The following is a 288358-nucleotide window of genomic DNA, read 5'->3' as shown; positions in this document are numbered from 1 at the left end:
AGGCAGGGTACCAATTCCACAACCATTCATGGCAGCCCTGGCACTGTGTGCCACTAAAATACAAAGAACATTTAGATCAGCCCTGGATGGGAGAAAGAGAGGAGCAAGAAGCCTATCAAGTAAAGATTTCTGAAGAAGGTACTACCTAAGTTCTGAGTCTTGTACCATTTAACCACACTATATGGCTCACTGTAGATGTTCAATAAATGCTTGATTAATCACTCAATGAGCAAAATCACATGAAAACACTTGCTAACCTCCTTTTCATCAAAAATGTAGCAAACACATGCCCACACCTGGCACCAGAAACTATTAAGTGCTATCTAAATATCAACATTTTATCTGGCCTGTATATTTATCAGCTAGTGGAAAACATAAATTATTCCAATAAGCAGATGGGAGGTGTGGAGGCAAAATATCACACCTAGGTCTTCAAAACAAATGACTTTTTTTTTTTTTTTTTTTTTTGAGACAGAGTCTCGCTCTGTCGCCCAGGCTGGAGTGCAGTGGCCGGATCTCAGCTCACTGCAAGCTCCGCCTCCCGGGTTCACGCCATTCTCCTGCCTCAGCCTCCTGAGTAGCTGGGACTACAGGCGCCCGCCACCTCGCCCGGCTATTTTTTTGTATTTTTTTAGTAGAGACGGGGTTTCACTGTGTTAGCCAGGATGGTCTCGATCTCCTGACCTCGTGATCCACCCGTCTCAGCCTCCCAAAGTGCTGAGATTACAGGCTTGAGCCACCGCGCCCGGCCAACTAATGACTTTCAAATCAAAAACTGCATTACCTGATGAAGACTTAACTTCATGATTATTTCAATAGGGACTGAAAAAATTACAGGAAATCTTGGAAACCAGCTATCTGGCCAAAGACACTAATATTAGAGATGAAGAAACTGAGGCCCAGAGAAATAATCAATCAAAGACACACAGCCAGTTAGTGGTAGAGTTATAATTAAAACTCAGACCTCTGGCCCCACACTAGTTTTTGTTCTTTTACACCCCTGCCTTTGTATCTATAAAATAAAATCTTAAATATCCACAACTAAAAAATAAATAACACCTCTTAGTCACAATTGTGTTGTCTGCATTCCAATTGGAGAAAAAACTAGTAAGCCATCATCTTATTTTGTCTAGAAGTAACTTTCCAACTTTGCTCTTAGTTTCATGCCTACCCTTCTGGGTGCAGAATTATAAAGAAAAAGCTAAGATTCATAAATAATCCTGATAAAGCCATCAAAATTTATCAACTACCAAAGAAGCATTACAATGTCTTTCCAGGATGCAGCACTTTTCTAAAGAAAAAGAGCCTAATTTTTGAAATGTGTTTACTAATAAGCAGAACACACAGGTGATAACCTTCATCTCTCAATTAATCAGAGTACCTTATCATCTGACCATTCTCATTAATGAATTTTTTGTTTTTGAGACAGAGTCTTGCTCTGTCACCCAGGCTGGAGTGCGGTGGCGCAATCTCCGCTCACTGCAACCTCCACCTCCCAGGTTCAAGCGATTTGCCTGCCTCAGCCTCTTGGGTAGCTGGGATTACAGGTGCCCACCACTGCACCCAGCTAATCTTTGTATTTTTAGTAGAGACGGGGTCTCGTCATCTTGGCCAGGCTGGTCTCAAACTCCTGACCTCATGATCCACCCACCTCGGCCTCACAAACTGCTGGGATTACAGGCGTGAGCCACCGCTCGGCCTCATTAAAAAAGTTTTAACCAATTGCTAGCCCTACCTGCTGATGAGAACCAATTAACTAAAATTCTTTGCTTACAGAAAGTAACCTCACCATTTACCTAGATTATTATGTTATTCATCTTTTAAGATTAATGATCTTTGGATCTATGCACAACACAATATAGTCTAGTGGTTAAAACCTTTTTTTTTTTTTTTTTGAGACAGTCTCACTCTGTCACCCAGGCTGGAGTGCAATGGCATGATCTCAGCTCACTGCAACCTCTGCCTCCTGGGCTCAAGCAATCCTCCCACGTCAGCCTCCAGAGTAGCTGGGACTACAGATGACAGCTACCATGCCCGGCTAATTTTTGTATTTTTTTGTAGAGACAGGGTTTCGCTATGTTGCCCAGGCTGGTCTCAAACTTCTGAGCTCAAATGATCCACCCACCTCAGTGTCCCAAAGTGCTGGGATTACAGGCATGAGCTACCGTGCCTGGCCAAAGGCTAACTTTTTAACACCTACAGCAACCCACAGCAGTGGAATACTTTTATCATTATTCCCATTTTACAGACGAGAAAACTGAGACTTAGAAAGGTTAAAGAAGTTGGCCGGGCGCGGTGGCTCAAGCCTGTAATCCCAGCACTTTGGGAGGCCGAGACTGGCGGATCACGAGGTCAGGAGATCGAGACCATCCTGGCTAACATGGTGAAACCCCGTCTCTACTAAAAAATACAAAAAACTAGCCGGGCGCGGTGGCGGGCGCCTGTAGTCCCAGCTACTCGGAAGGCTGAGGCAGGAGAATGGCGTGAACCCGGGAGGCGGAGCTTGCAGTGAGCAGAGATCCGGCCACTGCACTCCAGCCTGGGTGGCAGAGCGAGACTCCGTCTCAAAAAAAAAAAAAAAAAAAAAAAGAAAGGTTAAAGAAGTTAACATAGACGGAAACATGCAATGAGAATTTGACACAGTGTGATTCCGGCACCAGGAACTCTCCCAGACAATGGACAATAGCTTTCTTAGCCATCTGTCATGTGACAGTGCTTCCTTCATCTGTGAACACATGAGATTTTTAACTGTAACCAGCAGCACGTGGCATAAATTAAGGCACTGGTTTCCCAAAAGTTAATTTAGGCTATAAGAATAAAATAGAACACAGCCTAAAATGTTCTTCAACTTTTATACCTTGCACTATAAGAATTTCTGCACACTTGCAGGCCAGGCGCAGTGGCTCACGCCTGTAATCCCAGCACTTTGGGAGGCCAAGGCGGACGAATTATGAGGTCAGGAGATCAAGACCATCCTGGCTAACACGGTGAAACCCCGTCTCTAATAAAAATACAAAAAATTAGTTGGGCATTGTGGCAGGCACCTGTACTCCCAGCTACTCGGGAGGCTGAGGCAGGAGAATGGCATGAACCCAGGAGGTGGAGCTTGCAGTGAGCCGAGATCGTGCCACTGCACTCCAGCCTGGACGACGGTGCGAGACCAAAAAAAAAAAAAAACAAACAAAAAAAGAATTTCTGCACACTTGCTAGTTTGTACTGTCTCTACTAAAGAATAGGGACTGACTACCTCTCAGTGCCCCAAATAAGACAGGAAAAATTGTAACCTGATATAATCAAGGCCAACCAAGCTTCATGATAAAAGAGACAGGCAGGTACCTCAAAGGAGAGAACCATGTCATCCTCATGCTTGACTATGTATAAAACATTTCTTTTCTGCCTAAGACTGAGGAGGCAGATAGTAATGTTTCAAACTACCACCTGGACCTTTAAACCAATTTACCAATTATGAAGAGAAATCTTGCCAGAGAGCCAAAAAACAGTAGAGGTAATATTTAACTATTCATGTTATCTTGGTTAGAAAATAAAGGGACTCTCCTGAAAAACTCTTCTGACCTATGTTTGTTATTTCCTGACACATAAAAAGGATCTAATGTTATGCGAGGCAGGAGGCGGCACACTGACAGGGAGAAGGGCATCTCCTTTTACTTTGTATTTTTTATGCTTCCCACCTCCCCGCATCCACATTTCATTAACCCTGTTGGTTTGTTTTGTTGTTTTGGGGGTTTTGTTTGTTTTTAATCTCTCTCAATAGAAGCTTTTTAAGAGAAAAACCTACATATTTATCAATTTTGTATACCCACTACCACACATGGAATAAGTACTCATAAAATATTTGCTGAATCCAGGCCAGGCGCAGTGGCTCACGCCTGTAATCCCAGCACTTCGAGAGGCCGAAGCGGGCAGATCTCGAGGTCAGGAGATCAAGACCATCCTGGCTAACATGGTGAAACCCTGTCTCTGCTAAAAATACAAAAAATTAGCTGGGCGTGATGGTGGGCGCGTATAGTCCCAGCTACTCAGGAAGCTGAGGCAGGAGAATGGTGTGAACCTGGGAGGCGGAGCTTGCAGTGAGCCGAGCTCACGCCACTGGACTCCAGCCTGGGCAACGAGTGAGACTCCGTCTCAAAAAAAAAAAAAAAATTTGCTGAATCTTAACTGAAGCATATCCTGCTATTCCTGACAATATGGAAAAACCTGGACATTATGTTAAGTGAAATAAGTCAGGCAAATACCTCATGATCTCACTTACATGTGGAATCTAAAAACGCTGAACTCGTCCTCTCCACCAGGCCTGCAGAGTTTCTGGTCAGAACTCTTGACACTAACCTAGTAACCAAACTCTCCTCAATTATTATTATATTCTCCAATTCCAGTTTCCATGCTAGGGCAGCCAACTTCCCTTCTTCCTTCCTTCCAACCCTCTCTCTCCCTCCCCACTCCCTTTTTTTTTTTTTTTTTTTTTTTTGAGATGGACTTCCGCTCTTGTTGCCCAGGCTGCAGTGCAGTAGTGGGACCTCGGCTAACTACAACCTTGCAATCTTGACCTCCCGAGCTCAAGTCATCCTCCCACCTCAGCCTCCTGAGTAGCTAGTTCTACAGGTGGCCACCATCATGCCCAGCAAATTTTCACATTTTCTGTAGAGACACGGTCTTGTGCTTGCTATGACGCCCAGGCTGGTCTCAAACTCATGAGTCTAAGCAATCCTCCTACCTTGGCCTCCAGAAATGCTGGGATTGCATGCGTGAGCCACTGTGCCCAGCCTTGCGTCTGCATTTTTTTTTTCCTTTTTTGAGACAGGGTCTCACTTTGTCGCCCAGGCTAGAGTGCATTGGCGTGATCTCAGCTCAATGGAACCTCTGCCTCCTGGGTTCAAGCGATTCTCGTGCCAAAGCCACCAAAAGTAGCTGGGACTACAGGCATACGCCACCACATTCAGCTAATTTTTGCGTTTTTTTATTTTTTATTTTGAGACAGAGTTTCACTTTTGTCAACCAGGCTGGAGTGCAATCATGCCATTTCTGCTACCTGCAACTTCCACCTCCCGGGTTAAAGCGATTCCCCTGACTCAGCCTCCTGAGTAGCTGGAATTACAGGTGCCTGCCACCACGTCCAGCTGATTTTTTGTATTCTTAGTAGAGACGGGGTTTCACTATGTTGGCCAGGCTGGTCTCGAACTCCTGACCTCATGATCCACCCGCCTCAGCCTCCCAAAGTGCTGGGATTCCAGGCGTGAGCCATTGCACCAGGCCAATTTTTGCATTTTTAGTAGAGACAAGGGTTTCACCATGTTGGCCAGACTTGTCTCAAACTCCTGACTTCATGTGCTCCTCCTGCCTCGGCCTCCCGAAGTGGTGGGATTATAGGCATGAGCCATCGTGCCAGGCCTTGCCTCTGCATTTTATGTTCACGTTTTCAACTTCTACTAGTCTGCCTTTTTCACCACGCTACCTCTTGCTTCCTGGCTTTCAGTTAATGATACCACTTACTATGTTCAACAAATATGTGTTAGCCCCTACAGTGTCAGAATCTATTCTAGATAGTAATATAAAGGAGGCGGATAAGATCTCTCACCACAGAGCTAACATTCCAGAGGCAAGAAACAGACAATAAACAAGCACTTTAAAAAATAAGGCCAGGCACAGTGGCTAACGCCTGTAATCCCAGCACTTTGGGAGGCCAAGGCAGGCGGATCTCAAGATGAGGGGTTCAAGACCAGCCTGACTAACATGGTGAAACCCCATCTCTACTAAAAATACAAAAATTAGCCGGGCATGGTGGTGTATACCGGTAATCCCAGCTACTCAGGAGGCTGAAGCAGGAGAATCGCTTGAACCCAGGAGGCGGAGGGTGCAGTGAGCTGAGATTGTGCCACTGCACTCCAGCCTAAGCGACAGAGTGAGACTCCGTCTCAAAATAATAACATAACATAACAGAACAGAACAGAACAGAACGCTGAATTCATAGAAGCACAAAGAATGAATGGTGGTTACCAGGAATGAGAGTAGAGATGAGGATTAAGAAGACATTGATCAAACGGATACAAATTTTCACAAGGCCCAGTGGATCAGTCCTGTAATCCCAGCACTCTGGGAGACCAAGGCAGGCAGATCACCTGAGGTCGGGAGTTCGAGACCAGCCTGGCCAACATGGTGAAACTCCATCTCTACTAAAAATACAAAAATTAGCAGGGCATGGTGGCACTCATCTGTAATTCCAGCTACTTAGGAGGTTGACGCAGGAGAACCACTTGAACTCCGGAGGCAGAGGCTACAGTGAGCTGAAATCACACCACTGCCTTCCAGCCTGGGAGACAGAGCAAGACTCCATATCAAAAATAATAACTAGGTGGGCACGGTGGCACACGCCTGAGGTCCCAGCTACTTAGGAGGTTGAGGCATGAGAATCACTTGAACCCGGGAGGGGAAGGCTGCAGTGAGCCGAGATCGCACCACTGCCATCCAGCCTAGGCAACAGAGCAAGACCCTGCTTTCCTCTTCCCCTCCAAAAAAAGGATACAAATTTTCATTAGACAGGAGGAATAAGTTCAAGAGATCTATTGCACAGCATGGTGGCTATAGTTAATAACAATGTATACTGGATACTTGAAAATGCTAAGAGAATAGATTTTAAGTATGTTCACCACACCAAATAAATGTGAAGAAAAGTATATATTAATTAGCATGATTTAGCCATTCCATAATGTACACATGTATCAAAATGTTATTTACCATAAACATAATTATTTGTCCATTTAAAAATAAGTAGATTTTTCTAAAAATATAAAGATTCTAAACTGTATTCCCATCTTAAAAATGAGAAAATTGCCGGGCGCGGTGGCTCAAGCCTGTAATCCCAGTGCTTTGGGAGGCCGAGACGGGCAGATTACGAGGTCAGGAGATCAAGACCATCCTGGCTAACACGGTGAAACCCCGTCTCTACTAAAAAAAATACAAAAAAATTAGCTGGGCGAGGTGGCGGGCGCCTGTAGTCCCAGCTACTCGGGAAGCTGAGGCAGGAGAATGGCGGGAACCCGGGAGGCGGAGCTTGCAGTGAGCCGAGATCGCGCCACTGCACTTCGGCCTGGGCGACAGAGCGAGACTCCATCTCCAAAAAAAAAAAAAAAAAAAAGAGAGAAAATTGAGGACTCCAGAAAATAAACGTCCTACGCAAGACAATTATTACATAATAGAATAGGGAAGAAAATCAAATCTTCCTAAAATAAACTTCAAAATACGAAGTATTTCAACATGCAGAAATGAGGCTGACAGAAAAATGGCCTTTTAAGAGATTTAGAGAGTGGGTTCCGAAACAACCTAAGTTCAAATTCTGGCACTATCATTTACTAGCTGTTTGGCCTTGGAAAATTAGTTTAAAACATTACACACTGAGTGAGGCTTGGTGGCTCACAACAATAAGCCCAGCGTTTTGGGAAGCCAAGGTGGGGGGGATTGCTTGAGCCCAGGAGTTCAAGACCAATCTCAGCAACACAGTGAGACCCTATCTCTACAAAAAAAAAAAAATTAGGCCGGGCACGGTGGCTCAAGCCTGTAATCCCAGCACTTTGGGAGGCCGAGACGGGCGGATCACGAGGTCAGGAGATCGAGACCATCCTGGCTAACACAGTGAAACTCCGTCTCTACTCAAAAATACAAAAAACTAGCCGGGCGAAGTGGCGGGCGCCTGTGGTCCCAGCTACTCGGGAGGCTGAGGCGGGAGAATGGCGTGAACCCGGGAGGCGGAGCTTGCAGTGAGCTGAGATCCGGCCACTGCACTCCAGCCTGGGCGACAGAGCTAGACTCAGTCTCAAAAATATATATATATATTATTTTAATTAGCTGCACCTCGTGGCACACACCTGTGGTTCCAGGTACTCCCAGCTAGTTGGGAAGCTGAGGTGAGAGGTTGAGGCTGCAGTGAGCCATGATCATGCCACAGCACTCCAGCCTGGGGCAACAAAAAGACCCTGACAGAAAAGAAAAAAAAAAAAAAGGCCAGGCACGGCGGCTGACACCCATAATCCCAGCACTTTTGGGAGGCCAAGGCGGGCGGATCGCCTGAGGTCAGGAGTTTGAGACCAGTCTGGCCAACATAGTGAAACCCTGTCTCTACTAAAAATATTTTTTAAAAAAATTAGCCAGATGTGGTGGCAGGAACCTGTAGTCCCAGCTACTCGAGAAGTTGAGGCAGGAGAATCACTTGAACCTGGGAGGCAGAGGTTACAGTGAGCCAAGATCACGTCACTGCACTCCATCCTGGGCAACAAGAGCTAGACTTCAACTCAAAAAAATAATAATAATTATACATACACACACACACACACATATATTACACAGGACACTGTGCCTTATGAACACAGCCACTTACTAAACATTATGATGCCAACAATAAATGCAAACGGGACAGACACAGAGGATAAAGATTGGCTGAAGTTATCAGTAAAGATTTCACACAGATTCCACATCTTATTCTGTGTTTGTTTTTCTTTTCTTTGTGAAGTATATCAATTATACAGTACATTATATAAAATTCTAAATAACAGTTTAAAGAATTTTAAAGCATGGTGGCAGGCACCTGTAATCCCAGCTACTCGGGAGGCTGAAGCATAAGAATCGCTTGAGGCGGAGGTTTCAGTGAGCCGAGATCGCACCACCGCACTCCAGCCTGGGCGACAAAGCAAGATTCCATCTCAAAAAAAAAAAAAGAGAGAGAGAATTTTAACGCAAACACTCCATGTAATTACTACTAAGGTCAAGAAATAGACTACTACAAAAGCTTCTCCATAATGTGTCCCTCCCTAATTACAAACTTGGGAAATTTAATCCAAGCCTCAGTTCCTCACCAGTAAAAGGGAGATAATACCAACATAACAATAACTACCCCACAGGTTACTGTAAAATGTTTATTGGCATATAGTAAATGCTCAGTGAGTGTTTTCTTTTGTTCTTTTATTGGGACAGAGTCTCACAGGCTGGAGTGCAGTGTCGTGATCACAGCTCACTGAAACCTCAACCTCCTGGGCTCAAACTATCCTCTGCCTCAGTCCCCCAAGTAGCTGGGACTACAGGTGTGCACTACCACAGCTAGCTTATTTTTTGTAGACACGGGGTTTCACTATGTTGCACAGGCTTGTCTGAAACTCCAGAACTCAAGTGATCGCCCGCCCCAGCCTCCCAAAGGGCCAGGATTACAGGCAGGAGTCACCATGCCCGGCCAAGTGTTTTCTTACACACACATCTATTCACCAGAACAAAGACCTGGGGAAAGACAGGATACAAGTATGTAATCTAATTTGGTGATAACATAAAAACCATAGAGAAGTACAATGAAGAAATAGAGCTGGAAAGCTAAGTTGTAGCCATGTAAGAAACAAAAGAAAAATTTAAAGAAATAACAAAAGGGAAAATGGAGAAAATTCACTAGGCAGTTTTGGAAGACAATTCTCCATGGGGTCTCTTGATTTTCTGCCTGTCTTGAGAAGAGAAGCACTGAAAGCCTTTGTTCCAATCTTTTCAGGATAGTTATATAGTGAAGAATCCTGGAAGAGAGGCATGTCCCAGAGCAAAAAGCGTATTTATGACCCATTATAAAAGATCTGAGTTTCTCTAAACTTGGGATTCCATTACTTGTGCAGGCATCACCTGGACCTCTTCCCAATGCCCTACACAAACTGAAGCTCAGAAATCTGATGCAAATGCTGTCTGGCTACTGATACAGTGCATCATTCTTCACCTCTGACCAAGCCATTTCGATGGCTTCTACCATAAGCCATTAAAGTATGCCAAGTTAACTTGCCAGCCTATAAATACGGTAAAACTTCAAACTCTTCACAGTTCTTGACAAACATTGGCACATAATCAATGTTTATTACAACTGAAAGATTCCACCTTCCATGTTGTTGGAAGGAATTTTTTTTTTTTTTTTTTTTTTTTAAGACAGAGTTTTGCTCCTGTTGCCCAGGTTGGAGTGCAATGGCACGATCTCAGCTCACCACAACCTCTGCCTCCTGGGTTCAAGCAATTCTCCTGCCTCAGTCGCCCAAGTAGCTGGGATTACAGGTGCCCGCCACCATGCCCGGCTAATTTTGTACTTTTAGTAGAGATGGGGGTTTCTCCATGTTGGTCACACTGGTCTCGAACTCCTGACCTCAGATGATCCACCTTGCCTCGGCCTCCCAAAGTGCTGAGATTACAGGCATGAGTTACTGTGCCTGGCCAGGAATTTTTTAAAAAGCAATATTCAACTATATACTATCATCAAAAGCACTTTAAATATAATGAAGAGTTTTGGGTAAATAGGTAGAAAAAGATATATTATGCAAATAGTAAGCTCAAGACGGCTGGAGTGGCTATATTAACACCAGATAAAGCAGACTTCAAGAAAAAGATTATTAACAGAGACAGAGAGACATTTCATAATAATAAAAAGGTCAATTTGTCAAAACGACATAATAATTACAAGTTGTGCATGTCTTACAACAGAGCTTCAAAATGAGTGAGCAAAACTTGACAGAACTAAGGGAGAAATAGATTAATTCCACAGTCATAGTTGGATATTTTAACTTTCTTCTCAGCAGTTGACAGAATGAGACAAAAAATAAATAAAGACATAGATTATTTGAAAAGTGCTATTAAAACATCTTAATCTAATTGATAGTTACAGAATACTACATCCAACAACTGCAAAACATACTTTCAAGTATGAAAGATACATTAACCAAGATGGACCACATGCTGGCCCATAAAATAAGTTTCAATAAATTTTAAAAGATTAAAATCATCAAGACTATGACCTCAAAATGACACTAGCTTAGAAATCATTAATAAGATATCTAGAATAATCCCAAATATTGAAAATTAAACAACAAGGCCGGGCACGGTGGCTCATGCCTATAATCCAAGCACGTTGGGAGGCTGAGGCAGGCGGATCCTTGAGGTCAGGAGTTTGAGACTAGCCTGGCTAACATGGCAAAACCCCGTCTCTACTAAAAAAATACAAAAATTAGCTGGGCGTGCTGGTGCGCGCCTGTAATCCCAGCTACTATGGAGACTGAGACAGGAGAATCACCTAAACCTAGGAGGTGGAGGTTGCAGTGAGCGGAGATTGCGCCACTGCACTCCAGCCTGGATGACAGAGGGAGACTCCGTCTCAAAAAAAAAAGAGAAAATTAAACAACACACTTTTAAGTAATCCATGGGTAAAAGATATCACAAATTAAAAACAATGTCAAAATAAATTATAAACATATAACACATCGAAGTCTGAGTGATGCAGCAGTGCTTAGAGAAAAATATATAGCTTTAAATGCTTTTATTAGAAAACAAAGTGCCTAAAATCTATAACCTAAAGTTTCACTTTTAAGAAAGAAAGCAAAACAGAAGAAAATTTTAAAGAACAGAAACCAATGAGATACTAAAGACAAATATTGACAATTATCGAAGTTGGTTATTTGAAAAGATAACCAATAAATCACTAAACTGGTCGAAATAAAAAGAACATACTGGCCTGACGCAGTGGCTCACGCCTGTAATCCTAGCACTTTGGGAGGCCGAGACAGGTGAACTGCTTGAGGCCAGAAGTTCAAAACCAGTCTGGCCAACATAGTGAAACCCTGTCTCTACTAAAAATACAAAAAATTAGTCAGGCGTAGTGGAGAGCACCTGTAATCCCAGCTACTTGGGAGGCTGAGGCAGGAGAATCGGTTGAACCCAGGAGGCGGAGGTTACAGTGAGCTAAGATTGCACCACCACACTCCAGCCTGGGCAACAAGAATGAAACTCCCTCACCAAAAAAAAGATATATTAACAATACCAGTATTAAAGAAGAGCTATCACTACAGATCCTATAGATATTAGAAGGATAGCAAGGAAATCTTATAAACTCCTGCCAATCAATTAAGTAAAATGAACAAATTTTCCTAAACTGACACAAGATGAAACAGACCAAAACTGACACAAGATGAAACAGAAAATTTGAATAGTCCTATATCTAGTATAGAAACTAAATTTGATTGTTTTCAAAACCATCCCAAAAAGAAAATTCCAAGTCCAAATGGTATCACTGGTACATTCTAAAATTCCAGGAATAAGAACACCATTACACAAACTATTTCAGTAAATAGAGGGAACACTTCCCAACCTTTTTTATGAAACTATCATAACCCTAATACCAAAACCTGACAAAGACATTACAATAAAACTACAAAGCAATATGCCTAATGAAGAAATAGGCCAAAACGCCTATCAAAATAATAGTAAATACAAAAGGGATACATAATACACTATGACCAAGTTGGCTTATCCCAGTAACCAAAATTATTTTAACTTTTGAAAACTATCATTAATTTAACCATTCTACCACTAAAGACATTCAGTTTATTTCTGAATTTTGGCTACTGCAAATAAGGCTACTATGAACATTCTGTTCATACATCCTGGTACAAAAACACAAGGACTTCGGCTGGCCATGGTGGCTCACGCCTGTAATCCCAGCACTTTGGGAGGCCGAGGCGGGCAGATCACCTGAGGTCAAGAGTTCAAGACCAGCCTGACCAACACAGAGAAACCCCGTCTCTACTAAATGTACAAAATTAGCCAGATATAGTGGTGCACGCCTGTAATCCCAGCTACTCAGGAGGCTGAGGCAGGAGAAGCACTTGAACCAGGGAAGCGGAGGATGCAGTAAGCTGAGATTGCACTATTGCACTCCAGCCTGGGCAACAAGGGTGAAACGCCGCCTCAAAAATAAAAATACAAGGATTTCATTCATCAGGAATATAAAGACAGGAGTTTAACTCCTAGGGTTAAAATACGTGAATCTTGAATTTACTAAATACTCTCACTAACATCTTTCCGAAAATGATCGTATCAATTTACACTGCTGTCAAAAGTGAGAATGTAATTTCTCTACATTCTCACCAATACTTGATATTATCAGACTTTTTAATGTTTGTCAATCTGATGGAAGTGAAATGGTTTCTTCTCATGGCTCTACTTTGCACTTTCCTTTTTACCAATGATATTACAATTCAATACGTTTCCAAGTGTTAGTTGCTGTGAGTCATGATATTGCTTAGGTGAACTACAATCATTTTTTTTTTTTTTTTTTTTTTTGAGATAGAGTCTCACTCTGTCGCCTAGGCTGGAGTGCAGTGGTGCGATCTCAACTCACTGCAACCTCTGCCTTCAGAGTTCAAGCGATTCTTGTGCCTCAGCCTCCCAAGCAGCTGGGACTACAGGCACATGCCAGCACTCCCAGCAAATTTTTGTATTTTTAGTAGAGACGGGGTTTCGCCACATTGGCCACACTGGTCTCCAACTCCTGACCTCAAGTGATCCATCTGCCTCAGCCTCCCAAAGTGCTAGGATTATAGGCATGGATCACCGTTCTTAATAGCATTCTTAATAGAAAAGATCAGAAAATATCAGAGTGTGCTGCATAAAGATTAAGTATTATTTCATGAAACTTTTATTTTCATTGTGTGTGTATGTGTGTGTTTGTACTGTGCCACAATGTAAAATGTTTTTGTAACTGCTAGCAAAAGCTAGAAAACAAGTTAAAAGCCATTGCTATTGTGTTTACAGCAAAATTCCATTGAAATTCTTGGACAACTAAATGGTATATCATTTTGGCCCATAGCACAAAGGAATGTATTTCATAAAGAAGGTAAGACATTCTCAAATAACCCATAAATACATACACCCACTATAGACCCACGAAATTAAAACTAAAATAAAATAAACTGGGGGGGAAAGAAGGCAAGATTTACAACATCCTTCACTACTAACTGACAAAAAGAAGAGCAGCCATCCCCAACCTTTTTGGTACCAGGGACCAGGTTCGTGGAAAAAAATTTTTCCACAGATGGGGTGGGGAATCAGAAGGGTTCAGGATAAAACTGTTCCACCTCAGATCATCAAGCATTAGATAAAGCATGCGACCTACATCCCCTGTATGCGCAGTTCACAGTAGAGTTTGCACTCATGACAATCTAACGCTCCCACTGATCTGACAGGAGATGGATGGAGCACCGGTGGTAAAGCTAGCTCACCTGCCTCTCACGTCCTGCTGTGTAGCCCCGTTTCTACCAGGCCACAGACCAGTATGGGTCCACAGCCCAGGGGTTGGGGACCCTTGATTTAGAACACAGGTGTCCAATCTTTTGGCTTCCCTGGGCCACACTGGAAGAGGAATTGTTGTAGGCCCTACATAAAAAATCCTAATGATAGCTAATAAGGTGAAAAACAAAACAAACCTCATAATGTTTTTAAAGAGTTTATGAAATTTGTGTTGAGCCACATTCAAAGCCATTCTGGGCTGCATGCAGCCCATGTGCCACAGGTTGGACAAGCTTGATTTAGAAGAGGAGGAAAAAAGTCTGAGAGAAGCAATAAGGGGTATGTTACATAAAGAAAAGATTCTATAAAACCAACTGAATTACAAGACACTTTCAGCACTAAAAGCCAGGAAGCTGACTGTTCTCTTAACCACCAAAATAACAGAAAATTTCCTATAGACACAATTCTAATTCCTACCTCAAGAATCATCTCATTCTGTGACTTACGCAAGAACATCATTTTAGCTCTCTGCTTCCTAGTTTTTCCCTACAACCCTAGCAAGAATCACCTAAATTCTAAAGATTTATATTTTTATTCAGTAAACAAAGATTTACCAAGCCCCTACTGTATCATTTCTGTGTTAAAATATATCTCCCTAGTAATTTTAATTCACAGTTATATCCTTTAAAGGAAGGGTGTCTAATCTTTTAGCTTCCCTGGGCCACACTGGAAGAACTGTCTGGGGTCACCCGTAAAATTAACTATAACTGATGAGCTCAAAAAACAAAAAACAAAAAATGCAAAAAACACCTCACAATGTTTTAAGAAAGCTTATAAATTTGTGTTGGGCCACGGGTTGGATAAACTTGCTTTAAAGCTTGATTATCCTTGGCTAACCTGTCTTAATTCCCTTTTCGTGAAAATATTTTGCTTCTTGGACTGCTAAACCACATGCCATGACTAACCTTCTGCTGCCTTCTTTGTTCCACCAATAATACCCTTACTCTGAGACTTGCAAATAACTATTCTCTTCGTAAGGATTCTCTCCTCAGCCAGGTGCGGTGGCTCACTTTGGAAGGCCAAGGCAGGCAGATTGCCTGAGGTCAGGAGTTCCGAGACTAGCCTGGCCTCAGGCGGGTGGTGAAACCCCATCTCTACTAAAAATACAAAAATTAACCGGGCGGCCAGGCGCAGTGCCTCACGCCTATAATCCCAGCACTTTGGGAGGCCGAGACAGGCGAATCACCTGTGGTCAGGAGTTCAAGACCAGCCTGACGAACATGGAAAAAACACTGTCTCTACTAAAAACACAAAATTAGCCAGGTGTGGTGGTGCGTGCCTGTAATCCCAGCTACTCAGGAGGCTGAGGCAGGAGAATCACTTGGACTCGGGAGGCGGAGGTTGCAGAGAGCCAAGATTGCACCACTGCACTCCAGCCTGGGGCAACAAGAGTGAAACTCTGTCTCAAGAAAAAAATAATAATAATTAGCTGGGCATGGTGGTGCATGCCTGTAATCCCAGCTACTCAGGAGGCTGGGGCAGGAAAATCACTTGAACCTGGGAGGCAGAGGTTGCAATGAGCTGAGATCGCGCCACCGCACTCCAGCCTGGGCAACAGAGCAAGACTCATCTAAAAAAAAAAAAAAAAAAAGAATTCTCTCCTCACAAGCTGCTAGACCAATCACACCACAGCAACTGTCTGATGCAATGACTGTGTGAATCTGCCACTTAACAGGAGTGTGATCCAAGTCATTTAAATTCCTTAACTTCGGCCACACACAGTGGCTCACGCCTGTAATCCCAACACCTTGGGAGGCCAAGGCGAGCTGATTACTTGAGGCCAGGAGTTTCAGACCAGCCTAGGCAACGTGGCAAAACCTCATCTCTACACAAAATACAAAAATTAGCCAGGCATAGTGGCATGTGCCTATAGTCTCAGCTACTGTAGGCCCCACCTGAGCCTGGGGAGGTTGAGGCTGTAGTGAACTGTGACTGCACAACTGCACTCCAGCCTGAACAACAGAGAGAAAACCTGTCTCGAAAAATAAAAAATAAATAAATTCCTTAACTTTTCTGAGATTCAATATCATAACAAAAACAGGTAAAACAAAAAGCATCAAGGAATGGCAAGAATTACATAATTTTTTAAAAATAAAAATAACTGACTGGGCGTGGTGGCTCATGCCTGTAATCCCAGCACTTTGGGAGGCCAAGGTGGACAGATGGTTTCAGGTCAAGAGTTTGAGACCAGCCTAGCCAACATGGTGAAACCCTGTCTCTACCAAATATACAAAAACTTAGGTATGCAGTCCCAGCTATTCGGGAGGCTGAGGCACGTGAATTGCTTGAACCCAGGCGGTGGAGGATGCAGTGAGCCTAGATCATGCCACTGTACTCTGGTCGGGGCACACTCAAAAAATAATAATTTTTTTTTTCCTGAGACGGAGTCTCGCTCTGTCACCCAGGCTGGAGTGCAGTGGCGTGATCTCAGCTCACTGTAAGCTCCGCCTCCCAGGTTCAAGCAATTCTCCTGCCTTGGCCTCCTGAGTAGCTAGGATTACAAGCAAGTGCTACCATGCCTAGCTAATTTTTGTATTTTTAGTATAGACGGGTTTCACCATGTTGGCCAAGCTGGTCTCGAACTCCTGACCTCAGGTGATCCACCCACCTCGACCTCCCAAAGTGCTGGGATTATAGGCACTAGCCACCACACCGGACCAATAATAATTTTTAAAATTTTTTTTTTTAAAAAGTGTTCTTACTGGCAGAAATGAAAGAAAAAATAATTATATAAACTCCCTTCTCCCATTGCCTCCCTTCTTTATAACTTTTTTAATTTTCATTTTTATTTTAATTTCCTCTCAAAGCAATAAAATTATTTTATAGAGGAAGGCATGTAAACTAAGGTAACAAGAAATAGGGGAAAGAAAAAAGGTGAGGAAAAGGCAATATAAGTAAGAGTAAGCTGATCAAGCGGGGTTACTGCTCTGCCTATGTCCTCTCCTTGTATGTCCAGAATCTGAAGAGGTAAATGTGAAGATACTTATTTTCCCAGGCAGGCAAAATTCTTAAGAGCCGCCACTAACCCACACCCTTGTATCATCCCCTCCCCTTGAGTGTGGGAGAGACCTGTAGATATAACGGGATATCATTACTGTGGTTATGTTATATGACAAAATATATGTTTGCATATGTAATTAAGGCCCTTAATCAGTTAAGTTTACCACAAAGGGCCTGACCTAATCTGGTGAGCTTTTAAAAGAGACCTTAAAGGGGAGTCAGAGGTCAGACACAGAGGAAATAGTGAGGCTGATTCCTGTTAGCCTGGATAAAAGCTAACAGCCATGTTGTGAACTATGGGGCCACAAGGCAAGGAACTGAGAGCAGTCCTTGGCCAACAGCTAACAAGAAGATGGGGACTTCAGTCATACTATCACAAGGAAATTAATTGTGCCAACAAGTAGTGACCTTGAAAGACAACTCTGGCCGGGCACAGTGGCTCACACCTGTAATCCCAGCATTTTGGGAGGCTTAGGTGGGCAGATCACGAGTTGAAGAGATGTAGAACATCCCGGCCAACATGGTGAAACCCCTCTACTAAAAATACAAAAATTAGGTGGGCATAGTGGCACGCACCTATAGTCCCAGCTACTTGGGAGGCTGAGGCAGGAGAATCGCTTGAACCTGGGAGGCGGAGGTTGCAGTGAGCCGAGATTGCGCCACTGCACTCCAGCCTAGGGACAGAATGAGACTCCATCTCAAATGGATCCAAAACAAAAACAAAAAAACTAATACACCCCTCCTCAATAAGGATATAAAAATACAGGACAAAACAACAAAAGGGGAAACAAGAATCTATCTTTCCCAGAGTACATTATTTCCTCTCACAGCACTGAGATTATGAACATTATATATAAAGTCAGAATCAAGGAAAAAAATATTAAAACTGTAAAAAGTTCTGTAAATTTTAAGTTATAGCAATTAAATGTGTTTTTCACAGACATCTTGTTACACGACCACCATAAAATACTATCCCCATTTTATTTTTTCTAAAGAGATGGGGTCTTGTATGTTGCCCAGGCAGGCCTCAAACTCCTGGGTTTATGGGTTCCTCCTGCCTCACTACGGAGTAGTTGGAACTACATACAGGAGTGCACCACCAGGCCCGGCTCCCCATTTTTAGACATAAAGAAAGTAAGGTTCAAAGGGGTAACATCCTTAACATCACAAACCCAGGGGATGTTCAAAGTAACTTCGGTCCAGGACCCACTCCTTCCCTACACGAGAGTGCCCTTAAGGCTTTGAAAGAATCAAATCTAGCCATTTTATTAGTCTCTTCAAAGGAGGCAATCCTAATAACACAACAAACTTCCATATTTTGCATCTATTTAAATATTCCTTAACTTTATCAGAACATCGAAACTGAAATGGATACAGAAAAATTTCCACTCAAAAGTAGTTCGTTTGTGAAAATGACCACTGGTAGGTCACTTGAATTAATTTAGTTTACTCCAAGTACGTTTTAAATATGTAAAGGAAAAAAATGTGGCAAAACACCTGTAGATCTTCTACAACTTTATTTAGGCAACAATTTGTCTTATAAGTATTCTTAATCATCAAAAGCAAGGAAATAACATTTCTGCTTCTTTCCATTCCATATTTCCCTGCTTGGTTAAAATGTTTTAGTCTGAATTCTTCATACATTATGAATATAACAACAAGGTACATTATATCACCCTACAATAAACAAGTTATTTTTATTTTCACTGTTCTGTATATTTCCGTAAGTGCTCCACCATCAGAACGTGCAATTTTCTTAAAGCACAAGGAAAACTAAAATGTAGAGTCACATTCAAATTCCACATAAGTTACAAATCACACAACTTTGTGCCAATTCAGATATTTCCCGTGTATTTTTGCAAAGATGCAAAATAGTCTTTCTAGTCACAACCACGAGAAAAAAACTCTATCCATCTTAACACCAACTTTAACAGCAAATAATTTTTTTTTTTAATGATAAATTGCATTGCTTTTTGTAAGTGTACGAAACCATCCCATGACTTATACGCCCGAAGCACGATTCCCTGCAATGTGAAGAGAATCGATAACATTTCAAATATGGGTAGATGGGGGTGATGTGACAATCCTAAAACCTGAAAATTTCTTAGTACCCATACCACACAAGCAGCACCCAGTTCGGACCCTGCAAACGAGGCTCAGGTCCAACTCTAAGCACTCTAGTTTCCCACCCCGCCCCCACCTCGAGAAAGGAGGGAAAACAACTTTTATTGGCCTCGTCTCTCAGGGGACTGGCAAACTAGCGGGGTAGTGCTTGGGCCTGGACACGTTTCACAAGGAGGCCCCGTCGGGGGCTGAGAGGGCAGATAGCTGGAAAGCCCAGCATGGACACCCCATCTCCCCCAGCCGCCACCCCCCTGCCCCACCCCGCCAACAAGAAGCCTGGGCCAGCCGACCCGCCGAGCGACCCCCAGGCCCCTCCGCTGAGACGAACTCGTTGTCATGTGACGCCGCCGCCGCTAAAACACCGCAGAAACGCAGGTCGGCGGGCGGCGGAAGGCATTCGCGCCAGCCCGCCTCGGCCCGGCCCCGCTGGGCGCGGGCGAGTCCCGAGAGCCCGGGCGAGGGGGGGGGGGGCGGAGGGCGGGCTTGGCGGCGGGCCCGAGCGCGCCACAAAGGCTTCCGCGCCTGTCGCCGTAGTGCCCGGGCGGGCGGGGGCAAAATTTTCGGTGCCCGCGGAAGAGGTAGCAAGCGACGAAGACGCCGGGGTGCCCGCCGCGCCCACAGACGCCTCTCCGGGCACTCGGACGGCCCACGACCGCCGCACCCCGCACAGGCCCGCGCGGCCTCCCTCCCCCGCACGGGGCCCGCGCCCAGCCCGCCCGCTCCCCGCTCGCGCTCTCTCGCTCTCGCCCGGCCTCCATCTTGGATCGGCGCTTCCAGCCCCCGCGCCGCTGCCGCCGCATTCCCCCTCTTTCCCGCCCCCCGCCGCCGTCGCCGCCGCCCGCACTCACCTCAGCTGCCCATCCGGGCGCCGCCGGCCGTCGACCTAGTTTTCCCCCAAAAGTCTCCGGTGTGTTATTCCCGATGTGGGGGGGTTGTTACGGGGTGGTCGCCGGGGGTTCGGGAGCGGGGGCCGCGCCTTCAACGGAGCTGCAATCCTAACCCGCCATCTGGTGGCATTTTCCACACGCCAATGGCGCCGCTGCAGACTTGGGTCCGGACCGCCCTCTGCTGGCCGCAGTGCTCACTGCCTTGCTGACGGGACGGGCCTGCCCGGAAAGGGGAGGGAGCTGAGGCGCGAGCTAGGGGCCGCGGCAGGGGCGCGCGCAAACGCTTTCCTGTGGGGATTGCGCGCACGCGCACCAGCGGGGCGGGAAACGTGGCCGCTGCGTGGCGGCCCCGCCCCCACACGGAGCGGTCGCGCAGTTCAGCCAATCGCGAGCGGTGTAGGCTTCTGGATAAGGGCGCTGTGGACTGTTCTTGGGCCGCCCGAGGCGGGCGGAAGAACGGCCACGGTGGCGCCTGCGCGTCCGGCTCTTCGAGTTGCCGCCCGCCATTTTTGGAGCTTCTTGGAGACCTAGGCAGGAACCCACCCCGGGTTCCTTCACCGAGGCTCCTCCCTAGGTCTCAGGGCCGGCGCTTTCCTCTGTCCCCGCCCGGCTCCTGCTGCCCTCACCCACAGCTCTCGAGACGCCGAGCGGAAACCCGAGGGTGAGGCAGCTCAGATCTCTGCTCCCACTTGGATTTAACAAGGGCCTCAGAGCTTAGCATTATATTTGCGATTTACAGTTGACAAGCGCTTTCACCAGGCGAGGGTGAAAAGGTTTCAAAGGAACTGTTGGGGACTTCCCTCGCCATTAATCTAGACGAAACACTGCCCGCCCCAGGCCGATTGGCGTCATCCTGCCTCTGTAAAGCACATCCTCTCCGTGGTGCCGGCTTTGCATAAGGCGGCAGCATTGGCTAGTTTGTGAGAAGAGACTATAACTAGACTGAGAAAATAGACTCAGCTGTGAAATTGGATTTCTCCTTCCGCAACCTAGGACTACTTTCAGTAGCTCTGAGATAAACATGAGAATCTTAGCCTTCTAGATGCCAAAAGAGAAATAATCACTAAGGTGAAATAATTAACTATTTATGTTGAACGTCACCTCTTCCCTGATCTCCACCTGCCCCTCTATGGTTATGGATCCCTACCTTTCACCTGCTTACAACTTTTTACCACAAAAGTGAATCCTTACTCTACTGGATCATTAGCCCCATATCTGACTAACTGCTCTATCGCTATAGCCAACTCTATCTCAGTATAGAATCACTCAACTACTTCATAGTCTTCAGGGCCTATCTCCAATAGGTTACCCCTATTTGCGGTTTCTCTCTCAAGGGTTTGCAAGATGTGTGGCTTTTCACTGCAGGAAGTCATAACTGTCCAGATTGGATATGAGTTCGTGACTGGACTCCTCCTTATAATTTTCTTGGGTTTTTTTCTAATCTCTGGCTGATTTCCTATCCTATTTTCCACAAAGACTGTTTCAAGCTTTCCATGTTATTAAAGATGCCAGTCCCAGCCCATACTAACATAAATTCATCTACTTTCCTGGGCTCAAAGCTATGGGACTCCAATTCCGATTTGACATTCCCTCCATAATAAAATATCTGTGACCACCTCCTGTTCGTGATCTCAAAATGTCTAACCAAATTAACCCAGAACCCTTTTCCTTCTCTCCAAAGCCACCCCCTCTGCCTGAAACTATGCCATCCCTTCCCACCTCCTCCTTCAACCACTACTTTCCTAGCGCCTTATATCGTAAGTATCTTCGTATCCACTGTCTTCTTCCTTTGTTTCTCAGAAGTTTCTATTGTCTTGGCTGGGTGCGGTGGCTCACGCCTGTAATCCCAGCACTTTGTGAGGCCGAGGCGGGCAGATAACATGAGGTCAGGAGTTTGAGACCACCCTGGCCAACGTGGTGAAACCCTGTCTCTACTAAAAATACAAAAATTAGCCAGGCGTGGTGGTGTGCTCCTGTAATGCCAGCTACTCTGGAGGCTGAGGCAGGAGAATCTCTCGAACCCGGGAGGTGGAGGTTGCAGTGAGCCGAGATCACACCACTGCACTCCAGCCTGGGTGACAAGAGTGAGACTCCGTATCAAAAAAAAAAAAAAAAAATTTTTTTTTTTTTAAATTCAGTGATGTTACTCCCTTCGGTTGCTATACTATCAACCTTCCTTTCATTGACACATTTCTCAAAAGAAACAGTTACGGTTTTCACCAATCCCCATCCCCTACTTGAAACGCTTTTTCCCTTTCTTTTAAGACACTTCCCTGGATCTACACCTACCTAGTTTGCTGGTCTTCTGATTTCTTTGCTAGCACCTCCTCTTTCCTCAATCTGTTCTCTACTACATGCCTTCGCTTAGGTCTCCCAAAATTAGTCTGTTCTTGATTTTTCCTAAACTGAGGTTCCTCGTGTTCAGCTACTTGCCAGAAAGCTGCAGCTCAAAACACTTAAAATAATTCATCTTTCTTATTTGAATTTCCTAATTTATCCTAACATTGTAATTTCAGCATAGTATAGTGATTAAGAACACGAACTGTGAAACCAGACTGCTCTGGAAAGCTTTGTAACCTTAGGCAAATCTCTTTCTGTCTCAGTTTCCTCAGCTGCAAAATGGAAATAACAACAATACCAATCTCATAGGGTTGTTATGAGTATTAAACTATTTAATATTTATATATTATAGAAATGCCATCAGCATTATTACATTTATTGTTTTTAATCTTACTAAGAACTTTGAGCATTTTTTTAAGTCCGAGGGCATGGGTAATCAACTTTCTAAGTTTATACAAATCTAAAATTGTATTTTGCCCTCACACTTAATAATTGAGCTGGTGTTTATAAATAATTACATAGCGCCCTAGGCTCTAAATTGTAGGGCCAGATTTGATTCTTTTCTTTCAAAAAAGCCTAAGTCCCATCATACCTCATTCATATGGCTTGCTTTTTCTTCTACTGCTGCCATCCTTATTCAGACCCCTCTCCCCTCCCATTGCCTTACACCAAAACTATTGTAATAGCCTTCTGAACACCTCTCCCTTCATTCACCTCCCTTGTGTTCATTTGTGTTTGTTTGTTTGTTTGTTTTTTGTTTGTTTTTGTTTTTGTTTTGAGACGGAGTCTTGCTCTGTCGCCCAGGCTGGAGTGCAGTGGTGCAGTCATAGCTCACTGCAGCCTCTAATTCTTGAACTCAAGTGATTCTCACACCTCAGCCTCTCTAGGTCTAGAGGTAGATGCCATTGACCCACCTTCCCTCTACTGCCCACTCCTGCTTCACTTCCCTTTTAAAAATGCAACATTGTATACCTACACAAAAGCGTTCTGGGATTCCTATGGCTTAAAAGATATCATCTAAAATAGTTAATGACATCCAAGGCATGCCTTGATTTTTTTTTTTTTTTTCTCTATTTCGTTACAAATTATTCGCACTAGTTGACCTGTCTAATTAATCATAAATGTAAGTGAAAGGCAGATTTATTCATCCTTTACCTATCTGGTAAGATAAAGTAATAAAGGTCCCACAACATGTTGACTTTGTTACAGAATTACATATAAAAGCAGAGGCTGCTTTTTATGAAATTCTTTTTTTTTTTTTTTTCCAGACAGAGTTTTGATCTTGTTGCCCAGGCTGGAGTGCAATGGAGCAATCTCGGCTCACCACAGCCTCCGCCTCCCAGGTTCAAGCAATTCTTCTGCCTCAGCCTCCTGAGTAGCTGGGATTATAGGCATACGCCACCACACCTGGCTAATTTTGTATTTTGAGTAGAGACGGGGTTTCTCCATGTTGGTCAGGCTGGTTGTGAACTCCCAGTCTCGGGTGATCGGCCCGCCTCAGCTTCCCAAAGTGCTGGGATTACAGGCCTGAGCCACTGCGCCTGGCCAACAGAGTTCTTAGGATTCCAATTCTCTTGGCAAGGATTTTCAAACACCACAACTTTTATTAACAGCTTCAAGTCATACATATGAGCAAAATATTATCGAGGCACAGAAAAATGATTCCCCAAAATACAGCACTTCAGCATGCTGAATGCTTTGAAAATTGAAAGCCCTCAAAATCAAGGTCTGTTTCTGACCTTTCCCTGTCTCCCTGATCCTCTTTCCCGAAGCACCAAGGGTACAGTTTCTTTGGAATTTCCTTATCTGACCAAGAAAGCTTTTTTACAAAAGAAATGCAGTGTTGGCAGGGCATGGTGGCTCACGCCTATAATCCTAGCATTTGGGGAGGTCAAGGCGGGTGGATCACCTGGGGTCAGGAGTTTGAGACATGCCTGGCCAACATGGTGAAACCCTGTCTTTACTAAAAAAACAAAAATCAGTCAAGCGTGGGCATGGTGTTGCATGCCTGTAGTCCCAGCTACCGCAGAGGCTGAGGCAAGAGAATCGCTTGAACCTAGGAGGCGGAAGTTGCAGTGAGCCAAAATTGCACCACTGCACTGCAGCCTGGGTGACAGAACAAGACTCTGTCTCAAAAAAATAAATAAATAATAAATAAAAAGAAGAAATGCAATGTTGTAAAACTCCCTCCCTAGTAATCTCATCAAATAACCAGGAAATATCAACCACTAGAGAAGAGATTGAGAGTCACCATGACCAGACAGACTTTTCATCTGTTCTTCTGAGGGCAGCTCCAAGGGATTACCTGGAGGACTTTATCTGTATAAGAAGACAATCTGTTCCTGTGCAGCTCTACACCTCACCTTCCCATTAATGTCTGCCTTCCACCTCCAACGTCCATTTGTTCTCCCTAATGACTTGCTGTCACTCAAAAGAATTGTCTACATTCTCCATCTCTCCCTTCCCTTATGAAAGAGGGTATATAAGTTTCTTTACCACACTAAATAATGGGTAATTACTCTGGATTATTCACACACACACACACGTTAATTTAAAATTTCTGGTTTTTTTGAAACAGGATCTCACTCTGCCACCCAGACTAGAGTGCAGTGGCACTATCACAGCTCACTGAAGCCTAAAAGTCCTGGGCTCAAGCGATCCGCCTCAGTTTCCCAAGTAGCTGGGACTACAGGCACACACCACCATGCCCACTAATTTAAAAAAAAAAAAAAAAAAAATCTTTGTAGAGACAAGGTCTCACTATGTTGTCCAGGCTGGTCTCAAACTACTGGACTCAAGCAATTCTCCCTACTTGGCCTCCCAAGATGCTGAGATTACAGGTGTGAGCCACTGCGCCCAGCCTAATGTGACTGTCGTCAGTTGATTTTTCAGCAAACCTTCAGCAGAGGGAAAACTTCCCTTTGTTATTACATATAAAAGTTTTCCCTTCACCCCTCAGTATGAAAAAGAATATACTTCAGACACATGCCCATCAGAACTTTATTTCAACTCAATCTCTTAGCCAACTTGGTCCAAAAGTAGGTATTTAATGTTATAAATAGAAAAAAAAATGCACTCTATAGCCTATGAAATGGGAAGACATTGCACAGGGGTTGCAATAGTTTATTTTAAAAGATTTTTATATAGTGTTGTTTTACCAGGAACTTTAGATTGCTTTTCTTGTTTTCATTGCAAATATGCCAAATTGTGTTTCTGAAAATGCATTAGTTATAATTAACATTTATTAACAAATGACATGAAAAACTTTGCCTTATTACCCAAAGAATTAGTTTCTGATTGTGTAGATTGCAGTTTCTTTAAAATCTGAGCCAGACTTATGTATTTTTTCTCTCTGGATAATTTTAGCACACAAAAGATTTCAGTTATTCTATGGCCTTCCAGTTAGAGTAAGACACATTAAATCAACTTTTTTTGCATGAGGATAATGGTGATATTTCTTGCACAGAAAGGATTTTTAAAGTAAAATTTGGGCTGGGTGCAGTGGCTCAGGCCTGTAATCCCAGCACTTTGGGAGGCCGAGGTGGGCAGATCACCTGAAGTCAGGAGTTCGAGACCTGGCCAACATGGTGAAACTCCATCTCTACTAAAACCCAAAAATTAGCCGGGCACGGTGGCGCACACCTGTAATCCCAGCTACTCGAGAGACTGAGGCAGGTGGCAGGAGAATCAGTTAAATCCATGAGGCAGAGGTTGCAGTGAGCCGAGATCATGCCACTGCACTCCAGCCTGGCAGACAGAGTGAGACTCCATCTCAAAAAAAAAAAAGTAAAATTTGATTTGTCATTCTTCCTTTTCCTTCCCTTTTTGCAGAGTTCCAAGTGCAATTGCTTGATATCTAGAGCAAAGAGAAGTCTTCTGATCAAGGTTCCTCACCCTTCATTTTTACCACCTCCACAAACCCTGCGTTTCAGGGATCGTGGCCACTGTCTCATCTTAATCTCCCCCAAATCAAGTATTCCTTTGCATTTTTCAATTGGTCACAAGGCATTTGTTCTTTCTTACATTGGTAGACCTTTGCAAATATCAGAAATAATTTTCCCTTTTTTTCTGTTCTTGCAATTAAGATGTGCTGCCAATTGGTGTCAGTAATATGCCATGGTGTCCTCCCTACGGGATTTAAGCCATTATTTTTCCTTTTTTTTTTTTTTTTTTTGGACACAGAGTCTCGCTCTATTGCCCATGCTGGAGTGCAATGGTGCGATCTCAGCAAACTGCAACCTCCGCCTCCTGGGTTCAAGCAGTTCTCCTGCCTCAGCCTCCCAAATAGCTGGGATTACAGGTGCCCGCCACCACGCCTGGCTGATTTTTGTATTTTTAGTAGAGACAGGGTTTCACCATGTTGGCCAGGCTGGTCTCAAACTTCTGACCTCAGGTGATCCGCCCACTTCGGCCTCCCAAAGTGCTTGAATTACAGGCATGAGCCACCGCGCCCAGCCTAAAAACACTATTCTTTCTAAAACTGAGCAAGCAGCCAGGCACAGTGACTCACACCTGCAATCACAGCACTGTAGGAGGTGGAGACAGGCAGATCTCTTGAGGCCAGAAGTTCAAGACCAATCTGGGCAACATATGGAGACCCCATCTGTATAAAAAATAAAAAATTATCTGGGCAGGATAGGGCACACCTGTAGTCCCAGCTAATTGTGAGACTGAGGTGGGAAGATCACTTAAGTGAGTCATGATGATGCCACTGCACTCTAGTCTGGGTGACACAGCAAGACCCTATCTCAGATAGACAGACAAATGTATAACTAAATAAATTCTGCCCCATTGTTGGTAATAAGATGGTAAGAGGGATCCAGAATACCTTCCCTTTCAGAATCAATTACCTGGTTACAGGCAAAACTCTATTCCCAAAAAGCAGAGGATCGGAATTGCTCAGATTTTTTTAAGAAATAAATCTCAGCCAGGCACATTGGCTCACGCCTGTAATCCCAGCACTTTGGGAGGCGGAGGCAGGTGGATCACAAGGTCAGGAGATCAAGACCATCCTGGCTAACACAGTGAAAACCCCTCTCTACTAAAAATACAGAAAATTAGCCGGGCGTGGTGGCAGGCACCTGTAGTCCCAGCTACTGAGGAGGCTGAGGCAGGAGAATGGCGAGAACCCAGGAGGCGAAGCTTGCAGTGAGCCGAGATCGCGCCACTGCATTCCAGCCTGAGCGACAGAGCAAGGCTCCGTCTCAAAGAAAAAAAGAAAAAAAAAATCTCACAGGCAGAGGGCTGGAACTAGCGTGGGTAGGAGCTAAGAGTTCTGATTATTTAGAGACTCAAGTGCCAGTAGAACAACCATTTTCTTAGTCCAAGTTTCTTGGTGTCCTTGGGATTCCACTTCATGGCTTATTTCAAAAGACCTGTAGGAGGCCTGGACTACTTTGAGGAATCATCCCTCTTTTTTTGTTTGTTTTTTTTTTAAGTCAGAGTCTTGCTGGGTTGCCCAGACTGGAGTTCAGCAGGCTGATCTTGGCTCACTGCAACCTCCGCCTCCCGGGTTCAAGCGATTATCCTGTCTCAGCCTTCCGAGTAGCTGGGATTACAGGCATACACCACCACACGTAGCTAATTGTTGTATTTTTAGTAAAACAGGGTTTCACCATTTTGGCCAGACTGGTCTCAAACTCTTGACCTCAGGTGATCCGCCGGCCTCGGCCTCTCAAAGTGTTGGGATTACAGGCGTAAGCCATTGCACCAGGCCTGGGAATCATTCTTGATAGAATAGCCATCTAAAACATTGTTTCCATATAGGCAGGAAAACCAGCCTCTAATTTTATTTTCAGTTAAAGAAATGCACAGTGGCAACAAATAAAAGGATACAAAAAAAGTTGTAACATATCAAACAAGACAAAAGAACTTATGTTGAAAAGCAACCAAGCTTCATCCTAACTCCACCTCCAGGGCCACTGCCCAAGGATAACATCTCTTACATGTTTTTATTTGTTTGTTTGGAATTACTTCAATATTTCTAAAAACACTCATATCAAATTTAGACAAAATCTAATGACTCCCTGCTATAAAGGATAAAAATTATGTTAATACCCACTGGTCCAATATTTAACAGTTACATTAAATTTGCATCTGTTGTTGGTTTTCTTTGTAACTTTTTTTTTCTTTTTTCCTTTTGGAGACAGAATCTCCCTCTTGTCCAGGCTAGAGTGCAGTGGCCTGATATTGGCTCACTGCAACTTCTGCCTCCCAGGTTCAAGCAATTCTCCTGCCTCAGCCTCCTGAGTAGCTGGGATTACAGATGTGCGCCACCATGCCCAGCTAATTTTTGTATTTTTTTTTTCTTTTTTTTTTTGAGACGGAGTCTTGCTCAGTCACCCAGGCTGGAGTGCGGTGGTGCGATCTCGGCTCACTGCAAGCTCCGCCTCCCGGGTTCCCGCCATTCTCCTGCCTCAGCCTCCCGAGTAGCTGGGACTACAGGCGCCCGCCACCACGCCTGGCTAGTTTTTTTGTATTTTTAGTAGAGATGGGGTTTCACCGTGTTAGCCAGGATTGTCTCGATCTCCTGACCTCATGATCCGGCCGTCTCGGCCTCCCAAAGCGCTGGGATTACAGGGTGAGCCACCGCGCCCGGCCAATTTTTGTATTTTTAGTGAAGACAGGGTTTCACCATGTTGGTCAGGCTTCTCTCAAACTGACCTCAGGTGGTCTGCCCACCTTAACCTCCCAAAGTGCTGGGATTACGGGTGTGAGCCACCATGCTTCTTTGTAACTTTGAATAATACAAGATAAAACACTAGATAACATTTTAACTTTAGATAGTATTACAACTCTCCACTATTAACACCACCATTCTTCCTTCACACCTTCTCACCTCCCTTAAACCCAAGAAGTCTTTTGTGTTTTGTCCATAGGTTGACACAGTTAATAGACAACTTCCAGACTAAGGAGTGTGCTAGGATTACATTTTCTCTTTTACAGAAGCACCAAACCACTGTGAAAACCACTAGAAAACCACTCAAAGGAAAATGTAGAGAGCATCAGGATCAAATGGATTATCTTCCCTTATTATCAATTGCCCAAATATCTTTGCTTCATATTTAGATCACAAACGGGCTGGGCACAGTGGCTCACACCTGTAATCCTAGCACTTTGGGAGGCCAAGATAGCAGATCACTTGAGCCTGGGAGTTCAAGACCAGCCTGGAAAACATGGTGAAATCCTGGCTCTACAAAAAAATACAAAAAATTAGCTGGGCGTGGTGGCACACACCTGTAGTCCCAGCTGCTCAGGAGGCTGAGGTGGGAGGATCTCTTGAGCCTGGGAATTGAAGGCTGCAGTAAGCCATGATAGCATCACTGTACTCCAGCCTGGGTGACAGAGAGACACCATCTCAAAAATAAAACAACAACAACAACAAAAAGCAAACTTCCCCATCTCTACTAAAAATACAAAAATCACCTGGGCGTGGTGGCAGGTGCCTGTAATCCCAGCTACTCAGGAGGCTGAGGCAGGACAATCACTTGAATCCAGGAGGTGGAGGTTACAGTAAGCCAAGATCGCACAGTTGCACTCCAGCCTAGGTGACAAGAGCAAGACTGCATCTCAAAAAAAAAAAAAAAAAAAGCAAACTTGCATGGCTTTGTTTTTCCTGGAGTTTTAAATTGCCCCTTTTGCCTCCTGAATATTTTACCTAATTTATCATATCAAGTTTTTCCATTTACAGAGATACTTTCTCTTTTGCCCCCTGGTACATACCCCTGAAGAACGTTTGGCCTTCTGCCTCCATTTAATCTAATTGTTCTTTAATCCTGCTGTACCACTGAGGACTTCCCTTTACTGCACTCCAAAGTTAGAGCCACTCTTTTCTAGTGTCTATGTCTGCGATATGGTTTGGCTGTGTCCCCACTCAAATCTCATCTTGAATTGTAGCTCTCACAATTCCCATGTGTTGTGGGAGGGACCTTGTGGGAGGTAATTGAATCAAGAGGGGTGAATCTTTCCCATGCTATTCTTGAGACAGCGAATAACTCTCATGAGATCTGATGGTTTTGTAAAGGGGAGTTTCCCTGCACAAACTCTATTCTCTTGTCTGCCACCATATAAGATGTGCCTTTCACTTCTACCATGATTGTGAGGCCTCCCCTGCCACATGGAACTATGAGTCCATTAAACCTCTTTCTTTTGTAAATTGCCCAGTCTCTGGTTTGTCTTTTATCAGCAGTGTGAAAATGGATTAATACAGTAAATTGATACCAGAAGAGTGGGGTGCTGCTGAAAAGATACCCGAAAATGTGGAAGCAACTTTGGAACTGGGAAACAGGCAGAGGTTGGAACAGTTTGGAGGGCTCAGAAGAAGACAGGAAAATGTGGGAAAGTTTGGAACTCCCTAGAGACTTGTTGAATGGCTTTGGCCAAAATGCTGATAATGATATGGATAATGAAATTCAGGCTGAGGTGGTCTCAGATGGAGATGAGGAATTTGTGGGAACTACAGCAAAGGTGACTCTTGTTATGTTTAAGCAGAAAGACTGGTAGCATTTTGTCCCTGCCCTAGAGATTTGTGGAACTTTGACTTGAGAGAGATGATCTCAGGTATCTGGCAGAAGAAATTTCTAAGCAGCAAAGCATTCAAGAGGTGACTTGGGTGCTGTTAAAGGCATTCAGTTTTCAAAGGGAAGCAGAGCATAAAACTTCAGAAAACTTGCAGCCTGGCAATGAGATAGAAAAGAAAATCCCGGCCGGGCACGGTGGCTCAAGCCTGTAATCCCAGCACTTTGGGAGGCCGAGGCGGGTGGATCACGAGGTCAGGAGATCGAGACCATCCTGGCTAACATGGTGAAACCCCGTCTCTACTAAAAATACAAAAAAAAAAAAAACTAGCCGGGCATGGTGGCGGGCGCCTGTAGTCCCAGCTACTCGGAGGCTGAGGCGGGAGAATGGCGTGAACCCGGGAGGTGGAGCTTGCAGTGAGCCGAGATCGCACCACTGCACTCCAGCCTGGGCGACAGAGCGAGACTCCGTCTCAAAAAAAAAAAAAAAAGAAAAGAAAATCCCATTTTCTAAAGAGAAATTCAAGCAGGCTGCAGAAATTTGCATAAGTAACAAAGAGCCGAATGTTAATCACCAAGACAATGGGGAAAATGTCTCCAAAGGCCGGACACAGTGGCTCACACCTGTAATCCCAGCACTTTGGGAGGCTGAGGCAAGTGAATCACTTGAGGTCAGGAGTTAGAGACCAGCCTGGCCAACATGGTGAAACTCTGTCTCCACTAAAAATACAAAAAAAAAATAGCTGGGCGTGGTGGCACATGCCTGTAGTTCCAGCTACTTGGGAGGCTGAGGAGGGAGAACCGCTTGAACACAGGAGGCAGAGGTTGCAGTGAGCCAAGATTGCACCATTGCACTCCAGGGCAACAGAGAGAGACTTCATCTCAAAAAAGAAAAAAAAGGCACATCAGAGACCTTTGCAGCAGCCACTCCCATCACAGGCCTAGAGGCCTAGGAGGAAAAAATGGTTTCATGGACCAATCCAGGGTCCCTCTGCTCTGTGCAGTCTAGGGACTTGGTACGCTGCATCCCAGCCACTCCAGCCACAACTAAAAGGGGCCAAGGTACAGCTCAGGCTATGGCTTCAGAGGGTTCAAGCCCCAAGCATTGGCAGCTTCCAGATGCTGTTGAGCCTGTGGGTGCACAGAAGTCAAGAATTGAATAATCTCTGCCTAGATTTCAGAGGATGTATAGAAACGCCTGGATATCCAGGTAGCAGTTTGTTGCAGGTGTGGGGCACTCAGAGAGAACCTCTGCTAGGGCAGTGCAGAAGGGAAATGTTGGGTGGGAACCCACACACAGAGTCCCCACTGGCGCACTGCCTAGAGGAGCTGTGAGAAGAAGATGGCCACCATCCTCCAGACCCCAGAATGCACCATGTGCCTGGAAAAGCCACAGACACTCAACACCATCCTGTGAAAGCAGCCAGGAGGAAGGCTGTACCCTGCAAAGCCACAGGGGCAGAGACCAAGACCATGGGAACCCACTTCTTGCATCAACGTGACCTGGCTGTGAGACATGGAGTCAGAGGAGATCATTTGGAGCTTTAAGATTTGACTGCCTTGCTGGACTTCAGACTTGCATGGGGCCTTAGCCCCTTTGTTTTGGCCAATTTCTTCCATTTGGAATGGCTCTATTTACCCCCATTTTATCTAGGAAGTAACTAACTTGCATTTGATTTTACTGCCTCATAGGCGGAAGGGATTTGCCCTGTTTCAGATGAGACTTTGCACTGTGGACTTTTGAGTTAATGCTGAAATGAGCTAAGACTTCAGGGGACTGTTGGGAAGGCATGATCGGCTTTGAAATGTGAGGACATGTGATTTGGGAGAGGCTGGGGCAGAATGATATGGTTTGGCTGTGTCCCCACCCAATTCTCATTTTGAATTGTAGCTCCCACAATTCCCACGTGCTGTGGGAGGCACCCAGTGGGAGGTAATTGAATCTTGGGGGTGGGTCTTTCCCATGCTATTTTCATGACAGTGAATAAGTCTCAAGAGATCTGATGGCTGGCCGGGTGCATTGGCTCACGCCTGTAATTCCAGCACTTTGGGAGGCCGAGGCGGGCAGATCACAAGGTCAAGAGATCAAGACCATCCTGGTTAACATGGTGAAGCCCTGTCTCTACTAAAAATACAAAAAATTAGCCAGGTGTGGTGGTGGGCACCTGTAGTCCCAGCTACTCAGGAGGCTGAGGCAGGAGAATGGTGTGAACTCAGGAGACAGAGCTTGCAGTAAGCCAAGATCACGCCACTGTACTCCATCCAGCCTGGACGACAGAGCGAGACTCTGTCTCAAAAAAAAAAAAAAAAAAGAGATCCAATGGTTTTATAAGGGGAGTTTCCCTGCATAAGCTCTCTTCTCTTGTCTGCTGCCATGTAAGACATACCTTTCACCTTCTGCCTTGATTGTGAGGCTCCCCAGCCATGTGGAAATGTGAGTCCATTAAACCTCTTTCTTTTGTAAATTGTCCAGTCTCAGGTACGTCTTTATCAGCAGTGTGAAAATGGACTAATACAGTCTTCTTAGTTTATCTTCTTATTCGCTGGAGAACATCCCCAGCTACTTATTAAAGAATGGGAGATAAACTTCCAGTTTTTGGATATTTGAAAATATCTTCCTTCTGCTGGTCAGTGTGATTTAGTTTGAATTTACCCTCCCTCAAAATCTCAAGGTGTTATGTAGTATAACACATTCTAGTTTTCAGTGATAGTGATAAATTAGATAGAAGTGTGGTCGTCATAGATAATTAATTAATTAATTTTTTTTAGATGGAGTTTTACTCTGTCACCCAGGCTGGAGTGCAGTGGCACAATCTCTACTCACTGTAGCCTCCACCTCCCAGGTTCAAGCAATTCTGCCTCAGTCTCCTGAGTAGCTGGGATTACGGGCATGCACCACCACACCTGGCCAATTTTGTAGTTTTTAGTAGAGACGGGGTTTCACCATATTGGCCAGGCTGGTCTTGAACTCCTTACCTCAAGTGATCAGCCTGCCTCAGCCTCCCAAAATGCTAGGATTACAGGCATGAGCCACTGTGCCTGGCCAATAATTAACTTTTTAATCCCCTCATTACCACCAGAAACTTACCCTTCATGTTTAATTAATTTAGTTAGCTATAAATCATCTCTGTGTTAAAATATATTATGAAAACATATTCAGATCACTTTTGCAATCTTTCATTACATATATGTCATAATCAAGTTATTTCTTCTCCCCCAAGCCCCACCCTCCCCAATCAAGTTATTTCTGAAAAAAACTTTTTTTTTTCTTTTTGGGACGGAATCTCACTCTATTGCCCAACTGGAGTGCAGTGGTGCGATCTCGGTTAACTGCAAGTTCCGCCTCCTGGGTTCACGCCATTCTCCTGCCTCAGCCTCCCAAGTAGCTGGGACTACAGGCGCCCACCACCATGCCTGGCTAATTTTTTTGTATTTTTAGTAGAGACGGGGTTTCACCCTGTTAGCCAGGATGGTCTTGATCTCCTGACCTCGTGATCCGCCTGCCTTGGCCTCCCAAAGTGCTGGGATTACAGGTGTGAGCCACCACACCTGACCAAAAAGAACTTTTTCATATAAATATTATACACATGTTACCAATTCAAACAGTAAAAAGTTACTTGCCTATTTCTCACACACTAGAATGTTAGTTTTCTTCCCAGAGGTAGACACTATTATTCATTTCCAGAAGCTTTTAGGCTTTCTCTTTAATCTTAGTGATATAACATTTTAAAAATAAAAATTTAATAACAACTTTTCAGGATCAGAATTGCAATTTTTTTCTGAATTAACATAAGCAATCAATAAACTAAAGATGAATATAAATATACTTTGTCAGTGACACCTAGGCAGACATGTTGAGTATATCTTACTATATATATAGATGTTTGATACAGTTCTGTTGAGATTAGATTGACATATAACAAAAATGCACATATTTAAACTTTATAATTTGATGAACTATGACATATATGTATGCCCATGGAACCATTACCACAATCAACATAATGAATATAGGCCAGGCATGGTAGCTCATGTCTGTCTGTAATCCCAGCACTTTGGGAGGCTGAGGCGGGAAAATTGCATGAACTCAGGAATTCAAGACCAGCCTGGGCAATATAGTGAGACCTGGATTCTAGAAAATACAAACAAAAAATAGCTGGGTTCAGTGGCACATGCTTTTAGCCCCCACTACTTGGGAGGCTGAGGTGAGAGGATCTCTTGAGCCAGGGGGATCAAGACTGCAGTGAGCTGTGATCACACCACTGCACTCCAACCTGGGTGACAGAGAGACCCTGCCTCAAAAAAAAAAAAAAAAAGGAGAATAATGAATATATCCATCAACTCCAAAAGTTACCTCATCATCCTTTGTAAACTATCTTCCCCAAACCTCTATTTATCTTATCCCCAGGTAACCACTGATCTGCTTTCTGTCACTACAGATTAATTGCATCTTCTAAAATTTTATGTAAAGGTAATAATACATCATGTAATTTTTGTCTTATTTCTTTATTCAACAAAATTATTTTGAGATTCATCCATGTGGTGTGAATTAATTGTTCATTCCTTTCAGTACTGCTATAGTAGTCCATTGCATGATTATACTACAATTTGTTTCATTTACTTTCCAATGGACATCCATACATAGTTTTTTCTTTTTTTTTTTTAAGACATTTATTCGGCGTCACGATCAGACTATCACATTTAGCAATCAACAGCAACTTTATGTAAACTTTCCTGATGTTTTTATTTTATTTTATTTTTGAGACAAGGTTTCACTCTGTCACCCAGGCTGGAGTGCAGTGGCACGATCTCGGCTCTCTGCAGCCTCAATCTTCCAGACTCAAAAGATCCACCTGCCATTCCAAGTAGCTGGGACTACAGGCATGTGCTACCACACCTGGCTAATTTTTTTTTTTTTTTTTTTTTTTTTGGTAGAGACAAGAGTTTCACCATGTTGGCCAGGCTGGTCTTGAACTCCTGACCTCAAGTGATCTGCCTGTCTCAGCCTCCCAAAGTACTGGGGTTACAGGTGTTAGCCACTGTGCCCTGCCTCAAGCTCTCCTTTTAATTGACTTCTTCTAGCTACTGAGTTCACTGTTGGCTAAGTCTTTAGTATCTTCAGAATTGCTACATTTGCACAAAGCCACTTTGCTCAAGGTTAGGTTCCTTCCCAGGTGGCCCACATACAATTGCTGATCAAAGTGAAGGTATAAGAGGCCCGGCATGGTGGCTCATGCCTGTAATCCTAGCACTTCAGGAGGCCAAGGTGGGTGGATGGCTTGAGCTCAGGAGTTTGAGACCAGCCTGGGCAATATGGCAAAACCCTATCTCTAAAAAAATAGAAAAATTGGCCAGGTATGGTGGCATGAGCCTGTAGTCCCAGCTACATGGGAGGCTGAGGTGGGAGGATGATTTGAGCCCAGGAGGCGGAGGTTGCAGACAGCCAAGATTGCGCCACTGCATTCCGGCCTGGACAACAGAGCCAAATGCTGTCACAAAAAAAAAAAAAAACCCTCAAAGTAAAGGAATAAGAGCTTGACCATCTTAGCCCAACTTGGGACAACTCTAATGGTCAACTGTAACATCCCAGATTCCCTATGTAATCTGCATAATCTCTCTCTGCCCAGTCCTACTTCCTTCCCCCTCTATTCCACAAGTGCTAATCCCAAGGGCACTCCTTAATAAATAACCTGCCTGTTAAATTCTGTATCATAGTTTGCTTTCCAGGGACCCAACCTATGACAGTTGGTGGCAGGAGTGAGGTATGAGAAAGCAGACACTAAGATGGGGCTTTGGAGCGTGATCACTAGCTGCCCACCTGACAATGAGGACCGCATCACAAGATTACAGTCCAGGCCGGGCGCGGTGGCTCAAGCCTGTAATCCCAGCACTTTGGGAGGCCGAGACGGGTGGATCACGAGGTCAGGAGATCGAGACTATCCTGGCTAACACGGTGAAACCCCGTCTCTACTAAAAAATTAGAAAAACTAGCCGGGCGAGGTGGCGGGTGCGTGTAGTCCCAGCTACTCAGGAGGCTGAGGCAGGAGAATGGCCTAAACCCCAGAGGCGGAGCTTGCAGTGAGCTGAGATCCCGCCACTGCACTCCAGCCTGGGTGACAGAGCAAGACTCCGTCTCAAAAAAAAAAAAAGATTACAGTCCAATTGTTAAAACTTCCATGTATGGTCAATTGAGTTGGTACGCCAGTAAAAGAGTATGTATTTACAGATATGATGTATTAGGCATTTGAGAAATATGGGGGAAATAGCAACTATAAGGGTGATGGAATTGGGTGGTACTATGGACTGAAATATATCCCCCAAAATATATATGTTGAAACCCTAGTCCCCAATGTGATTATATTTGGAGATAGGACTTTTAAGAGATAATTAAGGTTAAATTAGGTCATATGGGTGGGGTTCTACTCTGATAGTACTAGTGGTCTTTTAAGAAGAGGAAGACAGATCTCTCTCTTTCTCTGTCTCTGCACGCATGCACTGGTGGAGTTCTACTCTGATAGGACTAGTGGTCTTTTAAGAAAAGGAAGATAGATCTCTCTCTCTCTTTCTCTATCTCTGCACGCGTGCGCCAAGGAAAGACCACGTGAGGACAAAGCAAGAAAGCAACTATCTTCAAGACAGGAAGAGAGCCCTCACTAGGAACCAAGTCAGCTGGCACTTTGAAGTTGGACTTCCTAGCCCCCAAAACTGTGATAAATAAATTACTGTTGTTTAAACCTCCCGATGTATGGTATTTTGTTATAATGGCCCAAGCTGACTAAAACAGACTAAGACTTTTGTTTAACCAGATTGATGCACTAGAAAAAAGACAATGGAAAGTTGAAAATGATTAATCACCAATTGCTTCGTTGAGAATGATTAATCTCCAAGTGAAAATTAGAGTCTGCTTAGTAGCTCACAAAGTGGCTCTCATCTCCAGCAGTGGGGGTACAGAATAAGCTAAAAAATAAACTTAGAGTAGCTAAGCTCCAAAGAAGATTAACTTTCCAGTCAATGCAGGTATATCAAGTTAAGGTCAGGGCCCTAGTTGGGAAAGAATGGGGCTTGACACATTAGATGAGGACATTCCTAGAAGTGGCCCACCCTGTCTGCACCATTGCTCAGAGATGGTGCAGAGACCTCTCTCCATCAAGACAACAAGCGTTGTCTAGGTGCAGGGGCTTATATCTGTAATCTCAGCACTTTGGAGGCTAAGGTGGGAGGATCACCTGAGACCCTGAGTTTGAGAACAGCCTGGGAAACATGGAGACCTTGTCTCTACAAAAAAAAAAAAAAAAAAAATTAGCCAGGCATGGTTGCCCACATCTGTGGTCCTAGCTATACAGCAGGCTGAGGCAGGAGGATTGCTTGAGTCCAGGAAGTCAAGGATGCAGTGAGCCGTGCTTGCACCACTGCACTCTAGCCTGGGCAACAGAGTGAGACCCTGTCTCCAAAATAAATAAATAAATAAATAAATAAATAGGCCAGACGTGGTGGCTTATCCCTGTAATCCCAGAACTTTGGGAGGCCGAGACGGGCGAATCTGAGGTCAGGAGTTCAAGACCAGCCTGACCAACATGTAAAACCCTGTCTCTACTAAAAAAAAAAAAAATACAAAAATTAGCTGGGTGTAGTGGCGGGTGCCTGTAATCCCAGCAACTTGGGAGGCTGAGGCAGCAGAATCGCTTGAACCTGGGAGGCGGAGGTTGCAGTGAGACAAGATCATGCCACTGCACTCCAGCCTGGGCAACAAAGCAAGACTCCATCTCAAAAAAAAAAAAAGCCCGGGTTCAGTGGCTAATGCATGTAATCCCAACACTTTAGGAGGCCAAGGCGGCCAGATCACTTGAGGCCAGGAGTTCGAGACCAGCCTGGCCAACATGCTGAAACACCATCTCTACTAAAAATATAAAAATTAGCTGGGTATGGTGGAGCATACCTGTAGTCTCAGCTACTTGGGAGGCTGAGACAGGAGAAACTCTTGAACTCAGGAGGCGGAGGTTGCAGTGAGCCAAGATGGTGCCATTGCACTCCAGCCCGGGTGACAGAGTGAGACTCCATCTAAAAAATAATAATAGGTCAGGTACAGTGGCTCACACCTGTAATCCCAGCACTTTGGGAGGCCGAGGCAGGTGGATCATGAGGTCAGGAAATTGAGACCATCCTGGCTAACACGGTGAAACCCTGCCTCTACTAAAAATACAAAAAATTAGCTGGGCATGGTTGCACATGCCTGTAGTCCCAGCTACTCAGGAGGCTGAGGCAGGAGAATCGCTTGAACCCAGGAGGCAGTTAGCTGAGATCCCTCCACTGCACTCCAGCCTGTGTGACAGAGCAAGACTCCATTTCAAAAAATAATAAATAAATAAATAAATAAATGTCTAATTGGACAGTTATTATAAGATCAGAGAGACAGTCAGGGGGAGGTGGCCCTCATAGGATTATTATGGAGATAATTAGTATGGTGTCCTTAGGGAAAAAAAATAGATGGGCAACCAATAAGGGTATTTAGTTTGTTTTTTAAAAATTTATGATCAGGAGGCTGAATCAATAACCCCAATTGAAATATAATTCCTTGACAAGTTTCCAAACATGAACTCACGTTTTAGACATGAAATCCGTTAACTCAAGGAGAGATTAGGTCCCCAGGAAAAAATAACCTGTAACACCATGGTGAAAGTACACAGGAATGATTTTCTCTGTCCTTCCCCAATGGTTGTTCCAGAACTTTTGGACCTATGGCTTTACTCAAATAATCATGCACTGGGAAAATGGTAATACCTAAACATTTCAAGGACTTCTGATTCCAGGTTCTCAATTAATGTGGATACATAGAGACCCAAAGAATCATTTATGGTCCCCCCTATTAGGGTAGGTACATGTGGGAGCCAGGTAATAAATGAAGTCCTACCCAAGATGCCATAGTCTGAATGTTTATGTTCACCCAAAATTCATATGTTGAAACCTAATTCCCAATGTGATCATATTAAGAGTGGCGCCCTTGGGAAATGATAAATCTTGAGGGCAGAACTGTCATGAATGGGATAAGTACTCTTATAAAAGAAGCCTGAGGGCCGGGCATGGTGGCTCAAGCCTGTAATCCTGGCACTTTGGGAGGCCGAGGTGGGCAGATCACATGAGGTCAGGACTTCCAGACCAGCCTGGCCAACAAAGCAAAACCCCATCTCTACTAAAAACACAAAAATTAGCCAGATGTGGTGGCACATGCCTGTAATCCCAGCTACTCAGGAGGCTGAGGCAGGAGAATCACTTGAACCTGGGAGTTGGAGGCAGGAGAATCACTTGAACCTGGGAGTTGGAGGTTGCAGTGAGCCGAGACTGTGCCACTGCACTCCAGCCTGGACAACAAGAGCGAAACTCTGTCTCAAAAAAAAAAAGAAAAAAAAAAGAAAAAAGAAGCCTGAGGAAGCTGCCTTACCCCTTCTTCCATATGAGGGAGAAGGTGCTATCTATGAAGAACAGGACCTTACCAGACACTGAATCTGCTGGCAACTTGTCTTAAACTTTCCAGCCTCCAGAACTGTAAGAATTAAATGTTCATCACTTATAAGCTACCCAGTTTTGGGTATTTTGTTATAGCAGTGTGAATTCACTAAGAAACAAAGTCCAGATCACAGTGGGTCTACTCTTCTACAGACCCATAAATTGGTAATTTCCCCATTTCCCAAATACATAATCAGAATAGATATACTTCATAGTTGGCACAACTCCCTCATTGGGTCCTTGGCCTATTAAATAACAACTATAATGATATAAAACAAAAATAGTACTGTAGACTGGGCGCCATGGCTCACACTTATAATCCCAGCATTTTGGGAGGCCGAGGCAGGCAGATCACTTGAGGCCAGGAGTTCGAGACCAGCCTGGCCAACATGGCAAAATGCCGTCTCTACTAAAAATACAAAAATTAGCCAGGCTTGGTGGCGGGTGCCTGTATTCCCAGCTACTTGGGAGGCTGAGGCAGGAGAATCGCTTGAACCTGGGAGGCGGAGGTTGCAGTGAGCCAAGATTGCGCCACTGCACTCCAGCCTGGGTGACAGAGCAAGACTCTGTCTCAAAAAAACAAAAAACCAAAAAACAGTACTCTTGGAGGAATGGTGGAAATTAGTGCCACTCTGCTATGGTTTGAATGTGTCCCCCAGAAAGTATATGTTGAAAACTTAATCCTCAATGCAATGGTGTTGGGAGGTGAAGCCTAATGAGAAGTGATTAGGCCATTAGGGCAGAGTGAGTGAATTCATGCTGTTATCTTGGTAGTAGGTTTGTTATGAAAGGAGGAGTTTGGACCCTTTTTACTCTCTCTCTTGCACTTCCACCTTTCACCATGGAATGAGGAGCAAGAAGGCCTTGCCATATGCCAGCCTCTTGATCTTGGACTTTCCAGCTTCTAGAACTCTAAGAAATAAATTTTCATTCATTATAAAATCACCCATTCTGGCTAGGCTCAGTGACTCACACCTATAATCGTAATCCCAGTTCTTAGGGAGGCTAATAAGGCAGAAAAATAGTCTCCCAAGTCTGAGCTCTTCAACGTTGGAGGTACAGGTCCCCAAAAGGAGTGCAATTTTACTGGAGAATATAGTAAGACTCCCACTGAGTTCCAAGCTATGGCTATCAACCTAGGCCCTTTGTGTTATTTGTGTCCAGGGATAGCAGGCAAAAAGAAGAGTCACCATTCTGGCATCAGGGAAAGGTTAGATAGCAGAAGCATGGAATGTTTGGCATTTAGGTAATCTAACTGTGTACCTCCTGGTGTATGATTTTTCCCATTTTTGACCATAAATAGACAAGTATAGCAACCTCAGCTTGAGAAAGGAATAGAAACTAGGGGAAACCCTTCAAAGATGAGGGTTTGGGTCATGCCACTAGGTAAGCCACTGAGGTAATAGCTGAGGTAAGAGGAATCTAAACTGGATAGAGGACAAGGGAGACAATAAGTATCAGTCGCAGCCCAGAGACTAATGGCAATAATAAGGGCTATAGTTTGTTGCATTAATCTTACTTTTCTAAATGTCCCACAGAGAAAGAGAGGTCCATCCTAATGCTGGTATTGCTGCTCCTAGAACATATGTGAAGATGTAGATCTGAACAGAACAAGACTATGGTGGACACTGTGATATGCTGCTCAGATCCTCCTTCAATTAAGGATTACCCCAACTTCTGGGAATGCTATTAGCTCCTTCAGGGATTGCCTCAGCTGCAGAGAGACAGGTCCCTTCCCAAGATGACTCATATCCAGTGATCAATGCCAGGGTAAAAAGGCCTGACTGACAGGGTGCAGATGGGGTATACGGGCTCACGCCTGTAATCCCAGCACTTTTGGAGGCCAAGGCGGGCAGATTACATGAGGCCAGGAGTTTGAGACCAGCCTGGCCAACATGACAAACCCTGTCTCTACTAAAAACACAAAAATTAGCTGGGTGTGGTGGCACACATCTGTAATCCCTGCTACTCAGGAGGCTGAGGCACAAGAATTGCTTGAACTGGGGAGGCAGAGGTTGTAGTGAGCCAAGATCACACCACTGCACCCCAACCTGTGTGACAGAGCAAGACTGTCTCAAAAAAAAAAAAAAAAAAAAAAAAGAAAAAGAAAAGAAAAGAAAAGAAAAAAAAAAAGGCCTGACCATCCCCAGTTTGGGATAACTCTAAGGGATCATTTCAGTTCGAGAACTTCCTGTGAGGTCAGCTGAGGCTACCATTGGGTTTAAAATCCAACATAACTTCTCTGTCTGTTCAATTCTGCTTCCTTCCCCTCTTCTCCACAGATGTTGATACGAAGAGCACTTCATCTCAGAAAGTGTCTTCCCCAGAACCCAACCCGAGATATCTGTTTTATATCCTTATAATAGATTACTATGTATCTATTAAAAAGATAACAATACTTCCATATTACCTATTGGCTTAGAAAGAAACCCAAAGTACGTTAAGTTCAACAAAATCAGGTCAATATAAACTAGGAAAAAGTTTGGATACATAGTGTAGTGTTAACAGTGAGTATCTGCTGGGTGAGGTGGCTCACTCCTGTAATCCCAGCACTTTGGGAAGCCAACATGGATAGATTGCTTGAGCCCAGGAGTTCGAGACCAGCCTGGGCAACATAGCAAAACCCCGTCTCTACAAAAAACATGAAAAATCAGCTGGGCATGCTAGGGTGCTCTGTAATCTGTGATCTCATCTACATACCTGGAAGGTTGAGGTGGGAAGATTACGTGAGCCCAGGAGGTCTAGGTTTCAGTGAGCCATGATCGTGTTACTTCACTCCAGCCTAGGTGATGAATGGAAACCCTGTTTCAAAAAAACAAAACAAAACAGCAGTGAGTATCTGTGGATAAAGTTTTTTTATTTTCCTTTCTTTTTTTTTAGACGGAGTCTTGCTCTATCACTCAGGCTGAAGTGCAGTGCTGCCATCTCGGCTCACTGCAAACTTCACCTCTTAGGTTCAAGTGATTCTTCTGCCTCAGCCTCCCAAATAGCTGGGATTACAGGTGCCCGCCACCATGCCTGGCTAATTTTTGTAATTTTAGTTGAGTCAGAGTTTCACCATGTTGGCCAGGCTGGCCTCAAACTCCTGACCTCAAATGATCCACCCACCTCAGCCTCCCAAAGTGCTTGGATTACAGGTGTGAACCACCACACCCGGCCTTTTTATTTTCCTTTCTACAAATTTCCTGTTTTGCTTTTCAGACAGGGTCTCACTCTGTCACCCAGGTTGGAGTGCAATGGTACCATCTCGGTTCACTGAAGCCTCTGCCTCCCAGGCTCAAGCAATCCTCCCACTGCAGCCTCCCAAGTAGCTGGGACCACAGATATGCACCACCACGCCAAGCTAATTCTTCGATTTTTGGTTGAGATGGGGTTTTGCCATGCTGCCCAGGCTGATCTCGAATTCCTGGGCTCAAGTAATTCACCCACCTCAGCCTCCCAAAGTGCTGGGATTGAAGGTATGAGTCACCTCAACAGACCTAAATTTCCTGTGTTTTCTGAACTTACATATTTAGCTTTTTTTCTTTTTTTTTTTTTTCTTTCAACAGAGTCTCGCTCTGTTGCCTAGGCTGGGGTGCAGTGGTGCTGTCTCAGCTCACTGCAACCTCTGCCTCTCGGGTTCAAGCGATTCTTCTGCCTCACCCTCCCGAACAGCTGGGACTACAGGTATGTGCCACCATGCCCGGCTAATATTTTGTATTTTTAGTAGAGATGGGGTTTCACCGTGTTCGCCAGGATAGTCTCGATCTCTTGAACTCGTGATCTGCCCGCCTCGACCTCCAAAAGTGAGCCACTGTGCCCAGCCACACGAGTTATTTTTATATTCAAAAAGTGCAGCAAAGTGATTTTCATTTTGGAAAATAAACCTTATAGTGAATAGATAATCTCTTAAACAACTGGGATAGTAAATTGGTATAAATATTCTGGAAAATAATTTTATCATATATGAAGATTCTTAATTCCCAGTAATCCTACTTTAAGGAAATTATCCTGATAAAATAACTAAAATAGAATTAAATATATTTTTTTAAGACAGAGTCTTGCTCTGTTGCCCAGGATGAAGTGTAGTGGCACAATCTCTGCTCACTGCAACCTCCACCTCCTAGGTTCTAGCAATCCTCCTGCCTCAGTCTCCTGAGTAGATGGGACTACAGGTGCACACCACCACACCCAACCAATTTTTTGTATTTTTAGCAGAGATGGGGTCTCACCAGGTTGGCCAGCCTGGTCTCTAACTCCTGACCTCAGGTGATCCACCCGCCTCAGTCTCCCGAAGTGCTAGGCTTATAGGTGTGAGATACCATGCCCAGCCTGGAATGAAATAAATTAATAGAATTGAAATTATACAAAAATACATATTACAACTTTATTTCTTTTCTTTGTGTTTGTTTGTTTGTTATTGATGGAGTCGCACTCTGTCGCCCAGGCTGGAGTGCAGTGGCACGATCTCGGCTCACTGCAACCTTCGTCTCCCAGGTTGAAGTGATTCTCCTGCCTCAGTCTCCTGAGTAGCCAGGATTACAGGCGTGCACCACCATGCCCAGCTCTCTTTTTTTTTTTTTCGAGATGGAGTCTTGCTGTGTCGCCAGGCTGGAGTGCAGTGGCATGATCTCAGCTCACTGGAACCTCTGCCTTCCAGGTTCAAGCAATTTCCCTGCCTCAGCCTCCCGAGTAGCTGGGACTACAGGCACGCGCCACCACTCCCAGCTAATTTTTTGTATTTTAGCAGAGACGGGGTTTCACCATGTTAGTCAGGATGGTCTCCATCTCCTGACCTCGTTATCCACTCACCTCAGCCTCCCAAAGTGCTAGGATTACAGGCATAAGCCACTGCACCTGACCGATTTTTTGTATTTTTAGTAGAGACAGGATTTCACCATGTTGACCAGGCTGGTCTCTAACTCCTCAGATGATCTGCCTTGGCCTCCCAAAGTGCTGGGATTACTGGTGTGAGTCATTGCACCTGGCGTACAGCTTTATTTCTAGTAGCCAAAAAGAAAAAAAGTAAAGAAACAACATAATGATGCACACACATACACATATGTGTGTGTAAATATTTATAGCTATTCGAAATACGATTTTAGGTTGGGCACAGTGGCTCACGCCTGTAATCCCAGCACTTTGGGAGGCCCAGGCGGGTGGATCACCTGACGTCAGGAGTTTTGAGACCAGCCTGACCAATCTGGTGAAACCCCATCTCTACAAAAAATACAAAAGTTAACCAGGCGTGGTGGCATATACCTGCAGTCCCGGCTACTCGGGAGGCTGAGACAGGAGAATTGCTTGAACCTGGCAGGTGGAGGATGCAGTGAGCCGAGATTGTGCCACTACACTCCAACTTGGGCGACAGAGTGAGACTCTGTCCAAAAAAAAAAAAAAAAAAATCATATATATATATACACGCACACACATATATATACACATACGTATACATATATGTGTGCGTGTATATATAAAAATGTTTTTTTGCTTGTTTGTTTTTGTTTTTGTTTTTGAGACAGAGTCTAGCTCTGTCTCCAGGCTGAAGTGCAATGGCATGATCTCAGCTCACTGCAACCTCTGCCTCCCGGGTTCAAGCAATTCTCCTGCCTCAGCCTCATGAGTAGCTGGGACTACAGGTGTCTGCCACCGCTGCCTGGCTAATTTTTGTATTTTTAGTAGAGATGGGGTTTCAGCAACGTAACTAGGCTGGTCTTGAACTCCTGACCTCGTGATTCACCTGCCTCAGCCTCCCCAAAGTGCTGGGATAACAGACGTGAGCCACCGCGCCCGGCCTATATATGGTTTTAAAAGAATGTTCATTGGCATGAAAAAATGCCAAAGGAAAACACTCGTAGAACATATATCAAAATGTTTAACAGTATATATTTCTGAATATTAGAATTGCAAGTCATTAAAAATATTAATCTTTTCTAATTAAAAAAGGAATATACATGTACATGGTTAAAAAAGAAAAACTACATTGCAAAAGGATATACGCAGGGGAAACTAAGCCTTCCTCACATTCCAGACCCCTATATACTTCACCAGATGAACCATTTCTACAAATTTCTTATGTCTGATTTCAGAAATATATTGTGCCCATATTAGTACAAAGGTATATAAGCTCTCTTTTATAACCCTCTCCCTTCTTTTTTATACACAGGTGAGAACCTACTATTGACATTGTGTTACTCCTTCCTTTTTTTTTTGAGAGGGAGTCTCGCTCTGTCGCCCAGGCAGGAGTGAAGTGGCACCATCTTGGCTCACTGCAAGCTCTGCCTCCCGGGTTCATGCCATTCTCCTGCCTCAGTCTCCCAAGTAGCTGAGACTACAGACGCCCACCACCACGCCCGGCTGATTTTTTGTATTTTTAGTAGAGACGGGGTTTCACCGTGTTAGCCAGGATGGTCTCGATCTCCCGACCTTGTGATCTGCCCGCCTAGGCCTCCCAAAGTGCTGGGATTACAGTGAGCCTGCTTCTTGACAAAACATTTTTTTTTTTTTTTTTTTTTTTGAGGCCAAGGTCTGGCTCTGTCGCCCAGGCTGGAGTGCAGTGGCCCGGATCTCAGCTCACTGCAAGCTCCAGCCTCCTGGGTTCACGCCATTCTCCATACCTCATCTCCCGAGTAGCACAGGACCACAGGCACCGCCACCTCGCCCGGCTAATTTTTGTATTTTTTTTTAGTAGGGCGGGGTTTTCACCATGTTAGCCAGCATGGTCTTGATCTCCTGACCTCGTGATCCGCCCATCTCGGCCTCCCAAAGTGCTGGGATTACAGGCTTGAGCCACCGCGCCCGGCCAACATTATTTTTTTATGTAAAATTTTGATAATTGCATTTCAGGTATTTTGCTTCCTTTTTTTTTCCTTTTCTTTTTTTTTGAGACGGAGTCTCACTCTGTCAGGCTGGAGTGCAGTGGCGCGATCTCAGCTCACTGCAAGCTCTGCCTCCAGGATTCAAGCAATTCTCCTGCCTCAGCTTCCCGAGTAGCTGAGATTACAGGCGCTCGCCACCACGCCCAGCTAATTGTGTGTGTGTGTGTGTGTGTGTGTGTGTGTGTTTAGTAGAGACGAGGTTTAACCATGGTAGCCAAGATGGTCTCAATTTCCTGACCCTGTGTTCCACCCTCCTTGGCCTCCCAGAGTGCAGGGAATACAGGCGTGAGCCAGAGCGCGGCCTGAAATATTGTTATACATCCACCTTTTCATGCACATGGATGTACACATGGAGAATAAATGGAATCTCTGGGTCAAAGGGTTTTTTAATTTGTATCAATTTAAAATTTGTATCAATATTTTCAATTGCTTTTCAAAGAGACAGTATTTATTTATTTATTTATTTATTTATTTATTTATTTATTTTTGAGATGGAGTCTCACTCTCTTGCTCAGGCTGGAGTGCAGTGGCTCGATCTTGGCTCACTGCAACCTCCGCCTCCTGGGTTCAAGTGATTCTCCTGCCTCAGCCTCCCGAGTAGCTGGGATTACAGGTGCCCGCCACCACACCCAGCTAATTTTTGTATTTTTAGTAGAGGCCGGGTTTCACCATGTTGGCCAGGCTAGTCTCAAACTCCTGACCTTGTGATCCGCCCGCCTCAGCCTCCCAAAGTGCTAGGATTACAGGCATGAGCCACAGCACCCGGCTGAGATTGTACCAATGTATACCCTCAATCTACAAAAAAAAAAAAAAAGCAGGATACAAAACTATAAATGTATATAATTTTATTTTTTCCAAAACATTAGATTATATGGGCCAAGCACACCTGTAATCCCAGCACTTTGGGAGCCTGCGGCAGGTGGATCACTTGAGGTTGGGAGTTGGAGACCAGCCTGGCCAACATGGTGAAACCCCATCTCTACTAAAAATACAAAAAAAAAGTACCTGGGCATGGTGTGCACCCATAATCCCAGCTACTCAGGAGGCTGAGGCATGAGAATCATTTGAACCCAGGAGGTGGAAGTTGCAGTGAGCTGAGATCATACCACTGCACTCCAGCCTAGGCAACAGAGTGAGACTCTGTTTAAGAAAAAAATAAATAAATTATATGATATGGATAACAAAAACACCAGAAGAAACTATACAAAAATGTTAACAGTAGGTTTCTTAAGGTGTTAGAATTATAGACGATTTTTATTCTTTTCTTTATATTTTTGTGAGTGTTCCAACTTTTCTATCATAAACGTATATTATGATAATCAGAAAAAAAAAAAAAAAAGCTGGGTACTATGACTTCATGCCTGTAATGCTAGAACTGTGGGAGGCCGAGATAGCAGGATGATTTGAGCCCAGAAGTTCAAGACCAGCCTAAGCAACATGATAAGGCTCTATTTCTACAATTTTTTTTTTTTTTTTTTTTTTAAATTAGCCAGGTGTGGTGGCATGTACCTGTAGGATGTTTCTCAGGAGTAAGAGGGTGCAGTGAGCTGTGGTCACGCCACTGCACTCCAGTCTGGATGACAGAGCAAGACCCTGTCTCTTAATAACGTTAGGCAGAGCAGGATGGCTCATGCCTGTAATCCCAGCACTTTGGAAGGCTGAGGTGAGTGGGTCATCTGAGGTCAGGAGTTCAAGATCAGCTTGGCCAACATGGAGAAACCCCATCTTTATTAAAAATACAAAAAATTAGCTGGGCTTGGTGGCGGGCACCTCTAATCCCAGCTACTTGGGAGGCTGAGGCAGAAGAATCACTTGAACCCGGGAGGCAGAGGTTGCAGTGAGCTGAGATCACACTATTGTACTCCAGCTTAGGCCACAGAGCAAGACTCCCTCTCAAAAATCATCATCATCATCATCATCATAGAGGAAAAAAATGTTTCTAAAGCTAAACAATAGTATGTTATATATTTTCACATATTTATTTCTAGAAACTGAATACAATTGCAAATATCATTTTTATATTTTTCCTCTGAGGCTATAAAATAATTTCATTTAATTAATTACAACATACCACATATAGATGACATAAAAACACTAATATTGATATTTAAATAATGAAAGAGGTATAAAGATAACTGCATCAGCTGATTACTGGTGGCTCACACCTGTAATCCCAACACTTTGGGAGGCCAAGGCGGGTGGATCACGAGGTCAGGAGTTCGAGACCAGCCTGACCAACATGGTGAAACCCGTCTCTACTAAAAATACAAAAAAAAAGAAAAAAATTAGCCGGGCATGGTGGTGGGCGCCTGTAACCCCAGCCACTCAGGAGGCTGAGTCAGGAGAATCGCTTGAACCCAGGAGACGGAGGTTGCAGTGAGCTGAGATCGTACCACTGCACTCCAGCCTGGGCGACAGAGCGAGACTCTGTCTCAAATAATAACAATAATAATAATAAAAAATAATTGCATCTAGGTTGGGCGCAATGGCTCATGCCTGTAATCTCAGCACTTTGGGAGTCTGAGGTGGGCAGATCACTTGAGCCTAGGAGTTTGAGATCAGCCAGGGCACCATGGCAAGACTCCATCTCCACAAAAAATAAGCTGGGTGTGGTGGTATGCACCTGTAGTCCCAGCTACCTGGGAGGTTGAGGTGGGAGGATCACCTGAGTCCAGGAAGTTGAGGCTGCAGTGAGCTGTGATTGAGCCACTGAACTACAGTCTGGGTGACAAAGTGAGACCCTGTCTCAATAATAGTAATTGTAATAATAATTGCCTCTAATTTTCACGTGTGAGAAGATTCTTTTAACTTAGGGCTAAAGCAATCGATGGTCCTTTTAAATGAGTGGTTCCTAAGCATATATGCCATAATCAGACATCTAGAACTGGAAATGGACCATCAGATCAAAGTCCATGAGGACTCCCACTAGCATCAGTCTCCAAGAATCTGTATGTGGCTCCCAGAGACTGAGACCAAGATACATTGTGAGTCCTAAAAGGAATTTCCCTTCTGGTAGAAGTCAGGGAGAACCTGAGAATGGAGGAGTGCCCGTAAGTCATGCTTTCATTCATTTAACAAATATATTTAAGTGCCTATTATATGTAAAGTACCATGTTAGGCGCTAGGAAGACAAAGATTCACAAGAGATAGTCCTTGCCCTCTTAGAAATTTATATTCTAGGCCGGGCGCCGTGGCTCAAGCATGTAATCCCAGTGCTTTGGGAGGCCGAGACGGGTGGATCATGAGGTCAGGAGATCAAGACCATCCTGGCTAACACGGTGAAACCCCCTCTCTACTAAAAAATACAAAAAACTAGCCGGGCGAGGTGGTGGGCCCCTGTAGTCCCAGCTACTCAGGAGGCTGAGGCAGGAGAATGGCGTAAACCCGGGAGGCGGAGCTTGCAGTGAGCTGAGATCCGGCCACTGCACTCCAGCCTGGGCGACAGAGCGAGACTCTGTCTCAAAAAAAAAAAAAAGAAAAAGAAATTTATATTCTAGCAGAAGATAAACACACTAAACAGCTAATTATATAACTTTTTATAGATAAATGACTAATTATATAAATACTAGGTATATAGTAACTATTCTGTTATATTAATAATTGTTATAAGTGCTATGAAAAGTACAGGATTCTATGAAGCTACATAATTGGGGCACCTGACTAATGTTAGAATTATCAGAAAGGCAACTTCAAAGACAAAATGCTTTAGCTGACATCTGAAGAAGATGGGTTGCTGAAGTGAGGAACCCCTTGTACAAAGGCCCTTATCAATAAGGACCTGAAGCATTCAAGGAATTAAAGAAGGCCAGTATGGAGAAAAGGCAGAAAGCCATGGGAGAATGCACAAAGCACTGCATCCACTCTGGCCCTTCTCCAGCCACTCCCTTGCAATGGGGTGAGGAATTCACAGAAGTCAAGAGGACGTGCCCATCTGAAACCTTCATCATCCTTCTTTCTAGAACACACTCTGGGTTCTCTGAAATTCCCAGCCCAAATGTCTCTGAACCTGCTTCCAGGGCCTGTGCAACCCTCTTTCCTGGTCTTTTCTTTTAAGTGTGGACCTGGTCACTGATATGCACACTGCTGGGCCCAAAAATTGTCTAAAGGGCAGCTATTTATCAGGGATGTGGAACATGCAGACTTGGGTGAACACACATGTGCAAGTGAGGTCCCTGTGATGCTGAATGGAACCTGGCGTGGTGAGAAACATAAGAGCCAGGGCTTGGGGCTCACCTCTCCCTGAGCCAGAAACTTCACGTCTGAGAATTATAAATGTAAATCTGGTCTTATAGGGAGTCATGAAGATATATTTGTCAAAATAGGAGGATATTACATATTTTTAAAATTTCTTCATCAGCTTGTTTTATAACTTAAATATCTAAAAATTTAGTATGTCGGCCTCTATTTGTGTTCTTGTTTCAGCCTGGTAGATGTTAGGGATGAGCCTGACCATGTTTCTAAGTCTCATTTTGATCTTTATTCTAAGAACAATAGGAGACAATTAAAGGGTTGTAAACAGAAGAGTGATTTGATCAGATTTACAAAGATCACTAGTTGCTGTGTGGACAATGGATTAGAGATGGACCAGAGGAGATGTACAAAGGTCTCCTGAGTAGTGCAGGCTAGAATGGAAAGCAACTTAGACAAGTACAGTAGTGGCAGAGACATCAAAAATCTCTTTAAGTGATGATTTGGCAGTGACAAAATCCAAGAGACAAGATAATTGATAATCACATCCAGAGTTAAGATAATTGATTGAATATAAATGACTCTGGAATTTCTGACTGGTGCAACTTGATGGAGAGTTGTACCATTCACTGAGATGAACAAGAAGAGGACTAGACCTTTCTTTCCTTTTCTTTTCTTTTTTTGGTTGGGGGTGGATAGAGTCATGTTCTAGCTAGAACCATGGCAATTACTTCTTTAAATAATATTCGATCATGTGTTTTACAATTACAAGTAATGATTTTCGCTAATCAAATGGAGCTCTTCTTTTTTCTCTCAATCAAATAACTAATAGAGGGGGAGGCAACTTATTTAAGGAGGCACCAGAGCCAGTGCCCACAGGAAGAATGGTCGACAGGTGCACTGGGGTCAGCACAAATGACTGCAGCTATGGGTCATGAGCAATGGCAGGACAACTCAGCAGTCAAGAACCCAGCTCCAGTGGAACAGTAAGTCTATGCTGGGGTGGGAATGGGGTAGGTGGGCACCTCTGCTTTGCCCCTTGACAGGAACTGCACAGGTGAGAGAGTTACCAGATTCACTGATATGTGTTGATAGGTTCATTGTCTGTGGGAAGCCTCCTGTACTGTGGAGAATGACATGGACAAGGCCAGAGGAGGAAGATGGATGGTTGCTTCTCTGGCCTCGGTGTTAAGGATGCTTAGAAAGGAGACAGCTCCATCTTCATTGGATTTCCAGTCTACACCAGATGCCAAACCAACATGAAGTAGAAACAGGGGGAAATTTTGTCACAATTATCTGCCATAACGATTTCTCTTCTTACCACCCTGTCTTTTTACACTTTGACTATGTGTTGCATTAAATATTTGAATTTTGCAGTGAAAAAAGGTTGCTAAGCAGGATTTACATGATAAATTTAAAGGTAGAAACTATAAAAGATTTCCATTCACATTTTTAAAAGCAATTAAGTAGAGAGATATAAGGAAGACAGAGTGAACTGAATGTTTGTGTTACTCAACTGTCAATAGGCAATTAGAATAAAACTGATGTGTGAAAAACATGACCGCATCATCAGATGGAGGACAAGGCTGCAAGGGCCAGCAGCCAATGTAATTGGTGAAACAGTTGTTGCAAGTACAACTTTACAATATTACTTTAACATAACACACATTGTCTTTTTAAACAAAATTCATAGTTCTTCCATAAGAAATGAATCCTGTGGCTGTGGGGCATGCTGTGTCTCACGCCTGTAATCCCAGTACTTTGGGAGGCCGAGGTGGTGAATCACAAGGTCAGGTGTTCAAGACCAGCCTGGTAAACATAGTGAAACCCCCATCTCTACTAAAAATATAAAAAATTACCCGGGTGTGGTGGTGGGCACCTGTAATCCCAGCTACTCGGGAGGCTGAGGCAGGAGAATCTCTTGAACCTGGGAGGCAAAGGTTACAGTGAGCCGAGATCATGCCACTGTACTCCAGCCCTGGCTACAGTGCGAGACTGTGTCCAAAAAAAAAAAAAAAAAAAAAAAAAGAAATGAATTGCCTGGCTGGGTGCGATGGCTCAGGCCTGTTATACCAGCACTTGGGGAGGCCAAGGTAGGCAGATCACTTTAGGTCAGGAGTTCGAGACCAGCCTGACCAACATGGTGAAACCCTGTCTCTACAAAAAATACAAAAATTAGCCAGGCGTGGTGGCAGGTGTCTGTTATCCCAGCTACTGGGGAGGTTGAGGTAGGAGAACTGCTTGAACCTGGAAGGCGGAGGTTGCAGTGAGCTGGGATTGTGCCACTGTACGCCAGTCTGGGCATGAGACTTTGTCTCAAAAAAAAAAAAAAAAAAAAAGAATCTCCTATGACATTGCTTATCAATCAGTACTTAGGGTTGGTTAGTTTGTGCCAGCTAATTACGCGCCTCTTCCAGCAGTGAGAGAGACTGTTGCCCCTCTGCACCTACAAGCAGGAACAAAGGAAGGAAGGGGGCTGGACCAAGTGATGGCACGTCAACGCAAACACTGTTTGGGGGAATGTACATTATCTAGCACGGTGTTTTTGCAAATCTGGGATGTGGAATGATCTCAGGTGTTACAAAAACAAGCCATGGAATTACACTGAATCAGAGAGAGAAAAATATTCCTCTTTAAAATAACTTTCAATTCTCCTAATTATAGAGAGAAAATTGTCGTTTGCTGGTAGGTTATTGTTGATACTTGTTGACTTCCTTTTTAACCAAAAATAAGTTTTGACTGAGAGGTTAAAGGGACCTTATTTAGCTAGAATTTTTTAATTTTTTAAATCTATTTTTTATTTTTTGAGATGGAGTCTCCCTCCATGTCACCCAGGCTGGAGGGCAGTGGTGTGATCTCGGCTCACTGCAGCCTCCGCCTCCCAGGTTCAAGCGATTCTCCTGTCTCAGCCTTTCTCGAGTAGCTGAGATTACAGGCACGTGCCACCACATCTGGCTAATTTTGTATTTTTGGTAGAGACAGGGTTTCACCCTATTGGCCAGACTGGTCTCAAACTCCTGACCTCAGGTGATCCGCCCACCTTGGCCTCCCAAAATGTTGGGATTACAGGGGTGAGCCACTATGCCCAGACAAGACTGTAACTTTGAGAGAGGATAATCTCTTTAAATGAGAAAATCTCTGAAGGGGTTGATGATTGAGGACTATCTCTGCCAATACCACTCCCAGCAGTTGGGGCAATAATCCTTCATTGAAGAGGATTTGAGTGGCATATCACTATGTCTATGACAGTCACAAAGAAGAAACTCACCTGAGCTGGACAGCCCAGCTGTCTAGATGCAAGGAGATAGCCTTTGGCATTGTATTTATGAAAAATGAAAATTCAGTTGGAAATCATAACTTCAAAAATTTTAAGTTCTATTCTATTTTCTAATGCATCACTAAATAGTCTCACAAAAATATCACCAATATTTGGAGGACATTTCTCAGAAATAACAGTTTCAAACTTTGGGGTAGTTTCAAACTGAGAAGTGAGAGAAGGGTCACTCAAAAGTAGCCAGCTGACTGAGTGCTTGAAATTTTATAGTTTCTTCAAATTTGTACTTTGTAATTAAAAAAAAAAAAATTGGTTGTTTCTGACCAGGCATAGTGGCTCATGCCTGTAATGCTAGTGCTTTGAGTGGTCCAGGTGGCAGGATTGATTTGAGGCCAGGAGTTCAAGACCAGCCTGGGCAACACAGTGAGACCCTGTCTCTACAAAAAAATTGGAAAATTAGCCAGGCATGTTGGTGCAACCCTCTAGTCCCAACTACTCTGGAGGCTGAAGTGGAAGGATCTCTTGAGTCCCTGAGTTCAAGGCTGCAGTGAGCTATGATGACACCACTACACTCCAACCTGGGAGAGCAAGACCCTGTCTCAAAAATAATAAATAAATAAATAACTGATTGTTTCCCTTCTACCTTTGATTCTGGCACAATGCTTGTCCACTTCTTGAAATTCACTGATGTCTGGGTGTGGTGGCTCATACCTGTAATCCCAGCACTGTAGGAGGCTGAGGCAGGTGGATTGCTTGAGCTTAGGAGTTTGAGCGATCAGCCTGGGCAACATGGCAAAAACCCATCTCTACTAAAAATACAAAAAAATTAGCCAGGTGTGATGGTGCATGCCTGTAGTACCAGCTACTCAGGAGACTAAGACACGAGAATCGTTGAACTCAGGAGGCAGAGGTTGCAGTGAACTGAGATCACACCACTGCACTCCAGCCTGGGTAACAGAGCAAGACTCTGTTTCAAAAAAAAAGGAAAGAAAAAGAAATTCATTGACGGTTAATTCTTTGATCTTTTTGACAACAGCAAAGGAGCAGTGAGGCATATGTTTCATATTTCTTCATGGGATCTTCTCTGGCCCCTAGCCTGCTGGCTTCTTGAAATGAAAGAAATATAGTGCCAACAAGGGCCCTGAGTGAAAGCATCCCAACCTGCACTCACCACGTGCAGCTGCAGCCTCTGGAAAGGGCTGATTTCAGCTTGCATGTGGCCAGGAGGCAGAGCTGAGAGGTCAGCACAGAAGCTGGCCCTCATCCTGTCCTAATTCTGCTTTGAATGGAACATGTAATCACTCTGGCATCCCAAGGAGAAGTAGCAGAGGGCACAGGACTTAGTACCTCCAAAGCTGATAGGAGTCTTGAAGGACATCCCAGATGGATGTGAAAATGCTCCATTAACTGCGATGCACTGGACAATCACCAGGCAAGATTTCTGTTTGTGTTTCTACAGTGTGGCTGACCTTATAAAATAAATACTGTTTCCTTGGCAAAAGAATTTAAGTTCTCTCCAAGAGCTAGGGCACCCTGATGCCCTGGAACATGCCTTCGGCTTGACTCACAAGTCAACACGAGGTTTGGATTCTAATCCTCGATCTTCTGTCACCTTAATCTCACTTAATCTCTCCTTCAAAGCAAGAGAATTGGATTCCATGAATACTGAGTTCAGGCCAGTTAGGTTAAACTGATGGGTTCTAAAGGGAATCGGACACATTGAGGTGCAGGACAAACTAGAATGCAGAGAAAAGAACACTAATTAGAGTCCCTGTCACCAGGACTCTGCCTCTCTATATTACTCTTTTTTCTTCTCAGTTGGCTGTTCCCAAAAAGGGCTCAAGCAGCTGCAGGCAGGCATTCTCCTAATTTCACGGTGAGCAAAAGGAAAGATTATTTTCCCTCATGGTTCCAGAAGAAGTTGCAGAATTAAATCTCATTGTCTAAGATTAGCTTGGTTGGGACACATGCAGTAGTGGATTTTTTGGCACTCCACTCAGATCCCTTTTATCAGCTGGTGCATCCCTTCCATTCCTTACCCTCTCCCCCACTCTCTGCAGTTATTTTGAGGCTGTGGCCAGCAGTTTAAACCCGTGATCTTATGAGAGGGGTTTTTGGTTGTCAAAAGCCTCCCAGCCTAGGGATGCTGGGAAAGTTACACTGTCTCAATATATAGACTAATAACTGATAGATACGGAGTTTCTTAACAGGCTAACCTCCTTGAATCAAGGCAGAAACAACTCTGTAGTGCAATTTGTGTTCCAGAGGCAAGCTTCCCCCTCCACATACAAAACCAGATCAAGACTAGATTTTACCTGACACCAGGTCGTTACTTGGCTCCTTCCCCTTCTCTATCTTGCTCCCTTAGAGGTTTCTTTAACAGCATTCCCTGTCTTTCTTACATCTGAATCCTTGCCTCAGGCTCTGCTTCTAGGGAACCTCATCCAAGACACATTTCTGAACCAGTCATTGAAGGAGTGGCTAAGTGTTGTTTAGGGACAAGCCAGGTCATAGGCCCACCTACACCTCATAAACCTGAATTCCTGAATGTTTCATAGAGGACTTTGATTTGTTTACTACCATAATCCCAATATTCAGAATAATCCATTTACTTGTATTACTAAAATAAATCAAGGAAAGAATGTACTGAGTGTGTGTGTGTTTGAATCCTTGAAATGGAAGAAACATAGTGCCAAAAAGGGCCCTGAGTGAGTGCAGCCCAGCCTGAATTTACCACGTGCAGTCAAAACAGCTGCTCTCAGCTTGCATGTGGCCAGAAGGCAGAGCTGATAGGTCAGCACAGAAGCTGTCTCAATTTTTTTTCCTTTCTCTCCTTCTCCTTCTCCTCCTTCTCCTTCTCCTTCTCCTTCTCCATTTTTTGAGATGGAGTCTCACTCTGTCACCCAGGCTGAAGTGCAGTGGCATGATCTCGGCTCACTGCAACCTCCACCTCCCGGTTTCAAGTGATTCTCCTGCTTTAGTCTCCCTAGTTAGTAGCTGGAATTACAGGTGCCCGCCACCATGCTGAACTAATTTTTGTGTTTTTAGTGGAGACAGGGTTTCACCATGTTGGCCAGCTTGGCCTTGAACTCCTGACCTCAAGTGATCTGCCTGCCTGGGCTTCCCAATGTGCTGGGATTACAGGCATGATAAACTTGTGTGTGTGTGTGTGTGTGTGTGACACAGTTTTGCTCTGTTGCCCAGGCTGGAGTGCAGTGGCGCGGTCTTGGCTCACTGCAACCTCTGCCTCCCAGGTTCAAGCAATTCTCCTGCCTCAGCCTCCTGAATAACTGGGACTACAGATGTGTGCCACCACACCCAGCTAATTTTTGTAGTTTTTTAGATACAAAAAAAGAGACGGGTTTCACCATGTTAGCCAGGCTGGTCTTGAACGCCTGACCTCAAGTGATCCACCTGCCTCAGCCTCCCAAAGTGCTGGGAATTACAGGAGTGAGCCACTGCACCCTGTCCAATTTTGTTTTGAATGGAACATGAGATCATTCTGATACTCAAAGGAGAAGCAGCAGAGAGCACAGGACTTGGTGCCCTCCAAAGCTGATGGGAGTCTTGAAGGATATTCCAAATGTGGAAAAAAAAATTTTTTTTCCCAAGAAAATTTGTTTGTGTGAATGTGGGTGTGTGTGTATGACTGTTACTAGAAGAACGGGGATTGAATGTAGGAATGTGAAATGATAACTATGGACTACAACGATAAACAAACAAGTGGAACTGAACGTAAAAACCAAAGCTTTCACTCCACCAAAGACCAAATTTTTGTCAACGACCATATATGCCAAGCATTTGTGATTCTAAGCACTGCTTTCACTTTAGGATTTAAAAAATATTCTAGGAAGGGTGTTTGTTGCTTATTTGTTATCTGGTGAGTAATGGAATTACTTCCAGTAGATAATGAAAATCTGCTTTTTATTTAATATAAGAATTGCAGAAAGCAGTAACTAAAATCCTGTAAACAATTTCTTGCTGAGTCATTCACCCTTGCTCAAGACAAGCTTTCACTTTGCTTTGAATTTTAATGTGATGTTTCTTCATCTTCCTCCACCTTCTCTACCATAGTCAGCTAGTCAGTAATTTATCTTTGGCCGGAGTGATACTGCCCTCCCAGAATGGTCAGGCAGACTGCTGAGACATTTCTAGGGATCTCCACACCTTTTCACTTCCAAGGATCCATTCATGATCTTTCTCCCAAGGGTCCATGGGTGTAAGACCATGTTGCAACACAAACTATGCATCTGGAAAATAATTCATTTGTATCCTCAAAATTTATTAATTGTAGTAACCATGCTCGTATAATTCCAGCACAAACTAAAGTAGTTTTTTAGTTACTTTTAAAAGCACTGTCATGAGTTAAAGTGGGATTTCTATCAAGCTTTCTCAAATAACAAAAATGTTGGAAGTCATTGAATAATTTTATTCCAGGGAGATACATGTTTGCAAAGATAATTCTGGTTTGGGTATGAGAAAAGCCAAGTCAGGGAGATCTGCCAGAAGACTGTTTTGGTCGTCCAAAGAGGGACAGATTTGTTAATAAAGAGAAGCATGAGAAATGCCCTTTGGAGTAAAATTGACTACCTCAGAGTGTCTGGCTTCACTGTGCTAAATAAGGTAGGACCTGCTGTGTGGAGACCAAAACTAACAAGTCTCTCAGAACCACTGTACTCAGTATCTCCCCTGAACAGTCTGTGTAGCTGTCACCAGGTGGCAGGTGGTAGGAATCTGGGTCATGGTGTGTAACCTTCCTGGTTAGGCCATGAAGAAGTGAGAGAAGTGCAGTCCTTATGATTTGGTCCATAAATACAAAACTTATCCTTAATATCAATTAACCAACTACTAACAGGGCCAAATTATAACATTCATGAGCTTTGGGCGGTTTTGAATCTGTGGGCCCCTTCCTCCATAATAAATATTAAAAATTATATTTTACAACTGCATTGGTATAAAGATGAATACAATCCATGCTGGGTTCTTTTTTATTATTGTGGTAAAATATACATAACATAACATTTCCCATTTTAACCTTTTTTTTTTTTTTTTTTTGAGACAGAGTCTCGCTCTGTCGCCCAGGCTGGAGTGCAGTGACCGGATCTCAGCTCACTGCAAGCTCCGCCTCCCGGGTTCACGCCATTCTCCTGCCTCAGCTTCCCGAGTAGCTGGGACTACAGGCGCCCGCCACTACGCCCGGCTAGTTTTTTTGTATTTTTTAGTAGAGACGGGGTTTCACCGTGTTAGGCAGGATGGACTTGATCTCCTGACCTTGTGATCCGCCCGTCTCGGCCTCCCAAAGTGCTGGGAGGCTTGAGCCACCGCGCCCTGCCCATTTTAACCATTTTTTAACTGTAGAGTTCAGTGGCTTTAAGTACACTGGATTCTTTTTATGTAATTATTATTGTCTATTTATTTTTATTTATTCTGATTTTAAAAGAAATTAAAATTAAAACAGTTCTGCAGGCCCTTAAAAGTATCTCGGTCCCTAGATACTGTGCTAACTGTAGCTAATGGATGAGTTGGCCATGACTATTAGACGGCAAAAAAAAAAGGGCAAGAAAGAGCAACTTTGAAATGTAACCAAACTCATTTTACAGTTCACACACACAAAATGACATTCAAACTTACTTTTCCTTTCTGCAAGGAGACATTAATTCTAGGAAGCAGTGTGTTTACTGGATGGAACACAGGACTATGGCACACTGAGATCAAGCATTATTTTTGTCCCATACTAGCTATGGATCATACTCAGCACAATGTGCAGTTCAGACAGGCCCACCCGAGGAGCCCAAGGGAGTCAGTGCCAGCAGACTCAGAAATAGCACCAGCTCCAGGGTAAGAGGTTGAGGCAGAGACTCCAGATGAAGGCCAGGACAGCTCCCAAGGGGTCCAATAGGAACAATCCAAAATTTAGTGGGGGACATATGTACCAATCATAGCCACAAACTAGAGGATGGAAACAAATAAGCAAAGGAGAGAACTGAGGTAAGAAGACCAAATGCCAGTCAGGCCCACTTGAGCCTCTTTTATTTTATTTTAAAATTTTTGAGGAGACAGAGACTTGCTATATTGCCCAGGCTGGGCTTGATGATCCTGGCCTCAAGTGATCCTCCCACCTTGGTCTCCCAAAGTCTTGAGATTACAGGCATGAGCCACCATGCCTGGCCTGAGTCTCCTTTTTTTTTTTTTTTTTTTTGAGTCAAAGTCTCACTCTTGTCGCCCAGGCTAGAGTGCGATGGCGTGATCTCTGCTCACTGCAACCTCGGCCTCCTGGGTTCAAGCGATTCTCATGCCTCAGCCTCCTGAGTAGCTGGGATTACAGGCACCTGCCAGCACGCCCAGTTAATTTTTGTACTTTCAGTGGAGATAGAGTTTCACCATATTGGCCAGGCTGGTCTCAAATTCCTGACCTCAGGTGATCTGCCTGCCTCGGCCTCCCCAAGGGCTGGGATTACAGGCGTGAGCCACCGTGCCCGACTGAGTCTCCTTGTTCTTATTGCAAATGCTACTGTTGCCTGGAACTGTGTGCCCTCGGGCATTTCTTCTCTCCAAGCCTCAGTTTCCCCATCTATGCAATTAGAAATTGGACTAATGACCCCTCAGATCCTATAAACCTCTTTGCCTGTTTCCAGCTTCTTAGTAGCACCACCCTTTTTCCTGTTCTAGCACTAGATGATTGAAATTCAGAGATTAATGCTCAAGTTTTAGAGTAGAGGTTGCAAATTGATAGCTGCAAGGCCAAATCCAGCCACAGGAGAACTTTGTTTGGCTTGCTCAACATCTTAAAACTTCGTCACACCTGTGATCCCAGCGCTTTGGGAGGCCAAGGCGGGTGGATCACAAGGTCAGAAGATTGAGACCATCCTGGCTAATGCGGTAAAACCCCATCTCTACTAAAAGTACAAAAAAAAAAAAAAAAAAAAATTAGCCGGGCGTGGTGGCACGCACCTGTAGTCCCAGCTAGTCGGGAGCTGAGGCAGGAAAATTGCTTGAACCTGGGAGGCAGAGGGTGCAGTGAGCCGAGATTGCATCACTGCACTCCAGCCTGGGCAACAGAGTGAGACTCTGTCTCAAACAAACAAACAAACAAGCAAAAACTTTGAATTAATTCCCAACATCCAAAAAATCAGGAAATTACTCATAAAAATCTGAATTTCTGCCTTCTCTTGAAACGTTGTCAGCTCTCCCTTCCTTGGCTTTGTGTTCCCACATGACCTTTGCTGGAACTGAGTAGAATCTATTCCTTCTAGATGAGGCACAAATTCCCCAGGGTGCCACAATCTCCCCCAGCCTACTTCACTATTGCCTTGTCCCTGTAGGCAGTTGGATGTGCTCCCTCTGCAGTCAAAGGTCAAAGTTTTTCTTACCTTACTCACCTCTCCAGGGCCCAAGTACTGCCCATCATGAGGCTGCTTGAAGCTGAACTTCAGGCCTCCCAAGCCATCCCCTTGTGGCTAAGTCTGAACAAAGCCTTTGAGCACTAAGTCATCCACAGCACATCTCCCCAGGGTGACCATGATCCACTGAGTAGTTTTCCCTGTTACTCATCTGCCTCCTGATAGATGTACTACATCTGAAGATGTGGAATTCCTCTGCCAAGATGTGCCTCCGTCCTTTTGGGACATTGACTAGATGGTCCAGAGGTGCCTGTCTCCAAGGATCCAGTCATCTAGAGGCTGAAAGGCTGAAGAGGGGAAGCATCAGCTGGAAGTTCTTGCCAAGAATGAGGAACCAAGAGAGCATGGGAATCAGAAACCTGGAAATTTTGGAAACACTCCTAAGGGTTATTAGAATCAACCTTCTGGCTGGGCGCGGTGGCTCATGCCTGTAATCCCAGCACTTTGGGAGGCTGAGGTGGGCAGATCACGAGGTCAAGAAATCGAGACCATCCTGGCCAACATGGTAAAACCCCGTCTCTAAGTCTCTATCTCTGTGGAGATAGCACAGACTGTGTGCCCACCTGCCACAGGAAGCCCCCTATAAAATCTACCTCCTGTGTCTCTTCATAAATGGGCTCTGTGGCTGGGAGCAGTGGCTCACATCTGTATTCTCAGCACTTTGGGAGGCCAAGCCGAGTGGATCATGAGGTCAGGAGTTCAAGACCAGCCTGGCCAAGATGGTGAAACCCCATTTCTACTTAAAAAATAAATAAATAAAAAAGCCAGGCATGTTGACAGCTGCCTGTAATCCCAGTTGCTTGGGAGGCTGAGGCAGAGAATTGCTTGAACCTGGGAGGCGGAGGTTGCAGTGAGCCAAGATCGCGCCACTGCACTCTAGCCTGGGCAATGGAGCAAGACTCTGTCTCCAAAAAAAAAAAAAAAGAGAAAGAAAAAAGAAAAAAGAAATGGGCTCTGTGTTTCCTGTATAAGACATCTCAAATACAACTGGTATAGAATAGAATGAGCTCTTAAAACAGCTCTACATGGTTTTGCTTACAGTAGGTTGAAACAATTCCACCAAAATGATATATAAATGGAATGAGGAATTAAAGAGCAGTGACATTTTCTGGATTATTTTCCTGAGTCAGTTCTAATATTGCCTACTCTGCAATATCTTTTCCTCTTCGCCTCCCCTATCACTAAACATTGTTATTCCTACCAATGAAATATCCCTGGGACCTCTGCACTTCACTCCCAGGGCCTCTGCTTTGGTTCAAGCAGGTTGGCCCGCCCACAGTTCCCCAGTGTCTCTGACCATCTCCTCACAGCTGTCAGGGCAAAGGTTCTAAACACAAATCAGCGCATCTTACTTTCCAGCTTAAAATCTCTCAGGGGTTCTCACTGCTTCCAAAGTAAAAGCTACGTTTCCTCACTTGATGCCAGAGTCCTGCTGACACCTGGCCCTGCTCCCTCTCCAGCCTCATCTTGTGCTCATACTCCCATCACATACAATTACCCATAGAGCCTCAAAAGGTCCCTTATGTTTTCTGCCTCTCAGCTTTGGCTCTTGCTATTTCTCTGTGCCTGGAATCCACTTTTCCCCCTTGTGAAACTCCCCTCAGCAAACTCCTACTCATCCTTCAAGACCCTATCCAAGTGATTCCAGATCAATGAAGCCTCCTCTGTCTACCCTGCAAGGGAATAGCACGGGGCAGAATGACTACATGCCAGTTCCTTGTAGGCTGAGTACCAAAAAGAGATGGGGCTCTGGCCATGGGTAGGGATCAAAGGAATAGATCAGAAGTTGCAAACTCAGAACTTCTCCAGTCCTTATTCTGTCTCCAGAAGTGTTTTCTTTGTCAGGCATGAGTTTCAATTTTTTAATTTTGAGCAGCTGTTCTTCAGATCTCAATTTATGTTAATGGTTGGTCCCGGAGGGCCTCTGGGTAAATGGGTGAAGGGGTTGTGGGAGGGGAACTGTTAAGAAGGGATATATAGGGCCATACGTGGTGGCTCATGCCTGTAATCCCAGCACTTTGGGAGGCTGAGGCGGGCGGATTATGAGATCAGGAGTTCGAGACCAGCCTGACTAACATGGTGAAACCCCGTCTCTACTGAAAATACAAAAAAATTAGCCTGGCGTGGTGGCGTGTGCCTATAATCCCAGCTACTTGGGAGGCTGAGGCAGGAGAATTGCTTGAACACAGGAGGCGGAGGCTGCAGTGAGCTGAGATCATGACACTGCACTCCAGCCTGGGCGACAGAGCAAGACTCCGTCTCAAAAAAAAAAAAAAAGAAGGGCTATGTAAGTATTTGGTATTTTTGGTTTTTGGACAGTAACATCTCTCCGATACACAAGGAAGAGTGTGGTGCTCTACTACTTGGTATGTGTATGGCTCCAACCATAAGACTTCTTATAAGTTCGGTTAGAGGCACCCATGAGAGTAGCTGTGCTCAAAGCTAATGGTACAAACAGAGCCTCCTCAACAAGATCTGCCCCTTGCTGCCTGGGTATGTAGCTGGAAGGGCTAGGGCTGAGTACTCACAAACTGGCAATCAGTGGTACAAGGCTGGCCACCATCAAGCCCTGTTCTACCTCTCTGTCATCTTCGTGTCACAAGCTGAAATTGGAGTGCCATGTTTACTTAATTGAGAAAGAAAGAAGGCAATTTGATTTTCATCCTGCTGGTAGAGTCCTGTATCTTTTTCTGTATCCAAATAAGTCAGAACCAAGGTAGAAGCTTGCAAAAAGCTTCCCAGGGAGCTCAAATACTCCCATGCTACTTCCCCCTCCCCTCATTGCTTGGCCCCTTCTGTTCTTTGTATGTGCTTCTGTCATAGCACGTGGCACACTAGTATACCAAATGTTTTCCATTCCAAAACACTATAGATTGTAAGACATCTTTTAATCTATTAATTTACTAATAGAGAATTTAATAATAGATATTTGTGTCAGGGGAATTCAAAAGATTAAATGAACTCATCTATTCATGCATCTGACTTTGGAAGCTTTAAAATGTTTTTTAAAAAGCATCTTTAAATTGAGGAACTAAGTCAATGATTTTTTACACCGTTTCTCTTCAACAGAATGTGAACTTGGTAAAGTCAGGGACAGCACATTTTTGTCCCTCTTCTCCCCAACTCCCCACCTCCAGGCCATGCCTGTTGGTATCCTGAATGAATGTTTCATTTGGAAATTTTTCTAGAAGCTCCCTTGGTTACTATGGTAACCCAAAATTTGTTTCAAAGCCCTGTGTACCAAGGGAAGCCCTGCTGAGGATGGCTGCCTGCTGACCTGGACTCTGAACCAGGCTGCATATGCTGACCTCCCTTACTGGGCAAACAGAAAAATGATGGAAAAAAACACTTCCGATAAAAACTGCAGAGATGGCAGCTTTGCTAATATAAAAAATTTTTAAAAAATAATTCTGTTGACATTTTTCGAACTTTTTACCAATACAAAAAAAAAAAAAAAAAATCTGACCTCTCAAAGTGTTTTCTCAGTGAGCCCCTAGACAATTTGAACAAAGGACCCTTAGTGGAGAGTTAGAAAATCTGTTCTCGGCCGGGCGCGGTGGCTCAAGCCTGTAATCCCAGCACTTTGGGAGGCCGAGATGGGCGGATCACGAGGTCAGGAGATCGAGACCATGCTGGCTAATACGGTGAAACCCCGTCTCTACTAAAAAATACAAAAAATTAGCCGGGCGAGGTGGCGGGCGCCTGTGGTCCCAGCTACTCGGGAGGCTGAGGCGGGAGAATGGCGTGAACCCAGGAGGCGGAGCTTGCAGTGAGCTGAGATCCGGCCACTTCACTCCAGCCTGGGCAACAGAGCGAGACTCCGTCTCAAAAAAAAAAAAAAAAAAAAAAAAAAGAAAATCTGTTCTCATGGTTCAGTAATTTGTTGAACTTCTGTTGAATCCATTTATTCTCTGAAAATATAAAGATTCCAGCTAAGAAAGACTGCATATAAATACAATAATAGTGCCATTTCCCCGGTGCCTATTCATGCTCCAGGTACTTCACATAGACTGACTTGACAAACACTGGTATATCATTTACTGTGTACTAAGCCCCTTTCTATATTCCTTACACATATTAATTAATTTGATTCTTATAACAAGCCTATGAAGCAGCTTATGTTGTTATTCACATTTTAGAGATCAGAAAACTGAGGCATAGAATTGAGGCATAGAGGTTAAGTAACTTGTTCAAGGTCACATAGCTAGTAAGCTCTAGAGACCAAATTAAATCCCAGGGTGCCTGGCTCCAGAATCTGTGCTCCTCACCAAATTGCTATACTGCCTCTTTCAATCTTTTCAATAATCCAATAAAATAGTGACATCTATTTTATTGAATTGTACCAATTGAACAGATTTGATACTCAAGCTCAGTCAGGTAACATGTCTCCATAGCTTCTCTGCATCTGACCACATTCTGCCCTGGGAAAATTCTGGAAACACTCCCAAGGGTTATTAGAATCAACCTTCTGGCTGGGCATGGTGGCTCACGCCTGTAATCCCAGGACTTTGGGAGGCTGAGGCGGGCAGATCACGAGGTCAAGAAATTGAGACCATCCTGGCCAACGTGGTAAAACCCCATCTCTATTAAAAATACAAAAATTAGCTGGGCACGGTGGCGCATGCCTGTAGGCCCAGCTACTCAGGAGGCTGAGTCAGGAGAATCACTTGAACCTGGGAGGTGGAGGTTGCAGTGAGCTGAGATTGCACCACTGGACTTCAGCCTAGCAACAGGGCAAGACTCCGTCTCAAAAAAAAAAAAAAAAAGAAAAGAAAAAAATCAACCTTCCATCTCCTACTTCCCCAAACACATACATTCATAGGAAATGCATAATGTTTCTCTCAAAGTTATTTTTAGGAGTCTAGGTGCCCCAAATGCACAGAGACAAATTATTTTGAAGTGATGCTCTAAGGCATGCACTGGCAGGAATTGAATATGCAAACATAATGAGTTCAATTAATTAGAAGAGAGTGTTTCTTTTAAGACCACAAAATAACTGCTGTTTGAAGTGTGAGCTCATAATCAGAAATCCTGTAACTTAAATGCCTAAAGTGTTTGAACTGTATTAGCCTAAGAAAATGCTCTTGGGATATGGAAGAGCATTGTCTTCCACGGACCTGTCAGCTGGGAGAAGATATAATACCCTAAGGCTGGTTCCACTCCCTCAGGTGAAATTTTGAGTCACTTGAACATACAATAGTAGGGTAATCAGCCATTCTGATTGGCCTGGGACTATCCAGGTTTTAGCACAGAAAGTCCCTCATACCAATGGAACCCCTTAGTCCTGGAAAAATTGGGATGGTTAGTCACCCTCAATTAAGAACCAGTTATGGTCCGGCAAGGTGGCTCATGCCTGTAATCCCAGCACTTTGGGAGGCTGAAGTGGGTGGATCACCTGAAGTCAGGAGTTCGAGACCAGGCTGGCCAACCTGGTGAGACCCTGTCTCTACTAAAAATACAAAAAATCAGTCTGGCATGGTGGTGCACACCTGTAATCCCAGCTACTCGGGAGGCTGAGGCAGGAGAATCACTTGAACCCAGGAGGCAGAGGTTGCAGTAAGCCGAGATCGTGTCACTGCACTCCAGCCTGGGCAACAGAGTGAGACTCAGTCTCAAAACAAACAAGCAAACAAAGAAAGAAACAAAACAGTTATAAGTGACAATTTCTGGTAGAAATTCCCTTTTGGCTGGAGAAGAGGAACTGAGGGTAGTGAGAGGTAAAGTTCATGCCAGGCAGAGAGAGCAGCTTGAGCAAAGTCCCAGAGGTGTGAAATGTTAGAGGGGTTTTGAGAAGTTGCAAGCCTCCCTCATGGCTCTGGTTTAGAGTTGAGGAGGAATGCAGAGCAGAAAGTGAGGGGAAAGGGAGGTGACTGGCCAGATATTAAACTAATGGAATTTGAAATTCCTGGATAGAGCTTTATGAGCCTGGTTCAATATTAAGGAGCTGTCACCAGGACCAAGAGCACTTTTCTGGTGATGATGGTCTTTTTGAGTCTTGGTTAAATTAAAAACAAAAGAAAACACAACAAAATGGGCTTGGGGCCGGGAGCAGTGGCTCATGCTTATAATCCTAGCACTTTGGGAGGCCAAAGCAGGCATGTCACTTGAGCTCAGGAGTTCGAGACCAGCCTAAGCAACATAGGAAACCCTGTCTCTACAAAAAACACAAAAATTAGCTAGGTCTGGTGGTGCATTCCTGTAGTACCAGTTACTCGGGAGGTTGAGGCAAGAGAATCGCTTTAACCTGGGAGGCGGAGGTTGCAGTGAGCTGAAGTCACACTGCTGCACTCCATCCTGGGTGACAGAGTGAGACCCTGTCTCAAAAAAAGAAAACAACAAAAAGTAAAACAACAAAAAAAGGCCTTGGCTTATAGAACCTTAAATCAGTGGTCATCAAACATTTTGACTCACATGTTCCCTAAAATAATTTGAAAATTATGTATCTCCTTGTATATTTTTAAGTTGACATTTAACATTTTTATCATAAGTTTAATCCTTGCAAACTATATAGTTTCTGGCACTTTAAAAATATAGACATTTAAAAATAAGTCAGGCCGGGCGCGGTTGCTCAAGCCTGTAATCCCAGCACTTTGGGAGGCCGAGACGGGTGGATCACGAGGTCAGGAGATCGAGACCATCCTGGCTAACATGGTGAAACCCTGTCTCTACTAAAAAATACAAAAAACTAGCTGGGCGAGGTGGCAGGCATCTGTGGTCCCAGCTACTCGGGAGGCTGAGGTAGGAGAATGGCATAAACCCAGGAGGCGTAGCTGCAGTGAGCTGAGATCCGGTCACTGCACTCCAGCCTGGGCGACAGAGCGAGACTCCGTCTCAAAAAAAAAAAAAAAGTCATTATATAACTTTAAAATAAATCCAGTGGAATCTAAATAACAAAGCAATTCAATGTTTGATATCCTCCCCATCAACATTATTATTATTATTACTATTTATTTATTTATTTTTTCGAGACAGAGTCTCGCTCTGTGGCCCAGGCTGGAGTGCAATGGTGCAATCTTGGGTCACTGCAACCTCTGCCTCCTGGGTTCCAGTGATTCTCCTGCCCCAGCCTACCAAGTAGCTGGGATTACCAGGCACCCACCATCATGCTGGCTATTTTTTGCATTTTTAGTAGAGATGGGGTGTTGCAGGAAGTCAGGGACCCCAAACAGAGGGACTGGCTGGAGCCATGGCAGAGAAACATGAATTGTGATGATTTCATGGACATTTATCACTTCCCTAATAATACTCTTATAATTTCTTACGCCTGTCTTACTTTAATCTCTTAATCCTGCTTTCTTTGTAAGCTGAGGATGTATGTCACCTCAGGACCCTGTGATGATTGTGTTAACTGTACAAATTGATTGTAAAACATGTGTATTTGAACAATATGAAATCAGTTCACCTTGAAAAAGAACAGAATAACAGCGATTTTCAGGGAAACAAGGGAAGACAACCATAAGGTCTGACTGCCTACAGGGTTGGGCAGAATAGAGCCATATTTTTCTGCTTGCAGAGAGCCTCTAAATGGACATGCAAGTAGGAGAGATATCACTAAACTCTTTTCCTAGCAAGGAATATAATTTTAAGACCCTAGGAAAAGAATTGCATTCCTGGGGGGAGGTCTATAAACGGCCACTCTGGGAGTGTCTGTTGTCCTTGTCCTGTTTCCTCAGAAGCATGTGATCTGTGTTCTCTTTTTGCCCTTTGAAGCATGCGATCTTTGTGACCTCCTCCCTGTTCATACACTCCCTCCCCTTTTGAAGTCCTTAATAAAAACCTGCTGGTTTTGTGGCTCAGGTGGGCATCACAGACCTACTGTTATGTGATGTCTCCCCCAGTGGCCCAGCTGTAAAATTCCTCTCTTTGTACTCCCTCTCTTTATTTCTCAGACTGGCCGATGCTTAGGGAAGATAGAAAGAACCTATATTGAAATATTGGGGGTGCATTCCCCCGATAATGGTGTTTCACCATGTTGGCCAGGTTGGTCTCAAACTCCTGACCTCAGGTGATCCACCCATCTTGGCCTCCCAAAGTGCTGGGTTTACAGGCATGAGCCACCATGCCTGGCCAACACTCTTTTTTTTTTTTTGAGATTGAGTCTTACTCTGTCACCCAGGCTGAAGTGCAGTGGCAAAATCTTGGCTCACTGTAACTTCCACCTCCTGGGTTCAAGTGATTCTCCCACCTCGGCCTCCCAAGTAGCTGGGATTACAGGCATATGCCACCATGCCTGGCTAATTTTTATATTTTTAGTAGAGATGGGATTTCACCATGTTAGCCAGGCTGGTCTTGAACTCCTGACCTCAGGTGATCAGTCCACCTGGGCCTCCCAAAGTGCTGGGATTACAGGTGTGAGCCATCACGCCCAGCCCCAAACCAACATCCATTTAAAAAATACATGAGTAGTCCATCTCAGTGGTTCATGCCTGTAATCCCAGCACTTTGGGAGACTGAGGCAGGCAGATCACAAGATCAAGAGATGGAGACCATCCTGGCCAACATAGTGAAATCTTGTCTCTACTAAATATACAAAAATTAGCTGGGTGTGATGGTGTGTGCCTGTAGTCCCAGCTACTCAGGAGGCTGAGGCAGGAGAATCACTTGAACTCGGGAGGCGGAGGTTGCAGTGAGCCGAGATGGCGCCACTGCACTCCAGCCTGGTGACAGAGTGAGGCTCTGTCTCAAAAACAAAACAAAACATGAACAACCTCTTTTTCAGCAGAAAATTTTACATTGGTCTTTTTTTCTCCTTGAACTTATATTTCCATTCCATTTTCTCCACAGATTTTTTTTTTTTCTGAGACAGAATTTCATGCCTGTTGCCCAGGCTGAATTGCAATGGCACAGCTACTTGGCCTCAGCCTCCCAAGTAGCTGGGATTACAGGTGCCCACCACCATGCCTGGCTAATTTTTGTATAGTAGAGATGGGGTTTCACCACATTGGCCAGGCTGGTCTTGAACTCCTGACTTCGTGATCCGCCCACCTTGGCCTCCCAAAGTGCTAGGATTACAGGCATGAGCCACTGCACCCAGCCCACAGAATTTTTTTATACTTGAAAGTCTTTTGTTGATCATACCATCATACTTCTTGGCAACAAAAATTATGCATGTAAATTAAAATGGAATTAATTAGAAATAAGTTTATTAATGAGATGGAAGCCTATTTTAAAAAATTGTTTCATGAATGCATGGGTGAAAATTTTTTATTGCTGAAATGAGATTGCATTTAGAATCATTCATATTTCTTTTTTGTTTATGTTTGTATATATATATGCATTATATATGACTGAGAAATCTTTATATAAATAAGATGATGGGAATAGAAGAATGGAAGATATTTTGTTATAACCAAATGTCACTCAAGCTTCAAACTCCTCCTAAGTTATATGCCAAAAGAAGATATATAATAAAAAATTATTTTTGTTGAACTATCAGCTGACAACTTGATTAGATCCTCCTTTGATTTTGTTGAAATTAAAGATTAGGAAACACCAGGCTTACAAATAATCTTGTTATCCAATGATTCACTTTCTCAACACTAAGATCAAAATATCGAACCTCCCCCAACACACATGGATGCATGCATGCACACGCATGCACACACACACACTACACCACCACAGACACACACCACCTACACACCCTTTCACTCTTTCTTGGTGCACTAGAGTGAGATTCAGGATGGGTGGGAGCTGTGTGCTTTCTTTAGTACAGAGGGGGAAGGATAACTGTAAAAATGGTATATAGGAAATGAGAACCTGAGAGAAAAATCAGTACCAAACATTTAGAAAAAAAGAAACAAGAAAGTTGAGGATCTGAAATTTGATTTTCTTTTCTTCTATTCTTTCTTTCTCTCTTTTTTTTTTGAGATGGAGTCTCGCTCTGTTGCCAGGGTGGAGTGCAGTGGCGCGATCTCGGCTCACTGCAGCCTCTGCCTCCCGGGTTCAAGCAATTCTCCTGCCTCAGCCTCCCCAGTAGCTGGGACTACAGGCGTACACTACCATGCCGGGCTGATTTTTGTATTTTTAGTAGAGATGGGGTTTCACGATGTTGGCCTAGAACTTCTGACCTCGAATGATTTGTCTGCCTTGTCCTCCCAAAATCCTGGGATTACAGGCGTGAGTGACTGCATCTGGCCTGAAGTTTGGTTTTCTTAGAACTATCTTGCACTTGAATCCTTTGGAAAGTCTTCACATACTTCTAAGGCTACACACATTCCTCAGGTGGAGGACCATTGTATTAGAAGATATTATTGCTGTCCTGTGTGGGAGCAAGAATGGGAATGTCTACCTCTCATGTCCAGAATAAACTTTCTAAACAAGAATTTCCTAAGAAAAGGAAATCCCCTCCTTGTATCTTGCCATATTGGCCTTGCCTTAACCTTGAAATGCTTGTCTTGGGGGTATTCCTTCTGCATCTTGAGTTTTTCTGTCAGTACATGATCCTTTTTCAGCTTCATTTCTTAGCCTTGAGTCCTTCCTTGGTGGTGTCCTCATAGATGAAAAATACTAGGGGATGTCTTTTCTGTCTCTATCCTGATTCACAGGGATTGACCCCAGGAAAAGATTCTAAGACAGTCATTATCTTTGGTGGAGGAGGGACAGATTCTTGTTTTGGACCTACAGAAAAGGATATGAGAATGGATCCGTAAGTCTGATCCAGTAAGTCTTCAAGCTGGGTGCATGACACAAATTTCCCCAATTCTGACTATCCACACGCCTCTAAACGCTCCCTCCACACCAACTCTCCCAGAAACCTGGAAATGTTTTAAATAGCAGAGAATCTATTTGGCAGAAGTGTGGAAAAATGTATTGAAAGAGTCAAGACTAAAAGCAGTGAGATCATTTAGGATAACTTTGGGACCACCTAAAAGACCTTTATGGTCTGTGCAAGAGATTATGATGGCCTAAATTCAGGCAGGAGCAGTGGGGATGGAAGGAATGTGTTAACTTGGGAGATGTTAAAGAAGTGGAAAGAACTTACTCAACTTAATGACTGATTGGATGAAGGTGATGACAGAGGGTATGGTTTAGGATGAGCTCCATTTTTCTGATATGGGCAACTAGATAAATTGTAGTACAGGTATGGTTTGGATCTGTGTCTCCATCCAAACCTCATGTTGAATTGTAATCCCTAATATTGAAGGTGGGAGGTGATTGGATCATGGGGACAGTTTCTCATGGTTTAACATCATCCCCCTTGGTGCTGTCATGGCAATAGTGAGTTGTCATGAGATCTGGTTGTTTAAAAGTGTCTTGCTCCTGCTCCAGCCATGTAAGAGAAGCCTGCATCCCCTTCGCCTTCTGCCATGATTGTTAAGTTTCCTGAGGCCTTCCCAGAAGCCAAGGAGGTGGCCAGCATCATGTCTCCTGTACAGCCTGCAGAACTGTGAGCCAATTAAACCTCTTTTCTTTATAAATTACCCAGTCTTAGGTATTCCTTTATAGTACTGTGAGAATGGACTAATACAAGTACCATTCACCCATTAGCACAAAGAAAAAATGAATTTGAGGAGAAGATGGCAAGTTCAATTTTTGCATGATTAATTTGAGGGAGCTGCTGGATAGACAGGAATACTTATAAAGTAGGTGGTTCAATACATGGGTCTGGAGCCCAGGAAAGGGCTCTGAGTTAAAGATACAAATTTAGGAATCAGGAGTGTATAGGTGTAAATTCAAGCCATGAGAGAGGATTAAATTACCCAGAGAGAGGGTATAGAAAGGTATGAGAAAAGTGCTAAGTGCAGAATGCTTAGAAAAACAAACACAAGTCTGGGTAAAGAAGAGACACCAGCCAAAGGGGTGTTTAAAACAGAAGAGAGGGAGGAGAGCTTCCAGGAACACATACATTGTCCTAGAGTCATATGTCTCAAAATATGAGTGGATTTTTCTTTCTTTTTCTTTCTCTCTCTCTCTTTTTTTTTTTTTTTTCTCTTTTTCTGAGACGGAGTCTCACTCTGTTCCCCAGGCTGGAGTGCAGTGGCATGATCTTGGCTCACTGCAACCTCTGCCTCCTGGGTTCAAGTGATTCTCCTGCCTCAGCCTCCCAAGTAGCTGGGATTAGAGGTGCCCGCCACCACAGCCAGCTAATTTTTGTATTTTTAGTAGAGATGGGGTTTCACCATGTTGGCCAGGTTGGTCTGGAACTCCTGACCTTAGGTGCTCCACCCACCTTAGCCTCCCAAAGTGTTGGGATACAGGCGTGAGCCACCACGCCTGGCCTTTTTTTTTGAGATGGAGTTTCTCTCTGTCACCTAGGCTGGAGTGCAACGGTGCAATCTCAGCTCACTGCAACCTCTGCCTCCTGGGTTGAAGTGATTCTCCTGCCTCAGCCTCCTGAGTAGCTGGGATTACAGGTGTGTGCCACCATGCCTGGCTAAGTTTTGTATTTTTAGTAGAGACGGGGATTCACCATGTTGGTCAGGCTGATTTCGAACTCCTGACCTCATGATCTGCCCACCTCAGACTCCCAAAGTGCTGGGATTACAAGCATGAGTCACCATGCCCAGCCAAGTGGATCTTTCCTAGACAAATGCAAATAAAATTAAAACTTTATTCAATCCTATTGCCCCATTAGTGATTCCCCCTTTTCTTTCATCTACATGCTAAACTTGTTGAAAGAGTTGTTTTCCATTTCTGTCTCCAATTCCTTATCTCCAACTCTTCTCTTAGAATCCAGCCATGTAGTTTCTGCCTTTTCCATTCTACTGATCTTGACCTCTCAAGGATCTTCAGAATATATTATCAATGGCTTTTTCTCATCCCAGACTTTTGGAGATGATGCAAAGAAGCACCAGTAGGGATGTAAGGAAATGAGAAAAAAAAGAGAAGGGAGATAATAAATGGTGTATTTTCAAGTCAGTTACCACTGTGGGTAACTGGAACTTAATTCTGCTGTGGAACTCTCAGAGTCAGTGTACAGCACAGGCTCAGAGTTATTCTAAGGGGTGAGGAATCTGGTGTATATACATACCAATTCTAGTCAGTCCTTGATTAAGGGTTGCTACACTGGGGTGAGGATGAGGAAGCATTAATTCCCCTATACTTCTGCCTTGACAGTGCTGAGGCAGAATAGGATCCAACGACTAAAGGTCCTAAGACATTAGGAGTCAGGAGTCCTGCCCTATGCAATAAGACCTGAGAAGATATGGACAGGACACTAAATGGGTCTGCCACATCCCTTCTTGGTCTCCCCAACATATTTTACTCTGCCATACACTCTTTTTTGAAGTATTCTCTTTCTTTGATTCCTGTCCTGATACCCTAACCTGGTTCCTATTCCCATCTTTGCCCTCTCTTCACCTTGAATAGTTACTTTTTTCTTTCTTCTACCTCTTGAACAGGAGCAAACTGGAAGATAGAACTTCAGTTGTCAGTCCTCTGTTCTTTGTTTCTTTATAGACTCACTTGATTATTTTTCTAACTTCACTACCTCAACTCTTGCTTTTATGCAGATTACTCCCAGTGTGTTGTATATAATTACATTCAATGACTTAGCTGTTGAGATCAAGATTTATTTGAAGGTCTTCGGAAAAAAAAAAAAAAGACTTTGGCTATCTTTTATAACTCAACAGACTGAAAAATCTATAAATGTCTGCTGGGAGTCATTCAAGAATTACACTTCCAGCTGACAGTGTGAGAAGCAGGCTCAATAAATGACTCAGCTTGCAATCAATAGAGCATTATGCTTCAAGGAAATGGGAAAGTCTCATACCAATTTAGAATTTGTCACTAAATTTAGTCTGACTCTTTGTCCAGAAAGAAGTGCAGCTCTCTACTGTCAAAAGCTGAGCTCTTGGGAATTTTTTTGCCTATTTCCTGGGCAGAGCCATAATTAACAATGTTTGCTCTCAAGAAAAGCAGCATGACGCATGTCCTTAAATCAAGCCTGTGTGAGTGAGTGTGTGTGTGTGTGTGTGTGTGTGTGTGTGAGAGAGAGAGAGAGAGAGAGAAAGAGAGAGAGGGAGGGAGGGAGGGAGAGAGAGAGAGACAAGGAGATGATCATGTGGTGATCAGGGAAAGGTAGAGTGAAGGAATTGGAGCCTAAGGGAAGAATAAAGGGAGGGCTTCTGGCTCCATCCATCTCACTGGCTTCTAGGAAGTAGCGTGGAAATGAGGGAATTTTAGATTTTTAGACTGTGCTCAATCTTTTTTCATGATCATTTACAAATTTCTTTGGGCCTCTGTCTGATACATAAGAGGGGAACACTGAAAATTTTACTGGAAGCTCTGGGCACATAGGAGGGGCTTGGTAAGAAACCCAAGAATTCTGATTCCTGATTTTTTACTGTGGCCAATTTTAAGCATTTTGGGGGCTTTGTTTGTTTTCTTTCTAGATCTTGGAGATCTGTTTGTCCTCAAGGTTCTGAAATTTCACGAAGCTATGCTCCGGTGTGGGCAGACTTTAGAGTGCTATACCGGCACTCCATAGGCCCTTTCAATCTGCAAACTCTAGGATATTGTCCTGAATTATTTTGAGGATTGTTTCCTTCCCTCTTTTTTCTCTTCGCTTTTTCTAGACTCTGTATTTGGATGTTGGACTTCCTGACAGGTCTTCTAATTTTCTTACCTTTTCTGTCCTTTATTTCATCATTTTGTCCTTTTGTTCTATGTTATAGGAGACTCTCTTTCAACCCATTTACTGTGTATTTGTTTTTTAAATTTTTACTGTCTAACTTTAAATTTTCAAGGCTTTCTTCATGTTCTCTGGGTATTCCTTTTCATAAACACACCATTTTCCTCTTTCATTGATATAATATTCATCTCTCTGAAGATTTTTGGTGATTTATTTTCTGTTTTCTTTCTTTCTTTTTTTTTTTTTAGAGACAGGGTCTTGCTCTGTCACCCAGGCTAGAGTACAGTAGCATGATCATAGCTCACTGTAACCCTGAACTACTGGGCTCAAGTAATCTCCTCAGCCTCTTAAGTACCTGGGATTACAGGTGTGCACTACCACACCTGGCTAATTAAAAAAAAAAAAATAAATAAATAAGCTTTTTCTAGAGATGGAGTCTTGCTATGTTGCCTATGCTGGTCTCAAACTTTTGGCCTCATTCAACACTCCTGCCTTCGCCTTCCAAAGTGGTGGGATCACAGACATGAGCCACTGTGCCTGGACTAATTCATTCTTTCTATTTGTCATCTTAATTTAGGTGTCCTGAGACAAAACCTTGGATGGTCCACCCTACTTAGGGCCCTCTTCTAGGAAACACAGGTAGTGAGGGAAAGGTGTGAGTCACTGGAGGTGCCCCTGAAGAAGGGAATTCTGTGAACCTAGAAAATTTAATCTTTCCCCCAGACCAAAGAGAGTGGGGATTCCTGCAGTTCAGTCCATACTGCCTCCTGGGGCTGTGTATCTGCTGAGGTTCGCCGGAGATTCTGTAGGGGAGGGTCAGGACTGACAAAGATTATTTGCTTGATCAAACTTTAGCCAAGCTCCTAACACTTCTCTTAGGCCCATTTGTACACTCCTTTGTAAAATCCAGTTTTAGCAAAGAACCTGCTAAGTTGGTTTACCAAGACCCTCCCACACTTGATATGTGATCACCCTCAAGATCTGACCAGGTTCCACATCCTCCACCATCCCCTAGGTGACGTCTGATCATCCTGGCGTATCTTCAGCAAGAATCCTGTTAGGTTGGTTTAGCCAGAATATCCTCCTTGTCCCTGATGTTTACTCTTTTTATTTATTTATTTATTTATTTAGATTTCCTTCCTTCCTTCCTCTCTCTCTCTCTCTTTCTTGATGGAGTCTTGCTCTGTCGCCCAGGCTGAAGTGCAGTGGCATGATCTTGGCTCACTGCAACCTCCACCTCCCAGGTTCAGATGATTCTGCTGCCTACGTCTCCCAAGCAGCTGGATTACAGGTACACACCACCACACTCAGCTAATTTTTATATTTTTAGTAGAGACAGGGTTTCTCCATGTCTCTGAGCAACTTGTAGGTCCAGAGGGGTTAATTGGTTCGCTCAAGGTCACACAGCTACTGAGCAGCAGAGCTAACAATAGAACTCAAACCTTCCATCCCTCCTCAGGAGCCTGTGCCTAACACCACCTGCTGTGTGGGCAGGCTGCCAGTCTACATGTCCGCATCTCCTTAAAGATCATTAACGTGGTTCATAAACCACCTTACCGCTGAAGAAGATTTCACTCTAATTTTATCACATTTGTTATTATTACATATAACATTAAATACCCACAGTGAGCAGTCACATCTTTTATTTTATTTATTTATTTATTTATTTTTGAGACAGAGTCTTGCTCTGTCGCCCAGGCTGGAGTGCAGCCGCGCAATCTTGGCTCACTGCAAGCTCCGCCTCCTGGGTTCACACCATTCTCCTGCCTCAGCCTCCCGAGTAGCTGGGACTAGAGGCTCCTGCCACCATGCCTGGCTAATTTTTTGTATTTTTTGTAGAGACGGGGTTTCACCATGTTAGCCAGGATGGTCTCTTATCTCCTGACTTCGTGATCCGGCCATCTAGGCCTCCCAAAGTGCTAGGATTATAGGCATGAGCCACCGTGCCCAGCCCCGAGCAGTCACATCTTGAGTTTTAAAATGAAAGACTCTTTCTGGATTAATGGAGAGAGAAGTTACTCTGCATTTAGGAAATTTGGTGGCAGGCTGATTGTTCTTTGCCATTAGGCCCCCAATACTTCCACTGGGCCTAGCTCTGGTGATTCCTCACGGCAGATTCCCTCCCCACTGCCATGCCTTTTGTTTGTATTTTCACAGTTAAATCTGAGCAGAGGACTCCTAGGTAGTAGATTTTAGTGTATCAGGTGCAACTACTGGATATTATTTAAACATTTTCTTTTCTAGAGCACAGATCAGGAGTCAGAAAGGATCTTGATGCAGAAGTACTGACCACAGGAAAGAGTTGCCAAGATTAAGTTGTTTCTGTTTTGCATTATTTTTTTATTTTTTATTTTAATTTTTTTTAGTATTCTGTCCAATAAATGCTTGTTGAGCAGTAAGTCAAATCAGATTTGGTAGATATCAGAGGTGGTGAATATTTGCTGTTCTGGGCCACTCAACACAAATTTCCTCTTTTCTTAGAACTGGTATCTAATATTTATTCCCACGGTCCACGTACCTCAGGGAAATCTGAAGCTATCCCTCTTCTGCTTTAGAAATGGGATATTGATATGGGATATGAAGCTATCTTAAGCTAATAAACACTACCCTTATAACCACAATGGTTGGACAGGGAAGAGAAAGTCCAACCAGACTCAGCTTTGGACTTCGGTTCATCACTGGGAGTGGAGAAGTGCTCGTCTTCCTTTCATATGAACAAAGAAGCCTGTGGATCCAGGAGCCTTTGATAGTCATCTTAGAATGACAGTGAGAGAAGCCTGCCAAGAATGAAACCAACAATGAAGAAGTACAATTGAGAAACAGAGAGAAACTGGGTCTTGATCTCATCATTTTAGGAGCTAAATAAAGCCTGGCCTGGAGCTCTGGACTGTTCAATTACATGAACACTTATATTCCCCTATTGCTCAAAACAGCCTGTTTTACTTAATTTAAAATAATATATCAAGGTCAGTCTCATGCCTGTAATCCCTTTGGGAGGCTGAGGTGGGCAGATCACTTGAAGTCAGGAGTTCAAGACCACCCTGACCAACATGGCAAAACATACAAAATACAAAAAATACAAAAAATTACCCAGATGTGGTGGCAGATGCTGTAATCCCAGCTACTCAGGAGGCTGAGTCAGGAAAATTGCTTGAACCTGGGAGGCGGAGGTTGCAGTGAGCCAAGATAATGCCACTGCACTCCAGCCTGTGTGCCAGAACATGACTCTGTCTAAAAAAAAAAAAAAAAAAAAAATTTACGTATTCTTCTCTTTTCCATTTCTTTGTATATGACCTTCTCTACAGTCAGACACAAGTATCTACCAACCACTGGGGATGGCAGTGGAGATTAGTACTCCTAAAAAAATAGAATTAATTTAGGAAAAAGAAGAGTCAAAGTTTAGCTTTTTACTTGGGTGCAGAAAGGGTAAAAAGGGGAGATAGTGGAGTAAGTAGCCAGACTCTTGTATCACAATTTTAACCTTCAGGCAGAAATTCCATGAAGGCTATTAAATTGACTGTGAAGAAAGCTGAAAGTAGAGGGTCTTGGATTCCACTCCCTGTTTGGAAATACAACAGGAGAAAGCCTCACAGGGTGGCTCTGCACCAATACAGGATGGCTAAAGCAGAGTGAAAGAGCAACACGGCACAGACAAACAGAGTGAGGCCTGAGTTGACAGTCCTGATTCTATTCAGGCTTTAGCATGGTATGGAAGGGACTCACAGGTTGCACTGTTAGGTACTTAGAAAGTAGCTGATGGTGCTAGCTAGTCTGGCAGAAGGTTATCCTGGTGGCAACAAAGTGACCTTGTAGCCAAACCTACAGGCAAATTACCTGGGTTGGCAATTCTCTGGGAGTCACAGCCAGACATCAGGGGGATCAACAGTGCCAGTGTCAACCAAGCAGGGACAGAGATAATCTGCCCTGTTGCATTGACTTGAGTTTCCCTCATATGATTTAAAATGTTTTAAATGTACTCATGTTTTTCTCTGAGAGTACCGTGTACTATGGGTGGTGACACACTTGACATTTGTATTTGCATTTTTCAGCCAAAAAAAATATTTTTTTTTAAAGACAAGGTCTTGGTCTGTGGTCCAGTCTGGAATGCACTGGCATGATCCTAGCTCATTGCATCCTTGAACTCCTGTGCTCAAGTGATCCTCCTACCTCAACCTCCTAAGTAGCTAGGACTACAGGTGTGTGCCATCACACCTGACTGTTTTTAACTGTTTTAGTTTTTGTAGTGATCAGGTCTTGCTATGTTGCCCAGGCCAATCTTGAATTTCTGGTCTCAAGTGATCCTCCTGCCTCAGCCTCCCAAAGTGCTGGGATTACAGGTGTGAGTCACCGCACCTGGCACAAGTTAACGTTTTTTTATTGTGGTGAAATATGCATAAGATAAAATTTACCATTTTCACCATTTAAAAATTTGTAAACTTCATTTTATTATTTAATTTGTAAGACTAATAAAAATACCATGAAAAGCAATTAAAATCATAAAGATAGTATTGTGGGTTTTTTTTTTTTTTTTTTTTTTAAGATGCTGTCTCGCTCTGTTGCCCAGGCTGGAGTGCAATGGCGTGGTCTTGGCTTATTGCAACCTCTGCCTGCCGGTTCAAGTGATTCTCCTGCATCAGCCTCCCAACTAGCTGGGACTATAGGTGTGTGCCACCACACCTGGCTAATTTTTATATTTCTAGTAGAGACGGGGTTTCATTATGTTGGTGAAGGAGATTCAAACTCCTGACCTTGTGATCCACTGCCTCGACCTCCCAAAGTGCTGGGACTATAGGTGTGAGCACCCGGCCTGTATTGTTTTTTTCTATGTAGACTTCGGAATTCTTTGATTATTGTATTATAAACCATTAATCCGAGTAATTAAGAAAACATCACTAGAGAATTTTCTTTCACTAAATGTTTAAAGGAATTTCTTTTCTTTTAATTTAGATGCTAGTTAAAAGAGATGGAGAAAGAGTAGGTCCTTTTTTTTTTTTTTTTTCCTTTGAGACAGTTTCGCTCTTGTCACCCAAGCTGGAGTGCAATGGCGCGATCTCGGCTCACTGCAACCTCTGCCTCCTGGGTTCAAGCAATTACCCTGCCTCAGCCTTCTGAGTAGCTGAGATTACAGGCTCCCACCACCATGGCTGGCTAATTTTGGTATTTTTAGTAGAGACAGGGTTTCACCACGTTGGCCAGGCCAGCCTTAAACTCCTGACCTCAGGTGATTCACCCTCCTCGGCCTCCCAAAGTGCTGGGATTACAGGCATGAGCCACTGCACCTGGTGAGCAGGTCCTTCTTAGATTTCTGATTGAAACTGCAGTGTAGACCCTTTCATTTTCTTTTCATAATCTTCAAATTTCTCATACTAAGCGACAGAGAATTGATTCTTCCAGTCTACAGAAATATCCTTTCTTATGTAGGGAGACAGAATGGTCCATCTGATTATTTTCCATAGTGGTATAATTTCCACTAGGATTCTGCTTTATCACATCAGAAGAGCTATACTAGAAGATTTTTCCCACAGTTTCTTCTGGCATTTCTTTTTCTATTTAACAGCTTCTGAATTCCACACTTTGAATTCTCTTTCATGTCTTCATAAAAATAGGTAAAAGATACAAAACCCTTTCCTCTTCTCCCAGAAGTTTCATACCATAAAAGATACATCATAAAAGATACATCAAAAAAGATACAAAACCCTTTTCCTCTTCTCCCAGCAGTATAGTCATACCAGAAACCAAAACACACCTTTACAGCCATGAATTTATCCAGGAACTCCTCCCAGCTTTCAGGCCTTGGGTGCATTTTCGCCAACTGGTAGAAATAATAAGACACAGCCACATCTTTGGCATTCCATGCCATGTAGATTATCCTGCAGTCATTCTTCTGAAATAAAGAATGGAGAAGTTGAATGTGTAGGTATGTTTTCACCAATCAAGGAGATTGCATGTTTTTATTTCATTTATTTTTATTTTTTATATATTTTTTGAGATGGAGTCTCACTCTGTCACCCAGCCTGGAGTGCAGTGGCGCGATCTCAGCTCACTGCAAGCTCTGCCTCCCAGGTTCACACCATTCTCTTGCCTCAGCCTCCCGAGTAGCTGGGACTACAGGCGCCCGCCACCATGCCAAGCTAATTTTTTTATATATATATATTTTAGTACAGACGGGGTTTCACCATGTTAGCCAGGATGGTCTCGATCTCCTGACCTCGTGATCCACCCGCCTCGGCCTCTCAAAGTGCTGGGATTACAGGCGTGAGCCACCATGCCCGACCAGCGATTGCATGTTTTTCAACTGCTCAATACCACTTGTGAGTCTGGGAATTATAAATTCCACGAAAGGCACTTGGTTTGTATATTGCAACCCATTTAAATTTCTCTGCATCCCCATTGTTACAGACCAAATCCAGTGTTTCACAGATCCGGTTTTGGGATAGATGGATGTCGGAAGGTCGTTTGGTTGTGCCTCAAGCAACCCCACCTGGGACCACTCCTTAGCAATGCTCCAGAGGAGGAGAATACGCTGAACATTCACTCATTCCCTCCTGAAGCTATTCTGCTTCTTGTCAATTTGAGGAGATTTTTCTGAAGTGCAATTTTTTATCTTCCTTTGTTTCAAGCTTTTTCAACTCCACCCCTGCCTTATCTCATTCAGATTGATTGATTGATTGATTGATTGATTGATTGAGATGGAGTCTCACTCTGTCGTCCAGGCTGGAGTGCAATGGCATGATCTTGGCTCATTGCAACCTCCGCCTCCCAGGCTCAAGCGATTTTTCCCGCGTCCGGCCTCATTCAAGTATTTTTTATTTAAAAAGATTACAGGGTGGGCTCAGTGGCTCATGCCTGTAATCTCAGGACTTCGGGAGGCCAAGGCAGGTGGATCACTTGAGGCCAGGAGTTTGAGACCAGCCTGGCCAACATGGTGAAACTCCCATCTCCACTAAAAATACAAAAAAGTAGCTGGGCATGGTGGCATAGGCCTGTACTCCCAGCTACTCAAAGAACCTCTTGAACCTGGAGGTTGCAGTGAGCTGAGATCAAGTCACTGCACTCTAGTCTGGGTTACAGAGTGACTCTGTCTCAAAAAAAGAGAAAAAGACAAGACAATTTAGCTTAAATACTTCAGTTGGCTTTATTTGTGATTCTAGAATCAAGACTTTATTCCTTAAAATAGAGTAAGTATTCCCCCATTTTTGTTATTTTTAAGTGAACAGTTCTATGGCATTAAACACATTCACATTGTTGTTCAACCATCACCACCACCCATCTACAGAACTCTTCTGTCTTTCCCAACGGAAACTTTGTACCATTAAACACTAAGTCCCCATTCTCCACCCCAGCCTCAGTACCACCATTCTACTTTCTGTCTGTATGAATTTGACTACTCTAGGTACCTCATATAAGTGGAATCATAAAGTATTTGTCCTTTTGGCCTATTTCACTTAGTATAATATTATTAAGGTTCATGCATGTAATAGCATGTGTCAGAATGTCCTTCCTTTTCAAGGCTGAATTATATTTCATTGTCTGTGTATACCGTACTTTTTAAATTCATTCATCCATTGACAAACACTTGAGTTACTTCCACATTTTAGCTATTGTGATTAATGCTGCTATGAACACGGTGTACAAATACCTGTTCAAGTCTCTGGTTTCAATTCTTTTGTTTGTGTATCATAAGTAAAATGACTGGATCAGGCTGGGCACAGTGGCTCATGCCTGTAATCCCAGCACTTTGGGAGGCCAAGGTGGGCAGATCATCTGAGGTCAGGAGTTCGATACCAGGCTGGCCAACATGCTGAAACTCCGTCTCTACAAAAATTAGCTGGCATGGTGGCACATGCCTGTGGTCTTAACTACTCTGGAGGCTGAGGTGGGAAGATCACTTGAACCTGGGAGGCAGAGGTTGTAGTGAACTAAGATCATGCCATTGTACTCCAGCCTGGATGACAGAGCGAGACTCTGTCTCAAATTGAAAAAAAAGAAAAAAGAAAAAAGAAAAAAAGAAAAGGAAGTAAAATTACTGGATGATATGGTAAATCTGTTTTTAATTTTTTGAAGAATCATTACACCAGTTTCCCAGTGGCTATGATGCACGATTTTTTACTCCTTAGTTTAGTTAAAATCCAGAGTATTGTCTCAGGACCAGGAAAAATTAGGCATGCAGACACATTGAAGGGTAAGGAGGGCAGATTTATTGCATGAAAAGAAAACTCAGCAAAGAAAGAAGGGGTCCTGCCAACAGGATCTCACCTCACAGATTGAATACCAGGCCACCACACATGTGCTGAAGAGGCCAGGCTCCTCCCCTTATATAAAGTGTGAATTCCCGGTGGCTCCACCCCACTCTCTCAGGGCACAGGCATTGCAGGCATGCCCAGGGAAGACTCTGGGCAGGTTCCCTCATCTGCACAAAGGCATCTGATATTTGGGATAGTGAGAGATTCTCTGGGAACCCTTGCTTATTTGCCTCCTGTATCTATCAGCTATAGCATTTTACAGTTCCCACCAGCAATGCCAACAACGCCAATTTCTCCACATATCCTTGCCAAGAATTGTTAATTTTTGGTGTTTTGATAATATTTTTCCTCATGAATATGAAGGGGTATCTCATTGTGGTTTTTAATTTGCATTTCCCTAATAATTAGTGATGTTGAGCATCTTTTCATGTGCTTATGTGCTTATTGGCCATTTGTATATATATCTTCCCTTTTTTTTTTTTTTTTTTTTTTTTTTTGAGACAGAGCCTCCCTCTGTCACCCAGGCTGGAGTGCAGTGGCATGATCTTGGCTCACTGCAACCTCTGCTTCCCGGGTTCAAGGGATTCTCCTGCCTATAGTCCCTCCCTAGTAGCTGGGACTACAGGTGCGTACCACCACGCCTGGCTAATTTTTTGTATTTTTAGTAGACATGGGGTTTCACTGTGTTAGTCAGGATGGTCTCCATCTCCCAACCTTGTGATCTGCCCGCTTTGGCCTGCCAAAGTGCTGCGATTACAGGCGTGAGCCACCTTGCCTGGCCAATTTTTTTTTTTTTTTTTTTGAGACGGAGTCTTGCTCTGTCACCCAGGCTGGAGTGCAGTAGTAGCATGATCTTGGCTCACTGCAACCTCTGCCTCCTGGGTTCAAGTGACTCTCCTGCCTCAGCCTCCCAAGTAGCTGGGATTACAGGCACCTGTCACCATGGCTGGCTAATTTTTGTATTTTTAGTAGAGACAGTGTTTCACCATGTTGGCCAGGCTGGTCTCAAACTCCTGACCTCAAGTGATCCGCCCGCTTCAGCCTCCCAAAGTGCTGGGATTACAGGCGTGAGCCACCACACTCAGCGCATTTATATATCTTCTTTAGGGAAATGTCTATGCAAATCCTTTGCCTGCCCGTCCCCTCCGGCTTTTTTTTTTTGAGACAGGGTCTTACTCTGTTGCCCAGGCTGGAGTGTACTGGCTCTATCTTGTCTCACTGCAACCTCCTATTTCTGGATTCAAGTGATCCTCCCACCTCAGCATCTCAAGTAGCTGGGAACTACAGGGACATCCAGCTAATTTTTTTTATTTTGTGGGGTAGAGATGCCCAGCTAATTTTGTATCTATAGTAGAGACAGGGTTTCACCATGTTGGTCAGGCTTGTCTCGAACTCCTGATCTCAGGTGATCCGCCTGCTTAGGCCTCCCAAAGTGCTGGTATTACAGGCGTGGGCCACTGCACCTAGCCTATCCTATGTTTTCTTCTAAGAGTTTTATAGTTTATGCTCTTATATTCGGGTCTTTGATCCATTTTGAAACTCCACACAGTCAATAATCCACACACAACTTTTGACTCCCCCCAAACTTAACTATTAATAGCCTACTGTTGACTGAAAGTCTTACTGATAACAGAAACAGTTGATTATCACACATTTTATATGTTATATGTATTTGGTATGTATTCTTACAATAAAGTCAGTTAGAGAAAAGATAATGTTAGTAAGAAAGGTAATCCACCTGCCTTGGCCTCCCCAAGTGCTGATATTACAGGCATGAGCCACTGTGCCTGGCCGCAGTTATGATTTAATACTGCATCTTCATGTTTGTTTATATTTCTCTTGACTGCTAATGGTGACATATACAGTCTGTGTTTGCTTAAGTTTTGATAAGTTTTTTTTTTTTTTGAGATGAAGTTCTGCTGTTTCACCCAGGCTGGAGTGCAGTGGTGCGATCTTGGCTTACTGCAAACTCTGTCTTCCCGTTTCAAGTGATTCTCCTGCCACAGCCTCCCGAGTAGTTGGGATTACAGCCACCTGCCACCATGCCTGGCAAATTTTTATATTTTTAGTAGAGACGGGGTTTCACCATGTTGACCAGGCTGGTCTCAAACTCCTGACCTTGTGATCTGCCCGCCCTTGTCTCCCAAAGTGCTGGGATTACAGGTGTGAGCCATGGCACCCGGCCCAGTTTTGATAAATTTTGACTTTTTTTTTTTGAGAGAGTCTCACTCTGTCACACAAGTTGGAGTGCAGTGGCGCAATCTGGGCTCACTGCAACCTCCACCTCCTGGGTTCAAGTGATTCTCCTGCCTCAACCTCCTGAGTAGCTGGGATTACAGATGTGCACCACCAAGCCCGGCTAATTTTTATATTTTTAGTAGAGATAGGGTTTCCCCATGTTGGCCAGGTTGGTCTCGAAGTGATCCACCCACCTCAGCCTCCCAAAGTGCTGGGGTTACAGGTGTGAGCCACCACAACTGGCCTGATAAATTTTAATGTTTTATAATAGATCTGTGTATATTTTATGATAGTAAATGATAGAATGGACTAGTATCTACATATATTTTATGCATTCATGAGGTACCTAACTTTTTCTTATTTTTTTTCTATATTTCTAGGCTATATGGTTTGCAAATTTTTTCAAATGGTCACAAATCTTCAAAAACTTTTCCAATATATTTACTGAAAAAAAAAGGCCCACATATAAGTGGATCTGTCTAGTTCAAACCGATGTTGTTCAAGAGTCAACTGTATTGAGTTTTGTATCTGATTATGAGAGTGAAGTCGATGATGTTGATAAGAGGAAATAAGTATCTCCAGAATGGTAACGAGGAACTCTGGTAACTTATTCAGGGCTTTGAGGATTCTAGTTCTTTTCTGGGATCAGAAAACGGGACTTTTTACTTAAATAAAAATTGTGAGTATATGAAAACTCAGACTAAAATACATTTTAAGAATCTTTTCTGGTATCTCTTTGTATAGGAACAGCAAGACATTTCACTTTATTTTTTGTTTTGTTTTTTATTTTTTGTTTTTTTTTTTCTGAGACAGAGTCTTGCTGCAATGCCCAGGCTGGAATGCAATGGTGTGATCTCAGCTCACTGCAACCTCTGCTTCCTGGGTTCAAGCGACTCTCCTGCCTCAGCCTCCCGAATAGCTGGGATTACAGGCACATGTCACCACGCCCAGCTAATTTTTGTGTTTTTACTACAGACGGGGTTTCACCATATTGGCCAGGCTGGTCTCGAACTCCTGACCTCAAGTGATCTGCCCACCTTGGCCTCCCAAAGTGCCGGGGTTACAGGCGTGAACCACTGTGCCGGCTGACATTTCACTTTATTTTTTAAGTTAAAGAAACATTTCAGCTGCCTTGCTGTCATTTTCAAAAGAAACACTAGTTTGGTGTCCACAAAAAATACTGGAAAGCAATATACATCTTAACCGAAGTTGTTTTGAGAGGTACCTATAGTGGATATTTTCTTTTTTCACTTGCCCATCACTATATGGTTTCTTCTGGTAAAACGAATCTTGATTTTCTTTTGGAGGATGAGCTCTCCCCTATTCTCTGTCTCTAGATTTTTCTTTTTTTTTTTGAAATGGAGTTTTGCTCTTGTTGCCCAGGCTGGAGTGCAATGGCACGATCTGGGCTCACCGCAACCTCCGCCTCCTGGGTTCAAGTGATTCTCATGCCTCCACCTCCTGAGTAGCTGGGATTACAGGCATGTGGCACCACGCCTGGCTGATTTCTTTCTTTCTTTCTTTCTCTCTTTTTGAGACAGAGTCTTGCTCTGTCGTCCAGGCTGGAGTGCAGTGGCGCCATCTCGGCTCACTGCAAGCTCCACCTTCTGGGATCATGCCATTCTCCTGCCTCAGTTTCCCAAGTAGCTGGGACTACAGGCGTCTGCCACCATGCCTGGCTAATTTTTTTTTGTATTTTTTAGTAGAGACAGGGTTTCACCGTGTTAGCCAGGATGGTCTCGATCTCCTGACCTCATGATCCGCCAGCTGCAGCCTCCGAAAGTGCTAGGATTACAGGCGTGAGCCACCGTGCCCGGCCCTAACGAGACGCGGTTTCTTCATGTTGGTCAGGCTGGTCTTGAACTCCCGACCTCAGGTGATCTGCCTGCCTTGGCCTCCCAAAGTGCTGGGATTACAGTCATGAGCTACTAAGCCCGGCCCTGTCTCTAGATTAAGGTATATGAATTTGCCAATGAGACATAAACTTAAGATTTTATTGGAACTACTGGGAAATAAGTGCTCTGCTTATTTTGGAATGGTTAGCTATAAAGATGATATAAGTTGAACATTGGGGAAAGGTGGGGAGGTGGCAAGAAATCACTATGTGAGAACAAACTCTTTGAAGTCAACAAAGAGGAAAGGAGAGATCATGTCCTGATGTCAATGTTTGCATTCGTGAATCTAGTCATATCTGAAGTTACCTATCTATGGATTTTTCAGTTATTAAGCCAAATATACTCCTTTTCTTAAATCAGTCTAAGTTTTTGACACTTGTAAGGAAAAGCCCTATGTATCATAGCACAAAATAATTTCATTTATTAAACATCACAAAAAGTCTAAAAATCCTCTTTCATATCTTTCTATACCTTGGTGTCACTCAGAATGTCAGCTGTGCTAAATCCCTAGTCTCACTCTCTCAAAACTCCCAGAAACCATCTATCCTAAAGTCAGCTCATTCTAGGTCTTTTTTTCTTACGCCCTTACTCAAACTTTGCTGGTTGTCTTCCTTATCCCCACCCCATTCCACCTTCTCGAAAACAAAAAATCTAACTGAGCCTTGCAGATCAGCCTAGCTTTCTGAAGCTCCTTTTGCTTCTTTACCTCTACTCCTTATTGAGATCAGCACAATTAATGCCTGTTTGAACAACAGATGATCCTTTCTCTTTGGAAGGGTGAAAGTATGGAAATATTTACATGTTAAATGTTCTGTTCTGGTCTCATTTGTATTCAGTACAAATAGTGTGTTTGCTTGGACATTAATTTTATTTACAAATAGCTACAGCTGGGGGTCCCTTTGGGTAAGTCTTGCTAAGATACTGCATTGGTGGGTTTTTTGTTTGTTCATTTTGTTTTTGTTTTGTTTTTTAAGGGGATGGGGAAGGAATCAAAGTAGTCAAATCAGTTTGGTTGTTTTTACAAGCCTGAGAAATGGTCAAATTCTGGATTCAGACCAAGCACACCATAGTGTGCTAGAGGCAATTTAATGACTTCCCGCCCTCTTGCCTTTTTCCCCCTCTTTGGGAACATTCTTGTATTTTCTACAGAAACAGCCAGAGGCTCCCAATTGACAATTGCCTCACTCAGCAGTTTCTTGTTAGCACATTTATCAGCCACTGTTCCCAGGACTCTCTTAAGTGTCCTAAGAATATTGACTCATTCAAAAGCAGCCCAGTTGTAGTTGGGAGAGCACCAGCACTTGCTCTATAAAGATCTAGATTGTCTCTCTACCTCAAGAGGAATCCAAAGTCCTATTATGCTGGACTCTCAAATGATCCCCAGCCCTTTGGTGCTCAAACTGTTTATGAGCAGTCTGAATTTCATTCTTGGGTCTACCTAAACCGGCACCCTCGGGCTATGGGGCCCAGTGGGGAGACCACCTAACATGCTGGCTGCCTGGAGCCCAGGGAACTGTCACGATGGCTCTGGAAGACTTCTCACCTTTTAAAAGCCCCATATTTCTTTTACATATCTTTTCGTCTTCATGAATTTTGCCAACCACAACGGACTAAAATCTATTATAGTGTCCTGGAAAGGTGGGGAAAAGATGAGATAGTTGAATAGAGTTTAATGAAGGGACTATTTAAAAAGGTGTGGATGGGGTTAAAGGAAACCTCTGGGCGTCATTACCCACCCCAGGCCTGAGGCGGCAAGGGTAGTTAGTGGTAACCAGAACCTGGAGGAAACTGCAGGAGAGGGCCACAGGATGGGAGTAATGGCTTTCAGATGAAGAACATAGCCACTGCTAACAGGGTGGCCCGCTGGGGATGCAGGGGAGGTCCTGAATCACATTCTGCCTTCAGATCTGCTGGTGCCTCCCACTTGCCAAAACCAACTGAAAGCCAGATTATAGTTGACGTAGCCCATAAAGGTCAGTCCTGAGTCACAGAGTGGAGTGGACAGTGGGTCTGAAGGGACAGAGGAAAAAGCAACAGGCAACTCCTGTTTTTTCCCCACAGTCAGCACCTTGGTTCAGCCCTCACCCTTTCTTGCCTGTTCCCTGGACCCATCAAATCCACTGCTTTTGATGACCAGTCTGTTTCCAAGAGGCTATATTCATTCCACTTGGGACTGCGGCATATGGACCTGGGTAGAAGAACCAGGTGTGCAGTGTCAAGACCCTTCCTTCAGAGACCTCATCAGTAAAATGTCGGGTGGACTCGGGATGCCCGAAGACTTTTCCGGACCAGGATTTTCCGATGCTGGACACATGTTTAAACATCAAGGAATCGACTTGCGACTTTTAAGCACAAACAATGGGTGGAAATGGACAGAAACTGCCTCCCTGCCCACTTGCAGCGGACTACATAGCCCTGGCAGGCAATTTCTTCAAACAGGCGCCCTCCAAGGGCGTAAGCTAGAGGGGCCCGGGCAGGCGCTTTCCCGTACTTTGACCCTCCCACCTCGCGGGTAGAGGAAGTCTTTCAGTTCGGTCACAACCCTCGGCGTCCCCGGCAGTCTCCGACTCCGGCGCGAGTCAGGTTGTGGGGCGGGGAGGGGGTGGTGGCGGCGGAGAGCGCAGGCGCAGAGTCTGCGCCGGCGGCGCCCCTCTCTCTCCGCACCCCTCCGGGCAGTGCCCGCCTTGATTTTCTCAGGCGAGTGCACGCCCGCCTCAGTCGCCTCTGGGGGCACCTTCCTCGCCGCGACACGCAGGTAACCGGGCCCCGGGAGCCGGTCGGCGGCGGCGGACTGGGACCCTGACCCTGCCTGCCCGGCCGCCCCACAGGGGAATGAGAGCTGACCCCGAACTCCACACACCCGCGTTTAGCCGCCACACCTAAGGGGCAGAACAGTCTTTTTGGGTAAGGGCCGGGTTGGAGGCGACGCGCCCCGCCCGCTTTGCAGACCTCAGGGTGCTCTGCACGACGCCTGAAAGGCCGCGGGGCCCGCATTTCTCCGCGCTCACCTCCTGGAGAACCGGGACACGGGGACGGCAGGGCCAGCATCGGCTACGGCCCGGTTTCCCGTTTCTTTCCGCTGTCGCGTGTCTGGGCCCTCCTGCAGCGTCCATGATGAAAGCCAGGGGCTGTTGCTTTCCTCTCGCCCAGTAGCCCACCCAAGCAAGGGGTGAGTCCCTGTGGCGTCATGGAATCAATTTCAAATACAAGTTTTAAAAAAGGCTGGATGATTTTAGAAATATGGTCAAGAATGTGTATTTTCCATTACTGTCTTGTCTCATGCCCATGACTCTTGAACGCCAGTCTATGGGCGCTGAGATTTTCGTGGTACGTCGACAGTTTGTAGAAATATTTTCCCAAGGGAAGACGAGGGCAAGGGTTAGTGGAGGAAGGGCCTGGTCACGGCCGAGAGTGGCGGAGGAGGCTCAGGGCAAGTCAGCTCAGCCTCCAGCAGCCACGGGGAGGAAAAGGCGAATCTTTCCTGACGGTGCTCTGGGCGCTGTAGAATTTCTACGCCACGTGCACCCATTTGGCCTCATTTGAGAGGAGGAGAGGGAAAAAGGGTCGCGTGGACCGGCAGGAAGTCGTGTTGCGGCGTATGAGGGCTCAGCGCGGATTTCCATCTCGGGCCAGGTTTTCTCCCGGCTCCCCGAGGAGCGAGGCGGAAAGCTCGCGGCCGAGTGACGATCAAGGGCGCGGAGATAGTAACGCCCAGGGTCCAGAGGGCTGGGGGCAGCTCCCGAGGAGCGATCTTCCTCCGCGAGAAAGGACTTGGATCAGGCTTGCCTGTGTCCGTGGTGCTGAAGTGCCTCGCGCGCCCTGGTCGACTGACTTCCTGGGCGGCGGCCTGCGTTGCCCTTCTACTCTGCACCTTTGCCAAAAATAGCCCATCTCCACGGCAGGTGGCCAGAGTGGAGCAGGCCCAACACTGAAACCCTTTTCAGACAAGTTGAGGCTGGTTTCCTGAACATAACATGAAAGCAAATTGTGGCTTGCCTTGGAGGTACAGATAAGCATATGCATAACAGATTTTATTACCTATGAGAAAGTACATACCATGAGCATAAACAGGAATTCTCACATATACTTAGGAAAGATACAGGGATGTGTATTTACACACAAACCTAACACACATGCAAATACACTCATCCCTTTTGAAAACCATCATACACTACGAGCCACACATTTTTTAGAGCTTTTGTAATCCATCTTTATTTTTTGACACTTCTAGTAAATGTGAACTCTGCAGCACCATTTATTTTCATAATCATCTGTTCCAAAGGCACAGAGCCTGTGGATTGAAGTGTTTGGTATTTGGCTGAGCGATTAAGTATTTACACTTATTTAAATTCCAGAACAAAGTCTAGGAAAATGTAAAATTGATATTGATAGCAAAAAAATTCCTTAAAGCTTAAGGAAAATGAATTAATGTAAATTTTAATAAGAACAACATATAAATCTTATAGAAATTTATAATCTGAAGAACTTATGACTAAAATGTATCATAATGCAGACAATTTTAAATATATTGGTGGTATGTGGTTTGTGAAGTTCTTAAAGTTTACATTTGTATTTTTCAAAAACATTGGTATTGTTTTTTCTGAAAAAAATATATGCTCATTGTAAGAAATTTAGGTAATAGAGAAATGCATAAACATAGAAAACCATTGTAAACAGATTTTCATTTAGATGAACATACATACATTTTAAATGGACCAATCCTCTATTGGTTGCATTTTTGCTATATAATTTATAATTAATGTCTTTCAAACCAATACATATAAAACTAGGTCATCATTAACAGTTGCATAATATTGATCTGTGTGGACAGAATGTAAGTAATTTAAACAATCCCATAATAATGAACATTTACATCCAATTTTTTGGACTTTAAAACAATTATTGTGGAAAGAATATGTAACATGAGATCTGTCCTCTGAACAAAAAAATTTTTTCTTTTTTTTTGAGACATTGTGTTACTTGTTGCCCAGGCTGGAGTACAGTGGTGTGATCTCCGCTTATTGCAACCTCTGCCTCCCGGGTTCAAGGGATTCTCCTGCCTCAGCCTCTGGCGTAGCTGGCCACCACACCCAGCTAGTTTTTGTATTTTTAGTAGAGACAGGGTTTTACCATGTTGGCCAGGCTGGCCTTGAACTCCTGTCCTCAGGTGATCTGCCTGCCTCGGCCTCCCAAAGTGCCAGGATTACAGGTGTGTGCCACTGCACCTGGGCCTATCTTTTTAATAAAATTTTAAGTGTATAATACATCATTGTTGATATATATTGTTGATAGATGCGATGCTGTATAGCAGATCTTTAGAGCTTATGCGTCTTGCTTAACTGAGTCTTTATGCCTGTTGATTAGTAACTCCTGATTTTCCCCTGGCCTCCAGTCCCTGGAAACCACCATTCTATTCCTTGATTCTATGACTTGTGACTACTTCATTTTAATTTTAATTTTAATTTTTAATTTTTGTGGGTACATAGGTATATATATTTATGGGGTACATGAGATACTTTGATATAGAGATGCAACATGTTTAATAATCACATAATGGTAAATGGGGTATCCATCCCCTCGAGCATGTATCCTTTGTTTTTATAAACAATCCAATTATAATGATTTAAAAATGTACAATTAAATTATTATTGACTATAGTCATCCTGTTGTGCTATCAAATACTAGGTCTTATTCATTCTTTCTACTTTTTGTATCCATTAACGATCCCCAGTTTTCCCCACACCCCCAACCCTCTCCCACTACCCTTGCCAGCTCTGGTAACCACCATCCTTCTACTCTTTTTTCTGTTTTTTTTTTTTTTTTTTTTTGAAATTGAGTCTTGCTCTTGTTACCCAGGCTGGAAGCTGGAGTGCAGTGGCATGATCTCGGCTCACTGCAACCTCTGCCTTCTGGGTTCAAGCGATTCTCCTGCCTTAGCCTCCCAAGTAGTTGGGCTTACGGGCACCTGCCACCATACCTGGCTAATTTTTGTATTTTTAGTAGAGATGGGGTTTTACCATGTTGGCCAGACTGGTCTTGAACTCCTGACCTCAGGTGATCCGGCTGCCTCAGCCTCCCAAAGTGCTGGGATTACAGGTGTGAGCCACTGCGCCCAGCCTACTCTCTATCTCCATGAATTCAATTGTTTTGATTTTTAGATCCCACAGATAAGTGAAAACACGTGAAATTTGTCTTTCTGTGCCTGGCTTATTTCACTTAACATGATGACCTTCGGTTCCATCTATGTTGTTGCACATAACAGGATCTCATTCTTTTTTATGCCTAAATAATACTCCATTGTATATAAGTATTTGTTGATGAACACTCAGGTTGCTTCCAAATCTTGGCTATTGTGAACAGTACTGCAACAAACATGGGAATGCAGATAACTCTTCGATATACTGATTTCCTTTCTTTTGGTTATATATCCAGCAGTGGGATTGCTGGATTGTATGGTTGCTCTATTTTTAGTTTTTTGAGGCACCTCCAAACTGTTCTTCATAGTAGTTGTACTAATTAATATTCTCACCAACAATGTGTGAAAGTTCCCTTTCTCCACATCCTTGCCAGCATTTATTATTGCCTGGATTTTGGATAAAAGCCATTTTTACTGGAGTGAGATGATATCTCATTGTAGTTTTGATTTGCATTTCTCTGATGATCAATGATGTTGAGCACCTTTTCATGTTTGCTATTTGTATGTCTTCTTTTGAGAAATGTCTATTCAGATCTTTTGCCACTTAAAAATTGGATTATTAGATTTGTTCTGATAGTTATTTACCATTCCTTATATATTCCGGTTATTAATCCCTTGTCAGATGGGTAGTTTGCAAATATTTTCTCCCATTCTGTGGGTTGTCTTTTCACTTTGTTGACTGTTTCCTTTGCTGTGCAGAAGCTTTTAAACTTGATGTGACCCCATTTATTCATTTTTGCTTTGGTTGGCTGTGCTGGTGGGGCATTACTCAAGAAATTTTTGCCCAGAACAATGTCCTGGAGAGTTTTCCCAAGTTTTCTTGTAGTAGTTTTGTAGTTTGAAGACTTATATTTAAGACATTATTCCGTTTTTATTTGATTTTTCTTTTTCTTTTTTTTTTTTTTTTCCTTTGAGGTGGAGTCTCCCTCTGTCGCCCAGGCTGGAGTGCAGTGAGTGCCATGGCTCAATCTCTGCTCACTGCAACCGCCGCCTTCCAGGTTCAAGTGATTCTCCTTCCTCAGCCTCCTGAGTAGCTGGGATTACAGGCATGTGCCACCACGCCCAGCTAATTTTTTTTTTGTATTTTTAGTAGAGACGGGGTTTCAGCATGTTAGTCAGGCTGGTCTCGAACTCCTGGCCTTGTGATCCACCCACCTCAGCCTCCAAAAGTGCTGGGATTACAGGCTGATTTGGTTTTTCTATGTGGTGAGTGATAGGGGTCTAATTTCATTATTCTGCATATGGTTATTGTTTTCCCAGTATCATTTATTGAAGAGACTGTCCTTTCTCCAGTGTATGTCCCCGGCACCTTTGTGGAAAATGAGTTTACTATAGCTGTATGGATTTGTTTCTGGATTCTCTATTCTGTTTCATGGGTCTATGTATCTGTTTTTATGCCAGTACCATGCAGTTTTGGTTACTATAGCTCTGTAGTATAAGTTGAAGTCAGGTAATGTGATTCTTCCAGTTTTGTTCTTTTTGTTCAGGATAACTTTGGCTATTCTGGGTCTTTTGTGGTTCCATATAAATTTTAAGATTTTTTTTTTCTATTTCTGTGAAGAATGTCATTGCTATTTTAACAGGAATTTCATTGAATCTATAGATTGCTTTGGGTAATATAGACAGTTTAACAATATTGATTCTTCCAGTCCATGAACATGAAATATTTTTCCATTTTTTGGTGTCCTTTTAAATTTCTTTCACAAATGTTTTATACTTTTCTTTGTAGAGATCTTTCACATCTTTGGTTAATTCTTAGGTGTTTAAGTTGATTTGTGGGTATTGTAAATGGGTTACTTTTTTGATTTCCTTTTCAGATTGTTCACTTTTGGCATATAGAAATGCTGCTCACTTTTGTATGTTGATTTTGTATCCTGCAACTTTACTGAATTTGTTTATCTGTAAATAATAGTTTACTGATAAATTCTAAAGTTCTAACAGTTTTTTGGCGGAGTCTTTAGGTTTTTCCAAATATAAGATCACATCATTTGTAAACAAGGATAATTTGTCATCTTTTCCAGTTTAGATGTCCTTTATTTCTTGCTTTATTATTATTATTATTATACTTTATGTTCTAGGGTACATATGCACAACATGCAGGTTTGTTACATAGGTATGCATATGCCAGGTTTGTTTGCTGCGCCCACCAACTCGTCATTCACATTAGGTATTTCTCCTAATGTTATCCCTCCCCCAGCCCCCAACCCCCCACGGACAGGTGTGTGATGTTCCCCCCGCCTCGTGTCCATGTGTTCTCATTGTTCAACTCCTACCTATGAGTGAAAACATGCAGTGTTTGGTTTTCTGTCCTTGTGGTAGTTTGCTTAGAATGATGGTTTCCAGCTTCATCCATGTCCCTGCAAAGGTGGATGTCCTTTATTTCTTTATGTTATCTGATTGCTGTAGCTAGGACTTCCAGTACTGTCTTGAATAACAGTGGTGAAAGTGGCCATCCTTTTTCTAGATCTTACAGGAAAGGCTTTCAGTTTTTCCCCATTCAATACGATACTAGCTGTGGGTCTATCGTATATGACTTTTTTTTTTTTTTTTTTTGAGACAGAGTCTTGCTCTGTTGTTCGGGGTGGAGTGCAGTGGTGCCATCTTGGCTCACAGTAACCTCTGCCTCCCAGGTTCAAGCAATTCTCATGCTTCAGCTTCCCAAGCAGCTGGGACTACAGGCATGCACCACCATGCCAGCTAATTTTTTGTATTTTAGTAGAGACAAGGTTTTGCCGTGTTGGCCAGGCTTGTCTCAAACTCCTGGCCTCAAGTGATCCGCCCCCTCAGTCACCCAAAGTGCTGGGATTACAGACATGAGCCACCATGCCCAGTCACATATGGCTTTCATTATGTTGGGATATGTTCCTTCTATGCCCAGTTTTTTGAGGATTTTTATCATGAAGGGATGATGAATTTTATCAAGTGCTTTTCCAGCATTAATTGAAATGATTATATGGTTTTTGTTCTTCATTCTGTTGATATAATTTATCACATTGATTGATTCACACATGTTGAACCATCCTTGCATCCCTGGGATAAATCCCACTAGGTCATGATGAATGACTGTTTTAATGTATTGTTGAATTTGCTTTACTAGTATTTTGTTGACGATTTTTGCATCAATATTCATTAGAGATATTGGCCTGTAGTTTTCTTTCTTTGATGTGTCTTTGTCTAGTTTTGGTATCAGAGTAATGCTGGCCTCATAGAGTGAGTTCGGAAGTATTCTCTCCTCCTCTATTTTTGGGAACAGTTTGAGCAGGATTAGTATTAATGCTTCCTTAAATGTTTGGTAGAATTCAGCCATCAGGTCCTGGGCTTTGCTTTTCTTTTCTTTTTTCTTTTTTTTTTTTTGAGACGGAGTCTCGCAGTGTCACCCAGCCTGGAGTGCAGTGGCGCAATCTCTGCTCACTTCAAGCTCCACCTCCTGGGTTCACGCCATTCTCCTGCCTCAGTCTCCCAAGTAGTTGGGACTACAGGCACCCGCCACAAGGCCCGGCTAATTTTTTGTATTTTTAGTAGATACGGAGTTTCACCATGTTAGTCAAGATGGTCTCGATCTCCTGACCTTGTGATCCACCCATCTCGGCATTCCAAAGTGGTGGGATTACAAGTGTGAGCCATCGCGAGGTCCTGGGCTTTTCTTTATGGGGAGGAAAAGAACTTTAGGATACAGTAAAGTTGCAGGATACAAAATCAACATACAAAAATCAGTAGCATTTTATTGCAACTTTGATCTTGTTACTTGTTATTGGTCTGTCTAGGTTTCAAATTTCTTCATGGTTCAATCTTGGTAGGTTATATATGTCTAGGAATTTATCCATTTCCTCTAGATTTTCCAATTTATTGGCATATAGTTGCTCATAGTAGCCACAAATGATCCTTTGAATTTCTGTGGCATCAGTTGTAATGTCTCCTTTTTCATCTCTAATTTTATTTTATTTTTTAGAGATATGGTTTGTCACCCAGGCTGGAGTGCAGTGGTGCAATCTTGGCTCACTGCAACCTCTGCCTCCCCTGGCTCAAACAATCCTCCCACCTCAGCCTCCCAAGTAGCTGGGACCACAGGCATGCACCACCACACCTGGCTAATTTTTTATATTTTTGGTAGAGATGGGGTTTCACCATGTTGCCCAGGCTGGTCTCAAACTCCTGAGCTCAAGTGCCTACCTCACCCTCCCAAAGTGCTAGGATTATAGGCATGAGCCACCTTGTCCAGCTGCCTCTGATTTTATTTATTTGGGTCTTCTCTCTTTTTCTTAGTCTGACTAAAGGTTTGTCAATTATGTGTATCTTTTAAAAAAACCAACTGTTTGTTTCAGTGACCTTTTGTATTGTTTTCCTCATTTCAATTTCATTTATTTCTGCTCTAATCTTTATTATTTATTTTCTTCTACTAAGTTTTTTCTTTTAAACAGAGTCTTGCCCTGTCATGCAGGCCAAAGCGCAGGTGCATGATTATAGCTCACCATAGCCTTAACCTCCTGGTGCCCAAGTGATCCTCCTACTTCAGATTCCCGAGTAGCTGGGACTACAGGTGTGCACCACCACGCCCAGCTAATTTTTGTATTTTTTATAAGGATGGGGTTTTGCAATGTTGCCCAGGCTGGTCTCAAATTCCTAGGCTCAAGCAATCTGCCAGCCTCAGCCTCTCAAATTGCTGGCCTCTTCTACTAACTTTGGGTTTGGTTTGCTCTTGCTTTTCTAATTCTTTAAGATGTGTTATTAGGTTACGTATTTGAAGTTTTTCCTCTTTTTTTGATGTAGGCACTTATAGCCATAAGTTTCCATCTTAGTACTGCTCTCACTGTATCTCATAGCTTTTGGTATGTTGTGTTTCCATTACCATTTGTTTCACGAAATGTCTCAATTTCCTTAATTTCTTCATTGACCTCTTGGTCATTCAGGAGCATATTGCTTAATTTCCGCGTTTAATTTCCATTGCTTAATTTCCAATTTTTTTTTTTTTGAGACAGGGTCTTGCTCTGTCTCCCAGTCTGGAGTGCAGTGGCAAGATCTCGGCTCACTGCAACCTCCACCTCCTGGGTTCAAGCGATTCTCCTGCCTCAGCCTCCCGAGTAGCTGGGATTACAGGTGTGCACCACCATGCCCAGCTAATTTTTACATTTTCAGTAGAGACGGGGTTTTGCTATGTTTGCCAGGCTGATCTCGAACTCCTGACCTCAGGTGATCTGCCCACCTCAGCCTCCCAAAGGGTTGGGATTACAGGCGTGAGCCACTGCACCTGGCCTTTTTAATGTTTTAAGACTTGTTTTGTGACCTAACATGTATTCTATTCTTGAGAATGATCCATGTGATGAGGAGAATATGTATTCTACAGCAGTAGGATGAAATGTTCTGTAAATATCTATTAGGTCCATTTGTTCTATATTGCAGATTAAGTTCAATGTTTCTATGTTTATTTTCTGTCTGGATGATCTGTCCAGTGCTGAAAGTGGGGTGTTGAAGTCTCCAGTTATTATTGTATTGAGGTATCTCTCTTTCGCTCTAATGTTTAATTTATATATCTGGGTGCTTCAACACTGGGTACATATTTATTTATAGTTGTTATAGCCTCTTGAAGAATTGACCCTTGTATTATTATACAATGACCTTCTTTGTCTCTTCTTACAGTTTTTGTCTTGAAATCTATCTTGTCTGATATTAGTATAGCTACTCTTGTCCTTTTTTGGTTTTCATTGGCATGGAATATCTTTTTCCATCCCTTTATTTTCGGTCTATGTGTATCTTTATAGGTGAAGTGTGTTTCTTGTAGGAAATAGATTCACTGGGTCTGGCTTTTTAATCCATTCAGCCAGTCTATGTCTTTTGATTGGAGAATTTAGTCTGTTTATATTCAATGTTATCAATAAGTAAGGACTTCTGCCATTTTGTTATTTGTTTTCTGGTTGTTTTGTGGTCTTCTCTTCCTTTTTACCTTCCTTCTTGTCTTTTAGTGAAGGTGATTTTCTCTTGTGGCATGATTTAATTTCTTGCTTTGTGTGTATCTGTTGTATGTTTTTGACTTGAGGTTACCATGAGGCTTGCAAATACTGTCTTTTAACTCATTATTTTAAACTGATGACAACAAAGATTGCATAAACATGCAAAAAGAAAACTAATAAAAACTCTACACTTTATCCTTCTGCTTTTTAACTTTTTGTTGTTTCTCTTTACTTCTGTTGTACTATGTCTTGAAGTTATTTTTGATTGGTTTATCATTTAATCTTTCTATATAAGAGGAGTTTACATACCACAATTATAGTGTTATAATGTTCTATGTTTTTCTGTGTGCTTACTATTACTAGTGAGTTTTGTACCTTTAGATGACTTTTTTTTTTAGATGGAGTCTCGCTCTGTCACCAGGCTGGAGTGCAGTGGTGCCATCTCGGCTAACTGCAACCTCTGCCTCCCGGGTTCAGGCGATTCTCCTGCCTCAGCCTCCTGAGTAGCTGGGACTATAGGCGGCCACCACTATGCCCGGCTAATTTTTGTATTTTTAGTAGAGACGAGGTTTCACTATATTGGCCAGGCTGGTCTTGAACTCCTGACCTTGTGATCCGCCCGCCTCAATCTCCCAAAGTGCTGGTGTGAGCCACTGCGCCCAGCCTCCTTTAGATTATTTTTTATTGCTGATTAATGTTCTTTTCTTTCAGATCGAAGAGCTCCCTCTAGCATTTCTTGTAGAAAAGGTCTGGTGTTGATGAAATCCCTCAACTTTTATTTGTCTAGGAAACTATTTCTCCTTCATGCTTGAAGGATATTTTCACCAGCTATACTACTCTAGGGTAAATTTTTTTTCCCCCTTGGCACTTTAAGTATGTCATGCCACTATCTCCTGACCTGTAAGGTTTCCACTGAAAAGTCTACTGGCACACATATGGGAGCTTCATTATATGCTGTTTCTCTTCTCTTGCTGCTTTTAGGATCCTTTCTTTATCCTTGATCTTTGGGAGTTTGATTATTAAGTGCCTTGAGGTAGTCTTCTTTGGGTTAAACCTGCTTGGTGTTCTATAGCCTTCTTGTACTTGAATATTGATCTCTTTCTCTAGGTTTGGGAAGTTCTCATATTATTTCTTTGAATAAACTTTCTACCTCTATCTCTTTCTCCATCTCCTCTTTAAGGCCAATAACTCTGAGATTTGCCCTTTTGAGGCTGTTTTCTAGATTTGTAGACATACAGTCTTTTTTTTCTTTTTCTTTTTTTTTTTTGACGGAGTCTCGCTCTGTCGCCAGGCTGGGGTGCAGTGGCCCGATCTCAGCTCACTGTAACCTCTGCCTCCCGGGTTCAAGCGATTCTCCTACCTCAGCCTGCTAAGTAGCTGGGATTACAGGCACGCACCACCACGTCCAACTTTTTGTATTTTTTTTTTTTTGAGACAGAATCTTGCTCTGTCGCCCAGGCTGAAGTGCAGTGGCACAATCTCGGCTCACTGCAAGCTCCGCCTCCCGGGTTCACACCATTCTCCTGCCTCGGTCTCCCGAGTAGCTGGGACTATAGGCACCCGCCACCACGCCCAGCTAATGTTTTTGTATTTTTAGTAGAGATGGGGTTTCACTGTGTTAGCCAGGATGGTCTCGATTTCCTGACCTCGTGATCCGCCCGCCTCGGCCTCCCAAAGTGCTGGGATTACAGGCGTGAGCCACCGTGCCTGGCCTACTTTTTGTATTTTTAGTAGAGACTGGGTTTCACCACACTGGCCAGGATGGTCTCGGTCTCCTGACCTGCTGATCCGCCCACCTCAACCTCCCAAAGTGCTGGGATTACAGGCATGAGCCACCGTACCCAGCCCACATCATTTCTTTTTATTCTTTTTTCTTTTCGCTCTTCTGACAGTGTATGTTCAAATAGCCTGTCTTTAATCTCAGTAATTTTTTCTTCTACTTTAAGAGTTCTGCTGTTAAGAGACTCTCATGCATTCTTCAGTATGTCAATTGCATTTTTCAGCTTAACACTATTTTATAGTTATAACCATATATGAACTCAATCCACATGCCTGCTATCTTTACTAAAGTGTGTTTAATCATTTTCTAACTGTATAAAATCACTTGCTTTGTATCTCTCTTTTATTTAAGACCCCAAAGTATCAGCAACTTTACTGAACTCTTTTACGTTAGGAACTCAATGAAGGAAAGAAGAAATATTAGGTGATCTCATTTCCCATTTATTTTGCCTCTGGTTTCTGTGTAACTCTGGCTGGCTGCTGTTGTAAATGTGAGTGAAGACCCTGAAAAATGAATGAGGCTGCTGAAGAGGATGGTGGACAACAGCCAGATACTCACATTGCTTATTGGATTCCCTCACTTCAGAGTTAGGAGATACAAGACAGAGTTAGGTTGCACAATTGTGACAACCAAAGCTCTGCACTACAACTAATTAGATCCAGAATTAGAGGTGCTTGGTTAAGAAGGTGACTTTCTCCAAAGCATGTCAGCTAAGCCAGAGGACTCATTCATTCTCCCAGCATTTGTTGAGTCTTACACTGAGCTAGGAGTTGGAGATACTAAGAAGAAAGATAAAGACATACATAATGCCTTTTCTTGGAGTGGTAACACTTTATCAGGGGATACTGGTATATAGGCACCTCATAATGATACAGTATGTCAAGGATGAATGTAGAGCCCTGTAGAAAGTGTTCTAGAATCCAGAGAATGAACAGATTGTTCAGTGAGGGGTTTTACAGGTAGGTCACCAGGAAAGTTTTAGACACGTGGGTGGGAATTTGCCAGAGATTGCTTTGTTGGGCATTAAGTAGCTGATAATCTTAAGTTGTAAACGAATGGCCTGGAAGGTGACAGCCTGGGTTTGAAGCCTGACTGCACTATTTAGCACCTTGGTAAGCTTGGGCAAGTCACCAAACCTTCATTTAAGTTTTTTTAAAAAAGGAGTAATATTAGTACCTACCTTGTTGAACTTGTGGGTTTAAGTGAGATAATACATGTAAAGTGCTTGAGTCTAGTCTTTTTTTTTTTTGCCTATTTAAAGAATTGCATGTAAATCACTCTGCACAAATAATTATTATTCCTGTTGTCAGAGCTCTCAAGGGTTAAAAAACTGTATAAACTCTTTGTGTCTTCTGCATTTGTGTGATCATTCTTCTAATCTAGAAGTTTTTCTTTTAGTGTAGTTTAAATCTCAAACTGCTCCTTTTTACCAATTCTCATGCTATCCCAAAACAAATTAGTTCTAGGCTGAAATTGTCATTACTTTTGCTTTGTTCTCCCATATTCTTATGTTAAAGCAAATCTATAGTTAATTGTATAATTTCCTTCCTTTAATGTGCATAGTACTTGTTGTGTCTGTTTTGTGGCATTTATTACCATACATCTTTTCTCACCCATTAACATGTATGTTCCTTAAGAGAAAGCTTATGTCTTATTGGTCTTGTCTCTTATAATATCTTAGCATGGTGCCTTCCACATCACAGGCACTCATAAATACTGACTGAATGAAGGAATAATCATGAATGCATGAGATTGCAAGATAGCTGATGTGATCTCAGACTGCCTTCATAGAAACAAAATCCCCCTGAACAGGACAAAGTATAGAAACTGAGGAGAGTAGTTAAGATAGTGAGAGGACTGAAAGCCATGATTATACATGGAATAATTGAAAACTCGGGGGATATTCAGTTTGGAGAAGAGGAAACTTACAGTGGGAGAACTTAGTTGAGGAGGGTAGGGAATAGTAGTTTTTGTTATCGAAATGTTATGTGGAAGAGGGAATCAATTTGTGACCTCAGAAGACATGTATAGTAGCAGCCTCTGGAAATTACATGGAGAAAGATTTTGACTCATTGTTAAAAAGTAACTTTCTAACAATCAGGAATGACTTCCAATTGGCTGTTCTCAGAAGGAGTGTTTCCTGTCATTGTAGGTGGTCAATCAGAAACTACTATTTGATGGGGATGCTATAGAGCAGTGATCCCCAACCTTTTTGACACCAGGGACTGGTTTCATGGAAGATAGTTTTTCCATGGAAGGAGTCAGCGGGGTGAGGGGTGTGCTCACTAATGGTTTCAGAATGAAATGGTTCCACCTTAGATCATCAGCCATTAGTCTCATAAGGAACATGCAACCTAGATCCTTCACATGCACAGTTCACAATAGGGTTTGTGCTCCTATGAGAATATAATGCCACTGCTGATCTGACAGGTGGTGGAGCTCAGGCAGTAATGCTCACTTGCTCTCCACTCACCTCCTGTTGTGTGGCCTAGTTCCTAACAGGCCACGGACCAGTACTAGTTCATGCCCTGAGGGTTGGGACCCCTGCTGTAGAGAGAGGATACAGTTACTCTCAAAGGAATTGGAGTAGATGATCCCCAAAGTCTTTTAAACTCTCATGGTCTTTAATTCTATGTATTGTAATATATATTAACATACATATTTAATAAAGGTTAATAATATACAATGCTATTGTATTGTATATGGTGTTGTATAGTAACCGTATACAATAGCATTGTATATTATTTACCTTTATTAAATATGTTAATATATGTATATATTTATGTATTGCATATTCTCATTATCACCATATTGCCTAAATTAATGAAAGGTGAAAATGGATTTTTAAAAATTTGATCTTGGATTATTTAAAAAATATTACTAACATGTCTTTTGCTTGGGGACACTAGTATATAAAACATTATATGAACAGTGTTTAAATTGCAATAAACAAATTGACATTGTTGTTAGCATGTCAAATGCAAGTAAATACTATTTTAATTTCTTTGTTAAATCTAAAAGGAGAAAAGTGAGCCAGAGTGAACTCATCCCAATTCAGATGAATTGTGTGTTTATTGTTTATTTATTTTTGAGATGGAATTTCACTCTTGTGACTGAGGCTGCAGTGCGATGGCGTGATCTCTGCTCACTGCAACCTTGGCCTCCTGGATTCAAGCGATTCTCATGCCTCAGCCTCCTGAGTAGCTGGGATTACAGGCACCTGCCACCACACCCAGCTGATTTTTGTATTTTTAGTAGAGACAGGGTTTCACCATGTTGGCCAGGCTGGTCTTGAACTCCTGACCTCAGGTGATCAGACTGCCTTGGCCTCCCAAAGTTCTGGGATTACAGGTATGAGCCACTGCGCCTGGACAAATTGTGTGTTTAAAATTCAGGACTTCACCACCACCACCACCACCATTGTCTATCACCATCATTGCTAACATATATCTAGCATTTATTATGTGTCTAGCTCTGTTATAAACATACCACAAATATTAATTCATGTATTTTTACCCAAAATCCAAAGAATTAAATACTGTTATTGCCATTTTCTTAACTTTTTATTTTGAAATAATTTCAAACGTACGTAAAAGTTGCAAATATAGTACAACAAACTCCTGAGTAAAAGATAACTCTTTTATTATTCTTCACTCAAGTTCTCCAATTGTAAACATTTTACATTTGTTTTGCCATTCATTCTCTTTTTCTGAACCAATTGAAGTAAGTTGCAGAGGTGATTTCAATTATCCTTAACTACTTAAGTGTTTTCCTTTAAGACAAGGACCCTCTCCTGCATAACCACAGTATTATCACCAAAATCAGAAATTTAACGTTGATATAATTCCTCTAATCCACAGACCACATTCAAAATTTGTCATTTGGTCTAACAGTTTCCTCTTTGAAAAAATATTTCTTACTTTTGGTCTAGAATCAAAGTCAGGATTATGAATTGCATTTAGTTGTTATGTCTCTTTAATCTTTAATTTGTGACATTTCCTCAATCCTTCCTTGTTTTTAGTGACCTTGACATTTTTGAGTTCAGGCCTTTCCCTCCCTCCCTCCCTCCCTTCCTTCTTTTTCTTTTCTTTCTTTTCTTTCTTTCTTTTTTTTTGTAGAGTTCCTCATTTTAGGTTTGTCTGATGTTTCTTCATGATTAGATTCAGGTAATACATTTTTTGGCAGGAATGTGATAGAAGTGAAATTGTATTCTTCCAAGTGTATCATATTAAAAGGCACGTAATATTGACTTGTCTTTTTGCTGGTGATGTTAACTTTGATGGCTTAAGGTCATAATTTCTCCACTGTTAAGTTATTCTCTTTCCCTTTGAATTAATAAGTATTTCGTAGGAGGACACTTTGAGGCTATGTAAACATCCGGTTTCTTAAACTTTCACTTGCTTATTTTATGATTCTTGCATAAATTGTTACTAGGATGATTGCCAAATTATAGTTTTTCCAATTAAAACATTTGTTTTCCATTTACTAGTTGGGATTATATTGTATAGAAGTTTTTTCCTCTCCCTTCTTATTTGCTTATTTCCATCAGCATGGACTTGTGGATTTCTATTTTACCCAATAGATTATAAGCCATTACTATCACCATTGGTTTTAATGCTGAAAATGCTCCAGTTCCAGCCATTGGGATACCCTTCAAGCCAGTTCCTGTGTCCTTTTGACATCTCTATGTCATTCTGAGAGTACTTTCTTTGGGGTGCAAGACATTTCAGGCTCTTCTGGTATTTTTTCTGCCACAATCATTGCAGTTATTTCATCAGCTGTTTCTCCACTGAGCTCTGGTTCTTTTTACTTGAGAATGCATTTTTAGAACCAAGATCTGGATGCTAGGTGTGGTCATTGCTACTGGAGTGTTACTGTTTTTAGGTCATTTTAGCAGACAGAGCTAGGGAATTCACACACACACACACACACACACACATACACACACACACACACCCCTATATCTATTTATATATCTTTCTATTTATATTAAAACTCATGAATTTACTCCAATATCTCTAGCTCTACTCCAACACTACAGGGTTCATTCTAGTCTTCACCCTTATTGTATTTGTAACTTCCTTCTCTCTTGGTAAAAAAAATCTGACTTCCATTATCCTCGATATATTTAACTATTTACTGATTCTTCTTTTATGTAACCAATCTCCTGACCTCACAGGCCAACTCCTTAATTGTTCCTCAGACTCAGGCCTGCTTATCCCACCAGTCTCTTCCCAACATAAATCAAACAACTAGAAAATTGTGGAGCAGAAATTTAAACCTCAGTGCTGTAATTACTTGATAGAGAGCCCTTTATTAGGTCTTCAACACCAATGGAGTTGATTTGTGAAACAGCTTCTATGAAAATGCTCATGGAAAAAAAGGCCCTTGGGCTAATGAGATGAAGATTTATCCAGGCAGAGTGTCAGCCCCAGAGATGTGCCTTCCATAAGAAGCTTGGGAGCATCAAGCCAAATGCTACTACCTGCCAAGAACCACAGCAAGGGGATTCTCCAAAATTGGTGAGGTTCAGGGACCAGATAGCCAGCACCACCAGTGCCATAAATATCCCACTGTGTTTTATCATATCAAGAGTACATTTCATTAAGACGCAAATATATTACTTAGTTATATTTCTATAGAGGGAAATATTGCTTTTATTACAGATTCTTAGATTGAAATTCTAGGAGATGGATGATGGTGTCTCCTGTTTTAGTGCTGACTTCATTTCCTGGTCCAGAAGATCAGAAATCTGTTCATGTTTTAGAGAACAGCATGAGGTCCATCTGTTCAGGTCAGATTTTTCCACATTAACATAAAGATTTATGGGGTGGTAACTTATGTAAGAAAAGCCAAAGGTAATTATATTCTTTGCTGCCATTTGGAACCTACATTATGTTTTTGGTTAGTAATGAAAATATACTAGTATATATCTACACACACACACACACACACACACACAGAGAATTATTTCAAACACTATGATAAAGTCATCCTCTTCAGTTTATATAATATTTCACCTCTGTTTTGGTTTAGGCACTAGACACCATTCATTCAAATTTTCTCTGTAATATGGTCTGTTTATATACAGTTTTCCTTCCAACAGAAGGCACAGAAATAAAAGAGCTACAATTGGCTTCTTGGGTGACTATTTTAGTGTGACTGAAATACAGAGTAATGATTTTTTTCCTCTGATGAAAATAGCTTGATTTTTTTTCGGATTTTAAAGGAAATATATACTTATATGAAAAATAAACAGAAAAGAGAGAAAATACCATATAATTGAATTTCCACCATTTGCAAGGATGAATAGAATCACATCATGAATACTCATTGACATCTTTCTTTTTACTCAGCAATATGACATGAGGGTTTTCTTATATCTCTCTCTCTATATAAAAATTACCCTTTTAGATGGCTGCATATTACATTAATGATTTTCTTTAACCAGCATCCCATTAATGAGCAGTTTATTTCCAATTTTTCATTGTATAAAGAAAGCCATGATGAATATTCTTACATGCACATCTTTTTTTTTTTTTTTTTAGACGGAGTCTCGCTCTGTCGCCCAGGCTGGAGTGCAGTGGCCGGATCTCAGCTCACTGCAAGCTCCGCCTCCCGGGTTTACGCCGTTCTCCTGCCTCAGCCTCCCGAGTAGCTGGGACTACAGGCGCCCACCACCTCGCCCGGCTAGTTTTTTGTATTTTTTAGTAGAGACGGGGTTTCACCGGGTTAGCCAGGATGGCCTCGATCTCCTGACCTCGTGATCCGCCCATCTCGGCCTCCCAAAGTGCTGGGATTACAGGCTTGAGCCACCGCGCCCGGCCCATGCACATCTTTATATACTTTACTGGTGATGATCTTAAGATATATCCCTGAAAATAGCATTGCTGGGTCAAAGAGTTCACATAATTTTACATTTTGACACATGTTCCTGGTAAAATTAACTTTTTTTTTTTTTTTTTTTTTTTTTTTAGAGACAAAGTCTTGCTCTGTCACCCAGGCCAGAGTGCAGTGGTACAATTTTGGCTCACTGCAACCTCTGCTACCTGGCTCAAGCAATCCTCCAGCCTCAGCCTCCCGTGTAGCTGGGACTACAGGTGGGAGTCATCATGCCCAGATCATTTTTGTGCTTTTTTGTAGAGTTGGGTTTTTGCCATGTTGCCCAGGCTGGTCTCAATCTCCTGAGCTCAAAGTGATCTGCCTCCCAAAGTGTTAGGATTACAGGCATGAGCCACTGTGCCCGGCCATAAAATTAACTGTTGATGAGGTGAATTACAGTATGTATAGTCTTATATATAATGTCCCTGTCAATGACAGAACTTGGTAAAGTCTCTTTTTAACTTTGCAGTAGTATTTATATATACATATATATATAATGCACACGCACATGCGTGTGCTTGTGCATGCATGTTCTCCTATAGACATTAAAGGAGTGCAGTGATTTTAATAAATCTAGGTGTGCTACTTAACCAATCAGGTATTGTTAGGTTTATTCAAAATTTGACCTATGGTTTGGTCTGAAACGATGGCATCTGGTAACCATTTCTTATCTTACGTTGATTTTAATGAAATATGGTATATGGGAAGAGGTGACTGAGTTGTAGTTTTAGTGAGTGGTATCTATGGTGTGAAGAATCAATGGTGTCAATAGTATGAAGAATCAGTTATGATTAAGCCAAACCAAATTTGTAAAATTTTGAACTGATTCATTTGGTATATTTTAAAGTTTTCACCCCAAGAAGGAGTTCAGGGTTGGCTTTTTTGTGGATAAGTAGTAGCAAAAACAAGACAAATGTGAGCATGTGGCGCATGTAGTGTTTGAAGGATTTGATAGTAGCTTCTGTTGATCCTGGGGTGTTCTTTTTTAGTTCAGGAACTGATGCGTATCCTGGGCAGTTGGAAGCCTTCTTTGAACTCAGCTGGGCTGTTCTGAGGATCTCTCAAGAGTTAGGTAAATTACAAACAACCAAGAAGTACAACCTTACCATGCATATTGGAACAGCCCAGTAATTTTACATTTAATTAGCATCTAACCTAAATGGGTATTTAACCATTTAAATAGAAACATAAAAAATCATGGAAATAGAAAAGGATCATTTTATTCCTGCTCCTCCCCCTTCTAGTGATGGCTTCTTCCTACCCTTAACAGCTTCACCCAGCACAGCTGAATTTAAAGCTGCTGACTCACAGCAAGGTGATTCTGCTTTTTTTTTTTTTTTTTTTTAAACAGAAGGAAAGTTAAGTGGTAGATGATAAATATGTGTTCATTGAGGATGGCATATTTTATGCAAATTGATAAGTCCACTGATTCGAAGATTAGAAAGGCTCTTTCCTGGAAAGGGAAGTGTCGATTATAAATGCTGAAAGACTTGCATACTTGCATTCTAGCAAGTTCTTAGCTGCCAGTCGACACATTCATCACCGTGTGCCAAAATGGATTTTAAAATGTCACAACACAAATTGCTCTGCTCCAAATCAGGCACCATCACAGTCACACAAGCCAAACCAACCTGCTTGTTTAAAAGTGCCACATAAAGCTTTTTTTCAACCTCAGTTAACCTTTTCCTTTCCTGGTATGCATGGTTCATTACAGTCTCCTAAAGTCATGAACCATGACTGAGTAAAGCGAGGCCAGGCTTCTCCCTTTGACTTTGCCTATACAGCAACTAACTGGTCCAGGTGCTTTCAAACTAATAAGACTAAATGTTTAGCCCAGCTCTAACCAGCCTGATAACTCTCACCCCTACTTTTTCCCCTCATACCTTCTGCTCTCATTTATTTATTTTGTTTTTCTCAATCTTTTCCCTCCCAGAGCCAGCTGTTGACTTCTAGAAGCTACTGCATAGCCCAATAGCCCCTGACTATTCCTTCCCTAATTTTCTGCTTTAGAACTGTCAGTGGAGTGTCCAGCTCAAACCTGGGCTAGCCCTCCTGTTTGATGCTTCTCTTTCCAGCCCCTACCTCAATACCATCAGCTCTGTCTTCTTACCTTCCCTCATCTCCAAGTCCCTTAGCTGTAATTTCCACCCCCTCCTATAACCCAGACTGACACAGCTCGGCAAAATCCTCAGGTCTGTCTACCATTCTCCTATAGCCTAGCTCAGCCCAAAATGTCTTAGTCCCCTTAGATCACATTCTACCGTGCTCCTCCCAACATGGCCCACTCTGGAATCCAGTATCCACTACTTTTCCTAGTCCAACTAAGCAGCCTTCATCCCCAGCCTAATTGGTTGGGGGGACTGCCATACCTTCAGCTTCAGTGTATCCTCCCTCTTGGGAAGCTTCTGCTTTTCAACCCAAAATAAGGGTTCTCTTGTACCCAGATAGCCAGCCCTCTTTTAAGGTGATTTTGGCTAGCATGCCAAGGAGCTTATCATTCAGCCTAGTGTGCCCAGAATTTTTTCTAGGCTGCAATGAGTGAGCTGTCATCCAGTTCTGGCACTCTTGTGCCGCCATTAGTACTGCAGGGAGTCATCCTCAAAGAGGATATCACCACTGACCTGTCACCAGAAAGGCACAGTGATGATGATAAATTTGGACTGATTCATCCATATTCTTCCCCTGGTTGTTGCCCTTCTTTTCTTTCTTCTTCCTCCTCCTCCTCCCCTCCCTCGCTCCCTCTCTCTCTCCCTCCCTTCCTTCTCCTCCTTTTTTTTCTTTCTCTTTTCTTTTCTTTCTGTCTCCCTCTCCCGCTCTCTTTTTTCTTTCTTTTCTTTTCTTTCAACAGAGTCTCACTCTGTCATCCGGGCTGGAGTACAGTGCGTGATCTCGGCTCACTGCGAACTCTGCCTCCCTGGTTCAAGCAATTCTCCTGCCTCAGCCTCCCTGGTAGCTGGGACTATAGGCGCATTCCACCATGCCTGGCTACTTTTTTTTATTTTTAGTAGAAATGGGGTTTCACCATGTTGGCCAGGCTGGTCTCGAACTCCTGCCCTCAGGTGGTAAGCCCGTCTCAGCCTCCCAAAGTGCTGGGATTACAGATGTGAGCCACTGTGCCTTGCCTTTTTTTTCTTTCTTTTTTTTTTTTGAGATAGGGTCTCACTGTTGCCCAGGCTGTAGTATAGTGGTGTGATTTTTTTTTTTTTTTTTTTTTAAAGAGACAGTTTCACCATTTTGCCCAGGCTGGTCTCCAACTCCTGAGCTCAAAGTGATCTGCCTGCTTCAGCCTCCCAAAGTTCTGGGATTGCAGGCATAAGCCACCACGCCCCACTCCTTCCCTGGTTCTTCTAAGCAAGAGGATGCATTTGCAAGATGGTTGGCAGGGTCAGGAGTGCAGTCAGTGGCTATGGAAACAAAAGTTAGTTGTTGCTATGGTAATACAGAGCTGCACTCTATCTAAAGGATGGACACAGCACCAAAACTAGATTCTGGAATGTAACAAACTTATCATTCCTCAGACTCTCAAACTAAATTTTTTTCTTAAGAACAACGAGCTCATGGATAGAATGAAGGACTTCATATCCTACTAATTTTTGAGTCAGGTATCAGTTCCCTACTGGCCAATAATGTGAATATAAATATCAGAGTCGATTCCCAAAATAACATTTTTAGCATAAATACCTAAGAGTCACCATCAGACAGTCATGTCCACAAATTGTGTGGAAAAACCCCCGTTTGTAGTCAAAGTCTAAAATTATATCCTTTTTACTCTGAAAAATCTAAAATGTAGAAGAGAATCACTTCTGACTAGTATAAACAAAAAGTAATAAGCAATCATTTTAATACAGGATTTAATAAGTTGTCTTAATATTTCTGATATTCAGATGACTACTTTGAAGTATTTTGAAATAAAGATACTTTTCATATTTCATAAAGCTACTTTTAATATATTAACATTTATTGCTCTTGAGTTCAAAGTATATCTTATTCTAGCCACCAAAACATTTAGAAAATAGAAAAAAAGGTAAAAACTAATGTTTTTGTTTCTTACATTCCAGACACTTAATACCCTTACCCCATTCACTGAATGCAATTCATTGCTATTTCCTTGTTTTGTCCTTTTGAGTGGTTTGGGATCTGCTTCAAATGACAAAGAGATGTGAGTAATAGGGTTCAATGTCTTTCTTATTTTCAGATTTAAAGCTCTTCAATGATGTAGCTCAAAATGAAAGTTCCTTCAATCCAACAACTTTGCAGAGATGCTGATCCCTCTCCCAGGTGAATCCTGGCCAGGCCTTTCTGACAATCCTGGGATACCCTGGGGCCAGTATAGAGTTCAAGGGCAGACCAGACTGGCAGAGGGGTTCCTGAGGGACCTGGAACCAGCGTCACCAGCATAGTCAGAATTGCAACCTAGTGGCAAAGATAACTGTGAGAACAATCTCAAAGGTGGGGCCAGGACAGAAATGGTAGAATAAATAGCAGAGCTTGTGATGGCTATTATAGGATGGGACAAAGCTCAAGGAGCAGTTGTAGAATGCAGTTCAGGACCAAGTCATTATTTTTGTTTAATCAACTTTTATTAAATGTGCTCTGTGTGCCAGGAACGCAAATATGAATGAGAGCTCTCTTGCCATCATGGAATTCACAAAGGAGACTGTGACTTGGCATGCCCCAGTTAGATGGTGCCTGGATTTGTTGGAGGAGTGGACATGGCAGCTTAAATGAGCCATCTTGGGCTGTGCACAACCCAGAAATTTCGAGGTGTGCCAATGTGTCTGTCTAGTATCATTGTGGGAGGATGTAGAGTCATTCTATGATTGTTTCTGATGTCTCTGTGGCTCTGAGTCTTTTTAGAAGGAGCACTTTAAAAATCAGAGTTCTGGGTCGGGTGCGGTGGCTCAGGTGTGTAATCCCAGCACTTAGGAAGGTTGAGGTGGGCGGTTCACTTGAGGCCAGGAGTTCGAGACCAGCTTGGCCAATGTGGCAGAACCCTGTCTCTACTAAAAAAAATACAAAAATTAGCCGGGTGTAGTGGCACACACCTACAATCCCAGCTGCGTGGGAGGTTGAGGCAGGAGAATCCCTTGAGCCCAGGAGGTGGAGGTTGCAGTGAGCTGAAATTGCTCCACTGCACTCCAGGCTGGGCGACAGAGTGAGATCCCATCTCAGAAAGGCCAGGCGCAGTGGCTCAAGGTTGTAATCCCAGCACTTTGGGAGGCCGAGGCGGGCGGATCACCTGAGGTCAGAAGTTCGAGACCAGCTTGGCCAACATGGTGAAACCCTATCTCTACTTAAAAATACAAAAATTAGCTGGGCATGGTGGCGCATGCCTGTAGTCCCCGCCACTGAGGAAGCTGAGGCAGGAGAATCCCTTGAACCCAGGAGGTGGAGGTTGAGGTGAGCTGAGATTGCCCCACTGCACTCTAACCTGGGTGGCAGAGTGGGACTTTGTCTCAAAACAAAACAAAAAAATCAGAGTTCTGAGTGAATTTTACTATCTACACGTTGACACTTACCCTTTGCCCTGAGCCTAGCTGAGCCTAGATGAAGGTTTGAATAGAAGTTATTGGGAGGTGGACAGGATGTGCAAGTTATAAGAAAACAAATTTGCTGGCCGAGCACGGAGAGAATCAAGGAGAATTGCTTGAACCCGGGAGGCAGAGGTTGCAGTGAGCCGAGATTTCGCCACTGCACTCTAGCCTGGCGATAGAGTGAGACTCCGTCTCAAAAAAAAAAAAAAAAAAAAAAGAAAACAGCCGGGTGCGGTGGCTCACGCTGGTAATCCCAGCACTTTGGGAGGCCGAGGTGGGCGATCATGAGGTAAGGAGATGGGGACCATCCTGGCTAACATGGTGAAACCCCATCTCTACTGAAAATACAATAAACTAGTTGGGTGTGGCGGCAGGCGCCTGTAGTCCCAGCTACTTGGGAGGCTGAGGCAGGAGAATTGCTTGAACCTGGGAGGTGGAGGTTGCAGTGAGCCAAGATTGCGCCACTGCACTCCAGCCTGGGAGACAGAGTGAGACTCTGTCTCAAAAAAAAAAAAAGAAAACAAATTTGTTGACTGGGCGTGGTGGCTCACACATGTAATCCCAGCACTTTGGGAGGCCCAGGCTGACTGATTGCATGAGGCCAGGAGTTTGAGACCAGCCTGGCCAATATGGCAAAAATCCTGTCTCTACCAAAAATACAAAAATTCGCTGGGCGTGGTGGCTCACACCTGTAGTCCCAGCTACTCCTGAGGCTGAGGCACGAGAATTGCTTGAACCTGGGAGGTGGAAGTTGCAGTGAGTGGAGATTGGGCCACTGCACTCCAGCCTGGGCGACAAAGCAGGACTCTGTCTCAAAAAAAAAAAAAAAAAAAAAAAGAAAAGAAAAAACAAGACAAAACATTCCTTCATGTACATTCAATGGAAAAACTTCAAAATTGTTATCTGTTTATTTTCACATATGTGGCATTTCCTGTTATTGCTATGAATCTAGCCCTGCATAAGGGTAGTTTGTCATCCCATTTGCCTTTCAGCATTAGGAGGGCTGAAGTTAATGTGTTCAAAGCCCTTCTTGGCTCCATATTAACTAGCCATTAAAAGTGATATTATGTAATTTTTAATGACATGGAAAATGTTTACAATGCATTGTAAAATGGGAAAGTTATAAAATAGGATATGATGTTTGATATCATTTTTGCAAGAAAAATCTTTCTAGAGGAGTCTGTAGTTGTCTCTGGTAGGATTATGAGTGATTTTTATTTTCTTTGCTTTCTCACATTTCTAATTGTTCTATAGTAAACACATATTGCTTTTGTAATAGGAATAAACAAAATGTTATTTATTTAGAGATCTGATGGTGGTAAATAGAATAAGCTCTTGGGTGAGAAGCTTATTCTGAACAAGCTCAGATATGGAACCACTGGGAAGCTCCTGATGTGGAATCACTGTGGATTTGCTGGTGCTGGGACTCACTTGACTGGGCCAAAATGTAAGGCATACACTGGGAAACTATCAGGAAACTAGCAGTTGAAACTCAGCCTGAAGATGCTGAAACACATGTATTTCCAGCACCCTTCAAAATTGACTGAGAATAGTTTAATTCTCTAGTGGTTTAAAGCAGATACAAATTACTTAAGGAACAGCTGCAGTTATGCCCTAAAAATTTAATTCTTTTCTTTTTTTTTTTTTTTTCCGACACGGAGTCTTGCTCTGTTGCAAGGCTGGAGTCAGTGACATGATCTCGGCTCACTGTAATCTCCACCTCCCAGGTTCAGGCAATTATCCTGCCTCAGCCTCTCGAGTAGCTGGGACTACAGGCGCACGCCATCATGCCCAACTAATTTTTGTATTTTTAGTAGAGACGGGGTTTCACCATGCTAGCCAGGATGGTCTCGATCTCTTGACCTCGTGATCCGCCCGCCTTGGCCTCCCAAAGTGCTGGGATTACAGGCGTGAGCCACCGTGCCCGGCCCCTAAAAATTTAATATTAAAGGAAATTTGGGAGACCTAGCAGCAGAAATAGTGCCAGAGGTAGAGAAGCTGAATACACAAATTCTCTTAATAGCCAAACTGTATACTGTGATGTTTTATTCTTGAAATATTAGGAACTTTAAAGTGTTTTAATGGATAAGGCTTCCTATTTGAGTTGCTAGCCATTTAAATCCATTTATTTATATTATTTATATTTGGTTGGTACTAAATTTTGCTTCATTAAAAAAATGGTTATTCTTCATTTGACAATTACTGAATTCTCATCTCATGCCGAGTACTATATTAGATGTGGTCTCTGTAGTTGAGACCGTCACAGGTTCAGTGGAAGAGAAAGACAAACATTTGTAATTCAATATGGTAAATTCTGTGACTAAAGGTATAATGAAAGTTATATCCCCCGCTCAGGTGCAGGTATCTAACTCAGATTGGATTGGGAGGTAGGCCTAGGGAAGTTTTTGAGAGAAGGTGATATTTAATCTGGGCCTTGAATAATGAGCAGGTATTAACCAGGTGAAAAAGCAGGAAAAGAATATTCCATAAAGAAGGAACAGCATATTAGACAACCTAGAGACATGAAAACATGATGTGTTCAAAGAATTCCCAGTAGTTGGGAATAGTCAGAAGCTTTGTGCATATGGGAGACAAGCAGGGGATAAGACTGATGGTTACTTTTCTTTTTTTTCTTTAAAACAATCTTTTTTTTGTTGCTTTTTAATGTTTTCTTTTTCTTTTTCTTTTTTTTTGGTCTTCTATTATTTTGAGACAGTCTTGCTCTGTCACCCAGGCTGGAGTGCAGTGGTGGCATCTGCCTCCTCTGCAACCTCTGCCTCCTGGGTTCAACCGATTCTCCTGCCTCAGCCTCCTGAGTAGCTGGGATTATAGGTATGTGCTACGACGTCCAGCTAATTTTTGTATTTTTACTAGAGATGGGTTTTGCCATGTTGGCCAGGCTGGTCTCGAACTCCTGGCCTTGTATGAGCTGCCACACCTGGCCTCTTTAAAAAAAAAAAAAAAAAAATTCTATGGTTACTTTTACGTGTCAACTTGGCTGGTCAAACATTATTCTGGATGTTTCTGTGAGAGTTTTTGGATGAGATTTACATTTGGAAGGGTGGACTTTGGGGGAAAGCAAATTGCCTTCCATAATGTGGGTGGGCATCGTCCAATCAGTTGAAAGCCTGAAGAGCACAAAAGACTGACCTCCCCCAAGCAAGAGGGAATTCTTTTTTTTTTTTTTTTGAGACGGAGTCTCGCTCTGTCGCCTAGGCTGGAGTGCAGTGGCCGGATCTCAGCTCACTGCAAGCTCCACCTCCCGGGTTCACGCCATTCTCCTGCCTCAGCCTCCCGAGTAGCTGGGACTACAGGCGCCCGCCACCTCGCCCGGCTAGTTTTTTGAATTTTTTTAGTAAAGACGGGGTTTCACCATGTTAGCCAGGATGGTCTCGATCTCCTGACCTCGTGATCCGCCCGTCTCGGCCTCCCAAAGTGCTGGGATTACAGGCTTGAGCCACCGCGCCCGGCCCTAAGAGGGAATTCTTTAGCCGACAGACTTTGGACTTAAACGGCAATACTGGCACTTCTCTGGACTGGCCTGCTACCCACTCTGCAAATTTTGGACATGCCGACGTGCCAGCCTCCATAATTGAGTATTACTTTTCTCAACCATAGGAATGAAGTGGTCTCAGGCCTCATATTCTGGGATCTAGCTTGGAAAATAGTTCCTCTTTTGGATAAAAATAGTGGTTTTAAGCTCGCCACACTGAATGTGCCCATTGTTCAAGCAGACACCAAACTGCATACTTTTAATCCATTTGTATCCAGTATTTTTGGTGGAAACATTTGTAGCTAAGCAGACTAGACTTCTGGTTCTATTTCATATTCCCTCTAATTAGCTGAGTTGCTCTGCACTGGTGAAGTAGACACCTCTGCCTTAGTGGTCACTTTCCCCATGTGAATCCTTGTCAGAGGAACTAAAGCCATGATACTGGTTTAGAGCACTTGTCTCTGAGGAAGGAGGAAAAGTTGAGTTGGCACTTTGATCAGAACAATTTAGAGCAGATTGCAGAAAGTTACAGTGGCTAAAGTACATAGTGGTCTTGCATTTGGAGAAATATCAAAACACTAGAAGTATGAAGTCATTAAAAAGACAAACCGATTGTGAAGACATGTCAAAAGATCCCAACAGTTACCATCCAAAACACTTTCTCCTAAGACAGACAATAATTATTACTCTTGTTGGTGGCCAAACCAGAACTCAAAATTTCTGAGTCTTAAATTTCTTATCTCTAAAATAAAATTTCCGGCTGGGCATGGTAGCTCACACCTGTAATCCCAGCACTTTGGGAGGCTAAGGCGGGTGGATCACCTGAGGTCAGGAGTTTGAGATCAGCCTAGCCAACATGGTGAAACCCCATCTCTACTAAAAATACAAAAATTAGCTGGGCGTGGTGGTGCATGCCTGTAATCCCAGTTACTCGGGAGGCTGAGGCAGGAGAATCACTTGAACTTGGGAGGTGGAGGTTGCAGTGAGCTAAGATCATGCCACTACATTCTAGCCTGGGTGACAGAGTGAGACTCTGTCAATAAATAAATAAATAAAATTTCCTAGTTTCCTGGTGCCAAGTGAATACTGTTGGTTCCTGCCCAGGACAGCTGCCTACTAGGCAAGAAGACCAAACAGCAAAAATCTGTGGACTCTAAGTCTCAAAATGTAAGGCTCTCCCACATCAGGGATTTGTACTGAGGAGGCCCTCCAGATTTTACCTGAGATAACCTACATTTGGACACTTGCAACCAAGAGAATATTGGTGGCCTATTAGAGTTAGCAGAAGACAACAAGCAAGGAGAGAATTCTAATGTATATCAGAGTTAGGAGTTAATTTGAAACACAGAACCAGTAGGGGATTTATTATAAAGAATTGGCTTCATTGCACTTCATTGCACTCCAGCCTGGGCAACAAGAGTGAAACTCTATCTCAAAAAAAAAAAAAAAAAAATTGGCTTATGTTCTTGTTGGGGGCTGGATAAGCAAGTCTGAAGTCTGTAGGCAGTCATTCAGGAAGGGGAGATTAAGGGCCAGTTAGGGCTGGGAGCAGTGGCTCATGCCTGTAATCCCAGCACTTTGGAAGGCCGAGGCAGATGGATCACTTGAGGTCAGGAGTTCGAGACCAGCCTGGCTAACATGGCGAAACCCCACCTCCACTAAAATACAAAAATTAGCTGGATGTAGTGGTGGCGGCAGTGGGTGTCTGTAATCCCAGGTACTCAGGAGGCTGAGGCAGGAGAATCGCTTGAACCTGGAAGGCAGAGGTTGCAGTGAGCCGGGATTGCATCACTACACTCCAGTCTGGGTGACAAAGCAAGACTCTGTCTCAAAACAAAACAGAAAAAACTGGTTAGAAACCCATGAGCACAGGATAATGCTTGTTGTCCACAGGCAGTAAAGAAAAAATCATGAACAGGCTGGAACCCCAAGGGCATAAGCTGTTTGGAATCTCTGAATTTAAGGAAGGCCTAAGCCCCCACCTTTAAAGGGTTCCCCTTATTAAGTCAGGCCTACCCAGGATAAAGTCAACAGATTAGGGGCTATTTATTTATCAACACATTTACAGCAAACAAAAGGGACTTTTATCACATCTGTAAAATCTCTTCACAACAGCAACTTAGATAGATTAGTGTTTGATTAAATAAATTGCAAAGTGTAGTTCAGCATAGCCAAGTGTACACACCAAAAAGCCATCAGAGGCTGGGTATGGTGGCTCATGCTTATAATCCCAGCACTTTGGGAGGCTGAGGTTGGTGGATCACTTGAGCCCAGGAGTTTGAGACCAGCCTGGGCAACATGGCGAAAACTCATCTCTACAAAAAATACAAAAATTATTAGGTGGGCGTGATGGCAGGCGTCTGATGCCCCAGCTACTTAGGAGACTGAGGTGGGAGGATCACTTGAGCCAGCCATATTCACTGGGTGATAAAGTGAATCTAGAGTGACAAAAAGCCATCATAGTCATAAAAAAGAATGAAATTATGTCCTTTGCGGCAACATGGATAGAGCTAGAGGCTATTATCCTAAGTGAAATAACTCAGAAACATAAAATCAAATACAGCATGTTCTGTCTTATAAGCTCTTATTAAGTGGGAGTTAAACAATGGGTACACATGAAGATGGAAATAATAGACACTGGAGACTCCAAAATGGGGTAGAGTGGGTGGGAAGAGAGGGTTAAAAAATTACCTATTGGGTACAATGCTCACTATTTGGGTGATGGATACACCAGAATCCTAAATCTTACCATTACATAATACATGTAACGGACCAGGCGTGGTGGCTCGTGCCTGTAATCCCAGCACTTTGGGAGGCCCGGTGAAGCGGATCACCTGGTAGGAGTTCAAGACTAGCCTGACCAACTGGAGAAACCCGTCTCTACTAAAAAATACAAAAATTAGCCAGGCGTGGTGGCTGTGCATATTGCTTCTAGGAAGGAGGCTGAGGCAGGAGAATGCAGCTTGAACCCGGGAGGTGGAGGTTATGATGAGCGAGGTGGTGCCATTGCACTCCAGCCTGGGCAACAAGGCGAAACTCTGCCTCAAAAAAAAAAAAAAAAAAATATATATATATATATATATGTGTGTGTGTGTGATGTGTGTGTGTAACGAATCTGCACAGGTACTCCCTGAACCTAAAAAAAATTATGTATTATAGTACCTAATTTTTTGGCCATTAACTAAATACACCTAAGGATTATATGCCATTTAATTTACATATATTTTATCATTATACTTTGTAATAATCATAGGTAATAAGTATTATTATCTCTTTTATACATGTAGAAACTAAAGTTTATGAAAACAAAATCATGTACCCAAAGTCATGATTAATAAGGGGTAAAGTTGAACCCAACTTTTTTTTTTTTTTACTTTAAATCCTGTGCTTTTATTTATTTTTATTTTTTATTTTTGACACAAGTTCTCACTGTGTCTCCCAGGCTGAAGTGCAGTGGTGCGATCTTGGTTCACTGCAACCTCTGCCTCCTGGGTTCAAGTGATTCTGGTGTCTCAGCCTCCCAAGTAGCTGGGACTACAGGCATGTGGCACCACGCCCAGCTAACTTTCTGTATTTTTAGTAGAGATGAGGTCTCACCATGTTGGTTAGGCTGGTCTCAAACCCCTGACCTCAAGTGATCTGCCCGCCTCAGCCTCCCAAAAGTGCTGGAAAATGATATTGATGGACCCAAGTGATACAGTTTGTGCCAGCATATTGAGAGATTGGATCCTTCTAAATTCTTCGTTCTGCTCATGACCAGTTGCCATATACTGCAGAATGTCAACTGCCTACAAGGTAAATTTCACATTGGTCGACTCACCCTTCCTATCACTCCTGATAATGCACTCATGGTTTATGGGTTGTTTTAGTAGTATGTGGTGAACTATAAGCTGTTACAATGGGAGAAGTTTTTTTTTTAAACCTCTTAAAAGTTGATGTATATATATATACTTACCACTAAGCATAACTTTTGAATTAGGCATGTGGCAATTCCTTTCTTGATGTTTTTAGGGAAAATGAGCCAAATAATATTTTAAAAAATGTATAAGCCAGGCTAGTTTCTATCCTTTCCTCTATTAAACTCAGGATCACACAAGTAGGCACGAGTGTGCACAAATATTTATACCTTGCATTGTTCTGAGAATTAGTAAAAGAATATCTTGAAAGCATGATATAACTTTGTGTCCAATAATGTAACATACAAAGTTGTTGAATTAAAAAAAAATAATAATAATGCCGCGGGGCGTGGTAGCTCACGCCTGTAATTCCAGCATTTTGAGAGGCCGAGGTGTGCTTATTGCTTGAACCCAGGAGTTTGAGATCATCGTGGGCAACATGGCAAAACCCTGTCTCTACAGAAAGTGTAAAAAATAGCCAGGAGGGATGGTGTGCAAGTGTCTCAGCTGAGGCTGAGGTGGGAGGATTGCTTGAGCCCTGGAGGTTGAAGCTGCAGTGAGCAGTGATCACGCCACTGCACTCCAGCCTGGGCAACAGAGTGAGACCCTGTCTCAAAATAACTATTATTTGACATATCAAATTTGGGCACAGTGACTAGAAACAAAATTCCACTGAGTTGAGACAGCTAGATCACAAAATTATTAGATTACAAAATATTAGGTTAGAAGTACTACTGCAGATGTTTAAACAAGGAAGAAAAACATACAAGTGGCTAGAGGTCAGGAAAGGCTTGTTTCTAAAAGATAGAATTTGTACTGGGCCTTTAAAGATGAACAGTGTTGACCGGGCACGGTGGCTCACACCTGTAATCCCAGCACTTTGAGAGGCTGAGGAGGGCGGATCACGAGGTCAGGAGATCGAGACCATCTTGGCTAACACGGTGAAACCCTGTCTCCACTAAAAATACAAAAAATTAGCCGAGCGTGGTGGCGGGCGCCTGTAGTCCCAGCTACTAGGGAGGCTGAGGCAGGAGAATGGCGTGAACCCGGGAGGTGGAGCTTGCAGTGAGCCGAAAACGCACTACTGCACTCCAGCCTGGGCAAAGAGTGAGACTCCCTCGCAAAGGGAGATAAACAGTGTTTACAAAGTTGGAGCAGAAGGGAAACTAGTGAAAATAAAAGCTTAAGATACATATGGAGAATGAGGACAGGGAAGACACTGGACTGACTGCTCAGAGCAAAGTAGGCGTGTTGAGCTAAGTACTGATAGGAGCTAGATTAGCCAGGGTATGGAGAGCCTGGCAGAGTAGCTGAAATTTGATAAGGTAGAGATTAGCAAATCACTGTAGGTTCTTGAATGGGGAAAGCTTGAGAAAAGTTTTTTTTTTTTTTTTTTTTTGAGTCTTTTAAAGGCAGATCAATGTGACAGTGGGATAATATAGATAAATTTTAGAGAAGGACTGGGATCCAAGGGAGGCTAGTTAGGATGCTTTTGCAATATTCCAGATAGGAATTCCCAATAACCCAAACCACAATTATAAAAGTTACATAGAATTGGAGGAGAAAGGGAAAAACTGAGGAATATTTCAAAGACAAAAACAGTAAGATTAGTGACCAAATGCAAGTAAGATGGCAGAAAAGATAATTCACAGTATTCCCTAATCTCTAGCTTGGGGAACTGGAGAAATTGTGGTATCACAAACATAAATGAGGACATTAGGAAAAAAATCTATTTGGGAGAACAAGACTATTCAGTTTGCGATTACTGAAGCTGAAGCTATGATTTGACATGTCCTGGCAAAAGTTGGAAATAAAGAACAATCAGATTAGGCTGATAGTGGTGTGCAGGAAGAAGGGCTGCAAATGGGACATCCAGGCTAGGAAACAGAAGGGTTTGGAGGCACAGGTGATACTTTTTTCATGACTTCTTCCAGCTGAACGTGGTGCCTTTTCAAAAAGAAAGGAGTAAATAGGAATACAACAGTTGGCTCCGTAGATGGTGTCAAAGAACAAAATGAGATTTTATTTCTGGGCCATTGTTTAAGATCTTGGAACCGATGAGTTTCTGGCAAGAAATCGGGGAGTCACGAGGAAGAAAAAAAGATTTCTTTTTCTTTTCTTTTTTTTTTTTTTTTTTTTTTTGAGATGGAGTCTTGCTCTGTTTCTGACGCTGGAGTGCAGTGGCACAATCTCGGCTCACTGCAACCTCCGTCTCCTGGGTTCAGGCAATTATCCTACCTCAGCCTCCTGAGTAGCTGGGATTACAGGTGTGCGCCAGCACACCCAGCTAATTTTTGTATTTCTAGTAGAGATGGGGTTTTACCATGTTGGCCAGGCAGGTCTCGAACTCCTGACCTCAGGCGATCCGCCTACCTCGGCCTCCCAAAATGCTGGGATTACAGGCATGAGCCAGAGTGCTTGGCCTCTTTTTTATTTTTTAACTAGGAGGAGAGGAATCATGGGGAAAGAAATAGGAAATTGCTGAAAGGAAAGAAAGAACCAAATGAAAAAATAAAGGTCTAAAAGAAATAATAATATTGTAGAAGATACCCAGTGTTTCATAAAGTTGTTATAGGTGAAAGGAAGCCAAATTTATTGCTAACATTTATTGAGAGTTTACTACATGCCAGCACTGTGGCAGATTGTTTATGTGCATTATTTTATTTAACTCTTACAGTAAGTTCAACTTTTTTTTCCACTTGACATTATATAGTGGACATCGTGTTTTTTTTTTTCTTTTTTGAGACAGAGTCTCTGTCACCCAGGCCGGAGTGCAGTAGCACAATCTTGGCTCACTGCAACCTCTGCTTCCTGGATTCATGTGATTCTCATGCCTCAGCCTCCCGAGTAGCTGGGATTACAGACACATACCACCAGGCCTGGCTAAATTTTATATTTTTAGTAGAGATGGCGTTTCACTATGTTGGCCAGGCTGGCCAACTCCTCTCAAACTCCTGGCCTCAAGTGATCCGCCTGCCTCAGCCTCCCAAAGTGCTGGGACTACAGGCATGAGCCACCGTGCCTACATTGTCATTTTTAATAGATAGATAGCATAGTATTCCATTGTATGAACATTCGTTATAGTAAGCTACAATGAACTCTCCTGTATGTATATTTTTGCCACATTTTTGGGTATATTCTTTTTCTTAAGTAACAGATAAACATTTTAATTCTAATTTTTTTGGATAATATCACAATTCAAAAATAAAAATGTAAACAAAAATAACAAAAAGGTTTTCTTCCATTTGTGTTCCTCCTGTCACCTGAACCACTATTAGTTTTCTTGGTATCTTTATATAATTTGTTGTGTAAGCAAATATAAATATGTATTATTATTCCCCCCTTTTTTATTCAGAATGTAAAAAGCATATTGTGATCATCTCTTTAGCATAAAATCTTAAAAGTGGTATTGCTGAGTAGAGGGTAGTTAAAATCTTAATACATATGGCCCAGTTGCTCATGAGAGAGGTTGTACAATTTAACCTTTCTACCAACAATGCATGAGTGTTACTAAATTCATGTTATTTATGTTCTAATTGCAGTGTATTTTTATATCTCAAAACTTATGGGGAGTCCAGAATAAATATTTTAAAATCACTATAATTTATAAGGTGAATTCTGGTATTATACAGAATTGATTATACAAAATACTTTGGACTTATAATTTATAACAGATAAATGAACCCAATGAGAAGGAAAGGTTTGACCTAAGTTATTATTTATCTTTCTGTGTTTTGCTTGTTGGATAGGTAGAGAAACAGGTAGAAAAGATGGAAAAATCGGTTTGTAGTATAAAGATAGAAAATAGAGCTGAATGAAACAAGCAAGCAAAGAGACATGGGGGCAGACTTCAGATGAGAGTGAAAAAAGGGTAAACAATTCCAGTAGGTACCATAATCTGATAAGGCATATTGCCAGATCATCTCTATTTTTTTTTTTTTCTGGACTACTGTTACAGCCTCTACTTTCTATCATTGAATTGGTGCATATGATTATAATAGAAATTAAATTTTCAATGAAATGAATGTCTTTTTGTCATTTTTTTTCTTTAAATAGAATTGACTATCTGAAGAAATGGATACTTCTCCCTCCAAAAAATATCCAGTTAAAAAACGGGTGAAAATACATCCCAACACAGTGATGGTGAAATATACTTCTCATTATCCCCAGCCTGGGGATGATGGATATGAAGAAATCAATGAAGACTATGGAAATTTTATGGAAGAAAATCCAAAGAAAGGTCTGCTGAGTGAAATGAAAAAAAAAGGAAGAACTTTCTTTGGAACCATGGATACCCTACCTCCACCAACAGAAGACCCAATGATCAATGAGATTGGACAATTCCAGAGCTTTGCAGATAAAAACATTTTTCAGTCCCGAAAAATGTGGATAGTGCTGTTTGGATCTGCTTTGGCTCATGGATGTGTAGCTCTTATCACTAGGCTTGTTTCTGACAGGTCTAAAGTACCATCTCTAGAACTGATTTTTATCCGTTCTGTTTTGCAGGTCTTATCTGTGTTAGTTGTGTGTTACTATCAGGAGGCCCCCTTTGGACCCAGTGGATACAGATTACGACTCTTCTTTTATGGTGTATGCAATGTCATTTCTATCACTTGTGCTTATACATCATTTTCAATAGTCCCTCCCAGCAATGGGACCACTATGTGGAGAGCCACAACTACAGTCTTCAGTGCCATTTTGGCTTTTTTACTCGTAGATGAGAAAATGGCTTATGTTGACATGGCTACAGTTGTTTGCAGCATCTTAGGTGTTTGTCTTGTCATGATCCCCAACATTGTTGATGAAGATAATTCTTTGTTAAATGCCTGGAAAGAAGCCTTTGGGTACACCATGACTGTGATGGCTGGACTGACCACTGCTCTTTCAATGATAGTATATAGATCCATCAAGGAGAAGATCAGCATGTGGACTGCACTGTTTACCTTTGGTTGGACAGGGACAGTTTGGGGAATATCTACTATGTTCATTCTTCAAGAACCCATCATCCCATTAGATGGAGAAACCTGGAGTTATCTCATTGCTATATGTGTCTGTTCTACTGCAGCATTCTTAGGAGTTTATTATGCCTTGGACAAATTCCATCCAGCTTTGGTTAGCACAGTACAACATTTGGAGATTGTGGTAGCTATGGTCTTGCAGCTTCTCGTGCTGCACATATTTCCTAGTATCTATGATGTTTTTGGAGGGGTAATCATTATGATTAGTGTTTTTGTCCTTGCTGGCTATAAACTTTACTGGAGGAATTTAAGAAGGCAGGACTACCAGGAAATACTAGACTCTCCCATTAAATGAATACTTGATTATTATTATCTCCTTAATGTTCAATTATTAATACGTATACTGCCATTTTAATGTTTACCTATGAATGTCTTTTGTGTTATGTAATTGACAGAGTGCTATATAATATATAATATATACAAATGCAAAAAATTTATTCTAGTCTAATATATTCAAATACAAATATTAAATTATAAAATACGTTATGAATCTGGTATCTTTATTGGTATTTATCAGTGTCTTTCCAGGTAAATTGTAGTAGAAGGAGAATATTAACTGCTATTATTAAATAATAGAAGACTCAAAGAAATGACCCCTTTCAGATGGAACTGAAGTTCAGAAATTAGAAATGTTCTACAAATGTTCAACAAAACTCCTTCATTTGTGAAAAATACACTATAAGGTGAAATGTTGAACACCAAACCCTGTTTTGTCATCTACTTGCATTAGAAAACTAGAAGTCATAGGGCTGGGTTGAGGCAGGAAAAGAGGAAACAAGGGAAAAGAAGTGGCTTTTTAATGACAATGGGTGGTTGTCCAAAGTTAGAACAGGAAATTGGTATTCCCCTTATTATGGCTACATTAGGTGATACATAGGAAACAGAAATAGGGAGAAGTGTGGATTCTCGCCAGTCCCACCTAGTCCATGCCATTTTGTCCCTGATGTTCGGAGACTTAACGTTGGGGTAGGGTCTGCTTATCCTCAGTTAGGTAGATCTCTTCCAAGGCTGCCCTTGTTTATGATTTTGTGGCTAATGTATGTGTAAACCGCAGTAAACGTACTCCTTACTCCTGAAAAAGGCACCAACAGTAAACACAGTATAGCAGAAAATTGACATGGTATCCTGAGATTCTTTTCAAAAAGGTCTAAAAGTCTGTAAAAGGCTATATGATGGCATTAAGTCTAATTTTGGCCATTCTTACCAATTTAGCACAAATAAATGATATGGTGCTGGTTATTAAACTATTGTCTCAGGTCCACATTCCCCCTTCTATACTTTCCTCTGTAATGCTATGGCTCAAACCCTGCAAAGTACATTTTTTCTATGCCAGCTGATGTCTCACTAGGTTCCATCAGTAAAGGGCATTAGAGGGAGTCTGGAAGGCAGAAGGCAGGAAGGGACTTCCTCCTTTCCATTTGTTTGCAGTTTCTGTCACTGTTATCCCAGCAACAAGCAAGAGCCCTTTGCTCCAGCAGCAGCCATTGATTTCAGCCTTGAGCTTCTTTTGACATCCTCCCCACCCACAACCAGTCTCATCATATCCTTCCCCGAAGTAGTAGAATCAGCCAGACAGCATCCTCTCGGGGGTCTGAGCAATACTCAGCCAGGTCATTTGTCTAGAGTTTCTGAGACCTCATAGTCCACCTTGATTCTCCCTTCTCATTAGATCTAACATTGATAGCTGCTCCCTGCAGCTGTCACCTCTGGGTGACCTCAGTGTTCCCTTTTTGCTTTTTCAGTCAATGAAAACTCAATAGTAAATCCTCTCTGTAGTAATACCATCTAATTTCTGATTTCCTGACTAACATATCTCTAAACCTTCCCCCAAAGGAAACTATAGCCATCAGCAGGGTACTGTGCTTTGGGAAAATGTCAACATTTAGATTTTTTCAGGGATTACTAGACAGTGGCTCTCAATAGAAATTATGCAAACTGAAACACAGAAAAAGATTTGGAAAAAAAAGAATGAACAGAGCCTGAATGACCTGTACTAAGTACTGAGAAGTCTAGCATGAGTTTAATTGTAGTCCCAGAAGAAGAGAAACAGAATGGGATAGAAAAAAAAACATTTGAAGAAATACTGGATAAAGGTCTTCCAAATTTGATAAAAGAATTAAAAAAGAAAGAAAGAAAATGAGAAAACAGCAACCCACAGATCCAGAGAATGAAATGAACCCCAAGCAGGATAAATAGAAAACCAAAACAAACATCACAGTGTAATGAAACATCACAGTGTAACTTTTGATAAATATAATGAAAATCTTAAAAGCATTCATAGAAAAAGACACCTAGAAACATCAGTGTAACTTTTGATAAACAAATATAAACAAAATCTTAAAAGCATTCATAGAAAAAGACATAAGACATACAAGAAAACAATGATAAGAATTACAACTAGTTTCTCACAGAAACAATGGAGGCTGGAAGATGAGAATGACGTCTTTAAAGTGCTGAAAACAAAAACAAAAACACCCTTTGATGGCTTCTCATTGCCTATAGAATAAACTGTAATGTGCTTGACTTCCATAACCTGGTTATTGATTGTATTTCTAGCTATCTTTTGCTCTAGCAATATTCTACTGTTGTTTAATGCCTTTTTATTATGCAGGCTCCTCTATGTGGACAGCTTTTTTCTAGTTAATTGCCTGACTAACCTGACCACACAACTCCTTTCCCCTGTGGCTTAATGTCCTCCTTGCACCTATCTATTTTTGTATTTACTAAACTAATAACAAATATCTGTTTACATTTCATTCTCTGACACTGGTTTGAGCACTGGGTTTTTTTTTTTTTTGAGATGGAGTCTTGCTTTGTTGCCCAGGCTGGAGTGCAATGGCTCGATCTTGGCTTACTGCAATCTCTGCCTTTTGGGTTCAAGCTATTCTGCCTCAGCCTCCCAAGTAGCTGGGATTACAGGCGCACACCACCACGCCAGGCTAATTTTTTTTTGTATTTTTAGTAGAGATGGAGTTTCACCATTTTGGCCAGGCTGGTTTTGAACTACTGACCTTATGATCCACCAGTTTCAGCCTCCCAAAGTACTGGGATTACAAGCGTAAGCCACCGCACCTGGACTCTCTGTAACAATTTCTAACTATAAGCTATCAGGTTTCTGGGAAAGGTCTTGACATGGAGGCTTATTTTTCCCTTTCTTGTGTTCCCAAATTCTTTTATTTGGGATTGATAAAGTAAGCCACCTGCGTGTTTTTAATCGTAGACAGATTAGCTGCCCATATCCAAAGCGCCACCTGTAGTCCCTAGATAAATTTTGTTTTTGTTTTGAGACGTGGTGTGATCATAGCTCATTGCAGCCTGAAATTCCTGGGCTCAAGCCATCCTCCCACCTCAGCCTCCAGAGTGGCTGGGACTACAGGCATGTGCCACTATGCCCAGCTGATTAAAAAAAATTTTGTAGAGACAGGGTCTAGCTCTGTTGCCAGGGCTGATCATAAGTTTTGACTTACATTTTCTTGTTGCCTGATTCTGGTTAGTCCCTGATCCACTCAGCACTAATTAGCAAGGCTGATTCCTGTTTTTGGTTTGAGTTCCCCTGAAAGAGAGGAAGCAGCAGCCATGTGCATGTTTATATTTGGAAGCTGGGTAGACAGACTGTGAAAGGAAGTCTCTGGGACAGCTCCCACCCCATGAAAACATGTATTGCATCCCTTCTAAGTGCAATTTCATAAATGCCTTTCTGCCTATCTGCCCTTCCAGTCTATGCTTTCCTTTTTCATTGCTGTTTCCTTATTCTTCTTCGACTCCTCTTTTGCATATATTTTTGGAGGTTTCTTAAATTTTTTTTTCAGAGTTCCTGGTAAGAATGAGTGATGAGAAAGATTAAAGAAGGAAAATTAAGATAAAGTGGCTGGGTGCTGTGGCTCATGCCTGTAATCCCAACACTTTGGGAGGCTGAGGTGGGTGGATCACCTGAGGTCAGGAGTTTGAGACCAGCCTGACCAACATTGTGAAACCCGTCTCTACTAAAATTACAAAAAATTAGCCAGGTGTGGTGGTGTGTGCCTGTAGTCCCAGCAACTTGGGAGGCTGATGCAGGAGAATTGCTTGAACCCGGGAGGTGGAGGTTGCAGTGAGCTGACGTGGTGCCACTGTACTCCAGCCTGGGCAAAAGAGCAAGACTCCATCTCAAAAAAAAAAAAAAAAAAAATCTGAATGTATGACTTAAGCATATTTTTTCCTGGGTTAATTTTCCCCACTTAAGGTGGTGGTAAGCTACGTGAAGGCAAGAACTGTATTTCTGTCTTTTACCTGTTGTATTTGATTTCACACCTTCTGCCTCCATCAGATGTTAAGTATGTAATTAGAATTAAAATTGAGTCAGGCTGTGCTAACAATTTGATGGGTGATTTTGCAGCAATAGTTTTAACTCTGGACAAGTTTCTTCAAAAACGAATATAATATTAATATCTCAGTCTGTAAACTTTATAAAATGTATCAACAAATAAAACCATTGTATTAGCTTGGGCTGCCATTAACAAAATACTAGATTGGGTGGCTTACACAACAGAAGTTTATTTTTTCAAAGTTCTGTAGGTTGGGAGGTCCAAAAGAGGGTGCTGGCATGGTCAGTTTTGGGTGAGGGCTCTCTCACTGGCTTGCAGATGTCTGTTTTGCTGTGTTCTCAAATGGAGAGAGCTCTCTGGTGCCACTTTCTATAAGGACATTAATCTTATGGGATTAGGGCCCCACCCTTATGACCTAATTTAATTTTTATTACCTCCCTAAAGGCTTAGCCCCAAATAGAGATAGTCCCTGACTTAAGATTTTTTTGACTTTATGGTGGTGCAAAAGCCATATGCACTCTAGAATCTGTACTTTAAAGAGTACCCATAAAACCATCCAGTTTTTCATTATTTAGTAGATTATATGAAATAATACTTTATTAAAAAATAAGCTTTCTGTCAGACGATTTTGCCTAACTGAAGGCTAATGTAAGTATTCTGAGCACGTTTTAGGTAGGCTACACTAAGCTATGATGTTTGGTAGGTTAGAAGCATTAAATGCATTTTTGACTTACGGTCTTTTCAACTTATGGTATTTTCAATTTATGGTGGGTTTATTGGAACATAACCCCTTTGTAAGTTGAGGGACATTTATATAGTCACATTAGGAGTGAGGGCTTCAGCATATGAATTTTTTGGGGGGATGCAATTCAGTCCATACCAGTCATGATAAAACATGCAAAGCTATTTAAACCCTTAGAATAAACTCAAAATCCACCGCCAATATTCACTTTGGATGCCAATAATAGAATGTAGACATAGAGTAGCTGTTGCCAAGTTTCATGGTCTACTTGTCTCAGCCAACCTGAGGATAGTACAGCATAGATAGATAAATTTGTGCTTGACCTTGTGATCCTACATATGGCAGGTTGTCTTAGTCCCTTTAGTGCTGCTAGAAAGGAATACCCAAGGCTGGATAATTTATAAATAAAAAAGGTTTATTTGGCTTATGGTTCTGATGTCTGGAAAAGTTCAAGACTGAGCATCTGCATCTGATGGGAGCTTAAGACTGCTTATACTCACAGCAGAAGGCAAAGGAGAGCTGGTGTGTGCAGAGATTACATGGCCAGAGAGGAAGAAAAAGAAGGGAAGTGCGACGTTCTTTTTAGCCAGCTCTCAGGGAAATAAAGAGTTACCCCCTTCCCAGGGAGGACGTTAATCTATTCATGAAGGAACCACCTCCATGACCCAACACTGCCCATTAGTCCCTACCTCCAACATTGGGGATCAAGTTTCAACAGGAGGTTTAGGGGGACAAACATCTAAATTACAGCACAGGCTAACCACATGCATGCATTACCAATAAAATAATTTGAAGTTAAATGCAGAAAACTGCAAACTTTTGAGGCTTATAGCCAGGGCCAGGATTAAAATAAATATTAATGCCTTAAACAGTATTTACTGACCATCTACCCTACTACAAGGCCCTAGGGAGAAACTGAACAGACATGGTTCCTGATTCAGTGGAGTTTACAATCTAGGTAGGGATACAGGCAAACCATTTCAATAGCTCGGATGGAGAAAATACCTATGCTCCAAAGAAGGTACCTAACTCAGCAAACTTCCCTGAGGAGCGACTCTAAACTGAGCCACAAAGATGGTTAAGAAGAAATGAGGCGGCTGAGCGTGGTGGCTCACGCCTGTAATCCCAGCACTTTGGGAGGCCAAGGCTGGCGGCTCACGAGGCCAAGAGATCGAGACCATCCTGGCCAACATGGTGAAACCCCGTCTCTACTAAAAATACAAAAAAAAAAAAAAAAAAAAAGATGGGCGTGGTGGTACACACCTGTAGTCCCAGCTACTCGGGAGGCTGAGGCAGGAGAATCTCGAACCCGGAGGCGGAGGTTGCAGTGAGCCGAGATCGCGCCACTGCACTTCACCCTGGCGACAGAGCGAAACTCGTCTCAAAAAAAAAAAGAAATGAGGCAGGTACCGGCGAGGGGAAGAATCAACTTACTGATACCTCAGCCAGTGGCTGGAGCCCTAAGAATGGGCAGACCTGGCTCCGAAGGTGGTCTTCATAACACTACTGCCGCCAAGAATGTAATGTAAGTAAGCTGCCCAAGCACAAGGACACTTTTAGCGGGCCCTCAGCTTCTTTTGGTCTGTGCCTCAAATTAAGCACGTCTTACATTTCTCCCAGGTCCCAATTTTCAGGTCTGCTTTTCTTTGTCTGTCTTTGTCGCTCCCCGCTCCTAAGAACCTTTCGCTGGGAAGACATTCCTCAAGTGCAGAAACCGGGGGAAGCTCCCAGAAGAGTGGGGGCTGAACCCAGGACACAGTCATTCTTGCTGTGGAGTCTCTTCTGCGGCGCTGAGAAGGAAGGCTCGAAGTAACCAGCCAGAGCAATCGCACAGGGAAACGCGAAGACGGTTCTGGTCGGGCCCGGCGCTTCTCACCCTCTAGCTCGCTTCGCTCCGCGGCGCAGCCTCCGCTCCCTTCACACCACGCACGGCGCTTGATTGACATGTGGGCCCGCCCAATCCCAGTGTGGCACAGACCGCTGTCGCATCAGGGACCGGGAAAGGGGGCGACTGAACCTATCAGATTGGGCCGAGAGTGGGTTTCCTGCCCGCGCGGATCCGCCTGCCCACCGCGCGTGCCCCGCCCCTCTCCCGGGAGCTACGCGTCGGCGGCAGAGCGCAGGCCTCGTGCCGTTACGGCCATCACGGCGGCCGCGGTGGCGTCCTGGATCCCTCCTCAGGTGAGCTGGAGCTGCCCAGCTCGGCAGCAGGAAGGTGAGACGGCCTTGCTAGCAGGCAGACACACCCCCACCCCCCCTTCAGTCCGCTGTCCATCCACACAGCCTGTTAGTCGCTGCGTTGCTTCCTCTTCCCCGCTGAGTTAGCCCCGGGGGCGCCGTCTGCAGGCTCGGAGCTGAGCCGGAGGGGGCGCGGAGGCTGCTCAGAGGGTCCGAACTTCTGCACCGGGATTCCGCGAGGCCCTCGGGCCGTTGCCCCGGGGAGCGCGACCCTGCGGCCTCCTTGTCAGCCCCTGGAGCGCTGCGTCGGGGTGAGAGCCCGGGCGGCCGCCCCTGCGAGGCTGGGAGGTCGAGTGTGGGGCGCGCTGGCTGACTTGTCTGTTTTCTCCTGAAAAAGACCTTTTGCCAGCTGTGGCGTAATCCGAGGCCGGGAAGGTAGGACGTGGTAGGAGGAAGGGCGCTCTCACCTCCAGCGCGAGAAGAGGGGAGGCGGCAGCCTGCGCGGTGCTGCGGGTGGACATCTTCGGGACGCGCCCTCGCCCCTCCCCCCACCCGCCTGCCGTTTTCTAGTCCGGGGCTGTGACTTTAATCGTCTGGACCTGCTTCAGATTCGTATGCGAGTTGCTGGGGCTGTGAACTTTTGACTTGAGTTGTAATATGTTTGGTTAAAAAAAAACCATTTCGATAGGTTTTGTAACCTTTCTTCTATATTAACATACAAGTTAAATTCGCCGTTAGAAGCTCAGGAAGCTGAGTTTTGTTCAGGGCTGAGGACGTAGAAACCGTAGAAGGGCTCTCGGAGTCAAACTGATGAACTTGGAGTCACCTGATCATAATTATACACGTTAGATTAGGTAAGAAGCCCTAGAAATTAGGAAAGAATGAGATTAAGGAGAATTTCCTAACCCTTCTTTGGGTAGGGAGCAAAGCAGCTCAATGTCCCTCCAAAACGGGTAAGTGTTGCTAAGAGGTACTCATTTTTAAAATCTTGCTTTGTTAGACTTATGACAAACCATCTATAACGATTTCTTCAGCACCTGGAAACCAGTGTGCCTAAACTCTCAGCCTTCAGCGAGGTCACACAGTAAACGGAGAAATAACCTAGGAAGAAAGTTTTGTTCGGTAATTGTCAATAATATTCGTTCTTTTCTTTTTAAAACACTTTATTTTCTTGTGGGAGTGAAGTCAGTGATGTTCTTCAATAGGCATTCCATTCACAACTTGATAGTAATGTGCACTGGTTGATAAATGGTACTGTCTTTTCAATTTGACCACAAACTCTGAGACTTCTTTGGGAAAATTGTGATCTGTGGGAATTGTCTTTAATATCCATAACCATAGTTTGCAGAGTGTTCAGATCTACTCAGCTGTTGGCTCATGTATTACATTTTAAAATGTGTGCTTATTTTTCCAGGCATTATCTTTTGTCCAGATTTCTGCAGTGCTTTCAGGTCCAACTAAATAAAATTTGAAACCTACGTGTAATGTTGGCGGGGCGCGGTGGCTCACGCCTGTAATCCCAGCACTTTGGGAGGCCGAGGCGGGCGGATCACGAGGTCAGGAGATCGAGACCAGCCTGGCCAATATTTTACGTGTAATGTTTTGTTAGATACTGAAGGAGACCCAGGCAGGGTAATTCAAGCCTGTAATCCCAGCACTTTGGGAGGCCAAGATGGGAGGATAGCTGGAGGCCAGGAGTTTGAGATCAGCCTAGGCAATATAGTGAAACTCTGTCTCTAAATTAAGAAAATTAAAAAAAAAAAAAAAGGAAAATAATAAAAGAGATATTAAGTGATACTTCATGGTTCTGGGTTTTTTTCTTTACTGTTTTTTTTTTTTTTTTTGAGACAGAGTCTCACTCTGTTGCCCAGGCTGGAGTGCAGTGGCACGATCTTGGCTCACTGCAACCTCTGCCTCCCAGGTTCAAGTGATTCTTGTGCCTCAGCCTCCCTAGTAGCTGGGACTACAGTGTGTGCCACCATGCCCAGCTAATTTTTGTGTATGTATATATATGTATTTTTTTTTTTCTTTTTTTGTTGAGACGGAGTCTCGCCCTGTCGCCCAGGCTGGAGTGCAGTGGCACAATCTTGGCTCATTGCAACCTCCGCCTGCCGGGTTCAAGCAATTCTCTGTCTCATCCTCCCCAGTAGCTGGGATTACAAGCACCCGCCACCACGCCCGGCTACTTTTTGTATTTTTAGTAGAGGCAGAGTTTCATCATCTTGACCAGGTTGGTCTTGAACTCCTGACATTGTGATCCACCCGCCTCGGCCTCCCAAAGTGCTGGGATTACAGGCATGAGCCACCGCGCCGGGCCTGTACTTTTAGTAGAGACGGAGTTTCACCATGTTGACCAGGCTGGTGTCGAACTCCTGACCTCAAGTGATTCACCTGCCTCGGCTTCCCACAGTGCTGGAATTACAAGTGTGAGCCACCGCACCCGGCCTATATTCATTTTTCAAAATTCTTCTAGAGTTTTACCTTTTCATTGCTTTGTACTTTTACTTTGTCTTACTTTACTTTTTCACCATTGTGTTTTTCAAAGCTGAAGGTATATATGATGTGATTATTATAAATCACTTGTCAGGAAGACTTGACTTAGTGAATACAGATACAGTTCATTTTAAAAATCATGGTTTAATAATTTTTAGAATTTATAATATGGAAAAATACCAGATGTTCTTCATCTGCACTAGAAAATTAAATGATTATTTCATTGATAAGTAAAATTGAAGGGAACTTTAAAAATCACTGAACCTTTAACAAATTCTCTATAAATACTGTGATGTTAGGAAGACGACAAGGCTAAATATGACATTTAAAGATTTAAGGCAACTTTATGTCTTGCTGATCCTCACCTTAAACTCTAGTGAAGATAGAAATGATAGTCTTCCCTTCAAAACTGATTCCATATGCTGACTTTGTTTTGGTTACATTACCATGCTTTCAATTGCCCAGACACAAACTTTGGTGTTATCTCTATGCACGTAACAACACTGGCCGATTTTTGTCAGCCATTTTTATCTTTGAACTACTCATGGGCCTTTAATTGGATTTTCTGCTTGGTTTTTCTCTCTAGTTAGTATGTCTTACTAAACCTTAGAATCATGCTTCAAACATCCTTCACTTTTCGGAAACCAGTGATAACTGTTATCTTCAGAGTATAGGTCAGAATTCATAGCCTTCTAATAGTCTGCTCAAATCTGTTTTTCTGGGGCCAGCACTGTTTATAGGAGCTGTCCACTCTCACCAAACCAATCTCTAATTCTTATTTACCCTTTGTATTTTTCTACCTTCATATCATTCCTCTTTCTTTCTCTCTTTCTCTCTCTCTTTCTCTCTCTCTCTCTTTCTTTCTTTCTTTCTTTCTTTTCTTTCTTTTCTTTCTTTTCTTTCTTTCTTTCCTCGCTCTGTTGCCCAGGCTGGAGTGCAGTGGTGCAATCTTGGCTCACTGCAACCTCTGCCTCCTGGGTTCAAGCGATTCTCCTACCTCAGCCTTCCTAGTAGATGGGACTACAGGCATGCGCCACCATGCCTGGCTAATTTTGTATTTTTAGTAGAGACGGGGTTTCTCCATGTTGGTCAGGCTGGTCTCAAACTCCTGACCTTGGGTGATCCACCCTCCTTGGCCTCCCAAAGTTGGCCTCCCAAAGTGCTGGGATTACAGGTGTGAGCCATTGTGCCCGGCCTCTTTCTTTTTCTTTTTCTTTTTATTTGAGGCGTCTCACTCTGTCACCCAGGCTGGAGTATAGTGGCACCATCTTGGCTCACTGCAACCTCTGCTTCCTTGGTTCAAGTGATTCTCCTTTGTCAGTCTTCTGAGTAGCTAGGATTACGGGTGCATGCCACCACGCCTGGCTAATTTTGTATTTTTAGTAGAGATGGGGTTTCACCATGTTGGCCAGGCTGGTCTTGAACTCCTGACCTCAGGTGATCCACATGCCTCGGCCTCCCAAAGTGTTGGGATTACAGGCGTGAGCCACTGCACCCGGCCAGGCTGCCTAGTCTTTAAACAATTTTTTTTTCTCCTAAATTACCAAGTAGCAAATGAAGTAAAATTTTGTTGAAGTTTCGCTTTTGGTCCTTTGGTGCAGCCTTCCAAATGTTTTTCCTGTTCCCTATGTTGCTTGCTTATTCTCTTTTCTTTTTCTTTTTCTTTTTTCTTTTTAACAGGGTCTTGCTCCGTTGCCCAGGCTGGAGTACAGTGGCCTGATCACAGCTCCTTATTGTAACTTGAACCTCCCAAAGGCCAGGATTATAGGTATGCATCAATGCCTGGCAATTTTTTTTTTTTTTTGCAGAAATAGGGTCTCACTGTGTTGTTCAGGCTGGTTTTGAATTCCTGGCCTCAAACGATCCTCCCACCTTGGCTTCCCAAGGTGCTGGGATTATAGGGGTGAGCCGCTGTGCCTGGCCTGTTGCTTTCCTTACCCCTTGTTATTTTAGTATCCCCTTGGTTTTTGATCTTATGTGGACTCATATCACAGAATCATAGAGCATTATTGCTAGAATGTTGGAATCCAACCTTGTGTATTATAGATGAGGAAACTGAAACACAAATAGACTAGATGCACCAAAATTCAAACATTTAGTGATGGGGGCAGAACAAAGACTCCAACCTTAATCTTCTAATGTAAATTCTGTGTATTTATGAAACCATACTACTACTCATCTCTTGTAATTTTGCATTATTTGCCTCACATTATTTTGCATTTTGTGTATTTATGCCTTCTCATAGATTGAAAACTTCAGGGCAGGGGAACCTTCATACATACATTGTGAATTTTTTTTTGTTTATTTATTTTAAGACAGTTTCACACTTTTTGCCCAGGCTGGAATGCAGCGGCGCTGTCTCGGCTCACTGCATCCTCTGCCTCCCAGGTTCAAGCGATTCTCCTGCCTCAGCCTCCTGAGGAGCTGGGATCACAGGTGCCCACCACCACACCTGGCTAATTTTGTATTTTTAGTAGAGACAGGGTTTCACCATGTTGGCCAGGCTGGTCTCAAACTCCTGACCTCAAGTGATTCGCTCACCTTGGCTTCCCAAAGTGCTAGGATTATAGGCGTGAGCCACCATGCCCAGCCTTACATTGTAAATTATTTAAACAATGATTTAAAGTCTGTATACAGTTTTTTTCCCCCATGCTTGTTAGATGTATTAACATCATTAACAAAAATAATATTGTCATGTTTACCGTTGAGTTTTTTTTTTCTTGAGACGGAGTCTCGCTCTGTCACCCAGGATGGAGTGCAGTGGCGCGATCTTGGCTCACTGCAAGCTCCGCCTCCCGGGTTCACGCCATTCTCCTGCCTCAGCCTCCTGAGTAGCTGGGACTACAGGCGCCCGCCACCGCGCCCGGCTAATTTTTTGTATTTTTAGTAGAGACAGGGTTTCACCATGTTGGCCAAGCTCCTAATCTCAGGTGATCTGCCTGCGTTGGCCTCCCAGAGTGCTAGGATTACAGGGATGAGCCATTGCACCTGGCCAGTGTTTACCATTGAGTTCTATCATCTACTAAAAAATGAATCTCTTACAGGTTTTACTGCTGAAATTTAGTTTGTCTTTTCGAATCTCTTGATAATGCAAATTAATCTTTGGAGGCCTTGAATGTGGATACAGAACAACGTAATGGTTTAGAGGAAACCTGGAGGGCTTATCATATAACTAGATGCAATGATCTAGCTGTAATATTCTTTTTCTCTTTTTTGAGTGTTAGAACTGTAACACTTTCACATTTTGCTACTTGTTGTCCTCTTGTTCATCTGTCAGGAACCATCAGTTCTTGTTGAGCAAGACAAGACAAAATGTCTTGTTGAGGCCAGGCGCCGGTGGCTCGTGTAATCCCAGCACTTTGGGAGGCTGAGACGTGTGGAGCACTTGAGTCTAGGAGTTTGAGACCAGCCTGGCCGGCATGGTGAAACCCCATCTCTACTAAAAATATAAAAAAATTAGCCCACTGTGGTGGTGCATGGCTGTAGTCCCAGCTACCTGGGAGACTGAGGCAGGAGAATGGCTTGAACCTGGGAGGCGGAGGTTACAGTGAGCCAAGATCACGCCATTCCACTCTGGTGTGGGTAACAGAGCAAGACTCTGTCTCAGAAAAAAAAAATTTATTCCGCCAGGCCTGATGGCTCACTCCTGTAATCCCAGCGCTTTGGGAGGCTGAGATGGGCAGATAACTTGAGCCCAGGAGTTCGAGACCAGCTTGGCCAACATGGTGAAACTGTGTCTCTACTAAATACAAAAATTAGCTGAGTGTGATGGCGAATGCCCGTAATCTAAGCTACTCAGGAGATTGAGGCAGGAGAATCACTTAAACCGGGAGGCGGGGTTTGTGAGGTCGTGCACTCTGGCCTGGGTGGCAGAGCGAGATTGTCTCAAAAAAAAAAAAAAAAAAAAAAAGAAAAATCATTTGTTCCATTTGGTGAAGTAGAGTGCTTTTATATGTTTGTTCTTCATGTTTATTTTTCCTCTTAACTGTATAAAGTTTCTGTAACAGAAACAATGTAGGGTTGCCTTGGTATTTTTCTTATGTATATGTAACAATAGTAGAATGCTGTAAGACAGCATAGAAAACTCTCTCTCTGAAGGTAAAATCTCTCTGAAGGGAAAGGAATGCTTACTCTTGTGGTCTGTTTTTCATTTATTTTTTGATTGTTAATAGTTGCTTTTTCTGTATGTTTAAATATCAGCTAAAAAAAAACTGTTAAAACACTGATTCTCTTGTTTCTTATTCCTGAAATTGTAAGTAATGATTGCTGAATTGGACATGAATATGGTATGGATAATTTTTACTTTTGTTCAAACAACCAGTTGAATAAAACAAGCAGTGAAAATACGTGGAAATGTTTAAAAAGAATGGATGTTTCTCAAAACATTTTTTTTCTTTAGAAGAATCATCCTGGCCGGGCGCAGTGGCTCACGCCTGTAATCCCAGCACTTTGGGAGGCCAAGGCAGGTGGATTGCTTGAGGTAAGGAGTTCGAGACCAGCCTGGCCAACATGGTGAAACCCCGTCTCTACTAAAAATACAAAATTTAGCCGGGTGTGGTAGTGCATGCCTGTAATCCCAGCTACTTGGGAAGCTGAGGCAGGAATCATTTGAACCCGGGAGCCAAAGGTTGCAGTGAGCCGAGATTGTGCCGCTGCATTCCAGCCTGGGCAACAAAGAGAGACTTCGTCTCAAAAAAAAAAAAAATAAATAAATCATCCTTTTCTTCCAAAAACTTTAGCACATATTTTCATATCATGTTAGTATGTAGATCAACTCAAATAATAGATACGACAAAGATTGTAATATGCTGTGTACCTTTTAATTATTCCAGCTGTATTGCAGAAATATTTTATTAATAGGGCTGGGCAGTTTTCTTTGGAAATGTTTGATCATTTGCAAGTACTACATGCTCTTGAATAATATATTTCCATTTTTAGAAACATTTAGAATATTTAGTGTACAACCCCTGTCTCCCAGTAATTCTGCTGCCCGAGCAAATCAATTACTTTTATTTTTTATTTTTTTTCATTTCTCAGCTATATTCTTTAAAAAAAAAAAAAAAAAGGCCTGTGAGGTATTGCATAATTTGACTTTTGCCTACTTCTCATTTTGTCTCTTGCTTTTGTGTCTTTCCTCTTTCAGCCTTGAATACTTTAGCCCTTTTTTGCTTTGGTGTCAGTGATCATGCTCTTCCCTCAGGGCAGATGGCTTCTTTAGGTTAATTAATCAGCATTAAGTTTGGCTGCTAGTATCAGACAGGTGCCAAATATTCATTTCTCTCACATTAGAGAAATCCAGGGTTGGCATGGCATTCATTTATTAAATGTTATTTCCAGGTGTGTATGTGTTCTGCTATTGTAAATTCTGCAATAAAGATCTTTGTATATAAGACTTTACTTTTTTTTTTTTTTCCTTTTGATTAATTCCTGTTGTGGATCCAACTAAAAAGCTTACCAATTTTTTAAGAAAAAATTGTTTAGTCTGGGCATGGTGGCTCATGCTTGTAATCCTGCACTTTGGGAGGATAAGGTGGGAGGATGGCTTGAGGGTAGGAGTTAGAGAGCAGCCTGGGCGATATAGCAAGAGACGGCCTCTACAAAAGTAAGAAAAAAATTTAGCCAGGTTTGGGTGTGAGCATCTGTAGTCCTAGCTACTTGCAAGGCTGGTGGAAGGATTGCTTGAGCCCAAGAGGTAAAGGCTGCAGTGAGCTGTGATCGTGCCACTGTACTCTAGCTTGGGGGACAGAGTGTGACACTGTCTAAAAAATAAAAAAATTAAAAAAAAATTAAAAATTTGTTTAGAGAAGGTATCTTTAAATTTTTATTGAAAACTGCAAAATTTAAATTATAGAATTTTTATATTTGTAGATATCTATGTAGTCATCACTCAAATCCAGATGTAGAACATTTTTAGTGTTCGAAAAGGCTCTCTTGGCCCCCTCCAGTCAGTGTCTCTTATCCTCTCAAAGTAATCACTATTCTGTCCTCTTATCACCATAATTATTTTTGCCTGTTTTTGAACTTTATATAAACGTAACTGATACGGTTTGGCTGTGTCCCCACTCAGATCTCATCTTGAATTGTAACTCCCACAATTCCCATGTGTGGTTGGAGGAACCTGGTGGGAGGTCATTGAACCATGGGGGTGGGCCTTTCTCGTGCTATTCTTGTGATAGTGAATAAGTGTTGTGGGATATGATGGTTTTTAAAATGGGAGTTTCTCTGCACAAACTCTCTTCTCTTGTCTGCTGTTATGTGAGAAGACATGCCTTTCACCTCGTGCCATGATTGTGAGGCCTTCCCTGCCATGTGGAACTGTAAGCCTATTAAAACTCTTTATTTTGTAAATTGTCCAGTCTCAGGTATGTCTTTATCAGCAGCATGAAAATGGACTAATACAGTAAATTGATACCAGTAGACTAGAGCGCTCCTGAAAAGATACCCGAAAATGTGGAAGCAGCTTTGGAACTGGGTAACTGGCAGAGGTTGGAACAGTTTGAAGGGATCAGAAGAGGACAGGAAAATGTGGGAAAGTTTGGAACTTTCTAGACTTGTCGAATGAGTTTGCCCAAAATGCTGATTGCTGTATTGACAATAAAGTCCAGGCTGAGGTGGTCTCAGATGGAGATGGGGAACTTGTTGGGAACCGGAGCAAAGGTGACTTGTTATGTTTTAGCAAAGAGACTGGCGACATTTTGCCCCTGCCCTAGAGATCTGTGGAACTTTGAACTTGAGAGAGATGATTTAGGGTATCTGGTAGAAAAAACTTCTAAGCAGCAAAGCATTCAAGAAGTGACTTGGGTGCTGTTAAAGGCATTCAGTTTTACAAGAGAGGCAGAGCATAGAAGTTCAGAAAATTTGCAGCTTGATAGCACAATAGAAGAGAAAATCCCATTTTCTGAGGAGAAACTCAAGCTGGCTGCAGAAGTGTGCATAAGTAACGAGGAGCTGAATGTTAATCCCCAAGACAATGGGGAAGATGTCTGCAGGTCGTATCAGAGGTCTTCATGGCAGCCCCTCCCATCACCGACCTGGAGGCCTTGGAGGAAAAAATTGTTTTGTGGGCCAGACCCAATGTCCCTGTGCTATGTGCAACCTAGGGACTTGGTGCCCTGCATTCCAGCTGCTCCAGCCGTGACTGAAAGGGGCCAGCATAGAGCTTGGGCTGTGGCTTCAGAGGGTGCAAGCCCCAAGCCTCGGTGGCTTCCATGTGGTGGTGATGCTGCAAGTGCATAGAAGTCAAGAATTGGGGTTTGGGAACCTCTACCTGTGTTTCAGAAGATGTATGGAAATGCCTCAATGCCCAGGCAGAAGTTTGCTGCAGGGGTGGAGCATTCATGGAGAACTTCTCCTAGGGTAGTGCAGAAGGGAAATGTGGGGTCAGAGCCCCCACACAGAGTCCCTACTGGGGCACCACGTAGTGGAGCTGTGAGAAGAAGGCCACCATCCTCCAGACTCCAGAATGATAGATCCACTGACAGCTTGCACCACGTGCCTAGAAAAGCTGCAGACACTCACTGCAAGCCTGTGAAAGCAGCTGGGAGAGAGACTGTACTGCAAAGCCACAGGGTCGGAGGTGCCCAAGACCATGGAAACCCACCTCTTGGATCAGCGTGACCTGGATGTGAGACATGGAGTCAAAGGAGATCATTCTGGAGCTTTAAGATTTGACTGCCCAGCTGGATTTCGTACTTGCAAGGGGCCTTTAGCCCCTTTGTTGTGGGCAATTTCTCCCATTTGGAATGGCTGTATTTACCCAATGCCTGTACCCCCATCTTGGAAGTAACTACCTTGCTTTTGATTTTACAGGCTCATAGGCAGAGAAGGCGCTTGCCTTGTTTCGGATGAGACTTTGGACTGTGAACTTCTGAGTTAATGCTGAAATGAGTTCAGACTTTGGGAGACTATTGGGAAGGCATGATTGGTTATGAAATGTGAAGACATAATATTTGGACAGGGCAGGGGGTGAAATGATATGGTTTGGCTGTGTCCCCACCCACATTTCATCCTGAATTGTAGCTCCCACAATTCCCATGTGTGGTGGGAGGAACCTGGTGGGAGGTAATCGAATCGTGGGGGTGGGCCTTTGCTGTGCTTTTCTTGTGATAGTAAGTCTCACGAGATCTGATGATTTTTAAAAATGGGAGTTTCCCTGCACAAGCGCTCTTGTCTGCCACTACATGAGACATGCTTTTCACTTTGTGCCATGATTGTGAGGCCTCTCCAGCCACCTGGAACTGTGAGTCCATTGACCCTCTTTCTTTTGTAAATTGTTCAGTCTTCATCAGCAATATGAAAGTGGACTAATACAGTAACCATATAGCATGTATACCTTCTTGTGGATGGCTACTTTTGCTTAACATTGTGTTTGTGAGATTCATTTATGATGTAGGGTGCAGCCATAGTTCCTTTTCAATGATGGTAGTATTCCATTGGATGAATATAATGTAATTTTTAAAAAATTGGACATTTGGTTTTCAGTTTTTGGCTATTGTGAATAAAGCTGTTGTCAGCATTCATTTACAGTTTTTTAATTTTTTTTTTTTTTTTTTTTTTTTTTTTTTTTTGAGGTGGAGTCTCGCTCTGTCGCCCAGGCTGGAGTGCAGTGGCCAGATCTCAGCTCACTGCAAGCTCCGCCTCCTGGGTTTACGCCATTCTCCTGCCTCAGCCTCCCGAGTAGCTGGGACTACAGGCGCCCACCACCTCGCCCGGCTAGTTTTTTGTATTTTTAGTAGAGACGGGGTTTCACCCTGTTAGCCAGGATGGTCTTGATCTCCTGACCTCGTGATCCGCCCGTCTCGGCCTCCCAAAGTGCTGGGATTACAGGCTTGAGCCACCGCGCCCGGCCCTACAGTTTTTTAAATTTTTTAAAAAATTTTTTTGAGATGGAGTCTTGCTCTGTCACCCAGGCTGGAGTGCAGTGGCGTGATCTCAGCTCACTGCAACTTCCACCTCCCAGGTTCAAGTGATTCTCCTGCCTCAGCCTCCCAAGTAGTTGGGATTACAGGCACTCGCCACTACACCTGGCTAATTTTTGTATTTTTAGTAGAGACGGATTTCACTATGTTGGCCAGGCAGACTGACCTTGAAGTCCTGACCTCAGGTGATCCACCCGCCTCGGCCTCCCAAAGTGCTGGGATTACAGGCATGAGTCACCACGCATAGCCCATTTACAGGTCTTTAATGAACATATACACTCATTTCTTCTGGCTGGTATCATACATGCATTGGAGTAGAATTGTGCTGTCTTTAGCAGTTTTTGAACTTGCTTGATCTGGCCCTCTATGGCTGATACATAGTAGTTTCCTGGCATTTCTTCCTTTCTGATAAAACTAGCGACTCCCTTTGTCTTTCTGCTGTGTTAAATCTTTTTTTTCCCTTTCCATGAATCATGTAGTGTTTTTGTTTGTTTTGTTTTTTGTTTAACCCCTCCATTTGATGGAGTATATCATACAATAGATTCCTATGGAAGACTGAGATCTTGCATTAATGAAAACTTTTTTTTTGTTTTGTTTTCATGCCTGATTTGGTTGGCTAAGGATTCTAGGCTGGAAATAATTTGCCTTCAGAATTCTGAAGGCCTTGCTTCATTGTTTTCTAGCGTGTCATCCTTTTGAAAGTCTGAAGATATTCTAATTCTTGAGTATAAAAATGTTTTGCTTTTCTGGAATTTTGTGTTTCCTATATTCTGAAATTTCATAAGGTTGTAGCTTGGCGTTACGTCTATTTTTAACATTTTTTCGTGGATATTTGTGTACCTTCTGACTCTGTAAAATTCATTAGTTCTGGGACATTTTCTTTAATTATTTTATTGACAGATGTATTAGTCTTTGAGCACTGTCATAACAATACCACAGACTGGGTTTTTTAAACAACAAATGTATTTTCTCACAGTTCTGAAGAGTAGAGTTCAAGAATAAGATGTAGCTGAGTGTGGTGACTCACGCCTGTAATCCCAGTACTTTTGGAGCCTGAGACGGGGAGATCACTTGAGGCCAGGAGTTTGAGACCAGCCTGGCCAACATGGTGAAATCCCATCTCAACTGAAAATACAAAAACAGCCGGGCTTGGTGTGAGTGCCTGTAGTCACAGCTACTTGGGAGGCTGAGGCAGGAGAATCACTTGAACCTGGGAGGCAGAGGTTGCAGTGAGCCGAGATCATGCCACTGCACTCCGGCCTGGGCGACAGAAGGAAATTCCATTTCAAACAAATAAACAAAAAAGAATAATTGGCTATCAGGGTTAGTTTCTGATGAGGCTTCTCTTTCTGACTTGTAAACCACTGTCTTCTTGCTGTGTCCTTACATGGGTTTTCAGTGGAGAGAGAGCTTTTTTTAATTGGATTAGGGCTCCATCCTATGACTTCATTTAGTCTTAATTATCTCCTAAAAGACCTTATTTCCAAATATAGTCACATTAGGTGTTAGGGCTTCAACCTAAGGATTTGGAGGGAGGGGAGAACAGACACAGTTCAGTCCATAACAATGGTTTTCTCCCTATTCTTTTTCCTGAAACTTTTGTCATTTATTTGGGTCTCTTAGGCTAGTTTTCTAATTTCTTTTTTTCTCTTATTTTCCACCTCCTAGTCTTTTGCTCTGTTTTATTTGGGACATTGCTTTATTTCCCAAGCCTTCTGTTGAATTTTTTATTTTTGTTGTCAAGATTTTGATTTCTCAAGAGATTTTTTGTTTTCTTAAATATTTCTTTTTATTTAGCATCTGGTGTTTTTTCATGTTTCATGGATGCGATATGTTCTCTAATTTCTGAGCCTATAAATGACTTTTTAAGTTTTTTTGAGACAGAGTCTTGCTCTGTTGCCCATGTCAGAGTGCAGTGGTGTGATTGGGGCTCACTGCACCTCGACCTTCCAGGCTCAAGTGATCCTTCTGCCTTGGCTTCCTGAGTAGCTGGGACCATGGGTGCACTACCACACCTGGCTATTATTTATTTTTTTTTTCCAAGTAGAGACAAGGTCTTGCTATGTTGCCCAGGCTGGTCTCAAACTCTTGAGCCCAAGTGATCCTCCTGCCTTGGCCTCCCAAAGTGTTGGGATTACAGGTGTGTGCCACCACATCTGGCCTAAGTGACTTCTGTAAAAATATTTTTTCTCCTTGCAGATTGTCTTGTTTTCTTGTTTTTTTTTTTTTTTTTTTTTTTTGAGAGAAGGTTTTACTCTGTCACCCAGGCTGGAGTGCAGTGGTGCAATCATGGCTCACTGCAGTCTTAGCCTCTCTAGTTTCAGCCTCCCAGCCTCAACCTCCCCAGGGGAGATAATCATCCCACCTCACCTTCCTCAGTAGCTGCGACCACAGGCAAGCACTGCCATGCCCAACTAAGTTTCGTACTTTTTGTAGAGACAAGATTTTGCCATGTTGCCCAGGCTGGTCTCAAACTCCTGGGCTCAAGTGAACCTCTCGCCTTGGCTTCCCAAAGTGTTGGGATTACCGATGTGAACCACTGTGCCTGGCCGCAGACTGTTTTTTCTAAGTTGACTTTTCTCCATTTATTTGTTTTGGTCTCTAACTTGTATGTCAGTCTTACTTCAGGTATCAGTAATGCTTGGGTGATTGATAGCTGAAAACCCTGAATTGATTGGGATTTACAGACTTTGAATTTCATTATCCAAGTGAGCATTTTTTTATTTTGAGAAAACTCTGATGCCCAGATGTTTCCTATCAGGTTACGTTCATGAGGGAAAACTCAGTTTGCTTGAGGGTTGAAGGATGGCCACTAGTTTTTTGTTTCATTTTGGTGTGCAGGAGCAGACTGTCATTCCCCTATTTTTGATAGAGTACTTGGACCTTTAATTATACTGGTGATTCCTAGTTCAGGGACTCTGAATAAAACAAAAACAAGGCTGGACATGGTCATTCACACCTGTTAATCCCAGCACTTTGGGAGACTGAGGCGGGCAGATTGTCCGGAGCCCAGTAATTCGAGACCAGCCTGAGCCATGTGGTGAAACCCCATCTCTATAACAAATACAAAATTTAGCTGGATATGGTGGTGTGCGCCTGCCTAGCCCAGATACTTGAGAGCCTGAGGTGGGAGGATTGCTTGATCTCAGGAGGCAGAGATTGCAGTGAGCCAAGATGGGGATTGTGCCATTGCACTCCAGCCTGGGTGACAGAGTGAGACCTTGTCTCAAAAAACAAAACCAAAACCAAAAAAGGCTTTCTGGGGAATAAACCAACAGACTTCTGTTACTGAGAGTGGGTAGCCAACCATCAGGTAGATTTGGGTAGCTTCTAAGGATGTGTCTGCTTCTCAGGCAGCTTTCACCCAGTCTTCCTTAATTTCCTCTTCCATCCAGTTCAGGCAGTACCACCTGGTGCTGCCAATTCCTGTATGTTTGGAGGATTCCAAGATATAAATTGGGGTTTTCAACTCAGGGTTTAGGCTTCACCTTTCTAGAATGTACTAAGTGAGTGAGTTACCAGTTGTCCATCTTTTAGCTTCTGAAATTTTGTTGCTACTGTTTGCTTGTCTGTATATTTTGCTCTTGTGGGTTTCTTTAAAGAAAACATTTATGTATTAAATCCAGTTTTAATTATCACCTCTCCAAAACAGTTATTTTTACTGCCCTAAGATAAGAATGGTTTTTACATTTTTAAAGGGCTGGGGAAAAAATGGATATGTGACAGAGACTCAAGTCCACAGAGACTAAAATATTTACTTTTCTTTTTAACAGAATGAGTTTGTTTACTCTATCCTTGTTATAAAGTTCCTGATTTCCTTTAATAAAGCTATTTTTAAACTACTACTACTTTTATTCCTATAAAGAAACTTCAATTTATAATCCTGAAACTTCCTGAAGCTCTCTGATTTAGTCTAATGCATATGATGGAAGTTACAAGTAAAAATTGCTAGGATATACTCTGGCCTCCAAGGGATGAGATACATTTTTTAAAAAATTTAAAAATATGGAACACTTCACGAATTTGTGTGTCCTCCTTCTGCAGGGGCCATGTTAATGTTCTCTGTATCATTCCAGTTTTAGTATATGTGCTGCTGAAGTGAGCACAAGATACTTCTTTAATAGAAAATCTTAAAGAGTAGGAAAAGCAAAATGTTGAAAAAAGAAATCACAGAACACATAATGTGTATACACATGCATTGTTCTTGTCATCTAAATGCAGAGCATAGGAGGCTCATATACTTTAAAGAGGGCTGATTTTTTAAAAAAGGCTCATTTAAAATATGATTTGAGCCTATTCTTTTGGGCCTACAACTGCCCGTTTCCCCATTCTTCATAGTTAGCATATCATAGCTGCGGGAATAAATTGGCTTTAGTTAAGAAGGTGAGGCAGTAATATACATATATTTATATATACATATATGTGTGTGTTGTCTGTATTTGTATATTTTCCCGTGATGTCAGAGGTGAGAGGGATAATTAATGTGGGTCATGTGTTATACTCAATTACATTGTTCAGGAAATAGAGTAAAATGTGTTTTTAAGTCTTGGCTTCCAGAAGGCTCAGGTATGTTTCATCTTAATAGTATGAGCAATCTAATTTCTAGTAATTATAAAAGGCTTCTTGTATAATTTTGTTTTTCTTTCCTCTAAATGATGTCTTTGTCATTTATTTTTTTTTTAGACTTTTGTTTGTTTTTGAGACAGGTTATGGCTCTGTCACTCAGTTGGAATGCAGTGGCGTGATCTTGGCTCACTGCAACCTCCACCTCCTGGGCTTAAGCAATCCTTCCACCTTAGCCTCCCAAGTAGCTGGACTATAGTCAGGTGCCACCATGACTGGCCAAGTTTTGTAATTTTTGTAGAGATGGGGTTTCACCATGTTACCCAGGCTGGCCTCTAATTTCTGGGCTCAATTGATTCACCTGCCTTGGCCTCCCAAAGTGCTGGGATTTACAGGTGTAGGCCACTGTGCCCGGCCAGTTTCTATGAACATGTAAATTCATGCACAATTGAAAAAAAATGGGATCGCATGCCATACTTTGTTTTCTAGCTTAGCTTTTATAAACATCCTTCCGCATCAGCGTATGTATAAATCTAAAGGTGTTTTGTTTTGTTTTTTAAGCCAAAAAACTTTGCCTATTTTGTTTCTGTTATAAAGTTCCTGATTTTCTTTAATAAAGCTGTTTCTCCTTTTATTCCTACAAAGAATATACTTTTTTTTTTTCTGAGACGGAGTCTCACTCTGTCGCCCAGGTTGGAGTGCACTGGCGCAATCTAGGCTCACTGCAAGCTCCCCCTACCGGGTTCACGCCGTTCTCCTGCCTCAGCCTCCCGAGTAACTGGGACTACAGGCGCCGCCACCACGCCCGGCTAATTTTTTGTATTTTTTAGTAGAGAAGGGGTTTCACCGTGTTAGCCAGGATGGTCTTGATCTCCTGACCTCGTGATCCTCCCATCTCGGCCTCCCAAAGTGCTGGGATTACAGGCGTGAGCCACCGCGCCCGGCCACGCATTTTTTTTTTTTTTACGTGGCTGAAAACTTCATTTTTTTCCTCATCTCTAGTATGGGAATAATACTTAAAGGGTAGCTGTAAGGCTTCAGTTAGAATTTACAAATCAGTGTAACTGCTAAGCAGTGTTTGGTATCCATGAAGAGCCTGTCTGGATCTCCCTTCCTGCCTAAGATCAATTTCTAAATGTAAAATAACTGGTTTCGAAGATACAGATGTTTATTTAAAATGTTGCTGACTGTTGCCAAACTGCAATCTGGAAAAGACATTCCAATTTACACCTTTACCACAGAGTTTCTTTCTTTGTTTTTTTTTTGAGATGGAATCTCGCTCTGTCACCCAGGCTGGAGTGCAGTGGCGCGATCTCCGCTCACTGCAAGCTCCGCCTCTCGGGTTCACGCCATTCTCCTGCCTCAGCCTCCTGAGTAGCTGGGACTACAGGTACCTGCCACCAGGCCCGGCTAATTTTTTGTATTTTTCAGTAGAGACGGGGTTTCACCATGTTAGCCAGGGTGGTCTCGATCTCCTGACCTCGTGATCCACCCGCCTCGGCCTCCCAAAGTACTGAGATTACAGGCGTGAGCCACCGCACCCGGCCACCACAGGGTTTCTTAACTGTGTTACCATTCTTTCTAATCTTTGCCAGTATGGTAGGCAAAAAATGGACAAAACTAAAAGGAGAATTAGACAAATCGGTAAGCATAATATGAGATATTTCAGCATGCCTCTCTAATTAGAATAATGAGACAAAAATATATAAAAGATTTAAACACTAATTATCAAATGAATCTGATTGACATGCATTAAACATTTCACCTAATACCTACAGAATGCAAACTTTTTAAGTGCCTATGAAAGTTTTTCCCAAATTGACACATGCTGGACAATAAAAAAGTCAAAATGATCAATTCTTGAGTATTTTCTGACATGTTGGAATTAAGCCAGAAATGGGTTACCAAAAAAACTAGAAAATTGTCAGCTGTTTGAAAATAAGCAATATATTCCTGAGTAATTCAGGTATTAGAGAAGAAATAACATTAAACTCTTTTGAAAAGAACCATGAAAATATAGTATAGCTTAAAGAATGTGTATAGAGCCATGCTTAGAGGAAGAGTTACAGCCTTCAGATCTATACATGAGAAAGAATGAAGGCTAAAAATAATTGAAAGGACTTCTAAGTAAAAATGTCTCAGTGAAAGATGCATTTACAGCCGGGTACGGTGCCTCACACCTGTAATCCCAGTACTTTGGGAGACCGAGGCGGGCAGGTCACGAGGTCAGGAGATCCAGACCATCCTGGCTAACATGGTGAAACCCCGTCTCTACTAAAAATACAAAAAATTAACCAGATGTGGTGGCAGGTGCCTGTAGTCTCAGCTACTCTGGAGGCTGAGCCAGGAGAATGGCGTGAACCTGGGAGGTGGAGCTTGCAATGAGCCGAGATTGTGCCACTGCACTCCAGTCTGGGTGACAGAGTGAGACTCTATCTCAAAAAAAAAAAAAAAAAAAAAAGACACATTTACTTTTACTCCCTTTGATAGCCCAGCAAGGTGACAGTAAAGGATACTTTTAGAAGATTTGAACTACACAAGTGGAGAGAATGAAAAAAGAGACAGTAACAATAAAATTTGGAAATTGGAAAGCAAGTGAACTGGTGATAAACTTCTTAGTAGACTTAAAAATGTTCAATCCTAACTGGCAGGAGCAAAAGTAGAAAATACTCCTCAGGCTCAGGAATTGGTAGCATCAGGTATTTTTGGCAGGGAGGAGGTGAGAGTGGTGCTAAAAATAGGAGGGTTTCTTGAAAATCTGTTTAAGAAGCAGCTCAATCATAATAGCCCCAAAGTAGAAGCAACTCAAGTTGTCCATCAGCTGATAAGGTTACATATAATGTGTATCTGCACAATTGAATACTATTTGGCAGTAAAAAGGAATACAGAACTGATACATGTTATAACATGATGAACCTTGAAAGCATTATGCTGTCAAAGAAGCCAGTCACAGACAACCACAGAATTGTATGATACATGCTATAACACAAATAAACCTTTAAAACATGCTAAGTGGGCCAGACACGGTGGCTCACACCTGTAATCCCAGCACTTTGGGAGGCCAAGGCGGGTAGATCACTTGAGGTCAGGAGTTTGAGACCAGCCTGGCCAACATGGTGAAACCCCGTCTCAGCTATAAACACACAAATTAGCTGGATTTGTGGTGGCGGGCACCTATAATCCCAGTTACACGAGAGGCTGAAGGAGGAGAATCATTTGAACCAGGGAGGTAGAGGTTGCAGTGAGCCAAGATAGCAACACAGTACTCTAGCCAGGGTGACAGAGTGGGACTCTGTCTCAAAAACAAACAAACAAACATGCTAAGTTACTAAAGACCACATTGTATGATTCCATTTGTATGAAGTGTCCAGAAATTGTGTATTTGTAGAGATAGAGTGGTTGCGTAGGACTGGGAGTAGGGGAGGTTAGAGGGAAATGGGAAGTGACTCTAGGGTATGGAGTTTCTTTTTGGGGTGACAAAAATGTTCTAAAATTCATTGTGGTAATAGTTGCACAACTCTGGACAGACTAAAACATTGAATTGTACTCTTTAAATGAGTTTTATGATATCTGAGTTATATCTCAATAAAGCTTTTTTTTTTTTTTTTTAAAGAAAGCTTGAATCTAGATTCCTTCGTTAGTTTGTATTGCCGAATGACTGCCTTCTTGAATACCCCAGCAGAAGACTGACGATTGTTTCTGACACTGAGGGTGGGCAGTAGACACAATTGGAGGTCAAGCGTTCTACAGAAAACACTGAATTAAGTTGAAGCGCTCAGTATTGAGACCCTTACTGAGGCCTCTTCTCTTTGGCTTCCAGAATTCTGACAATCAAGTAGGAATTTGGAGGATGGTTCTCTTACTAGCCCAAGAAGAGAATCTATGTTATTTACAATAGCTTTTATGACCCTCCTTTTAAATATGAGGAGATAATCAAGTATCACCAGGCATATGAAGAAAACTTCTCATATAAGAAACCAAAAGAAATAGAAAAAAAAACTGGGAACGATCAGAATAACAAAAAAAAGGCTCAATAGAACACTCAATAGAAAGGTTGAAGTTAGAGTAAAGGAGTCCTTTCATAAAGTACAGGAAAAGATGGAAAATAAGTGAGAAAAGAAAAATAGTCAGAGGTCAACTTTCAAATAACAGAAGTACTAGTAGACATCAGAGAAAAGAAGGAATTCTCAGTAAAATATTCAAGAAAAATTCCCAGAATCAAGGAACATGATTTTGCAGAATGAGAGGCTCTCTGGGTACCCTGGAAAAATGAAAGAAAATAGATACACACTTTCAATTACAGTCCAGTCAGGAAAATAGAGACCACACCAATTACTGTAACAGAATCTAAAATAAAGAGTTGTTTAGTCAGATATGGGTTGAGTTACATCTCCCTCAAAAAGATATGTTGAATTCCTAATCCCTAGTACTTAAGAATGTGACCTTATGTGCACTATTCACGATAGCAAATACTTGGAAACAACCCAAATGTCCATCAATAATAGAATGGATAAAGAAAATGTGGCACATATACACCATGGAATACTATGCAGCCATAAAAAAGGATGAGTTCATGTCCTTTGCAGGGACATGGATGAAGCTGGAAACCACCATTCTCAGCAAAATACCACAAGGACAGAAAACCAAACACTGCATATTCTCACTCATAAGTGGGAGTTGAACAATGAGAACACATGGACCCAGGGTGGGGAACATCGCACATTGGGGCATGTTGGAGGGTGGGGGCTGGGGGAGGGATAGCATTAGGAGAAATACCTAATGTAAATGATGAGTAGATGGGTGCGGCGAACCAACATGGCACATGTATACCTATGTAACAAACCTGCACGTTGTGTACATGTACCCTAGAACTTACATATATATGTGTGTGTGTATATATTTATGTGTATATATATGTATATGTGTGTGTGTATATGTGTGTGTGTATATATATATATATGGCCGGGCGCAGTGACTTACACCTGTAATCCCAGCACTTTAGGAGGCCGAGGCAGGCAGATCCACGAGGTCAGAAGATCGAGACCGTCCTGGCTAACGTCGTGAAACCCTGTCTCTACTAAAAATACAAAAAAATTAGCCGAGCGTCGTGGTGGGCGCCTGTAGTCCTAGCTACTCGGGAGGCTGAGGCAGGAGAATGGCGTGAACCCAGGAGGCGGAGCTTGCGGTGAGCTGAGATTGCTTCACTGCACTCCAGCCTGGGCGACAGAGTGAGATTCCGTCTCAAAAAAAAAACCAAAAACAAAACAAAACAAAAACAAAAAAAACCACCTTATTTCAAAATGGGATCTTTACAGAGGTAAACAAGAGGTTATTAGGGTGGACCCTAATCCAGCATGACTTCAGACCTTTTACAAAAGGGGGAGATTTTGACACACAGACAGAACACCAGGGAGAAGATGACTATCTACAAGCCAACTAGAAGGGAGCCTGGAGCAGATTCTTCCTAGCATCTTCACAAAGAACATGTTCCTGCCTGAAGTACCTTGATTTCAAACTTCTGGCCTCCAGAACAGTGAGAATGTGTTTCCTTGATGCTGCCACTTGATATCTCATGGATATCTTGAACTTAAGACAATCAACAAACTTTTTTTTTTTTTTTTTTTTTTGAGGTAGCGTCTTGCTCTGTGACCCATGCTAGAGTGCAGTGGTACAAACATGGCTCAGTGCAGCCTCAACCTCCTAAGTTGAAGGGATCCTCATGTTTCAGCTTCCTATGTAGCCAAGACCACCTAGGTGTGTGTGCCACCATACTAGCTAATTTTTAGACCCTTTGTGGTGATGGAGTTCTCACTTCTTTGCTCTAGCTGGTCTTGAACTCCTGGGCTCAAGCAGTCCTTCCACCTCAGCCTCCCAAAGTGTGGGGATTACGGGTGTTAGGCTACCACACCCAGCCAACAGACTGTTGATCCCTTCATTCTTAAACTGCACTCCAGGTCTGCTTTCTGCCCTCCACCCTACATTTGTTCATTCCTGTCTTTATCATTTCATTAAATGGTATTGCCATCCACTCAGTAGCTAGAAGCCAGGTGTCATACTTGATACTTTTCTCTTCCTCATTCTGACTCTCACATACTTCCAGTCCATCAGCAAATCCTATCTTTTCTACCTCCAAATACATCTTGAATTCTTCTGTTCTCTATTTGCATCACCACACCACTCAAGTCAAGCAACCATCATCTCTTCACTTACACTGTTGGCCTCTTACTTTATTTTATTTTTTGAGACAGAATCTCACTCTGTCACCCAGGCTGGAGTGTAGTGGTACAGTCTTGGCTCACTGCAACCTCTGCCTCCTGGATTCAAGCAGTTCTTCTGCCTCAGCCTCCTGAGTAGCTGGGACTACAGGTGCTCGCCACTATGCCCAGCTGATTTTTGTATTTTTAGTAGAGATGGGATTTCACCATATTGGCAGGCTGGTCTTAAACTCCTGACCTCATGATCTGCGCGCCTCGGCCTCCCAAAGTGCTGGGATTACAGGCGTGAGTCACCATGTCCAGCTTCTATTTTTATTGTGGTAAACTGCATAAGCGTAAAGTTGAACTTCTTAACCATTTTAAGTAAATAGTTCAGTATTGTTAGTTATGATCGCATTGTTGTACAACCAGTTCCCAGAACTTTTTCATTTGTAAAACTGAAACTGTATGCATACTAACAACTCCCCAAGTCTCCCCTCCGCCTAGCCCCTGGTAACCACTGTTCTTTATGTTTCTCCTTTATGTTTGTGTAAATTTGTTTGCTCTAGGTATCTCATATAAATGCAGTCATATATTGTCTTTTCATGACTGGCTTATTTCACTTAATGTCTGAAGGTTCACTTAATGAACTGAAGGTTCATCCATTTTGTAGCACATGTCAAAAATTTTCTTCCTTGTTAAAGCTGAATAATATTCCATTGCTTATATATACCACATGTTGTTTATCCATTCATTTGTTGATTGAGCAGCTTGGGTTGCTTCCACATTTTAGCTGCTAAGAATAATGTTGCTATGAACATGGGTGTAGAAATACTTGTTCAGGTTCCTGCTTTCAGTTTTTCGATATACACTCAGAAGTTGAATTGCTGGATTATATGGTAAACTATGTTTTATTTTTTGAGGAACCACCATACCATTTTCCATAGCAGCTGCACCATTTTACATTATCACTAACAGTGCACAAGAGTTCTAATATCACATTTTCACTAACACTTGTTTTCTGTGTTTTTTTTAAATAGTAGCTATCTTAATGGCGGTATCTCTGTGGTTTTGATTTGCGTTTCCATCATGGCTAGCGATAATGAGCATCTTTTCATGTGCTTGTTGGATATTTGTATATATTTTGAGAAATGTCTATTTCGTTCGTTTGCCCATTTTTCATTTGGGTTATGTTTTTGTTGAGTCTGAACTGGTCTTCTTATTTTTACTTTTGTCTGTCCACTTAACTCATTCTTCACACAGCAGCACACAACAGCCAGAGAAATGTTTTTAAGATTTCTGCATAAACGATATAACAGTAAATCTTACATGGCAGCATAATACAATGAAAGTTTACATTGCTTTCTCACATCACAGGGTGTGTGTGTGTGTGTGTGTGTGTGTGTGTGTGTGTTGAGGGGCACCTTTGCTTCATGCAGTCACTTGGAGCATAGGCACCTGTATCTTATGTCGCCACCATAATCAGCTTTGGCTTCTCAGATTGTTTTGGAAGGGGTAGTGTGTGTGGAGAAAGATTTTAGGGTCGAGACTAGAAGTGGCTTATATCACTTTTACCTTCTCAGTTCCATTGGTCAGAACTGAGTCATGTGATCTTACCTAATTGCAGGGTTGGCTGGGAAATGTAGTATAGCAGTGTTCTAATGAAGAGAACACAGTCATTAGTGAATACTAGCAGTCTCTGTCACAGCGTATATTGGATTATAATTTCCTTGCTTAAAACCCTTCTTATTACATGACTTTTTTAAAGACAGAGTCTCATTCTGTTGCCCAGGCTGGAGTGCAGTGGCACGATCTTGGCTCACTGCAACCTCTGCCTCCCGGGTTCAAGCAATTCTTGTGCCTCAGCCTCCCAAGTAAATGGGATTACAGGCATGCGTCACCGCGCCCAACTAATTTTTTATGTTTTTCAGTAGACACAGCGTTTACCATGTTGGCCAAGGCTGGTCTCGTACTGCTGGCGTCAGGTGATCTGTCCACTTTGGCCTCCCAAAGCGCTGGGATTACAGGCGTGAGCCCCCATGCCTGGCCTACTTCTTATTACTTCTTATTACATGTAGAATAAAATTGGCCTGTCTGTCTCCCAACCTCACATTGTACCACTTTTGCCCTTGTTCTCTAGCCACGTTAGACTCGGTCATTTTCTATAACGTGAGTTTTTTTCCCCCTCCTGGAACTTATGTGCTTTGCAGTTTCTTTCGCTTGGAGCACTCTACTTTAAATATTTACATGACTGCCTCCTCGTCATCCTTAAAATTTCCACTTAAATTTTTTATCTCTAACTAAAAGCTCTAATGAGAGTAGCACTCATATTCTCTGTCCTTTATGATAGCACTGCATTAATCTTTGTCATAGCATTTTTTGCAACCTATAAAATATTTTATTTGAAAATATTTTATTTCCTCTGCTAGAAAGAGGTGTCTGTCTTGCTCACTGTTGTATCCCTGCATTAACTGGCCAGTGCTTAGGATACATTAGTCATTCAGTAGATATGTTGTTGAAGGGAATCTGTTACATAGAACAGACTGAAATGGAGATAGTTGAATTTTAACCAAGGCCTCTTATGATAATTTAGGTGAGTTGCTGAGGGCTTGAGTTTTAGTGGTGTCAGTGTAAATGGAACAGAAAAGGATGGATGAGAGACATTTCAAGAGAAAAACCAACACAAATTGATGTGTGACTTAAGGAGCCTGGGTGAATTGGAAGATAATGATTTATAATTAACAGATTGGTAAAGAGGATAGAAGAGCTGGATTTTTGGAGATGATGCATATTCAATTTGAGGTGATGGCAAGATATTTAAGTAGAAATATTGAGGAACAGTAGCTTGGATTAGAGAACACAATTGAAATTACAGAGCCTAGGCCAGAGGTGATACGATGAAGTTGTCATAAAAATGAACAAGCTATCTAGAGAGAGGGTATATGTGAGAAGAGCAGATGGCTCAGTGGAAGGAAAATGAGGAGCCAGAAATGGAAACCAGAAGCAGGTGGCATGGAGGGAGGGAAATCAATTTAATATAGGGATAAGGAAACCAGTAGTTTCAAGAAAGAGGGATGATTAGGTTGGCTGCCTCCAGTATAGCTATTCCTTGTCATATGCATTTGAAAGTTCTGAAATGTTACCTTTTATTAAGTAGTTTGAGATCAGAGGGTACCATGGGTTTTATTTATTCTGTAAGAAAGTATAGTTTAACGAGAATGATAGAGTACAGCTTTGAGTTATTGTCTTGTCTTTTTTTTTGAAACAGGGTCCTTGCTCTGTGGCCCAAGCTGGAGTGCAGTGGCACAGCCTCGCTCACTGCAACCTCCATCTGCTGGGTTCAAGCGATTCTTGTGCCTCAGCCTCCCAAGTAGCTGGGATTACAGGCACCTGCCACAATGCCTGGCTAATTTTAGTATTTTTAGTAGAGACAGGTTTTCACCATGTTGGCCAGGATGATCTCAAACTCCTGACCTCAAGTGATCTGCCCATCTCGGCCTCCCAAAGTGTTGAGATTATAGGTGTGAGCCACTGCACCTGCTGAAGTTCTTATGTTTTAGAGATATTTACTTAAATATTTATAGATGAAAATGTTTATTTTTTAGAGATATACACAAATATTTACAGACAAATTTTTAGAGTTATACACTGAAATATTTACAGAAAAAAGTTTTTTGCTTCAAAATATTTCAGCAAGGAAACAGGAATGGGTGAAAATATGGATATTGTGGCCATGGACAAGTGACCATGAATTGATGATTTTAGCTACATAGTGGGTTTAAGGGGGGGTTTGTTCTCTTCTTTAATCTGTGTTTGAAATTTTGCATAATAGAAATTATGAAAGGAAGGAATTGTCTTTTCCAGCTATAACCTTGGGCACATTACTTAAACTTTTTTGAGACAGGGTCTTGCTCTGTCACCCAGGCTGGAGTGCAGTGGGTCGATACTCTTCAGCTCGTTAAGTAGCTGGGGCTACAGGTGCGTCCCACCATGACTGGTTAATTTTTGAGTTTTTTGTAGAGACGGGATTTTGTCATGTTGCCCAGGCTGGCCTCGAACTCCTGGGCTCAAGTGATTTCGCCTGCCTCGACCTCCGAAAGTGCTGGGATTACAAGTGTGAGCCACTGCGCCCAGCGTAGTTAAACCTTTGAAGCCTTAGTTTCTTCAGTTAAAAATGGTGTTATTAATACTGATTTTATCAGTTTGCTGTGGTGATTAATGACAATGTATTAAAACCACTTAGCATGCTTACTCGGTGCACTCATTGTCCAGTAACTATTTCTGAAGTGAAATACAGTGAGATAATACAGTTAGGCATCAAGGTTAAGGGGTTTGTAACAGGAGAAAAGGTTCTGCGCTCTTTATAGCAACCTTTCTTAAGAGATATGTTCTTTTTAGAATGCTGTAAAGTTGGAATGACTAACTTAAAAGCTTCCATAGACATTTATTTATTTTGGCATGTTTTTAGTAGGAGTTTTCTCATCTGAACATGTACAAAAGCAGCAGTACAGTGGTATTTCATCTGTTCTAAACCACATCCTTTTACTGAATCTTATTCCAGAAGCATTTATAAGGCGGGTGTCCCTTTGAAAGACATTGTCCTTTAAAATAGTTTGAAAGTAAATTTTCAATTAACATTAAAATCAAATGAGGGAATACTTAAAATGGAAGCATGGGTTAATAAAATTGTATTAACACTAACTTCTTAGAGCACCTGACTTAAAGTATATGTTTTTTGGTAGTAACTTGGCTATAGGTAGTATATAGTTATCGTTTTATTTATTCTTTTGTGTTAAAACTTGGTTATGGATAGATTATACTTGTCCTTTGGTATCCATGAGGTATTGGTTCCAAGACTCCTTGCAGAGACTAAAATTTGAGGATGCTTGAGTGTCTTGTGTAAAATGGGGTAGTATTTACATATAACCTATGCACATTCTCCTGTATACTTGAACTCATCTTTAGGTTACCTAATACATTGTAAGTGGTATTTAGGTAGTTAATACTGTATTGTTTAGGGAATAATGACAAGGAAAAAAAGCCTGTATACGTTTAGTACAGGCCCTTTTTTTTCCCTGAATGTTTTAAATCCACAGCTGATTGAATTCGTGGATGCGGAACCCATGGATACAGAGCCAGCTGTACTAAGAAATTGCTGTCAGAGTCTGTAGATGTCATACAATTTTGTCTCCAGATAAATAAGAGACCTGTGAACACAAAGGAAACTTTTCCTTATGCCTTTTAATTCTCATGTTTTTAAAGTTTGTTCATTTTTTGTTTAGGGAACTTTAATGAGTCACTTAAGCAGAGTTTGGAACTGTCCTGTAGCTACATGATCAGTCATTTTTTTCCCTATCTTTCTTTTCTTTTTTTCTGACATGGAGTTTTGCTCTTATTGCCCAGGCTGGAATGCAATGGCGCAATCTCAGCTCACTGCAACCTCCACCTCTTGGGTTCAAGCGATTCTTGTGCCTCAGCCTCCCAAGTAGCTGGGACTACAGGCGTGCGCCACCACACTTGGCTAATTTTTGTGTTATTAGTAGAGACGGGGTGTCACTATGTTGGCCAGGCTGGTCTCGAACTCCTGACCTCAGGTGATCCACCTGCCTCGGCCTCCCAAAGTGCTGAGATTACAAGCATGAGCCGCCGTGCCCAGCCCCTATCTTTTATATTGTATTTTATTTCTATAGAAATAAGGTTTCACTGTGTTTTCTGGACTGGAGTGCAGTGGCTATTCACAGGCACCATCATAGTGCACTGCGGCCTCCAACTCTTGGCCTCAAGTGATCTTCTCACCTTACTCAGGAGTGCACCGCCATGCTCAGCATTTGTTTTCTATCTTAACATAAAATGGAAAAAAGTTACTGTTGCCTTTTCTTCTGATAAATAGCAGCCTAAGTAAGACTGGTAGTTTGGAATAAAGGATAAGTTACAAAGGCAGGAAGGTGAGGAAAGAATTGTTTAAAAATGAAGGTAAGAAGGAGAAAAAGAAGTTGAGAGATAAAGTTTATATTTTCCTGAGCTTTAATATCATCTTGCAGTGAATTAGTTGAAAATTGCTTTGCCAGTTACATGTAATTGGTGACTTTTAAGTTATTTGCCACCTGGAACAGACATAACTTCTTTAACATAAAACTCAGATAACAACTGTCATTGAATTTGTGTTTCCACAAAATTGCTGGTGGAATTTTTAGCATTAGGTAGGAGAATAGGACAGGGAAAGACAGCTATGTCTCAGACACTGTACTGTTTTACCTATTTTGTTAAGTCCTCACAGCAATCCTGTAGGTAGGTGTTATACTGAGGCACAGAGTTTTGATAACTTCATCAGTGTTACACAGATAATAAATGACAGAGCAAGAATTCATACTGTAATGTTTCTGTTCTCGTTATCTTTTATTCATTGCCTTTGTTATTCTTTCCTTCTTCTCCTTCTCCTTCTCCTTCTCCTCCTCCTCCTTCTCCTCCTCCTTCTTCTCCTCCTCCTTCTCCTCCTTCTCCTCCTCCTCCTCCTCTTTCTCCTCCTTCTCCTTCTCGTCTTTCTCCTCCTCCTCCTTCTTCTCCTCCTCCTTCTCCTTCTCCTTCTTCTCCTCCTTCTTCTTCTCCTCCTCCTCCTCCTTCTCCTCCTCCTTCCTCGTCCCCACTCCCCCCTTCTCCCCCCTCTCCCCTCCTCCTCCTCCTCCCCCTCCTCCTCCCCCTCCTGCTCCGATGGAGTCTTGCTCTTGTCGCCCAGGCTGCAGTGCAATGGCATGATCTCTGCTCACTGCAACCTCCTCCTCCTAGGTTCAAGCTATTCTCCTGCCTGAGCCTCCCAGGTTGCTGGAATTACAGGCACCTGCCACCACTCCCAGCTAATTTTTGTATTTTTAGTAGAGACGGGGTTTTGCCATGTTGGCCAGGCTGGTCACGAACTCCTGACCTCGTGATCTGCCTGCCTCAGCCTCCCAAAGTGCTGAGATTACAGGCGTGAGCCACCGTGCCCGGCCCCCCCATGCTTTATTTTATGATTCCATTCAGTTATTAGTCTTGTTGGTTTTTAAAAAAGTTTTATTGAGATATGATTCACATACTATACAGTTCACTCATTAAAAGTATACAATTCAGCTTTTAGTATATTCAGAGTTGTGCAACCATCACCACAATATTAGAACTTTTTTTTTTGACACGGCGTTTCGCTGTGTCACCAGGCTGGAGTGCAGGGGCGAAATCTTGGCTCACTGCATCCTCTGCCTCCTGGGTTCAAGTGATTCTCCTGCCTCAGCCTCCTAAGTAACCAGGACTCCAGACGCCTGCCACCACGCCCGGCTAATTTTTTGTATTTTTAGTAGGGATGGGGTTTCACCATGTTGGCCAGGATGGTGTCAATCTCTTGACCTTGCGAGCCACTGCACCTGGCCTTATTAGAACATTTTAATCACCTCCCAAAACAATGCCATACTCATTAGTTGTCACCCCTAACCTTCCCTCTCTGCGTCCTAGGAAACCGTTAATCTGCCTTCTGTCTCTATACATTTGCTTATTCTGAACCTTACATATAAGTGGCATCATATAATATATGGTCCTTTGTGACTGCTTTCTTTCACTTAGCTCAGTGGGGTTTTTTTTGTTTGTTTGTTTTGTTTTTTTCTTTTTTGAGGCAAGGTCTTGCTCTGTCGCTCAGACTGTAGTGCAGTGCTTGATCACGGCTCACTGCAACCTCTGCCATCCAGGCACAAGTGATCCTCCTGCCACAGTCTCCTGAGTAGCTGGGACTGCAGGCATGTGCCACCATGCCAGGCTAATTTTTTTTTTTTTGTAGAGATAGTCTCACTATGTTGCTCAGGCTGGTCTTGAACTCCTAGGCTCAAGTGATCCTCTCACCTCTGCCTCCCAAAGAGCTAGGATTATAGCATGAGCCACTGCACCCAGCAACTTGATGTTTTTAAGGTTCATCCATGTTATAGCACATACTATTACTTCATTCCTTTTTATTGCTGAATAATACGTAATTTTACAGTTAATACCACATTTTATCCATTCATCAGTTTACAGGCATTTGAGTTTTTTCTCCCTTATGGCTATTACAAATAATATGGCTACTGGCATTCGTGTACATGTTTTTGAAAAGTTATTGTGGTAAGATATGTGTAACATAAAATTTACCATTTTAACCATTTTTAAGTGTACAGTATTAAGTATATTCACATTGTTACGCAACCATCACCACTACCTGTTTGCATAACTTTTTCATTTTTGCCACCTGAAATTCTGTACCCGTTAAACAACAACTCCCAAGTCTGCCATCCCCCCAGCCTCTGGCAACCACCATTCTACTTTCTGTCTCTATGAATTTGACAAGTCTTGGAACCGTGTATAAGTGAAATAAATCATACAGTATTTGTCCTTTATGACTGGCTTATTTCACTGAGTACAGTGTCTTCAAGGTTTATTCACATTGTAGCATGTGTCAAAGTTCCTCCTCCACCAAAGGCTGGTACTTTTCCACTGAATCTATATTTACCACATGTTGTTTACTCATTCAACTGATGATGGACACTGAGGTGGAGTTTTGCTCTTGTTGTCCAGGCTGAAGTGCAGTGGCACGATCTCTGCTCATTTGCAACCTGCGCCTCCTGGGTTCAAGTAATTCTCCTGCCTCAGCCTCCCAAGTATCTGGGATTACAGGCATGGGCCACCACGCCTGGTTAATTTTGTATTTTTAATAGAGATGGGGGTTTTGCCATGTTGGTCAGGCTGGTCTTGAACTCTTGACCTCAGGTGATCCACCCGCCTCAGCCTTCGAAAGTGCTGAGCCATCACGCCTGGCCTGATGATGGACACTTCGGTTGCTTCTACTTTTTGGCTATTGTGAATAATGCTGTTACAAACATGGGTGTACAAATATCTATTTGAGTTCTCACTTTTACTTTTTTTGGGTTTATATCCAGAAGTGAAATTGCCTGGATCATATGGTAATTCTGTTTCTTATTTTTTGAAGAACTGCCATATGGGTTTCCACAGTGGCTGTACCATCTTATCTTCCCACCAGCAATGCACAAGGGTTCTAATTTTCTACATCTTTACCAACAATTGTTATTTTCTGTCATCGTCATCTTTTTTTAAATAGCCATGGTGATGGTTGTGAGGTGGTATTATCTCATTGTGGTTTTGATTTGGATTTTTCTAATGGCTAGTGATATGATCATCTTTTCATGTGCTTATTCACTGTTTGCATATCTTCTTTGGAGAACTGTCTATTCAGTTCCTTCCCCATTTTTGTGTTGGACTTTTATTTTATTCTTTTTAGAGACAAAGTCTCACTGTATCACTCAGGCTGGAATGCAGTGACATAATCATGGCTCATTGCAATCTCATCCTTCTGGGCTCAAATGATCCTCCTGTCTCAGCCTCCTGAGTAGCTAGGACTATAGGTGTATGCCACTGCCTGGCACATTTATTTATTTTTTGTAGAGATGGGGGTCTCACTATGTTGCCCAGGTAGGTCTTGAACTTTTTAGCCTCAAGGGATCCTCCTGTCTCAGCCTCCCAAAGTGCTGGGATTATAGGTGTGAGTCACCACACCCAGCTGGATTGTTTGTTGTTGTTGTTGACTTGTAAGAGTTCTTTATCTATTCTGAATTTCAGTGTCCTGTCAGATGTGATTCCAAATATTCCTTTCTGTAGGTTGCCTTTTGACTGTATTAATTTAGTGTCCTTTCATATACAAAGTATGTTAAAAGATCTTAATTTTGATGAAGTCCAGTTTCACTCTTTTCGGTCACCTGTGCTACTGATGTCCTGGATTATCTGAGTGGGTTCTGGTAATCACATGAGTCCTTATCAGAGGGAATCAATTAGTCCAAGAAAGGGATGTGATGATCAAAGCAGAAATCTTGATGATGCGACCAAGAGCAAAGGAATGTAAGCAGCTTCTAGGAGCTAGAATAGACAAAGAACAGGTTCTTCTCTAGAGCCTCCTGAAGGAATGCAGGCTTTGATTGTAGCTTTGTAATCTACTCCATCCAGGCTGCTGCAAATGCCAAGCATGCCTGTAAGACCTGTTTTAGACTTAATGACCTGTAGAACTGTAATGACCTCTAGAACTGAGTAAGTTCTTTAGTGGTGATTTCTGAGATGGGTACAACTATCACTCAACAGCAATGTACACTGTACCCAATGTGTAGTCTTTTATCCCTCACACCACCACCCTTATTCATATGCTTTTGCGTCCTCATAGCTTAGCTCCCACTTATGAATGGAGACTATATGACGTTTGGTTTTCCATTCCTGAGTTAATTCAGTTAGAATAATGGTCTCCAGTTCCATCCAGGTTGCTGCAATTGCCATTATTTTATTTCTTTTTATGGTTGAGTAATAGTCCATGGTATATATACACACCATATTTTCTTTACCCACTCGTTAATTGATGGACATTTGGGCTGGTTCCATATTTTTGCAGTTGTGAATTGTGCTGCTGTAAACATGCATGTGCAAGTATCTTTTTCGTATAATGACTTCTTTTCCTCTGGGTAGATACACAGGAGTGGGATTGCTGGATCTACTTTCAGTTCTTTAAGGAATCTCCATACTAGTTTACATTCTCACAAACATTGTAAAAGTGTTCCCTTTTCACCATATCCGTGCCAACATCTATTTTTTGATTTTTTTTTATTGTGGCCATTCTTGCAGGAGTAAGGTAGTACTGCATTGTGGTTTTGATTTGCATTTCCCTGATAATTAGTGATGTTGAACGTTTTTTCATATGTTTGTTGGCCATTTGTGTATCTTCGTTTGAGAACTGTCTATTCATGTCCTGAGTCTGTTTTTTGATGGGATTGTTCTTCTTTTGCAGATTTGAATTCCTTGTAGATTCTGGATGTTAGCCCTTTGTCAGATGTATAGATGGTGAAGATTTTCTTCTACTCTGTGGGTTGTTTACTCTGCTGATTGTGTCTTTTGCTGTGCAGAAGCTTTTTATTTTAATTAAGTCCCATCTCTTTATGTTTGTTTTTGAGGCATGAGACTGTTGATAGAATCTACATCTTGCTTTGCTCAGATTGGCTTAAACCCTACATAGATTCTAATCCATCACCAAGTGTTGACATCTTCCATGGAAATTTGAGAAGGGTTAGTGATATAAGCCAGTGGTACCTGTTGCTTCTACTGGTATTGAGGCAGGAATTACTATTCATCATTACCTTCTTTTACTACCTATTCTAGATTTCCTTTATGCTGGGCCAGCATTTAAGCTGGTTTAAGTTGCTTGTGTCCTTTAGGCTTCCATCCTTGTGGGACTTGAGCCTTTAGTTGCCTTGCCTGTTTTGAGCTATGGTTGCTGTAATTTCCTGTTTACCCTATTACCAAGCGTGGAAATACCCTGCATTCCAGACAGATTGCTCCCTAATCCCATTGTGTACAACAGGTCCTAATAATCAGGGTCTCTTATCACTGCTAGTATATTTATTCCTTTCTTTGCCTGCTTGTTCATCAGTATGAGAAGCCCATAGTGACCAAGTGGTGATTGTGGCTTTAGGCTCTGTGAACCCCTACTGTGGAAGCATTACCCTCAGGATCTCTAGTACAGCAGAGATTTTAAATTGTGGGGATAGGAAATCCACATGCTGTAAGTGCGTTACTGGGAGTGATGGTGAAGAGTCAATCTAACTTCTCTACACCTTGGTTTTAAGCCCGTGCATCTTAGGTAGTAGGGATATAATAGCCTAGCCATTGGTTCAGTGCATATGCTGCATCCCAAATGACCAGCAGAATGACTTCTTAATCGAGCTTTTAATTTAATGCACCACTTTATGATTTTGTTAGCCTCACAGTTTCTAGGTGATGTGGTATGTGGTGTAGGACCAGTGGATGCCATGGTCATGTGCTTAATGTTGTATCTTCTTGCCCATTAAACGAGTCCTTTGGTTTGAGGTGATGTTAAAGTGAATCCCAGATTGGCAAAGCAAACATTTTGAAGCCATTGAGGTACTGTAAATGTCCAGAGACACTCAGGGTTGGAAAGGCAAACTCATTTCTATAGTAAGTGTATATCCTACTTCCCCTGGAATGCAAAGGTTCTAGTTCCATCCTGCTACCTGCTCAGTTCTGTTCTGGTAAGTTGTTTCCTGCATTTTGCTGTGTTCCTAATTTTGCTAGATTTTCTTCTCTTATTAGTACTTTTAATTATATTTTTCAGAAATAAGCTGATGTTTTTGTTTTGTTTTTTTGAGATGGAGTTTTACTCTTGTTGCCCAGGCTGGAGTGCAGTGGCGCTACTATCTCGGCTCACCACAGCCTCCACCTCCCGGGTTCAGGCAATTCTCCTGCCTCAGTCTCCCAAGTAGCTGAGGTTACAGGCATATGCCACCACGCCCAGCTAATTTTGTATTTTTAGTAGAGACGGGGTTTCTCCATCTTGGTCAGGCTGGTCTTGAACTACTGACCTCAGGTGATCTGCCCGCTTCGGCCTCCCAAAGTGCCAGGATTATAGGCATGAGCTGCTGCGCCCGGCAAGCTGATTTTTTTGCTAATGGGGATGTGCTGAACAGTTTTCACTTTAACATAGTCAACTATATGATTCCATTTGTATGGAATTCAAGAAAAGGCAAACTGATGACAGCCTATCAATGCTTGCCAGTCTGGAGAGAAATGACTGTAAAGGGGCATAATATAACTTTTTTGGGTGATGCAAGTGTTTTAGATCTTGATTGTGGTGTGGGTTACACGACTGTATACATTTGTCAAAACTCATTAAACTGTACACTTAAAATTAGTTTTGTAGGTGAATTATATCTCAAAGCTGATTTTGAAGAAATAAGAGGAAATTAATGTACTTATCCTTTTCCATAATATCTTTTCCTTTGTGGTTTATGCTTTTTGATTCTTAAGTTTGAGAAACTCTTCTCTACTCTGGGTTTTTTTTTTTCCTAATTTTCCAATTCATTAATTACTGCTATTTATTTCCCTTCTTATCTCAAAATAAGATATGGTAAGACATACAGAGACCAAAAAGACTGTCATGGAAGAAGAGTTTTGTACTCACTGTTACCTAGAAACAGGAGACAGGCATGTTATCGAAGGCCCCATGGGAAAGCACCAAGGTTGGTCAGGAAGCAGAAGGAGTAGAAAAGCGTAGGCCAGAGCTTATATTGTGGTTTCTGTGGAAAAGAATGGGCGACTGGGCGCGGTGGCTCATGCCTGTAATCCCAGCACTTTGGGAGGCCGAGGTGGGTGGATCACGAGGGCTAGATATCGAGACCATTCTGGCCAACATGCTGAAACCCCATCTCTACTAAAAATATAAAAATTAACGGGGTGTGATGGGGTGTGCCTGTAGTTCCAGCTACTGGGGAGGCTGAGGCAGGAGAATCGCTTGAATTCAGGAGAAGTGGAGGTTGCATTGAGCAGGGATTGTGCCATTGCCCTCCAGCCTGGCGACAGAGCGAGACTCCGTCTCAAAAAAAAAAAAAAAAAAAAGAGCAAGACAGGGTAGACAAACTTGAGTAAATTTGGATCATTTGAAAATTTTGGTGGGTTCTGGGTTATAGGTATGGTCCCTGGTTGGCCGGTACCTGGCCCTGGGGTATATTAGGGCAGAAGGAATACTAGCCTGGTGTGTGAGAGTTATTTAAAGAAAATGGTTGTGGTATAGACTCTAGATTGCTTAGTTGCATATCAGAGGTGTGTTCAGAGGCAAGCTGCTTGCTATCTCTAGGAATTAACCCTGGGAGGTACAGTCGCTCCCGGGTTTGTAGAACCCAAGATGTCAAAACATCATAAAATGTAGAGAAAATTTAAGAAGATTAACATACTTATGTTTTCTTTAGGTTTACTCTTTTTTTTTTTTCCTAGTTTCTTGATTGAGTATATTAGTTAAGCATATTCAGTCTTATTGTTTTGTTTCAAGAGCATTAAGACTGTAATTTTAGCTGAGCTGCACATTTTGATGGCATGGTATATTTATTGTCATTCAGTTCTGATTTTTATAGTTTATCATTTTAAATTTAGAAGTTCATTTCTAAGTTAACAAATATTTGAAAATGTTGATTTCAACATTATATCGTGGTTAGATATAATGTCTTAGATAACTAAGTTCCTTGAACATTTTTTTGTTTTTCATTGTGACTTTATTTTGAAAATGTTTCACATGTACTTGAAAATAATTATATTTTTATTTTTTTGTTTGGTGGAGGGTTCTTTATATAACTTAGATCAAATTTTCTAACTTTGTGGATCAAATATTATATCTACTTACTGATGTTCAGACATTCTGATCTATCTGTTTCTAATGTAAGTAAATTAGAGGCTCATGCAGTGATTGAAGATTAATTTTTTTCTTGGAACTTTCTTTTTGCCTTATTTTGATAGCTGTGTATAAGGCTTTGGTATGTTTTTAGTTTATTTTATTATTTTATATATATATCTCTATATCTCATGTCTCCATACCTTCTAATATTGCAATAAAATTGTTTTGTCTGATGTTAAAATTGCTATAACACCTTTTTTTAAAAATGGCCATACCACTTTTTTTTAAAAAAGGTTTGCCAGAATTTAGTTTTTTTCATCTTTTCTTTGTTAATGTTTTAGTTCACTTTTATAAACAGCTTTAGTTGAATTTGTGTGTTGTTTTTATTTTCTATTACTTTATTTTATTTTTTTTGTTTTTTGAGACCGAGTCCCACTCTGTTGCCCAGGCTGGAGTACAGTGGCGCAGTCTCGACTCACTGCAACCTCTGCCTCCTGGGTTCAGGTGTTTCTTGTGCCGCAGCCTCCCGAGTAGCTGGGATTACAGGCGCACACTCCCACACACCCCGTTAATTTTTGCATTTTTAGTAGAGATGGGGTTTTGCCATGTTGACCAGGCTGGTCTCTTAACTCCTGACCTCAGGTGATCCTCCCACCTTGGCCTCCCAAAGTGCTGGGATTACAGGCATGAGCCACTGTGCCCAGCCTGTATGTTATTTTTGTTATTTTCTGTTACAAATGAGTTAAATTCATTCACATCTATTTTGATTATGATGTATCTAGATTTTTGTCATGTTGCTTTGTTTGCCATCCTTTTTCTTTGCTTCTCTTCTCCTTTCCTGTTTTTTGTTTTTTATTGATACATAATATTTTACATATTTATGAGGCACATGTGACATTTTGTTGCATAGGATGTGTAGTGATCAAGTCAGGGTATTTGGGATATCTATCACCTTGAGTATTTATAATTTCTATGTTTTGGCAACATTTAAAGTCCTCTTTTCTATCTACTTTGAAATACACAGTTTTGCTAACTGTAGTCACCCTACTCTGCTATAGAATATTAGAATTTTTATACTTTAACAATATGTTTGTGTACATTGACCAACCTCTCTTCATTACCTACCACCCATGCACCCTTCTCAGACTTTGGTGTCTGTCATTCTACTGTCTACCTCTATGAGATCAATCTTTTAAACCCACTGAATGAGTGAGAACATACTTGTCTTTCTAGTCCTGGCTTATTTCACTTAACATAATGACCTCCAGGTCCATCCATGTTGCTGCAGATGACATGATTTCATTCTTTTTTAATGACCAAATAGTATTCCATTGTGTATATATGCTGCCTATATCCATTAATCTGTTTTGTTTGTTTGTTTGTTTTTAAAGACAGGGTCTCACTCTGTCGCCCAGGCTGGAGTGCAGTGGTGCAATCATGGCTCACTGCAGTGGGTAGCTGGGACCACAAGCTTACCCACCACACCTGGCTAATTAAAAAAAACATTTTTTTGTAGAAATGGGGGTTTCACTATGTTGCCCAAACTGGTCTCAAATTCCTGGGTTCAAGCAGTCCTCCTGCCTCGGCCTCCCAGAGTGCTAGGATTATAGACCTAGCACTGTACCTGGCCGTGTGTATCTGTTGATGAACACTTAGCTTAATTACATATATTTGCTATTGTGAATAGTGCTACAATAAACATGCAAGTGCACGTATCCCTTTGATACACTGATTTCTTTTCCTTTGGATAACTACCCAGTAGTGGGATTGCTGGATCGTGTGGTAGTTCTGTTTTTAGTTTTTTGAGAAATTTTCATACTGTTTTCCAGAAAGTATGTACTAATTTACATTCTTACTAACACTGTGTAAGAGTTCCCTTTTTTCTATCCTTACCAGTGTCTTTTTTGTCTTTTCTTTTCTTTTCTTTTTTTTTTTTTTTTTTTTGAGACGGAGTCTCACTGTGTCTCCCAGGCTGGAGTGCAGTGGCGCGATCTCGGCTCACTGCAAGCTCCGCCCTCCGGGTTCACGCCATTCTCCCGCCTCAGCCTCCCAAGTAGCTGGGACTACAGGCGCCCGCTACCACGCCCGGCTAGTTTTTTTTTGTATTTTTAGTAGAGACGGGGTTTCACCATGTTAGCCAGGATAGTCTCGATCTCCTGACCTTGTGATCCACCCGCCTCGGCCTCCCAAAGTGCTGGGATTACAGGCTTGAGCCACTGCGCCCGGCCATATTTTCTTTTTATTTATTATTTCGAGACGGAATCTCACTGTTGCCCAGGCTGGAGTGCAGTGGTACGATCTCAGCTCACTGCAACCTCTGCCTCCCAGGTTCAAGTGATTCTCCCGTCTCAGCCTCCCAAGTAGCTGGGACTACAGGTGTGTGCCACCATGCCTGGCTAATTTTTTGTATTTTTAGTAGAGATGGGATTTTGCCATGTGTTGGCCAGGCTGGTCTCAAACTGCTGACCTCAAGTGATCTGCCTGCCTTGGCCTCCCAGAGTGCTGAGATTACAGACGTGAGTCACCACACCTGGCCTTTTTTGTTATTTAAATAATAGCCACTTTAACTTGGGTGAAATGATATTTCATGTGGTTTTCATTTGCATTTCCCTAATGATTAGTGATGTTGAGCATTTTTTCATATACTTGTTTGCCATTTGTATGCCGTTTTTTGAAAAATATCTATTCATGTCCTTAGCCTACTTTTAAATGGGATTATTGGTGGGGATTTTGTTTTTGTTGTTAGAGTTCCTTGTATATTCTAGATATTAGTCACTTGTTGAATAGTTTGCACATATTTTCTCCCATTCAGCAGATTGTCTCTTCACCCTTTTTTTTAGACAAATGCTCACTTTAATCACAATTCTAAATTAATTATTTTCACATTAACACAGATGTTCCCATAAACTGAGAAGAATTAAGTATTATACATTTTTAAATGGTTAATATGATTTGAAAATTTTTTATAAAAATTGATCAGAAGCTAGTTGAAATTCCCACCGTAAATATAAAATATTGGTTACAATTGTTTTTCACAGTAAACTGAGATCTAAGCTTCCTAAGAAGCTGTATTATCTAATATCATAATAGGGATGGCTAAATACTTGACAACTACTTTCTGAAGAACTGGCTTAACAAAAAGTTAATATTTGAAGAAACAGCTTTTCCCTTGTTTATAAGAAAAAGGCTAACATTTTGGCAAAGCTCTCATTTTATAGTGTGGACAATCAGAAGCAGGTGGATGTTGGTGGGGCGCGGTGGCTCATGCCTGTAATCCCAGCATTTTGGGAGGCCAAGGCGGGCAGATCACTTGAGGCCAGGAGTTCAAGACCAGCCTGGCCAACATGGTGAAACCCCGTCTCTACTAAAAATACAAAAATTAGCTGGGTGTGGTGGTGGTTGCCTGTATTCCCACCTATTCGGGAGGCTGAGGCATGAGAATCACTTGAACGTGGGAGGTGGAGATTCCAGTGAGCCGAGATTGCGCCAGCCTGGGTGATAGAGCAAGACTCCCTCTCAAAAAAAAAAAAAAAAAAGGTGGCTGCAATGGTATCAAGAAAAAAGCATTTCAAAACATTTCCACTTTTATTAAAGGTTTTGACAATGAAAGTATCATTAAATGTCTTTAAATTCTATTTGCTATAGAATAACCATCTAAATAGGAGACACATGCCATAATACACCAACCATTTTAGTATGTAAAATACTTCTGAACTCTTACTATAAAAAGATTTGGCTAAAATACAAAGCATCTTTGCAGTAAAACTGATAATGTAGCTTAAGTAGCTTATGAGATTTCAGAAATGTCTTATGAAAGAAATGAGAATGTTTCCCTGTGTGAGATAAAACTGAACGGTTAACATTAAGGTGCTATAAACTAGACAAAGCTAGAAAGGCACATCATGTAACCAGAAAAGAACGGCATGTGGTGTGGACTTCCTCCATGTCAAACTGACAGGAAAATAGAATATGCTCTCCAGAAGGAAAGGCATGAGAAGATAATTCTTACAAACAAAGCTCTCATTGAGATATTGAAGAGCTTTACAGAGAACATAATCATAAAATGGCTAGAGATCATTTATAGGACATGGTAATGGAATCCTTTATATTACAATACCTGCCTCAGATATAAACACAAATCAAATACAAACACCCTTGTGAAGCTGTGCTGCTTTCAGCCAAACATTTCGCAGGTACCACAGTCAGCGTCTAGTAGCATTTGGATGCAAAGGTTTAACTTGTGCTGATCTGGACAAGCCACAGCAGAGACTCTGATTTGAAGACTTCATGGACACTCCTGCCAGTGGGCTGCTGCTATTGCTGCTATTTCCAGATGCTAGTGGAACCATTTAGGTCTCTTGCTTTCAGCTGAAAGACTGCATATTTGTAATGGTTTCCTAGTAGCATCTGAAGAAAGATAAATCTCTCTTGGCGAGGACTGAGATTCTGATTTGACAGCAGTCGGAGCAGTCTACCAAAGTCACTAAAGGATTACATTTGGATTTAGATTTCTTCTCTTTCTTTTCTACTGGGGATTTACCTTCACTACTACTACTACTACTTTTTTCTTTGGTTAATTTCTTTAACTTTACTTTTTCTCATAGAGAAGTCTGCGTCATTATCCACACTCTCACCAAAATCAGAATCAACCTCAGAATCTTCACCAGTTGCCAAGTCTGGTTCAGTGTCAGCACTATCGCCATCACTGCCTTCCAGAAGAATTTTCCTCTGTTGTACCGCAGCTTTAGATGCTGCTTTTCTTTTCCCTTGAATGCCACCATCGTCTTTCTCGGTAATCTTATCCAAATCTAAATAATCACTGGCTACACTGCAATTAGAGATATGAGGAGACTTATTCTCTGTTTCTGTTCTACTATTGCCATGTTTTTCAACTCTTTTATCTTGAGACTTCTGCACATTAGTGGTGACTGTTGGAAGTTCCTTCACTGATAAAGCTAGTGCAAACTTCTAAGTCTCTCTGGTAGAGCTTGTCATCTAAAGCCATTCTTTTTGTTAGGGGTTTTCTCTTCTAGTGGGACTTCTTTCTGGAGATCATTCAAATTAGGTTTTGGTTTATCTTGTTTTAACTCCTTTGATGTTCTGGATTTCTTGTTTAAAGGTACAGTTGCAAAAACAAAATCATCACTGTCAGAGTTGTCAAACTGTGAGTAATTGATTGGTTTCTTACATCTCACAGGCTGCAGCATGGTCCCTTTCAAGGCTTGATATTTATACTTCCCAAGTTCTTGTTGGCTGTAGTGGTTGTTTCCGTTCCCACCCAAAACCAGACATTGGTGCTCTCCCTTCACTCTCGATTGTTTCCTTTGCTGTGCAGAAGCTTTTTGTTTGTTTATTTAATATAATCAGTTGGCTTTAAATATGTGAATTTATTTCTGAATTTTCTGTTTTATTCTATTAGTCTGCATGTCTGTTTTATACCAGTACCATGCTGTTTTGGTTACTGTAACTTTGTAATGTGTTTTGAAGTCAGGTAGTTTTATTCTTTTTGCTCAAGATTGTTTTGGTTGTTTGGGCTTCTTTTTGGTTTCATATGAATTTTAAGATTGCTTTTTCTATTTCTGTGAAAAAAGACATTGGTATTTTGATAGTGATTGCATTGAAAATGTAGATTGCTTATGGCAGTATGGTCATTTTAATGATGTTAATTCTTATCCTTGAGCATGGGATGTCTTTCCATTTGTTTGTGCCCTCTTTAATTTATTTTATCCAGTGTTTTGTAGTTTTTATAGCTATTGTAAAGAGGGAATGCCTTCTTGATTTCTTTCTCAGCTAGTTTGGTTTATTGGTGGATAGAAACAGGTTTTGTATGTTGATTTTTTTTTTTTTTTTAACATTCCCTACTTCACAGGTGGATGCATATTGATTTATGTGTGTTGATTTTGTATCCTGCAACTTTACTGAATTTATTTAGCAGAACTAAGAGTTTTTTGGTGGAGTCTAGGTTTTTCTAGATACAAGATCATATCAGCAGCAAAGAGGGACAGTTTGACTTCCTCTTTTCTAATTTGGATGCCTTTTCTTTTTTTTCCTCTTGCCTGATTGGTCTGGCTAGGACTTGCAGTACTGTGTTGAATAGGAGTGGTTAAAGTGGGCATCCAAGTCTTGTTCCAGTTCTTAGAGGAAAGGGTTTCAACTTTTCCCCATTCAGTATGATGTTAGCTGTGGGTTTGTCATATATGACCTTTGTTATGTTGAAGTATGTTTCTTTTATGCCTAGTTTGTTAAGAGTTTTTATCATGAAGAGACACTGAATTTTATCATGTGCTTTTTCTGTGTCTTGTTGAGCTGAACATATGGTTTTGTCCTGTATTCTGTTGATGTTATGAATCATATTTGTTGATTTGTGTAACCATCCTTGCCTCTCTGGGATAAATCTCACTCCATTGTGGTGGTGTGTTTATTTTTTTTATTTTTTTTAATTTATTTTTATTTTTTAATGTTGTTGGATTCACTTTGCCAGTATTTTGAGAATTTTTATGTCTATGTTCATTAGGGATATTGGCCTGTAGTTTTCTGTATTTCTTTTTTTTATATTTTATATTTTTTATTGCATCCTTGTCTTGTTTTGGTGTTAAGGTAATGTTGGCCTTGTAGAATGAGTTGGGGAGAATTGGTGTTAGTTCTTCTATGAGTGTTTGGTAGAATTTGGCAGTGAAGCCATCCAGTCCCAGACTTCTCTTTGTTGGGAGACTTATTACTGATTAAATATCTTTACTTATTATCGATCTGTTGAAGTTTTGTATTTCTTCCTGATTCAATCTTGGTAGATTGTGTATGTCTATGTCTAGGAATGTATCAATTTCCTCTCAGTTTTCCAGTATGTTAGTGTATCGTTGTTTGTAATAGTTTTTAATGATCTTTTGTATTTCTGTGGAATCAGTTGTAATGTCTCCGTTTTCATTTCTGATTTTATTTGGGTCCTCTCTTTTTATGTTGGTTAGTCTAGCAAGTGGTTTATTGATTTACCTTTTCAAAAAATCAGCTTTTTGTTGCTCCTTTGTGCTTTTTAAAAAAGTTTCATTTAGTTCTGCTCTGATCTTTATTATTTCTTTCCTTCTACTAATTTGGGGTTTGGTTTGTTCTAGTTCCTTAAGGTGCATTGCTACATTGTTTCTTTAAAATCTTACTGCTTTTTTGATGTAGGTATTTGTTGCTATAGATTTCCCTCTTAGCACTGTTTTTGCTGTATCTCATAGATTTTTGGTATGTTGTATTAGGTTTTCATTTGTTTCAATAATTTTTTGATTTCTTCCTTAATGTCTTCCTTGACCTAGTGGTCATTCAGAAGCATGTTGTTTAACTTCTATATATTATATAGTTTACAAAGTTCCTTTTACTCTTTTTTTATTTTTTTTTCCTGAGACAAGAGTTTTGTTTAGTCACCCAGGCTGGAGTGCAATGACACTATCTCAGCTCACTGCAACCTCCACCTCCTGTGTTCAAGCAATTTTTGTGCCTCAGCCTCCTAAGTAGCTGGGACTACAGGTGCACGCCACCATGCCTGGCTGATTTTTGTATTTTAGTAAAAATGGGGTTTCACCATGCTGCCCAGGCTGATCTTGAGCTCCTGAGCTCAGGCAATCCACCCACCTCGGCCTCCTAGAGTGCTAGGATTACAGGCATGAGCTCCCCCACTTGGCCTATTATTCTTGATTTCTAGTTTTATTCCATTCTTATCTGAGGAGATAATGGATACAATTTCAAGTTTTAAAAATTTGTTGACATGTTTTGTGTCCTAACATGATCTGTCCTGGAGAAGTTCCATATGCTGATGAAAAGAATGTGTATTCTGTAGATGTTAGATGAAATGTTCTGTAAATGTCTGTTAGGTCTGTTTGGTCTAATATGCAGTTTAAATCCAGTGTGGCTTTCTTAATTTTTTATCTACATGATCCATTTAATGCTCACAGTGGGGTCCTGATGTCCCTAACTATTATCATAGTGGAATCTATCTCTTCTTGCAGATCTAATAATACTTGCTTTATGTATCTGGGTGCTCCAGTGTTGGGTGCCTTATATGTTTGGAATTGTTATATCCTCCTCCTGAATTTTTCCCTATACTGTTATATAATGACCTTCTTTGTCTCTTTTTACAGTTTTTGACTTAGTTTGTTTTGTTCGATACTCACGTATAGCTACTTCTAGTCACTTTTGGTTTCTGTTTGCATGGAATATCTTTTTCCATCCCTTAATTTCAGCCTATATGTCTTTACAGGTGAGATGAGTTTCTTGTAGGTAGTATATAGTTGGGTCATGCTTTAAAAACATTTTAAAAAATCTATTCAATCAGTATCTATCTATCTATATTATTTATTTGAGATGGAGTTTTGCTCTTGTTGCCAGACTGGAGTACAATGGTGCAGTCTTGGCTTATTGCAACCTCTGTCTCCTGGGTTCAAGCGATTCTCCTCCCTCAGCCTCCTGAGTAGCTGGGATTACAGGCACCCACCCCTACGCCTGGCTAATTTTTGTATTTTTAGTGGAGATGGGGTTTCACCATGTTGACCAGCCTGGTCTTGAACCCCTGACCTTAGGTGATCCACCTGCCTTGGCCTCCCAAAGTGCTGGGATTATAGGTGTGAGCCACACCGCGCCCAGCCAGATTAGTCTATATCTTTTAAGTGGAAAGTTTGATCAGTTTACATTCAGAGTTATTGATATGTGAAGGCTTATTTCTGTCATTTTATTAATTGATTTATGGCTGTTTTGTATATCATCTGTTCCCTCTTTGTCTCTCATTAATTATTATTTTGGTTTCGTGGTTTTCTGTAGTTGTAAGTCTCTTCCTTGTTTGTGTTTGCTCTATCAGTGGTTTTTATATTTTTTGTGTTTTCATGATGGTAGATAGTGTTCTTTTGCTTCTGGATGTAGGACTTTCTTAAGCATTTCTTTTAGGGCCAGTCTAGTGGTGATATATTCCCTCAGCTTTTGCTTGTTTGTGAAATACTTTATTTCTTATTCATTTAGGAAGGATAACTTTGCTGGGTATAGTATCCTTGACTGACAGTTTCTTTTATTCAGCCCTTTAAAAAAAACTATTTATTTTTTTAGATGGAGTCTTGCTCTGCCACCCAGACTGGAGTGCAGTGGTGCAATCTCAGCTCACTGCAGCCTCTGCCTCCAGGGTTCAAGTGATTCTCCTGCTTTGGCTTCCTGAATAGCTGGGATTACAGGCATGTATCACTGTGCCCAGCTACTTTTTGTATTTTTAGTAGAGATAGGGTTTCACCATGTTGGCAAGGCTGGTCTCGAACTCCTGGCCTCAAATGATCCACTTGCCTCAGTCTCCCAAAGTGCTGGGATTACAGGCTTGAGCCACCGTACCTGGCCTTCTTTCAGCACTTTGAATATATCATTTCATTCTCTACTGACCTATAAGGTTTCTGCTGAGAATTCCACTGTTAGTTTGATGGGCGTTCCTTTATAAGCGACTAGGTGCTTTTCTTGCCATTTTTAGAATTCTATGTATTTGATTTTTTGACAGTTTGAATATAATGTGCTGTGGAGAAGACCTTTTTGATTTGTATTTACTTATAGATCCCTGAACTTGGTGTATCTGATGTGTAAATCTCTTGCTAGACTTGGAAATATTTTACCTATTATTTTATTAAACAGGTTTTCTAACATTTTTGTTTTTTATTCTCCTAAGACACTGAAAATTTGAATATTTGGTTACTTAATGGTGTTCCATATGTCACATAGGCTTTTCTCATTCTTTTTTTTTTAAATTATTACTTTTTGTCTCACTGGCTTATTTCCAAGGGCCTTCCTTAATGTTCTGAGAATCTTTCGTGTGCTTAATCTAGTCTGTTGTTGACACGTTCAAATGTATTTTGTATTTCATTCAGTGAAATCTTCAGTCCCAGAATTCCTGTTTGGTTTTTCCTTTTTTTTTTTTTTTTTTTTTTGAGATGAAGTGTCGCTCTGTTTCCCAGGCTAGAGTGATGTAGCATGATCTCAGTTAACTGCAACCTTCACCTCCCAGGTTCAAGTGATTCTTCTGCCTCAGCCTCCCGAGTAGCTGGGACTACAGGTGCCTGCCACCACACCTGGCTAATTTTTTTTGTATTTTTTGTAGAGTCAGGGTTTCACCATGTTAGCCAGGCTTGTCTTGAACTCCTGACCTCAAGTGATTGGCCTGCCTTGGCCTCCCAAAGTGCTCGGATTGATTACAGGCGTTAGCTGCTGTGCCCAACCTGGTTTTCCTTTGTAGTATCTAGTTTCTTTAGTAAATTTCTCCCTCATATCCTGAATTGTTTTTCCGAAGTTTTTGTATTGTTTTTCAGAATTCTCTTGTATCTTTTTTTTTTTTTTTTTTGAGACAGAGATGGGGTTCTGCTAGGTTGATCTTGAACTCCTGGCCTCAAGTGATCTGCCTTACTCAGCCTTCCAAAGTGCTGGAATTACAGATGAGGACCACAGTGCCTGGCCTCAGAATTCTCTTGTATCTTACTGGACTTCTTTAAATCAGTATTTTGTGTTATTTTTCTGGGATTTCATAAATTTCTTTTTTCCCCCCCTGAGACAGGGTCTCACTCTGTTGCCTAGATTGGAGTGCAATGGTGTGATTATGGCTCAGTGCAGCCTTGACCTCCCTGGGCTCAGGTAATCCCCTCACCTCAGCCTCTGAGTAGCTGGGACTTTAGGTTCATGCCACCACACGTGGCTAATTTTTGTATTTTTTGAGAGATGGGGTCTCACTATGTTGCCCAGGCTGGTCTTGAATCCCTAGGCTCAAGCAGTCTGCCTGCCTCAGTCTCCCAAAGTGCTAGAATTACAAGTCTGAGCTACCGCACTGGGCCAGATTTTTTTTGATTGGGATGTATTGCCCGTGAATTATTGTGGTCATTTGGAGGTGTCATATTTCCTTGCTTTTTCACGTTTCCTGTGTCCTTACACTGGTATCTGTGCCTCTCATGTGACAATTGCTTCTTCTAGTTTTTTGAATTTTCTTTTATAGGGGAGGACATTTTCCTGAAGATGTATCTGTGGTGTTGGTTGAGTATGGCACTTTGGCTTTGATTCTAGGTATGTGTCGTAGTGTAGTCTCTGTGTGATTTCTTTCAATGTGAATGGTGTCAGTGGTGTCTGTGATTTCTTAGGTGGCTTAGATTGTGGTTGTTAGTGGAGGCTGTGATAAAGTTTTTTTATGAAATAAATTTTAACTTTCTTTTTTTTTTTTTTTGAGACGGAGTCTCGCTCTGTCACCCAGGCTGGAGTGCAGTGGCCGGATCTCAGCTCACTGCAAGCTCCGCCTCCCGGGTTCATGCCATTCTCCTGCCTCAGGCTCCCGAGTAGCTGGGACTACAGGCGCCTGCCACCTCGCCCGGCTAAGTTTTTGTATTTTTAGTAGAGACGGGGTTTCACTGTGTTAGCCAGGATGGTCTCGATCTCCTGACCTCGTGATCCGCCCTTCTCGGCCTCCCAAAGTGCTGGGATTACAGGCTTGAGCCACCGCGCCCGGCCAAATTTTAACTTTCAATAAAAGAGGTCTCACTCTGTTGCCCAGGCTGGTCTTGAATTCCTGAGCTCAGGTGATCCTCGCACCTCAGCCTCCCAAAGTGCTAGGATTACAGGTGTGAGCCACCATGCCTGGCCTGTGATAAAGTTTTGCTGAGGTCTGGGTTGCCAAGTAGGCCAGCCCTCAGACCCCAGTGGTGGCAGCAGTGGGTTGGAATTGCCTGTCCTTGGGCTTCAGGGCAGTGTATGCTGGCACCAGTGTTAGCAGGTTCAGGTAAGCCAATTCTTGAGCCTCCAGGTATCTTGCTTGGGTACCAGGAATGGCACAGGTGAGCCAGACAGGTTGACAGGTTTTTAAGCCTCTGCGTAGTGGGCAGGGTGTGGATGATGGCATTAGCCGTGGTAGGATAACCTTTAGGACCCAAGCTGTCTGTGCTGGTGTAGGCAGTAGCTGTGACAGGCCATTCCCCCAGGCTTGCAGGTGGCACTTGTGGTTAGTTGCCAGCTGTGGTGGTAGAGGCAGGTTGAATAGGTTCAATCTCAGACTCTGGGAGGAGTGCTTAGGTGCCAACAGTGGTGATCCTAGGCTAGGTGATCCCCAGGCCCATGGATTGCATGCTTGGGTACTGAGGGGGATGGAGCCAGGTTGTAGGAGCCTGTCCTTAGGCTCCCCACCGGTACCCACAAGTACTGGCTGTGGTAGGCAGGGGAGAGTATTCCTCAGACTGCCATCAGAATGCTCTGGTGGCAATAGCAGGGCTTGTGATGTGGCCTTTGACCGGGAAGCGGGGGTTGCTGTCAGTGGAAGCATTCATAGGCAGGTGGCTTGTGGGGTCACATACTTTGCTTGTGCCTTGCTCCTGCTGCTGCAGCAGCTATTGCAGGCAGTGGAATTTTTCCTCAGTGCATGAAAATGCATGGGTCCCCCTCTGCTACTGTGTAGGGAGACAGTTGCTGCCAGTGGCTGTGGTCTTGGACCCTATGGAGCAGCTATAGGTGGAGAATGTCAGTGGGGGCTCCAGGGATGTGGAGATGCAGGGTCTGTTGGGTTCCTGGGCATGACAAATTCTGGTGGGGGCTGGGCTCTCAAAATGGAGGTACACTGTACCTGCTTAGGTTTGTGGGACTTAGCATGAGCTCTCTCTGGAATAATGTTGTGTGGTTTCTAAGCACCTCTTTATGTTAGACTCAGGGCCTGCAGCAGTTGAGGGGTTCTCCCATGGCTAGGATTGTAAGAGTCTGGTGGGACTGTGGACTGCTGGAGGTCTCTCATCCTTTCCCCACATTAGGTAGTCTCTCCAGGCTCTCTGCTGATCCTGGTTGAGCAGGCTGCCTTGCCTCCTCCTCCTTTCTTGCTTTCAGTGCTTCTTGTCACCACCCTGCTGAATTCCAGTGTTCTCTCTTAGATGATCTATTTGAAGTGTGATTATCTCCTCACTATTTTGTTCCCTTTCCATGGAAGAGGCAAGTACCATATGCATGTAGTTAGCCATCTTGAAGCTCCTCCCTTTCCTGTGTTTTTGATGAATTGATAATTGAATACTGTCCATGACTCAGACTGTAACACAGTGAGAACATAGAATCTTACGTATTGTCCTCATTACTACAGGTATTATATCCTCATATATGTGGCATCAGCCTCAGTCCCCAGATCTTTGTGTGCCTAGTAAGCTAGGAACCGGTAATATCATGGTCAGCAAGAGAGAGAACATCCTTAACCAAATATTTAATCTCTTACTCTCTTTGGGAATATTTTTTTCAATCTTAGTAGTGATTTTTCAGTCTCCAGTTGTTAAAGGTAGAATTGAAAGTGTTTACCATTCAAAAGTACTTCAGTGTTTTAGTAAAAACATACATTATAGTAAACAATGATAAATATGATTTTCAGGGAGAAAAAAAGCATGCAACTCTTTATAATAGCAAAATAGTCTGTTTACATAGGGTACATATGTCCACAACCGTATCACTTTGTCATATTAACATTCCTTCACCAATATTTGCAGGGACCCATATAGTCTTAATAATTAAAATATTTTTAATTAGTTTTTAAAAATATTAGAATGGATAATGTATGCCTGCTTTAAATACAAAGGAATGATAGGGAGTTTTAAAAGATAAAGCCTTGTTCAAAAATAAGGTAAATTTATCTGTAGAATCAGTGGACTAGATGTACAGCTTGCAAAGTGAGGGTGAGGCCACAATGCCAGCATTTGGATATGGAAACAGGGTTGAGGTGGTTCTGAATTCATGTCCTTATAAGATCATCAGGACTGAAAGAGTCACACATGAAACTGGAGACCAAATCTGTGGATACTGAGTAAAACAAGAAACAGGGATAGGTTGTCCCACCTGTTAAAGGAAGCAAACTGCAACTGATTACTGCCAGCGTGGTGACATCTGACTCCAAAGGAGACTGACAGTACATATTTTTATTGTGGTTGCCACATCCCTTACTCAAAATTGGTAGCGCTTAGGAAGAAAAGAACAGATAATAAAAGTAGACAGCTAATGGTTTCTGCATGTGAAGGTACAAAAATTATAAGAACATTACAAGAGAATTTCAGGTTCAGTGGGATATGTACAGTATAGTGCTGTGGTTTGAATGTGTTCCCCAAAGTTAATGTGTTGGAAAGTTGATGCAGTGGTGTTGGGAGGTGGGGCACAAAGGGAGGTGTTTGGGTCTTGGGGACACTGCACTCATGAATGAATTAATGCTGTTATCTTAGGAATGGGATCCATGACTCCCCCCGCCCCAGATATTTGATGCCTTCCTCCTTGTTATCATGTAGCAGGAAGGCCTTCACCAGATGCTGGTATCTTGATCTTGAACTTCCCACCCTTCAGAACTATGAGGAAATAAATTCTATCCTTTATAAATCACCCAATCTCAGATATTCTGTTATAGCAGCACAAAATGGACTAATACAGTAAGAGAGAGGTAGAAGTTAGGTAGAATCACAGAGAAGGGAGTGACTGACTGCTCAGAGATATCTAGGCAAATGATGCAAAGAAAACATGTGAATTGGGTCTTAAAAATATGTAGAAGTTTGCTGAGAGGGGAAGGGCATGCTAGACTTAGGAATGAAACACTATGTGAAAGGAGCTGAAACTCATAATTTTGTAAATGCTGAAAACCACATGCATGATATTCTGTTGAGGTGCCAGGGATACAAAATGAAACAAGGCTGTTTCCTCTAAGAGCTTGCTATATTATAAATAAGATAGACAATTATTTAAACAGCCAGTGTCCATGGCAGGATGTCGAGTTCTGTAGTAATCTAAATGTCCCATGTGCACTTGAGAAGAATATGATTTCTGCTGTTAGATAGTGTTCTCTGTTACAGCTAATTGGTTTATAGTGTTAAGTCCTCTTTCCTCTTTTGTCTGATTATTGTACCCATTATTGAGAATCAGGTATTGAAGTTTCCAGTGATTATTGTAGAACTGTCTTGTTTCTCCCTTAAATTCTGTTAGTTTTTGCTTTATATATTTTGATGGGCTGTCATTACATGTTAAATGTTTATCATAGTATCTTCGTGCTATATTAAACTTTATTAATGTATAGTATCCTTCCTTGTCTCTTATACTTTCTTGTTTTATAGTCTATGTTGTCTGATGTTAATACAGCCCACCTCACTTCTCTTATGGTTCCTATGTGCATGGACTAGCCTTTCCCTCCTTACACGTTTTACCTATTTGTGTCTTTGGATCTAAAGTGAGTCTTTTACGGATAGCATGTATTTAGAATATTTTTTTCTATTCATCTTGCCAATCTGTGTCTTTTGATTGGAGAGTTTATTTATATTAGAGTAATTACTGGTAAGGAGAGACTGCTGTTATTTTTGCTATTTGTTTTCTTTTTGCCTTACAGCTTTCTTGTCACTCATTTGCTGCATTACAGTCTTTTGTGCTGTATTTAATAGAATAATTCCATTCTAATTTCCTTTTGTGTCTATTCATTAGCTATTTTTTGTAGTTACCATGGGGATTGCATTTAACATTCTGAAGATAAAACACTCCAGTTTAAATCTATACCAGCTTAACTTCAATAACATACGGTAACTTCCTGTACAGCTCAATTCCTACCCCCTTTTGGTTATTTTATGCATTTGTCTCTTATGTAGATAATAAAATGTGGAGTAACAAACTAAAGTTACAATTATACTAGCTTTTAGAGTAGTGTTTTTGTTGTGTAGTAAAGTTGTGTTTAAAAAATTACAAACCGAATAAACCTCAGAGTTACAAACCAAAGTTACAGTAATACTAGCTTTTATACTTGCCCATGCATTTACTTTTACTTTATATAGCTTCAAATTACTATCATCCTTTTATTTCAACCTGTTTGACTTCTCTTAGCATTTCATTATTCCAGTTTTAAATTTAATATTGTTAATTGGCAAATCATAATTTTATACTTTTCTGGAGTACAATGGGATGTTCTGACGCATGTATACAATGTGAAATAACATATCCATCACCTTGTTTACATATCATTTTCATAACAAGACATTTAAAATGTACTCTTAGTTATTTTGAAATATATGATACATTAATACGGCTTCAAAACTTAGTCCTCCTCTCTGAAACTTGATATCCTTTGATCAACAGCTTCCCATCCTGGCTTCTCCCCGGTCTCTGGTAACCATCATTCTACTCTCTACTTCTATGAGTTCAGCTTTTTTAGATTCCACATATACGTGAGACCATGTCTTTCTGTGCTGGCTTATTAAATTTAGCATAAAGTTCTCCAGGTTCATTTCTGTTGTTGCAAATGAAAGAATTTCCTTCTTTTTTAAGGCTGAATTTCACTGTGTATATACACCACATTTTTAGTTCATTAATCCATTGATGGACACTTAAGTTGATTACATATCCTGGCTATTGTGAATAATGCTGCAATGAACATGGGGATATAGATAGCCCTTTGCCATACTGATTTTAGTTCCTTTGGATATATACCCAGAAGTGGAATTGCTGGATCATATTGTAACTCTGATTTAGTTTTTTGAGGACCCTCCATACGCTTTCATAATGGCTATACTAATTCACATCCCCACCAGCAATGTGCAAGTGTTCGCTTTTCTCTGCATCCTCATCAACCTTTTTATTGTTCTTTTTGATAAAAGCCATTCTAATGGATCTTAGTGTTTTGAATTGCATTTCCCTAATGATTAGTGATGCTGAGCATTTTCTTATGTATCTGTTGCCATTTGCACATCTTTTTTTGAGAAATGTTTGTTCAAGTCTTTTGCCTATTCTAAAACCAGGTTGTTTTCTTGCACTGAGTTGTCTGGGGTTCCTTGTATATTTTGGATATAACCCCTTATCAGTTGTATGGTTTGCAAATATTTTCTCCCATTCTGTGTGCTGTCTCTTCGCTTTTTTTTTTTTAGATGGAGTCTCACTCTGTCGGCCAGGCTGGAGTGCAGTGGCGCAATCTTGGCTCACTGCAAACTCCACCTCCCAGGTTTATGCCATTCTTCTGCCAGTACAGGATTCTTAGCTGACAGGTTATTTTTTTTTCTTCTTCTTCTCCCCTTTAGTAGATAATTAGACCATTAGACTATATAACCCACTGTGTTTTGGCCTTTAGAGTTGCTGATGAGAAATCTGCTTATAATATCATTGAGGTTCCCTCATATGTGACAGATTACTCTTACTCCTTTCAAGAGTCTGTTTGTTTTTGGATAGATTATAATGTGTCTTGCTATGTGTCTCCTTGCAGTCATGCTACTTGGAGTCTGTTTTGCTTATTGAATATGTATATTCATGTCCTTCATCAAATTTGGGAAGTTTTTAGCTGTTATTTTTTCTTTCTTTCTTTTTTTTTTTTTTTTGAGACCAAATCTCGCTCTGTCACCCAGGCTGGAGTGCAGTGGTGTGATCTCAGCTCACTGCAACCTCCGCCTCCCAGGTTCAAGCAATTCTCCTGCCTCCGCCTCCCAAGTAGCTGGGACTACAGGCACGTGCCACCACGCCTGGCTAATTTTTGTTTTTAGTAGAGATAGCGTTTCACCATGTTTGGCCAGGCTGGTAGCCATTAGTTTTTCAAATAATCTCTTTGCCCCTCTTCTTTTGGCACTCCCATAATGTATATGTTGGTTCTCTTGACAGTGTTTGTTTGCCTCTGTTCACTTTTCTTCAGTCTTTTTTTTTTTTTTTTTATGTTGCCCTATCATCACACTTGCTGATTCTTTCTTCTGCCTGCTCAAATCTTTATTTGAATCCCTGCAGTGAATTTTCCATTTTAGTTATTGCCCTCAGGAGCTCCGCAGTTTCTTTTTAGTTTCCTTTGAGATTTTTTCCCTCCTCTCTTTTTTTTTTTTTTTTTTTTAAAGACAGGGTCTCAGTTTGTCACCCAGGTTGGAGTTTGGTTGTGTGATCATAGTTCATGGGCTCACTGCAGCCTCAAACTCCTGGGCTCAAGCAGTCCCCCTACTTAAGCTTCCTGAGTAGCTGGAAATACTTTTGCTGCTATGCTTGGCTAATTTTTATTTTTATTTTTATTTTTTGTAGAAGCAGGGTCTTGCTGTTTACCACACTGGTCTTGAACTCCTGGGCTCAAGTGATCCTTCTGCCTCAACCTCCCAAAATACAAGGATTACAGGTGTGAGCCACTGCACCCAGCCTCCTTCGAGGTTTTCTATCTCTTTACTCATCTTCCTACTTTCTTTGTACATTATTTGCTTGCCTTTCTCTGTGTCTTCTTTTAGTTCTTTGCATACCTTTAAGGTAGCTTTTTTAAAGTCATTGTCTGTTAGGCCCATCTTCTGATCTTTCTCTGGGAAGTTTTCTGTTGGTTTATTTTTTTCCTTCATATAGGCCATACTTTCCCATTTCTTTGTGTCCCTTTTTGTTGTTGAAAACTGGACATTTGAATCTGCTAATGTGGTAACTCTGGAAATCAGATTGTCTCCTTTCCTCAGGATTTGCTGGGGTTTTTTTTTTGGTGCGCTTGCTTTTGTTTTTTGGGAGTCTCATTTTGTCACCCAGGCTGGAGTGCAGTGGCATGATCATGGCTCACTGTAGCCTTGACCTCCTGGGCTCAAAGGATCCTCCTGCCTCAGCTTCCTGAGTAGCTGGGACTGTAAGTATGTGCCACTATGCCTGCCGAATTTTTTATTTTTTGTAGAGACAGGGTCTCACTATGTTGCCCAAGCTTGTGTAGAACTCCTAGGCTCAAGCAGTCCTCCCCCTGTGGCCTCTCAAAGTCTTGCAATTACAAGTTTGAGTAACTGCACCCAGCCCTTTTTGTTTTTTGATTGTCGTAGGCTATCTCAGATCTTCAAGCCTTTGGTTTTTCCTGGACATGCACAGTGATTTTCTAAATTCCCTGTTTATATGGCTGCTTCTGAATGTCCTAGTCCTTTAATGTCTGGCTTCCAAAAAGGGAGAAAGAGAAAAATGAAGAAAGAAAAATAAAAGGCACTGGTCTTTTAAATCCCCTTCAGCCTGGCTGCGGGTAGCAGTGGCCTCTAGCTATTGGGAGGGAGGTGAATCAGTAGTTGCCTGCTTCTGTGTATGTATCTCAGTAATCAGAAAGCACATTTAGCTGTCAGAGCATAGATACCTGATAGTTGGAGGACAGGCCTTATTGCCCTAAAGCTGTGGAACACATGCATGTCTGCCTGGGGATTGGGGAATGGGTAGTCACTGCTGAACTAAGAGGTGAAATTGACTAAAAGTAACAGCAGTTTATTTCTAACCCTTTCCCTGGAAATTGCAAGCCTTAGAATGTGCTCCAAAGTTCCAAAATATTTACATAAGACAGATTATACTAGTACAATTGTTGTCTAGGTAGAGAGGAGATTCTTGTTGCTTCCTACTCTGCTTTCTCCCCAGAATCCTCTAATACATTTTTAAAAAGTTTCATTAGAGTTAGAAGAGTTCTTTTTCTCCTTAATTTTGAGGAACTCAAGAATAGTAAATTCATTATCACTCAAAATCCGTTTGAGACCTTTTATTTAGCTTTCATCTTCAGTTAGCAAACATTTATAGGAGGAATTTGTGTTTCAGATCTTTCTTGCCCCCTAACTTGACAACTAAATGCTTCCAGCTAGAATATACTGGGACTTGAAACTGGGAGATCACTTGCTATGGTTTGAATGTTCTCTCCAAATCTCATGTTGAAATTTGATCCCCATGTTGGAAGTAGTGCCTGTTGGGAGGTGTTTGGGTCGTGGGAGTGGATCCCTCATGAATACGTTACTGCCATCCCTCTTAAGTAAGTGAGTTCTCACTATGTTAGTTCCTGTGGGAGCCAGTTGTTAAAAAGAGCCTGATACCTCCCCGTTCTCTCTCTTGCTTCATCTCTCATCATGTGATCTGTGTACATGCTGGCTTGTCTTTGCCATCTCTCATGAGTGGAAGCCTTCTGAGGTCCTCACCAGATGTAGATGCCCAATCTTGAACTTTCTAGCCATGATAATTGTGAGCCAAATAAGCCTTTTTTCTTTATAGATTAGCCTCAGGCATTCCTTTGTAGCAACACAAATGGACTAATACACACCTTAAGGAGGCTTCACCAAGTAGGTTGCATTACTACTAAGGTGTAGTAGTAGTGAGAATGGAGATACATGGATTCATTTGAGTCCTGTTAAGAAGATAAAAGGGACATGATTGGGTCTGTGGGGGGTTGACGTAGTAGCATTAACTAATCCAGACTACTGGATTTATGGTGGTACTTTTTCTTGAATTATAGATCACAGAAGCAGAAAGTATTGCAGGGAAAAGTGTATGAAAGTGTGTCTATGCAATAATATTGTAGAAGTTGCAAAGTTCTTGTATACCCAGGATTTTTAAGTAAGAATGTACGGAGTGTACTGGTTTCCTGTAACTCCAGTAGGTCTTATGGCGTGCATAGGCCAAAATGACAATGGGAGACATGATAAACTTTAATAGGGCTGTATTAGTCTACTCTTATGTTGCTATAAAGAACTACATGAGACTGGGTAATTTATAAAGAAAAGAGGTTTAAAAGGCTCACAGTTTTCTCAGGCTGCATAGGAAGCATGGCCAGAGCAGAAGGAAGAGAGTGAAGGTGAAGGTGCCAAACACTTACTTTTTTTTTTGTTTGAGATGGAATCTCACTCTGTCATCCAGGCTGGAGTGCAGTGGAGCCATCTTGGCTCACTGCAACCTCCGCCTCCCAGGTTCAAGCAATTCTCCTGCCTCAGCCTCCCGAGTAGCTGGGATTACAGGTGTGCACCACCATGCCTGGCTAACTTTTATATTATTAGTAGAGACAGGGTTTCACCACATTGGCCATACTGGTCTTGAACTCCTGACCCGAGGTGATCTGCCCGCCTCAGCCTCCCAAAGTGCTGGGATTACAGGCGTAAGCCACTGTGCCCGGCCTAGCCAAATACTTTTAAACAACCAGGTCTCATGATAACTCATCGTGGAACAGCAACTATCACGGAACAACAAGGGGAGAAATCTGCTCCCATGATCCAGTCATCTCACAGTCATCTCCAGTCACCTGGGGATTACAATTCGACATGAGATTTGGATGGAGACACAAATCCAAACCGTATCTAGGGCTAAGTGGTAGAGTCCTAAAACCATTTTATGATAAAAATGACATAAATTCATTTAAGGCATGAGGGGGAATTGGAATTAAGTGCAGCAATTAATATGAAAAATACTCAAATGTTATGATTAGTCATAAGTTAAATATGTCTGATATTTCGGGTTAACACAGGTTTTATGTATGTGAACTCACTCAAGAGGGATGGCAGTAATGTATTCATGAGGGATCCACTTCCACGAGCCAGACACCTTCCATTGGGTGATCTTCCAATATGGAGATCAAATTTCAACATGAGATTTGGAGAGAACATTGAAGTAAGCATATTCAGGTTTTATGAATATGCTTACTAGAAGAGATGACACAATCTAAACCTTAATAATAACGTAAAGCATGGGGAAATTATAGTCTTAGGGTCCTCTGTGTTAGTTTGTGTATATTCTTTTGGAAATATGTATAACTTGGAGTGACACTGAAATATGATAATTAGATTAGAAGAGTAAGGATCAGAATAATGAGGGTTTAATGTAATGAAAAACTTAGAAAACAAAACTAAGTTTGTTTAGTTCAAAAAATTGAAATTGTAATTTTAACAGTAAAAGAGACTTTTTTTATATTATCGAGTTCAATTCCCTTATGTTGTAGATAAGGAAATGGAGTTTCTGGGAGGTTGGTATGACAGGCCCTGAGTGATAACTAATGGCAGAGCAGTGGCTACAACCCGAGTGTGTGGCTAGGAGGGAAACTGAATTTATTATAAGCATATTTTGCTTATAGGGGCAGCCAAACAGGGCTGAAAACTAGGGTAAGATAAACAAGTTGCCTAAGGTGAAAAATTGTACATTTGTAATTTCATATGTAATTTCAAATGTAAATTCATATGTAATAGGTAAACATAGTATAAAATGTCAAATAATACTGAGACATTTAGGGATAGTCTGAAGGAGCTAGATGGGGTGTTACAGAAGAAGAATTTTCCCTTATGAATTAGTCCCTGTGTGTGCAGTAATCAACAGTTTGCAGGCACCTGTGGAGCATTGCTTCAGTTTATGTGAGAACAATGTGACATGTTCTATGTCAAGCTTGTCCAACCTATGGGCAGCATGCGGCCCATGACAGCTTTGAATGTGGCCCAACACAAATTTGTAAACTTTCTTAAAATATGAGCCCTTCCCCCCCATCTCCGAATCAGCTATCATTAGTGTATTTTATGTGTGGCCCAAGATAATTCTTCTTCCAGTGTGATCCAGGGAAACCAAAAGATTGGACACCCCTGTCTATGTTAAGCCTCATAGATCTTTCTCAGGCTTGGCCTGGTTCCTATTCTCATTTTTTCCTTGAATCATATCTCAGAGACTATATTTTACTTTGCGTCTTTAAAGTTGTTTTAACCTTCACAATCCTTTGGGGAGTTTTCTCCAGCTTTTGGAAAATTGGAGAATCTAGACAGTCTTCCTAGTGCCCTCTACCTTACAGCCCATGTAACCAAATATGGAAGCAATTTACAGATAATAGTAAAAGGGAAATAAAGGATAGCTCATCTCTTACACTTTTCCCGTCATGCCTCCGGTTTCTAGTTTGTAACTCCTGTTTTATTTTTGAGGGTTGAGTTACTTAGGTCAGTTCTCCTTAGGTAAACCGTCATGTTTCTTTATTTATAACAGTTCTTTCCCACAGCACTTACGAGTTAGAGGTGGTTTAGGTTGAATAAAATCTCTGCTTCCATGCCTCAGGAAGGTAATTCCCAGAACCTTCACAATAGATGACAAATACATCAGTAAGCTCTCCCCCAATATTAGTGCTTCCCTTTTTGGCATCACCCTTTGTGAGGAGAATAAAACCAGAATCCACAGTCTGTATCTTACAACCAGTGGGTATAAATTTCTTATGCTGCTTCTCTGGATCTGTCCTGTTTTATACCTGACACCTGGCCTGTCCCCAGGATCATTATTCTTTTTGTTGTTTACACCTTTAGAGTTCAAGGCAGGCCATTTGTTTTTACATTACATTTAAAAATAAATTGTTTATATGGAGGATTCTGGGAGCTAAGAGTTTATAAAGTGAAAAGATGGGTGGTTTTATTGATCCAGCCAGAGTTGGCTAAATGTATGAACAGGTAGCTGCACATTGGACCTAATTTACAAATGTGCAGTTGGCATAGTTTATGATGCTGATGGAATCAGGATAAGTTTAAAGTCAGTCAGCAGTATAGATAAAATAATATTAACAAGGAATACAGAACTTTTCCCACAAGCCTGAAAGCTTTTCCAGGATAGACACTATACTTGATTTAGCTTTGTAAGCTATATAGCTCATACTGTACCTGGCACATATTAGTAGGACCTCAAAAATAACTGGTAAATATGGTAAAATCAGTAGTTTGGTTGTTTATAAGCTCCATATAGCATTCATTCTTAGCTTTCATTAAGCCCAATCCAAAATGTAGACATACATGTTGTAAAACTGGGAATATCTGTTATTGCTAGTGTTAGGGTTTCCTTAATTCTCCCTCTGACGTTTTTATCCTTTTGTTCATTTTTCTCCATCTGGAATCTTTCATACAGAGTTTTTTTTTTTTTTTTTTTTTTTTAATTTGATACTCTTCAGTCCAGGTGCCTATTGTTCTGTATATTTTCCTTATTTGTTTTGTTTTAGCAGGCAGGTAATTTTTGGTTTACATAATGAAAACTTCACATAGAATCTGGATTGAGAATTTACTAGACTCGGGGCTCAAAAAATGGAATTTAATCCTCTCAGCCTCATTGTCAGGTTTTACATGGTGACATCTACTCTGAAGTTTTCATGCTGTCAAGTTAAGGCCATTGGGAAAAGAGAGTATCTTTCCAGTAGCTCCTACAGACATCCCAGGAGTCTTTCTGAGTGAATAACTTGAGTTTTAAGTTCATTCTTGAATTAGTCACAAGAATAAGGGAATTTAACATTCTGATTGATCATGCGGTGAGTTGCATATTCTACTCCTGAGTTGATGGAACTCTACCTGAATAATTTAGAAATAGAATTGGGGGATGGGGTTGTGGAGAATAGTTAATCAGAAGAAAGTTGAGATATTGTTACAAAAAGAAGAGAGAATGGATGCTGGTATAGCTTAAAAGTAGCTTAATTTTCATTGACTTAATTTTGATTTTTAAGGAGTCATTGAGATTTTCTACATTATTTTTTAAAATTATCAAAGTAGTATATGAACATAAAGTCCCAAATAGTGCCACAGACATAGCTAGCGTTTCTTTGTTCTCCCCCTTGTTTATCCTCTGCCTTGACTCAATGGGTAATTGCTTTCAATTTTTTAAAGCTGTTTCTTCTGATATTCTTTATAGATATGAGAGTTGACAATGTGCTAGCAGCCCTCACTCTCAGCACCTCCTCAACCTCGGCGTCCACTCTGGCGGCGCTTGAGGAGCCCTTTGGCCCGCCCTTCAGCCCTCCACGGCACTGTGGAAGCCCTTCTCTGGGCTGGCGGAGGCAGAGCTGCCTCCCTCTGCTTGCCAGGAGGTGTGGAGGAAGAGGCGCGGGCGGGAACCCGGGCTGCGCGCGTGGCGCTCACAGGCCAGGGCGAATTCTGGCGGGCGCGGGCTCAGCGGGCCCCGCACTCGGAGCAGCGGGCTCCGCCGGCCCAGGGCAGTAAGGGGCTTAGCACCCGGGCCAGCAGCTGCAGAGGTTGCGCGGCATCCCCCAGCAGTGCCGCCTGCCGGTGCTGCACTCAAATTCTTGCCGGGCCTTAGCTGCCTCCCCAGGGGGCAGGGCCCGGGACTTGCATCCCGCCCTGGCTGAGCTCCGCCCCTGCTGTGGGCTCCCCCTAGGCCAGAGCCTCCCCGACGGGCGCCGCCCCCAGCTCCGTGTAGCTCAGTCCTATGGACAGCCCAAGGGCTGAGGAGTGCAGGCACGGCTTGAGACTGGCTGGCAGCTCCGCCTGCAGCCCCGGTGCAGGATCCACTAGGTGAAGCCAGCTGGGCTCCTGAGCCGGTTGGGGACTTGGAGAACTTTTGTATCTAGCGGGAGGATTGTATGTGCACCAGTCAGCAGTCTGTATCTAGCTAATCTGGTGGGGACTTGGAGAACTTTTAGGTCTAGCTAGAGGATCATAAATACACCAATCAGCACTCTGTGTCTAGCTCAAGGATTGTAAACGCACCAATCAGCACTCTGTGTCTAGCTCAGGGTTTGTAAATACACCAATCAGTACTCTGTGTCTGACTCAAGGTTTGTAAATACACCAATTGGTACTCTGTGTCTAGCTAACTCTGGGTCTAGCTAACCTAGTGGGGACTTGGGGAACAACTCTGTCTAGCACTGTGTCTAGCTCAAGGATTGTAAATGCACCAATCAGCACTCTGTCAAAACGGACCACTCAGCATTCTGTCAAAACGGACCAATCAACTCTCTGTGAAATGGACCGATAAGCAGGATGTGGGTGGCGGGGGAGGCGGGGGGGGGTTTGTCAGATAAGGAAATAAAAGCAGGCTGCCTGAGCCAGCAGGGGCAACCAGGTTCTCTTCCACACTGTGGAAGCTTTGTTCTTTCCCTCTTTGCAGTAAATCTTGCTGCTGCTCACTCTTTGGGTCCATGCTGCTTTTATGAGCTGTAACACTCACCAGGACGGTCTGCAGCTTCACTGCTGTCAGGAAGACCATGAACCCACCAGAAGGAAGAAGCTCCAGACACATTTGAACGTCTGAAGGAACAAACTCTGGACATACCACCTTTAAAACCTGTAACACTTGGGAGGCCGAGGTGGGCGGATCACGAGATTAGGAGATCCAGACCATCCTGGATAACACGGTGAAACCCCATCTCTGCTAAAAATACAAAAAATTAGCCAGGCGTGGTGGCAGGTGCCTGTGGTCCCAGCTACTCAGGAGGCTGAGGCAGGAGAATGGCGTGAATCCAGGAGGCGGAGCTTGCAGTGAGCCAAGATCATGCTACAGCACTCCAGCCCAGGTGAGAGCCAGACTCCGTCTCAAAAAATATATAAAGTAAAATAAAAAAATACTCACCGTGAGGGTCCGTGGCTTCATTCTTGAAGTCAGTGAGACCAAGAACCCACCAATTCCGGACACAGATACGTGTCTAAATAATATATATATATATATTATCTTTTAGTTCATTTCTATTAAGATAAATGAAGATACAGTCAGCCCTCCATATATCTGGGTTCTGCATCCACAGATTCAACCAACCACAAGTAAAAAACATTCTGGAAAAAAAAGAAACGCTAATTAAAATATACAAACAAAAAACGCAATACAGTGAAACAACTATTCACATTTTATTATATTAAGTATTATAAATAATCTAGAGATGACAACGTATACATGAGGTTGTGCATAGGTTATGTACAAATACTAGGCCATTTTCATATAAGAGACTTAAGCATCTCTGGATTTTGGTATTGAAGAGGAGGAAACTGTAACTGATTTCCCTTAGATTAAGCTTACCCAACCTGTGGCCTGTGGGCTGCATGCAGCCCAGGATGGCTTTGAATGCAGCCCAACACAAAGTCATAAATGTTCTTAAAACATGATGAGATTTTTTGGTGATTATTTTAAGCTCATCAGCTATCGTTAGTTTAGTGTATGTTATGTGTGACCCAAGAGAGTTATTCCAATGTGGCCCAGGAAAGCCAAAATATTGGACAGTCCTGCTTTAGATACTGAAGGCCAGCTGTATTAATTCATGTAACCTTTCTTGGCCTCATTTTCTTGATAAAATGATATATATTCAGTGTTTTCATTAATGACCATGTAACCATGTGAGTATTGTTTATTACTGGCTTACCTCATATGATTAAATTTCTTCTCTTGTTTAACTTAGTTTTTCTTGAAATTTATAAAATTCTCATTAAATAAATGATGGTTGATCCATACAATGGACTACTCAGTGCTAAAAAGGAATGAAGTACTGATTTACACAACAACACAAATGAAGCAAATACATTATGTTAACTGGAAAAGCCAGACTCAGCAGCTACATATAACATTCTGGAAAAGGCAAAACTACATAGGGACAGAAAATAGATCAATAGTTGTCACAAACTAATGGTTGGGGATGGGTTTGAATACAAAGCAAGAAGCAATTTTTTTTTTCTTGAGAGGGAGTGATAGAACTGTTCTTATTTAGATTATGGCAGCGATTACATAACCCTTAAGTGTTTGTCAAATTTTATTCACACCAAGCAGTATAAATGTCACTGTATGTAAAATAAACAGCAAAAAAAATATGGCCCTATTTTTATCCATCTATTATGTATCATTTCTCAATATATATAGACAGAGTTTTGCAGATCTTACAAATACTGACAATGTCATTGAATTTCATGTAGCCTCTGGAATCTCCAGTGAAAAAGGAAATTAACATCCTAGTATTATGAAAATAGTTTTGGCTCCATAGACTTCTTAAGAGATCCATTTTAGTAACCCTTTCTTAGAGAACTGCTAATGTAAATACATGAATAATGCTAGACAAAACATGTTCTTTCCCAAGCTACTTTTATAAATTCTGTAGGTATAGCTATATATTAATGATACCAAGTTTGTCAAATCATTTAGTCAGTCATATTGTGTATGATGTGTAAACTCTGAGGAAGGATACTGTTTGCTGTGTATATAGGTCATGATAAATAGGACCTTTTTTGGCAAGTCAGTAGTTACACTCTAAGGAAAATGTAAGGAACCAGCTAGCAATAAAATAAAATTCTAAAGGGAAATCTCTTGTTCAGTTTTGGATTCTGTTGTACTTTAACACATAACTTGACAATTTCCTGCTTCTGATAAGAATCAGCTAAGTAACAATACCCAAGTGACTAAGTCCGGAAGTTTGGTTGGGGTACAGATCTCGCAGTAAACAATGAAAGGGGAAAAAGTCCCCGATTAACTAACTTGGATATGCTGTAGGTAATGCAAAAAGACAAGTCAATTCATAAGATGATTTTATTCTCTTCAACTTTTTAAACCTTAGTATCTCATCAAGTAATTTTTATTGGTAAATACTCCTACTAATGAAACAACTGATGAAACAGATCCCTCCACTGGGAAAACAAAAAATTACAGGCTAGTCAGAAATAAAGGCTACTTAAAAATTAGGTTTTTTTTTTTTTTCTAAAACAGTGTATGTCAAATAAAATTCCATCTAATTCTGTCGACTTTTGGAAATATCACTTTGAAATCATCCCCAGTATGAGAAGGCACAAAACAATGACAAAGGCAAAAGTACTGTGCATAGCACAATTCATTCACTTATTCACTCAACAAATGTTTACTGAGGTTAGTAGAGACTAGGAGACAGAGCCAAGGAATGAGAATAAAGAAAGATAGGCAAAAAGTTTGCTCTTAAAAAAACCTCGGCCGGTCGCGGTGGCTCAAGCCTGTAATCCCAGCACTTTGGGAGGCCGAGACGGGCGGATCACGAGGTCAGGACATCGAGACCATCTTGGCTAACACGGTGAAACCCCGTCTCTACTAAAAAATACAAAAAACTAGCCGGGCGAGGTGGCGGGCGCCTGTAGTCCCAGCTACTCGGGAGGCTGAGGCAGGAGAATGGCGTGAACCCGGGAGGCGGAGCTTGCAGTGAGCTGAGATCCGGCCACTGCACTCCAGCCTGGGCGACAGAGCGAGACTCCGTCTCAAAAAAAAAAAAAAAAAAAAAACCAACCTCAACTATAATTCTGTTTCTTCAACAAACTTATAAATGTCTTAGATATATGACATTACTCTCTATATGATTATTTTGTTAGACATTACAAAATATTACTTTTATTACCCCTCTGAACTATAATAAACTGATCCAAGATCAGTATCATCCTATAATCTGAAGATGATTACATTTTATCTAAAGAAAGAAGCCATTATGTGACTACAAAAGTAAGAGCAATAAATAATCTTGCCAAATTATGGGCAAATTAGATATAAACCACCAATTACGAAAACATGTAACATAATGAATTTAATGTCATAATTAACTAACATGTAAGTACATTAATCTAATTCTTACTGTACTATATGGGAATTATGCATAAATGGCCTTATAGTTTATTGCAATGATATTTTTAAATTTCTAAAAAATTGTGGTAAAAACAAATGTTATGAACTGAATTTTGTCCCTTCAGAAATTCACACACTGAAGTCCTAACCCCTAGTAGTTCATAATGTGACTATATTTGGATATAGTGTCTTCAAAGAGGTAACTGAGGTAAAATGAGGTCGTTAGGATGGACCTTAATCCATTATGACTCCTTTTCCTGGTTCACCTGGCTGAAAATATTGGCATTAAGTACATTCACATTGTTGTACAACCATCTATTTCTAGAATAATCTTCATCTTGCAGAACTTAAACTCTGTACCCATTAAACAATAAGTCCCCTGTATATAGATAGCCAAACTACCAATCATGTATGAGAGAACAAAATCATTTTCAGATACACATTCTAAAAAAATTTAATTCCAATATATTCTTAACTCAGGAAACAACTAGAGGACGTGCTCCAGCAAAACGAAGGGTAAAGCAAGAAAAAGTAAGACATAGGATCTAGGAAGCAGAGGAACTGTGGGCAGTAGTTCCAATAGTGGTTTCATTTTCTAAACTTTTGCTGTGGTGTTTGCATCTTTGCTTTATGGAGGGATGCGTGGGGCTTCAGTGGTGTTTATATTGTACTTCATTTCTTAATGCCTTTGTGATGCTTCTTTGGATATTCCATGCATTTCCAATTTGGGAGAGCCCAGTACTTATGTTGGTCCATAACTAGAATTATAGCTGTCAAAGGTAAACTGGACACTAGTTAAAATGGTAAGGATAGATTTTATTAACTAACTACTGCAGTAGGGAAGAGAGTCCAGTGTGAACTCAGCTCACTTTGGCCAAAACAAAAGGGGAAGAGACTTTTTAAAGGTTGAGTGTACTAAGGGAAAGACACTGCTAAGGAAAAGAAAGGTGATTTTTTTGTTTTGTTTTTGTTTTTGTTTTTGTTTTGATATGGAGTCCGTCTCTGTTGCTAGGCTGGAGTGCAGTAGCGTGATCTCAGCTCACTGCAATCTCTGCCTCCCAGGCTCAAGCGATTCCCCTGCCTCAGCCTCCTGAGTAGCTGGGACTACAGGCACACACCACCACACCTGGCTAATTTTTTTGTATTTTAGTAGAGACTGGATTTCACCATGTTGGCCAGGATGGTCTCAATCTTCTGACCTCGTGATCCGCCCGCCTCGGCCTCCCAAAGTGCTGGGATTACAGGAGTGAGCCACCATGCCCGGCCAGTGAGTGGTTTTTAAGGGGAGTAGGTGGTCCATGTGAGTAGGCAATCCGGGTTTGTTATTGGCATTTATCTGGAAGAGAAACAAACTTGTATTTATGACAGGAGGCAGTGATGCAAATTAGGCCCACCAATGTTTGGCCCTTACTTACCCACTCACCAGGGACTGGGAACAAAAGTGAAAGTTATCTTTTTGATTGCATTTCAAAGAGATAGTTCTCAGGTCCTTGAGAAGATAGTTCTCGATGGTAGATTTATGTCACAAAGGGGCAGAGAAGGGATTTATAATTTCAAGCTTTCTAAGGTAACTGCTCTAAATGGGGGTTCAGGCAACCAATCTGCCTATCACCAGATTTTGGCTGGAACAAATGGTAAATTCTGGCTGTGTGGAACCTTTTCAGGTAAGGAACTTTATGGAGTTGGAGTCATAATTCTAGGATATGGGGGAAAGATATGAACAAATAGTTCACACAGACAAAAGTAAATATCCCTTAAATATGGGAAAACATATCACTGTAATAAGAGAAATACAAATTACAACTCTGAAACACTATTTCTCCCCTATTAGATTGGCAAAAATCCAAAAGATTGACAACATAGTTTGTTGGCAAGGCTGTGGGGAAATAATCACGGATATATTGTATTAGGAATTTTAAAAAATAGTTTATGAATACAGAATTTAGCAATATCTCACAAAACTATACAAACCTTAGCTATAACTCAGCATTCTTCTATGATTCCAACCCAAAGGTACACTAACAGAAAATCAAAATGACATGTATATGAGGCTGTTCATTGCAGCATTATTTAATCCCAGAAAATTAGAAACAACCCATTAACCTTCAGTAAGGTCTAGTTGAAGAAAGTGCTATTTACATAATGATGAAGCACTCTGCAATTGTTAGAAGTAGTAGATATATTAGTAAAGGAAGTCTCATATGCTGCTGTGGAATGATCTTAAGGATATATAGTTAAACTAAAAATGAAAAGATTCAGACAGTATAGTCTGCCTGTGTGTATGCGTGTGCATGCGCACCTGTATGCATGTGTGTGTGTGTTTTGTTGTGGGGGTAGATAAAAATTAGAATTTTTAATTTTCTTATATATTTTTCTTGAATACTTTCCTTAAAATATTTTTTTAAAAAAATAGAAACATAAACCAAAACAAATAAATGACTGTCCAGTTGGGTGGATGGGAGAGGGGAGAGATAAGAGAAGGTATGGAAGAAGACCTCTAAGTGTTTTAAATATGTTTGATATTTAAACATATTTAATGTTTAAACATTAATATAAACACTATTAAACATAATGTTGAAACATGTTTGATATTTAAACCTCTACCTTGCTTGACAGTTTAGCTTTTAGAACCATCCAAATGCTTTACATAATTACGAAACAATTACATTTTAAAAAGGGAAAATAAAGTGATCTTCAAAAAATGGAAACTAGTGAGCTTAACTCTACGTGCAGTTGGTGTCATAACCACACAGAAGTATGTATGCTACCTTTTCTGTAAGGTTGTATGTCTTAGGGTAATAGAACAATTAGGCAAAATTTTTCTTCGAGAATAATCACAGTTTCTGAAAGCAGGTAGAGCTAGCGTATCATCATTTTTGAAATAGTTGATCTAGGCAGTGATCAGTGGTAGGTAAAACCATTGGGTAGAGGTTTGATGGGGGAACTTTATAATGGATAAATCAGTTCAGTGCTACAAATCTACCATTCAGTCTTAACATCACAGAAAACGGTTCAGGCAGACATAATGTGCCTACTAATAAATGGCAGTAAGAAGTACACAAGAATACTTACGAATTATTCTTGCAACAATGACAAAACGACCTAGAAAAAGCAAAGCCTCTAGAAATAATTACGTGTTTATAGGGGATAGAGGGATAGAGGGATAGAGGAACACCATGAAAATACACATTAGCCAAACTCACGATGTGGGAAATGCTACAGGACAAATGAAGCCAGCTTCTTAAATAAATGACATAGAGTGGGGGAAGAGAATGGTGTCAGAGACTTAAAACATATCAGCTTAAGTACAGTATATCGACTTAGTTTGGATCCCAGTTCACACCAACTGTAAGAAATGTTTAAAAAAATACACTCAGCAAAAATTGAATATTAGCATTAGATGAAGTAAGTGTTGCAGGAGTTCTTAATAAAGAAACACCTTTTCAAAATGAGCTTTGGAAAATATACTGATAATTTAATTTTAGTATAATTGACTTATTTGCAATCTTGTGTATTTTTATGCATCAAAAACATTGTGAGTAGAGGTTCTGTGTTTCACCACACTGCTGGAAGGCAGGAGGAGGGGAGGTCCATGGCTTAACCCATTTATGCCTAGTGTTCCATTATTGGAACGCTAAGCTTGTGAGAGTTATTTGTATCCCACTCAAAGTCATTACCAAGGTCTGATTTTTCACACATACACACCAATTGCAATCTCTGGCATAAATGAGTTAGAAAGGGGAAAAGGTCAAGAGCCCTTGATTTGTTCATTTTCAAGGGGTATGGGTTTTTAATCTGTTAGTACTTAATGAAATCATGGGATTCCAGTTCCCCCACCAAAAATGAGGGGGATAGCTGAACCAACCACAAGTCATAATATTGATAAAGTTGGGTGATAGGTATAGGGTTCATTATACTATTGCTCTCTTCTGTATATGTTGAAAAGTGCCATAACCGAAAAACTTAAAAGCATTATATAAATTTTTAGTTATTATACCAGTAATGTAGAATGCTATTTTTGTACATTCTGGGGAGCACTAGATAATATTGGTGATACTTTTGTCACCCTGATAAAGTATGGTATTTCAGTTTAGTTTTCATTTCTTTAGTTATAAAGATATTCAGGATATTTTGAATACTTTTTGACTATTTGTGTTTTCTCTTTCAGTTTTTACTTTAATAAAACTTTTTATTTTGAGATCATTATAGATCCACATGAAATTCTGAAAAACTTTAGAACTTATTGCGAAATCCAGTGTATGTTTTCCTCCACTGGTAATACATCTGGCAGAAGTATAGTACAATATCACAAGAATATTACAAAATTTCTTCATGTTGCCCTTTTATAGCCATACTTACTTCCCTCCTGTTCCCGCTACCCCGTTAACCCTGGCAACTACTAATCTGTTTCTAATTTCCATATTTTGTCATTTTGAGGGTTTTATATAAATGGAGTCATATGGTTAACCTTTGAGATTGGCTTTTTTCACTGAGCAATTATAATTCCCTGGAGATTCATTCAGGTTTTGTGCATCAGTTGTTCCTTTTTGGTATGAACGTACCAGTTTAATTATTTGCCTGTTGAAGGACATCTGGGTGGTTTCTGGTGTTTGACTGTTAGAAATAAAGTTGCTGTTAACATTCATGTAAAATGTAAACATAAGTCTTCATTTCTCTGGGATAAATACCCAGGGGTGCAGTTGCTGGGTTATATGGTAGTTGCATGTTTAGTTTTACGAGAAGCTGTTAGACAATTTTGCAGAGTATCTGTACCATTTTACATTCTCATCGGCAGTGTATGAGTGATCCAATTTCAGTTTACCCTTGTCAGCATTTGGTATTACCACTCTTAGCCATTCTGACAAGTGTGTGTAGTGACATCTCAATGTGGTTTTAATTTGCATTTCCTTAATACCTAATGATGATGATTACCTTTTCATCTGCTTATTTGCCATCTGTAAATCTTCAGTGAATGGCTCTTTGTGGTTTTTTGCTCATTTTCTAGTTGGATTTGTTTTTCTAATGTTTCTTTAACTTTTCTAACTGCTTAAGATAGATACTCAGTTCATTAATTTATTTTTAGCTCTTTTTTAATTTTTTTTTTTTTTTTTTTTTTTTTTTTTGAGACGGAGTCTTGCTCTGTCGCCCAGGCTGGAGTGCAGTGGCGCAATCTCGGCTCACTGCAAGCTCCGCCTCCCGGGTTCACGCCATTCTCCTGCCTCAGCCTCCCGAGTAGCTGGGACTACAGGCGCCCGCCACTGCGCCCAGCTAATTTTTTCTATTTTTAGTAGAGACGGGGTTTCACCATGGTCTCGATCTCCTGACCTTGTGATCCGCCCGCCTCGGCCTCCCAAAGTGCTGGGATTACAGGCGTGAGCCACCGCGCCCGGCCTTAATTTTGTTTTTTTATTTTATTTTTATTATTATTTTTTGAGACGGAGTCTCGCTCTGCTGCCCAGGCTGGAGTGCAATGGCGCGATCTTGGCTCACTGCAAGCCCCGCCTCCTGGGTTCAAACCATTCTCCTGCCTCAGCCTCCCAAGTAGCTGGGTCTACAGGCACCTGCCACCACACCCAGCTGATTTTTTTTGTATTTTTAGTAGAGACAGGGTTTCACCGTGTTAGCCAGGATGGTGTCAATCTCCTCACCTTGTGATCCACCCACCTCAGCCTCCCAAAGTGCTGGGATTACAGGCATGAGCCACTGCACCCGGCCACTCTTTTTATTTTTTAATGTTACTATTTAAAACTGAAAATCTGTCTATATACACTCCTCTTGCTGCATACCACAGGGTTAGATGTATAGTTTTCAAAATTATTTACTTCTAAGTATTTTTAAAATTCAATATGATTTCTTCTTAGATTCATTAGTTTTTAGAAGTTTCCAAACATGGTATTTCAAAAGTTATCTTTTTGTTATGGTTGTTGGAGAATGTGGTTGTAGGATACCAGTTACATGAACTTTGAGACATTCTTTATGGCCTGGCATTTGATTAATTTTTGTATGTGTTTCATTTGTATTCTGTTTGGAAGCAATATTCTGTATATTAACCAGTAATTTACAGACTTACTGGTTGTGATATCGGTTCTTCTCTAGCCTTAATAGTGTATTTATTTATTTAGTTAGTTAGTTAGTTAGTTAGTTTTTTCAGACTGAGTTTGGCTCTGTCACCCAGGCCTGGAGTGCAGTGGCACGATCTCAGCTAACTGCAACCTCTGCCTCCTGGGTTCAAGGGATTCTCCTGCCTCAGCCTCCCGAGTAGCTGAGATTACAGGTGCCCGCCACCATGCCCAGCTAATTTTTTGTACCTTTAGTAGAGATGGGGTTTCACCATGTTGGCCAGGCTAGTCTTGAATTCCTGACCTCAGGTGATCCACCCCCCCCTTGGCCTCCCAAAGTGCTGGGATTACAGGCGTGAGCCGCCAGGCCCGGCTGTTTTTATTTCCTTGATTGTTTTATTACTCTGATAATATGTTAAAAATTGTCCTCTGTGGTAATGGTTTTGTCAGTTTCTCCTTGTGGTTCTCTTAACATATTTTGGAACTATCTTGTTAGGTACATAAAAGTTTAGATATTACATATATTGAGTAGAATATTTTTCATTGGGTAGTGAACTTTTTTGCTAGTAATAGTTTTTGCCCTTAAAGTTTCGTTTGATACTAATAGAGCAGCACCAGTCTCTTTATTGATTGGTTGGTTGATTGATTGAGACAGATTCTCCCTCTGCTGCCAGGCTGGAGTGCAGTGGTGCGATCTTGACTCACTGCAACCTTCGCCTCCCAGATTCAAGCGATTCCCATGCCTCAGCCTCCTGAGTAGCTGGGACTGCGGGCGTGCACCATCACGCACAGCTAATTTTTGTATTTTAGTACAGACGGGGTTTCACCATGTTGGCCAAGCTGGTCTCAAACTCGACCTCAAGTGATCTGCCTGCCTTGGCCTCCTAAAGTCCTGGGATTACGGGCATGAGCCACCGTGCACGGCCACACCAGTCTCTTTAAGTTAGTATTTGCCTCATGTATTTTATTCTATGTTTTCTACTTTTCATCTTTATGTCTTTGGATTTTTAGATGTGTCTCTTTTGAAAAGCATGTGAACTAATACTACTTCAACCTTACATAAAAATATTTTCCGTGTGTTTACAGTGCTGAAGCTGCTGAAAGATGGCAGAAGAAGTGGTGGTAGTAGCCAAATTTGATTATGTGGCCCAACAAGAACAAGAGTTGGATATCAAGAAAAATGAGAGATTATGGCTTCTGGATGATTCTAAGTCCTGGTGGCGGGTTCGAAATTCCATGAATAAAACAGGTTTTGTGCCTTCTAACTATGTGGAAAGGAAAAATAGTGCTCGGAAAGCATCTATTGTAAAAAACCTAAAGGATACCTTAGGTAAGATACTTTTTATTAAAAGAAAAGGAGCTTTGTTTTAAATGAAACCTGGAACTTAGTTCTTTGTACATAATTTTGGCAGCAGTGTGCATAATTGACTTGAAAAGGCAAGGACTAGGTAAGTTTGACTCATAGCAGGTGTTCAATGCAGAAGACCAGTGAAGGTCATAAGTGTTAACATGCAGTTTCTGTAAATCTAGGCCCACACTCCAAGTCAAGGCAGAGTAGTGCCAATGAGTAGAACTAACTCTCACCTTCTAGCAGGGGCTCTTTGGACCATGAATGACTGTTGGAGTTTAGACTTATAGGCAGAATTGCCTCTTTGGCACCAAGGCAACTTATGTACATGGCACATAATGAATTTTAACATCTAATGACTTTATGTTTTGAACGTCACTTAAAACCCACCATTTTGTTTTTCTATTTGATAAGAGAACTGTGGATCATTATTGTACATTAGCACCTACAGAGCTCTTTTCTATTTTGTTTCTCTTTTTCCCTGTCTTTATTTCTCCAAAGTTTTTGTTTTTTATTTTTACTGGCCCTTCCTTAGGGCCTGAGACAGTGGAGCCCACTTCACACTGGACTTGGCTAAGCTGATAGGAAGGAAATATGCATGGGCAAGGAATGGCCTCTTCTTTAAAAAAGTAAAATAAAAAATTAAACTCTCCTTAGCTGACAGGAAGGAATTGGGAGGGACAGAATTTCATTTTTGGTGTTCAGGCAAACATGCTATTTGTGTAATGGTTCTTTGTCTACATGTAGAAGAAAAGTACAATTTCTCCTTGTACAGGCAGTTTGGGAGAAATGTAGCATGACTGATAAATATGAAATACTGTTGACTCACTACTTTACATTAGTTTTTATTTATTTTTTTATGGTTTTTGTAGAGATGGAGTCTTGCTCTGTTGTCCAGGCCAAACTTGAACTCCTGGGCTCAAGCAACCCTCGCACCTCAGCCTCCTGAGTAGCTGGGACTACAGATGCTCACTACCATACCCAACTTAGTTTTTGTTCTTATTCAACATTATTGTTATTCTTGAATGTTCTTCTAATAATAAAATACAAATATTTAATGTTTTTAACCATTGTAAAACTGCAAAAACTAAAATATAGTACAATTTGGAGTAAGGTATAAAGTAATAGATTATCAGTTTCTGAGATAAAAATGTTTCCAGTGTTGTAAAGGTAATAATTAAGTAGATATAATAATGGTGATGTTTAACTGCTGAGGTAACTTTTTTAATACTTTCAAGTTTTGCAATTAAAACCATTATTTTTAGTTTTTCGATGGAAGACAAATCAGAAAGAGATTTTCCTTCAGTAGCAGAGGAGAACAGGGTTAGAATCAAGAATACTGGTTTTGTAAATACTGGCCATTTATTTAAAGCATGATGATTAGAGCTATTGGGAGAAATTAAGGTAATTTCTTTCAAGAAAGTGTGCCTCATAGTGGTAAGTGCACAGGGTACTAACATATACCCAGATAGACTTTTTGTTCCATTTTAAAAGGACACTGGTATCTTGGGATTAGAGTGAATGTGACAGTAATTAACAAAACATAGTGAAAAAACTAATAGAGCAAAGGGGGGAAGTATTCCAGTATTAGATATTACTGTATATAAATCTAAAAGCCCATTTAGATATAATTTTTATTATTTGTTAATACCCCAGGGATGCCTTCCATACTACATTCTGATGTTACTGAGACAGTTTTACCAAGGTTTTATCTCTAAGTCTTAGGAAATCTCTGTTAACTTTATTACTATATTACAGTTATTACTACCTATATTCCAGGGTGCTTGGAAACATTGAGTTAGTAATCTGTAGTTAGCCTGTAAAGAGATGTAAGTCCAGCTTTTGCATTAGGTAGCCTTTTCCCTTTTCTCATAATTTCTGTGCCCCTTTTTGGTAACTTAAATGTCCAGTGTAATTAATGTATTTGTTTCACAATGATTGTGCTGGTGGAGACATTGTTTGAAAGTTGAGAAGGAAAAGGAGAAAACAAAAGGATTAATGCATGAATGTATTTTAACTATAAAAAATACATGTGCTTTAAAGCTTCTTCCAAAATAAGTCTGAATAATAAGGTCATATTTTTGGCCATGATTATTTACTTGTTATACAGGCTGTGTTATAATTTAGAGGAAAAAAAGTTTTGTAAAGAGAAGTCTCAAATTTTCTATTGCCTGGATGTGGGCCAGGTCACATGGATTGGGTGTGGGAAGTTTCAGTGTTGCAGAACAGACCAGGAAGCTCACTGAGAATTATCCTGAGCTGTGTTAACAAACTGACAAAAGAGAACACGGAATTTTTACTCAAAATGGATTGGTTAAACGTCTTTAAAGATTTTTTCAGTAAGTTAATCTGTTTATTAAATCCATTGTTTTCTTGAAGTTGTGAATTAGATTTTCTGCTTTTGTAAATTTAAAGGAAAGCTCTTATTTGGTGGGTTTATGTAAGCTACTATATTATGTTTATGTAATATAAACCAGATGATTGGTGATATATCCAAAAATTGTAATTTGGACTTGGTAAGTAAAATAATTTTAAAATGTTTTAGCATGAATGTTTTAACAAGTAGAGAAAGGATATAAACCTTTGGTTTGAGTTTGATGCAGTTCTAATTCAGTAATTTTCAACTTAGCACAGACATTTGAAATGAATTAAATAAATTGTAAACATTAAAATCATTAGAAAAAAAGGATTAAGTGAACAAATTTCTTCATCCTCAACTTCTGAATTAACTTTTTAAAAACTACTTTTTACTTACTTTTTTTAGAGGAACAGTGTAAACATAATCTTTAATTAAAACACTAGTAAACAGAATATTTTTATTTAATGTAGTATTGCTAGAAATTGATGTTTTGATGAATGTGAGATTTGATATTTTGATATGAGTTATGAGAACAGCTGTACAACAAAGAGGAAAATACGTAGTGAATTATTGACTGTTACTGAGTTTGGGTCATGAAGTAGTACTAATAATAATTTATAAGAGCCTAATTCTGCTGGTTCTGCTGGTAGCCTCCTTATGATCTTATAGTGAACTTGATTTGATCTCCTTGAACATTTGCTTGGTGTTTCTAGAAAAATGAACAGAGGAATTATTATAGAAGTCTCTTACGCACAACAAGCCTAAGGAAACAAAGAGTAACCTGACAAGACATTCCAGAGAAAAGGGCAAAAGAGAAAAGGAATAAGCACTTTGTTGAAAAAGAATGTTGTAATTGTAATGTGAAGACTCATTTGTTAGCTTTAATGACTCCCTCTGGAATATGTCTCTTCCGTTTACTTTTTGGGGAGTTACTAAAATTTCAGATCTTTGCATTTTCGTTTTTTGGGTAAGTTTTACCTTGGAAGAACTTACTTATTTGCTCATTAGTTTATCAACACCTTCTTATTGAGAGCCTACTCCAAGCCAGGCAGAAATCATAGGGTGAAAAACTAATACTAACTTAAGCAGATCTTACATTCTGGTGGAGAGGTATATGATGATTGTTTTTAATAATACAGTGGATTTCACATCTAGGTTAAGTCATAAGTGATGTTGACCATAAATCAACCAGAAATGACATAAAAATAATCCATTGTGGCCAGGCGTGGCAGCTCACGCCTGTAATCCCAGCACTTTGGGAGGCTGAGCACTTGAGGTCAGGAGTTTGAGACCAGCCTGGTCAACATGGTGAAACACTGTCTCTACTAAAAATGCAAAAATTAGCTGGGCATGGCGGCGGGCACCTGTAATCCCAGCTACTTGGGAAGCTGATGCAGGAGAATCGCTTGAACTCAGAGATGGGGGCTGCAGTGAGCCAAGATTGTGCCTCTGCACTCCAGTGTGGGCGACAGAGCAAGACTACATTGCAAAAAAAAAAAAAAAAAAGAATCCGTTGTATCATTGATACAGTGATTCAATATATATCATCAATACAGTGGTAAAATTATTCTTTCTACTGAGTCTTAGGAAGTTGATAGTTAATGCATTTGCAGACTGAGAGTCAGGATTTGAAATCTGTAACCAAAATGTTTCTTTGCTCAATCCCTGCAACAACCCCAGATTTTTATTTGTTTTGCCAGGCAGTTTGTCAGAGTAGAGACAGGCTGTTCATCTACTTCCTCCCTGAATGGGCTTACAAAGTAGAAGAAACAGAGCATTATGTGCTTCTTGTGTGGCAGCCAGAATATCTTTGAAAACAAAAATTGCACAATGTTTTAAATAAAACAGAGTAAAAAATAATTTATTTCGTGTGGATGAAATGAGCAGATGAACATATAAAAATTTAAATAAAAACCCGTAATAGAAAGAATACCATATATTTATATTTAGTATTTCTTAGTTCTCTTCCCAGATATCACTTACATGCCATGTGGCCTGCAAAATATAACTGAACTTTTGTGATTTTCTGTTCCTTGTAAAGGAGAGAGTTGGGCAAGACTAAATGATCCTGGAAAGTCCCTTCTAACTCTAAAAGTCTTACATCCTTGTAAACAACTAAGCAGTCTTAGGTGTATCATAGGAATTGAGGGAAAGCAATGAGGGAGAAATTGGTTTTGAAGAAGTAGAAACATGGGAATGGAATTGTAGTTCACTAAGGAATTAGAAGCAGCAGGAAAACTTTCTTTGGCCCAATTCTCAACACTTACTCAGTGATACAGATGAAGGAAAAACGACGTGCTTAAACTAAGGAATACTGCAATCACTAACTAATAAGTACACTAGGTTCAGAAATATATTTGGAAACTAAAATTAAGATAGAAATAAGATGAATAAGAACAGACAGTATTGTAAAACTCTACATTAAAATTTTAAAAGGGATTGTATAGATTGGTGAGAACCTAGCCTGGCAGCAGCTTACATGAGTAAAAATCTTAGTAAGAGCTGCTGTGGTAATGTAGGTACTAAAAGTCTCAACACAGTCCATGGTGACACTGATATGAGTATGAGAGGTGCTTAGGTGGAGGTATACTCCCTTATGTGTGTGTTGGCCATATAAAACATGATGTAATTAATCCACTTTTGATAGATATTCTTTAACAATGGTATTGAGAAACTTGGATGCTTCCAAATACTGGCATCCAGTATATCAAGGATTTGGAAACCAGGTCACATAAGGAATAATTATGGACACAGAGACTTGCCTCAGGGAGCACAGCTGTCATATGAAGAAGGAATGTTCACAGTGCTTAACCAGGTTCTTAAAAATTCTTGGGGAGTTTATAATACATTGTTCTGGTTAAGAAACAGTGCTGGCCGGGCGCAGTGGCTCAAGCCTGTAATCCCAGCACTTTGGGAGGCCGAGACAGGTGGATCACGAGGTCAGGAGATCGAGACCATCCTGGCTAACACGGTGAAACCCCCTCTCTACTAAAAAATACAAAAAGCTAGCCGGGCGTGGTGGCGGGCGCCTGTAGTCCCAGCTACTCGGGAGGCTGAGGCAGGAGAATGGCGTGAACCCGGGAGGCGGAGCTTGCAGTGAGCTGAGATCCGGCCACTGCACTCCAGCCTGGGCGACAGAGCGAGACTCCGTCTCAAAAAAAACAAAAACAAAAAACAAAACAAAACAAAACAAAACAAAAGAAACAGTGCTATAGGAAGAGAGAAGACCAGTGGGTCGTAGTGAGGGAAAGGTCAGAAATTATCCCTAAACTTTTTTTTTTTTTTTTTTTAATTTAAGCGAAGCTAACAATAAAAAACTGCGTCAGAATTGTGCACTTCCTCAGTGCTTAGATTTGAGCAGTTTCCTTCCAACTACAGCCAGGTCCAGCTATATAATGCAAGAATAAAGATTTAAGTAATTTTTTTTTTCTTGAGGTGGTCTCACTCTGCCACCCAGGCTGGAGTGCACCAGTGCCATCTCACTGCCACCTCTGCCTCTCAGGTTCAAACGATTCTCGTCCCTCAGCCTCCCAAGCAGCTAGGGCTACAGGCGTATGCCACCACGCCTGGCTAATTTTTTGTATTTTTAGTAGAGATGGGGTTTCCCCATGTTGACCAGGCTGGTCTCGAGCTCCTGGCCTCAAGTGATCTGCCTGCCTCAGCCTCCCAAAGTGCTGGGATTACAAGCCTGAGCCACCTTGCCCGACCAAGTTTAAGTAATTTTGAGAATTAAACACCAGAAGCACTAGAAGGTAGGAAAATAGTAACCACCATTGATGGAGTTCCTGCTATGTACTGTAAGTGCTTTACATATAGATTAAAAAAAATTTTTTACAAGCATTTTATGAATTTATTTTTTTACACACCACCATTGTACAAACAAGGAGACTGGAGTTTTCTTTTTTAAACTTTTAGGATTGGGGGTACATGTGAAGGTTTGTTACATAGGTAAATACATGTCATGGGGGTTTGTTCGTATTATTTCTTTCTTTCCTTTTTTCCCCTCCACCCCGAGACCGAGTCTCATTCTGTTGCCCAAGTTGGAGTTCAGTGGCGTGATCTCAGCTCACTGCAACCTCCGCCTCCCAGGTTCAAGTGATTCTCCTGCCTAGGCCTCCCGAGTAGCTGGGATTACAGGTGCCCACCACCACGCCTGGCTAATTTTTGTATTTTTAGTAGAAATGGGGTTTCACCATGTTGGCCAGGCTGGTCTCGAACTCCCAGCGTCACGTGATCCATCCACCTCGGTCTCCCAAAGTGCTGGGATTACGGGCGTGCACCGCCGCGCCTGGCCTGTTGTACATATTATTTCATCACCCAGGTATCAAGCCCAGTACCCAATCATTATCTTTTCTCTTACTCTCCTTTGCCCACCCTTCCCCCTCAAGGGGGAAGTATTTGGTTTTCTGTTCTTGTGTTAGAAACTGGAGTTTAAAAAAGATTAAATAATTTGACCAAGATCACAGAGCCAGGAGCAGAACTAAAATTTAAACTTGTATCTCCTATTAAAGTTCTCATAGTGGATCTTTTATTACTAAAGAGTAGAGAATTGGAGTCAAGCAGTGGGTTAGAAAGGTTTGATGCAAAAAGGACTAGTCAAGGTTAAGAGAATTGTGGTGAACTGTGAGGTCAGGAAGTGCTATGATCTGAGTGTTTGTGTCCCCCAAAACTCGGCACCATCTCAGCTCACTGTAGCCTCCGCCTCCTGGGTTCAAATGATTCTCATGCCACAGCCACCCGAGTAGCTGGAATTACAGGTGTGCGCCACCATGACCGGCTAATTTTTGTATTTTTAGTAGTGACAGAGTTTCACCATGTTGGTCAGGCTGGTCTTGAACTCCTGACCTCCAAGTGATCTGCCTGCCTCGGCCTCCCAAAGTGCTGGGATTACAGGTGTGAGCCCCCGCGCCAGGCCATTCTTTTTTTGACATTGTGTAATTAGTCTTAGACATAATGTTTTTAAATATAAGCTTCCAGAGAGGATCATTCTAGGTTTTACTGATCTTTTGCACTTCTTATACTATACAAAACTGTGCAAATTCTGAATTTTCAAAAAAATCATTTGAAACTTAATCTGTATTTTCAGGTTTAACATTTTTTAAAAAAATTTTCCTCATATCATTCAGTTTTACTCAATTTAACATTTATTGAGAATCTGCTATGTGAAACAGCCACTGTTGGCTTTGAATAGTGATGTCATGTGATTGCAGCTTTATAGGAAGATTAGACTGGTTGATATGAACGATGGGTTGACTGAGGGAGAAATTGAATTAATAAGGAAACTAGTTTAGTGGGGTCACGAAAGCTCTGGTACAACATAATAGGCCTGAAGAAGAGTGACCATAGTGAGAAGAGGAAGTATTGCTTGTAAGGAGATATGATTGTGAGGATTTGATGTAAAACTCTTAAAAATTTTTTTTGTGGGGTAAAATTTATATAACATAAAATTAACCATTTTAAAGTATGTAATTCAGTAGTATTGAGTACATTAACAATGTTGTGCAGCCATCACTGCTGCTTCCAAAATGTTTCCATCACCTCAAAAATAGTCATTCTCAATCAGTCCCTGGCAATTACGAATCTGCTTTCTGTCTCTATGGATTTACTTTTTCTGGATAATTTATATAAATGGAATCATACAGTATGTGACCTTTTGTGTCTGACTTCTTTCATTTAGTATAATATTTTCAAGGTTTATCCACGTTGTAGCATGTATCAGTAATTCATCCCTTTTATGGCCGAATAACCTTTTTTTTTTTTTTTTTCCCTGAGACAGAGTCTCGCCCTGTCACTCAGGCTGGAGTGCAGTGGCGCAATCTCAGCTCACTGCAATCTTTGCTGCTTGGATTCAAGTGATTCTCCTGCCTCAGCCTCCTAAGTAGCTGGGATTACAGACACATGCCACCACACCCGGCTAATTTGTGTATTTTTAGTAGAGACGGGATTTCACCATGTTGGCCAGGCTGGTCATGAACTCCTGACCTCAAGTCGTCTGCCCACCTCGGCCTCCCGAAGTGCTGGGATTACAGACGTGAGCCACTGCGCCCGGCTGGCTGAATAACTATTACATGTATATATCACATTTTGGTTATCGTGAACAGCTTTGTGATAAACATTCATGTACAGTTATTATTTGAATATCTATTTTCAGTTAAACCTAAAATTGGAATTGCTGGATCATATGGTAATTCTGTTTTGCTTTTTGAGAAACCATCTGTTTTTCACATGGTGGCACCGTTTTACATTCCAACCAGTATTGTGAGGGAGATTCCAGTTTCTCCACATCCCTGCCAACACCTATTTTCTTTTTTTGTTTGCTTATAGCCATTGTAGTAGGTGTGAGGTAGGATCATTGTGGTTTTGATTTACATTTCTCTAATGACTAATGATATTGAGGATCTTTTCTTGTGCCTGTTGGCCATTTGTATACTTTAGTTGGAACAATGTTTATTCAAGTCCTTTGCCCATTTTTGAAGTAGTTGTTTTTGTTGTTGGGCTCTAAGAGTTGTTTATATGTTCTGGATACTAGACCATTATCAGAATTATGATTTGCAAATATTCTCTTCTAATTCTGTAGATTGTCTTTTCACTTTCTTGATAGTGTCTTATAGACAAATGTTTTTAATTTTAATGAAGCATAATGGATCTTGTTTTTTTGGTTGCTTATGCTTTTAGTGTCAGTATCTAAGAATCCATTGCTAAATCCAAGGTCACATATATTTACTCCTATGTTTTCTTCTAAGAGTTTTATAGTTTTAGCTCTGACATTTGGTCATTTTGAGTTAATTTTTATATATGACGGGAAGTTGGAGTCCAGTTTCATTCTTTTGTTTATGGATATGCATTTGTTCCAGTACCCTTTGTTGAAGAAACTATTCTTTCTTCCCACTGAGTGGTCTTGGCACCATTGATGAAGATCAATTGACCGTAGATGCATGGGTTTATTTGAGGACTCCCAATTCTGTTTAATTGCTGTATATGTCTGTCCTTATTCCAATACCACACTGTTTTGATTACTGTGGCTTTGTAGTAAGTTTTGAAATCAGAAAGGGAGAGTCTTCCCACTTGATTTTCCTTTTTCAAGATTGTTTTGGCTGCTTAGGGTCCACCTTGCAGTTCTGTGTGAATATTAGAATCAACCTTTTCATTTCTTTGGAAGAAAAACAAAACACAATGGTTGAACTTTAGTAAGAATTGCATTGAATCTGTGGATTGCTTTGGATACTATTGCCATCTTACACAGAATATCTTTCCATTTATTTAAGTCTTCTTTAATTTCTTTCAGCGGTGTTTTGCAGTGTTTAGTTTATGAGTCTGATACTTAGTTAAAGTTATTCCTATGTATCTTATTCTTCTTAATGCTGTTATAAATGGATTGTTTTCTTAATTTTGGCTTTGAATTGTTCATTGCTAACATATAGAAATACAACTGATTTTGTGTGTTGATCTTGCAACTTTGCTGAATTTGTTTATTCTCACTCTGTGTGAGTGTGTGTGTGTGTGTGTATTCTTTCGGATTTTCTGTTTATAAGATCATGTCATCTGTGGATACTTTTTCCCCTCCCTAATTGCTTTGACTAGCACTTCCAATACAATGTTAAATAGAAGTAATGGAAGAGAGCATCCTTGTTCTTGTCTTGTTTCTGTTCTTAGGGTGGAAAACTTTGTCTTTCACCATTGAGTGTGATGTCAGCTCCACAGTTTTTTGCAGATGCCCTTTATCATATTGAGGAAATTGCCTTCTAATCCTAGTTTGCTGAGCATTGTTATCATGAAATGGTTTTGGATTTTGTCCAATGCTTTTTCTATATCAATTGAGATAATCATTTGTTTTTTCCCCTTTATTTTACTAGTATGAAGTGTATTATATTGATTTTCATATGTTGAACCACCCTTGCATAAATCCCATTTACTCATATACAGTCCTTTTAATATGCTTGCTGGATTTGGTTTTCCTAGTACAAATGATCCGTATTTTTCACAGATTCTGTATTTGTGAATTCACTTATTGGCTAAAATTTATTTATAAGCCCAAAGTTGATACTTGCAGTGTTTTGTGGACATGTGCAGTGTGGCAAAAATGTGAGTCATTTGATGTGCACATTCCGAGTCGAGGCGATATTCCGCCTTCTTATTTCAACTTTCATACTATAAACAAGTGTCCTTTGCACAGTCTATTTAGTGCCACATTTTTTGCATTTTTGTACTTGTTGATGATTTTGCTGTTTAAAATGGCCCCCAAGCATAGTGATGAAGTGTGGTCTAGAGTTCATAAACACAAGAAAGCTGTGAATTTGCCTTACGGAAAAAATGTGTGTTAGATAAGCTTCATTTAGGCGTGAGTTACAGTGATGTTGTGAATTCAATGTTAATCACAATTTATATTAAACAAAGTGTCTTTAAAAAGAAACACACATAAAACAAGGTTATGTAGTGATTGGTTAGCAAAAACATGACTGGAGCCTAACCCTGTTTTTCCCTTAGGAGCTGTGGTTCAGTATTTGCTAATTCAGTATTTATGGTAACTTTATAGAATGTAACTACTGCAAATAATGAAAATCAACTGAATTTTGTTGAGGATTTTTGCATCTATATTTCTAAGTGATATTAGCCTGTTTTCTTGTGATAGCTTTGGTATTCTGGGTAATGTTGGCCTCACAGAATGAGTTAATAAGTATTCTCTCCCTTTTTCTTTTTAGAGATGTTTTAGAAGTATTGATGTTAATTCTTCTTTAAACATTGGGTAAAATCCACTAGTGAAACCATCCGGTCCAGAGCACATTATGTGCGAGATGTTTTGTTACTGATTGAATATTTTACTTGTTATATGTCTGTTCACATTTTCTATTTTTTCCAGAGTCAGCTTTGTGGTAGTTTGTGTGTCTCTTGGAATTGATCTTGTTTTCTAGGTTTATTAATTTATTGGCATACAGTTGTTCATAGTATTCGTTTATAATCCTTTTAAAAATATCTGTAAGGCCTGTAGAAATGTTATTATTTTATTTATTTGAGTGTCTCTCGTTGGTCTAGCTAAAGAGTTTTTAATTTTGCTGATATTTTCAGATAACCACATTTTGGTTTTGTTGATTTCCTCTCTTTTTCTGTTCTCTTTTGTGTATATCTCTGCTCTAATTTTTATTATTTCCTTCTTTTAGCTTTGAGTTTAGTTTTCCTTTTCCAGTTCCTTAAGATTAAGTTGGTAATTAGAGATCTTTCTTCTTCTTTATGCAAGCTTCTAGGGCTATAAATTTCCCTCTGAGCATTGCTTTTGCTGCCTCCCATAGGTTTTTCTATGTTATGTTTTCATTTTCATTTGTCTCACAGTGATGTCCAATCTTGTGAAATTTCTTGGTGACCTATTGGTTTAAGAGAGTGTTAGTTGCCACACACTTGTTAATTTTCCAGTTTTCCTTTCTGTTATCGATGTATAGGTTCATTCCATTGTGGTCAGAAAAGATATTTTGTATGACTTCAATCTCAGATTTATTGAGGCTCTTTTTTTTTTTTTAAAATAGAGACAGGGTCTCTCTTTGTTACCTAGGCTGGAGTGCAGTAGCATGATCATGGCTCACTGTAGCCTTTGAACTCCTGGGCTCAAGCAATCTTCCCAACTCAGCCTCCTGAGTAGCTGGAACTACAGGTATGCACCACCACACCTGGCTAATTATTTTGTTTTATTTTTTCTTTTTATAGAGACAAATTCTCACCATCTTGTCCAGGCTGCTGTCAGGCTCCTGGGCTCAAGTGATTCCCCCCACCTTGGCCTCCCAAAGCATTGCAATTACAGGCTTGAGCCACTGTGCCTGGCCTACTGAACCTTGTTTTGTGTCCTAACATATGGTCTGTCTTGCAGAATATTCAGTGTACACTTGAGAAAAATGTGTACTATATTCTGCTTTTGTTTGATGGAATATTCTCTATATGTCTGTTAGGTCTAGTTGGTTTATAGTACTGCTCAAGGCCTCTATTTCCTTAAAGATCTTTCATTTAGTTCTGTCCCTTACAGAAAGTGGGGTATTGATGTCTCCAAGTATATTGAACTATTTTTCTCCCTCAATTCTGTCATTTTTTGCTTTATATGCCTTGAGGCTCTCTTGTTAGGTATGCATATATTTGTAACTGTTACAATTCTTGATGGACTGATTCTTTTATCAATATTTACTGTCCTTTGTCTTTAAGTCTGTGTTATGTGATATGTATTTATTTATTTTTAGACAGAGTCTTGCTCTGTTGCGCAGGCTGGAGTGCAGTGGCATGACCTCGGCTCACTGCAACCTCTGCCTCCCAGGTTCAAGCAATTCTTCTGTCTCAGCCTCCCGAGTAGCTGGGATTACAGGCACCCGCCATCATGCCCAACTAGTTTTTCTATTTTTGGTAGAGACAGGGTTTCACCATGTTGGCCAGGCTGGTCTTGAACTCCTGACCTCAAGTGATCCACCCGCCTCGGCTTCCTAAAGTGCTGGGATTACAGGCATGAGCCACCGTACCCGGCCTATGCTGTGTGATATTTATATAGCCACCCCACTCTCTTAGTTATCTTTTACATGGGATATCTTCTTCCATCCTTTCATTTTCAGACCTAGTTGCATCTTTGTTTGGATCTAAAGTGAGTGTCTTACAAATAACAGAGTTGCATCATGTTATTTTTAATCTGTTTATATTTAAAGTCATATCTGATAAGGAAGGATTTCTGCTATTTTGCTGTTTTCATTTGCTTTTTTTTTCTTTCAATTCTTCTATTACTGTCTTCTCTGGTGATTTCTTTTTCTTTTTTTTTTTTTTGGAGGGTGGGGGTTAAGGTCTTACTCTGTCACCCAGGCTGGAGTGCAGTGGTGTAATCTCTGCTCACTGCAACCTCTGCCTCCCAGGTTCAAGCGACACTTATGCCTCAGCCTCTCAAGTAGACTACAGGTGCATGCCATGATGCCTGGCTAATTTTTTGGTATTTTTTGGTAGAGTCGAGGTCTCAGCATGTTGGCCAGGCTGATCTTGAACTTCTGACCTCAAGTGATCTGCCCACCTCTGCCTCCCAAAGTGCTGGGATTACAGGTGTGGGCCACTGTGACTGGCCTATTTTTTCTGATATATTGTTTTATTATCCTTCTCATTTTTCTTTCTGTATTGTTTTTGTTTTTGTTTTTCCTTAGTGGTTACCCTGGGGATTAACATCTTAGGTTTTTAACAGTCATGTTTGAATTAATACCAACTTAGTTTCAGTACTATGCATAACTCTGCTCCTTTGCAGCTACATCTTTGTATGTTACATCTTTACACATTAAAATATATGTCCATTAACCTAGAATTGAAATTTTGGTTTTATGCATTTGTATTTTAAATTATGTAGGAAAGAAAAGGAGAATTTACAAACAAAAACTGCAATACTACTGACTTTCATATTTACCTATGTAGCTACCTTTGCCGTTGCTCTTTATATCTTCATATGACTTCAAATTACTGTCTATGTTTTTTCATTTTAGCCTGGAGGATTCTGTTTAGCATTTCTTTTCTTTCTTTCTTTTTTTTTTTTTTTGAGACAGAATCTTGCTCTGTCTCCCAGGCTGGAGTGCAGTGGTGCAGTCTCAGCTCACTACAACCTCCACCTCCCGGGTTCAAGCAATTCTTCTGCCTCAACCTCCTGAGTAGCTGGGACTACAGGTGCGTGCCACCACGCCCGGCTAATTTTTTGTATTTTTAGTAGAGACAGGGTTTCACCATGTTGGCCAGGCTGGTCTCGATCTCCTGACCTTGTGATCTGCCCACCTCGGCCTCCCAGAGTGCTGGGATTACAGGTGTGAGCCACTGCTCCCAGCCTCTCTTTAGCATTTCTTAGCACAGGTCTGGTAGTGATGAATTCCTTTAGTTTTTGTTTATCTGGGAATGTCTTATGTTCTCCTTCATTTTTGAAGGACAGTTTTGCTAAATGTAGAATTCTTGGTTGGCTCCTCTGCTTTCAGCATCAGATTCTATCCCCTCCCCAGGGCTTATTATTGCTGCTTATTGTGAGTGGTTTTTGTTTGCTTGTTTAGTGACTTTTCTAAGCTATTTTTATAAGGTCTATGGTTCTGGTCATGTGGGGCCACTGAAGTTGATTCCATTTGCTTGGTAATCAGCTAGTGTTTTGACAGTTTCATTAAAACACCTGGAGCCAAAAGAAAAAAACAAAGCAAAAAAAACCTCTCCCCATCTTTACACATGGATTTATGTTGGGGCACTATTTGACCACTTAGTGATGCCATTTATAATTCTGCCTTAGCCTTTCGCTTACTGTTTGCTCAAGGCCTGAAGATCAGCCAGGGTGAAAGCTTAGGGTCTTCTTGGGTCTTTCTGGGCCTTTCGTGAGTGTGCGTCCAGCCCTGGCCTTGTGCACGTCCTTCTTGATTGGCATACACACCCCTTATTACCCATGAATATCCTTTCCCATTCCCTTTCTGTCCAGGCTTTTCCATCTGTCTGTTTCTTGTCCCAGTTGTTGTCCCTTGCCCCAGGCTGCTGCATCAATTAAATGATTTTTGCAAAAACCACCCAGGAAGACTCCCTATACCTGGGAATGATGCAAGTCAGGCAAAGCCAAGGCAAGCCATTGCTCAGGTCCTTCAGGGAGCTGCCAGACAAGTTGAAACCCACAATCATAATTGTTTAAAAATGAGATCTGTATTGCTTCCTCTGGCATTAGGAGTGCAGGTTACTATCCACACAGCCATCACTGACTTGGGGTGTGGGGGATAGTGGGCAGGCAACTTAGGATGCTGTAGCACTCTCTTTACCACAGAGCAGCAACTTCTTTCTTCACCAAGCCTTGCCCTAGATTTTATACGTTTTTTTTTTTTTTTTTTTTTTTTTTTTACTAGATTCCAGAATTCTGCAGAAGTTGAGTCTGACAGTGTTTACCAGCTCATTAATTGCATTCATTGCTTTTTGCAGTGACAGTGCCATTTTTGGTGGTATCACCCCAAATGTAGGGATTTCTCAGAAGGTTATCATTAACCAGAAGTAAGAAAATTAGGAAGGAAGAAGTTGATTTATGGGTACAGACTGGATTATTTGTATTTGGACATGAATGTTGGGTTTGAGGTACTGATGGCACAATCTGTGGGTGTCTAGTGACAGTTAGAATTGTAGTGCCTGAATTCCAGAAAGGTCTTAGAGCTGCAAAGAGATCTGGGAACCTTCTGCACAGAAATTATAGAAAATGAAAGTGTATGATTTCCTCGGAATAGAGAGGAAGGTCAAGTATGGCATCTTGTGAAACACTTTCAGCTAAGAAATTCTTCATTTATTCATTCAGCATGTTCGCTGACTGCTGAATAAATAATTTTGTTTTTCCTTTGTTCCTACTACTGATGTATGTACTGCTAAGCATTGGAGATAGAAAGGAATAAGATCTCGTTTTCTGCCCTCAGGAAGTTCACTTATATTGAGGAAGACAGACAAGTAAACAAGTACAATGCAATGTGATAATAACAAGGTTAGAGGAGCCCAGACAGAGGTAAACAAGAATATGTAAACAGGTCGGGAGGGAAAATAAGAAATTCAGGGAAGTCAAAGAAGGAGAAAACATAATGGAGAGAGTGGGCTGTGATCTTGGTTGCTGCATAGAGTTTGAGAAGGCTGAGGACTTTAAAAGTTACTGATTTGACAGTAAGGAGAGATGACATAATGTATTCATAAGAATGGTTTTAATTGAGTAGTTTTGTTAGAATGCTGGAGACAAAGGATCAGATAATAAAGAGTTGGGAGTGTGAGTAGTGAAAAAGTTGAGGGAAAAGGAAAAGACAACTTTTTTTTTTTTTTTTTTTGAGACAGTCTCGCTCTGTCGCCAGGCTGGAGTGTAGTGGCATGATCTTGACTCACTGCAACCTCCACCTTCCAGGTTCAAGCAATTCTCCTGCGTAGCTGGGACTACAGGCGTGCACCACCACGCCCAGCTAAGTTTTGTATTTTTAGTAGAGACGGGGTTTCACCATGTTTGGCCAGGATGGTCTTGATCTCTTGACCTTGTGATCCGCCCGCCTCGGCCTCCCAAAATGCTGGGATTACTGGCATGAGCCACCACGCCCAGCTGGGAAAGACAACTTTTAAAAGAGTGGTATAAGTTTATTCTATGGGAAAATTGGACCAGTTAGAGAAAAAAAAAATTAGCAAAATGTTACCGTTTAAAAGTTGTAGCAGAGTTAAAAATAACTTCATTTTGAATTAGAAAAGATTTGAGTGTGTTTTTAGATAATTGAAGGGACTGAATAGGAAGGAAAATAAGGATGTCGAGTCCCAAGAGAGTCCGGAAAGATAGTATTAAGATCCTAGAAGGATCAGGATTTGGAGACTTGAGTGAAGAAAGAGAGTGAGAATAATGAGAGTTTTGAGACAAAAGGAATTTGAGAAGTTTTACCTAGGGAGGCCTGTTTTCTAGGTAAAGTAGAACATAAAATCACACGCTAAGAAATGGGCAGCAGTGAAAATGCCTGACTGAAGTTGATGTAGCATACATTTGTATTGATAGTACCATTTGGTGATTTTCTCATTGCTTTCAGCACATATGTATTTATTAAGCATTTACTGTGTACTAAGCACTGTACAAGATCCTTGGGATTCTATCTGTAAACAAACAAAACTCCCTGCCCTTGTGGTGGTTACATGTGACTGGGGTAAGGGGAGAAAAACAAATAAATAATATTTTAAAATAAACATATGAGGTAAATAACGCTACCTGGGTCTGGGAACCAAGAAAGCAAATGGGAAGATTAGCCAGACATAACTGCAATTTTATATTGCATATCATATTATAATTTAAGATAGAAATAATTTTATTTTTATACAGCTCATTGTAGAATCTAGCTTGCTTTAAACTAAGACAAGAAGAGTATGGGTATGGTGGAGCCTTTGTGTACGTAGATTGTAGCTATGAAAGAAATCTGTATTTACATTTAAGAGAGAATTCATCAATTTAGGACAACTTTATAATTATGTTATAAAGTTATTTCAGGGCCTTTGACAAGAGAAAAGATGGTGAACTGTCATATAATAACTGAAATTAAATATTTATTTCGTTAGAAAAAGATAATTTGCATCTTATTTCCAAAAAGATGATTTTTAACTACATAGAAATTTGTTATGTTTAAAGGCTTTCAAGATCTATATAGAGTTGAAGATCCCTTTTTAATAATGAATAAATTGGTTCTTTTGGTAATCAATTTTTTATATTCTCCTCTCATGGCCCTTTTTAATTTCAACAGGCATTGGAAAAGTGAAAAGAAAACCTAGTGTGCCAGATTCTGCATCTCCTGCTGATGATAGTTTTGTTGACCCAGGGGAACGTCTCTATGACCTCAACATGCCCGCTTATGTGAAATTTAACTACATGGCTGAGAGAGAGGATGAATTGTCATTGATAAAGGGGACAAAGGTGATCGTCATGGAGAAATGCAGTGATGGGTGGTGGCGTGGTAGCTACAATGGACAAGTTGGATGGTTCCCTTCAAACTATGTAACTGAAGAAGGTGACAGTCCTTTGGGTGACCATGTGGGTTCTCTGTCAGAGAAATTAGCAGCAGTCGTCAATAACCTAAATACCGGGCAAGTGTTGCATGTGGTACAGGCTCTTTACCCATTCAGCTCATCTAACGATGAAGAACTTAATTTCGAGAAAGGAGATGTAATGGATGTTATTGAAAAACCTGAAAATGACCCAGAATGGTGGAAATGCAGGAAGATCAATGGTATGGTTGGTCTAGTACCAAAAAACTATGTTACCGTTATGCAGAATAATCCATTAACCTCAGGTTTAGAGCCATCACCTCCACAGTGTGATTACATTAGGCCTTCACTCACGGGAAAGTTTGCTGGCAATCCTTGGTATTATGGCAAAGTCACCAGGCATCAAGCAGAAATGGCATTAAACGAAAGAGGACACGAAGGGGATTTCCTCATTCGAGATAGTGAATCTTCGGTAAGTTGATTTTCAGATGTAAATACAAATAGAGCTCTGTGTATTAAAAAGAAAGAGAGAAATGGAGAGGTTAAGTGGCTTCCCTAAAGTTAACCAGGTAACAAGCTGGGACATAACATAAGCATAAATGTTCCAAAGCTAAAGTCAGCATTCTTTCTAGCTATCTATTTTCTTTTTTTTTTTTTTTTTTTTTTTTTTTGAGACGGAGTCTCGCTCTGTCGCCCAGGCTGGAGTGCAGTGGCGGAGTCTCGCTCTGTCGCCCAGGCTGGAGTGCAGTGGCCAGATCTCAGCTCACTGCAAGCTCCGCCTCCCGGGTTCCCGCTATTCTCCTGCCTCAGCCTCCCGAGTAGCTGGGACCACAGGCGCCGCCACCTCGCCCGGCTAATTTTTTGTGTTTTTAGTAGAGACGGGGTTTCGCCGTGTTAGCCAGGATGGTCTCGATCTCCTGACCTTGTGATCCGCCCGTCTCGGCCTCCCAAAGTGCTGGGATTACAGGCTTGAGCCACCGCGCCCGGCCCTAGCTATCTATTTTCAATGAAAGAGAGTTGTGGCAGTGATGCTACATGCTGAGTTATTTGGTCTTTTCTAGTTCTGTTGATTTTGCATTCCTGATATATTTTCTGTTGCATTAAACTAAATGGAGAAAATGGAACATTGACTTCTTCATTGAATGTAGAATAATACTGTAGATTAAATTGGGAAACATTTTAAAAATTGCTATTGGATACAATGTGTAAGAAGATAGTCACTGAGTCCTTATGACATAGGAAATCCCTGAATTTAAAAAATTGATACTAAGTTTCTTCATAAATTGGTTACTTGGAAATTGGAATACACTTTTTATTGTAATCTCAAAAAACCTATTTTAACACTGTGTTTGAAATGCATTTGCAATAAAAGGTAAATTATATTGCAATACTAGTAAACAATAAAACTATAAAACCATAAAAGTTGAAAAATAGTATGGTTTCATGGTCTCTTTTAGATACTGTTTAGGATATTAGAATTTGATGACACTCATTTTCCTTAAAAATGTCCTTTTCCTTGATAAAAGATATCATTACTTTTCCATTTATTAAATCATGATTAATCTTGGCTTTGCGTGAGTATGTTTGTACAAAAGGGAATGTGTAATTGCACAAAATTTTGAAAGAAAGTGTGTGGAAGTGGGGTGTGGTGGGGAGAGAGATTAATTGAACTTCTAATATGAAGTTCAGGAAAATGGGGCCTGTGCCTAATCCCTCAGAAAAGCAGTTGGTTGGCAGTAGGGAAGAGTGATGACATCCATTTTCTGTTAGTTGCCTGATCTGGCTCACTGTTTGAAACTTTGGGAGTAACTGTAGAAAAAGAGGCTTTTGGGGGTTGATATAGACTGTAACAACAACAACAACAACAAAAAACCTAATTAAAAAGAAAATAGCTTGAATGCAGAATTGTGTGTATTTTCTTGTGGGTAATTGAGCATAAATATAAGACAAAATACAATATATACCATTATTTTTAGCAATATACTTTTTAAGGTTAGGTCTCAAGTAGGCATACTTTGTTTAGCCTTCACAGTGTTTTTTTGTTTAAATTCATTGCCCATATTTAAATATTAGGATATTTATTATAAAAATTCAGACTTTGGACCATTTAAAATTGGAAGAACTACCAACATTGAGACCCTATTCCTGCGGGGCAACAATCACAGCTGAGAAGTCACCACTTCTTTAGATTGGTGATACACTGTCATTTTCTCTGCCCATCTACCCTTCCACTCTGACACTTGTTTACGTTATTCTTTTGGCTCTTGTAGGCATTTGAGTTTGTGGCCTTTCCTTAAAGTTTAGATTAATTCTCATTTGTGTGTTCTTCATTTTTGGGAATTCAGCGTGTTATCCCTAAGACAGCTACTGTTAGCTACACATTGAAAAGGGGTTGGGTGGGTATCTTAGACTTTCTCATGTGTTTCTCTGACTGGAGAGAAGATAGCTCTTGTTCTTCAAATATGTAAGGGATTTGCTGTGGGTGTCTACTGGTGGAGCTGTGGGTGTTAAGAGACTTTTGATTACGCAGGTTTGAATCCTGGCTCTGTTGTTAACTAGATGGATGATACTGGCCAATTTATTAATAGCTTCCCTGAGACTCAGTTTTCACATCTGTAAAAAGGGTTTTGTTTTAGGGAGTAAAGGAGATAAATCTATGTAAATAATTTACCATGGTACCTAGGACTTAGTGCTTAGATTTTAGCTTTTAGTTTAATATAAAAATACTGATAGAGGGCTTTCAAAATGTTTACTGTATTTTTTTTTCTCTTTTAGCCAAATGATTTCTCAGTATCACTAAAAGCACAAGGGAAAAACAAGCATTTTAAAGTCCAACTAAAAGAGACTGTCTACTGCATTGGGCAGCGTAAATTCAGCACCATGGAAGAACTTGTAGAACATTACAAAAAGGCACCAATTTTTACAAGTGAACAAGGAGAAAAATTATATCTTGTCAAGCATTTATCATGATACTGCTGACCAGAAGTGACTGCTGCATAGCTGTAATTTGTCATGTAATTGAAGACTGAGATAATGTTGGGTCCATCGTGCTTGATTGGAAATTGCTGTTTCTAAACCTTTATGAGAATCGACAATAAGTATTTTTATTATAATTCAGCCCATACATATATACTATGTATGCAGTGCATCTGCATAGAACAGTTCCTTATCCTTGGCCTTCTGTTTTATTGTTTTTTTCTTTGCTGTTTTCCCTTTGCTTCTAATATTACAGTTTTGTATTTTGAAAAAAAAAATCAAATAATGCTTATCAGAATCTTTATATGGAAGAAATCCTTTATTGCCTATCCTTTGTTTCCTTGTAAAGGCACCCTGTTCTGTTATGGTTTTTCATTATATAAAATTATTATATCTATATATGACATATGCTAAAATAAATTTCTTGGAGAGTGTTAATCTTTTCTGTGACTAAATAGCAATAATAAATGGAAAATTAGAAATTATTTCCAGGTATTGTATTTGTCACAGGCCATTGTAAATACCAAGTATATTGTGTCTGCCTTAATTTTAAAAAATGCATTCATTGTCTTCAGTCGTACAGAAAGACACATGAGACATAGATTAGAAAACATGTTGTACAATTTTAATTTACAACTGTTGGAAACAAAAATCACTTTCTTAATTTTTTTTCCAGTGCTTCTCCCTTATCTGGTTATTCAAGAAAGCCAAATTGTTTCTGAGATATTTAGCTTTTCAAACTGTAAATAGATGCTCTAGTGTTATTTATTTTTTTTAATCCCACTTGTTTTACCAGGGCATCTTGTATTAGGATATGTTATATTTATGCCAGTGGGAAACAAGTTATGGCCAAGTTTTGCAAAAATAGGAAGCAGTGAGATACTTGGTTTTTTCTCCTCACTAAATATCAGTAATTATCAGGAATGGTATTACATATTTTCATTTCCTCTTTTCAGCTTTAAATTTTGTTGATTGGGACGCTAGAACTGATGTATACCTGAGGAAAAAATAGAATGTGCTCATGGTTAGGGAAAATTATATTATTTTTAATTTTTTCTTTTTTTTTTTTAACCAAGTAGGAATTTGGGTGTATGGATGAGAGGTTAATCTGCTTCTGTAGGCTGTAGAAGAAAACCAGTTGTATTTTATGGTCATAATTTGTCCCCCTATTATTGTGGAGATTTAAATTTAAGTAAAGTAGCCGTCAATATTTTAATTGAAAAATACTAAAGCCACATAACTGAGTAGGATGTCATATGATACTTTCATCAAATTCCCTAATGCTGCCTAAGCATATGGATGTTTTAATTCTTTGCTATGTTATAAACAGATATCTAATACACCAGAATTATTGATGGTAAAATGGAAGTTGTGTAACTTGTGAATTTTTTTATCAATGTTTTAAATATTTTATTATTTAAATCTTAAAATCATTTAAAGACTTAGGTTGCCACTGGGTGGCAGCCATGGCTTCTCCCACTAAGCAGCAGAAGTGACCAAATATAATAAGACAAATTTTCATCTCTATTACATCTGCTTTTAAAACATTTTAGTTCATATTCTATTATTTTTCTAACTCAGTGCTCCTTTGTTAAAGGTAATTATTAGTAGTTAAGTTTTTAATGGAAGTAAAACTCATGTATGCTTATCTTCTTTGCTGTAAAATCACATGAATATAAATTGAGGAAAACTGTTTAAATGGTTGTAGGACGACTAGTAGTAAACATCGTCTTAATTTTTAACATGTATATGATGAGGCTTTCCTTTTATTTGCTGTACGTTTCTGGGTTTTTCCCCAGTCTTCCTTATGAAAAAAATGTATGTTTGTAAAACAGGAACAATTAATGCTTTGCATCACAGACATAAACTACTCACAGTAAACTGCACTGAGCTGACATTAATAGAGCAGACTTTTGAGAAAGTAGGAATGTAGTAGCACTGGAAACAAAATGCAAATTTCTGTTCCATATTTAGGTTTATCGTAGCTATGGAGCTCCCAGATAACCCATGTGTGCCAGTAATATCTATTGTGTGCTCTTAATACAGTATAAAAACCTCGCTGGAAGCTACTTATTTTGTACTTACACATTTTACCAGTTTTTAAAAAGTCTTAACACAATGCTTACACCAGTGACTGTTTTTATAATACTTGAAGTAACTTTAAGAACTGAAACAACCCTGGAAAACATCTACATAGCTAGATAGTAACAATACTTGTATTAGAAACCAAGTTTCCTTATTCCCAGCCTGGTGTGTGTATCATGACACACTACTCTGTGTATGTTTGGTTTTAGACTAGGAGGAGAGTCCTGGGAAGAGCAGTATGACAGAAGTTTTCTTCCACATGAGGAGAATGCGTAGTTTCAAATTTAAATACACGTAACAGATGGAACCCTGCCTAACTCCTACAAATGACTTCCCCAAAATCTTAGTAGAAGGTTTTTTAGAACATTATGTAAGCTTTGTAACAAAAACAATTGCCATTGTGTCCCTTATTTAGTCATAAATCCTTAGGATTCAGCTGAATATATAGTCACACATGTATATTACACATATATCACTATACAGTTAACACATGCACCCTGCACTATTTAGTGACAAATAATATTGCTAAACAAAACAGGAAGGCTTCATGCAATCTATTGCCATTGCTAGAAGAATAAATAGGCCTAGAAGATGAGCAACTTGGGTGGTTAGAATAAGGTCATTCTTGCAGAATATGGCACTTAAATTACCTCCAGCTGTAATGTCCTACCTTATAATCCAGAGGTTGCATAGAAGCAGGGTTGTCACAGTCTATGTAGTACCTTTGTGAGAATTAGGAAAAGGCATCTTTTTCTCTAGGCAGGCCCAGCCCTTCTCTAGAAGTTTGAATTTCACTCCCACCTTGTTGCTGGGGTACCTTCCTCAGGGTACATCTGAACGCAGTGGCCTTATACAGAAATGTTGTTCAACCCACACAGTGCTTTAAAAAATTAATTGCCAACATTTAAAAATTAGGGAGTTTCACATAAAATTTTGAAGTCAAAATATAGAGACGAATCTCTGAAACGTTTTATTTGGGAAGCAAGAATTGTAATTCAGGGCATATACACAGATAGTAGTTTTTGGTATGTCAAAAGAACAGAGAAGATTGGGAGTTTTATTATAAAGAGAAATGTTACGTATGTTTTGAAAGAAAACTCTGGCTCTAGAGAAGTTTTTGGGAGCTGGCAAACTCTGGTGTGTGACAGTGATAGGTAAAACCAATCTTGGAGTCACAGCAGGTCATTTCAGCAGCTACTAGGTAAAACTGATCTGAGGGTTTGCAGTTGGCTGTTTCAGTAGCTGGGCTTGTGGAAAACAGTTCGTGGAGCAGCTGCTATGCCCTTCGAGTACTTTTTCCCCTTAGCGCATTGAATCTGATTTTGTTGGGTATGACAAGAATTACCCAATTTGTATAATTAACTTTCACACTCCCAACCCTTTTCCCCCTAGTTGAGATCTCCACATGCAGTTTACTCTCCCTATTTTTCCTGTAACATGGAAAGTTTTGGGTTTGGAATCTGGAAATTACCATTTTTTTCAGAAACACTCAGTTACATTGTCCAAATCAAGAAATTAGGAGTGTGGCATTACAGTACTCCCTAAGTTTTCCATTTTAACACTTTGCTAGAAGATAAGAGGTCCTTTATAATCTTGCATTTATAGAACTTTTAACTTTCCAAATGGCTTCACAATCAAGGTCACTTTTTTCTTAAAGGACTTTTGATATAGAATAGATGCTATCTTAATTTTGTGGTTTGAACACTACCTTTTTTAAAAAAATGACAGATGTACTGTTTCTGGAGAAACATTATTAGAAGCATTGGCTTGCTACTCGATTCTGATAGGCTGGTTTTGTTAGTGTTTAGCAAGTTTTTGTGACTCAATTCTCTGCTATCTTTTTAACACTTGACAGACCAGCATGATATGCATGCCCCACACCCTAATTTCTTGCTGTAACATGACCTAAACTAAATGACTTAGGAACTGAAATGTTTATTTCTACTCTACTAATGATGTGCACCTTTTATCTGAAAGTATACATAGTTTGCTGAGATTTGTTTAATGAGTAGAACTGGCGTTAGGCTTGGTGGGGTTTTGAACAGAGGAGGAGTTTGAGCTGTCAGCCGCCATGTTCACAGAGGGAAGTGTTTTAAATTAGTGTCTTTGAGAATATTTCCTGGTGAGTTAAAGTAGATTTCTAAGGTAGTTGCTTTAAATAAATTTCTGTGCTCAGATAATTTATATCTTAGACTATGGAGAAACTTTTCAGATAGCCTTCATGAAATTACTGAGACGAAAAGGTGAATTCCAGAATGAGACTGTTAAGTGTTGTCTATTTTAGGCTAAACACAGGAATGGTTATTAAACTGATATTTTTTGAGTCCTTTTGAAGGAAACTTAGTAATCGAATAAGGATGGCTTATCTAGGAGAAGTAATGTCAAACTTGATATTTTCTCAAGGGGGATGTTATAGAGAGCAAATTCATCAGGGCATATGATGATGTCAAGATGAAAATATTTTTTTAATGGTTACATCTCTCTATATGTGATTTTATGTTTAAATACCTTTTGGAGATACTCATAATCAATTTATCCAACCAGCTCACCTCAAATATTGCTGAGCTGAGACTGTTCTAGCAATGTAATAGTGAAGAAAATGGACAAAGTTTTTATAAAACTTATGTTTTAGTGATGTAATACATAATGGAGAAGAGCTCTGAATTAAAATAGAGCAGGGTGAGGGTTGAGTGAGGGTGAGGGTGTTAATTTATATAGGATGATAAAAAGAGGCCTCTGATAAAATTGACCTTTGAGTATACTGTGTGCTTCACTTAATAGAATCACTGATGACTATGAACAACCCGTGACTGAATAAAATACAGCAACCAAAATCATCTGAAAATTATGTGGAACTTCACTATTACAGAGCATTGTTTCTGGTTTTCAGATTTTAAATTTGACCAAAATGGTATTTTATTGAAATGCGGAGCATTTAACTACAGAAGGCTATTCTGAATAAACCCTGATTCTCCATTTTAAGAGGAGTTTTTTGGGGGGATGTCAGAAAAAGCTAACTACAGAAAGGACAGTTTGGCCGACTTAAGGGTTCTAATTGAGCACACTCTAAAGGAAACCGTGGAGGTTAAATTCCTGATGACCAGACAGTAAACATTTGGGAGGAAATTGAAAAATGGAAGTGTTTCAGAAGTGAAAAAGGAATGCAGGAGCCCTGAAAATTAGGTTCTAAAAATGTGTAGAAATTCTACCTGGGGCTGGGCACAGTGACTCACACCTGTAATCCCAGCACTTTGGGAGGCCGAGGCAGGCGGATCACCTGAGGTCGGGAGTTCAAGACCAGCCTGACCAATGTGGAGAAACAAGAGTCTCTACTAAAAATACAAAATCAGCTAGGCGTGGTGGCACATGCTTGTAATCCCAGCCATTGGGAGGCTGAGGCAGGAGAATCGCTTGAACCCGGGAGGCAGAGGTTGTGGTGAACTGAGATCACGCTGTTGCACTCCAGCCTGGGCAACAAGAGTGAAACTCCACCTGGAACAGACTTGGTGGAAGCATGAATTAGAAGAGTCTAAGACAAATGGAATTCCGCTATTTAAATTCCCTGTGTTACTTCTAGAAAGAAAAAATTGAGACAGTGAGTTCCAACTAAATGTCAGAAGTGCTAAAACACAGTATGTAGATACCTAAGAATCTTAATGCAAAGGGAAGGAACTATTCTGTGTTAAGTAGGGGAAAGGAAGATTACTGGAAAGTAGTAGTTGACCACATAGTTCATTGAAGGACACAGGGCCTATCCTGGACTTGCATAACCCTAAGAGTGAGTGCCTCCGATTTTGCACCCTAGGTGCTTCCCTTAATTTTAGTCTTGGCCCTGCAGGGCACAGAGAGCTTAGGGTTCTCTTCCTTGGCCACAAAACTTCCCATCCCTCCCCACTGCCTCAACCTTTTCATAAAAACCTTTTCTCTGCTGCTTTTCCTTCCATAATTAAATATCAGAGATTTAAGTGGCAAATAGTGTAATAGAAAAAAAATCCTATTTCTGAACTGTACCTACTTACAGGAAATAGGTCTATTCTTCCAGCAGTTTATCTTCTGACGTGGATGATCCTCCATGGAAGGCACCAGAAATTAACCTGAGAAGTGGAGGAAACAGGATAGAGAATAGTTTCGTTGTGCATGTTGCATAGACAAGACATTACAACTTCTCTTTCTATAGAGGGGCACCCCAAAGCCAGAAGAGAAAGGCAAAATCAGGGTCAGGGATCATCCAGGAATGTTAGCAGGTGAGGCACAGCCCTCCAGAAGTCCTCACCCAGTGATACAGCCCAGGTAGAGGTGGGTGGTCTGAGTTACTTGCTGGGTCATGACCCAGGCTTGAAACGGATTATTGTTCAAAAAATATGACAGGCAGATGGCATTATCTCTCAGTGCCCCTTGAGGTGTGCTGAGCCCAGGGCAGACTCTGTGCAATGGCTTACGAACGACTGGCAGGCAGTACTGTCTTGCCAGAGCATGGTAGTGCTGGACAGGAGTGTCTTGACAGGGACCCATGAGCAGGTGGAGCTAACTATCCATCGTAACACTTCAAAGTTTGGTGAACAACTCTTCTTCTCCGACAGCATAGCTACATGATTCTTATTCTTTCTTCCATTTTCTCTGTTTACTTTCCTTTTCATCCTCTTAATTCAGTCATGTTCCCCTCTACCTTTCCATCCTTGCTCATATCATTCTCCCAAAAGGAATGATGAACAGTGTGCCTCTCTTCCCCTCCTACCCATATCTAATTGGTACATCCGGAACCTCATATTGAGGTCTGCCTATTCCCTAAAGCCTTTGCTGATCTCTTGGATCACTCCTCTGTCCCGCAGACACATTGAAGCATTCCTTTGATGCTAACTGGGAGGCAATTAAGGTGAGTGAAAAAAGCTTGGAGTTACGCAGACCTCAGTTGGAATTCCTGTTTCCATCCCTGACGAGCTGTGATCTACAGTAAGTTAATTTCCCTGAGCCCTGTGTTCTCACCTGAAAAGTGGAGAATCAAATCATATCTTACCTTGCAAGTCTGTTGTATAATATATGGACATGTATATAGTGTGTAGAAACCCTTTAGGACAAATCCTGGCAGATAATAGGTAACCAGTACACATTGGCTTATATTGTTAACTTTTGACATGCTGGAACTGTGAGCAGAAGTGAACTTAGAAGAGAGGAATCAGGAAGCCAAGATGGAGAACAAAGGTAAGATTGGGGACAGATGTTGAGGCCATGTATGAAGCACTCTTAAGAGGAGCAGTGAGAGACTGTACAAGCAGCTAGTGACCAGAGGTCAAAGCACAGATGTGACTACTGACTCACAGTGCTGGGATCAAGGAAAATATGCACCAAGTTTTCTTGGCTATGGTGTGGTAAAAAGATATACAGCAATGTTTATTGTATACTTTTTTTTGTGCCAGATCCTGTTCTAAGTCTCACTTAGTCCTCACAACAGCCCTGAGTCAGATACTAATAATTGTTCCCAATTTTCAGATGAGAACCATAAAGCAGATAGTTTAAATGACTTGCCTGAAGAAACACAACTAAAAAGTTGACACCAATCAACCGGAAACAAAGATGATTTATATACTGGAGACTCCCCTGCCCATATAAGCATCTAAGTTCAAATTTCTCAAGCTGAACATGTGCAGCCTTTTTCTATAGCACCCCCAATCCTGCCTGTCCTGACCACACTCCACCCACTTCATTATTTCACTTGAGGTGCTGCCATCCACCCAGTTACCCAAACTCAGAACCTGAAAGTCGTGTTTGGCTCCTCCTCCCCAGCCCTCTTAATCCACTCAATATCCAGAAGCTTTCAGTTCTACCTTCTTTATCTTTTGAATTTGGTCATTTCTCTCTACAGACATGAGAAACCTAGTGGAAGCCAACAGTGTCTGTCGCCTAGATCACTACCGTAGCTCCCTCATGGCCCTCCTGCCTTCAATCTGGCCCCCTGTGCTGTTTTCTCCACCCTAGTTACAAACTTTTTAAAGCTCAAATGCAGGGAATGACATAGTCATATTTGAGCTTTGAACCCTTCCTTTGGCATTCATTCCTTTCAGGATAAATTCCAAGCTCCTCAGTAAGGCATTCAAAACTCTCTAGAATCCTGTTTCTGTCTGTCATTAAGCCCCATTTCTCGCCGTTTCAACCTTGTTCTCGTGTTGCACCAAACTTCTTCTTGTTTCCTAAAAACAACATTCCTGGCTGATTTTTTTTTTTTTTCTGGAGTTTAACACCCAGTCCTGGAGTCACCTCCTTCAGGAAGCTTTCTGTGATCCTACAAACTGGGTTAGATGTTTCTTTTTAGTGATCCTATATTCCCTTATGAATATTGTCACTTCATTTTAAAAATGAACTTATGATTATTCCTGCGTCCATCTTCTCCACTAGTTGGGAAATTCTTGTTGAGGGAATGGACTGTTGAATTCCTAAGAACTAGCACATAGTAGGCCTTCAGTGAATGTTTCTTGAATGAATAAATAAATGACCAACTTTCCCAAGGTTACATTATAAGTTCTGAAACTTGAACCAAAATACATTATACTCTAGAACCCATGTTTATTCCACTATTGTATTTGCACATTAGGATGGTTAAAGTCCTTCAAGGGCTAAATTTTAAGGGGCTAAATACTATCATAAGGTTTTTCTTCCACCTCTTGAAATTGGTTTTAATTTTTCAGTAGTACATTCACATGACTCAGTAATCAAACGATATACAAAGATATTCAGTCAGAAGTCTTGTTCCCATTTTTCTCTTCCACCTTTCCAATTCCCACTTTCTCTGCCTCAAGGTAACCAATCTTGTTCATTTCTTACATCTTCTTTCAGTTTTTCTTTTTGCAAATGCATGCACATATGAAGCTATATATTCTTCTTTACCCTCCTGACTTTTAGAAAGGTATTTTAAATTTTTTCAAATATCTCTAGTTTTTCTGAAGTGGGCATGTATTAGAAAAAAGAGCTGCTCAGTACCCAGCTTGAATGAATTCACAGAGAAATTTAGAAGAGAACAGCTATTTAATGAGGGAGGGAGATAATCCTGCCGGCTCATTGGCTCCTAGGGATGTGCAGGGTCCTCTAGGACAGAGCCTGTGGTGCGGGTATTGCTCATAGGCAGATTCTCAAGCTCCCCAAAGTTACATTTTCTCTGGAACTCTCCTAGGCCACTCCCCGCTGATGCAATATCTGGGTTTGGGCAGAAAGGAGGGTGCTTCCGAGCCCGCCCTCTCTGAGTTTCCTGGGCCGGCTCTAGAACAATTCAGGCTTCGCTGCAACTCAGACCTCAGCTCCAACATATGCATTCTGAAGAAAGATGGCTGAGATGGACAGAATGCTTCATTCTGGAAAGAAACAATGTTCTAGGTCAAACTGAGTCTACCAAATGCAGACTTTCACAATGGTTCTACAAGAAATCTGGACAAGTCTTTTCATGTGGTTTTTCTACGCATTGATTCCATGTTTGCTCACAGGTAAGTATAAATTAGACTGCATCCAATAGTTTGGGCCTTGAATATTGGTTAAGAAGGCAAAAAATACTTTCCCAGGGCCTGGGGTTGAAATATGTGTATAGAATATCTTATGTCTGTTTTATAAAAGATTTATCACCTCCTAAATCTCTATTCCCACATCCCAAGAAAAAGGCGTTCATTCTGTTTGGAAATCTCTCTTCTTAATGTCCACAGAACAATCTAGAAAGAGAAATCATCAAAATAAATAAAAGCAGAGCTCTGTGCACTTTGTTATTTATCTTATCATATGGTTTTAAAGAGTGCAACATAGTTCTGTGAGACTTTCTGTGTGTGTCTTGGAGATGTTAACTATAAGAATAGATTAAAACAAAGATTCTAGCAAAATACACATGAATAAAAAGACAATTTGTGAGCTTAACATTGGATACAAGACTTAAAAAAATTGGATTTCTCTCCTGGTCATTGAAGAAAAGGTACTCCATAGCGTTCTAAAAAGTATTTGGTTTGAGACGTTTTCCCTGCCAGTGAGATTACATGATTTTCTCTGCTCCGCTCCTGGTTGCTTGTATCTACCTGCTTTAATGTCTTAAACTTGGAACTCTAGCCTTTGATGTTTGTTCATGTCAAATCATGTTTAAGAAAAACTTTTAATTTTGATACTCCAAGACACTAGGCACTTTGCAGTGTTGATGGGAGCCTTGAGTACTTTCTCTCTCTCTCTCTCTCTCTCTCTCCCCCTCCCTCTCTCTCTCTGTGTGTGTGTGTTTTACACAGAACTAATTTAATTATTCTAGTTAGTTTAAATCAGGCAACAAGTCAGTACTAAGACAATTTGCAAAGGTGTAAAACTGGCTTAAACATCAAATTTATGGTGTTTTTTTCTTAAAAACCTTCACAGCTCCCAGTTGTTCAGCACATGGTGTCCAAATTCTGTTGTTTGTCTCTCATCACCCAGCATATTCAGGCCCCACCCTATATTTATTTAACCCTATTTCTCACTACTCCTTGAAAACAAATATGGACTACAAGCAGCTGCTGGCTTAACAGTCATCATATTATACCTTCATTTCCTCCTTCTGGCCTTTATTGTTATAATTTCCCACCAGAAGCACCATCTTCAGTTTTTCCTTCTACATCTTTTCAAGACCTCTCCCTTCTTTGACCCCAGGTACTTTAGCTTCGGGTGGTTACTTCTCTTTCCAGCACTGGCCTGGAGGGCCTGGGCCTGGGCATCTTTTCTGGTGTCCCCACATCCCCTAGCACAGGCTAAGCATGCTGGTTGTTTGGTTAGTTAGTTGGTTGGTTATTTAGTTGTTGGAACAAAACTGTTGCCAAGAAAACATCCCTCCACTAAGCTGAAATGAGAAGATGGGAGGGTGAATGAGAAGAGGGAAGCCCAGCATTTTTTGACTTGACATTTTCTTCAATGGCGCCAGTCTTATAAGTCTTTTCTTGAAAACTCCTGTTTTAAACAGATCTGGAGGTGAGTGTGCACTTCTGACACTTACACACTTACATAGAAAACACACACACACCAAAAAACCTCAGTGGCGAAATCACAAGGAGGTCAGCGCCAGAAAGACCTATGTGTGAGTTTTGGCTCTGTCACTCACTAGCTCAGGACTCAATCATGTAACGTCAGTTTCCCTACCTGTGAAATGGTCATAATAGCCACTTTCAGGTTATGAGGGGTTAAATAAGATGACACAAACAAAAGCACTTTGAAGACTTCAACATTTCCCCACCCCCAAATGTTAGTTATTGTTATCTGTTGGTTATACAGATGATGGTATCAGTAGATAATTGCTTTAGCTGAGGTTGCCTTTATGCAGTTTTGACCATTTCCTCTGGATTGTGTAGGTGCCTGTGATGAATTCTGCAAATTCTGAATGAACTTCTATTGGTTACTAGATCACTGGACAGATAGGTAGAGTTGTGGATGTGTTTTTTGTTTGTTTGTTTGTTTTGTTTTGTTTTATTTTTGAGACGGAGTCTCACTGTGTCGCCAGGCTGGAGTGCAGTGGTGCGATCTTGGCTCACTGCAACCTCCACCTCCCGGGTTCAAGCAATTATCCTACCTCAGCCTCCCGAGTAGCTGGGACTACAGGCACATGCCACCACGCCCAGCTAATTTTTGTATTTTTAGTAAAGACAGGATTTCACCGTATTGGCCAGGATGGTCTCAATCTCTTGACCTCGTGATTTGTCTGCCTTGGCCTCCCAAAATGCTGGGATTACAAGCGTGAGCCACCGCACCCGGCCATGGCTGTCTTTCATAGAAATCATTTGCCTTGTCCTGTCCCTCCCAAATAATAGTGTGTGATTCAGAAAGCTGATTCTGCTACCAATAGTAATAATAACAATGACAATCACAACTGCTATTTCTGAGTACACATTTTGCCTTAGGTTAGCAAAAATGTTCTTTTGACTTCTCACATGAATCCTGCAAGGTAGGTGTGATTCCCCACTCCACACATTAGGGATAGAGACTAAGAGAGGTTCAGTTATTTGTCCAAGTAAATATATCTAGTAAGTGGGGGAATTGGGATTTGATGATGGTTTGGTCTGCTCCAGAGCCTGTGCCCTTTACACTTCTCTGCAGAAGAAGCTGAGACATTAAAACAAGGTAGAAGAAGGGAGGAGGGACAAAGGAAAGGAAATAAAGAAAATGGTGCTACCTTTTCTAATGCATTAGCCTTAAAGGCTGTTAGAGGTAAAGGTGACAGAAGATAGAGGTAAAGGTGGCAGAAGAAGAAGATAAAGGGAGTGGACATCAGACCCACTGAGCGTGCTTCAGAGAAGAGATGCAAAGATTTTTGCCTGGAAAGGTTGCCCCAGGGCTTTATGGTGGGTAGGCTTCACGCTACTTCCCTTGGACTGACTCACTCAAGGTTTTATGAAATAGGTGTTCAGCAGCAAAAAGGGTCTGATTTAAAGACAAATGAGAGTTAAAAGAGTTAGACCTAGGCTAATTTCCCCAAGGAAGCCAAAGCTTAGTTTACTTGTTCAACTTTCATTCTTTTAACACCGTTTATATACCAGGTTCTGGGATGTGTGCTGATTGCAGAGATTTAAAAAATTTGTCTTCAGGGAGCCTAAGAGCCTGCTGAGAAGTACACTAAAGTCTTTGACATTTGGGAATTTAACAAAATTTTAACTATTCTTTAGCCACCAGAAGTAAAGTCTAGATCTGTGGTTCCCAATCTCAAATGCACATTGGAATTACCTGGGGAACTTTTTAAAAGCTAAATTCCGTGACTTCACAGCTAGAGATTCTGAGTTAATCTAGGGTGCTGTCTGGATGTTGGGACGTTTTCAAAACTCCATGGGTGGGGCTCCTTAGAGAAGTGATTGATTCCAGGACTGGGCAGGGAAAAAACAAGATGAGACAAGAGCATTTTGTGGTAAGTAATGAAGTGATTATAAAAGGATGAGGGCCTAAGTTTAACAGTTAACATAGTATCCTGGATTGGATCCTGGGATAGAAGAAAGACCTTAGTGGAAAAACTAGTGAAACTGAAATAAACTCTGGAGTTTAGTTAACAATAATGTCCCAATATTGGCTTTTTAGTTTTGACAAATGTTTTACGGTTACATAAGATGTTAGCATTCAGAAAGTTGGGTGAAGGATATATAGGAACACTGTGTACTATCTCTGCAATTATTCTGTAAATCTAAAAGTATTCCAAAAATTTAAATATCTATTAATAAAAATAACATGAGTAAAAGGGGTGGGAACAAGTTAAAAGGACACAGGCAACTTGAAAGTATTCCCATTGGCCAAAAGCTAGAACAATTTGAATAACAAAATAACAATAGTGTTGGACTTTACAGAATAAATTAAAATATCCATGAGTCCATACTGGTAAAAATAAATAATTGAATAAATAAATAAATGGTGGAGAAGGAACAGCTCTTCTTCACAAAAGAATACAATTAAATCAAATATCACTACTAGAACATCACAGCAATAATTGTTACAAGAAATATCCATCAGTAGATGTTAAAATTAATAGGTGAAAGTTTAAGGAGAAATGGAATATTTGCACAGTCTCAAAGTATCTCCCCCAAGGTATTTATTAACTATACAAGGGAAAATGGTAGCTTTACAGTAGAGACACTTTCTTAACCAAGTGATCAGGGCAATTAACATCACCGGTAACAAAATGTATTGATATCATGTACTCCCTGTGAGTGTCTGGAAAAAATGTGTAACCTCAATCAAATCATGTGAAAATATCAGACAAAACCGAATTGAGATATGTTCTACAAAACAACTGATGAGTACTCCTAAAAAATGTCAAGGTCGGCCAGGTGTGACTGTAATCCCAGCACTTTGGAAGTCCAAGGCAGGCGGATCACGAGGCCAGGAGATCGAGACCATCCTGGCCAACATGGTGAAACCCTGTCTTTACTAAAAATACAAAAATTAGCCAAGTGTGGTGACATGTGCCTGTAGTCCCAGCTACTTGGGAGGCTGAGGCAGGAGAATCACTTGAACCTGGGAGGCAGAGGTTGCAGTGAGACAAGATTGCACCACTGCACTCCAGTCTGGCAACAGAACAAGACTTTGTCTCAACAACAACAACAACAAAAAAGTCAAGATCATTAAAAAAGACAAAGACAGACTGAGAACAGGTTGGAGGAGACTAACTAGACATGACAGTTAAATAAATATCCTGAATTGGATTTTGGCAAAAAAAAAAAAGAAAGAAAGAAAGAAAGAAAAGCATTAGGGAAAAAACTGATGAAATTTGATTAAATACTGAAGTTTAGTTAATAATATTGCATTAATATTAATATCTTAATTTTCTATAATTGTGCTATGGTTATGTACATACGGAGGGCTGAGTGAAGAGTATATGAGAGCTCTCTGTATTATTTTGCAACTCTTCTGAAAGTCTGAAATTATTTCAAAATACAGTTAATCTGTTCATTATTTCACTGTGCTAACATCAAGGTATGGGCAGGACTACATTCCTTCTGGAGGTTTTAGAGAATCTGTTTCCCTCTTCCATGGTATGAATGTACTACAGTTTGTCTAACCATTCACCTGTTGAAGGACATCTGGGCCGATTCTAGCTTGACTACGAATATTTGTGTGCAGGTCTTATCTGATGTAAAGTTTTCGTTTCTCTGAGATAAATGCCGAAGAGTGTAATTGCTAGATCATATAGTAACTACATGTTTAGTTTTACAAGAAACTGCCAAACTATTTTGAACAAGAGTATCATTTTACATTCCTACCAACAATGTATAAGTGACCCACTTGCTCGCATCCTTGCCAGCATTTGATTTTGTAACTTTAAACACTTTTAGCCATTCTGATAACTGTGTAATGCTATCTCATTGTGATTTTAATTTGGATTTCCCTAATAGCTAATAGTGTGCTTATTTGCCATCTATATATCCCCTTTGGTGAAATGTCTATTCATATCCTTTGCCCATTTTTAAATTGGATTGATTTTTCTACTGCTGAGTTTTGAGAATTTTTTATGTGTTCTAGTTACTAGTTCTTTGTGAGATAGTGGTTTGCAATTTTTTTTCCACTTTGCAAATTGTCATCTCATCCTCTTAACATGGGCTTTTGCATAGCAAAAGTTTTTTAATTTTGATAAAATAAAATCATGTTTTGTCTTTTATGGATTTTGCTTTTGGTGTCAGGTCTAAGAACTTTTTGCCCAGCCCTGAAGATTTTCTCCTGCTTTTTTCCTAAAAGTATTAGAGTTTTGTATTTTTACATTTTTTTGCATAAGGTGTGAGGTTTAGATTGAGGTTCTTTTTTTTTTTTTCCTTTTTTTTTGCCTGCAGATATCCAATTGTTCCAGTATTACTTGTTTAAAGCCCTTTTTTTTTTGAGACAGGGTCACACTCTGTCACCCAGGCTAGAGTGTAATGCCGCAATCACAGCTCGCTATGGTCTCAACCTCCTGGATTCAGGTGACCTTCCACCTTAGCCTCCGAAGTAGCTGGGACTATCTTAGCTGGGACCACCATGCCTGGCTAATTTTTGTATTTTTTTATAGAGATGGGATTTCGCCATATTGCCCAGGCTGGTCTCTAACTCCTGAGCTCAAGTGATTCACTTGCCTCGGCCTCCCAAAGCTCTGGGATTACAGGTGTGAGCTGCCATGCCGGGCCTAAAAGCCTGTTGGATTTTAGGATTACTTTTGTCTGGAATTGTCAAAAAGCAGTTGAGCACATTTGTGTGGATTTATTTCTGGAATCTCTATTCTGTTCCATTTATCTTGGGTCTATTCCTTTGCCAATACTACATAGTTTTAATTACTGTAAGTCTTGGAATTGGGTAGATTGATTCCTCTCACTTTATAATTAAAATGGTTTTAGTTATTCTAGTTTCTTTGTTTTGTTTTCTTTCTTTCTTTCTTTCCTTTCTTTTCTTTCTTTCTCTCTCTCTCTGTTTCTCTCTCTCTCTCTCTCTCTCTTTTTTTTTGAGATGGAGTCTTGCTCTGTCATCCAGGCTGGAGTGCAGTGGTGCAATCTCAGCTGACTGCAACCTCCGCCTCCCAGGTTCAAGCGATTCTCCTGCCTCAGCCTCCCCCGTAGCTGGTACTACAGGCACGTGCCACCACACTCAGCTAATTTTTTGTATTTTTAGTAGAGACAGGGTTTCACCGTGTTAGCCAGGATAGTCTCAATCTCCTGACCTCATGATCCGCCCCGCCTCGGCCTCCCAAAGTGATGGGATTACAGGCATGAGACACCGCACCTGGCTTTGTTTTCTATTTTCTTTATTTCACACGGGGTAAATGTGAAATATTGTTACATGTATATAATGTGTAGTGATAAAGTCAGGGTACTTAGGAGAGTCATCACCTGAGTACAATACATTTTTGTTGACTATAGATAACCCTACTTTTGGCTGGGCGCGGTGGCTCACACCTATAATCCCAGCACTTTGGGAGGCTGAGGTGGGTGGATCACGAGGTCAGGAGATCAAGACCATCTTGGCTAACACGGTGAAACCCCATCTCTACTAAAAATATAAAAAAATTAGCCAGGCATGGTGGCGGGCGCCTGTAGTCCCAGCTACTCCGGAGGCTGAGGCAAGAGAATGGCATGAACCTGGGAGGCAGAACTTCCAGTGAACCAAGATTGCGCCACTGCTCTCCAGCCTGGGTGACAGAGCAAGACTCCGTCTCAAACAAAACAAAACAAAACAAAAAAACCCCTACTCTGCAATCAGGCATTGAATTTATTCCTTCTAACTATATGTTTTGTTTTGTTTTTTGAGACAGAATCTTGCTCTGTTGCCCAGGCTGTAGTGCAATTGTACCATCTCAGCTCACTGCAACCTCTGCCTCCCAGATTCAGGTGACTCTCCTGCCTCAGCCTCCCAAGTAGCTGGGATTATGGGCATGTGCCACCATGCTCAGCTAATTTTTGTATTTTTAGTAGAAACGGGATTTCACCATGTTGGTCAGGCTGGTCTTGAACTCCTGACCTCAAGTGATCTGCCCACCTTGGCCTCCCAAAGTGCTGGGATTAGAGGTGCGAGCCACTGCGCCCCGCCACTTCTATCTAACTGTATGTTTTTACCATTTAACCTACTTCTCTTCTTCCTCCCCACTCCCACCCACTCACTCTTCCCAGTTTCTGTTATCTGTCTTTTCACTCTCTACCTCTGTATGATAAAATCGTTTAGCTCCCACATATAAGTGAGAACATATGATATTTGTCTTTTTGTGTCTGGCTTGTTTCACTTAAGATATAGTTCGGCTGGGCGTGGTGGCTCAAGCCTGTAATCCCAGCACTTTGGGAGGCCGAGATGGGCGGATCACAAGGTAAGGAGATTGAGACCATCCTGTCTAACCTGGTGAAACCCCGTCTCTACTAAAAAATACAAAAAACTAGCCGGGCGAGGTGGTGGGCGCCTGTAGTCCCAGCTACTCGGGAGGCTGAGGCAGGAGAATGGCATGAACCCGAAAGGCGGAGCTTGCAGTGAGCTGAGATCTGGCCACTGCACTCCAGCCTGGGCGACAGAGCGAGACTCCGTCTCAAAAAAAAAAAAACAAAAAAAAAAGATACAGTTCAATTCACATTGCTGCCAATGACATGATTCCTTTCTGTATGAGTGAATAAATAGTATTCCATTGTGTATATATACCACATTTTCTTTATCCATTCATCCATTATGGATGCTTAGGTTGATTCCTTATCTTTGCTATTGTGAATAGTGCTGCAATAAACATGAAAGGGGAGGTTTCCCTTTGACATATTGATTTATTTTCCTTTGGGTAGATACCCAGTAGTGGGATGGCTGAATGGAATGGTAATTCTATTTTTAGTTTTTTGAGAAATCTCCATACTGTTTTACATAGTGGCTGTAATAGTTTACATTCCCACCAACAGTGTGCAAGAGTTCCCTTTTCTCTGCATCCTCATCAATATTTGTTATTTTTTGTCTTTTTAGTAATAGCCATTCTGACCTGGGGTAAGATGACATCTCACTGAGGTTTCAATTTGCATTTCTCTGATGGTTAGTGATACTGGGCATTTTTTCATATATCTGTTGGCCATTTGTGTGTGTGTGTGTGTGTGTGTATATATATATATATATATATATTTTTTTTTTTCTTTTTTTTTTGAGACGAAGTCTCGCTCTGTTGCCCAGACTGGAGTGTGGAGCACAGTGGCGTGATCTTGGCTCACTGCAAGCTCCGCCTCCCAGGTTCATGCCATTCTCCTGCCTCAGCCTCCCAAGTGGCTGGGACTACAGGCACACGCCACCATTCCCAGCTAATTTTTGTATTTTTAGTAGAGACGGGGTTTCACCACGTTAGCCAGGATGGTCTTGATCTCTTGACCTCGTGATCCGCCCACATCTGCCTCCCAAAGTGCTGGAATTACAGGTGTGAGCTGCTGTGCCTGGCCCATTTTTGCTTTTATTCTGGCTACTTTGGCTGCAGCATTAGTAGTATCTGTGATTTCATCAGTGGGTTAGGGTACAGTTATTGGAGTCTGTGGTGAAGTTGTGCTGTGGGATGCCAGGTGGGCCAGTCTACAGGCCCCAATTTTGGCACTGGTGGTCTTAGTATGCCTATCGTTGTGTCCCAGGGTTGGGTATGCTGGCACTGGTGTTGGTGGTTACCAGCACGTTGATTCTTGGGCCTCCACATGACTTGCTCGGATGCTGGCAGTGGTAGTGGTGGACTGGGCAGGCAAGAGGGTTCTTGGGGCCCTGGACAGCTAGCATGGCACAAGTGATGGCCATGGCACAAGTAGCAGTGGCAGGATAATTATCTGAGTTCTAAGAGTTGTCCTTTTATGATGGCAGTGGGTGTGATGGGCTGTGTAGGACAGTCTCCAGGACTGCAGGTGGTACTTGCCAGCTGACGTGATGGCAGCTGAGAGTTTAGACCCAACCACAGGACCCCAGAAGGAGTACTCAGGTGCCCAAGGTGCTCTTGTCACCCTCCAAGGCCGCGGGCTATGTGCTGTGTCTCAGAGAAGGGGGTGAAACTAGGTTGGGTGGGCTTGTGCTCAGGCCCTTCAAAGTGGGAGCAGGCACCAGTCATGGTGGGTAGGGATCAGGGCAATCCTCAGGTCTCAGGTGGAATGCATGGGTGAGGAGTGGTAGTAGTCATGCTGAGGTCCTCCCACTGGAGAGGGTGGGGCTGACCTCTGTGGCTACAGCCTGGGCCAGTAGGTGGGGAACATGTACCTGTCTCATGCTTCGGCCCTGGCGGAGCTTACCCCCCAGCCCTGGCAGCAGCTGGCCACACCTAGCTTGAGCCCTTACCTTGCTGCAGGAGCCCCCAACCAGCTTGTGACTAAGCCCCAGTGGCAACTTGTGCCTGTTTTCATCCCAGTCTCAGTCCTGGCAGCACTCACTTCCCAGCATTGAGAGCGGCAGCCCATGCCTCACTTGATTCTCAGTCTCGGCTGTGGGAGTTCATTCCCAGTTTGTGCCCTAGTCTCGCAGCAATAGCTTGGGTTTCTCTAATGGTGCTGCTGGCCACCAGGATAGCATGTGCATCTGCCAAAGACTAGGATTTAAAATGGTGCCTTGCTGTAACTGTTTGGGTCTCAGAAAAAGTATGGGACCCAGCATGAGTTCCCTTCTTGGGACAGTTTTGTTCCCCAATCCCCTGGCAGCTCCCTATGTATGTTTTCAGGACTTAGGAGGGTTGAGGAACTCTCTCGCGGCCAGGACTGCATGATTCCATGGTGGGAATGAGGGCCACCAGAAGTCTCTCACTTACTCTTTCCCCACATTGAGAAGTCACTCTTGGCTGCCAGCTTATCCTAGCCAAGCAGTCTGCCTCTCCTCCTCTTTCCTTGCTTTTGGTGTTTCCTATAACTTTTCTGTTGAGTTCCAGTGTTCTCTTGTGGATAATGTATTCAAAGTGTGACTGTATATACATGATTTCGGTTCTTCTAAGTGGAGGAGGTAAGCATGAAATGCTTCTGGTCAGCTCTCTTGAAGCCCTTCCCCCTCCTTTTAGGTATTCTAGTTCCTTTGACTTTTCTTATAAAATTTAGGAAAAACTTATCTATGTTAACAAAAAACTTGCTAGACTATCGATAGGAATTGCATTAAACCTATATATCAATTTGGGGGAGAACTGGCATCTTAACTGTTGAATCTTCTAATGCGTGAACACAGTGTGTCTCTCCATTTATTTAAATCTTCTTTGACTTCATTTAGCATTGTGGAGTTTTCCCTATACAAACCCTGAATATATTTTGTTAGATTTACACCTATTTTTTTCAGTGATTATAATTTTTAATGTCTGTGTATGTGTTTGTTGCGTGTATATAGAAATATAATTTTGTTGTTGAGACGGAGTCTTGCTCTGTTGCCCAGGCTCGAGTGCAGTGGTGCAATCTCAACTCTCTGCAACCTCCACCTCCTGGGTTCAAGCGATTCTTCTGCCCCAGCCTCATGAATAGCCGAGATTACAGGCATGCACCACCACGCCCAGCTAATTTTTGTATTTTTAGTAGAGATGGGGTTTTGCCATGTTGTTCAGGCTGGTCTCGAACTCCTGAGCTCAGGTGATCCGCCTGCCTTGGCCTCCCAGAGTGCTGGGATTACAGGCATGAGCCACTGTGCCTGGCCTAGTTTCAGATTTTTTTTTTTTAAGATTCTGTGGGATTTTTCTACATAGCATATCATGTCATTTGCATATAGGGCAAGTTTTGCTACTTCCTTTATAATCTGTATTTCTTTTACTTCTTTTGCTTGCCTTATTACAGTGGCTAGAACTTTCAGTAGTATGTTGAATAGGAGTGATAAGAGTGTACATTTTTGCCTGTTCCTGATCTTGGAGAGGAAGCATTCAGTCCTTCACCATTAAGTAAGATGTTAGCTGTAGATTTTTTGTAGATGGTCTTTATCAAGTTGTGGTAACTCCCTGCTGCTCTTAACTTGAAGAGAGTTTTTGGTTCTGTCTTGGTTTTTCTTTTTTTTTTTTTTTTGAGATGGAGTCTTGCTTTGTCGCCCAGGCTGGAGTGCAATGGTGTGATCTCGGCTCACTGCAACCTCCATCTCCCAGGTTCAAGCAAGTCTCCTGACTCAGCCTCCCAAGTAGCTGGGATTACAGGCGTGCGTCACCACACCCAGCTAATTTTTCTATTTTTAGTAGAGACTGGGTTTCACCATGTTGGTCAGGCTGATCTCAAACTCCTGACCTCAGGTGATCCGCCTGCCTCGGCCTCCCAAAGTGCTGGGATTACAGGCATAAGCCACCGCACCAGGCCTGTTTTGTCCTATTTTTCATAATGAATGGATGTGGGTTTTGTAAATCCTTTTTCTGTGTCAATTGATATGATTTATGATTTTATTCTTTACTTTATTGACATGGTAAATTACATTAACTGATTTTCAAATGTTGAACCAGCCCTGCATACCTAGAACAAATCCCACGTGGTCATAGTATACAGTTCTTTTTGTACATTGTTGAATTTGGATTGCTAATATTTTGTTGAAGATTTTTGTCTAAGTTTATGAGATATATTTTTATGTAGTTTATGTATATATTTTCCTTGTCTAATTTTGGTATCACAGTAATACTGGCCTCATAAACTAAGCTGGAAACTGTTCTTTCCTATTCTGTTTTAGAGGAAATTGCATTTTGTTGATGTTGTCTTCTTTAAATGTTTGGTAGCATTTTCCATTAAAACCATATGTGCCTGGAGATTTCATTTCTGAGAGCTTTAAGTTATATAATTAAATTATGTTAATTAATAAATGGATTTGTTGACATAATTTAATTATGTAATTACATTAACTAGTTTTATAAAACGTAGCTTTATATTTATATGGCTTTATATTCCCCAAATAGCTGGCTAGGGAATTTTTTTTTTTTATTTACCAGAGGAAGGTGTCAGAGGGGACCATTCCCTGTCCTCCTGTACCACTCCACCCCTTTTCCTTTCCATCCCTTGGGTGATTTCAAGCTTGGGGGTGGGTGGGGTCAGGAAGCCTGCCTTGTGGGTGCTCCCGGTGTTTCCCCACAGAACAGACCATGGATGCTGAGGGTGAGGTGGAGGTGCATCACTAGGGCCCTACATTAGCGAAGGAGCAGGGAAACCAGGTGGGGTGTCCCCAGCAGCCTTCCATCCCTTTGTGGTCACAGGGCTTGATAACGAACAGCAAGTGCCAATCTGGAGATAGGCACAGAGATGAAAAGTCTCGAATGAGGACTCTAGCCCCACCCCTACTATGCTGTAGATGTTATCACTGTACTATAACAGCAAAGGGAGGCAGGTGTTGGGCATTTAAAGAGGAGCACAGCAGAGAGTTCAGACTGTACCTTGGGGTGACATGTGAGGATGAAGTGTTTGGCTTTGTGACTGCCCAAGTCCTTATGAGCAGGTTCACCTTCATAGGGCTCTTTCGTTCTCTACAAATCATAGTCCCACTGTGTGCATACTCTGGGCACACTGTGTCTGGGCACACTCTGGGCATACTGGTATCCCAGACTGACTCAGGGGCCTGCAGTCTTTCTGGGGTGGAGTCGCAGAGCTGGCTTGGTGTCCCACTTGAATGGACTCTCTCCACGGCAGATCTGAGCCCGTACTTCCCACCTGGCAGCTGATGCCCCATTTGGCCTTGCTGAGGGACATGAAAGGATGTGCTTTGGCATCTGAGGATGGCAGTGGCAGGAGAGGGAGGTGATGAGAATGTTGTGGTAGTCTGCACGGGTTTTCCATGAATGATTAAGAGGCTCATGTTTATGCAACTTGCTTAAAGCCACATAGTAAGTGGCAGAGTCACTGGATCCTGGTCAGTCTAACAGAAGAGTCATAAATAATGTGACTCAGTTTTCTCATTTGTACAATGGAAAAACTAATGGTCTTTACCTCCCAGTATGGTCATGAGAATTCAATGAGGCAATCATGTAAAAATCCAGCACATGGCCTAGATAGAACATGGTAAGTATTAGATAAATATTAGTCATTATTAATATTGATATGTCATTTATCAACAAAGTCAGAATTACAATGATGGTACCAAAAATTTAGCATTAACATGAGTATGATAAAATTAGAGTTGTTTCTGGTTTATAAACATGTGAGGCCTTTTTTTTTTTCTGGAGACAGAGTCTCATTCTGTCGTCCAGTCTGGAGTGCAGTGGCACAATCTTGGCTCACTGCAACCTCCACTGGTGAGGCCCTTCATTAGACATTAATTTGAAGCTGTGGCATTCTCCCACTATGAGCCCACCTGTCAGCCTGGCTATCTGTCTTGATCCTAGATGAAGTGGCCATTCTGCCTGCCCCTCAGAACCTGTCTGTACTCTCAACCAACATGAAGCATCTCTTGATGTGGAGCCCAGTGACCGTGCCTGGAGAAACAGTGTACTATTCTGTCGAATACCAGGGGTGAGTTTTTTTTTTTTTTTTTTTCCTCTTATTTTTAATAGTTCTCCCTTAGGCAGAAGTTGGTTCCTGAAGGCATAGCCCTTCCTCCTGAGCCCAAGGTGGCTTTTTGAGTCCAGGGATAGATTATCCCCAATGATCTACCCCCTCTGTCTGCATAGGCATTGAAAGAGTTGAAGAAGCAAGGGAAATTGTTCTGTGGATTTGACAGTGAACTCTCTGGGAAGACGAATGTGCCTAACACCTTTTGGTGGAGTTCTTTTAAAAAGTGAATCAACTGTTCAACGGGTTTGACTCTGACTTGAGATGGATAAATCATTGGAGACTCAGATCCTTTAAGGGTGGAGGAGTCCTCACTTTTCCTGACTGTAAGTTTATACCTAGAGCCAAAACAAACTATAACCCTAAAGGTCAGCTGGCCCTGGGGCCAAGCAGGCTCTAGTCTTCTCCAGGTGACCAGGTACTTGCAGCTATTGAAGATTGATAAGGACATAGAAATTGCTCCATATATTTCATTAACAATGAGTACAGGCTAAGCACCTACATATGTAGATATTCTTCTAGGCTCAGGGATACAGTTGACAAGGTTTCTGGATTTTGAGAGCTTACATCTAGAGGAGGATACAGATGGTAAATATATTAGGCCAGCATTCCCTAGTATGGTAGCCACCAGCCACAGCTGGTTATTTAAATTTAAATTAAATTAAATTAAAATGTCTGTTTCCTGCCACACTGGTCACATTTTAGGTGTTTAATAGCCACATGCGGCCAGTGGCTACCATATTGAACGACATCGATTTAGAATATTTGCATCATCACAGAAAGTTTATTTTTGGAAAGCACTGCTCTAGGGAATTTTGGACAGTAATCAGTGCTAGGAGGAAGCTAAAAGGCTGATACCATAGAGAGTTGACGCTGAGTCTCCTTTATATTAGATGGCCTGGGATGGCCTCTCTGAGGAGGTGATATTTATGCCATGTCTGAAGGACAAGAGGAGCTGGCCATGCGAACCGCAGGGGCAGAGCGTTTGAGATGGAGTGAACAGCTAGTCAAAGGTCCTAAGGCAAAAAGTGCTCAGCATTTCGGAGAAATGACCAGTGTGGCAAGAATATCATGCTTAGGAGCTGAGTGAGAGAGAAGGCCAAAGCATCTTGTAGGCCACTGGCAAGAGTTTGGATCCCGTTCTAAGTCCTGTAGGAAGCCAGTAAGGAGAGAAATGCCATGATCTGCTGAGTTTCGAGAATGGCATGCTGAGTTTCGAGAATGGTTTCGAGAATGGCAGGTGTGCAAGCTGGGAGACCACGGCAAGGCAAGGAATGACAGTGGCTGAGATTAGGGTGATGACCCTGGAGATGAAGAGGTAAGAGATACAGACACATTTATGTTTATGCCTAGCTTTCCCCATCTGGCGATAAAAGGAGTAAGGGAGAACGGATGGTTGGTAGGGAGGAGAGTGGAGGAGCTGGGATAATGAGCAAGTACTTACTTTACTTACCTGTACAAAGTAGGAGAATGAAGGCAGTCACTTGCAACCATAACAGAGCCTGTGTCAGAGGGGCTGGTGTAACTCTGTGCCCTCCTCTCTTTGACAGGGAGTACGAGAGCCTGTACACGAGCCACATCTGGATCCCCAGCAGCTGGTGCTCACTCACTGAAGGTCCTGAGTGTGATGTCACTGATGACATCACGGCCACTGTGCCATACAACCTTCGTGTCAGGGCCACACTGGGCTCACAGACCTCAGCCTGGAGCATCCTGAAACATCCCTTTAATAGAAACTCAAGTAAGGTCCTTCTCTCTTTACACTCCCACCCCCACCAGCCACTCCTTTGGGAACCATGTTCACCTAGACTTTCTAGACTTTTTTTTAACATCAAAATAGTCCTGCAAAGCCAGGGTATTGTGAACACAAACAACCCTTACTGGTCCATTTGAAAAATTGCCAACTGCTTTCTACGTGCTGTTCTCTCTCATGCCCTTTAACTTTACAAGTCATTCCTGATTGTCTGTGTCAGAGAGTGCAGGTGTTGGGGATGCTGACACTGGGAACCTGGAAGGAAAGCTGCTCTGGAAGTGAAGAGATGGCACCAGGACTGCTGCTCCCTACCCTGATTGTGCCTCCATAAATCTTACACTGCCTCCCACTTGATGCCTCATTAACTGCATATTTACTGCCCATGTAATCAGCTTTGTTGTGCAAGAGGATTTATACATTTAACAGAGCCACCGGAAAATTGCCCGTCTATAATGACTTTTGTGGGAAATAAATAACTTTTCTTTTGGCGTGGTACCTGGAAAAGGATCGAGAAAGAAATAATAGAGGAATCCAGATAGGTGGCCAAATATGGCTGAGTACAAGCACTGGCCATTGTGTAAAAGGACGTGTGTGTTTGGGGAACAGAGGAGGCAAGGGCTGATGGGCAGGGGGTAAAGAAGCAGCTGATCATGTGGTGAAGGGCTCTGACATGAAGCTTGACCAAGTCAGTAGAGGGGAGCCATGAAAAATGAGAGGATCTAGATCAGGTATATCCTTTTTTTTTTTTTTTTTTTTTTTTTTGAGATGGAGTCTCACTCTGTTGCCCAGGCTGGAGTGCAGTGGCGCGATCTCGGCTCACTGCAACCTCCACCTCCTGGGTTCAAGTGATTCTCCTGCCTCAGCCTCCCAAGTAGCTGGGACTACAGGCACGCAACACCATTTTGGCCAGGCTGTTCTTGAACTCCTGACCTCAAGTCATCTGCCTGCTTCGGCCTCCCAAAGTGCTGGGATTACAGGCATGAGCCACTGCGCCCGGCCGACCAGGTCTGTCTTACAAAACAACTACTCTGACTGCTGTGTGGAAAGTGAACCAGAGTAGGGCAAGCCTGCAGGGCAGGGGAAGAGCAAGGAGGGGGTTGTAATAATCCTACTGATCCCAAGAGTTTGGAAGGGGATGGGAAGGAGATGATGAATCCAAGAAACATGACTGATTTAGAAAGGACAGAGCTTAGGGACCAAGTTTGTGGGGATGGAGAAGGGAGAGAGAATGATGGTGTCCAGCTGCCGATTGGAGTTGGTGAGAACACCAACTAAGGCCGCTGGTCTTGAAGAATAGGAGACACCCCAGGTTTTGAGAATGAGATTTCTGCAAGATGTCATGTCATGGATGTCTGATTGGCAGCCGGAAATCAGTCTCTGAGGCTCAGAAAGCTTAAAGCCAGATACATAATACAAAGTGGTTTTGTTCGTTTGTTTGTTTTATTTTGTTTTTGAGGTGGGGTCTTGCTCTGTTGCCCAGGCTGGAGTGCAGTGGCGCCAACACAGCTCACTGCAGCCTTGACCTCCTGGGCTCAAGTGATCCTCCTGCCTCAGGCCCCCAAGAAGCTGGGACTACAGGCACATGCCACCACACCTGACTAATTTTTTTTTTGTATTTTTGTAGAGATGGGGTTTCACCATGCTGCCCAGGCTGGCCTCAGACTCCTGAGCTCAAGTGATCTTCTTGCCTCAGGCTCACGAAGTGCTGGGATTATAGGAATGAACCATCACAAGGGGCCATCACAAAGTTAACAGCTAAAGGTTTGGAAGTAGATGAGACTGTCTAGGGACAAGATGTTGAAGATGGAGAGAGGACAAGGTCCTGGAAAACCTCAGACTTTAAAATGTGGGTGGAGGGAAGGGCACCAGGGTAGAGAATCATAGTAGGGAGAATAGAACAGCTCCTAAGAGGCTGAAGGAAGCCCCTGGATGGGCCCTTGAGAAAGTAACTTCATGGAGTGGAGAGGATGACCATCTGGCTGCTGGGGTGGAGGACTGCATGGAGGTAGGAAGGGGCAAGGAATGGGTGGGAATGTAACCAATTTAGAGCTGCAGGAAAGGCAAAATAAGGGTCTTCCTCAGCCTCTGTTTTTGTGATGTGGCAGAAGAACTTCTGTTGTGAGTAATGGTGGAGGAAGGTTTGGGGCAGAATTTGCAGCATTTGGATGAGTCAAAGGTTACTGAGGAGTGTATGATATTAGATGGAAATTAGGAAGGTTTAGAAGGAGGGGAGCCCAAGCTGAAGAGCAGAGGAGGGAAGGGATGGGGCAGGAATAGGACCATTGGAATGGGATAACAAAAGGAATTTTGGTGCAGATCATGGGCTCCTTTGCCCAGGCCTCCTTCCCAGGCACCAGGACTGAAATGGAATGGAATGGAGTGACTTCATAGAATGGAGAGGATGATCATCTGGCTGAATTTGTTCCAGGAGGAGTTGGTCGAAGTGGCAGGATCTGGGGGAGATTAATGGGCCCTGGAGGGCACTGCAAAACTGCCACTACCTGCAGTGCCCAGGCAGCACCCAGCACCACCTCCCTCTGGCTCCTAAGAGCATAGGGATCCAGCCAAGACCGTTGCTGGGGGCTGGCAGCTGTTGTTGGAAAGCAGGCATGGGTCACATAAAGATAAGGGAGTGCCTGCAAAACTATGTGGGTGGGGATGTGCTGTAACACCTTGTACTTAAGGAGGCCAGTATAAACAGGAAAAGAGCTTGCTGCAGGGGGAGCTGAGGTACAGGAGTCTGTACTTGCATCAGAAGACGGAAGATAACGGTTCTATGAGATCCCTCTGTGATCCAAGCAAATGAACTGGGGTGGCATCATGATCTCTTAAAGGTATTAAGTTTGTCCTCTTCCATTTGAAAAAGGCCACTCAGACCTCTCTGCAGAAATATGAAAAATCTTGATTTAAGGCTCTCCTGAAAAGGATCGCTACCCTCTCTCTCTCTCTCTCTCTTTTTTTTTTTTTTTTTGAAGCGGAGTTTTGCTTTTGTTGCCCAGGCTGGAGTGTAATGGCACGATCTTAGCTCACTGCAACCTCCGCCTCCTGGGTTCTAGCGTTTCTTCTGCCTCAGCCTCCCAAGTAGCTGGGATTACAGGAATGTGCCACCATGCTTGGCTAATTTTGTATTTTTAGTAGAGACAGAGTTTCTCCATGTTGGCCAGGCTGGTCTCCAACTCCTGACCTCAGGTGATCCCAAAGTGCTGGGATTACAGTGGGATTACAGGCATGAGCCGCTAGGCCTAGCTGAGGGTCCACATTCTTAAAGGGAAGCTTTACTGAGAGCAAAGTTGTTTTTTTTTTTTTTTTTGAGACGGAGTCTCACTCTGTCGCCCAGGCTGGAGTGCAGTGGTGTGATCTTGGCTCACTGCAAGCTCCGCCTCCCGGGTTCACGCCATTCTCCTGCCTCGGCCTCCCGAGTAGCTGGGACAACAGGTGCTCACCACCTCGCCCAGCTAATTTTTTGTATTTTTAGTAGAGACGGGGTTTCACTGTGTTAGCCAGGATGGTCTCCATCTCCTGACCTCGTGACCCGCCCGCCTTGGCCTCCCAAAGTGCTGGGATTACAGGCATGAGCCACCGCGCCCGGCCCGAGAGCAGAGGTTTTTAATTTTGCACATTCGAGTCACAGGGGAGCTTTGGAATCACTTTTGCCTGGGGCCCTTCCACAGAGAGTCTGGTTTAAATGATCTGCATGCATCTTGTTCACTGGGAGTTTGAAATTCTTCCCAGATTATTTTCATGTACAGCCAGGGTTGAGATCCACTAGTAAAGAGACTAAACACCCCACACAAGGGAGGTAGAAATGTAGAAAGAAATGGGCTCACATTCTGTAGATTAACTCTGTGACTCTGGGCATGTCACTTAATCTCTCTGTAAAACAGGAACAATGTTAGGCTGGGCGCGGTGGTTCACTTTGGGCGCGGCACTTTGGGAGGCCGAAGTGGGTGGATCACGAGGTCAGGAGATCGAGACCATCCTGGCTAACACAGGGAAACCCCATCGCCTGTAGTCCCAGCTACCTGGGAGGCTAAGGCAGGACAATGGCATGAACCTGGGAGGCGGAGCTTGCAGTGAGCCAAGATCACACCACTGCACTCCAGCCTGGGTGACAGAGCGAGACTCCGTCTCGAAAAACCGCCCCCACCCGCCCCCCCCATAAAAAAACAGGAACAGTGTTTACCTTCTAAAGCTTCCTGGGCAGATTAAATGAGATAAGCATGCAGAAGGCATAGGACAGAGGTTCCTGCCCTAACCCTGTCGAACAACTCTCCTCTGAACTGAAGCTTCAGATTATTTTCTCTAATTCTGGTCTTAATAAAGATGGAGATCAGAAGACCCAATTCTAATCATATCTGACAGAAAAGTCGAGGAGTGAAATATCTGTTTCCCTTCTGGAGGTGTTTCAGAGGTAGTGCTAGTGGTGCTGTGTGGTCATATGAATCTCAGCACTGAGTGTGTTTTGCACAGTCGGCCCTGACTTCCCAAGTCCTCCTGACCCCTATCCAGGTAGCTCTCCAACAGCCAAGCATATACACTTCTCTGATGAGGGAGGCGAGGGGGAAAGGCACTGCTTTTCTTCTGAGTGTCCGCTGACCCCAGGGAAGGCAGATTTAGCCCAGAGCATGCCCCAGCCCACTTTCCAATCCAAGACCAGTGATCAGGGTGGCCCTTCTGGTCCTGCAGTCTCTGGGTTGGAGAGGCAGGTATAACTCCATCACCAGTAACCAGGGTGTAGAGACTATCTGTGTGGGCCCTTCTGCTCTTGGTCTGCTGATGGCAAGGAATTCACACAGGCTGTGGGCCTCTCTGCTGGGGACCTTGCAATATGAAAGATAATGTTTGTGCTTATGCTGTAATTTCTAGAGTTGATTATTGGAATCTGTAAAAAGCCTGTGGGCCGGGCGCATTGGCTCACTCCTGTAATCCCAGCACTTTGGGAGCTCGAGGTGGGCAAACTGCTTGAGCCCAGGAATTAGAGACCAGTCTGGGCAATGTGGTGAAACCCCATCTCTACAAAAAATACAAACAATTAACTGAGTGTGGTGATGTGTGCCTGTAGTTCCAGCTACTCGGGAGGCTAAGGTGGGAGGATTACCCGAGCCTGAGAGTTCGAGGCTACAGTGAACCATGCTAGTGCCACTGCACACTCCAGCCTGGGTGACAGTGAGACCCTGTCTGAAAAGAAAAAAAAAAAGCTGGTAATTTGCCAGCATCCCTTACTCAGGATATGAGATGAAAAATAGAATTGGGCTGAGAATAGAATGGCCAGCCGTATTCATGGGCTGCTCATCTGCTGATATGGGAAAGTTGTCAGTAGCCAGTACATGCCACAGATCTATGTGAGTTGTGGGAATGCACATGGCCCTGCCAGCTATGCTCATTCCTAGGGGGCAAAGACCGGGCCTGGCTGTTCAGTATAGACCTGAGCTCACATAGGCATTTGGCAAGCATTAAAATATAGCGTCTGCTCACTTAGATGAGCCAAAATGAGGAGCAATTTCTGCTGAAAAAGTGGTGACAGGAGGGGCATGGATCATAAAATTTTAAAAGAGCAAGAGATAATGTTTACTGGAGTTTTTAATCACTTTTCTTGTGTATATGTGCCTCCTGGAGAAGGAACAGTGGACTTTGTTAAAGGATTAAAAAAGAAGAGAATTATAGTATTTGTCATTTGTTTTTTCATTCATTCATCACTCAAAAAGCACCTGAGCATACAGCACCTGAGCACCTGCTGCATACAGGAGCGTGTTTGTGTACATGTTTCCATGAGCTTGAAGCTACAGCTGACTCCCTCCCTTCCCTACAGAGACTGGTATATTTCCATAGATGTCACGGTCATTGTGTTCCAGGGAAATCAGCCCTGTCTGGGGCTGGCTTTGACTCTCCTGTTGTCTTGCCAACAGCCATCCTTACCCCACCTGGGATGGAGATCACCAAAGATGGCTTCCACCTGGTTATTGAGCTGGAGGACCTGGGGCCCCAGTTTGAGTTCCTTGTGGCCTACTGGAGGAGGGAGCCTGGTGCCGAGGTGAGACTCCAGCCTTGGCCTTTGAGTCAGGCTTCGGGAAAGAAGGCACAGATCTCTGAGGGTGAGCAAGGGCAGGCAGCCCCTGCAGTGCTCACTGGGTGACCTGGGGATGAGCAGTTCTGGGTGAAGTGTGCAAAAGATGGGTATGCTGACCACCCCATCAGTCTCTTCTCCAAAGAACTGCCTTGGTCCATTCAATCATTCCTTGGCTGGGAGCCTTTCCAGGTCAGATCTCCCGAAGTGTGGGGCTGCCCCCTTACCCTAAACTCTAACCTAGCTGGACCCACAATATCTTTTCAATGCCTTTTTTCTCCCTCATCAGCTCATCTCCTCAGCCACTTAGGGGCAGCAGTCAGGATTTCTAGATCAACAGGATGATTTCAAAAGCACACAAGGCTGGTACAAACCTCCTGAGGGTGTGTATCTTGGCAGGATGAAGAGGTAGAGGCAGGGATCCAGGAGCTGGCTTATGAGTAAATCCATCTAACTATGAGCAGGTGGGCCATGCAGAATGCCCAGGTGGGGTGCTGCCTTCCCCATGGGAAGGGTCCTACAGCCTGGATGGCTGGGAGGCCAGCCCTCACAGAGGGACTAGCCAGACAAGCAGCAGCAGTAAAAGGAGTGGAGCATGAGCAGGAACTAGGGGACACTCAGACCTGTGGAGACTCTGTCCAAGCATATGGTGACAAAGCTTAGAGGCCCACTCCAGGCAGCACAAGCAAAGACAGGCTTTATCACAAGGATTAATACGGTGCAATAAGGAGCTCTCACAGATCTATGAACAGAGCTGGCACAGGGCCAGGCTACAGCCTCGCTTCCCCAGAGCCCTTGCTCCCCTGTGGTGGGTCCCTGCTCTTGCACACTTTCTGTGGCCCTTTCCTAGCTCATTCCAGGCTGTGATCCCTCATTAATGCTTCCTACTCATGCCTATGATGTGCCCCCCAGCCCCTCCAGGCCTCTTAGGCCTGACTCCTCCTCACTGTGTCCTCTCTCCTTTGTCCCTGCTTCTAGCTCTCGGTATTCAATTTCCCAAGACCAAATCCTCAGAAGAAGAATCCAATTGGTCTTGCTCGTCTTTTCAGGCCAAGCTTCAGGGGTTGCTGGTAGCCAGCTCGCCCCTGATTGGACCTTTCTCAGGCCAAGGGTACCCTTGATCTTATAGCAGTATCTGGACTCAGAGCACGCGCCTCACCACCCATTCAAAGAGGGCTGTAGGTTGGGTAGCTTCCCATGAAAGGTGGTGTGGGCAGGTACAACACTGGGTTTCAGTATTTACCCCTGCTAGGCAAGAGCCCACTGTAGGATATGGCATTGCCAGCCAGGCAGATGGAGTAGTGTTGGGGACAGGGCAGAGCCTGTGCAGGAGGAAGCATGCAGCTCCCTCAGATTCGTTGGGATGGAGCCCACTACCCACCCTAGGTAACTGGCAGTGCCAGGGCTAAGAGGGGAGCATATACCCTGAGTCATCTAGGCTTGGTTAAGGCAAGCCTCCACAGGTTCAGATGAGGAGCACAGCCTTAGGGAGGGGCATGGAGGTGGAAGGGTGAACAGATGGATGGACAGATGGGTGGATGAGTGAGGAGGTGCTGCTCATGGCTCCACTGCACTGACTCCCTGGCAGCAGTGGCCATGCCAAGCCCCCGCTCAAGTCAGGGTCTCTGCACAAATGTTACCCTATCAGAGAAGCCTTCTCTAACCACTCTGTTTAAAATGGTGCCTCCTCGTTACCATCCCTTTGCTCTGCTTTTTCCTTCACGGTCCTTATCACCACCTGATGTGTACTTTTTCATCATCTGTCTCACCCCATGTAAGCTCTATGAGAGTAATAACTTTGTCCATTTTGTTCAATGCTAGGTCCCTGTGCTTAGAGCAGTGCCTAGCACATAGTAGGTACTTAATAAATATGGTTGAATGAATGTATGCATAAGTGAGAGGGAACATTCTGTGTGCATCTGGAAAGGAAGTATCTGCAACTTTCCTTCTTTGGCACTTTCCAGTCCTGCTGCCTTCTGGGAATAACTTTTCTTTTTCCTTTTTTTGAGATAGAGTCTCACTCTGTCGCCCAAACTGGAATGCCGTGGCATGATCTTGGCTCATGGCAACTTCTGCCTCCTGGGTTCAAGCAATTCTCCTGCCTCAGCCTCCTGAGTAGCTGGGATTACAGGCACCTGCCACCATGCCCGGATAATTTTGTATTTGTAGTAGAGACGGGGTTTCACCATGTTGGACAGGCTGGTCTTGAACTCCTGACCTCAGGTGATCCGCCCACCTCAGCCTCCCAAAGTGCTGGGATTACAGGCGTAAGCCACCACACTTGACCAATAACTGTGTTTTCTGGTCTCTCAAAGGAACATGTCAAAATGGTGAGGAGCGGGGGTATTCCAGTGCACCTAGAAACCATGGAGCCAGGGGCTGCATACTGTGTGAAGGCCCAGACATTCGTGAAGGCCATTGGGAGGTACAGCGCCTTCAGTCAGACAGAATGTGTGGAGGTGCAAGGTAAGGCTGGCTTCTCTGTCCCTGGAGCCCTGCACAGGTGATAGCCCTTCCTGGCATATCTCAGAGGCCTGCTGGGTTCCTTTGGTTCTGAGTTTTCCCTTGATTTCACTGACCTCCCTCATGGACCGGGTGGGTTCCCATGGTGAAAGTATGTTTGTCACTCTGATTCCCTAGAGGTGGGAGTCCACCCTGGGGCTGGGTGGGGTTACGAGCAGCTGTCTGAAACACTTTCCCCCTTAAAGCTTCCTAGGCCTGGGCGCCAGGTGTTGCAAGACTGGTTTACCAGATAGTTACTGCCTGAGAATCAGAGCCGGCTGCAGGAGAGGCAGTCACAGGCTTCAGAGGGTCAGACCTTGGAAGGAGGCACTACCTTGTATAACGCCACAGCCTTCTTCATCTGGAAGGGACCTTATGGAAAGTCTAGAGAATCCTCGTTTGAATTACTCTTTTCCCTTGAATATTTTAAGGTCAGAAAACCTACAATGTTTAAAAACCCTTTGAAAAGAAGCAAAACCAAATAAGAGCCTACATCCCATGATCTGTCACTTAAACGTCACTAGTTACATTTTTGTGTATAGCCTTTTAGTCTTTAAAAAAAAAAATTATCTTTTTTAAAAGACGAATTATTACCTTAATTTTGTAGTACATTTATTTTTCTTTCTAAAAAAATTTATTTTATTGCATATGTAGAGACAAGGTCTTGCTCTGTTGCCTGGGTCTTGGCCTCCCAAAGAGCTGAGATTCCAGGTGTGAGCCACCACACCCGGCTCATTTAGGGCATCATCCTTCAGTCATTCCCATGTGTAGGCACATCCTATAGTCCTATAACATACATTTTATGCCTGCTTTTTCACAAATATCATATGCATGACATTTTTCATGCAGATTTCCTGATTACTATTTTATACTACTTTATAAAATCATACAAGTCAAGCTTGCTTAACAATCCAAACAACACCAAAGCATATAAAGTAAGGGATAGGACCAGGCATGGTGGCTCACAGCTGTAATCCCAGCACTTTGGGAGGCTGAGGCAGAAGGATTGCTTGAGCCCAGGAGTTGAACACCAGCCTGGGCAATATAGTGAGACCTCGTCTCATTTTAATAAATAAATAAATGAAGAGATGAGTGCGCCCCATTCTTCGGCATATTACACAGGAGGTTTCCGTCAGTGAGTTTGGTGTTTAATCTTCCAGGCGTTGTCTGTGTGGTACCAATGCTCACACACATAGATGGGATGATATTGTACCTACTACTCTGTACGTGGCTTGTCTTCACTCAGTAGTATATTGTGAACATCTTTTCATGTCAATACATATGGATCTACCTCATTTTTTAAAATTATACTTTAAGTCCTAGGGTACCTGTGCACAACGTGCAGGTTTGTTACATATGTATACATGTGCCATGTTGGTGTGCTGCACCCATTAACTCGTCATTTACATTAGGTATATCTCCTAATGCTATCCCTCCCCGCTCCCCCAACCCCACAGCAGACCCCGGTATGTGATGTTCCCCATCCTGTGTCCAAGCGTTCTCATTGTTCAATTCCCACCTATGAGTGAGAACATGCGGTGTTTGGTTTTCCGTCCTTGTGATAGTTTGCTCAGAATGGTGGTTCTACCTCATTTTTAAAGGTCTGGGTGTGGTGGCTAATGCCTGTAATCCCAGCACTTTGGGAGGCTGAGGCAGGTGGATAAACTGAGGTCAGAAATTTGAGACCAGCCTGACCATTGTGGTGAAACCCCATCTCTACTAAAACTACAAAAATTAGCCAGGCATGGTGGCGCATGCCTGTAATCCCAGCTACTGGGAAGGCTGAGGCATGAAAATCGCTTGAACCCAGGAGTCAGATGTTGCAGTGAGCCAAGATTGCACCACTACACTCTAGCCTGGGTGACAGAACAAGATTGTCTTTAAAAAAAGCATATGTATATGTCAATATATGTAAATGAAAGGCTACTGCTCTAGCTCAGATGTTGCTAAGAACTGACTTATATATATAGTTGTTTCCTCCTTGGGATTAGTTTTTGGAATTAAAATTTCAGGAGTTGGGGAGAAGTGAGGATATGGGCACAAAGAAAAGAGAAAGAATGAATAAGACCTACTATTTGATAGCTACAATAGGGTGACTATAGTCAACAATAATCGAATTGTATATTTTAACGTCAGTTAAAGAGTGTAATTGTATTGTTTGTAAAACAAATGATAAATGTTTGAGAGGATGGCTACCTATTCTCCATGATGTGCTTATTTCACATTGCATGCCTGTATCAAAACATCTCATGTACCCCATATACACCCACTATATACTACAAAAATTAAAAATTAAAAATTGCAGGAGTGGATGAAAGGGTATGAACATTTGTGTATCTCTTGATGCGTACCACCAAAATATTTTCCAAAATCATTGAAACAATGTACAATGCCCCCAGCCACAAGTCCACCAGTCTTCTCCAGTCTCATTGACTGGGCTACCCTTCACATTGCAGGTGAGTAGCCTGGCCCAAAGAGGCTAATTGTGTTGCTCAAGAGAGATGGGAAAATAACCTGTACCCTCTTCCGCATCTCCAGATGCTCAAATCTGGCCTTTTCTGCTACAATTATTTGGTAGAATGACTGTGAGCTTTGGAGCCAGTCCTATCTGGGTAACCTGGAGTAGGCCACTTAACTATTCTGAGCATAGATTCCTCTTCTATAAAAGCAGGGGTACTCACACTCATTGTGAAGAACAAGCAACTACACATCCAGCCCCTAGCATAGTTCTGGAAAGCAACAGTAGCCCTAGCACACAAAATAGGGGCTTGACATATTGTAGTTATTTTCTGACTGTTTTCTGAACCATTTCCTCCATAACATGAATCAATGCCAAGAGTGAATTGTGAAACATACTTTGTTTTCAGTTACCGCCCAGCCCCATTCTGTGCTGTTTCTTTCAATACCTCCCCCTCATCCTGCCCAGGGCTTGGCACTCTGCCTTCCTCCTGGCAGTGGTGCCAAGGTACGTGCTAACACAGCAATTGGCTTAACACATGATACTCCTCCCTTTTGTGTCACAAGAAAAAGATTTTAATCTTCCCTGGGGCTTTCTGGAAACCATGCCTTAATCTGGATTCTAGAAAAATGCTTTTAATGGTGGTAATTTTGGTCACTAAGGCACACATCAAATCTCAGGATGATGGTATCTGCCGTCTTAGCCAATGTGCAGTCAACTCCAGGAAACTGGGGGAGGCTCCGGATTGAAGATTTAATTTTCACTGCTGTTTTCTAAGCCTGTTTTTATCTTTTGTTTTCAGGAGAGGCCATTCCCCTGGTACTGGCCCTGTTTGCCTTTGTTGGCTTCATGCTGATCCTTGTGGTCGTGCCACTATTCGTCTGGAAAATGGGCCGGCTGCTCCAGTACTCCTGTTGCCCCGTGGTGGTCCTCCCAGACACCTTGGTAATAGAGTAGTTCTTTATTCCTTTCAGTGTAACACTGACCAGATGTAGCTTGGACCTTAGCTGGGCATGGACACATGTTTCCATGTTTCCATCATGAGATTATAGGCATCTGCACAGAGAGGGGAGAGGAATACTTACAAAAGACTTCTTTTCTAACTAGAGATACTGGAAGAAATCTCCCTTCTCCAGGGCGTGGTGACCTTCCTGAGGCAGGCCACCTCTGCTCTTTCCCAGGGCCTGGGATGGCAAAGAGAGAAGATGTGTTGCCCAGCCCAGGATGCTCAGCATTGCAGGAGTCACTCATGGTCTTCCCCTCCCAGACTGGCCTGCTGAGCATTCTTGGCCTCTTCCCACAATTGTTAACAGCAACTACACCCAATAACATGTTCCAACCCAACTCATTCAATTCACATGCCAAAAGCCTCATTGTTCTCAGAGTGAAGATGTACATGGGAGGCATGGACTGTGCTTTGATTTTGGTGGGATAGGGTGGGGTGAAGGGACAACGATCTGGACCTTCATAGTGAGTGCCTGAGGTTAGGAGACCCTACCTGTATTCTCAGATCCTCATGAGGCCAGAATTCTTATCTTACTCCTGAGGGCCCTGGACCACAGGTCTGAGTCTCTCCAGTGGGTATAGGACCCATGCACCCATACAATGGTGGGGGAAACCCAAAAGCAGGCCTCCAACAGCTCCCCCATGTTCTCTGGCTGCCTCTGCAGATGTTTCACCCCAACCCCCAGACCTCAACCACACAAAGTAGTGCAACAAAGCAAAACAAAACAAAAACAACAAAAACGAAATGAAAAAGCCCCATCCCTGTCACCCTAGGGAATTCTCACAGTTCTCTCCTGGGAGGAGGGAGCCAGTATCAGCTTCTGGAAAGCAACTAAAGCCAGAACTGTCTGCAACTTATACATGCCCATAGCTCCTTATCAGTCTGGAGTCACTGTTTCTGAAAGGAGTCATCCTCGTGACATCTCTGAGGCCCTGCTTTCTTGCCCCACACAGGAGGAATAATTCTCACTATAAATCAGTCTTCAGGACACCCCTCCACTCTGTTATCCTAATGCCAGATCTCCCTTCTCTCCCATACTTCCGGGTAGTCATAACGACAGAGCTAAGTGCCAGATACTGTTCGAAGGCTTTATATTTATTAAATCATTTCTTGTCATAAAGTTTGGCAGTGTCCTTTTTATCAGTTCCCCCTCCATCCTTCTCTGAATCACTGAATGACTTACTGCTATGCATAAAGGCAGTGGGATATATCAAATCCTGGGAAAGAGGGTGGGCCTTTATTATCCTTCAGCAAGAACGTGAGGGTCTCAAAGTACCTTGAAGCATGAAAGGATATGTATTCTGCAGTTATTGGGGAAGTGTTTTATAAATATCAATTAGGTCAGAATGTCTCATGGTATTGTTCAGATCATCTTTGTCTTTTTTTTTTTTTGAACAGTTTTTTTTTTTTTTTTTTTTTTTTGAGACGGAGTCTCGCTCTGTCGCCCAGGCTGGAGTGCAGTGGCCGGATCTCAGCTCACTGCAAGCTCCGCTTCCCGGGTTTACGCCATTCTCCTGCCTCAGCCTCCCGAGTAGCTGGGACTACAGGCGCCTGCCACCTCGCCCGGCTAGTTTTTTATATTTTTTAGTAGAGACGGGGTTTCACCATGTTAGCCAGGATGGTCTTAATCTCCTGACCTCGTGATCCGCCCGTCTCGGCCTCCCAAAGTGCTGGGATTACAGGCTTGAGCCACCGCGCCCAAGAGTAGTATATCAAAATGCCACTATGAGTGCGGGCGTGTCTGTTTCTCTCTCTCTCTTTCTTTCTTTTTTTTTTTTTTTCCGAGACGGAGTTTCACTGTTGTCGCCCAGGCTGGAGTGCAGTGGCGCAGTCTTGGCTCACTGCAACCTCTGCCTCCTGAGTTCAAGCAATTCTCCTGCCTCAGCCTCCTGAGTAACTGGGATTACAGACGCCTGCCACACCTGGCTAATTTTTGTATTTTTAATGGAGACAGGAGTTTCACCATGTTGGCCAGGCTGGTCTTGAACTCCTGACTTCGTGACCCACCCGCCTTGGCTTCTCAAAGTGTTGGAATTACAGGTGTGATTCACCATACCTGGCCTGTTTCTCTCTTTATGTCAAATTTTCCTTAATGTATTTTGAGGCTCTGTTTTAAGTGTATTCACATTTTGACATTTAAGTGTATTCAAGTTTTGTTATGATTTCCCAAGTAATGGAGTCTTTTATCATTATGATATGCTCTTCTTTACCTCTGGTAATATTTCTTAGTGTGATATCAGTATATCCTTTTTTTTTCTATATTTTTACTTTAAATCTATCTGTATATTTATATTTAAGGTGTGTCTCTTATAGACATCATATAGTCATTCTTTTCTATTATTATTTTTTGGTACAAATCCATTCTGATAATCTCTGCCTTTAAACTGGTATTTTAGTCCACTAACTTTTTTTTTTTTTTTTGAGATGGAGTCCCGCTCTGTCACCCAGGCTGGAGTACAGTGGCATGATCTTGGCTCACTGCAACCTCTGCCTCCCGGGTTTAAGGAATTCTCCTGTCTCAGCCTCCCGAGTAGCTGGCACTACAGGTGCATGCCACCACACCTGGCTAATTTTTGTATTTTAGTAGAGACGGGGTTTCACCGTATTGGTCAGGTTGGTCTTGAGTTCCTGACCTCAGGTGATCCACCCACTTTGGCCTCCCAAAGTGTTGGGATTACAGGTGTGAGCCACTGTGCCCGGCCTCCATTAAATTTAATCTAATGATTGATATGGTTGAATTTAGGTCTATGATTTTATTTTCTGTTTTTTTTCCCCCCTTCTGTTCTTTTTCTGCTTCTTTTTGGGCTAATTAAATTTTTTTTTTTGAATTTCACTTTAGTGGCTTTTCAGTTATTCTTCTTCACATTACTTTTTCATGGTTGTCCTAGGAGTTACAATATACATATTCTTAACTTTTCACAGTCTACTTAGAATTAATATTATATCATTTCACATGAAATGTAAGAATCTTGGAAGAATCTTGGAATAATTTTTGCTTTACATAGTCATATATATTTTTAAGGTATTTAAAATAATCTTTTATATTTACCCACATATTTACCATTTCTGGAACTCTTTCCTCTTTTCTGAGATCTGCATTTCCATCTGGTATGGGCTTCCTGTCATTTTATAAAACTTCTTGTCTTTTTTCTGTCATAGGTTTAGTAATGTAGATCTGCTAGTGACAAATTCTCTTAGATTTCTTTTATCTGAAAATGTCTTTATTTTGCTTTCATTCTTGAAGGATATTTTTGCTGGATTCTTGGTTGACAATTTTTTCTTACTATATTTTTATTTTAAATATTAATTGTAATATTTCAAAAGTAATAACATTTTATTTTAATAGAGATGGCATCTTGCTATGTTGCCCAGGCTAGTCTGGAACTCCTGGGCTTAAACAATCCGCTTTCTCGGCCTCCCAAAGTGCTGGGATGACATGTGCGAGAGCCACTGCACCCAGCTCTAACTACTTTAAAAGTGTTGTTTAATTGTCTTCTAGCTTACATTGTTTCTGATAAGTAAATAGCCATGATTTTTTTAACATCATTCCCCTATGTGAATAGGTTCTCTTTCTCTTGCTGATTTTAAATTACCATTGGTTTTCACCGGTTAAATTATAACATGCCTAGATGGGGTTTGCATTATATTTATCTTGCTTATAGTATATTGAGCTTCTTGAATCTGTAAATGTGTATATTTTTAAGCTACAATTTGGAAAAATGTCAGCCATTTTTTTTTTTCTTTTTGTTTTTTTAGAGACAGGGCCTCATTCTGCCACTCAGGCTGGAGTGCAGTGGCGTGATCATGGCTCACTGCAGCCTTGACCTTCTGGGTTCAAGTGATCCTCCCACTTCAGCCTCTTGAGTAGTTTGGACTACAGGCATGTGACAGAGCAACCAGCTAATTTTTAATTTTTTTGTAGAGACAGGGTCTTGCTATGTTGTCCAGGTTGGTCTTGAACTCCTGGGCTCAAGCAATCCTCCCACTTTGGCCTCCCAAAGTGCTGGGATTATAGGCATGAGCCACTGTGCCTGGCCACAGCTAATTATTTTATTTTTTGTAACAATGGGGTTCTCTGTATGTTGCCCAGGCTCGTCTGGATCTCCTGGGCTCAAGTTATATCCTACTGCCTTGGCCTCCCAAAGTGTTGAGCTTAATAGACATGAACCACTGCTCCCAGCCCATATTTCTTCAGGTTTTCTTTTTTTCTCATTCTCTTCTCTCCTTCTGTGAGTCCAATCTTATTTATATTAGACCTTCAGATATTGTCTCCATAGATCCCTGAGGCTCCATTTGTTTTTATAAAAAACTTCTTTTCCTCTTCTTTATTCTTCAGATTGAATAATTTTATTAACCTATCTTCTTGTTCCCTGACTCTTCTGTTATCACCAGTCTGATTTTAGGCACGTCTAGTGAATTTTGTATTTAAATTTCAGTTATTGTATTTTTCAATTCTAGAATTTCCATTTGTTTCCTTTTTATAGTATATATTCTCTGCTGAGATTTTCTATTTGGTCATTTATTATGAGACTATTTTCTTCTGTCTTTGAGCATCATTATAATACCTTTGTCTGCTTTACTTTAAAATCTTTGTTAATTTCACTAGGTGGGTCATGTCAAGGTTGGCCTTTATTGATTGTTTTGTATTTGGTATAGGTCACATTTTCCTATATTTTGTATGTCTAGTGATTTTGGATTATAGTCTGGATACCGCCAAAAATATGTTACAGAGATTTTGGATTCTGTCATGTTCCTCTGAAAACTATTGTTTTTTTTGTTTTTTTTTTTTTTTTTTGTTTTTTTGTTTGTTTATTTGCTTTAGTAAGCAGTTAGTTTGGAAGACAGACTCAACTTTGGTCTCCTATGCAGTAGGCAGTTGATATCTATTAGACTGTTTAGCCTTAGACAGACTGGTAGGAGCTTTCCCCACACCTGCACCTCACACAGTTCGAAGATAAATCAGATATTTGGGCAGAATTTATGTACAGAATTATAGCTCCCCTTTTCTGGCTCTCTCCTTTTTGGGATTTTTCCTCTTACTTTCTAACTTCTGTGTTTGCACCAATCTCTGTTTTTTGGCTTTTCAAAAACAGTAAGACTTTTTATGGCACCAAGTGGGACCTGCCTTCAGGCAAGGAGCTGTGAAAAATGGGAAACTCACCCAGTGACATTCCCTTCTTCCAAGCATGAACTTTCAGTTGCTCTACCATGATTTAAGAATCTGTTTTTAACATTTGGGTCAGTTTTAAAAGCTGTTATCTGAGGAGTGTTGGTCTGATTGGCACTCCTCTGACATAAGTGGAAGTAGAAACCTGCAATAAAAGAGGAATTCCCTGACCTAATCCAAAGTGATGGTAATGGTAGGAAGCATTTCTGGATGAGGCATATCAATAGCTCTTCTTTCTCATACACGGTAAAAAGCTCAGCCTTCCTCAGCTGGGCTCCACCAGGTGGTTTTCTGTTGTGATTTCTCTCTGAACTCTGCTGTCCATGCTTATTCTTACAGGCAACTACACTCTTAACACTCTCTCTTATGTTTTCTCTTCTAGTTCTATCAGGGGGCCAGAAGAGTTTTTCTCTCTACCTCAAGATCAGGGGAGTGAAGATCTTCCCAAGACCCAGTGCCTTGTTAGTGAGGAACAGGGTAAAGAGACAGGGAAAGAACCATGTAAAGGGTTAATAACTTATAGGATTTCAGGTACACAAGAAGAGTCTTCAACTGGTAAGATCTCCTAGGAATCCAGATGCATCACGAGCCACACCCTAAAATCAGCTTTTGGAGAAAACGAAATAGCTTAGATGAAACCAGAGACTGGAAGACTCTATGACAGTATGACCAATTTCATCCATTGAAGATAGATGTCACTACCCTTGACTACCTTTTGCTTCCCTGTTCTCTGTTACCATTCTTCCTACATCATTCTGATATCTGTTCCTACAGACATTCCCTTCCGTAAGGCTTTTAAGTTTTATTCTTATTTCACGCCAAGATTTTTAAAGTGGGCAAATTATCTGAGTCTATGCATTTCCCCACAGTGCTGTGTGAGAAGCAGATCACCAATGTCCATTGAATCCCACACACATTCTTGAGCTGTGAATCAATACTGCCACCTCCCCTCTCTCCGCTATGACTTTAGCATAGCCTAGCTGCATTTCTACATTTCTGTTACTTACAGATAATACTCCAAACTATTAAAAAGTGATATCTAGCCATCCTTGCAAAGTCGACTCATCTTTCCAACTAAACCATGGAAAATTACCAATCAGAAATCCTTGACAATTCTTCAAAAGGGTCCACTGAGTTTGTGTTTAATTTATCTGTAAAGATGAAACATTTCATGTCTATGTCTAAAATTTTATAGTAGGTGATGGTTGCACTCTGAAATATGACATTAAGAATTTTTTCCATTAACGTGTATATCACCAAGTAACAATCTTTTTTAAAATTATTATTATACTTTAAGTTCTAGGGTACATGTATACAACCTGCAGGTTTGTTACATAGGTATACATGTGCCATGTTGGTTTGCTGCACCCATCAACTCATCATTTGCATTAGGTATTTCTCCTAATGCTATCCCTCCCCTAAGCCCACCCCCCAACAGGCCCCAGTATGTGATGTTCCCCACACTGTGTCCAAGTGATCTCATTGTTCAGTTCCCACCTATGAGTGAGAACATGTGGTGTTTGGTTTTCTGTCCTTGCGATAGTTTGCTGAGAATGATGATTTCCAGCTTCATCCATGTCCCTCCAAAGGACATGAATTCATCCTTTTTTTATGGCTGCATAGTATTCCATGGTATATATGTTGATGGATATTTGGGTTGGTTCCAAGTCTTTGCTATTGTGAATAGTGGCACAATAAACATACCTGTGCATGTGTCTTTACAGCAGCATGATTAATAATCCTTTGGGTATATACCAGGTAATGGGATTGCTGGGTCAAATGGTAATTGTAATTCTAGATCCTTGAGGAATCGCCACACTGTCTTCCTCAATAGTTGAACTAATTTACACTCCCACCAACAGTATAAAAGCATTCCTATTTCTCCATATCCTCTCTAGCATCTGTTGTTTCCTGACTTTTTAATGATTGCCATTCTAACTGGCGTGAGATGGTATCTCATTGTGATTTTGGTTTGCATTTCTCTGATGACCAGTGATGATGAGCATTTTCTTCATGTGTCTGTTGGCTGCATGAATGTTTTCTTTTGAAAAGTTTCTGTTCATATCCTTTGCTCACTTTTTGATGGGGTTGTTTGCTTTTTACTTGCAAATTTGTTTGAGTTCTTTATAGATTCTGGATATTAGTCCTTTGTCAGATGGGTAGATTGCAAAACTTTTCTCCCATTCTGTAGGTTGCCTGTTCACTCTGATGGTAGTTTCTTTTGCTGTGCAGAAACTCTTTAGGTTAATTAGATCCCATTTATCTATTTTGACTTTTGTTGCCTTTGCTTTTGGTGTTTTAGTGATGAAGTCCTTGCCCATGCCTATGTCCTGAATGGTATTGCCTAGGTTTTCTTCTAGGATTTTTATGGTTTTAGGTCTAACATTTAAGTCTTTAATCCATCTTGAATTAATTTTTGTATCAGGTGTAAGGAAGGGATCCAGTTTCAGCTTTCTACATATGGCTAGCCAATTTTCCCAGCACCATTTATTAAATAGGGAATCCTTTCCCAATTCTTGTTTGTGTCAGTTTTGTCAAAGATCAGATGGTTATAGATGTGTGGTGTTATTTCTGAGGGCTCTGTTCTGTTCCATTGGCCTATATATCTGTTTTGGTACCAGTACCATGCTGTTTTGGCTACTGTAGACTTGTTTGAAGTCTTTTTGAAGTCAGGCAGTGTGATGCCTCCAGCTTTGTTCTTTTGGCTTAGGATTGTCTTGGCAATGCGGGGTCTTTTTTGGTTCCGTATGAATTTTAAAGTAGTTTTTCCCAATTCTATGAAGAAAGTCATCGGTAGCTTGATAGGGATGGCATTGAATCTATAAATTACTTTTGACAGTATGGCCATTTTCACAATATCGATTCTTCCTATCCATGAGCATGGAATATTCTTCCATTTGTTTGTGTCCTCTTTTATTTCATTGAGCAGTGGTTTGTAGTTCTCCTTGCAGAGGTCCTTCACATCCCTTGTAAGTTGGATTCCTAGGTATTTTATTCTCTTTGTAGCAATTGTGAATGGGAGTTCACTATGATTTGGCTCTCTGTTTGTCTGTTAATGGTGTATAGGAATGCTTGTGATTATTGCACATTGATTTTGTATCCTGAGACTTTGCTTAAGTTGCTTATCAGCTTCAGGAGATTTTGGACCAAGATGATGGGGTTTTCTAAATATACAATCATGTCATCTGCAAAGAGGGACAATTTGACTTCCTCATTTCCTAATCAAATACCCTTTATTTCCTTCTCTTGTCTGATTGCCCTGGCCAGAACTTCCAAAACTATGTTGAATAGGAGTGATGAGAGAGGGCATCCTTGTCTTGTGCCGGTTTTCAAACAGAATGCTTCCAGTTTTTGCCCACTCAGTATTATATCGGCTGTGGGTTTGTCATAAATAGCTCTTATTATTTTGAGATACGTTCTGTCAATACCTAGTTTATTGAGAGTTTTTAGCGTGAAGGACTGTTGAATTTTGTCGAGGGCCTTTTCTGCATCTATTGAGATAATCATGTGGTTTTTGTCTTTGGTTCTGTTTATATGCTGGATTACATTTATTGATTTGCATATGTTGAACCAGCCCTGCATAGCCAGGGATGAAGCCGAGTTGATTGTGGTGGATAAGCTTTTTGATGTGCTGCTGGATTCGGTTTGCCAGTATTTTATTGAGGATTTTCGCATTGATGTTCATCAGGGATACTGGTTTAAAATTCTCTTTTTTTGTTGTGTCTCTGCAAGGCTTTGGTATCAGGATGATGCTGGCCTCATAAAATGAGTTAGGGAAGAATTTCCTCTTTTTCTATTGATTGGAATAGTTTCAGAAGGAAAGGTACCATCTCCTCTTTGTACCTCTGGTAGAATTCAGCTGTGAATCCATCTGGTCCTGGACTTTTTTTGGTTGGCAGGCTATTAATTATTGCCTCAATTTCAGAGCCTGTTATTGGTGTATTCAGAGATTGAACTTCTTCCTGGTTTAGTCTTGAGAGGGCGTATGTGTCCAGGAATTTATCCATTTCTTCTAGATTTTCTAGTTTATTTGCGTACAGGTGTTTATAGTTTTCTCTGATGGTAGTTTGTATTTCTGTGGGATTGGTGGTGATATCCCCTTTATCATTTTTTATTGTGTCTATTTGATTCTTCTCTCTTTTCTTCTTTGTTAGTCTTGCTAGCAGTCTATCAATTTTGTTGATCTTTTCAAAAAACCAGCTCCTGGATTCATTTATTTTTTGAAGGGTTTTTTGTGTGCCTATCTCTTTCAGTTCTGCTCTCAACTTAGTTATTTCTTGCCTTCTGCTAGCTTTTGAATGTGTTTGTTCTTGCTTCTCTAGTTCTTTTAATTGTGGTGTTAGGGTGTCAATTTTAGATCTTTCCTGTTTTTCTCTTGTGGGCATTTAGTGTTATAAATTTCCCTCTACACACTGCTTTAAATGTGTCCCAGAGATTCTGGTACGTGAGGTCTTTGTTCTCATTGGTTTCAAAGAACATCTTTATTTCTGCTTTCATTTCGTTATTTACCCAGTAGTCATTCAGGAGCAAGTTGTTCAGTTTCCATGTAGTTAAGCGGTTTTGAGTGAGTTTCTTAATCCTGAGTTCTAATTTGATTGCACTGTGGTCTGAGAGACAGTTTGTTGTGATTTCTGTTCTTTTACATTTGCTGAGGAGTGCTTTACTTCCAATTATGTGGTCAATTTTAGAATAAATGCGATGTGGTGTTGAGAAGAATGTGTATTCTACTGATTTGGGGTGGAGAGTTCTGTAGATGTCTATTAGGTCTGCTTGTTGCAGAGCTGAGTTCAGGTCCTGGATATCCTTGTTAACCTTCTGTCTCGTTGATCTGTCTAATATTGACAGTGGGGTGTTAAAGTCTCCCATTATTATTGTGTGAGAGTCCAAGTCTCTTTGTAAGTCTGTAAGGACTTGCTTCATGAATCTGGGTGCTCCTGTATTGGGTGCATACATATTTAGGATCGTTAACTCTTCTTGTTGAATTGATTCCTTTACCATTATGTAATGCCTTTCTTTGTCTCTTTTGATCTTTGTTGGTTTAAAGTCTGTTTTATCAGAGACTAGGATTGTAACCACTGCTGCTTTTTTTTTTTTTGCTTTCCATTTGCTTGGTAGATCTTCCTCCTTCCCTTTATTTTGAGCCTACGTGCGTCTTTGCACGTCAGATGGATCTCCTGGGTACAGCACACTGATGGGTCTTGACTCTATCCAATTTTTCAATCTGTGTCTTTTAATTGGGGCATTTAGCCCATTTACCTTTAAGGTTAATATTGTTATGTATGAATTTGATCCTGTCATTATGACGTTAGCTGGTTATTTTGCCCATTAGTTGATGCAGTTTCTTCCTAGCATCGATGGTCTTTGCTATTTGGCATGTTTTTGCAGTGGCTGGTACCAGTTATTTCTTTCCATGCTTAGTGCTTCTTTCAGGAGCTCTTGTAAGGCAGGCCTGGTGGTGACAAAATCTCTCAGCATTTTCTTGTCTGTAAAGGATTTTATTTCTCCTTCACTTATGAAGCTTAGTTTGGCTGGATATGAAATTCCGGGTTGAAAATTGTTTTCTTTAAGAATGTTGAATATTGGCCTCCACTCTCTTCTGGCTTGCAGGGTTTCTGCCAAGAGATCTGCTATTAATCTGATGAGTTTCCCTTTGTGGGTAACCCGACCTTTCTCTCTGGCTGCCCTTCACATTTTTTCCTGTATTTCTACCTTTGTGAATCTGACGATTATGTGTCCTGGGGTTGCTCTTCTCGAGGAGTATCTTTGTGGTGTTCTCTGTATTTCCTGAATTTGAATGTTGGCCTGCCTTGCTATATTGGGGAAGTTCTCTCAGATAATACCCAGAAGAGTGTTTTCCAACTTGGCTCCATTCTCCCCATCACTTTCAGGTACACCAATCAAATGTAAATTTGGTATTTTCACATAGTCCCATATTTCTTGGAGGCTTTGTTCTTTTACTTTTACTCTTTTTTCTCTAACCTTGTCTTCTTGCTTTATTTCATTAATTTGATCTTCAATCACTGATACCCTTTCTTCCACTTAATCTGATTGGCTATTGAAGCTTGTGCATGTGTCACAAAATTCTTGTGCCATGGTTTTCAACTCCATCAGGTCATTTAAGGTCTTCTCTACACTGTTTATTCTAGTTAGCATTCGTCTAATCTTTTTTCAAGGTTTTTAGCTTCCTTGCGATGGGTTTCAACATCCTCCTTTAGCTTGGAGAAGTTTGTTATTACTGACCTTCTGAAGCCTACTTCTGTCAACTCGTCAAAGTCATTCTCCATGCAGCTTTATAACATTGCTGCCGAGGAGCTGTGATCCTTTGGAGGAGAAGAGGTGCTCTGATTTTTTAAATTTTCAGCTTTTCTGCTCTGGTTTCTCCCCATCTTTGTGGTTATATCTACCTTTGGTCTTTGATGTTGGTGACCTACAGATGGGGTTTTGCTGTAGATGATCTTTTTGTTGATGTTGATGCTATTCCTTTTTGTTTGTTAGTTTTCCTTCTAACAGTCAGGTCCCTCAGCTGCAGGTCTGTTGGAGTTTGCTGGAGGTCCACTCCAGACCATTTGCCTGGATGTCACCAATGGAGGCTGTAGAACAGCAAATATTACTGAACAGCAAATATTGCTTCCTGATCCTTCCTCTGGAAGCTTTATCCCAGAGAGGCAGCTGCCTATATGAGGTATCTGTCGGCCCCTACTGGGAGGTGTCTCCCAGTTAGGCTACACAGGGGTCAGGGACCTACTTGAGGAGGCAGTCTGTCCGTTCTCAGAGCTCAAATGCCATGCTGGGAGAACAAATGCTCTCTTCACATCTGCAGAAGTTGTCTGCTGCCTTTTGTTCAGCTATGCCCTGCCCACAGAGGTGGAGTCTAGAAGCAGTAGGCATTGTTGAGCTGTGGTGGGCTCCGCCCAGTTCGAGCTTCCTGGCTCTGTTTACCTACTCAAGCCTCAGCAATGACGGACGCTCCTCCCCCAGCCAGGCTGCCACCTCACAGATTGATCTCAGACTGCTGTGCTAGCAGTGAGCAAGGCTCCCGGGGCATGAGACCTGCCGAGCCAGGCACAGGAGAGAATCATCTTGTCTGCTGGTTGCTAAGACCTTGGGAAAAGTGCGGTATTTGGGCGGGAGTGCTCCATTTTTCCAGGTAGTCTGTCATGCCTTTCCTTGGCTAGGAAAGGGAAATCCCACAACCCCTTGTGTTTCCCAGTGAGGCAATGCCCTGCCCTGCTTCAGCTCGCTGTCTGTGGGCTGCTCCCACTGTCCAACCGGTCCCAATGAGATGAACCAGGTACCTCAGTTGGAAATGCAGAAATCACCCATCTTCTGCGTTGATCACGCTGGGGGCTGCTGACCATAGTGTTCCTATTCAGTCATCTTGGAATGCTACCCCACCAAGTAACAATCTAAAGAAAAACTATATATGCAAGGAAAATTATATTAATTCTGCCCAGTATATCTTCTCTGTTTAAAAATATAATTTATTTTCTTTGTCTTTCATCCATAATTGCTTCATGGGAATGGGTGCTTTGGTGCTAAAGGGTCTCCGTTTCCTTTCTGTGACTCACTTTATTCTTTCTCTTCTTGCTGTCACATTCTGCTGTAATGTAGGTAGCAAGCATAAAGATGGCCCCAAATTAGTAATTCTTCAATGACCCATCCAAGTATGACCTTGCATGCTTCATAGAAAGTGGAGTTTGTGTGAACTCACATGCCTCTGAGTCCACACAGGCACTGGAAAGAAGAAAAAAAAAAAAAAAAAAAAAAAGGAAAGAACTTGCAGTGTAATGAATGTAACTCAAGAGGGAGGGGGATGGGGATCATGGCAAATACGTTTCATCTTCTCAGTGACAGCAGGTTGCTACCAAGAGGAAGTGTGAGCCAGTGCTGCCAGATTTCCAAGTTTTAAATGAGAAGCCCAGAAACCTAGATTTTTATGAGAAATCTCTCCATTTTCAAATGTTGAAAACTGATTCCAGTTTTACAAAATATGCTGAGCTTTGCTTGAAAATTAGTACTAAACTGTGGGACCAGAGTTTTGCACCTTCCAAAATTCTGAGATTATGCTGTTTGTTTTACTTTAATGTGCTAGAACTGCACTGTCTAGTACAGTAGCCACTAGTCATATGTGACTGTTAGACACTAGAAATGTGGCTCGTCCAAATTGAGATGTATTGTAAATATAAAATACGGAATGGATTTTGAAGACAGAATGAAACAAGTTTATAAAATATTTCAGTCATTTTTTAAGTGACATGTTAAATTGATAATATTTTGGATATATTTGTTAAATAAATTATTAAAATTAGTTCCACCTGTTTCTTTTTACTTTTAAAATGTGCTACTAGATTTTAAAAATTGCATATGTGGCTCACATTATATTTCTATTAGACAGTACTGTTCTGGAATTTAAAAAATAATCATGTATGACCACTGCAGATGTAGGGAGTTAGTGTCCTGAGAATCTGACTGCACCGGCAGCAGCGAGTCGAGGGCCTTCACACTAACACCCCTGCTTAGTGAGCGCTGCTTGTGCGTTGTCTCTTCCTGTTGGCATTTGCCCATGGACACCAGGAGTGAGTCTCTATAGCTGCCATTTTGCCAACAAGGATGAAGGGAGACTGGCTCAATGAAGCTGATGCCTCCTGAGGAACTGAGGTGGAGGAAACCACTGTGCCTATTTGTGCCCAGGTGGTACCCTTGGGAGTGATGAGGGGAAGGGCCAAGAGAGATAACTGTAGAAGAACTTAGAGATTTTGGCAGAGGTGAGCAGGTGAGTAATAGGTGGGAGAGTCCACCTGAAAAGTTGATGTCTGCATGTTTATAACTAGTAATGATTGTCTCCTGGGGCCACTGGGAGAAGATGGCGGGAACCTGATATATGAGCAAGGAAGGGACTCCCATTTATGGAACATCCTCTCTGTACTGGGCACCATGCTAGGTGCTGTTCATAAAGCATCTCAGACCAGGTCATAATTCTCAGAGCTCTCTGGTGGAAGAAAGTTAGGGTTTTGTTGTTGTTGTTTTTGTTGTTGTTGAGACAAGGTCTTGCTCTGTTACCTAGACTGGAGTGCGGTGGTGTGATCAGAGCTTACTGCAGCCTTGACCTCCCAGGCTCAATTGATCCTCCTGTCCCAGCCTCATGAGTAGCTGAGACCACAGACGCGTGCCACCATGCCTGGCCAGTTTATTTTTTGTGGAGAGGGAGCCTTGCTATGTTGCCCAGGCTGGTCTCTAAGCCCTGGGCTCAAGCGATCTGCCTGTTTCAGCCTCCCAAGGCAGGTGTGAGCCATCGCACCTCCCTTTAAATTTTTTTCTAAGAACGAGAATTACATTCTGGGTTTTTGTGGCGCAGGGTCTTAGAATGAGGAACTCTGACCAAGCAGGGCTTTAAGGGAACTGCGGGGTAGTGAACTGGGAGATAATCTTAGCAGCTGTTGGAAGCCCCTCATCTAGGGGTTGAAATTGTTTTTCGGTTTTTGTTTTTGCTTCTTGGAAATTAATTAATCAAATAGTTAAACTTTTAATAATATTCTTTACTATTACTACTACTATCCTTTAATGAATATCAATGAAAATTATTTTTCAGAAAATAACCAATTCACCCCAGAAGTTAATCAGCTGCAGAAGGGAGGAGGTGGATGCTTGTGCCACAGCTGTGATGTCTCCTGAGGAACTCCTCAGGGCCTGGATCTCATAGGCTTGCGGAAGGGCCCAGGTGAAGCCGAGAAACTGGTCTACATGACGTGGAAACCATGAGGGGACAAGTCGTGTTTCTGTTTTCCGACACAGACAAGGGATGAGAGAAGTAGGAAGAGCCTGTTGTCTACAAGTCTAGAAGCAACCACCAGAGGCAGGGTGGTTTGTCTAACAGAACACTGACTGGGACTTAGGAGATGTGACCTCTAGAGTGGGGGCTGCCATTTGCTGGCTGAGCAACTCTGGGAGAAGTGACTTTATCCCTTTGGTCCTAAATTTTCTCATCTGTAATGGGGGAATTACCTACACACCTGCTAAACACACAGACACAGAGTCTCTCTCTATACACACACGTACACATATATATACTCAGCACTTGCAAGGCTAGAGGGAAACTGGCGACACTCTAAAGTCTGACTGATTCAGTGTTTCTGGAGAGCAGGACATAAATGTATGATAAGAATGATCAAGGACTCTACACACTGGGTGGCTTGGAGAGCCCACTTTCCCAGAAGAATCCTTGAGAGAAAAGGAAGCATGGGAGCAATGGTGTTGAGTTCACTTCAAGCCCAATGCCGGTGCAGAGGGGAATGGCTCAGTGAGCTCTACAGTAGGTGACCTGGAGGAAGGTCACAGCTGCACTGAAAATGGGATGTGCATGAACACAGAGGATCCATGAAGTACTGTAAAGTGTTGACAGTGTGTGCACACTGCAGACAGCAGGAGAAATGTATGTGTGCAATGCGACAAGAATGCAGAAGTCAGTAACATGTGCATGTTTGTTGTGCTCCTTTTTTCCTGTAGAGTTGCTAAAGTACAGAATTTAGCAAATAAAAAGGGGCCACCCTGGCCAAAAGTGGTCTTTAAAGTTCTAGTTACATTGTCAACCTCAAGTCCAGAGAGACTCCAATGGACACCTTTGATCAAGAGGACTGGGGGTGGGGGTGGGGACAGGGGAGGAGCAGCCCCAGGAATCCAGAGTCCAGGGCTGCCTGGTTGGGGGCAGCCTCTGGCTGCATGAAAACCCCAACCGAGGCAGCTGGCATAAGCCTCACCTGGTTAGGGTTCTCCTAGGCCTTTCCTGGAGGCCCCACCCCATGGGAAATCCCTGGGGAACCCTCTTTTCCTTGACAGCTTCCTCAGGGTATCCCCAGCCCCTCTTAGTCCGCTCATTTAGGACCTACCTCTGGATGCCTCTCCCCACCCCTTTTCCCCACCAGGTGAAGAAAGAGCCAACCGCAGAGAAGGAATGAGGGGAGGAAACTTCTTGAGGGGTGAAGGGATTGATGGGCAGGGCCTGCGCTTCGCTTTCTAGCCCCCTTGAAGCTCTGGAGCCTCTGAGTTGGTTTATCTTCACCCCTACTTCCTGGGCCCTTTCCAGCCAGCCCAGTGATGGGACAGTCTAACTGCATCAACGGGGTGTTTCCCCAGAAGCCCACAGCCCTTCACCACCTGGAGGGGTCTCTCCAGGAGCATGAGATCGCTGAAGACCTGTTCCTTCTTTTCCTTTGTATTATTTTGTATGCTTCTGTGTGTTGTTTGTTAGAGTGTGTGTGCTAATTTTATATTTGACCCAAACTGGAAACACACTTTCAGTTTGCAAAAACAAAGACCTTATTACTATACCAGTCATCACCCTCCCTCCTCTTTCTTCCCGCCCCCTTATGGTGGGGTGGTGGTGGGGCACTATCCTTCTGTCCCAGCCCAGGCCCAGAACTGAGAAAGGACCGTGACCTCCCTCTGCTTGAGTCTCTCACAACTAGTCCTAGTGCCCATCCATTTTTTGGCATCTATAGGTACACAGAAATTTATTTTGATTCTTCTGTTGTCTCTCCTTACCCTGAACATACATTTATGGAGCCCCAGCCATGCACCAGACCTGCCAGCCCCCAATGGTGGAGGGGCTGCCTCCTCTACAGCTGGCTGTTCCCTCTCCCCTGCAGCACTTCTGTCCCAAGTCCCCAGGCCTCTTCCCTGCCCCTCCAATGCATTTATCCCTACACCTGGACACTTACATGAGTGAAAAGGAATGTGATTAGTTATTACAGCAGGACCACAGCTGTAAACCAGGACTCCTCTGGGCAAACCAGGAGCCGGGTCACTCATCATAAGGCACAGCTTCCTGCCACACTCTTTTTTTCTAGAAGCTCCAACCCTCCAGATGCCCAGTCACCGAGTCCAGGGGCTCAGGCTCAGCACTATTGGTTTGCTTTGTTTTCACAGCCTCTCAATGAGTCCTGCAGGAACTGGGGAAATACTTGTGTGTGTGTGTGTGTGTGTGTGTGCGCGCGCTGGGGGGAATGAGTATCTGGGAGCGGCCTACAGCAGCTTCTGCTGTTTCAGTGAAGACTCTCTCTTGCAGCCCAACGCAGTAGAGTCCACTGAGCCCCCAGAATCAAGCCCAGCTTTCTTAGTCCTGCCTTTAGGGTGCAACTGCCAGGGTCCAGTGAATAAAATCCCTGCTCCATGAGGCTTACACTCCAATGGGGTAAGGGAGAAATAATAACACAATAACAAAGTATTATTATTAAGTGAATTATTTAGTATGTTGGGAGTTTGTAAGTCACGATAAAATGAAAACGTAGAGCAGGAAGCAGGGGCTGGGGGCAGGTTGCAGCCTCTTCAAAATGAAAGTGGATGGAAACAATGGACCCAGAAGTACCTGTCAGATAAGTCCCTGCATAGTCACATGGTGTGAGATATTATGAGAGATTCTAGAACAAAGTAATTTGGCAACAAATACTTAGGTGTATGTAGTCTAAAACAAAAACTTTATTCAGTATCTATACTGTTTGTATTGATAGTGTATTTTTTGCAACTATTATCAGATAAAGCAAGTAAATAATATATATTTTGCATATTTTGATAAGAATCTAGACTTCAGGATTAGTCACAAGGAAGGCTATTGTAGGTTTCAAATTTGACTAAGAACAGGGTACTGTTGGTACTGAATCAAACATATTAATGTGAAGTCATGTCTTTACAAAACATTACATTAAAAATATTTTGACTTTTTCCCACTGAAATGGCCCAGGAGAAATGTCACCTCCACAATGCATCTTAATGCTGATTTTGGTTTCTAGTGTTAGTTTTCTCCCAAAGGAGCCAAAGTTTCTTGGAGCAGTAGTGGATGCCATCTCAGTTTGGAGTTGAAAGGTACAAGGTAATCCTAGAACGCCTATACCTTTTTGGGACAGAAAGCAAAGCGTTAAATAAGGTCATTCAAAATTACAAAAGGAACAATCTATACAGGGCTCCTCCTGGCCAAAGTTGGGACAATACAAGCACCAGAAAGAGAATATTGGCTGGCACAATCGATACCATATATTTGAAAAGTCATCAGTCCATGACACCCAAGAAGAGCAAAGCTACCATAATGCATTCTCAGAGAAGATGAATCTAATAGAATGCATTTCTAGTTGTTATTCAATCGTGTTGGGCTTATCGACTCGTTTATCGTGTCAATGAAGAATACCAGTAAATGCAAATCCATCAGTCAGAGGGCATTTTTTCTCCTCTAAAGGCTCCTCTCTGCCCCTTAACGTCCAGTCTTTCCCAGCTTGGCTCTCCCTGTCCTGTCAAGGGGTTCGGTGGAAAAGTCTTTTAAGTTCCCTTCACAGAAGGATTGCAGACTCTGCCGGTCTAGTCTCTGGGCCAACCCTCCCCGTCTCTTTAATAAAGATGTTTTTTATTATTTTCCGTGTGCAGTATATTATCCTTAGGCTAGAGTACCTTTCCGGGCGTGCAGACCTCTTGGTTTCCTTTGAATCTGGAGGACTTGATCCCATCGCCAGCTTCCGGAGCTCACCAGGAGGGGAAGACTCCATTACATCCACGGGCGTCTGGCGCCACCTTGTGGTCAGTGCTGAAATTTTTTTCTCTTCCCTCTCGCAATGAAGCTCGCTGGGCTTCCTGGATGAAGAAAGGAAAGCTCAGGCCGGTTTCCCAGAATAATAACTCAGTTACACAGTTTCCACGGGCTTGGTCCTTCACAAACCTTCACTGTCACTGGTGGAGTTAGAATTTAGCAGCCACCTTCTCCTCGCTCTGTGTATCTGTCCCGAGCTCATGGTTTGGGGCTTCACGCTATACAAGGCTCTCCCTCCTTGCTGGGACCTTGGCCTCTCTTCTCTCTCCGGTCTGTTGATCTTTCCTCCACGCTACCATTCCCTATCTCTCGGAAATAGACTTTTTTTGGATGTCTTTTTGTTTTCCTTCTGTGTGTCCTATTTCTAGGATCCCTTTACTAGACGGACTTTCCAGGAGTGTTCCTCAACCCCCGCACAGAGCAATAGGGAGGAGCCTGCTGCTGCTTGCTCATGTTAAACCAGCGTGCTGCCCAGCCTGCCAAGTTTGGAACTGGAACACTAGAGGTGGCCCCAAATTACAGCTTTCTCTTGTGGCTCCTGGGACTCCCAGTTTCTTCAGCAACAACAACAAAACCTGGAAAAACGTATCCTTGCCAGAGGTGGGAGAATGAGGCTCACAAAAGGAAAACACGGACCTTTCTTGTCTCCCCCAGTGAGAGATTGCAAGACCAGGTTGTAAAACCCCATTAAGGACCTTAGAGGAAGAATTGAGCAAGGAGCCTTCTCAGGTGCCTGCAAACATCTCCAAGAGCAAAAGTATAAATCCTCATATTGTGGAGGAGATACATGTTCCTGGTTCCTTCACTGGACCTCATTGAGAAAATTAAACAAACAAACAACAACAACAACAACACTACGTTAAAAAACAAAAAACAAAAACAAAAACAAACAAAAAACCCTGGCGGCAGGGTGCGGTGGCTCACGCCTGTAATCCTGGCACTTTGGGAGGCCGAGGCGGGCGGATCACCTTAGGTCAGGAGTTCGAGACCAGCCTAACATGGTGAAACCCCATCTCTACTAAAAATACAGAAATCAGCTGGACGTAGTGGCGGGCGCCTGTAATCCCAGCTACTCGGGAGGCTGCGGCAGGAGAATCTCTTGAACCCCGGAGGCGTAGGTTGCAGTGAGCTGAGATCCCAGCATTGCACTCCAGCCTGAGCAACAGAGCAAGACTCCCTCTCAAACAAACAAACAGAAAACCAACCCTGGCTTTTGGAGAAATGAGTGCCTGAACAAACCTCAGTAACTTCTAAATTTTGTGTCTGTACTTAAAACAGCTCCTCTAGGAAGTGGCCACATGCCTCCAAATTTCCTGGAGATGCCAGCCAGTCTTCTATGAAATTGCCTTAGTATAAGATTAGGTCTACAAAACATCATCTTGAGTTTCTGGCCCTAGGAGATTACAGCCCAGAAAGTAGGCGCCTCTGATGTCATCCCACCTGCATTAATCACAAGGCAAGCTTTCCCAGGTGAAATCATTTCATTGACATTAACTGCTCACTGTCTCACTTGAACTTTTTTTCTTTTTTTTGAGATGGAGTCTTGCTCTGTCGCCCAGGCTGGAGTGCAGTGGTGCGATCTTGGCTCACCGCAACCTCTGCTTCCCGGCTTCAAGCGATTCTCCTGTCTCAGACTCCTAAGTAGCTGGGATTACAGGCACCTGGCACTATTCCCAGCTAATTTTTGTATTTTTAGTAGAGACTGGGTTTTACCATGTTGGCCAGGCTGGTCTTGAATTCCAGACCTCAGGTGATCTGCCCGCTTCAGCCTCCCAAAGTGCTGGGAGTACAGGCATGAGCCACTGCGCCCTGTCTTACTTGAACTTTTGAGTCTTGCAGTTGGAAATAGATCAAAATGGAATGGATTTCCCCTTTTCTTGGCCTCACCCCGGATCAGGCCTAGATTATGGAGGGCCAGTGAGTTGGAACGCTTCTGTGTGTTTTTGTTTTTGTTTTTGTTTTTAGACAGTGGTCTTGCTCTGTCACCCAGGCTGGAGCGCAGTGGCGTGATCTTAGCTCACTGCAACCTCCACCTCCTGGGTTCAGGTGATTCTCCTGCCTCAGCCTCCCAAGTAGCTGGGATTGCAGGCACCTGCCACCACACATGGCTAGTTTTTGTATTTTTAGTAGAGACAGCGTTTCACTATGTTGCCCAGGCTGGTCTCGAACTCCTGGCTTCAAGTGATCTGCCCGCCTCGGCCTCCCAAAGTGCTGGGATTGCAGGCGTGAACCACCGCCTGTGTTTTAAATGAAGAGTTTCAGTTTAGTTGATGGCAGCAAATAGATGCTGAAATTTAAATACAAGTAACATTAAGTAACGTCTTGCTCTGTTGCAACTTTGGGTTGACAAAGGCAAGCCTCAGGTTAAAGAACCGATAAAAAGCTTGGCCATGAGGTGTGGGTCTCAGCATGTTGCTTAAAAACAAAAAGCCCAGCTTCCAGAGATGTGCATGGTGTTGATTGTGGCAGAGTGTATAAGAAAGTGGGGCCCACTCTTTTCTTTGGCTAATGACTCATTTAAAAACTCATTTGTCACCTACATTTATTCCAAAATTGGAATTTTTGTATTAAATGCTATTTAAAACTTCAGAAAGGCATTAAAAACTTGATAATTGAAACAGGTGATATGTCAATTCACCTTTTAAATTCAAAGAATAGAATTCAGAATAAATCATAAAATTTGGGAAGAATTTGGATTTCTTCACCAACACTAAATAGCTTTGCATAAATGTGTGCTATAATTGTAAACACTGGTGTGTTTTACAAACTGGTTTTATTGGAATCCACATAGTCTGAAAATTGTAAAAAGTTTCCGCTTGAACTTTCTGAGAATGGTTTAAAGGTGAAATAATCTGATACACTTCTCTGTCAATAAAAAATAAATCATGATATGATTGGACATACCTCCTTATGTGTGTTTTTTTTTTTTTTTTTTTTGAGACGGAATCTTGCTCTGTTTCACAGGCTGGAGTACGGTGGCACCGTCTTGGCTCACTGCAACCTCCGTCTCCCAGGTTCAAGCGATTCTTCTGCCTCAGCATCCAGCGTAGCTGTGATTACAGGTGCTTATGTATTTTTAATTTAAACTTTATTGAAGTATATCCGATTGTATTGTTATGGCATTCTCATTTGGCTTCGGGAAGTTTGAATTTTCTATAGAGTTAATGTAGTTGGTAATTGTGTTTTCCAAAGACTTCTGAGAATTTGGAAATCTCCAGTCTATTGGTCTGTAATTAAAATAAGGACAACAATAATATATATGAAGCAAAGTCTGAATTTTTATTCATAAGTCAAAAGAGAGTTCCGGCCAAAATCTTAAGATACTGCATTTATAGCTACTATTCTTGGCTAATCATAAAGATTCTGATCCTCCTGTGAGAAAATAAAACATCTTGACTGGTTCTGGGTCAAGAAACTACTAATTGGGAGAACCATTTTGATTTTTTACTGAAAATGTTGATGTAACAACACATACCTGATATATTAGGTTGGTAAGGGGGTGTTGAATATTATAAAGGGAGGGAGAGCCTATAGCTCATAAAAAGGAGCAAGACAAATTAAAAGCTTGGAAGATAAGAGCAGAATTAAAAGGAAAACAAACAAACAAACAAACTCCTAAACCTGTGAAAGTAACATGGGTTTGATA

General features: G+C 42.0%; 4 protein-coding genes, 3 long non-coding RNA genes, 1 other non-coding gene and 1 pseudogene across 22 annotated transcripts; 3 read left to right on the top strand and 6 right to left on the bottom strand.

Annotated features, from left to right (window-relative positions):
* Positions 1 to 78703: 78703 nt before the first annotated feature.
* Positions 78704 to 92312, bottom strand: LOC103882341 (sulfotransferase 1 family member D1-like). Its single transcript, XM_031663742.1, has 3 exons — positions 92183 to 92312; positions 82545 to 82682; positions 78704 to 79575 (listed from the first exon to the last, which is right to left on the bottom strand). Exons 1-3 carry the CDS (start codon positions 92285 to 92287, stop codon positions 79549 to 79551), a joined length of 270 nt encoding a protein of 89 aa, XP_031519602.1. The 5' UTR covers positions 92288 to 92312; the 3' UTR covers positions 78704 to 79548.
* SLC35G2 (solute carrier family 35 member G2) lies at positions 91220 to 128408 on the top strand. Of its 8 annotated transcripts, XM_017955861.3 has the most exons (5): positions 107226 to 108889; positions 110967 to 111049; positions 114173 to 114255; positions 114582 to 114741; positions 126957 to 128408. In XM_017955861.3, exon 5 carries the CDS (start codon positions 126975 to 126977, stop codon positions 128211 to 128213), a length of 1239 nt encoding a protein of 412 aa, XP_017811350.1. In that variant the 5' UTR covers positions 107226 to 108889; positions 110967 to 111049; positions 114173 to 114255; positions 114582 to 114741; positions 126957 to 126974; the 3' UTR covers positions 128214 to 128408. The 8 variants fall into 8 exon arrangements, with proteins under 8 accessions (XP_003895119.1, XP_003895118.1, XP_009199923.1 ...); XM_009201657.4 differs by lacking the exon at positions 114582 to 114741; XM_031663741.1 differs by having other exon boundaries at positions 114173 to 114741.
* Positions 128409 to 135033: 6625 nt separating this feature from the next.
* NCK1 (NCK adaptor protein 1) lies at positions 135034 to 230496 on the top strand. 7 transcript variants are annotated; one of them, XM_031663735.1, is made up of 4 exons: positions 135034 to 135145; positions 207681 to 207924; positions 225532 to 226244; positions 228548 to 230496. In XM_031663735.1, the coding sequence occupies exons 2-4, from the start codon at positions 207699 to 207701 to the stop codon at positions 228740 to 228742; spliced, it is 1134 nt and encodes a 377-aa protein (XP_031519595.1). In that variant the 5' UTR covers positions 135034 to 135145; positions 207681 to 207698; the 3' UTR covers positions 228743 to 230496. The 7 variants fall into 7 exon arrangements, with proteins under 7 accessions (XP_031519595.1, XP_031519592.1, XP_031519597.1 ...); XM_031663732.1 differs by having other exon boundaries at positions 135034 to 135179; XM_031663737.1 differs by lacking the exon at positions 135034 to 135145 and adding an exon at positions 135443 to 135577.
* LOC116273899 lies at positions 150553 to 150659 on the bottom strand. The gene has a single exon (XR_004182403.1). It is a non-coding gene; the product is annotated as a U6 spliceosomal RNA (small nuclear RNA).
* Positions 175734 to 176780, bottom strand: LOC103882340 (annotated as a pseudogene).
* LOC116273831 lies at positions 226134 to 231587 on the bottom strand. The gene is made up of 2 exons (XR_004182281.1): positions 231504 to 231587; positions 226134 to 226280 (listed from the first exon to the last, which is right to left on the bottom strand). It is a non-coding gene; the product is annotated as an uncharacterized LOC116273831 (long non-coding RNA).
* A 42-nt stretch (positions 231588 to 231629) lies between these two features.
* LOC116273830 lies at positions 231630 to 238097 on the bottom strand. The gene is made up of 3 exons (XR_004182280.1): positions 237974 to 238097; positions 234853 to 234927; positions 231630 to 231713 (listed from the first exon to the last, which is right to left on the bottom strand). It is a non-coding gene; the product is annotated as an uncharacterized LOC116273830 (long non-coding RNA).
* Positions 231764 to 281712, top strand: IL20RB (interleukin 20 receptor subunit beta). Of its 2 annotated transcripts, none has more exons than XM_031663739.1 (7): positions 231764 to 238302; positions 252030 to 252156; positions 253746 to 253936; positions 259855 to 259979; positions 262328 to 262478; positions 265775 to 265917; positions 280735 to 281712. In XM_031663739.1, exons 1-7 carry the CDS (start codon positions 238215 to 238217, stop codon positions 280843 to 280845), a joined length of 936 nt encoding a protein of 311 aa, XP_031519599.1. In that variant the 5' UTR covers positions 231764 to 238214; the 3' UTR covers positions 280846 to 281712. The 2 variants fall into 2 exon arrangements, with proteins under 2 accessions (XP_031519599.1, XP_031519600.1); XM_031663740.1 differs by lacking the exon at positions 231764 to 238302 and adding an exon at positions 240493 to 241706.
* LOC110741917 lies at positions 238092 to 253782 on the bottom strand. The gene is made up of 3 exons (XR_002518947.2): positions 253649 to 253782; positions 239364 to 239657; positions 238092 to 238173 (listed from the first exon to the last, which is right to left on the bottom strand). It is a non-coding gene; the product is annotated as an uncharacterized LOC110741917 (long non-coding RNA).
* Positions 281713 to 288358: the final 6646 nt, after the last annotated feature.

The sequence above is a fragment of the Papio anubis genome, chromosome 2 (assembly GCF_008728515.1).
Source record: "Papio anubis isolate 15944 chromosome 2, Panubis1.0, whole genome shotgun sequence".
Lineage (NCBI taxonomy): Eukaryota > Metazoa > Chordata > Mammalia > Primates > Cercopithecidae > Papio > Papio anubis.
The sequence above is the reverse complement of the archived record's forward strand: the minus strand, read 5'-3'. Positions and strand labels throughout refer to the sequence as shown.

Excerpts from the sequence above, each read along its gene's own strand:
- IL20RB (XM_031663739.1), top strand. The coding sequence starts at position 238,215 with ATGCAGACTTTCACAATGGTTCTACAAGAAATCTGGACAAGTCTTTTC. Across the intron at positions 238,303-252,029 it reads GATTCCATGTTTGCTCACAG|ATGAAGTGGCCATTCTGCCT; the intron begins GTAAGTATAAAT and ends TCTTGATCCTAG. Across the intron at positions 259,980-262,327 it reads GGAGGGAGCCTGGTGCCGAG|GAACATGTCAAAATGGTGAG; the intron begins GTGAGACTCCAG and ends GGTCTCTCAAAG.
- LOC103882341 (XM_031663742.1), bottom strand. The coding sequence starts at position 92,287 with ATGGACGCTGCAGGAGGGCCCAGACACGCGACAGCGGAAAGAAACGGG. Across the intron at positions 82,683-92,182 it reads GTGTCCCGGTTCTCCAGGAG|AAGAATGACTGCAGGATAAT; the intron begins GTGAGCGCGGAG and ends TCTTTATTTCAG. Across the intron at positions 79,576-82,544 it reads ATAAATTCATGGCTGTAAAG|GCTTCTCTCACTGTCATTCT; the intron begins GTGTGTTTTGGT and ends CATTCTTGGCAG.
- SLC35G2 (XM_003895070.5), top strand. The coding sequence starts at position 126,975 with ATGGATACTTCTCCCTCCAAAAAATATCCAGTTAAAAAACGGGTGAAA.
- NCK1 (XM_031663735.1), top strand. The coding sequence starts at position 207,699 with ATGGCAGAAGAAGTGGTGGTAGTAGCCAAATTTGATTATGTGGCCCAA. Across the intron at positions 207,925-225,531 it reads AAACCTAAAGGATACCTTAG|GCATTGGAAAAGTGAAAAGA; the intron begins GTAAGATACTTT and ends TAATTTCAACAG. Across the intron at positions 226,245-228,547 it reads TTCGAGATAGTGAATCTTCG|CCAAATGATTTCTCAGTATC; the intron begins GTAAGTTGATTT and ends TTTCTCTTTTAG.